Here is a 288,358-nt window from a genome sequence, read left to right as displayed (position 1 = left end):
CACGTATATACAAGTGCACCGCCGCACAGTGGCGGATCTTCAAACAAAAGTCGGACAAAACCTCAAATGTTACCTAATTTGGTTGAAAATCACTATTTAAGCTAATTTTGAGGTGCTGAACTCATTTTTGATGTCAAAAGTCGTAAAATAATAAGTGCATTTTTCCATACAGTGTCATTGAACCTTTCTTATAACTATGATCTCGTTTTCATGATAGATTTTCCGTTACTGTTTACCAAAGTCAGCAATATCATAAAAAATGAAGAACACTGCTTTAAATCCATTATATAACGTGTTGGTTTACTGTAGATTGTCTAACTATTTTACACAAAACACCATGCGCCTCCATATCAGCAATAAAGTTTCAAAATCTCCTTATAACTTTTTGCGCACCTAGGCGCAGAACGAGACCATGATATTCGAAAAGCAGAGGTTATTTCCCATAGAATGTATACTATGTGACCGTTCCGAAATGATTCCGAAATTTGTACAGAATACATTAGTGAAAAAAAGTATTTTTGATCTGACTACCTCAAACATATTTAAATGTAAAAGTCATAGTTCCAAGCAAATTTACCAAATGTATTTTATTCGCTAACCAATTTTTTTGTTCCTCTACACAACGAAACTAGTTGTGTTAAAATCGGACCAAAATCAAAAGAGCAACATGCATTTGAAGTGAACAGAGCAATGGTGGTTTCGGAAATGAAAATCATTAAAAAGTCCGGACTTTGTTACGTTTAAACTCATGTTAAAAATCGTGTTCTTATCCAATGAACATAAAATTTTGAACATACATCATTCAATACATGAGAAATTTAGGAAAAATATAAAATATCAATATTTCAAAAATAAATTTTTGAGGTTTTGGCCAGCCTCCAGCCACTGTGCGCCGTCACGAACCCGATGAGCAACATGTCCGCGCTGACGCATTTCAAACAAAAAAAATCAATTAGATTAACTAGTATGAGTTCAATTTTGTCCTCATGTTAACATATTTTGAAATTCTGGATGAAGGAATTATTATCTACCTTATTTTGGTATGCGTAGTGGATGAAGAGAATGTGGTAATGAAGGTGGTCCGGGGGATGGTGGAATATGGAACGAGATGTGTAAGAAAAAACGGCGAGGGGGATTTGCGATGAGGAGTGCCGATCGCATATTTTAGACCATTTGAAACTTGGATTCAGGAATATGCTACATAACCCGGGACTTTTGGAATTATCTCTGGTGGACACTACGAGTTTGTTCCAAGGATCTTTGATCCTTGGAACACACTCAAATTTAACAAATTTATTGAAATCGAAGGAATTTCAATAAATTTGTAACCTCTGAGGTACTACGTTTACACCGAAATATATGAAAAATTCCATGACCGCAAAAACCATCTAGACCCGCAGATCCAAGTAATGTTGCACCTATTGCAATATGTATTTTATCATTCGGACATCATTGTGTTACCAGTTAATATGTAAATTTGCTGGGTGAACGCCTTCTTCGACCTGAAACTCCGAACCTGGAAGTATAGCGGATCAATAGCAGCTTATAGGTACGTTATACCATTCATGTGAAACTAGGTTTTTTGCATTCGGCTCAGCCAGCACTGACAAACTTATAAGAGTTTAAATGACACACACACATACACAGATATTTTTTAATCTCGACAAACTAAATCGAATGTCATATGAATATCGGCCTCCGGACCTCGGCTGAAAAATCGATTGTAAGATTTCTTCATATGAGAAAGGCAAAAAGGTGCAAAATCAACCGTCAATGGGAAGCACCTAAGTGGCTCAATCAAACACGAAAAGTTTTAAATAGAGGTACCTATTTGAATCAGTTTTTGCTCTTATGCCAAACCTAAGACAAGATGTGACAATAGGAGGGCCGTTTTTGTTCCAATTTTACGTCAGAATGGTCCAGCTCCTGATTGGTTGATTCTGACTTTTTGCACCATACACAATGTTACTACAGGGATAGCGAAATGATGTTTGGTAGTGTTGCTATATGTATGCTTAAATGCATAAATTACATTTTAATTATAATTGATATGACAACTATAAACGAGAGAAGAAATCATTACTCGAATTCTGAAATTTTGTAAAAAAGGCCAAATCGAAAACTTTACCCATCAAAACCAGCAAACAGCGGTTTGAGACTTAGTTTGGTCGTCTTGTTCAGCTGGTGGGAGAAGAAGAGTAATGTTCGCACAATGTGTAGGAAGGATAGTTTATGCCCAAATGGTCTAAACACCAACCGTTGTTTACGAAAATTTTCCGAAACAGCCACGGTAATATTAAATTTAAAACCCTGTTTTAATCCACCTAGCGGTGCAATGGTGACTTTCTCATTTATCCAAACTGATTTAAATTTAATAGCTGGTTATGTTCAATATAACATTGTCTATTACATTCTCATTACGCTTGGTAAGCATATATAAGAGCACGACTGTCACGAACTTGATAAGTAACATGTCGATGCTGACACAGTTGAAACAAACAAAAATATGATATTTAAATATCGACCCCCACTCCCCCTTAGATCGCATTGCTTTTACCTCACCAACCGCTATAAACGATCTCATATGTCACTCGACGGGGTTCAAGCATCAACTTCGTCCCAAATTTGTAACTTATTCCGCCAACATTTTAGTAGTGTTTTTCCTGAAAAAAATCTTAACTGATTTTCAAATCTCCGAAGCTGCCAATGTCGTTTCTCTACGTTTTCCAATTGCCTCTCATCCTATTATTACACCCGCTACAGTTAGCCAGGCATTTCCTAAGTTGAAGTCATCGTCCAGTCCTGGGCCCGATGGAATTCCATCTGTCGTACTAAAAGAATGCTCAGATAGTCTCCAGCTTCCATTAACAATGCTGTTCAATAGTTCTCTGTCGTCAGGAAAATTCCCTGACTTATGGGAAAAATCATACATTTTCCCAGTGTTCAAAAAAGGAACAAAGGCTTTATTCCGAACTATCGAGGAATAGCTGCATTGTGTGCAGCTATTACACCGACTTTTGACAAAATTTATCACCAGATAACTGTGTCGAAATTAAGTAGTCTTCGATTTAATGGCTCTTTTCTGGATTGGCTTTACTCATACCTAACCGAACGTGAAATGGCAGTGAAAATTGGGGACTGCACGACATCACCATTTACTGCCAGCTCGGGAGTTCCTCAGGACAGTCATCTCGGACCGTTCATATTTTTGCTCTATTTAAACGACCTAAACCATTTGCTAAAGCGCATGAAACTTTCGTTTGCTGACGACTTCAAACTATTTCAGCTTAACAAGAATGCCAAAGACGGAAAATTCTTGCAGTCCCAGTTGGATGTATTCACCAATTGGTGTTATGCCAATGGGATGATGTAAAATGCCTCCAAGTGTTCGTTTATATCTTTCACTCGAAACCCCCGAAAGTTAATTTCGACTACAATATCTCACAAATCGTTCTCAAACGGGAATCATCCGTTAAAGATTTGGAAGTCTACTTAGATCCCAAATTAAACTTCAAGCACCACATTGAGTACACTATTTCTAAGGCCTTTAAGCTGTTGGGATTCATTTTTAGAGCCACTAAGAACTTTACCAACATACATTGTCTAAAAGCACTCTATTGTGCTTTGGTTCGTTCTACACTCGAATATGGCAATGTAGTCTGGGCAGCTTATTACCAAAATGATATTCAACGCATTGAAGCTATTCAGCGCAAATTTGATCGTTTCGCACTTCGTCGACTTCCATGGAGGGAACCACTGAACCTACCGAGCTACATAGATCGCTGAATGCTTATTGACCTCGATCTCCTGTCTGTACGCCGAGATGTTTCGAAGGTCGTTTTCATTACCGCTCTACTGCAATCTCGAATCGACTGTTCCGAACTTCTGTAACTTTTGGACATCGACATTCGTCATCGTAGTCTTCGAACCCATCCATTCTTTCGCATCGCATTAGCAGTACCGTCTTTACGCATGGGCTCACTGGACCAGGGCCAGGGGCCCCGGCATTTTGGGGGCCTCACACGTAGGATTAATATAAAATCATTTTGAAGATAATATTTTTTAAAATAGTCGCACTCAATTGGTCATAGCTTTTTAGCGTGTGGGTAAGAATAGATCGATAGCAGCTATGAACCGCATAGCGTATCCCATCTGATCGAAACGAGGCACTGCATGGTTATTGAACCGATTCAAACGTCAATCCAACATTTGGATTCAAGTTTCAATTTAATTTTAACAACAACAATATACCGTTTGGTAGACCACGTATACAAAGTATAGAAGAGGCACCGGACCTTAGCCAACTCACTAGAAAACCTTGTTTGGCAAACAATCTGCGAATATGGCAAAATATTTATTTCTTCATCACATTCAGGTCTGTCAGCCGACGAATTCACGTGGAAGCGCCCAAAAGTAACTTCATGAGTTCTGAAAAGGAAGGTTTAACACTTTTTGGCCGGATTTGGCATGTTTTACTCTACTCTATTAGTCTTAGATTGACATAGAACCAATAATGTTGTTTTTGCTACACTGCGCCCTATCAAAAAAAATTAATCTGTCGTGAGGACAAAGGTTCGTTAAATCTCAAGAGAGAAGTTTAAAAATGCCCTTGTGAAAGTGCCTACACGCATCAACCTTAGCTTTACCCTATATTTGATTAAATGAGTCACTGCAAATGTTGCATGCATTTGAGGATATTAGAAGTACCTGGGACATTTCGCAGCTTAAATTTTTTTATAAATATTCTTGTATGGTCTAAAAGCAGAGCATTCTTGTGCTGCTGAAATAAAATAATTTTAAAATTCAGTTTTTCCAAGCTAAAATCAAAACCTTAGTTTATGGACAAAGGACGAAAGCTATGGCGGAAACGTGCACTCGGCATCTATTATATTCCGACTGTTTAACATTCCTGACATTGAAACGAATTGTTCCGCTCATAGTTAGTCTGGTCGACTGATTTGAATTTGAGATGTTATTTTGTTGGGCATGGTATAATAAAGGAGGTGTTGTCTATTCATCCGACGTTTCGGCTTTTGTATTTTGCCTGACAGATATCTATGATTCCCGGAAGAAGATAAAATACATGTATCGAAACGCCGGATGAATAAACAACTTATGTTTTATTATACCAGATGACTGCATGCCGTTCCGCTTTTATTTATAGATTCGAGTAATTTGTATGTTTCTTATTGCGAAACAAATTTTTTTCGTCAATCCATTTTTTTTTTTGTTCTGATGGCAAACTACCGAACGTAAAGTTAGTTTTTAGTGTTTCGGATTTTCTTCGTTTGTAACTAGTACCGTGTTGGTAACAGTTAGATGGTTTTGGCGCCTAACTAGTGCCAATTTTGGTGATAGTTGGGATTTATCATCTAACTGGCACCAAGATGGTGTTAGTTACTGATGAGGAGAATCCGAAACGTCAAAAACTTGCTAATTATTGTCGGAATTCGAATTTATTGTCCATGGGTCTCTTTCCGCATTGGGTTCCTATCACCGACACCTTAGAAGCGGATCCACCATCCGAACCCTATATCTCACATGGGTCAGATTTACTTCTATCACGTAGGGAGATGCATTGAGAAATTTTTCAAATCAAAAGATCTCAAAGACGTCTACTGAGAATGAACCCAGACCCACTGAGCACAGAAACATTCAGGGTTGCCGCTCAACCACCAGAGCTGCCTTCGAAACATCATTTTTTTCAGTAGGGATACTGTAATTAAAATGCACCGCTTCGCTTTCTACGCCTCCTCAAATCGGTCAGAACAAACGAATTCACTAAACGTCTGTCAGAATATGTAACAAAAATGTACCTCACCATCAATTCGTGCAAAAATGCGTGCGAATTTTGGCGATCAATCGATTGATTTCAAGGATTCCAGAATGTGACCATCTGTAAGCAAAGAGAAATCAATATTGATGGAAAGAAACATTGTGGCTTTTTCCGAAGTAGGAACTCTGTTTAGTTCAGTGGTTTTCAACCGGGGTGATTTCACCCCCTGGGGTAAATTAGACTATTGTAGAGGGTGAATTACGCGGAATAAATTGAAACTTGTTATCCTAACGTTGCCGTCGGAATTTTGTCTTTATATATCGTTTCAGAATGTCAAGAATTGAGATGCTTACTGAGAGTTCTCAGGTACAGGTTTTTAATTGGAAAATTATGGTTATCATCCAATTGAAAATCATGAAAACCATCATTTTATCATCATTTTTGAGAGGATAATAAAGATAAACAGATAATAAATCAAGAACAACACTAAACGAAACAACGTAAATGAACATATGCAAACTAAATCAAGTATCCCAGAACTTATAAACAGCAACGCGCTTCGATTGTGGTTACACATTTTGGAGTGTGTACGATGACATTTTTGCCACTCTAGACACCGTTACAATAATGTGTGTTTAACCCACACACCAAAAAAATATGAAATTTAAACGACACGTAAATCAAGATGAATGTAAACACACAAAGATTGAATAAAAAATTCGATTGAAAATTACGTTAAAATCAATTGGAGCATCAAACAGCATACAATTTGACACTTTCATTCGTGTAATATTAAATGTCATTCATTTTGCAGCAGTATTTGAGTAAAATAAAACTCGTTGAAGAAAGCACGACAAGTCGTGTGTATTTGTGGTGCTCCAAATATGTGCATGAAAATAAACTTAAAATTACAAAATATTTTTTTCTGTGCACTCTACTACAACATTCCTCCTTCTTGATGGATGCAGTCATGATCCTCAAACAACGTCTTGCAACTATGAAAGACAGATTACACCGTCTGAGCACACTATAGCGTAGTTGGTCAGTCCATTACACCGTACGCAGTTCACCTGAGTTTAAACTTTCACCACCGCATATAGTATGTTAGACCGTTCAGTCGGATAGGTCAGGAAAACGAATAACTTTGAGATTTTCTCAGATCATCTAGCGATTTTCGAGAATATTTGAACACTAGCAACGACACCTGGTTGTGGAAATCTGAAATCGCCTTTGTTCTCCATATATTTTAAATCCCACTTATCATTTTTTGATCATACTCATACTCGAGCTTTTATACATATTCAGTTAAAGGGGCCCTTCAGTTCAATAGTGCCCAGGGGCCCCGCGTAATCTTAAGACGGCCCTGCCAATTAGCCAGAACAAATTACGGGTATAACGGACCTTTCGTCAGTCACGGTGTATTTATTAGAACAATTTTATGCAAAAAAATTCAGCATCTCTGAAACTTCGGAATATGAAAGAATGGGCTTTCCCCTTTCATTTGAAACTAAGATCAAAATAATCCGTCGGGGGGTCCAGAGCAACTCATAACAATGCAGGTTTTACTACTGGAGATAGTTCATATTTCTGTCCTTAGATGGCGCTTTATACATTCGAACACCACTAAAAGTGAGAATTTGGTAGAAAATTTAATTGTCTACAAGTTTGTTGACCACTAAAAATTGATCTGAAATCATCCGGAAAAGTTGTTTAAGATTTTAACTAAGATAGTTTCACACGAGGCCTAGTGGTTTGGAAATATGTTTTCTCGCACTTATTACAATACCAAAAAAATAATTGGGTTTAGTGGCATGAAAATATTAGACAGGATTCATAACGTTGACAATTCTAATTGAACTTCTGAAAATAAGGATGTTTGGCAGAGTCAGAAAACTATTTGTGCTTTTGGTTTGTAATCTTTCCTGATAGGTTCGAAGGGACTACCATTCATCGAACGGTATTGCTTGGTTACAAGGGTTTGCTTACATTTATGTTTTAGAAAGGACCATACGTCGTATAATTTAGGTTATGATCGCTTAAGTCAGCTATTATAATTCCGTTCAAGACGAAATGTTGGGACACACCGTTTCTAATTTAACGCAAACCACAACAATAACTTCCAAATTAGTGGTTAGCGTGAAAAAATTTATTCAAATTTTCTCCGCAAAGCATATTGTGACAGTTGGATTTTACGGCAATTTCCTTTCAATTATGCGAGATATTGTTACTAAATTGATCCTAGATTATGCGATATGTATTACTTTTGAAAACAAAATATGATTTGAGTACAATAATAACCTTATATACATAGAAGTACTCGAATATATCCAAAAAAATTATCTTGATCCAAAAACTCAACGTTTTCACTGTTTGTCACATTGAGTAAATTTTGAAAACGGATAATCAGCCTTTTTAACCAAGTGTTGCAATGAAATCCGCGAAATATTGCAATGGTGTTAAAAGTTTCATTGAGTTTGTTCAAATATAAAGGTTGAAGTTCAGGACAAGTCAATTTTATACGAAGATGCTAACAGAGTAGGAGATTCATGTAAGGGGCCGTACACAAATGACGTAGCTTTTTTCGGCTATTTTTGACCCCTCCCTCCCCCTCGTAACATTTGGTCACAAAATTCTATCCTCCCCCTCGTAAATAACGTAGCATTTACCTACCCCCTCCCTCTCGTCCCATGCAAAGCGGTCGGAGGGTGAAAAAATTACATATGTTTTTCAATTATGTTAAATACATGTCCATTCAACTTTTATATTCGACTTTTATAAACATATTCATGATAACTGCAAATTGCGTGCAAAATAAGCCCATTTCATGGCATAGTGTCGATAGTTTTGAATTTTATATGTCAAGGGGAGCATGAAGAGAAGTTCTCTCAGTTCACAATCCTGCAGCTGCCAATGATTCTAAGAAGCATACGTTCATCTAAATTTTGTTTGGTTGAATCCGAAGTGAAAATTTAATTCAGCTTCCAAACTAAATCTACTAGTTAGCAACATTAGCTAACTAATGCAGCAAGTTAAATCCGCATACAAAATCTTTTCGTATTTTTGCGAACTTGTAATTCCGCGAATCGTAAAATTTACCTCATGAAAAACCACATCCAAAGTAACTTGTTTGAATTTAAATTGATTTCTCTTAGGAACGGAGGATCATTAAATTGTTTTCTCTAAACAATGGGTTTTAAATTTAATGCTACGTCGCACAACTTCTGACCCTGCCCTCCTCCTCGTCACACTTCGTCACACATTTGGTATACCCTCCCTACCCCCCAAAATGCTACGTCATTTATGCATGGCCCCTAAGAATAGTTATCAGTCATCCCTGAGAACAATCGAAAAAATGAAAAAGAAGGCATACATAATTGAAAAAGCTGTTTCTGCGGGAGGAATCACTTACCATCATGAAAAAGAATATTAATATCATACTAGTTTGGTCAACACTTATCTAAAACTTCTCACCACAAAAATATGAATGGTGCCCTGTATCAGGGAATTATAATTTTCAGCTAAAAGATGAGACTTTCCAAGCTCTCAAATTTCGCTGAATTCACTCTTGAACTAAACACAACTATTTGGCAAATAAAAAAGTGCTTGTGAATTGACAAACCACTAGGTCTTCTGTGAAACTAACTTAGACTTAGAATTCGTTAAAATATTAAACTACTTTTCGGGATAATTTCAAATCGGTTTTTAGTTGGTAACAAAGTTGTAGACAATTAAATAATCTATCAGATTTCTACCTTTAGTGTTGTTCGAATGTCTAAATCACCATCTAGGGGCAGAAATATGAACTAGTTCCATTGTAAAATCTATGTTTTCACGAAAAAAAAACTTCAAAAAAAAGTTGCTCTAGAGCCCCCGACGGATTATTTTGATTTTGGTTTCAAATGAAAGGGGAAAGCTCATTCTTTCATATCCTAAAGTTTCAGAGATGCTGATTTTTTTTGCATAAAGTTGTTAAAAAAAGACACCGTGCAGTATGTGTCGTCTTCTCAATCATTGTTCCAATGTTTTCGACTTCCATTTGTCCCGTAATGTTGTCAAGAAATCGTTTCTAATATCATTATCTTGTTAGCAGCAGTCTAGTGCTAGTTCCTAGTTATTAAGATTATGCTGTTAGTTTTAATTGTAGTTATAAGTGTTGAAATGTATCATTTGGATGTCTGTTATCTATTGATAAAAGATGAGAGAGTAAAAGTAAAATTCAGCTACAGCGGGATTTTCCCTGCTCCCAAAATAAACAAAATAAACAAATTGGCTAATCAGCGTTTTATGTAGTCTTATGCGAACATATTTTGAAATGCGAGGTGGCGTCGGGACCCGCTAAACTTATTTTGGTATACGGGGTGAATGAAGAAAATGCAGGTTCGCGGTAATGATGATGACGGTCCCACCTCATACCCCTACAAAGGTGTGAGCTGAACGATTTATCTAAAAGATAATTAATATTTTGATCCATAACAAAACCAGTTAACAAAAAGAAACGGACTGGTTCAATTTGCAGACATAGCTTTCCTTCAAAAGAACGTAACCAGATACCTTTCGAATACTCCGCCAACAACTAGGGTCCATCAAGAAAATTTCCATTCCGGGAAGATACTTGATAGAATCGGGAATTGAACCCAATAGCTTCCATTTCCGATAATTCTCTGTAAGACTCCTCCCGCCTGACCAAGACATCGGTACTACCACCTGCTAAGGTGAGCAGTGACGAGCCTAGTGGCAGTGCAGAGTCCGGTCGAGTTATATCATCCACATCAGACCCCTTTATTGAAAGTTTCCTACCATTAACCCAAGGCAATCAAGGGATACTCCTATCCGAGAACATCCTTGATTGATCAGGAATTGAACCCGATATCTAGTAGTTATCAGAAGAAGTCATCAAGCCCCATACTCAACGAGCTAACTCCGTTATTACAACTATCGCAGCAATAACCGAACTTAACTCTATTGTCGAGCAAAGTCAACACAACTCCATCATCAAATCAGACCCTGATCACAACAAAAGTCTAAAAGCTTCGATTCAACCCGATGAGCTTTTAGTGCTGGTCACCATGTTCGATTTCAAGTTAGTCTCTATCTGCTTAGCGCGCGCGTGGCTCAGACTTTTGTAGACATCTCATTATTTTTTAATAACTTTAATAAACAAGTAACAAAAATCCATCATCATCATAGCGAATATAATAACTTAGTGTGACTAAATGAAAATAATAGAAGAGAAAAAAATATACAATCTTCGTGGTATTACATAGTTATTCAAATAACTCCAAAATATAAAAATTCAAAAAATCTGTCTACAAAGCAGATTTTACGTGTGAAATACATAGTGTTTTGAACTCCGCTAATGTTGCTGCACGTTTAATATGCCTAGGCATCGAATTGAAAAAACTTATTCCTTTGTACAACAAGGAGTTCTGTGATCTACTAAATAAGAAGTTTGGTGTTCTTGGATCCGACGCGTTTCTAGTGTTGTACCTATGCACACCACTTCCTCTTTCAATTCGATCACACAAATATCGAGGCAGCATTCTATTAATAATTTTAAAAATGAACGCCATTGTTAAGTAATAAATTCTTTGCTTCACAGAGAGCTATTGTAATGCGCTTAGCATGAAACTGGAGGAAGTGTATCTGTTACATTTTAAAATTAATCGCATGATTCTATTTTGCAATCGCTGTAACCTCAATATTTGTGTTTGGTTGGCAAGAAACAAAATGGATGGGCAGAAGTCAATATGTGGTGAAACAATAGATTTATATAATAAAATTTTACTACTAATTGTTAAATCATTTTTCAGACGACACAATATACCATACTTTTTAGCAATCTTTTTGATGACATTGTCGATGTGAGACTTAAAGGTTAACTTGTCATCAATGATTATTCCAAGATATTTTAATTCACTAACGCGATCAATAGTCTCACCATTTATTTCAACGTTAACGTCAGGCCTAGTATTAGCCGAAGAGATGATCATATATTTAGTTTTAGCAACATTTAACTTTAATTGTTTAAATTTTAACCAACGAGCAAGGGAATGCAAATCTTCGTTCAAATGCGCCACGGCTTCATCTATATCCTTAGCTGCAATGAACAGAACAGTGTCGTCAGCAAACAAATTTAAGTCACAAAATCGTAAAACTCGGCTCATGTCATTTATATACATAATAAATAAAATGGGACCTAAGACACTACCTTGCGGCACTCCAAGACGATTGCCGAGAGGACTAGATACAAAATCGTTAAAACTAGTTTTCTGAGTTCTATCACATAAATAGTTTTCAAACCACTTATGCGCTATCCCTCCGATACCAAATCGCTCTAAAGTTTTCAAAAGTAATGGTCTCGAAATTGTCTCAAAAGCGCGTTTCAGATCCAAAAATACAGCAAAAATAGTCTCTTTAACCTCGATTTTCTCTTTCCATTTTGCTAACACTAGATTCAAAGCGGTTTCGCAAGAGTGTCCCTCTCGGTATCCCGATTGCTCCGGAATTAGCAAATTATTATTATTCAAATAACTCATCAGCTGGCCCTTAACAACAAGTTCTAAAATTTTCTCTAATGTGTGCAACATGTTAATGGGGCGGTACTCTTCGGCTTTATCCGTCCCACTAACTTTGGGAATAGGAATCACAAGTGACTCCTTCCAAACTGTCGGCACGTGCCCAGTTTGTAGCGATTCATTTACAAGATCCAGCAGATCGTGTCCGATGACATGAAAGCAATCCTGTATCACTTTTGCATTGACATTATCGATACCAGCCGATTTTCCCAAAGAAAAACAAATATCTTTCAATTGTTCAAAAGTGATTGGGTGAAATCCATCAAATCTACAGTTAATATTAATCGGCTGTGTTATTTCCGCAGGTTCACTGACCAGCTCAATACTTTGATTGATCAGTTGCACACTGTTAACGAAATAACTGTTCAATTTTTCAGCTATTATTTGCTCAGATTGTTCTTCTACCCCGTTAAAAGTTATGGACTGCGAGGAACTAGGTTTAGGTTTAATTAAATTCTTTAGGATTTTCCATAACTCTTTGCTGTTGTTTTGATGTTGATCGATCTTCCTTTGAATGTACTCACATTTGGTCTTTTTCAAAGCTCGTGAATAAATATTTCGCGCGTGTGTGTACCGATTCCAAAGACGTTCACTGTTAGTTCTGCAAAATTTCTTGTACTTTTTATCCCTTTTACGTTTCAGGCGCAAAAGATCTAAAGAGTACCAGCTGTTCGAGTTATTTAAATTAATATACTTTTGAGTAACTAAACTATTTGTACACTCTTTTAACACATTAGTTAGAACAGCTGCCTTGTTATCCAAATTTCCGTTTAATTCCGTAAAATCCAGGCTTCTCGAAACCAGTTGAGACATGGCTTGTTTCTAATATCTTTTCCAGCACTTAATTTTAACTTTATCCTCCTCACGGTTTGGTTCACTCTCCAGCAAAATTGAAATTGTCTCATGATCTGAAATTTTACAATCGGCCTCTACATACGAATGAACCCCATCAAAATTGGAATACACGTGATCTATCAATGTTCTACTGTGTCTGGAAATTCTTGTAAACTCACTAACCGTTTGCTTGAAATTGAAAAACTCAGCCAACTGCTTCAACTGATTCGAATTTTGATCGTTGAGCCAATCAATATTGAAATCGCCCGAAATTACATTAAGTTTGCTTAAATCAACGAAATTCTCCCACCAGTTTTCTAAAATTTCTAAAAATCGTCGATCGCTAGAACTAGGAGAATGGTATACTACTGCAAAGTTTCCCATCTGCATGCCTCTTTCAACTGATATACCCAAGAACCAATTATTATCAACTGCTTCGTTTAACCGAACGTTGAATTTAATCGATTCTTTGGCGTAAATAGCAACTCCACCGGTATGTCTGGAATGAGATAGGCAAAAAGCAACTTTATAACCCGGAATGCTATACTGATCAAATGCATCAGCATTAACAATATGTGTTTCTGATAGAAAAACCAACAATGGACGTTTGTTTTCTACAAGATGTCGCATTGCAACAAAGTTTGTAGACAACCCAGCTATATTTAAACATAATATTTCAGACAGCCTCCCGTTTGTTAGTTGCTATTCACTCAACAAAACGTTGCTTTTTTTTCGATTCTAGCAGTCTCCGATATACTGAACACTGCTTACTAAATGCCGCATGGTTTACGTCCAAATTCATTTTGCGTTCACTATTCTTTTTTATACAATTTACACATTTAAAATCAGTTGACGAGCATTCAGATGTTCTATGTGCTCCATTACATCTGGAGCATGTTTCTTTATTAACGCATCCCGTACTCTTATGACCAAATTCTCCACAGTTGAAGCAGCGCAGCACGTTAAAGGCCTCTAAAACAGAACACCTATCCCAACCAATGTTCACCGTACGGGCTGACATCAGGCCGCTATAAGTGTTCTTATCAACTTCAATTATAACATTGTATTTGTTATACTTGAAGCGTGGATTTTCAAAATTGGCAACAACTTTAACATAATCGACCGGAATGCCCTCATTCTGATTCTTTAATAAGTCAACGAAAACTTCCTCAGAGTATCGATCACTCATCCCCATTATTTTCAACTTCGGTTTACCGGGTATCGGTATAACAGCATTATACTTTTCACCCAGATTGCTTACAATGTTTCCTTTCACCGATTCAATATTATCCCGAGTTGCACACTCCACAATAATCGAGCCATCTTTACCGTTTTTAAAGTTGCTAATTTTGTGCACCTTTGGGTCTAATTTATTTTTTAATTCATTCCTCGTGTCGTCACTCGATTGCAACGGCTCGACTGGTTTAATCACAATGACCGAGCGAGCCTTACGTTTCGTTTGACTTCTAGTTCTAATTTTATTCGTCCCAGTAGCTTCCGACAAAACATTCGCGTAAGTAATTCTACTATTTTTATTAAAAACCTCGTCATTATTTCCATCATCGTCTATTTCAATTAACATCGGTTCATCTTCTTTATTCGTTAAAATTTTTCGTTTTCTACTGGGATTCCCGTCAGATTCAGAAAGAACCTTCCTATTAGAAGTAGAAGTAGAAAGAGGGTGAGGGTGGATGTGGGGCACGACAAGTCGTGTGTATTTGTGGTGGAACTTAATTTTACATTTATATTCATGCTCCAAATATGTGCATGAAAGTAAACTTAAAATTAGAAAATATTTTTTTCTGCGTATAACTGCGGAACCAATGATTAGAACTGAATGAAATTCAGTAGCAGTCAATGGGAGTATTATTTCTTTTATTTGAAATCAAGTTTTGTAAAAATCAGTTATGAGTTTGCTGGGACATAGGTGTGACATTAGCTTAGGAACTTGGTGAGTTCTCCAGGGGCATCAAGAACCATCATAGGTGGACAATGTTGTCCGAGCTACTTTGATTGGTCATTAGTGACCTAGACCCGCAAATCCAAGTAATGTTGAACCCATTTGACATTCATAGGACATCATAGGGTTACCAGTTTATATAGGAATTTGGTGTGTGGCCACACTCTTCAACCATTATCTCCGGCACCGGAAGTTAGATCAAATCCTGATTCCTGCGTGTAGAAGACAAACGGTTAAGTCACCGGAAAACTCTAAGTTTACTCATATGACCCTACTCCACGCTTTTCCAAACTTTCTTTATTCAACTTCTTGCTCTTCCTTGAGTACTATGGTTCTTAATATTAAAAAAATATTTCACCCTTTCAGTCCCTTGCTAATGTCGTTACAATATAAAATTCTTGACGATATATCAAAAAGCACATTTCAACCCGCATTCCCCTACCACCAGTTACAACTATCCAGTCGGAATTGGTTTCGAAATTCTGGTTGATTTCTGTCAGAATTTCTGCTCAAATGCGACTAACGATTCTGTGTCAGCATGGGATGATGCATTTCAGCTTGTAATCCGGATTCCGAATCAAAGCCGGACTGGTTTGACTGGAAAGAAGAAAACCATAAGTTTCATTTTAAATTTTGCCATAAACTACGTGTCGTGTCGTGTAACAGTGCTGCGTCTGTCAATGTGTGAAAAAGTATAAAGCTAAGACTATACTGAAGAACTAAAACGCTAGAATTTTGGATAAAGCAAGAGGCTGAAAATAATTGTTTTACTATTTAAAATTGCAGCAGGAGTAGCGAAACGATTGTGAAATGCGACAACTGTTGTGCAGTCTTTGGGCGGATCATTAAAAACTAATATTGATCAATAAATTGTAGAAGTTTATTCTCCTTTCAATATGCTGGAGCTGCCACCAGGAAGAGATTCCTCTATGCAATTGCACTCGGAGAATCAGTTTCCGCGTCCGCGAAGAAAGCATCGTTATTCGTATGGGAACTCAACTGTCCATGCGCAAAGACCAACAATGTAGGGCAGTAGTTTCATTACATCGGTCGGGCCTCTCTGGGCTCCTTCTTTTCTCAGTAAATGTTCCTCTGTGAGGCGCGCTCTTCCGTGAAGGCAATGCTTCGTTTTCCCATGATTCAGTCACCAGTTGTGATGAAGGAAAATTGCATAAGTTTCATGTATGTAGTTGGTGGGAGAATAATCAGCATCTCCTAGTTACTGGTCTCTCCAGCTCTCCTGGGACTCATCTTGGTGGAGGTCTGTCCTTCTACCAACATATCATTGTGATGATTACTGGAACGCGTAGTCAATTTATATGTTTGTACAGCTGCAAAGGCGACGACAACGGTAGCCACGAAGTTTTGGCTCTCCAGGAGCGCTTTCCTTGTTAGTAATGCTAGGATTGGTTCGGATTATATGATGACGGGGAAAATCGATTTAGTTGGTACGATGGTCATTGCAAGAAATACATGTTTCCGAGAAACACACGGAAAATTTGAATCCGGGTAAGATTTTTGATTCAAGCTTTGAAAATACGTAATGATATCATATTGTATAACAACATCATTAAGCAATAAAACATCAAAAACAATCATAGTACATAATGCCAATTATCTCCAGACTTTAAATCTGCACTGATGCAGTTTTCTCTCGATTAATCTCAATTAGAGTTTTCTTCTGTGCTAACTTTTATTTCAATTCACTTTACTTTCAAACGCCCTGTTTACCTGTCTGTTCGGCGACGTCTACTTGTTACGAGCACAGGATTAATAAATCTGTCGACCGGGTGTCCTGCAATTATTTATCGTTTACTATGTTTCCACGTATTTACTATCTACTTCTATCCTTCCGACACAGACAATTCGAGCCGTACCATTTTCCTTCGTATCTGTTCAGTATTAATGCATTGCACGCAGATACGTAGACGTCCTGGGAGATAACTAAACACACGGAAGTTGAATGACCGTACTCATGCTGTGTTTGATTTCATGATGTTGATTTCATTTTAATCTGGTGTAACCAGTTCGCTGCTGAACATATATTTAGCTGGTGGAAATTATGACACTTTCACATAGCGTAAAGTATTCTCGAACTACGATATAGTGTGTAGAGTCTTTGCATTATTTCTACAAATAACCTTATTTGAATAGTGCCATGACGTATTTCAAATCAAAGCTAAATACGGTCAAGTCTTACTGAATGCAGTCGGATGAAAAAAGTGAAAATCCTGTCGTTATTTTTCGTTCTCATATAGAAAAGCTATGCAATCACTCTGAAAATCTACAACCTACATTCGACTCAGTTCGTCGAAATCGGAAAATGTCAGTATGTGTGTATTCGACTGCTCAGAAAAACAACGAATTTTTGAAAACTCAATCGGCCCACCCCTGAGTCGATTCCTAGTCCCACCGGGAGCATCTGTTTGGAATTTGAACAACTTGGATAACTCTACACTAATAGAATATATTCGTAAATCGCTACAAATTAGTTTCGTACAGACAATTTTCATAAAAATATGCGAATTTTTCGTACATATGATGAATCATTCGTAGTTCTATTGAAGCCATTTTATTTTTGATTGCGACTTACGACTTTTGTTGGATTATTGCGGATCGGTTTCACTAGGCAAGCGAAGTGTTCGCTGATATATATGAAAGTCTTTATAATATTTACGAGCACTATTCGACAAACCGTCAACCTCAAAAGAGCTGCAATGAAAGTAGAATATAAGATAATTGTTGATCATCACGACGTTCTCGGTCTGACTATCAAGCAACCGAACCCGTGTCCGCCGGTTTCAGGAAGATTTCCGGAACCGCTTTCGCTTCCAGTTAGTCCAGGAGCCGGATTCGGTCAGATTCAGTTGTGTCATCGCGAACCGTGCCTTGGTTTTGTATGAATAAGTTTGAGTTTTTCTCTCCTCCGGGTAATTCACGAAGAAACCGAACTCGTTCCATATTCTACCGGCGCAATGGCTAAATAATATGCTAATAAATACAAAAACTTATCTAAAATGAACGAAATGAATTCGTGCGACCAACGAAATTGTTCGTAACATACACAAGCGTTTATTAAAATATACGAAACATTTCGTTTCACTCACGAAAAATAATGCCGTTATCAACGATAACATTCGTGCAATGTACACTAAAAATGTAAAATTTACGAAAACTCTCGTTCACCAAGCGGCCATTCTTCAGTACGTGAAAAGAACGAAACGTACTGTTTACAATGCACGATAATACTTCGTTGCATAAAACGAGGAATGAACTCGTGCCTTGCACAATAAATTTCATTATATTTACGAATTTATATTTCCAGTGTATGGTTTGTTCGGAGAAGCTGTTGATTTTATGATCGCATCTACGGAAATATTTTGTTCAGTGATTAATTCACCTGTTAGTGATATGCCAAATTTATTTTCTGAATTAATTAAGATAGAAACTTTATGTCTTCGGCAAAGTTGTAAAAATATGACTTCAAAAGAAAATGGCGAAGATACCATATATCTAACTTTTCTAGTTTTCGAGTTGTGTTATGTGAAAGACCCCTTAAAATTAGTTTTTTTTCGTGATATTTTTTTTAGTTATTCTACGTTGTAGGAATCTTCCACAAAGTTGGTTACGATGTCGAATCACCTATTTTTGCGGAACAAAGTCACCTCTCTGGCGTCGGTAATGGAGAAGACGAATCCAATTTCCATACTTACTAACAAATATCCTCCTCTAGTGATACTTGTGGAGAGCGCAGTAGTATATGCGGCCTCTAGCAAAAGCAAGTATCGAACTAACATTCCTTCGCTTTCCTTCCGCAATCTACGTTCGGGCCTGGCCGGCATCGGTATTGATCAATAAAGCTTAATTTTCTACTGATTCCCTGTGAAACTTCAGCTAGTTCCGATCGATAACGGAGTAGCAGCCTGGGGTGATCGCACAAGATCAAGCTCAAGCTCATGAAAATGGCTATATGTTCAAAAATTCTTGCTATTAGTGTTTGAATTTCAAATGGCATTTTAAATGGCATTATATTTCTCACTCACCCGCGAGAAACATTTTATCTGATGTTCAACTTTTCCGGGATCAGATGTGTCGCAAAGTTCCCCGTCTCCACAAATAGCAATGAGAATAATTTATCCGATAAATTTTATTCGATTTTTTCCTTCTTACCGGAGAAGGTGATATTTTTTTAGTTTTCGTAGAAATAAACAAAAGCGTTGAAATATGAACTACATTGCCAAGCAAACCGCCACTGAAGTACGATAGACTGGTTATGTCTTGTTTTTGATGAGCGCCAGCAAGGCAGCAAGAACAAAAGGAATACCGCAATAAACTCATTCCCTCATTCTCCGGATGGTTTATTTAACCGGGGAAATAATGCGCCTTATTTATCCGGAGAAGTTGTGTGAATGTTAACAGCTTTTCATGTGACAATCATTCATATGAGTGATAAATAAATGTCTGGATACCGAATCATATTCTATTAGCAAATTGTAACATTTTTTCAGTCATTCATACATTCTGGCCACAACTGCGGATTCCCTGCCAGACAACACGTTTACTATCAAACTTATCCAAACTAGTTGAAACATCTCCACAATATTATAAAATAAATTCTCCACCGCTGAAGTTGTTCGAAGTCAAATTTGATTTATATCAGCATCAGGGAAAGCATGCGCTTAATTTGGTCAGATCATTAACCTGTCAGGTCCGTGTTTAACCGTAACCTTTCGCAGTTGCTTAATAACCTGCACTTGAAGAAACTTTGTCGAGTATATATCGAACTGTACTGCGAACAGCTCCGAATTTGTTGGTCACATTCCCGCCTGAAAGTATTGGATTAACTTTGAAAGACTTCAAGATTTTCTGACGCAGTTTTTGGTCAGTTTTGGATACCTTGATGGCTCCATCCGGGAAACAGTCAAGCGTTATTTGAAACATTTCAGCAATGTATATAAAAGGGTGTTACAATCAAAAATTGGTCAACTTCAACTTGACGTATTTTTTTCATCTTGCATTAAAAACTCCTAGGGTGGATGTACCAATAGTCGCATACTTAAGGAAAACTTTTGCTAAATCTATGAATAGATCTATGGACAATGTTAATACAATAAACGAACGCTTTTTATTTATTTATTTCGTCAATCGATGTAGACTGGTATAGTTACAGTAATGTTTACATTTTTCTTATTTACTAAAATATATATGTATGTAATTTTATTATAAATAAAACAATTTCAGCTTTTACAGAATCATTTTCTTATGCGTTAGAATTTCTTTTATGTATAAAATATTGTGTGAGTTTTAGTTTGGACATTGTAAAATCAATTGATACGCAATAGCGGTTATAAACAGCCATCATTCGATTTATAGGGCCATATTTTGCATAATTTGTGCGATATGGAGTTATTGAGAATATGCTTCGGTTTCGTAGCTGTCGAGAAGGTGCATAAAAGTTCAATTTGGATAAAATTTCGGCTGAATCAATACGATGCGAGACGATATTATTAATGAACGAAAGCATTGCAAATTCACGACGTTCCTTCAATGTTTGTATATTGATAAGCATGCAGCGTGCTTCATAAGATGGCAGAGGAAATGCTATCCAACCTAGTTTACGAAGGGCAAATAATATGAATTGTTTTTGTACAGATTCTATTCTTTCTTCATGTGTGCTTGAAAAAGGGCACCAAACGATGCTGCAATATTCCAATATCGACCTAACATAAGCAATATATAATGTTTTGATTGTATACGGATTTACAAAATGATAACTAAAGCGTTTTATAAAACTGAGCATGTTGTTAGCTTTGTGAATAATTGTGTTATAATGATCAATAAAATTTAACTTGGAATCTAATATAACGCCTAAATCCCTAATTCTTTCACATTTTGCTACAGTCTGTCTTCCTAAGGTAATCACAACATTCGATGTTTGTCGTTTTCGACTAAAAGTGATTGAATTGCATTTTTTCACGTTTAGCTGTAGGAGGCTTTTTTGACACCACGTGTGGAAAACTAGAATTTCGTTTTGGAATGTATCAATATCCTCGGCATTTCTTATCTCCAAGTAAAGTTTCATGTCATCGGCATAGATTAGTACTTTCAGTTTTTTGAGAAGGAAGGAAATATCGTTCACATATAAAATAAACAATAGAGGTCCTAAATGAGAGCCTTGTGGAACTCCTGAGGTGACTTCAATTGGATTAGATTGCTTTCCTTTGAATTTGATTATTTGCTGGCGGTTGGATAGATATGATTCTAACCACGTACGCAGCTCAGGCTCAATTCCCATCTTTTTTAATTTATAAAGTAACATTGGGATGTCGATTCGATCAAATGCTTTACTAAAGTCTGTGTAAAGTGCTTCCACGTAGTTTCCATTGTCCATTGCAATCAGTGAATAGTTAATAAATTCTAGTAAATTTGTTGAGGTCGAACGACCTTTGAAGAAGCCATGTTGGAGGTTAGTAATTCTGTTTTTTATTTGAAGAAATATTTTTTCGTTAATGATTGATTCAAAAAGTTTCGGAATGCTGGAGATTATGGCTATTCCACGATAATTGCGAACGTCAGATTTTTTCCCAGATTTATATATAGGTACTAAGAAAGAACTCTTCCATGTTTTGGGAAACTCTCCAGATTGTAAAGACATATTAAAGAGCCAGAACAATGGAGTTGTAAGCTCGGTTGCTAGGTTTTTCATAAATAATGGTGGAATTCCATCAGGGCCAGCACCTTTTGATGAATCCAAATGGTTTAGAGCATTGAAAATGTCCTCCACTATGACATGACTGACGCCAATATCCATAGGAAAATCTGGAAGAAAAGCAAAATAATCGCGATCGCGGTCTTGTTCAGAAAAAGTTGTATATATTTCTTGGAAGAATGTTGCAAATAGGTTGCAGATTTCTTTCGGGCTATTATGTACGTTGTCATCCAAGTGCATTGTTGATGGGAAATTATCTGATTTTAATTTAGTTTTGACGTAGTTAAAAAAATTCTTTGGACTGGATTTAATCTGCTGTTCAGTTTTGGAGTTGTAATCCGCAAGTGCAGAATCTATGGCAATATTTAGTTTATCGCAAATGTCGAGATATTGTTCCAAGTGCTCGTTATTTTGATTTTTCTTGTATAGCTTGTGGGCTTTTTGTTTCCTATTTTTCAGATTTTTAATTTGCCTATTGTACCAAATAGGATGCTTCGAGCTACCGTGTCGTCTTTTCTTCTTAATGGGCACCTCTTCATGAATAATTTCGAAAATTATTTTGTAAAATACGTCCAGGGCGGTTTCAATATTCGCTTCATTCCTAAGAGTATTTTGCCAGTCGACATTACCTACCTTCCGTCTGATATTGTCATAATTAGCTTTATGGTATTCAAAGACTTCCTCAAAGTCATAGACGTTGGGTTCTTGATTTTTATGGATGAACAAAGAAAATTCAATAGCAGTATGAAAAGCTTCATTTTTCCACAAAGGAGCCAAAGATTCAGATACACAGAAATCATCCTGAGTGTTTGTAAATAAAAGGTCAAGATAGCAATTCTGTTGATTTTTTACATGATTTATTTGATTTAATCCTATGCTAGCAGTTTTGTCAAAGATGAAATTCAATGTTTCGTTTTCTCCTACGACTGGGATTAGAATATTTTCATTTTCAGAATCCGGAATAAAATCGGCATTGCGCTGGTTAAAGTCTCCGTAAATGTGAACTTTGACCTCGACCGGAAGTTCAAATAAAATTTGTTCAGCAATTTTGAAAAAGGCTTCATACGATGATATATTAGCATGCTCTGGTGGGAAATATACAGAGGCAAAAACATGTATTTCACCTGAAATGTTCGCTTTAACCCACACATGTTCAAATTCTTTAAACTTCACTGTGGGAAGAATTTCAGAATTAAATTGAGCCGAAACGCCTATAAGAACTCCTCCACCAGACTTCTTTTGAGATACTAAAAGATTTCGGTCGTCTCTGAATACGTTAAAGCCACTACCAAAAATTTCCTCACTTTTTATGCTATCGTTCCAACTTGTTTCAGTGCCTAAAATAACAGAATAAGAGGAGCTCAATACATTACTATAGATTTTGCTCATTTTAGATGCGCTCTGCATACGATTAAAATTTTGACAATATATCAAAATTTCTGAAAGCGTTTCTGATAAAGTTAATGGTAATTTGCATTACTTAGAAATATCATGCAAAACTATTGATCCGTTTTCATCCGTAACCGGTTCGTCATGGTCTGCCTCTGAAGAGTGCGTTAGGTTGGACGAAAACACGAATGCTCACAGGAACAAGCTGAACAGCGCTGAGAAAAGGAATTCGTCAGGACAGGGGTTACAAACCTATCTGGTGCGAAAGTTGAGTTAAATTGATGTACAACCGGGTATGGATTCAGTGTTTCACCACGTTGAAACCTGATACCACGCTGATTTTCAAACGGAGGCCTAGAGAATTGCACCCTTGCCGCCGCAAGTAGATCCTTATCCCGGAGAAGAGAGTTGCCAGCTGTTGGACGACCGCATTGCGTATTGTTGTTGTTGTTGCGATTATTGCTGCTATTGTTGTTGCGATTGTTGTTACGATTATTATTGCTATTGTTGTTGCTATTGTTGTTGTCATTGAGGTTATAGTTATAATAACTGCTTCTGGATATCTGATGTTTATTTGTCTCATTAGTATTACGGCTACGTTGGTGTCTGTTTTTATTGCGATCATTTATTACCCGATGCAACTGCTTTTTATTAGCTTTTCTTCGTGCCATCGCCCTATCTTTCATCTTTTGCTGTTGAATTCTATGCTGATTACGTGTGTCGTACTCCGTCCAGTCAGAGCGCCACACTTTCTTCGAACCCAAAAAGCGCCACCCTTCAGTGGCTTCGGCAGTGGAACGGTGACCTGAGTCACCCGATTTTGTTGATTGGGCATTTAATTCGTCCATCAAGCTGGGGCCCGCTGCTGGCAAACAAGCATCGCGTATACTGCTATCCAAAGTGTTAATTGAGCCGGCAAGAGATTGTACTTCTTTGAGAATGTCACTGCCAACTGAATTTGTTATAATTTTCACTTCGTCTAAAACTTCACGTGTAGGACGCGATTCACTCAGGTAGTGTTCATTACAATGAGCTGCCATATCTATGGTAAGGGTGCTCAAGTTCTGAACTTCGCTGCAGATTTTTTTCAATTCTCTGGTCAAATCGGCAGTGAGATCATTTACATACTCTTCAATGTGTTTTTTTGTGGATCCCATAGATATGTTGAATAGTGATGTGATATGGTTTTTCAGCGTGACCAGCTCATCGGCCTTATTAAAAGAATTACTGTCAATGGCCTGCGATAGTGCCGATACAGCATTTGCCACTTGCGACGATGTGTTTATGTTCACATTCGCCACTGATTCTTTAAGCTGCAGCTCAACATTTTCGAATAAGTCAACAATTGAATTGAACTTTTTTATGTCGGCTGCTATTTGTAAGTTGCAGTCCGTTTGCGTAGTTATAGATTCAAATAATTTTTCCTGTTGGTACAGCACTTTTCGTGTGTCTATGCCTACCTTTAGATTATGCTGGCAATCTGCACACAGGGGAATCATGAAGTGCGAGATAAATTCTTCTTGATTTCGCTGGACTCCCACACAAGCTGCGTGATAACATTTTCTGCAGAATTCACACTGCCACAAGAAACGATCGTCGCTGATATTACAAGATGTCACACTGCAGCTCATTATGATAACCGTTGTTTAATAGGATTGAACACACGCGCGACGGTAGAAAGATAAATAAATAACAATTAACTGCGGACCGTAAAAACACGTCTATACTCAAAGGCGTTCGATTATTTCAATCCCTACTTCATAGGAAAAATATAAAGATGGTTTAATAATCAATTTATGTATTTAAAACTGCTTGTACCACTATAGGAACATATGTACCAATAGTGGTGCAATCGCTAATTTCGGTTCCTATTGTTGCAAATCCCATTGATTTCTTATGGGACTTGCAACTATAGGTACATTAGATCAACTATAGGTGCAAGGGAGCTCAAAATTCGAAGAAAATCAATTTTTTTAATAGTTTTTTGAGCGAATTTCAAGGATAACAGTTTTGTTGTCGCATAATTTTAGTGCGATGAATCGATAAAAAAAAAATTGTTGATGGTTGGTACCTTAGATAGGCGTATAACCCACTACTGCAACTATTGATACACCTCAACTATAGGAGCACCCACCCTACAAACACCTCATTTTAAAGATGTATGTGTGTAGCAGCGTGCCTACTGTTTAATTTTACTCTTCAGTTGTGGGCAACAGAGCAATTTTTTATTCGTGCATCACGAAAATTCGAGCTACTCGCAAAGTCAGGTTGGCAAAATTGTTGAATGTGGCCAAATAAACTTTCATCAACATAATAGAAGTGTTCGGATAACGTTTATCGACAGCCAGGAAGGCTGGATCGGGGGGGATTTCGAAATCTAGAGGGCGCAAAAATGAAGAAAAGAGTGGCCCGCTTTCTTAAGCAGAACCCCAATCTCTCCGTCTGAGATGTCGCAAGTAAGATGGAAGTGTAGTTTAAAATATTGCACCGAGCCAAAATACGAAACCGGATTGTTGTAAAGAGATGTAATTGGTGATATTCGACACCTCTGGATCGGTTCGCGTCTCGGAATGATGATGTTTGCAGCCGACCTGAGTAGGTCAGTTAAACCACTAGGGTTGGACGGCAAGCAAGAAACAGCAGCAATGGAAAAAAAACTCGAACGATTGACACAAAATAGAAAAACGCTTTTAATCCACCTAACAGTGTGATAAGACATTTCTTATAACTCTTATCAATCTCTTCGAATATTATATCGTTTGAGAACATTTAGGACTTGATGCTTCGCGATGTTTTTGATAACACATACTACATGGGATAGTGGCAGGACTCAGAGAATCGCTCAAATCAGCATAGGACAACATCAGTGCTAGAAATCTCAAACCAAATCAATGGGAAAGCGAAGAAATGGCCCATAAAATAGACATACAAACGAATTATTGCTAATGCTCTGTTAATAAAATATCTAAATTCCTCAATCAATGCATTGTAGTGGGAAAACTGAATTTTCCTAAAGGGGTTATATATTGTACTGAGCCAAAAAAAATCGATTTTTTGAATCGATTTGAAGTTTATACTTTACTCAAATTTCCAACGCGACTGAGAACTAAGAAATCAACGCTTTTTCTTGAAAAGGGCGATACAAGCAGTGATACCATTCAAAGAAAATCAACAGTGAATATTTCCAGACTTGGTTTTATTTCCTATTTAGGAGCTATTGTGTTTTTACATCCTAGATTGCATGATTCAGTGATCGAAACCCAAAACTTCATGAAGTATTTGAAATTTTTAAATTAAAATTTGTTTTTGCTATTAAAATTGACAAAATGATAGTATAGCCCCTTTGGCGATTGTTTACTTTTTCGGTCCCACCTATCAGCATTGAAGTTTTTTTTACAATAACTACCGTTTTACACCACCGATTTCGTCCGGGTTTTTTTCAATAGCGATCATTGTTACTATTTACAGCTGATAATCCTAAAAAAATACGAAAAAAACAGTTTCGCCTCTAAACTGCTAGCAAAAAAAGTATCGCCCTGTTTGTTTGCATGGAGCGTGGAAGGGCGAAACTTTAAATAAACAAACAAAAATACAGTTACGCCCGTTGTATTTTTTGCTGTAGTTTAAGAAAGCAATATCGTAGAATCAAAATTTTTAGGTTAATTTGTTGCGTTTCAAAGCCATCATTCGCATGTATGAAAAAAGCCCTATGTTTACATTTGTATCGTATCACAAAAAAGCATTGAAATGAAATCGCAGCTCCTGATGTCACGCTATCTCTGAAGTGCATGCGTGCATAGTTCCAAATTTTACTTCGACATCGACTTTTTCTAAAGGTGACTTCCCAGTAGTATCCTTGACTTGAATTATTATCGCTAATCCTAATGCCAAAGAACAAATAAAAACCTTACGAAAACGAACCGTTTGGGAAAATCATCATCATTACTGGAATTTTCATTTTCACGAAACTTTTCGATAATCTTCCGTCACTTGCGTTAATGCACTGGGTGCACAGTGCTCTGAAAATCCAGCGAAATCGTCTTAGGGCACCAGCGGGTCTGTAAAGAATACTAAAAATTAATTTCTATTCCATAATTTTCAGTTCAGCAATTCGATAGATCGTGTTCACCGCAAGCCATGAAAAATAGACTACGTTGTGAAGCGATGGTCACTATTTATTAAAAAATCGCGGTTAAATAAAAAAATAAAACAATTAAAAAATTTCAAATAGTTTATAATTTTCACAAACTTATTAGGGAAAATTGTTTAATAAGCTTTCGTAATATTGTATAGGAAAGAAGCTGAAAATTTCAGTATTTCCTCTATCTGCAACATATAAACCCTTAAGTATGCCAATTAATTGGTATACGAATTGGAATAGGTTCGCCAAATTTTGGAAGAAGTCTATAAAATAACCCCTTGAAAACTATCTAAAAATTGTTGTAGTTCGATGCAATAAAAAATCTCCAAAAAAGAAATGTATCTATTAATTGGAACACAGCGAATAATACATACAATAAAGACCCATTTTTATCAGTCTCATGGTGTATCTTAGGCTGACAAAATGGGGACATTGACTAAATCGGGCAATTTTTTTTCTTTATAATAAACTGAAGCTGTTAAAATATTCTTCTCGTCCCTTGATGTAGTCTGATAACTATTTCTGATTATGATGAACTTTTTATTTTCGCATATTTCGCATATCTTCATGATAAGGAAAACATGCTCAAGAAAGGATTTACTCGAATTCAGTCTTGTTCGTCTGCTAGAGCCCATCAAACATATGTTCATATTTGGCTGATAAAATCGGGGTTTCAATGTGTTATAATAGATATTCAGCATTCGAAGAAGTTTCTTTTGAACGAGTGTAGAACGACTTTGTTTCTACTTACTTGAAATCAGCGGCGTAGCCAGAAATTCGGTTTGGTGAAAATCGATCTGACTGTCCAAACGGCATAATTCCGAAACCGTTATTTTTGAAGTTTTAAAATTATGCAGAATTAATTTTTCAGAAAATAGTAACAGAGTTCGTGTCTTTAGCGAATTTGTTGAGACTTTATTGTAGTCATGAATATTATTACCTGCGAAAATTCACCATAAATACTTCTTGGACGATATACCGTCAAAATTATTTTATCAAATGATGCGCTGTTTAACGTTTGTAAAACTCATCGAAGATACTAAACCTCCGAAATTGGCGGTTTCAAAATGATGCTATCTTGACCTTAAATTACTGTTTTAAACATTTGACCTATACATATAATTGGTCATACAACAAAAATCAAATGCTCTTCAAAAACGATCAGAACCTGCTAGAGTCGAATGGAAATCGTCATTTTTCATAAATTTCTCTCTACATTCGGAAAGTGTTATCCTCGTTATTAATCATAATACGTTTTCGTCTCAACTCGGCGCATTCCCAAAATAAAAACCTGTTTTAATCCACCTAGTGGTGCAATTGTGCTTGTCTCATTTGTCCAGACTACGATTCCATGGCTGGTTATGTTCAATACAATGGTGGAAATGAATATTACATGTTCAGTACGATTTGCACATACATACAATGGATCGACAGCCACGATCTAGAGTTACTATGTGATACTGAAACATCGCTTGAAACCAGCGGCGGATCATGGAGAAAGATCCGGGAGGTCCAGGTCCTGCCGAAAATTTTCAACTTGTTAAGAAATTTTAAACTAGTTTTAATTTTAAAGTAGCAACCCCTCACTGCATACTCCCTCCGGGCCGGTATGATTGTCGATTTTTAGAGTAATTGCATAACCTTTCTATATGAGAAAGGCAAAAATGTACCAAAGTCCAAAGAAGTCAATTTTTGTCAAACATCTCAATGTTTCATGCATTTTAAAGTCATTTGGCATCAAAAATACAAATTTGATTTTGAAAATTTTTCATTTCAGTTTATATGGGAATTTGCTGTGTGATTGCACTCTTCAACTCGTAACTCCGCAACCGGAAGTCCAATCAATAAAAAATTCAATAGCAGCCGATGGGAAGGTTGTACTTTTCATTTGAGACTAACTTTGTGCAAATCGGTCCAGCCATCTCTGAGAAACAGAGGTCAAATTTTTTTCCACATACACACATACACACACAGACATTTTCCGATCTCGACGAACTCAGTCGATTGGCACATGACACTCGGCTCTCCGGGTCGGGATTAGATTGACGAATTTTAGAGTGAATGAGAAAGGCTATGCAAATCAAATGTTGAAAGTTATGCATTTTTTTGGTGAGCAGTTCTATGTTTCATAGACATTAAATCAATTTTAACTTCGCTTCCTATTAAATAAAGACCCTTATTACAGTACATTTCTACAAAAACGAGCTCAATTTGAAAATAAATCTGAATCTCAATTTGAAAATAAATTGATTACAGAGCTCTGGAATTTTCTATTGGAATGTTTTCAGGCAGGAATTTGATATTGATGCTATTAGACAACTGTGAAATCAAGACAATTTATCAAAAGTCCTCATGATTTACAACAACAGGTTATCAATCTACGGATCAGATAATTGTTATTGTAATATTGAATTAAATCAGTCTGCATCAATAAATTTTCAACTTCAATCCAATATTTTTTTGGGTGTGGGGGGGGGGGGTTGTATGGTATTAAACCCCAAAACCTTCTCTTGGTTACGCCGTTGCTTGAAGTTATTTATTTCGCTTTTCATTTTCCGATATGTTTCAGATCGATCCGATGGTTATAAGTTAGAAAAATTGCAGTCAGAAGGTTCGCACAAATGAACATTTTTGTACTGATAAGCTATCAAGTTCCTTCCAGACAACTTGGAAGTGTTCGGTGATTATTTCTAGCGGTTGTAGATAGTAAAATGAAAGACAAAATTCGTTTTATTGAAATAATGTTTAGCTTATTTCAATGGATTATTACTATATTGAACAATAAATAGGCGACAAAGAGTAATCCACAAACAACAAGCCATAACTTTTAAAGTATTCAAAATAGATATTTAAAGCCTTTAGTAAAGTTATTCGCAAAAGTAAGAGCTACAAATTTGCTGAAGACATCATTTCGATATAATCACTTCCAAGAAAATTTGTGAAAATATCTCACTCATAGGGGGATTAATCAGCAAAAGCACAACACCAGAAGAAAGGGCATATTATCTCCATTAAATTCTCCGAAGATACTATTGACCTAAAAAAAGGCGTTTTGGCGTTAATAATAGATTACATGTTTTTGGTCATATTTCTGGCAATGCGAAATGATAAAAATCTTTCGTCCGCATTTAATGTTAAATATCTCTTTTGATAATAGTCCGATTTCAACAATCTATAGCTTGTTCGAAAGGTATTTGTTTAAGCTATCTAAAAACATATAAATTGTTAATCTATATTGTCAATTTCGGCAGATAATTTTAAAAAACTGTAAAAAACGCCATTTTCACGCATTCAAACATTCATATCTTGGAAACTAAACATCAGAATCAAAAACAAATTAATAGCGTTCATACTGTTTTTTTAGTTCTTTCATTTAAAATTGGTTTGGATAAGATCGGTTCAGCCATTGCTGAGAAACACGAATGAGAATTTGTCCGTTACATACACACACACAGACATTGTCCCAAATTGTCGAGCTGAGTCGACTGGTATATAAGACTCGGCCCTCCGGACCTCGGAAAAAATCTTGAAAGTTTGAGCGAATTCTATACATTTCTTTTATAAGAAATGTAAAAAGGTAAGAGCACAATCCCTCCTGCAGTAATACCTAACGGTGGCCCCGGAAAGATACGGATTGAGAAGAACGAGAGGTTTAGGATTAGTCGGTAGACTTACTAAAAAAATACCACAGAAAAAATCTGACACTACCATGAGCCAGCTGGTGGTGATGTCTGATCAATATACCTTCTCGACAACAAACATTGTCCCACTTTGTTGAGCCAAGTCGACAGAAGACCTTCCGACCTCGGGAAAAAATCTTCAACGTTTGGGGGTTTCTGTACCTTTCTTATATAAGGAACGAAAAAATCAAACCCCTCCTTTGAGAATTTTCTGCGCACGGACCTGAAGGTGGCACTACGCTTGCATACTTTTTAAACAGCTGGTGCTGAATCTTGGATAAAACAAATGTCAACGTCTGGAAACTCATTTTCGATTCATGACCAAACTTTCTGCTGTAAAACCTTCAAGTAGACGTACTGGTTGATTTTACACCATCCGGAATCCGTTAAACTGAAGATTGTTTACCCTTAGAAGCTATTGCAGCCAACATCATAACCGAATCCGATTATTGCGTGCTATATACACATTTATCGCGGGGATTTATGGAATCAAGCACCCTATCATTTTAACGGTTAAATTTGCATTTTTCATCTTGCCAATCTTTTTTTTTCGTTGCCTCAGAGAGAAGCTGGCGTTGTCGAAGTTTGTATAGATATAAACCAAGATCTTTTATCCCCAAAGTTTGGACCGTGTGGCCATGTGGTTCATGGATCAGACCGGATTGCGATGTATTTTGTTAGCCAGTTTTTAACAATGCCTTTGTCCTTACAGAACGAGGCCTTCTCGTCCCGGGACGTCTATATGCATCGCCAGAAAAAAAAATCGATTCTCAACGTTCATTGTCTCTCTAGTGGACTTTTGTTTCGTTAATAGCTCGCAAACTGCACAGCGCATGGCAGCCTACTTCACAGTTCAGCAATTTCACAATATCACTATGCAATTACTACATTAATTTTATCCCAGAAGAAAATATTTACCTATAGAGGAGACTTGGGCTAGTTGGCAGTGTTTTCAGTTCTCAAATTTAGATAGGTTTTGCAAAATAATACACTTTGCATAAAATGGAAGACTGTTGGCAACATCCGTGTATTTTATCAGTGTTTATTGCATTATCTTGGTTCTTGGTTTTTATGGAAAAAAATATGTAACGGGAAAAACCCGCCAACTTACCCCAGAAAAAGATATAAAAATAATAGAAGAAATTAAATTGTTTCAAACAAAAAAACTGGATAAAATGAATAAAAATAATGACTGAAGAAAATTAACGAAATTAAAAAAAAATGGAGAAACTGAATAAAATATATGAAATAGGAAAATAGGAAATAAGAGAATAATAAAACGAATAAAATAAATGAAATGAATGATAGGATTAAACAAAAAATGGAACACGTGGCATACAAGGGCAGACTGTTGGCAACATCTCTGATTTAAAAAAAAAAATTTAAATGTTTGATGCATTGTTTCCTTTTTTAGAGTCAAAAATATATGACGCGTAAAACCTGTCAACTTACTCCGGCTCCGGGGTAAGTTGGGAATATGTAGTGATACGCCAGAAAATAAGCAGTCAAATGGAGATACAAGTACTTCAGGTGTTCTTATGAAACGTTCTGAATGTCTTTCCGATAAAACTGTATATTAACGGACACTTGCCAATATATTTTGGTCCCTAGACCCCGGCTTTTTGACTTCAACGACATAATCAAAAGCAAACGTTCGAAGTTCTTCAGGCGATTGGCTGAGGTAAATGTCCCCTGCATTGACAAGATACACAAGAAATAGAATAAATTTTTCTTTGGGGTGAATTCCTGAAATAAAAATATTTGCTGACAATTTTTGCACTGCAAATTGTACCGCCAACTTGCCCCGCGTGCGTCACCACCCACCTACCCCAACCGCATATTTCATAAAAAAAACTATTTAAAAAAGCACTTTGGTTTGTGGTTAGGTTTAATATCTATCAAAAATCATATTAAACAACACAATGTGTTTAAAACTAAGAAAATTTACTTGGCATACTCGAAAACACAATATCGCCCTCAACTTCTACAAAACAAAATGTTTTGCAACAAAACACATTGGATAATGGTTTTTGCTTAACTTAAGGTACACAACAAGAGGTATTGTCATATATCTAATATAAACGGAGAAAAGAGGATTCTACCAACTTACCCCAACCGCCAACTAGCCCCGGGCTCCTCTACACTTGAATTTGATTTTTTTTTCCAAGTTTCACATATCAAAACTATGGGATCGTTTTAAAAAGCCACCCCGTGTGCGTCGAGTAGAAGAGGAAAGGTGGGAGAGACTTTCAAACACATCAAGCTGTCGAAGTTCGCAATAAAATATCTCGTGTGGTAGGCCATCTGTTCCTGTTGCTCGAAGAGAGACATTTTCATGACCCGGAAATTCTCATTCCCTAAGAAGCAAACTTGAGTGAATGGTTTTTTCCTTGCTCATATAAAGAAAGGTTATGCACTCTCTAACCGAGCCCGGAGGGTCGAATGCCGTATACCATTCGATTCAGTTCAACGAGATCGGAATTTTTTTTCATAGTAGGGTTTAAAATGCTTCAAAAGCCTGGCACTGTGTATTGGCACTGCGTGGGACCTCATGACTCCCGTTTGTGCCTAACCATTAAAGACAATCCATACTTTTTTACGCACTTCTTCCCCACGCAACTACGTCAAGGTATTACTTCGTGGAGGGCTTGTTGTGCTTTCGTCGCACCTCTTTCTTCTGCTCTATCTCGAAACTTCACTTGGTTCATGGAATGGCTCGACCCATGTGCTTTGATTTAACCTTCGACATTTCTCTTGCTTGTTGTCTCCGTTTATAACGTCACCGTTTAGCTCTCGACCCCGTGAGCCGTTTAGGGGCTGATTCCTTGAGCCATTCAGCTTCTGTTTTCGTGAGTCATTCAGCTCATGGCCTGACCACGATCTGCATGGATAGTCCCCGACGGTGAACTCACCCAACTCCGACCGATAGTTCCCCGGCGAAGGAATTTCCCTCAAAGCCGATACTAGCTTCCTTGAGCTATTTAGCTCCCAGATTTATCGAGATCAACTCGGAGATTATCCTACTCTAACAGAGAATTCCCCGGCAACGGAATTTCTCTCGGTACCTGTGTTTGTTTCGTCAGCCAATAAGCTCTTATTTTCGTCCCGATTCTGTCGGGTTGTCCACGGCAGCGAATTTACCCTACCGTGAATTCTCCGGCGGTACATTGCTCCCGATACCGATGTTACCGATGTTCGCACACTCTGGGCAAAGGGGTGACGAAGCATGTCCCAACCGATGCAAGTACTTCCGGAAGCATCCGTGTCCGGACAAAAACTGCGTCAAATCACTTCTCCATGCTTCCTATATAGCCAAGCAGACACATTTGGGATGAGTCGGTGGGTCCACCTTCCTTTCTCCGCTTTGTCCCACAACCGGAATGTCCTGTTCAGCTTTTCACGGTTCCCTTGGTTTTCAGCGCAGCACCCAAGGCAGGTACCCCATATCGGAGTATCGATGACGAAACAGTAGATAGCAGACGTCTCGTGCCCCTTCTCGGGCCGTTGACGTTTGGCATGATTCTCGCTATTGTGTTCGTTGCCTTCGCCGAATTTTCGCAGGCGTAGCCTGGTTGTTGAAGCTCAACCGTTCGTCGATTATCACTCCCAATTTCTTCAGTTCACGCTGCGATTCAATCACGTGCCCTCCGACGTCGATCTGTATTCGCTGCACCGCTTTGCAGTTGCTAATCAACAACATTTCCGTTTTGTTGTGAGCTATTTGCAGCTTTACCCCGTTCATCCAGCTCTCGATCGTGTCTACTGTCTCCGTCACCAACACTTTCACTTCTTCAAGTGCCTCACCCATCACCGTTAGTGATACGTCACCCGCGAAACCCACAATTTGCACTTTCCTGCCAGCCGCAGTGCTAAAACCACATTGTACATCCCGTTCCAAAGAGGTGGACCGAAAATGGAGCGCTGAGGAACGCCCGCTGTAATTCGCATTGACTTTTTCGCTTGTCTCGTACAGCAACAAGCTGCTCTGGAAGTAGCTCTTCAGGATCTGGCATAGATAGTTGGGAACCCTAAGCAGCGATGGCTTCCCAGCTGGCTCTGTTAAATTCATTCTTTACATCCATCATGAACACAGCGCAGTATCGATCTCTTCTTCGCTTCTGTTTAGCCGCCTTCTCAGCACTCTCGAGCACTGTCTGAATTGCATCCACTGTCGATGCTCCTTTGCGGAATCCGAACTGCATCTTGGACAGTCCGCGCTCACCTTCCGTGAATATGGTCAACCTGTTAAGGATGACCAGGAGTTTTTCGAGTGTATCCAGCAGACATATGGGCCTATACGAGGCCGAATCTCCCGGTGACTTCCCTGGCTTCCGCAGTAACACCAGCTTCTAGACCTTGCACATTTCGGGGAAGTTGCTTTTATTTAGACAGTTCTGCAGCACCATCCTGAACATGTATTCGGACCGGGGTTTTCTTTGATTTCAGGCGCTTCGATACTTCTGCAAGCTCGTCGTTAGTCACTTGCCGATCGTCCGTATTTGCTCTTTATTCTTCGCCGTACGATATTGGTGGCCAGGTTCGTGCTTCAGAAAAAGACCCTCGACGATTATCTTCAGTTTATTTCGGACATGTTTCGGCTGGCGTCGTCGAGCCCTTCATTTTCACCATCATGACTCAGTACGCGTCGCCCCAGAGATTGGCGTCTATTTCTCGGCATAGCTCCTTGTGGCAATCTGACTTGCTAAGTACGATCTCCCGTTTTAAATCGGCCTTAGCTTCCCGAAACGCTACCTTGCGCTCTTCTCTATCTGGTTCCGATATTGATCTCTAAGCCCGCCTTATGGCTTTGAGACAAGTAGCGCGTAGCGTACAAAGCATTTCGTTCTACCAGTAAGTTGCGTGGTTCCAGTTTTCGTGGCATTGTGGCGTCACAAGCCGTCACAGGTCGTCAAACGGTGGGATAACAAAATTCTCACAAGTTTCCTATCTCATGCCTCCACGCGAGTCTTAGTCTATTGATGACATTTGGTCCTTAGACCGGCGACGACTGGATGCTATCAGCCTTTTGCCGATAGTAGCAGAATGAGAGGGTGCGAACAGATCTAGTCGAGAAAACATTGCCGTAAAAATGAATAGTTGATCGGAAATTAGCCCCAATACGAATAATCTGACTAGTATCTATGATCACGGGTCAATACGTATTGAAAATTCGCCGCGTCTGGTTTTATGAACCTAATTTCAAGCTCCGTTATTGCTAACAAGCCCGTGCATCAGGTTAACAATCCTTTATATTTCCCTTCAGGGTTCGTTATTATCGCTCGTATACTTGTATTCCACAAACAATCTGATATGGAAAATAAGAAATACTATCCTTGATTTATAACAACTCGCGCTATTTTTGCCTGTATAATGTGTTATCACTCGGTAGTTTTCAAGTAATAAATATATCGTAGAGAAGAAGTAGCGAATTCTGTCCAAATACTGTTGCAATAAATAGTGATCCGGCCCATTACGCAGATAAGATTAGCTTTTCTAGGCAATACTCCCACAGTCGGCCGAGTGGAGTTCAAATTGCTTTTGTTTAGGGAACATAGTATACTCTCGGTAGCCGGCTGCCCAGAGTTTAAAAAGAACCAAAAACTAAACAAGATCTCTTTTTCGAGTGATCGTGCACTCGAAGACTAACTAAACAACTACCTAATAAAATATGCTTTGCAGGTCGCATCGCTTGCTTGGAGCGAATCCTAGACGTGATACGCTTCCAAACTACCAACTCCGCGACACCTATGGAAGAGTCTGATGAATCGTCGTCCTTCCGTTAAGTAGGTGGAGCATCAACACTTCCTGTCTACCTTATCCTTTATCCTTCCCCGTGAACGATGGAGATGGGGGCGGCCGGCAATGATGGCTATCATGCTGTTGAGGTTTTAATATGGGCCGGATTGGTATGAATTCCTACTTACCATTTCCTAAGCAATTCTTATTACATAATCAGTAGTCAAACATGATGAAGTCAGTGTGCAATCCGCAAAAATCATCGTCACAACGCAACGCAACGCATTGTGGCGTCACAAGCCGTCACAATCCGTCTTGTTAGGTCAGCCGCATCCACGTTCTCGCTCCTGTCGTTCAGCCGAAGTGCCTCAACGAAGAGGTCTTTGTTGAAGGCTTTCGTCCTCCACTTTCGCTCATCAGTCATCCTTCTCCGTACTGCAGCAGGGTTCTTTTGACCGATATGGTAACGGAGCGTATATGTTTCGCATACTCTCCAATCCATGTTCGCCGTCAACGAATAGCTACAGAATGTGACGTCGATGATAGATTCCCTCCCGTTTCTCCGAAATGTGCTAACAGAACAATCGTACGTTTAATTTTGCTAGAACTTCCTGCAGGATACACCCTCTTGTGTTGGTTACTCTACTGCCCCATTCGACAGCCAAGGCGTTGAAGTCACCACCAATGACTACCGGCTTTCGACCGATCAACTGCTCCAGCATTAGGCTGAACTGCTCTACTGTCCACCTTGGAGGGGCATAACTGCTACACACGAAGACACCGTTGATTTTGGCGATCACGAAACCCTCGTATGAGCGTTCTACCACTTCTTGAATAGGGAACCTGCCCATAACTAATATCGTAGTTGTTCCCGATCTATCCGCTACCTAGTTACCGATATCGGAGGGACTTGATACGGTTCTGCGATCAAAGCGACATCTCACATATTTTCTGCTGTAGACAGCCACAACAGTTTCTGTGCGGTGATTTATCTGGGTTATCTCCATTACCGTTGGACTGCAGTCGCCTTCTTGTAGGCAGGGCATTTAAAGCTTTGATGGTCGTTTCCGTCCGTTAGAGTACAAAGCAAGCGCTTCGGCCTTTACGTGCAGTCTCTCGTAAGATCGCCTGTCTCCCCGCATTTCCAGTACATCCTGGATCCATCTGGGCCTTTTCAAGCCCCTGCTAAATGTCCAAAACCCAAACACTTGAAGCATTCCTCCGCTTGTTTATTTACTCGTGGGACGGCTCTCAATGGGCATCTCGACTATCCAATCGTAACTTTGCCTACCTCCAATGCCTTGTCTGCAGCAGTTACTGGTAAACGAATCATCGCTGTCTGAGTTCCTCCGTAACCCTTTCATAACCTCGCCCAGGTTACACTGCTGGTTCAGTGCACCTGTCAGCTCGTCTTCCGTCGTGATTTCATCAAGGTCTTTGCACTCAATCGCCATCTCCGGGTTTAAGGACTTCTGCCTTTTCACCCATTGATTTGGTGATTGTCTCATACAAGGTCAAGCTGCTAGTTGTGGAATTCTTCTTCAGCTCGATGAGCATCTCGCCTTTTTGAATACGCCTGACTCTTACCATGTTTTCCCCCAAATCTTTTAGCTCCGGATCCTCTCTGACCTTCTTGAGCAGCGTTGCATACGTTTTCGCGTCATTAGCTATGACGAGCACGGTTTCTCCCTTTGCAGCCTTCTGACAAGCTGAGGGTTTTCCTTTCCTCGTCTGGTCCCCTTTTCGCTCTTCCTTCTTTTTTGCTGTTTCCCGTGTTTTTTCTTCCGACCTACAGCGGTACTCTAGCTTTCTCTCTATTGGATGGCGTCCTTTTCTTCGACAACAACAGCGTCTTCGAGCGTCAGCCTCTTTAGCCCGCCTAGTCTGGCGTCTTCTGGCGAGGATCTTATCCTCTTTGGAGTCATGGGAACTGGCGTGTTCTCCATTTCAATCTGCTTCTCCTTACCCTGTTTCGGAGAAGCTAGGAAGATAGTAGCCTTAGCCGATGCCAATGCTCGCTCAGCAACATCTGCCCTCCGCGTTGCCGTGCCACACTCCTTCACGGCAAACAGTAGCACCTTTCGGATTCTGATGACCATTTTCTTAATGTCCTTATGGACATTGTTTCCCGCGTCCACAAACTTTACCCATTAATAAGCTTTTGGCATATTTATTTCATTCAACTACAATACCATAACCGTACGCTCACACCTTACGCTTAACTCCTACTAGGTTCTGGCAGCAACTTCTTCTATACGGAAAACCGCTTCTTCTTCATGTCTTCCTCAGATTAGACCTCGTTGGGATGCTCTATTTGCCACATGAGCAAATTGCTTGCCAAATCATATATTTATTGGCATACTTTGAAAGATTCTGCTTCCTTATTTCCTACGGGACATCGAACTTGTACTGGGCTGTGAAAAACAGTAAGTCTCATCATCCATGACGAGGCAATGAGGCTTCGTTAGCATCTGTAATACATAGTCTGTATGTATAGTTTCCGCGTCCGCGACTTTCCCACCGTATATTGCCGTCCGTTACTATTTGAAGCCATTTTTTCCAATTTTCGAAAAACTGACAGCGATTACAATCCAGTGTAAACAATACACTTTAAACTACTTCTGCTCAATGAGTTATTTTCTACAGCGTTTCTTTTTCGTAATTCCATTTGATGTGAGACACCCTTTATACTGATAATATAAATTCGTAAATATAATGAAATCGATCATGCAATGCACGAATTCATTCGTCGTTTTCTGCAACGAAGTATTTTCGTGCATTGTAAACAGTAGGTTTCGTTCATTTCATGATCAAGAATGGCCGCTTGGTGAACGAAAGCTTTCGTAAGTTTTACACATTTAATGTACACTGCACGAATGTTATCGTTGATAACGACATTATTTTTCGTAAATTTCAACGAAATGTTTTGTTTATTTTAATAAACGTTTGTGTATATTACGAACGATTTCGTTGGTCGCACGAATTCATTTCGTTTATCTTAGCAAAGTTTTCGTACTCATTAGCCTCTTATGGTTTTCAGTCGATTTTATGGGATCGATGTTTGGCAACATCGATTTTTTTTAAATTTATTTCGTGATTCGTTTATTTCAATAAATGTTTATGTATATGATGAACGATTTCGTTGGTCGCACGAATTAATTTCGTTTACCTTAGAAAAGTTTTCGTATTTATTAGCCTCTTATTGTTTTCAGTCGATCTTTTGGGATCGATATTTTACAACATCGCGATGTGGCCAAATCGATTTTATTATGGTACGAAGAAGTTTACATTGCACGAATGTAATCGTTGATAACGACATTATTTTTCGTGAATGAAACGAAATGTTTCGTTTATTTTAATAAACGGTTGTGTATATTACGAACGATTTCGTTGGTCGCATGAATTCATTCGTTCATCTTAGGAAAGTTGTCGTATTTAATATCATATTATTTTGACATTGCTGCGGTACAGAAAAATGAAACTTCTTCATACAAAACTAACGAGACGTTCGCGATGGCTCAACTGAATCCGTATTGCTCCGGATTCTGGATCAACTGGAAGCGAAAGAGGTTCAGGAAATCGCGTGGTATTTTTGATAGTCGTTTGTACGTGCGTTCAGTCATTTTTGGTTTGCGGGGAAACGAAGGGCGTTTACCTTATTGGAATTGGAGACGGAAAATGAGAACGGTCCCAAATCGAGTCTAAAGACAACAGATCCGCAGGCCAGGAATGTGCCAGCGATTTCTTTAAATCGGATGAGGTAAGATCCCAAGCAACCAAAAGTTCGTATAAGGGAGCTGCACAAGCTTCTCGTTTTAAGTAATTTCGCTATACGTTTTATGTTCTAATAGCGGTTTAAGCAGCTTTCAAGTTCCATTAAAGCTTAAGCAGCACGAAAGTTCGCTAGGAACTTTTTTGCTGTTTCCCGTGTTTTTTCTTCCGACCTACAGCGATACTCCAGCTTTCTCTCTATTGGATGGCGTCCGTTTCTTCGACAACAACAGCGTCTTCGAGCGTCAGCCTCTTCAGCCCGCCTGATCTGGCGTCTCCTGGCGAGAATCTTATCCTCTTTGGAGTCATGGGAACTGGCATGTTCTCCATTCCAATCTGCTTTTCCTTACCCTGTTTCGGAGAAGCTAGGAAGATAGTTCGCTAGGAACTTTATATGACCTTTAAAGTGTGCTTTTTAAGTATTATCCAAACTTCTGGTTGCTTGGGATGCACATAGGTTGAAAGTAAAGTGACCAGGCGATCAAAAAAAAATCGCACTTCAAGAACCAGGACGAGTATGCTGCTGGAGATACATCGGACGAGAAGGATATAAGGAGCACTGTGGGAAACATTCCGATGCACTGGAACGATGAGTATAAACACGTTGGATACGATTAAGATGCAAACAAATTGACCAAACTGCCGGAAACTGATGCCATCGATTGTTTCCTGAAAAAGATGGAAGATCCGAACTTTTGGTGAACAGTTAAGAATCCACAAACTGGTCAAAATATTATGCTGAGTGACGAAGACGTTCGGCTCATGAAGCGTATTATGGCTGGGAGAAATCCGGATGATCAGTACGACGATTATCAGGTTAATTTTTAAATTATCGCTCGTTAGTGAATTTTATAATATTAGTCTTTGCAGCCCTGGATTGAGTGGTTCACATCAGAAGTAGAAAAGATGCCCATTCGTAATATTACGGATCAAAAGCGTTCATTTTTGCCAAGTAAATCGGAGAAGCTGAAAATCCTTGGCCTTGTTCATGCACTCAAGATGGGTTGGATTAAAACACGTGCCGAGGTAGAAAAGCAGGTCGCTTTGAGCAAAGGCCCTAAGATCTACATGGTCTGGGACACCGATCAAGGAAGAAATGCGTCGCATTCATGATCATGTTGTCGCTTCTAAGAGACCGCTACCGGGACATGCTGAGTCCTACAATCCACAACTGGAATATTTATTTAACAAACGAGAATTGGCCGAATGGAACAGTCGCGGGGAAGAACCGTGGAAAAGAAAATTGCATAATATCACTCAAAAGTACAATTCTCCGAGAAATTCCCTAATTCGGCAAATACAGTCGGAAACGGTTCTTACGGTGCTTGGATCTGTATTTGTGTATTCGTGGTAAATAAACTCGGGTTACTGTTTGTTGTAATATCTATTTCTAAAACTTCCATCTCCGGGGGTTTGCAACCGTTCCCAACGCTGCAGAATTTGATTAACAACCGCATACCGATATTATTCGTTCCATTAGCTTTACGCCGAAAGGAGAATATCTGGTCACTGATTCAGACGATCAGACGGTCAAAAGTAAGCGTGTTTGCTTTAATCTGGTCTCAGCTATCAATTCCTATCTTTCTCTTTTCAGTATGGGAAGTCTCGACAGCACGTTTCTCCAAACTATTCAAACGAGGGACATCGTTCGCTCGTGGTGTCCGAACAGTTAGTGGCAGTGGCCTCGGGAAAGCGACTGCTGTTGATCAATCCTAATGTTGGCAACAATTCAATCAATCGAAAAACAGACGATTTGCTGGCGGAGGCACCAAAATCCGAAGTAGTTGACAATTAACGTATCGCCACTGCCGTCCAGTGGATGGAAGTTACGGAAGATGAATGGAAATCCGGCGTCCGTATTGTTATCAATCATTTCAAGAACATTGAACAGGTTACGGGGCACGGGCGGGGGGATTACTTCGCCGCTGTCATGCTGGAACCTGCCAATCGTTCGGTATTGATTCATCAGTTGTCCAAACGACGGCCACAGTTGCCATTTCCGAAGAGCAAGGGGCTGATTCAGTGTGTGTTGTTCCATCCGGTGAGATCCTGCGACATATAGCAACAAGGACTCCGTATTTTACCTCTATTGAAGCTCTTTTGACGTTGACTATTTGACGAATGGTGCTCGTAAATATTATTAAGTCTTTTGTAAATAACAGTGAACAATTCGATTGCCTAATGAAGCCGTTTTGTAATAAGCCAACGAAAGTCGTTTCGTGGATTTCAGGAAAAACTCGTAATAATAAATAAAAGTGTTTCAATGGAACTACGAATGATTCATCATATGTACGAAAAATTTGTGGATTTTATGAAAATTGTCAGTACGAAACCAATTCGTAGCGATTTACGAATATATTCTATCAGTGTAGGAACATGATCAACCACAACAGGTCCAGGTTTGGATTAAACATACATTTTTTCTAATCATTATTTGTATAAGTAGGTATTCAGAAGGGCCTGTCAGTAACGTAGGCCCTGGGGCTCGTCGCGATTTCTGGCGATCGAATTATTCTATACATACTACGTCTAATACGTTACACGTGTATCGTGGGCTCAAGAAGTAATACTTAATGGTGGTCCCGGAAGATGCAAGAGGTTTAGGTTTAATCGGTAGGCTTTGTTGCGAAAAAGCTGCAGTAAGAATCCGACAGTATCACGGTCAAGTCGGTAGTGGTCTCTTTTGAAGATGCCCCCTCGATAAAAAAAAACGTGAATTCTAGTGTGTTTCGCCGCATTAGCAAAATCTTTCTTCGGAGTCTACAACGATTGCTGCAATTATTCCTTTTGTGAGCCGTCACATGTTCCTACAAATTCACACGACTAACACATGTGACCACTATCATTTCCATTTCTCTGCTACATAGACAGCTGACACTCTCTAGTTTTCCTCTCGAAAATTTTAGTGCAAGGTTTCTCTTGCTTTGTTCTTTTTCCCATAATCTAACGTCTTGCCAAGCATAAAAAGGATTTTCCTTAGTTTCTCTCGTTTCAGTTCCATATCGCTCCCATCGGTCCTGAACATACACATACCGTTCATTCAAAGCAACGTTTGGGCGAGCTCACTGTCTATAGAACAAGCATACTCCCAGTTTTCCATCTCAATAGCACTTTTCCTGTAGAGGGACGCGCGCAGACGCACACATTTCCACCTCTCTTGACTCGATTCCCATCAGGTTTCATCCAACACAAAGCATAGCGTTCTTGTCTCTCTAGTTTGTTTCTCTCTCTCTCTCGTTCTCTCGGAAGGCATAGGCAGGCAGGCTGGCTGTGTGACACCGCTACTATAACGGTAAAACGTCCCTTTCCGGGCTCCCGAGTTTTCACAACGAGGTCGCGCGGAGTTGCAAAGAGCCACTTTTTCACAGAACCGTGAGAGCGCTCCGCTACGATGGAAAGAAAGGGTTTTTTCTCCGGGCGTTCGACGACGACAACGGTGGATGGAAAAACGGATTTTCTTCGGCTGCTGGGCAGAATCAGTTAATCCCCGAAGAAGTAAAGCAAATCGGTTGTAACAGTACGGAAATTGGTAAGGATTTAGTTATTGGATTCGTGTGACGGGGCGAAAGTGCACGTTTTTGCACGGGGTTTGCTCAAGTCCTTTAAACAAGGTTTTTGTATGTTGGAGAAAATGTTCTACTGTGCAAAAATCTGACGCGTGAGTGCGCGTACGAGGCCGAATTCATCCAAATAGTTCTCACGAGTGATTGCGTGAGAATATCAACGGTGCGAAAAATTTCGACAGCTTTCCCAATCTTCCTCGGTATCAAATAAATAGAAGAAGTGTTTTACAGTGTTGTGTGAAAATTTATCAAACTGGAGTGTTAAAGGGTATCAATGACAGATAGAGGCTAGATTCTAGTGTTAAAGCTTTACTCTTGTTAGTATCATTCTGAAGAAGTTGAAAATGTTCTTGTTTATAAAAGAAAAGCTATCCTATGCTAAATATTGGATACCAGTGAAAAGTGAAGGATAATCGACATACGTTGTTAATTAATTTTGATCTTCAAAGAAGCATATCTTTTTTCAGTCTACTCGGAAAAAGGAATAAAATATAGATTTCTTTGTTCTGTTCATCCGAAGGTATTCGATCCAATTATTGTGCAGGATCAGTTCTGTTGTCATCAGTGAGCATGTGCAGTACAGCGACTAGTGACTACGAAGGAGCAAATTTTGGACAGCTTGACACTCACACAGTTTCATGATCAGAAAACTGTCACTACCTTTATACGTACCCGATTTTCCTACTAGCTCCAGATGATAGAATGACAGTGGTTCAGACAATTTTGCTCTATTTTTCGAACTCATCCCAAGAAAAAACAAACGCCAGCATTTGAACTCTGACACACACCATAAATCTCATTCAAATATTATGGAAAGCTCAAGAAAATCAGCTGTGATTGCCTGCTTTCTAAACTGACTGTACAGGAATGCTTAATCTAATGATTTTTCTTCTTCTTTTGTTACAGTGCACACCATCGCTTCGCACCCAATCGGATTATTAGGATATTTCTGTACGAGATTTGGTAAGATGAAACCCTACTATGTCATATACAACAGAATATTTTACTCGTATAGTGATTGAAATTTTACCAACCCCCTTCACCCGCCGACCGGAGGAGGGAAAACAAATCCTTTCCTCTCCCATAACTCCGTCCATCGCTCCACTAGAAATATTTTTAGCTCCTCTGCAAAAATGACACCAAAATTCGATTCGCACACACACGTACACAGCCAGTGTAGTAGTACTCATTTGCGGGAACCCGTAGATCCGAACTTGTGCTGCCGTTTCACATGTTACAAGAACGGATGTATGGGATTCTGCCGATGTATGGCCAAGCATCGATCGATGAATTGGAGTCGAGCCGAACCCAGCCAGCAACTGTCCCTTCCGTGGTGTATGGTCTAGGAGCACTAAGCTTCACATGCGAACAGGTTTTTTTTTATTCAGTAGTAACCGTGCACAACAGGAAGATAGAATGGCGAGTCCTGTTAGAAATAGGAAAAAAAAAAGTGTTACAATCGTGTGAGTGTTTCTTTGCGGAAATGGTGGCAAAATATGCACCCCTCGGGATTAAGTGATGAGTGCAGAAGAGCAAACAGTACCAGCATGCACAATTTCTGTCGACTAAGCAAACTAGCTGTACAGCGTGAACGTGAATTGGAACAGTGCCAAATCACAAGAGTGAACGAAAACAATGACCAATCGTAGCATTTTAAGGGTTGAAAAAATTTTCCATTCACATTCCTTGCATCCCTCTTTCCCCATTCAATATATTTTTATTTAGAGTAAGCAAAATCGTTACCACGGAAAAATCGAACGAAATATAAAAATTCAAAACAATTGGCTGTTTTACTTACTGCAATTTTGTTTCACATCCTCGATACGAATAAAAACTGATTGAAGTAATTTTCTTGCTTTTATTTTGTTTATTCTCTAAAACTGACAGTGGACTGTCGAATTGGCCTTCCGGATTGCGAGTGCTTGCTGGTTTCTATTTCTTAATCCGCCTTAGTTCATTCTAACACCAATGTCGCTGAATCCCGTAGTTTTTCAAATGCTAAAGCTAAAACCTGTTTCCATCAAATATACACGAATCTTACTGGAGCTTATTGCTAGTTTCGTTGTTCTTCTTGTTGTTGCTATACGGTACGATGGACGTTTCGAGTAAATTATATACGCATCTTTTCCAGCATGGATATTAGGTTATGAGCTGCAAGTGTATTATATGGTACAATCTTCATTCAAGAACTATCGGCGTGTCTTCGTGTTTTCGCATATAAATTTAATGTAATGCAGCAATTTAACCCATAAATGTGCAATATTGTTTCAAAACAGAATTGTGCATAACATTTCAAAATGATCGTATTAAAGTTGTTAGACAATTCCATATTAAATTTGCAAAAGGGCGAATAAGATTAGCGAACAAACTTTAATTTTGATGGTTTCTCTTAATTTACTATAATTTCAAAGCAGAAAACAATTGAAATTACTTCTACGAAGTGTAAAAATTTACATTAACGCATATTTTTCATGAAATTCCACTCTGCAGCAGACTAATATAAGTTTGTTTACACTTTCGCCCTGAAAAAAAAGGTTGCGCACTTAAGGGTTAACCAGGTCATTAAGAAAGATGGTGTGTTTTGCTTCACATGCTTGCCTTTCTTGAACAGAAAACAGTGAACTGTTAGCCTATCGACTCGTAAAAATATCAATTGACATACATCCTAACTCAAATTGTGGTACAATTAATCTTACAATACAGATAGATTAATTTTAAGATTGTGATGGAATCAATCTCAGGAATCAGATGATATCTTCTCTAAATTGTAGTGAAATGCTTCTCTGTATTTTGACCATAGGTGGCTCCAGCCGGTTGGCAAAGGACCTACCAGACAAAATCTAGTCGAATTATGGAAACTTATTTCATCACTTTCTTAAGATTGACGCATAGTCTGTCAACGATAAAAATTCAGAAAGCATTTTCAGTAGATTAATAAGAGATGAAAGTTTGTTCTCATTTTTCTGCGCTCAATTATTTATTTAAGAAATTTTGTTTTTTTTTTTAATTTCTAAGAATTTTCAAATTACTTGCACTGATTGCACAAATGGAAAATCTGTTTGATTTTATTGGGCAATCTTTCTGGCCCAACACTAGAGATGGTCGGGTTTGGGTTTTTGTACCCGACGGGTTTCGGGTCGGGTTCGGGTTATATAAATTTAAACTTCTCGGGTTCGGGTCGGGTTCCGGGTTTTTAAATTTGAAATTCTCGGGTTAGAGTCCGAGTTCTTGAAATTTTTGAAATTCGGGTTCGGGTTTCTCAAATTTAGAATTTTCGGGTTCGGGTCGGGTTCGGGGTTTTTGACGCTGGTTACGTCTATACACAACACCCAGTCTCTTATTGTAGTAATTAACTTTACTTCGTGATACGAATGGATGACACATATAACAAGACTAAATTTTATCACCTTTAAATCGCTAGAATTCGTCATATTTTCTGGTGCTCGAATATTATATTGTATTTTTTTATCATGTATAAAATTTCTTCTCTTGAGATTCGCAAACTGCCCGAATTAATTTATTTTTCTAAACGAGCCTTCATGAAAGAGCATTCAACAATAAGTCTTTCGCATCTAAAATCTCTATGCGATTTATTTTCGATTTTTATTTATCACCAATAAACCAAATCAAAGGAAATTTGACGGAAAATATTGGTTCAACTTTCCACTATGGAATGTAAATTTCGACATACTTTAAGGTCGACATTTAGGCCCTTGTCGGAGTAAACGCGAGAAACTCGGCTAAAGCGTACAGAAAATCAAACTATTGCTATTGATCCGCTCCTGATTGGTCGTTTTAACAGTTGCAAGCATTCGAAAAGTTTTCAAAGGCGTCGCGAGTACATTAAGATTAAACTATGTATATTGTTAACGGAAACATGAATTAAAATGATAATTAAATTTTAAATCAAATTTTGTATACACTGAAGTCATTTTTAATGCGGTTTTTTATGCGACTTTTTTATGCGAATTTTCAAAGTTATGCGATTCTTTTTATGCAGCTTCCTTTTAATTTTTAGGGCATCACCCGAAGCGACTTTTATCGAAAGATAGATCCTCGTGAATGCACATGCTTAAACAAAGGCATAAAATGTTCATATTTTTATTTTAGATTATAAATTACTGGTCTTTGGGTTAAGGATATGAGAAGCATTCTTGATGCAGTGAAAATAAAAACAGAAAATGACTGAATACCTTTTTACCTTTCTCATAATAAAACTTCTGCAATCGGTCGGAATTTCGACCTTTTAACCGAGGCCCGCAGAGCCGAATCTCTTATACCATTCGACTCAGTTCGGCGAGATCGGAAAAAAGTCTCCGAGCGTGTATTTTTTTTTACTTGGTGGTAAAGCTTTTACGCCGACCCGGCACACGTTCAGTAGTTAGATCATACTACCGATTTCGTCCATTGTGTGCCAGAGTAACGGACTCTGAACAGAGAAGATAACTCTGAACCCTATTCCTTTAAACTCCACCAAGAAGTCCGACATCTGCCTAAGGTCAGTCCAGCGATTCCCGGTGGAGGATTGCGTCCGGTTCACTGGTGCCCCGATGATTCAAGCCGGCGATTCGCTACGGACTACCCGGCAGTGGAAGATCTTCCGAAACGATGCTACCCGGGCAGATGCCGAGGTCGGTATTGCGATTCTGGGAGGAGGGTGACTTCCAGTTGACAGACGCCCCGACGAGCATCTGCCGGAGCTACTTCCCGATCTACTCGAACTAGTCCCCGCCGGTGGGCCTAGTCTACTCCGACGGAGAAATTTCCCGACGTTGAAATTTCTCTCGAAATCGTTATCTCGATGCTAACAGTATAAGTCATTAAGTGACTGGACATGCCGCAGACTCAGGTGATTCGCATTTGATGCCAAAAAATCCTGACTCCTATGTTGCAGAAGAAAAAGAGTTAAGTAGTCGGGAAACTCTAAGCTTGTTCATATGACCCTACTCCACGCTTTTCTAAACTTTCTTACTTTAAATCCTTACTCTTCCTTGAGTACTATGGCTCTTAATATTGAAAAATATTTCACACATTATGTGATTTTTTTATGCGGATTTTCAAAATTATGATGTTTTTTAAGCGGATTTTCAAAGTTATGCGGTTTTTATGCGTATTTTTTATGCGGTACGTATCCCCCGCATCAAAAAACATCAGTGTATTTTTAGCATAGCTGCGATCCACGAGATGCTTTTCAACCACTGACTAAAAAGGCAGTTGCGGTTTGGGGACAATTTTACAATTCCCATATATTGAACTCACAAATTTGGTGGTACTTTACTTTGGTGGCCTCATGGCGGCTCAAATTGAGCAACATTTGAAAGAGACACATCATCTTATTTATTTTTTAAAAGCAGATAATTGAAGTAGTTTTATCCCAAAATTTATTTTCGAGTAAAGAAAGTTTTTTATTTTCTAGACAAGACAGTGTCATGAACAACGATGGCACTCATATGGTGATGGTATACCAGCGCCACTATGAAATCAGTGGTACATATAAGAAACATGCACTTTCTGTTAGATGGTCCCAGCGCTAAGCCGTTGCATGATCCGGATTCCTTCATGAACATACATGAATTTCCACGATCTAAATTAATTAATCGTAAAAATATTGTGTGTTATGTTCAAGCCATTAGCGGATTTGTAAAAGTTTAAAGTCGTTCCGAGAATTCTATTAGAGATGTCACATTCCACGTACTTGTATCGCTTACCTCATGAAAATAAATCTGCTAATATAAGTAAAAGTTGTTCTGAAATATATTGGTATAGGTTTAAGGTTCCCAAATCATAGATATATAGAAATTTTTCAAAAAATTTTTTTCGTCAATGAAAATCAGTAATACATTTATGACTCGTCTTTAATAATTGAACTGGTTTTCCGTACCACAGCGGCAGGTTTATAATAAGATTATTTTGGAGTGATCTTAAATGCCATTTTATTGTTTACATATTGTAGAAAGATTTCATCTTTTGATGCAGATTTATTGAGCAAAAGGATCGCCGTGACCATTTTTGCGTTGTCCCCTAACGCAAAAATTATACTTCTTCAATTTTTCACGAAAACAAAGCACGGTATTTATGCATTTTTTTCAGAAGCTATTAGTACTCATCAATACCTTTCAAAAAATGTGCTATTTGTGTATAGTATAACAAGCTTTGAAGTCATTTTTTTTCTTTATTTCGATTATAGAGGTTTTAACCTTAATGTCATTCGCCTCTTCGGGTTAGAAAAATCTTTTATGAAAAATTTCTAATACTATGTGCGGGGTCGGGACTCGAACCCAGGTGCGCTGCGTACAAGGCAATCGATTTACCAACTACGCTACGCCCATCCCTTTTGAAATCGTTCTCTCACAGGGGTGCACTGAAGTGTTGTCTCCTAACGCTTACCGTTATAGAACGATAAATCCTTCTGCAGAGTTACTTTGAGAGCCTACAGAACAGGATATAGACATAAAAGATATGAGCAACCTATTTCAGCAATAGCGCAGCCATGCCATGGTATGAGGTGCCTAAGGGGCGGGGAGAGGGGAGGGGGCATGCCATTAAGGATCCTACCTTATAATATCGAAAAATAATCGAGTTTTTTATTACATCTATCAATAGATAAACTATCTAAGGATAAATCAACAATTTCAGAGCAGAATTCGAAGTTATTTCAAAGATATAGAATATAGAATTTAAATGTCAAATAAGTATGAGAGAGTAGGGACGAATTTGGTCATAGGGAATGACACTCACTCGTCCTTCTTTAATTTTCATTCGAATTGACGGAATAACTATTGACCACATGGAACAAACCACCGTTTGTCTTTTCGGAATTGATGATCTTCTACATGAACTAAACATCGTAGTTTAACGCAACTTTTCCATGTTTTTATAGCACGTTAAAGTCAAAATTTTATCCTGAGCATACGCATTTCTCAGAATTCGTAAATAAAAGATACAATTTCACGAAATTCTCAAGTTTTCTATCGTTTAGGTAATTCAATTGCAAGCCAGGCAGCTAACCCATAAGACCGCAATTGTGTGAAATTTTTTTAACGAATAACGAATATATTTAAATTTTCATAAAGCTGGGTCTTTCCCTTCTTTTCCAAAAATTGCGAAAATGGCTACATTTTTATTAATTTCCGCATTCATCACTATTAAGTGTCGTCTTGTAGATCTATGAGTAGAAACGGTTGTACTACTACTTTCGAAATGATTACTCTAACCGTATTTCTGGTATTTTGTGACAACATTATATACAATATGTAAATATAATAACTGCGTGACTGAGTTTAATCGTTTGACAGCCTTACTTTTGTTGAGTTGCTTCAGAGTCACATTTGTTTATTTTTATCGCAACAAGAAAATGAATATTGAACCACCCTAATGACGTGTTTTTTTTGATCTGCCTAAATCAACAATCAATTTTATTTTCAAGATTTTATAATGTCAATAAACAAAGTCAGTGCACCAAAATTACTTGAAGAAAACTTATTTGGTCAACATCTCCATAATATACAGCTAATTTTATTTCATATATTTTCCGATATATTTTTCCGTGGTATTCAACTTACCAAAACTACTTGAAACCACCTCTTTTGAGCCATTAGAAAGTGGCGATTTTGGTCTACAATCTCTTCTATACCGGGCCACACTGTACACATAATTTTTTCTGTCGAATCTCAGCTTTTTTCGCATCTTTTGTCGAAATCTCAACAGCTGAAAGCTCAGCAAACAACTTTTTAGCTGAGATCTCAGTAAAAGTGACATTTGATAGCTGAGTCTCGGAAAATATTTCACCGAAAATCAGCAAATAAATCTCACTTTACTGAGACAGTTTTTAAATTTGCAGCTGTTGAGAAATTGCCGAGCCGAATTGAGTGTGTGTTGTATGCGGTGTGTCCTGTTCTCAATCTATATTAATTTGATATTTAGACATCAAATCATTTGTCAAATACATATGAATGTGAAACTAGAAATACATCTCATTTGGCATTTCAAATCTTTATTTTGAGTTATTTACAGGTTTAGAGGTAATATACATCGTTTTGTTTGAGCCTCAACAAATACTTCAGTCGCGTTAGGGGACAACACTTCATATGCGACCGCTTTGTGTTCATTTTGGTGTTGTCCCCTAACGTAGCGTTCGCATCGGTCGTGAAAAAAATTTCCTGGAAACTTGAAAATCTAAGTATACAGTATTGTTCTGTGACTGTCGATGATTAAATTCCTAGGACAAATAGATGCTCTAAAGTTTGAGATAGCGCAGTTTTTTTTTTGATAAATACAAGTGTAGGTTGGAAAATCAAAATTTTGCTCTGTTGTCCCCAAACGCGACATTTTCACTTCACAGAAAGAAAGGACAACCTGAAAAACAACGATCTCATAACATTAACGTTGTGTTAGGATTTTTAAAGTATTCAATTAAGCTTTTTGAACATACATCTTAGGATTTTTCAAACGACGAGCTGTTAACATTTGCATGATGCGTGCAAACATTGTCCCATAACGCTGGAATGTGTCCGAAGCATCTCTAGCATAAAAGAAATTATATACCCCATCAAAGATTATCGTCCTAACGCTAATGATGTGACATTAAGAAAACGTCAGAGAATCATGATTGACACACTTCGACACAAGTTTGACCGTACCAACCAGTAACGCGGGTGACGTCGTGTAAACTGTCGAATACGAATTGCCAAAACTAGTCTTGCAAAAATAATTAAAAATTAGAAAATTTAGTCAATTTCGACGGACAATGTTGTTTGAAAGTGTCATCAATAATCTTTTTTTCCTTCATTCCCCCGGTTATGATATCGACGATTTATAAATTTCTCAAAATATCACTAATTCGACGTTCAATAATAGCAAATATAAATGCCAATTCCACTCGTCAGTAATTCGTTTTGCCATAGGCAGATATAACTGGAAGCGTACTTCAGGTTCGAGTGATTTAAAATCTTCGGGATTATTGGTTGATTTCCCGTATTAACAAGTCGGCTTCGGATCGGGTTTCTCAAATTATAAACTTTCTGGTTCGGGTCGGGTTCGGAATTTCAAATTTAGAAATTCCTGGGGGGGGGGAGTGGTCTACAGAATTTCCATTCTCCGGTTCGTGTCGAACTCGGTGGGGGGGGGGGGGGGTTCAGTTAGTAAAAAAATCACTTTTTTTTCGAAAAACCAGGCCTCGGGTAGAAAGTCGATTTTTGGAGCATTTGCATAACCTTTCTATATGAGAAAGGCAAAAAGTACAGCCACTTTGAACATTATAACTTTTATTTATTGCACGAATTATTATTTGTTCTTCATGTGTGAGCAAGAAGAAAGGCTTGTATCGACTAAATCGAATGGCAACTATAGGTCCAGCGAATAACCTTTCAAATGAAGTTCGACCTTAATCGGAGTCTTAACTAAAAAGTTTTATAAATTTGAATAACTTAGGTTTGAAAACAGTTTTTCTCAGAATTCATCATTTATTTCACTTTTGAAGTTCTGTTAAAAATCGAACTTTCGTCCTCAGGACTTAATATTTTGAGAAGACTCTATTCAACCTATTAAGATACAGAGAAAAATGTTAAATCATAAAAAATCTAAAATTTCGTCTCTGATGAGTGAGACACCTCCACTTCTTCAAGTGCCTCACTCATCACTGTTAGTGACCTGAGACGGGACGTGCAAAGTGAAAAAAAGTAACTGTCACCGCGAACCGGCAATGGCCTGTCGTTGCGAACCGGACCTTTCTTGACGATTTTCATTTGCTTGGAATGGACAATGCCTGGGTAGTATCGTAATATCCTGGCTGTATACAAGGTGTATTTAGAAAACATATTTTACATGTTGCACACAAACAAATATGCAAAATGCACCGAAGACACGTGCAATTTAATTATTCTACTCAACAGTTATGGTTAATGTTGTTTTACACAGTTCAGACATAACATAATTCAACAACATGATAACATGTCATGTTCGAGCTCTTTTATTTTCGACACAAATCAATACCTCATCGGCAGAAATCTATGCCGCACCGGCACAGCACTATCATCGGCATTTGGTTGAAATTATTTTGCAAGAGGATTTTTCCCTGCAAAATAACATCAATATCGGGAGGGAAAAAGAAGATCGTCTTCGCATGTCCCGTCCCAGTTAGTGACACGTTGTCCACGAAACCCACGATTTTCACTTTCCCGGCAGCCGCAATGTTAGGACCCCATCTTACATCCTGTTCCACAGACTTGGATCGAGAATTGAGCCCTGAGGAACACCCGCAGCGACTCGCATTGCCTTCTGCCCTTTGTTCGTCTCGTACAGCAGTACTCTATTCTGGAAGAAGCTTTTCAGGATCTGGCTCATTCTTCTGTGCTGTGCTGCGCTGCGGCATTGGTCTATACGAGGGTGCATGGCCCGGTGACTTTCCTGACTTTGGTAACATCAGTTTCTGTACCTTCCACATCGGATAAAATTGCCATCATCCAAAGATTTCAGCAGTACATCCTGAACATACCCGGAAATACCAGGATCGCTGCTTTCAGCGCCACGGTTGGTATTCCATCCGACCGGGGGTTTTCTTTGATTTTCTTTGAGCTCGTCGTTAGTCGCTTGTCACTCGGCTCTGTTGCTCCGTCTTCTTCACCGTACGGTTTCGGCAGACTTGTTATTTGCTCACACAATGTACACAAACCACGAAATACACCGATGAAAAATAGAGCAGCACAAAAACACTGCGATGTGTAGAACGACCGCACAATCAGAAAATTGAAAACGAAAAAGAGAAAGATCTGTGCACCAAGGTCTGTACAATTTCGCACAGAGTCACCTTGAAAAGCCACTGTTTTGAGCCTTCCATCACTGACAAGCAGGTAGGAAGGAGAATCAAACTACAATTCAGAAAAATATTGATCGGAAGAACGTTTCAAAAATGTTTTTGGTTGCCTTCTTTGCTTCCGTGCGCGTTGAACCAAGATTCACACCTCTTTATTTCTACTCTTTGAGGTGTGCAGAAATGGAGTTGAATGCACGTATGGGAGCAACACACATCGGAGTGAAGAGGTTTATTGTGAAAGATAAAAGGAGTGGTTCGCATGAAAAGTGCAAAGAGCGTTTTTTATTCTTCTCTTCATTTGCTCTGAGCTGCATTAAATCCCTGGACGTCGGTGAACAGGTAGTTGAATCGTGCTTCGGGAAGAGACCCTTAACGATTATCTTTAGCTTCGACGGACCCTCATCTTCGTCAAGACGACTCAGTACGCGTCCCTCAGGGATTGGCGTCTACTTCTCAGCACAGCTACTTATTGCAAACTGGCTTGCTAAGCTTCATCTCCCGTTTTAAAGCGTCCCTACCTTCTCGAAACGTCGCTTGCGCTCCTCTCTCACTCTTCGATCTTGCTCTCTGAGCCCGCCTTCTGGCTCCAAGACAAGCAGCGTGTAGCATATTGCGCTACTCATTTAACCAGTGAGCTGCACGCCGCACAGTGGCGCATCTTCAAACAACAGTCGGACAATAATTTGGCCGAAAACCACAAGTTAAGCTAATTTTGAGAAGCTGAGCTCATTTTTTATGTCAAAAGTCATAAAATATTAAATGCATTTTTTCATACAGTGTCATTGAACCTTTCTTATGACTATGATCCCATTTTCTGGTTTCCTGTTCACTGTCACTGTTCACCAATGTCAACAATATCATAAAAAATTAAGAACACTACTTTAAATCCATTGTATAACGTGTTGGTTTACTGTAATTGTCTAACTATTGTACTCAAAACACTATACGCCTCCATATAGGTAACAAAACTTCAAAATCTCCTTCAACTAGTTTGCGCACCTAGGCGCTGAACGAGACCATGATATTCGAAAAGTAAAGGTAATTACCCATAGAATGTATACTATGTAACCGTTCCGAAATGATTCGCATGTTTGTACAGAATACATTAGTGAAAAAAGTATTTTTGATCTGGCCACCTCAAACGAAAAAGTCATAGTTCCAAGCAAATTTACCAAATGTATTTTATTCGTTTTAGTTCTTTCGTTCCCCTACACAATAAAACTAGTTGTGCTAAAATCGGACTAAAATCAAAAGAGCAACATGCATTGAAAGTGAACAGAGCAATTGTGGTTTCGGAAATTAAAATCATTAAAAAGTCCGGACTTTGCTGTGTTTAAACTGATGTTAAAAATCGTGCTCTTGTCCAATGATCTAAAAATTTTGAAAATACATCATTCAATACATGAGAAATCTAGAAGAAATATAAAATATCAATATTTCAAAAATACATTTTTGTGGTTTTGTCCGGCCTCCAGACACTGTGCGCTGTCTTCTGCATGGCTTCAGTTCTCGTGGCATTGTAACGTCACAAGCCGTCACAATCCTTCTTCCGCTGTTTGCCGAAGTGACTCAACAAAGAGGTTTTTGTTAAAGACTTTCGTCTTTCACTTAAGCTTGCCGGCCGTCCTTCTCCGTGCTGCAGCAGGGTTCCATTGGCCGATGCGGTAGCGAATCGCCTGGTGATCGCAATGGAGATACTTCTCGCACACTCGGCAGCCCATGTACACCGTCAGTCAAGGACTACAAAATGTGGCGGAATTTCTCTCGGTACCGATATCCGTTTTGTGAACCAATAAGCTTCCAGTTTTGTCACGATACCACGAGCCATATAACTCCTTGCTTCACCGCGATCTACTCGTTTTGGTCCTCGGCGGTTGAGCTAGCCTCCACAACGAGCCGCCAGATAGGTGTCGTAGTCTACCGCCAATTTTCACTACAACAAATATTCTCACAAGATAACTTTTGCAACTGAAACGTTGAGAATTCCATTTAAAATATTAGGCATATTTTTGTTGAACATATTTAATTTTTTCAGATTTCTTCAAAATATTTCTGGGAGGAGGGGTTTGTTTTAGCTTCGGTACCCAAACTCTCAATCACCTTGAACAACGAGACGGCAAGACGTGATGTTTGATTTTGCGATTAACCGCCGTTGCTATTCCTACACCGAATCCGACAATTCGATCAAATCGATGAATAACAAAATTAGAGTTACTCTTCAATTTAATATTTGGATTTAAAAAAGTTTCGGTCACAACGGCCATATGCACATTATCTAGGAAAAGTTGGCCAATTCGGACCGCTGGCTGTTTCTCAGCTTTAGTAATGTTATGAACAACGTATGTATCATTTTCATGGCTGTCATGTCGATCTGATACGCGATCGCAGAAAACTGTTTGAAGGGAAAGTGTGCGCAATCGCTCGAGCTTTCAAGAAAACATAAGTTTTCACAAATCGGCTCACAGATTTCGACGTTATAGCTAATAACCTGTTTTTAGGTAATTTGGCCCAGATTTAACTTTTTATTGAATATTTTCAACAAAGTTTTATATATCAAAGAGAACTTTTCATTTCAAAATTCTAAATTTTGTGAAAATCAGATAGAAATAACTTAGGCCAAAATAGGAATTCATTTCTATTGCAAAAAAACGAGAAGAAATAGGTGGTCCGAATCGGAACAGGGTTGGTGTAACTCGAACCATTCATGTACTTTTGCGCAGAACCGTTTTTACACAATACGGTAAAAGATCGGAAAAAGTCGCCTTAGAAAATAATATATGCCACGGTGTTCCTAAAACCGTTATTAACAAAAAATGACCATAAATTTGTCATACGACATTCGAAAGATACAGTATCCAAGCATCATGTTTACTTCAAAAGGCCATATTTCAATGGTTTGTTGACCGATTCTAATTATTTTTTCATTATTGAATAAGTAGACGTTTCATCGTTAATTTTCATTAAGAAGAATATAAAATAGAGTTGCCTACTTCAAACAATAGACAACATAATTATCTTCAATTACATGTATTATCACTATTTAGTGAATATCTTTGTATTCAAAACGATGACCTATACATTAGTTGAATGTAACGAACGCAAACTACAAATGATGGAAAAATATAACCATAAATTTAAAAAAAATATGAAGGTATTTGCTGATTCAGATCAATTTATGTTATGATACGGTTTTTGTTAGAAATTTTGTACAATCGCTGGTTGGGTTGACAGATGTTAAAACTGGTTAAAGGGGATGTTATTAGTACAAGTTCATCTGCTCCTATCTCTAACTATTGTCAGTTTTATTGTCGAATTGAACTTATCATGAGAATTTAACATTCAGATGTTTATACAGCAATTGCAATCAACTAGTATATAAAAATGGATAGGCAGCTATTTTTAAAACTAAAATATTTACTAAATAATGATAATACATATAGTTGAAATCAACTATATCGCCTATTTATTGATGTAGATGACTCTGTTTTATATTCTTCTTAATGTAAATTAACATTGAAACGTTTACCTGTTCAATAATGAAAAAAATTAGAATCGGTCAACAAACCATTGAGATATGGCGTTTTGAAGTAAACATTCCAACTTTTATTTCTTTTTTAGTTTTCACATTATATTTAACGTTTGGTAGACAACCCTATTTTCATATTTTTTTAGTGCACCATATAAATAACACCTTTTGTACTTTATATTTATGTAATTAAATGGTAAGGTTTTCCTTTAAAAACCGCGACACGTATAAACGATCTAAATAGTCAATGGACAAACATGGATTCACGTTTGAAGCCTGGTAGAAAACCCATCTATGACCGCATACCACATCCAAACCGTTATAAATTTCGATTCAGTCAATGAAATATTTTCAAACTTGCAGGGGATATACTTGATTACTATATCTTTCGAATGCCATGTACTAAATAAGTAGACAAAAAAAATTTGTTTGTAGAGATAGGACCAAACCCGTGGGTGTTTGCTGATAGCCTTATGAAACGTGTCATAAAACTTCAAATTGCAATTTCTCTCGAATCCCTCGATGGATTATTTTGAAATTCACTGAGAAGATGCTTGGATACTGTATCTTTCGAATGCCGTATGACAAATTTATGGTCATTTTTTTGTTAATAACGGTTTTAGGAACACCGTGTATGCGCAATTGATCAGGCTTTCAGGAAAAAATATTCATTTGTGAATCGGTTGACACATTCCAGTTCTATAGCTCATAAGCCCTTATTAGATCCGAATTAGCCCAGTTCATCAAAGAGTTGAACAATTCGTCTACGCACATTTTTAATGGGGGCGTTTGGTGTAGTGCGCAAAAATCATCGACTTAATTTTTATCCGCATAATTTGTAGTATTGAACCTCTAGAATAGTCTCCTGCAATCTCTATAGCCTCGCTGAACTTCTTTTGTTTTAAACAGCCATGCATTCCTCGCGCAAATTTGCTATAACACACGCAGATTTAAACACTCTAAACTACTTCTACCCAAATTTTCAAGAAAAAGTGCACAATGGGTCATTTCCTAAAACGTTTTTTTCAATGATGTAATTTGATGTGGGACACCCTTTAATAGTGTTTTTCAGGAAACCGAGTTTTTCAAATTGGCGAACATGATATTTCAAAAACTAATCAACGAATTGACATGATTTTTTATGAGAATGCACAATATGTGTAGCTTGTCGATGAACCACAGAAAACCGAATAAACATTTTTTTTTCTTCCTATTATTTTGAAGAAAAGTGAGCAAATTTTTCAGTAACATTTGATGTTTTTCGGTTTTCATGAAACCATTTTCCTAAAATCGAACTTTTTCTACTTTTTTGGTTCATCAAGTAACTACAAGTCTAAGCTTTACAAAACTTATTGAATTTCCCGTATCATACAATTTTATGGAGAGTTATCGTGTTCGCCGCGGCGCTCCTCGACGTGGAAATGGTTAGACGTCTACGTATGATTAGCTCTGCGTGGCCGAAAATATTTTTTTTCGTACACAATGAATGTATAAATAAATCTTAACATTACAACAAAGATCCATTGTTACCTTGTCTTCAACATCGTAAACCTTCGGTTTGAGCACTTTACACCAGATGCCCCCATTAATGAACAAGCATTCCATTTTAATAAATTTAAATTATTATTTAAAGACTTTAATTTCATTACAATTTTGTTAGCAAATTTCAACCCAGTTTGAAAAGCTTCAAACATGGATGTAGAATTTAACATACAATCATCAGCTGTAGCATAGATTCTTCAAAAAAAACCTATTTTGCTTCCGTTACGCTACCTAGATCCATTGGACTAAAGGAAGCGTGGTATGCAAACGAGCGTGGAGGCATGATAGCCGTTCTTTTGGCCATGTTACCTGCCACTGAAGCATAAGATGACACATCATTGCAGGATGGTGTGACGGAGATAGAAGATCCTTGTATAGACAGATAAGTTGTTAATCTATTTTGAAGCAGATTAACACGTTTAAACTTGTTTTCTTGACGTGTACCTGAACAAGTAGGTAAATTTGAACCTTTTATGGTTTCTTTCACCGGACAAGTGTCCGTTCTGTGCGATTTATCACCACAGATCATACAGTGCGATTTATCACCACAGATCATACATCCAAATAACAAATTTTTGTGCCGTGCCCAAAGCCTTGGCATCTACGACACTGGGTCAGATTTGGAATTCTGCCCCCATGTCGTCTATAATTTTCCCACTTTACTCACACGTGGAACATAAAATGTGCTTTTTCTAATACTTTCAAATTAGTTTTGTCGATGGGCCTCCACAGATTCACTGTCACTCGCCCAATTTTCAACTTTTGTCAATACTCTCTAGTACTGTAAAAAATATTGAACGTGTAAGGGCCGCTATACACGCAGATTTCAATCTAACGGCAACAATTTTCAAAAAACTAACAGCGATAAAAACACAGTGTAAACAATACACACTAAACTACTTCAACCCAAATTTTCAAGACAAAATACCCAATGGGCTATTTTCTACAGCATTTTTCCGTGATGCAATTTGATGTGGGACACACTTTAATAGCGTTTTGCTCGAAACCGGGCTCTTCAAATTGGTGAACACGATAACTCAAAAACTAATAAACGAATAGACTTCATTTTTTTTATGAGAATGCATAATATGTATGCCTGTCGATGAACCACAGAAAACCAATCAAAAAATTTTCATTATTCTTTTGAAGAAAAATGAGCGAATTTTACAGTAAAATATAAGATTTTTCGGTTTTCCGAAATTCAAACTATTTTTTAGCTTAGCTTTACAAATCTTAAGGAATTTCATGTGTCAGACAGTTTATCAAGAGTTATCCTGTTCGCCGCGGCGCTCCTCGACGTAGAAATGGATGGACATCTACTCTTGGAACGCTCGTATGTGTGACTCTGCGTCACTGAAAATATTTTTTTTTCCTGCACAATGAATGCATAAATAAATCTAAACATTACACAAAAGATCCATTGTTGCCCTGTCTTCAAAATCGTAAACAAAATAACTTTCGGTTTAAGCACTTTACACTAGACGCCCCCCTTAAATGAAGCTTGCCATGATGGTCATCGACCACGCACGAATGTGTTTTAACAATGTGTTTGTAAATATTACACTGCATCATTATTTACGATTACTACATGTTACTTAAAGAAAGCACATGGCTAATAACTATAAGTATTTAAGCAACTTGGGTCCCTATTTTTCTATCAATATTATTTATTCTATTGACAACATATTACGGATGTCAGTAAGTTAACGTGTTCGGCCTTTGAAAAATCTAAATTTCCAAAAAGTTAAAGAGGCCGGCTATTAAAATATCACATTAAAAGATACGACTTCAACGAACGGCTTTCTCAGAAGGTTGCGATTTTACTGATTAAGGTAAGTACAAATGCACGTAAGGAAATACCATGAGTTGGGTGAAGTGCCTGTTTTGTCCCTGTTAGAGAAGGTTCCGCCCTATTTCTTTAGTTACATAGCATACAATTAATGGAATGCATATAAAGTGGCATGATCATCTTTGCTGCGTTCCTAAGAACCAAGACGCTCTCTAACCAACCGTTGATAATAGTAGATAATAGAAACAGAGCGAAAATAGAATCAGTAATAGAATATGCAAAAGACTAGTTCTTCTATTATCACATAAAACAGTGGTTTTCAACCGGGGGTGTATTAACCACGGTGTGTATATAAAATGACCTTTTAACAAAAAAATAAGCATCGCTGAATCTTTCGCCATTCGATAACAGACCTTTATACCTTTCATTTAAAACTTGTTTGAAAATAATTCACCGTGGGTTGACGAACATTTTTATTTTTTCAACTCAATGAGGGTGGCGTAAGTTAATACCATTAATCCAATAACACGGTATGGCTTGAAATGTCACACTAAGTCTGACTATTATTTCATTTTTCATTATTTTCTATTTAAATAGCAAAACCCTTGCAAGGCTAGCAAAAATTTCTTTTTCTATGGCCGTTACATCATATGATTCACTTTACCAGCATTGGCGTTACCATAAAGTACATCTAAGTCGACTGCTTTTGTTATTGGATAGAAATGCTTCCAGAAAAAATTTGATTTCGACTTCGCAATTAGTACAATTAGTGTACTCATTTTGGCATGTGCCTTTTTAGATCACCGTAGGCTTGTTGTGTTCAGTGCCTTAAAATGTGAGTTTGAGAATGATTTCCGAAAAAGAAAGACAAGCCACCAAAGAACGATACTTGCCAGATATTGACAGCAGGGCCAGCGGAAAGCGTGGGTAGTATGGGTAGTACTACCCACTCGAAAATAACCGAGTGGGTAATTACCCACTCGAAATTTTGAACCATTTCAAAAAAATTTGATGTGCAACGCATGTATCTCGCACTACACACATTTGAAAACATCGATGTACCACAATTCCACTTGCATGTAAGCGTATACATTGCGAAAAGGGAAAAAAATCCTTACTAATGGACCCCTCACCCTATGCTTTCTACCCACTCGGGCGTAAAGTGTTTCGCCGCCCCTGATTGACAGCAAAAACTGGTTTTATTCGATGCACATATAGTCATTTTGTTACTAAAAATTACACTGTCTATCATTCAGAAAAGAACCTACGAAAGTTCCAGAGATAGAAGGAATTCTTTTAAGTGCGCTAGTGTTAGGAAAATATTGCTACCAGCGGCTTTTCCTGGAATACCGTAAAGTATACAAATATATCCCAAATATGGATAACTTTGATGGAGCTAAACTCAGTAGAATCTATGGTCTCATGTCCCCTGAAGATAGTTAACTTACTACTTGGAATAGTGGGTTACAGGTCGTCTTTCCCAAGCCAGTATTGTTACGCTCCCAGAAACAGCTTATCGGATACGTCCGAGATTTCCATAACATTAGCAAGCTACCGCGAAAATGTATCAAAATGGCAGCAGAGTGGAGCAAACGAGAAGCTAGCAGTGAATATCGTGAACTCCATTTATAAAATCGTGGAAAGCATTGATGGGAATGTAGCCAGATTGCAGGTCACGATGAGTAATAGCACAAGGCACAGCCAATTTGGACTCACATGAACAAATTGTCATAAACTAATAGAACACCTTTCAATTTTCTGTTTGGACGGATCTCTTGAAATATTACGAAAGGTGTTGAATTCTGTACTTACTGAGAATGTTCTGGAACTGGTTTCTAGTTGAACAAGTATGGAAATTGTCAGAAAGGGGTACATCATGAAGATGAATATTCGAAAAGGGGTACGTGGAACGAAAAGGGTTGAAAACCACTGCTTTAAACAAATTCGTTTCTTTGAGCAAGTTTAACTTATTCGTCTCGTTGTCGTTGTCGTTGCATAGCGCTGCTCTTAAACTCAACGGGTCGATATCGTGCTTTATTCTGGCTTCGTCGAATTTCTTGCAGTGGAGAATTAGATGCCGGATGTCTACAGCGACCCCGCAACAATCGCATACTGGTAGGGATGTCTTCGTCAGCAGGAACTCGTGTGTTAATCGGATATGCCTTATTCGCAGCTGGGTAAGCGCTCGTTGATCAGCCGAGCTGTCGCGGTCTTTCCACTTAGCCGTGTTAAATTTAATTTCGCGGAGCTTAACTTCAGTGGACGCTGACCACCGACGGTACCATTAGTTGCGGATAGCTGTTTTGATGTGTTTGACGACGTCTGCCCAGGCACAGAAAGCAATGTTCCTCGCTTCTCCTGCGAGTCTGTCAGCCCCCCCCCCCCGTTACCACGGATGCCAGCGTGACCTGGAATTCAGAAAAACTTGATTGGACGATTTCGAAGCAGGTTTTCAATTTCATGGATTCACGAGTGGATGTGTCGGTTGCAATTGCCGATAAACAGCTGGTCAAGTTGGACATGATCACTAAGTCGCTGACCGTGTTGAATGTTGTCAGCGCTGTTTTATTGCGAATGCCTCTGCCGAGAAGACACTGCATTGCGGTGGAAGGCCAAGTGACTGTTGGAAGTGTTCTCCGAATACTCCCGCGCCTACTGCGATATCGTCTTTCGAACCATTTGTCAGGAGCACTTGAACAACTGCACGAACAATTCCCGAGGGATTTCCAGCTTTTACGCGCTACTTGATGTCCCAAAGATCTGAGGCGTGCGATCGTACCACTTTCGATCATCTGATCATAGTCACGTTCGGGTGCAGATGTTTGGAAGAAGCGCTCCAACTACGGAAGCTCGGCGTATCTCCCTGCTGTTTCCCAACATTCTGATGGCTATATGGGCTACAGTTTGGAGAATGAGGAGATCTAATGGTAGAGTACTTGCTTCGCCCATAACGACTTATAAGCCTGGCAAATGAGCATATTATGAACGCTAAACAATGAACCAAAATTAATCGAATTGACACATGATTACGTTAGTGAAGTCAGCATTTGTAATAAAATTAGCAGACTTCAAGTCGTCAGATTCTTCGTTTTTAAAGGAAATAGCACAAGAGCGTTTACCCTCTCAAAGCCTTGAACTGCATCCTGCACAACGAAAGTACAATCCTCCAAAAAATCACAGATAATTATGCATTTTGTCGCTTTGAAATTGCTTTTGATGTGTTTTAATAAGTTTGCTTGTTACTCAGCTATAAAGTTAGGTGTGGTTAGGTTGAAATGAATATTGCACTAACCCAAAAAGTAACTCACAGCTTTTATTAGTCACATATGTTTTAACTCGATGGAGATTTATGGTGAACTACCATGCGTCTTCATCGATTCCATGCACGTGTCGTTATTTCGATGCAACGGTTTTTATTTTGAAAACATTTTATCTCCGACACGTCTATGTGAGCCCTCCTATGGAGCTTAATTACGGCCTTGCTGGAAACATACGAGTGTGCTCTATTTTAAAAAATTTTAACTGCGAGAAGTATGTCACAGTATGTCATTTGCGCGCTAGTCAAAATATTCTAGAGAAACTCAAGACCCCTGTACTACCCATTATCGCATATTTGTCCCGTTTTCTATGGGATTTCCTATCTTTATGGGACTGATTTGCGATCATTGGCAGTGTACTTAAATGACCAGCTTGCAGTTCAGATTGCAATCACATTAAGATTGTTTGTGGCTTGTTTCCCCGAAGAGTTTTGGTACATAAACGTACATTTGACATTGCTCTTTAGTTTTGACCTGTTATTATTAAATAATGGGAGAAGTTGGACAAAGATTTACTTAAATCTTATATACTATCAATGCTCACACTACTGATGATTGAATACAGGAAAGGGGCATTACAATAATAAGCATTAAAATTTAATTTAATAGACTTTGGTTTTGCTGAAAATGTAATTCTGTCCTTATGCTCCTTTTTGGCAGCAACCTGCGCAAAGTTTACTTGATCAAACGGTTATTATTCCAAAATTTGAGAACTTTGTTCATGCGCACGGCTCACAGAAAGGAGGCTTGCTATTCTGCGAATTGACAGTTTTCGGTGACGTCAGAGAAATCGTTGAGATAAACAAACGGATTTCTCGAAAGTTGTTAATTGACAATATTTGAGCTCTTACGGTGGAAACAATAGTGTGCAATGGATTTTTGACGTAAATTACGCCATAATTACACTAGACACAGTGGATAATCAGTGCATCTATGTGATTATTAGCGTAAATCGGGAATTTGGATGCATGCCATAGAAAACATATCCCACCGTAATTTTCTGATCATAGCAAAGGTTTTGGACATCCGCATAGCTTCCTTGTGATTTACCAGGTGCCGATCATTCGTTAGCAGCAAACAATATATGAATTTCATGTAATTGTTTTCGCCGACGATATCTATGACGCGTTCTCGTCAAATGTTTACACTCTAACGAGCTAGCCTAGTATATGTAAGCCGTGGTTCAGGCGTACATTTTTGCATGATGGGAAAAAAGTGTATAAAAGGTTCAGCGCAAAAGTACATCGAAAGTACAAATTACCCCAACCCTGGTTCGATTCGGACAGCTCAATTCTAATATTTTTGTTTTACAACAGAGGTGAATTCAAAGTTATTGCTATTTGTTGTTTACTTAATTTCGAATTGTGAAAAACAAAGCTCGTTTAAGCTGAAGAGCGGGTTTTAAGCTATAACATCAAAGTCTATCAAATGATTGGCAAAAACTTGTAATTTTCTGAAAGCTTGATCGACTCCGCGCACTTTTCTCTCCCATGGTTTTTAGCGATCTTGTAACAGATTGTATTTATTGCCAATGGTACAAATTGGACCAACGTTTATTCGACAATGTATACCCCGATTAAACAAACACAGTTGGTAGTCTCACATGAAAATATTATAAACGCTTTTCAAGGTATGCCGCTGAGGATCCGAGTTGGTCCACTTCCACAAACAGATTGAAAGTACTCGGAACAAATTGATAAAATTTGGGCATTTTTAGGGCGTTCCTTGTATAGTCTTTGTTTGCGAATTGGACCACTTTCCATCCAACGAATTAGATTCTTTAGTTCGGTTGTTGAGAGATAGAGCGTTGTATCCATTGCAGCAGTATTGCAATATCAAATTGGTGAAAACATGTGTGCTGTAATTTGACCATGTTTACATCTTGAAATAATTGATTACATAAAACATAACATAGTTTTCAACTTCCCCGAAAATTGATAATCAACGTTTACCCCTTTCTGAAGTTATAAACTTAAAATCATTAATTACCATGTCGCAAAGGACAAAATGATTTTCAATTTGTATTTAAAGAAAACACCGTATTTCTTTCAATAAGAAACACGTTCCAGAACACTCTCAGTCATCATCTTAATCCTTGTCTGACGGGAATATTAGGAAAACACACAAAAACAAATACTTACAGCTTCTACTATTATCTGTTTGGTTTTCAAAGTCAATTTGAAATAAGCTTTAACAATCAACTGTTTTTAATCATAACGTGGTTTAACTGGCGTTGACCTCCGCAGCCAAAAAGCAGCCCTAAAAATGATTTTTAGCCCAAAATTATTTTTTTTTTGTAATAAATCAAGAGGTTGTGGGTATATCAAACTGGTCAAAGCTGATTTTGTGTTGTATTTTACTAGACCTATAACCTATCAGGTCACTTAAAAGGTTATTTAATGTTTGTGATTTTGCAGCACTGTGTACTGTAAAAAAATCTCGTAGTATCAGGAATCAGAAATCAGTAGCGACTGGCTCCAATGGCACGTTCCCCATGTTGATTGGAGAGTTGTGACTTGCCATGATTTGTCTTTTCATCATTTCCCTTATAGGCAGGATTGGGGTAGTGGTAAGGTTAGGGATAAGAAAAATAACGACGCAGTGAACATAGACAATACGAAGTATTCTTCACTTCCAAGGGAATAAATACACTTCTCGATGAGCGGATATATCAACACCCCCGAGGGGATATTGAGATAACAGAACGACAACACCCTCGAAGAGATACTGTCATTCAAATTCGGCTTAAACCGATTTAGGTTTATAAACTTTCGCCGTGACTTTTTAGAAGCCAAAGTTAAGTTTGTAACCCAACGACACAAAGAATATAAATAATACGGAAGTATGTTTCATTCCCAAGGGAATAAAAGACACCTCGATTTGTAGATATATTAATACCCCCGAGATGATATTGAGATAATAGAACGACAACGCCTCTTGAGAGATATTGTCATTCAAATTCGGTTGAAACCGATGTAGGTCCATAAACTATCCTCGTGGCATTTAAAAGCCATAATTCAGTTTATAACCCTTAGTTCTCAGAACTTCCCACAAACCAGGATAATGGAACTCTAGCATCATCAAAACATCAGTACATTCCTTGGGATTCCACGACAATAAAGTCCCCTGCCTTCTCACTTATCTCCTCCAATTCAACCAGCTACAGCTTTGTTCGTTATCCGGAGAGAACCAAACAATACCATACCTAGCCAAACTCACTGAAACTGGGGATGAATGAGTTAGGAAGGATTGAAAGGAGACACCCGTGAAGATCTTTTAACAGATCATCTTTCAACGCAATCGAAAAGTTACCTTTCTCCAACCTTGCTTGTACTCGATAAGTATTGAGACTCGAAGACTCTATACAATGAACCAAAGCATTGTTGAAGAGAGCACCCCTGTGGTTGTGCTTCTTTTTTTTGATTTTGATCAATTTGTTTCCCATTTTTAAGGATTTAGAAGGAGCACGTTACTCGCAGCTACCAGGTTTCAAACCTGATGTTGTGGGAAGTGTCTCAATTTTTGATTCCCCGAAAATCCAAAAAGGATCTACACGCATCAACGGTTTGATCAAAACGAGTAGGAATTTACAATCTAGCAAAGTCTACACAATTAAATCCAATTTTTTCTATCACTTATTCAAAATTGAATTATAACACAGTAGAACCGCAAGATGTTGCTACATCTAGGCGTTCAAATGATCAAAGACGATGTACTTATGATCAGATAACGACGGCTCGAGATCGTTGGGTACGAGCCAGTTTGCCAACTCATGTGTAATACAGTCAGAGCAGAGAGTTACATCTAACACCTCTTCTCTGCTAGATCGTGCAAATGTTGGGTGATTTTTGCTACATTAAGTATATGCAAATTTGTGCTGCTTAAACAGTTTATCAATTCGGAGCCTCTCAAATTGATATCTGAGCTGCATCAAATTATGTGGCGGGTATTTGCATCACTACCGATTATGAATGGAAACCCATTTCTGCCACAGTATGATACAACCCTTTTGAAATCATCAAAAAGTGATGATTCATTATGCGGCGAATTTGCAGAGCAATAGACGTATTTTCTGTTTATGTTACCAGCAGTCACATTGACTGTGACTGCACAAATATCACGAGTTTGAGGTCGGATAAAAGATATGCGTCGATAGCACTTTTCACAAGTTCATATGCACGAGGCATTCAGCGTGGATTTGTCACGCCATTTTGTTGTAAGCCACGAAAACGGGGATAAGTAGCTTTCCAACATAGAAGTTTCCTTCATGGAAGCTTTTGTTTTCTGCAAAAGGTGGTATAGATTGATAGTTGCTGTACGTCTATGCTGAAGACTAATTTGGGCGACTCGATCCATGGTCGATCAGAGCATTGCACATTTCATCACCGGCACTTATTGTACAGGTACTAGAAGATACCAAACACGTTGGCTTATAATCGCCTATAGCGATCCACGAAGTGGGCATTAGTGACATGATCATCATTTGAATCGATTTGCGAAGAAACAAACGTCCACTGTGTAGAAGATTTGCTTAACACACAAGGACAATAGCCACAATACTCCGTGCGCGATTGACATATTTTAATCATGCCAGCCATTCAGTCCTCGGCATGGAGAAACATTTCGACTCGAAAACTCCTGTTTTAAGTCGCCTTTTACGACATGGGATCTGGAACCGAGTGGATCAATTCTTGGCTGAGATAGTTCAACCCGCCGGATACCATACGGCCTCTAGGCTGGTTTAGTCAGGATAAAGATAATAGACTGTTATCAACCTCCTAGTGGACCACAGCCACATCTGTTGTTGGTCGCCTCTTACAACATGGGAACAGAATCCAGTGGGCCAATTCTCAGCTGAAATACTTTGAAAGATTTCAGCTCGCCGGATACCACACGGCTATTTTTTTTGCACTAAAGCAAGATGTTGAGGGTACATTAAACTGGTCAAAGCTGGTTTTGTGTTATATTTCACTAGACCTACAACCTAACAGGTCACTTTAAAAAGGTTATTTAATGTTTGTGATTTTGTGGCACTGTGTGGTGCAAAAAAATCTCGTAGTAACGTTTATCGAACGTGCATAAAGAACGTCGATATAATTCTTTGGAAATATACGTACCTTTTTAATACAAACAATTTCTTAGAACATTAAGCTTAACGTTATCCTTAAGGTTCAACTGAAAGCCTCGAAATTCGGCCATCTGCGAAAACGAAAAAAAGAGCACCGCAAATCTTTATTAAAAACACTCTGTCAATGCCCCGAATACATTGATTGAATTTCATGAAAATGGTGTGATATTTTCCATTTAATAATTATCAGAATGGTGAGAGACACAAACTGGGTAGGAGTTTTGTACGAGAAACAGAAAATAAATGTAGGCAAGTATTTCCAATCATATAAAACTCTCGAAGTTCGCTAAGAATAAGTTGATTTGGCAGGCAATCTGTACCTGTGGCTTGAAAAGCAAAATTCTCATTGCTATCGGGCCTTTAATTAGGACATTTACCTGAACGAGTTCCCTGAAAAGCGTTTGCTGCTATTCCTAGAGCAACATGATTGAAACGTGCTGTTTTGGTAGGATGTGACATCCTGCCAGAACGAAAAACTGGCGTTCTATGGCGAACAAGGGGGATGAGGTGGTTGATGGCAATATTTTAACAATTTTTTTTTATCATATTCCTTCCTAATATTTTAACGAAAGACCCGACAATTCGGTTTCGGTCAAGCTTATTTGCATATTATTTTTCTATAGTATCAAACAAATGATTCAATGTTTGAAGGAGAAATTAAATCAGTTTACTCGCATTATTATTTTGCCAAATTTTGATAACCTTTTATCACTCTGAATAAAGACCTTAGAACATCTAAAAACGTCTCAGAAGATTGCATTGATATCATAAAAAAATCGATTTTGCCTTTATATGTTTTCCATCATCATGTTAAGCAATTATAAGGAACAAAATGCATGACATTTTGCACAGTATTTAACTGCAGTGCACCGACTTCCATAATAGCTTCAAAAACAAAAGGCTATGACTCGAAATAGTTTAGCAAAGGTTTCACAAAGCTCATTCATATATGCCATTAGAAATTGCTTATATGTTATGGTTTTAGAATAAATTTGGTTTAGCTGTTTCTAATTTCAATCAAAAATATATGAATAATTTGAGTGAAAGGCGCAGAAACAAAAAGTAATGCAGTAAAATATAATTGGCGCGAAAGTTATTACTGCGTTGAAGAACAACATTTGGATTATTTGCTTATTTCAAAGAAAATCTTCATACGTGGACTTAGACTAAATGATTTTCCAATCGTTCAGCAAACGAATAAGGAATAATGTTGTGAATAGAAGAAAATCAGGCCCACCTGCAAAATCCTGGCTCGTCGAATCCAACCTTGGGAAAATTGATGGATATACACCATTCGACCTTCTCAAAGACCAATGGAGACAATGCATCAAACACTTTAAAAAAAATCTGAGATGTTGCCAACAGTCTGCTCATTCATGCCGCGTGTTCTATTTTGAAAGATCTACCTACATCAAAGCGGTAAAAATTGAAAACTGAAAACACCGCCAACTTGCCCTGGTCTCCCCTATTAATAACTGTATTATAGTGGTGCTATTGTGCTTTTCTCAATCATAAACACTGGTTAGTTACGTTCACCATACACTTTTGAATGTATATTGCATTGTAATTGTACATGACAAGAATAAAAATTAATCTAGAACTGAAATGTTGTACAAAAAGAAAACTCGAACCATCAGAACCTGTGATCGGCGGCTTACGAAGCAGCAGTATGCGTGTGTAGGGGGAAGATGCGCCGAAAGCCCCCAACTTATTTTGGTATGGAAATGCGTTTTACGTGTGATCGCACTCTTCAACTCATAAATCTGGAATTATAACTCCGATTCAAATGAAAGAGAGGTGAGATGTCGACGAGATGTGTCGAACGGTATATGGGACTCGGCCATGCGGGCCTTTGTTAAGAAGTCGATTTTCAGAGTGACTGTATAGCCTTTCTTTATATGAGAAAGACAAAAATGATTGATAAAATTGAGCGACCGAAAATATAAATCGTATGGATAACTAGAACATGCTTCATTAAACCCGCTTCAAATATATCAGAATATAAAAATCGAATATAACTTCAAGCATTAAATCCGTGCTGGGATTCTCCTTTGTAAGAGTCGGATAAAAATACATTCAGTATAAAAACTGCAAAAAAATATACCCAATTGGGTCATTAAATGAGAAAAAAAATTATTACATACATCGATAAAGCTGATTTTCGTGATTACAACAATATTTTGTCCAACTCAGGAAACGTGAAAATAAAATTTTAATTTAAAATAAAGAAATATGTTGACAGTCTTGATTTGATACTATCAGAAGCATTTGACATATCGAATTTCGCGACAAATGATGCCCTGTCAGAAAAAATGAATACACGTTTTACCGGTTTTTCCGCAGAGTTATTTTCATTTTACATAAACACCATCCAATCTATAGTTTTCTTTCATTTTAATGACCCAATTCTTACAAAATTGTTTTGTTTTTAATCTTAAACTTAACGATACACGAGATTCTGCGTTCAAATAATTTGTTTTTATCCGAATCTTCAGAGAAAATAGAGAGAGACGCATAGTGAATCAGTCAAAACGGCAACACTTCCTTTATGATGATTTCAACACAAAAAGTCTCCTATTCTTACTCCTATTACATTATGAAAATAAACTTTATAGTGATCGTTGAATTTCTTGCAAATGATAAGCAGAAATCAGTAGCGTCTGGCTCCAATGGCACGTTCCCCATGTTGATCGGAGATTTGTGCCTTCTTGTATTTTTTCTAATACATATACTCCAGAATGCACCTTAAAATCACGATTTGACTAAATTTCGACGAAAATTTAAGTTTCTTTTTTGATTGATGTACAATAATTATCTGCTCCAACTCAGGCATGAGTAAGCTGACCAACTCTGTCGAAAAAATCCGTACACCGTTCTGTAACGAGGCGCGATCGTTCACCACGGTCAGGCACACAGTCCGCATGGTGTACGGATTTTTTCGTCAGAGTTGGTCAGCTTAGGCATGAGTAAGCTGACCAACTGTAGGCTTGAAAAAATCCGTACACTTTTCAGTTCTAAATTGAAAACAACTATGCTGTTTCGTATTTCTCACATTCCCTACATTTTACTTCTGGCGATGGCATTTTTACAAAATATTTTCTGGATTCAGTGGGAGTGATGGAGCACAGAAAGTAAATGTCAAAATTTGTGTGTTTATGTTCTGAGCTTTATTATTTAAATATAATTAGTTTGCACTTCGTTAGTTCACTTCGTTTTAAAATATCCAGGAAAAATGTTTTCTTTTTAATATTTTTCACATCAAGTAATGAAAATGAACCAATAGTTCTTGCTATTTTAGAAGTTTCTTAACAATTATTGTAGACTGTTATATTTAAAGTAAATATCAACATTCTTAGCTTTGGGGTCGGTAATTTTTGACTTTGACATTTGAACTCCAAGGCTTAAGAGACTAGATTCAAAAAAATTTCAAAAATACAAGACAACAAATATCGTTAACTAAGATCTAAATGTCTCCCTTTGGAAGGCCTGAAACGTTTGCTTTTTACAAAATATTGAAGTAAGAATCCTTAAATAAAGAGGATGCTTCCCATTCTTGAACTTCACAAAATAGCTGCACGTATGTATAAAACAAGCGCTATACAGACAATTGAAGGAAAACGTAAAAAAGAGGGGTTTCTCGAATTTATCTCACCAGTAGCAGCACAGAAGAAGGGGAAGTACACGCGACTTGCTATGACGCGTGGAGATTCTTTTTCGCAACAGGAGAATATTTGATTCCTGTCCTGCAGCATCTTGGGTGTCATTAGTTGCTCTCCAATAATCGTGCAATACTTTATAATCGCGGTTGGCTCTTCTTTCTGCAGACCACGAGGGTCTAGCCGCCTTCTTTGGCTTTGGTTCCACACTGATGATACTGGCATTTGAGTTGGCGTAATTAGAAATAGTTTTTGCAGTGTTGCAGTTGCCATTATTACCTGAACAGTAGCCAAAAACTGTTTGTGGATTAGGTGATCATATTGAAGACTTTGCATTGGCTTTGCTTGTCGAAGACAAGTTTTTCTTAGCTACTTCTGTTTACGGTTTATAATAGTCAACCGTTTCAACGAATGTCAGGTAGGAATATGTAGTGGTAGTGTCTTCTATTGTGTATTGTAGGTTCAGGTAGGAAATCCGCATTCTTACCACGTACTCACTATTTCAATATCTAGGAATATGTTTTCCATGTATCCTTTGTAACTGATTTCACTTTTCTGTATTGCGACATTTAAAAAAATCAAGGACCACATCGCAAGTGTGAAGCGCCAAGTCGTGTAATCGAATCTCGATTTTGCCATTATCCATAATCAGGAAATTTTTGAATTGATGAACGATCAAGCGCTAACACACACCCACACAAACACCCGCTCTTGCGCGATCATGAATTGTACTCGTCCGGGAGTTTCACTTTAAAATACGAAACTTATATACTAGACAACAAGTCTCAGGACGCCTCAGTTAAAAAATTCAGTGAAATGGAGGAACTCAGCTCTGAACCGTACACGTACAAACGAATTCAAACACGTGAAGCTATACACACGCTAGCATGCGCGACATAAACACGCTCATGCGATCAAACACGTTAACATAAAAACGCTTATGCGCTTCACGGTAATACAAATCTGGTAACGCATGTGAAATCATAAAATAAAAATTATTCGCGCACACCTACGCCCGCCATCTCACACAAAACAAAAATAAATGTTTCAGCTCTTACTATTTTTTATACTCGATCTCAAGTGATGTGCGATCATGAGTCATTATCATCCGAGAGCCCTTGCCGTGGTGCACAGCAGCCTATGTTTATGCCATTTCGGACTCAAAAAATTCAAATACACTAGCAGTCTCAGAGCATTATGGCCGGATAATCTAGTGATATGGGGGAACTCATTCCTTTCTAGATGTAAAGCCTACACTCAAAATCGCCGTTCGTGCAAACATTCAATAGCCTGCGGGAATATGCAAGCGATTACACGGTTATGCAAACTAATTTATACACACGACACACAGACGCTCATGCTTCAAACCCATTAAACTACAAACGCACGAGGCCGGCGCAACAATACGCAATAATACAATAAAAATCAGTCACGTCCCGTCCTAGCAGCCTACATTCATATCTTCAGTTTGACCAACCGATTTGGTACATTTGATATATAATTAAAGAGCCATATAGTGCAAATGCTCAAGAAAGGATTTACTCGAATTCAACTTGGTTCGTCTTCTAGAGCCCGTCAAACTACCAACTATCAATTTTCATATGAGGCTGATGAAATTGGGTTATAAAGCTGATTAAATCGGGGGTAGATAAAATCGGGTGCTGATAAAATCGGGTCTTCACTGTATCTGTTCATTTGTTTATCTGTATTAGAGAAAATTCTTAAAACTTACTTGTTCCCGGAGCTCAGAAAAAAACAGAAAATTCGATTTTTTACTCTCGTTTACTGGTTTCCTATTACCACCAAAATTACACTTTAGATCAACCAAAAATCTAGTGCGGAAAAATTTGTATTTTTTGGTTATGTGTGGAAGAATTTTTTATTTGGTTGTGGGCGGGAGTACATGTACTTCCACTGAGCTTCAAAATTCCGTGCAAATTCCGGATAAATCCTTAGAGGTATTTTTTTCTAGAAATACGTCGGAAAAATCCATACAGTCCACCCAAATTACGTACGGTTGGTCAGCTTAGACATGAGCAATGTTTATTTACTTTGCATGTTTGGTCTGCTCAATAAGGTAGGTAAGTCTGTGCCAGGTTGGCCGAAGGGGCAGGTTGGCGGAGTGTCTTTTTTGAAAAGCCTATTATGCGCAGTAGCGACTTGCGAAAATTTTAACGTGTAAGGCAAATCAATTTACATCCGATTTTCAAAAACGGGGTACCACTGGAAAGGGTATGTAAAACCCAACAAAATGGTATAACGGTTTCCAGTCTAACCTTACTATTACTTTTGTAAATCGTGATTGTTTTCGAAAATATTATTTGCGGTAGATTGACCGGATTTTGCACGGGGTTGGCTGACCGAGTTGTACATTTAGTGCAGAGCAATGTGAACTTTTGATATTCGTGAAATGCTAACGTTTTTCTATATTAGGCTAATATTGATGATTATAAGGAAAAATTTACATAAGAAATAAGTAATAAAAATAAATTAAAATAATTGACGAATAGAAATAAGAGATAAAAATCATTGAATGTAGGAAATTTTTTATAAAACCAGATTATTCCAATGTTGCCTTTTCAACCCTGATTTTTTCCTCCTGAGGAGCTCCTGGTAGTATTTGTAGCAGATCAACCCAACCCCGAACAAAATTCGACCAGCAATATAGAATTCGCGGCACATGTATGCCTCATATGAGCCTCATATGAAAATTGATAGTTGGTAGTTTGACGGCCTCAAGATGTCAGACCTCTCCCCAAGTTAGTACACAAACTGATTAGAAGAAGTGTCAAGGTCGTAAACGCCGATCGACTCAGACTTTGACCGATTCCCCTATAAAAGCGGCAGAAGAAAAGAAAGCAGCAGTTCACTAAAGCTGTTGAAACGAAATCTAAAAAAGTCAAACAGACTATGAAGTTTTTTGTTCATTTGTTTTTATTTACGTTTACGTAAAAACAGTTTCATTCGTCACGTAGACTAAGAAGTAAACAGTGTAGTTTTTTATGCACCTCCATATTGCAAAATTATGTTTTCTCACTAATAAACGTTTTCCTCTGATGCATTTGATGTGTTTCACTTGTTTTATTAAACTCGGGCAACCTACCCCAGCCCTGGGGTTGGTTGGCCAATTTCGCTCCGCCTTTGATTGTTAATGACTTTTCCCTGATTTCGTTTTATCAATGAAAAAATTTGTACATATGTGCTCAACGGTTGTATCTTCATGACAGCACAAACCGTTTATCAAAAAGTATAACCAGAATGAGCGCAGAAATTCCGAAAGCAAAACTCAGCCAACCAGCCCCGGTCTCCGCTATTTTTGGCTTCATACTAGTCGTCTCTGCGAATCTTATACTGAAGGTTCATTCTTTCCGAGTGAAGGATCTTAGCTAGATTTTTAGGCTTCAGTTTATTTCTTGCGACTTTTATTTTCAGTCGCTCAATTGATAAGTACAAAATTGAAATTCGAATAATATAATTTTTTAAACAGTTTCCGTGAATTTAGGAGAATTAATAACATTCACGCGTAGTGCAGTTCTGTCATAAAGGCTATAAATCGCAGAACTATGAAAAATCCGCAGCGTTAATTTGTTTTGTTTATTTGGGACTTTAACCTTTATGGGCACACAACTGTCCCGTAGGGTTGACATAACTGTGTTAGTATTAGAGGGATTGTTTATGGTTGGTTGGGTAGCAGAGCAAAATAATTAGAGGAAGGGTGAGAACATTTTGTCAACCGAGAAATTACTCATTAATAATTAATGGGTAGTGCACCAGTAGTTGATTGAGCCGGAGTCCTTTGTTCCTGTTATTTCCATAATTTTCCGTCTTTTTCCATAATTCTATAACATGGCTTCGACTAATCTGTTAATACGTATACTAATTGCTTGTTTGGCAATTTCTCCTTCAAATGTTCGAAAGAAAGAGTCTCAGCGTAATTACATAAAGTGAAATACATTAATCACACCATAAAATCAGCAGTACATAGTCGATGAAAGTATTGTGTTTTTTATTCATTTTACATGAACAAATATAAATGATAGAAATAGTGTATTGGTATGGAATGCTATGAAAGTTTAGTGTTTATTGTTTGTATACATCATCAGGCTAAACAATGGAAAATTAATTAATATAAACATATTATATAATCTAATAAATATAGGAAATCATCAGAACAACAACTCGTGAATGATCCATTCATATAAACTCATCGTCAATCAACACAATAGAAATGTTTCATCCAAGTAAAGCGAAAATATTTGCTACTCTCACGTTGAGGTAGTTGGTTGTATAGTATTGTGAAATTTGAATTCTACTATGCAATCCGCTAGCTTTACGTGCGAGGCGGCTGCTCTCCGCGATTCGCTACATGGATTCAAAAAAAAATAGACTTGATCGTAGGTTTATGTTTCAAAGGCAACTCACAACATATGATTTTAAGAGTAGAATTTCACATCAATTTTCGATTTTTTCTCATATAGATTAGTGTTATTGTTTTAGTTTTGTTTCTGCTGATTCCCTGAGACCCTAACTTGTGACTATAGTTGAAGTTTCACAAGTTTTGATCTCCGGTATTAGCGGTCGAGATTCATCGAGATCGCGTGATGGATAAGTTTGAGTGAATTACACCCACTCTTAGGAAATCCATAAAATCCGGTTTAGGTAAGTGGAATATTTTGAAATACCATATCCACCCCATACATGGCAAGGACACTTACCTCATTATTACGAACCAAACGCACACTAAGGTGGGAAAAAAAATATACTCCAGCTCCGAGTAACTTTTCAAGTACCATTTGGATCCTATAGAACAACTGTGCAAATTCTTAGCTCGATCCCTGAAACTATATTTTTGCGCCCAATGTTTAAAGTTTACATGGGATTTTATGTGAGAAAATTAACTTTCACAAAATAATTCCTCCGGGAGTCGCACATTGCTTCCTAAAATAAACCGTTATGTGGTTTTTATAAGAAATTTAACAAAGAAACAAAGTCTCGAAAACCACGTAACAATCTGACGCTTGAGAAAAAAGTTATTAAGCTTAAACCGATTGATGCTCTGGCGATTGATAAAATATTCATTTTTTCTAGAACCACTGCTGTTGGTTGTCTAATTATATGTAATTTTGTTTTGGTCTTCTCTTAATGTGTCTAAAATGTGGCCAAACAGTATAGATAATTGATATCTATACTGTTTGGCCACTTCGTAAGAGTTTTGAGGGATAAATTGAGACTTCTTTTGTACATAATTTAAAAAAAAGTTTAAAATGTTGTGAATAATTCGATAGTCAGCAGCAGTGATGCTATGAAAAGTGAAATTTGCATCAATCATCAGGGCATCAATCGGTTCTTTCTTAATAAATTTTTCCACAAGCATCAGATCGTTTCGTTGTCTTCTAGCCTTTGTTTCCTTAACAAATTTCCAATAAAAATCAGATAACTATTTAGGGACCATTAATAAATTATGTAACGCTTCAAGGGGGGAGGGGGTACGACGTATTGTGACATGTGGTGACATATGGGGGAGGGGGAGTAAGCTAGATCGTTACGTAACATGTTTTTACAGAAGAAAAAAAATTTCTCGGAATTTGTCACGTAATAAGGGAGGGGGTATAGAGAAATTTGTGACATTTTGATACATGGGGAGCGGGGAGTAAATTTTGGCCAATTTTTGCGTTACGTAATTTATGAATGGTTTCTTATTTTCAGGAGGTAACGGGCGACTCTTGGACGAATTATTTTACAAAAGACAATTGCCCCATACTAAATTCCATGTAAACTTTAAACCGTGTGCGCGAAAATATAATTCCACCGATCGAGCTTAAAATTTTCAGTGTTGATCTGGGAGCTAAATGGGACCCAAAAAGTTACTCGGAGCAAAATTTTATTTTTTTCATACAACCGTGTCCCACTCTAACGCACACGCATAATGTCACCAAAGAATACGAACCAGCAGCGTGTTTTGCAACGTACTATCGAAAATTGGTTTGACTGATCGTCGTTGTCGCTGTACATTACACACATGATGAGCCATCTAAAAGAGATGGTGCCCGACAGTACCCTGTAACGACCACATCAATAAATTTATTAAGGGAGACCGACCGTCTAACACTTGGACTGAAAAGTCCCGGGCCTTACACACAGATGGCGCTAGTTTTTTTTATTAATTTCATATTAAGTTACTACCAACTTCGAAAAGACAGCTATCAAATTTTCATGACAATACTTTCATTAGTGTGCGAGTTATTGAGCTAAAAGTGATGCTACATTTGGTATTTTCAAAACTATGGATCAAACACATTGTCGTGTTTTAATTTTGCATTGTTCCTCGATGACAAAAAATACCGTTCGAGTAAAGCAATGACTTGCAAAGTGTTAAGGGTATTTAGCTTCATCAGAAACAGCAGTATAACGTTGGTTAGCTGACTTCAAATGTAATCGTAGGTACACTTGCACTACGCAGTGGACGTTTAAATTAGGTGATAATACCAGAAAAAGACAATCGTTTTGAATGATGGGAGAGTGGGGAGATGAATTAATAGTGGATTGCCAACGCATAGGCAATTGTAATAGTAAACTAACTCAAATTGCTTTATATATGTCCTGTAATTGTGTTTTTATGAAAGACTGTTCAATTCTACAACTAAGAAAAATCCATACATGTGAGTTAAACCCCTATTTTTGCAAAATGTTAAAAAAGGAAGCACTGAGTAAGACCCAATAGTTGTCATAGTATTCATATAGTTGTAAGCCTATGTTCCATAATTTTACTATCTGTTCTTGCTCATTCATATGGGATATTTCGTAGCATTTTAACAAATATAATGAATCGAACATTAAACATTAATAATTTATGATAGTATAAAAAAATTCATTAATTTTTTTTTATTTAAAAATAATGAGTAATAGAGTCAAAATTTCGCATGTGGGCCATCCAAATTAATCGAAATAACCATTTCGATTGAAGATCTTCTGGTAGTATTTGGTATTGCAGAACCAAATCGCGTGATGGGTTTCGCGAAAGAAAATTTTTTGGTCGTAATATTGACATTTGAAGTTTTCAGCCCGTTTATTTTAAACAATGCAGGCAACCCAATTCACCGATGGTAACCAACTAACCAGCAATAAAGTTGTGATCCACAGATTGTTCGTGATTTTTTTCCGATCCGAAAAGTTACTATTATGTATATTTTTTAAATAATTGTTTATAAAAAAGAATGAAACCTATAAAAGTGTTCTGTGCCTCTTTTTTGTTCGTTAAAAACACCACATATCGTCGCATATATCTTATGACAAACGCCATTTTGGGGTAAAATGAGTTAGATATGCCACATTACTTAACTAAAAAATCTCTACAGGGTGGCGTTTACAGAATTTTGACATTCTGCTTGGTTACTGAGATATATCGAGAAACGCGCTGAGAATTTTCCATTTTTTTTTGTTTCAAATGACTGTGTCTGGTGATGGCATAATCATTTTCAGAACAAAAATGCACGAATTCTGAGAAAAATGCAATTTAAGTTTTAAACTGGAAATATGGCATATTTGGCAACACTGTAACCAAAAATAACTATTTTTCTAGATTCCCTGACTCATTTCTTTCAAAATGCATCTCACCGATTGTATATAGACCAACTGAAGCCAAAGATATGAACGAATGTTGATAATTGATGATTTTTTTCTATGGAAAATTTGCCATGCACGATTATGACACGCCATACAAATTTTGTCATCAATACACACCTATGACACGTTTGAGTGCGACTTTTGTTTACATTTATAGTAAAAACTCGCAACTGATGCTCGTAATATTTGGGAAATTAATACACAATAGATACAAGCATCAATTGTCTGCTTTGAATTGTTCATATCATTTATAAGTTTCAAGATATTCAATATCAAACTATAAAAATCGTATGGGAGCGTTATACCGTTCATTTGAAACTAAGTTTGTGCAAATCGGTTCAGCCGTCTCTGAGAAAATGAGTGACGTTATTTGACACAAACATACACACAGACACTTTGCGATCTCGACGAACTAAATCGAATGGTGTAAGAGACTCGACCTAGCTCTTACTTTTGCGAATAACTTTACTGAAGACTTCAAATATCTTTTTTGAATACTTTAATAGTTATGGCTTGTTGTTTGTGGATTACCTTTTGTCGCCTATTTATTGTTCAATATAGTATAGTGGATTATATCCATTGAAATAAGCCAAACATTATTACGATAAAACGAATTTTGTATTTCATTTTTTTATCTACAACCGCTAGAAATAATCACCCAATACTTCCAAGTTGTCTGGAAGGAACTTGTTAACTTATCAGTGCAAAAATGTTCATTTGTACGAACCTTCTGACTGCAATTTTTCTAACTTATAACCATCGAATCGATCTGAAACATATCGGAAAATGAAAGCGAAGTAAATAACTCCAAGCAACGGCGTAGCCAAGAGAAGGTTTTTTGGTTTAACACCATACAACTCGCCCCCCCCCCCCACCACACAAAAAAAATTGGATTGAAGTTGAAAATTTATTGATGCTGACTGATTTAATTCAATATTACAATAACAATTATCTGATCCGTACATTGATAACCTGTTGTTGCAAACATCATGAGGACTTTTGATAAATTGTCGGAATGGGGTCCTGATATGTAACTGATCTCTTGGTCTTGATTTCACAGTTGTCTAATAGCATCAATATCAAATTCCTGCCTGAAAACATTCCAATAGAAAATTCCAGAGTTCTGTAATCAATCATAATCCTCTGATTTCTTTTCAAATTGAGCTCGCTTTTGTAGAGATGTACTGTAATAAGGGTCTTTATTTAATAGAAAGCGAAGTTAAAATTGATTTAATGTCTATGAAACATAGAACTGCTCACAAAAAAAATGCATAACTTTCAACATTTGCTAAAAATGTTTTTGCCTTTCTCATTCACTCTAAAATTCGTCAATCTAATCCCGACCGGGAGGGCCGAGTGTCATATGCCAATTGACTCAGTTCGTCGAGATCGGAAAATGTCTCTGTGTGTGTATGTGTGTGTATGTGTGTATGTGGAAAAAAATGTGACCTCTGTTTCTCAGAGATGGCTGGACCGATTTGCACAAAGTTAGTCTCAAATGCAAGGTACAACCTTCCCATCGGCTGCAATTGAATTTTTTATTGATTGGACTTCCGGTTCCGGAGTGACGAGTTGAAGAGTGCAATCTCACAGCAAATTCCCATATAAACTGAAATGAAAAATTTTCAAAATCAAATTTGTATTTTTGATGCCAAATGACTTTATAATGAATGAAACATTGAGATTTGATGTAAACTCGAAAAAAATAATGTTTGACAAAAATTGATTTTTTTGGACTTTGGTACATTTTTGCCTTTCTCATATAGAAAGGTTATGCAATCACTCTAAAAATCGTCAATCATAACCGGCCCGGAGGGAGTATGCAGTGAGGGGTTGCTACTTTAAAATTAAAACTAGTTTAAAATTTCTTAACAAGTTGAAAATTTTCGGCAGGACCCGGACCTCCCGGATCTTACTATGTGATACTGAAACATCGCTTGAAACCAGCGGCGGTCAAGCGATGTTTCAGTATCACATAGGGTGATGAGCCTATTTTCACCATACTAAGCAAGGTGCCTCACTAATTCGGTAATTTCTTGCCTTACAATCAATGGAATGCGTAAAAATTGACATCAACCTCTTTGCTTCGTTGTTAGGAACCAATATAATAACACAAATGCGTTGAAAACTGTAAAATTCTCGTGTTTGAGCGCAATAAAAACTCGAATCGAGTGGCCCTATAGTTGCACTACCATTTGACTCAATGCGCTGAACAAAGATGGCAGACACTGCTCTAACCAACGGCTTCAAATGGGTAGGGTGATAATAGAAACATGGCGCGAATAGGCTCATCACCCTAGTATCTCAAGATCGTGGCTGTCGATCCATTGTACGTCTGTGCAAATCGTACTGAACATGTAATATTCATTTCCACCATTGTATTGAACATAACCAGCTGTGGAATCGTAGTCTGGACAAATGAGTAAAGCACAATTGCACCACTAGGTGGATTAAAACAGGTTTTTATTTTGGGAATGCGTCGAGTTGAGACGAAAACGTAATATGATTAATAACGAGGATAACACTTTCCGAATGTAGAGAGAAATTTATGAAAAATGACGATTTCCATTTGACTCTAGCAGGTCCTGATCGATTTTGATGAGAGTTTGATTTTTGGTGTATGGCCAATTATATGTATAGGTCAAATGTTCAAAAACAGTAATTTAAGGTCAAGATAACATTATTTTGAAACCGCCAATTTCGGAGGTTTAGTATCTTCGATGAGTTTTACAAACGTTAAACAGCACATCATTTGATAAAATAATTTTGACGGCATATCGTCCAAGAAGTATTTATGGTGAATTTTCTTAGGTTAATATTCATGACTACAATAAAGTCTCAACAAATTCGCTAATGACACGAACTCTGTTACTATTTTCTGAAAAATTAATTCTGAATAATTTTAAAACTTCAAAAATTACGGTTTCGGAATTATGCCGTTTGGACAGTAAGATCGATTTTCACCAAACCCCCACCAATTGTAAAATTGGTATTGTAAAAAAACGTAAGGGCGATACTTCAATGCTGATAGGTGGGACCGAAAAAGTAAACAATCGCCAAAGGGGCTATATACTATATATACTATCATTTTGTCAATTTCAATAGCAAACACAAATTTTAATTTAATAATTTCAAATACTTCATGAAGTTTTGGGTTTCGATCACTGAATCATGCAATCTAGGATGTAAAAAAACACAATAGTTCTTAAATAGGAAATAAAACCAAGTCTGGAAATATTCACTGTTGATTTTCTTTAAGTGGTGTCACTGTTAGTATCGCTTTTTTTTTAAGAAAAAGCGTTGATTTCTTAGTCCTCAGTCGCGTTGGACATTTGAGTAAAGTATAAACTTCAAATCGATTAAAAAAATCGATTTTTTTGGCTCAGTACAATATACATAACCCCTTTAGGAAAATTCAGTTTTCCCACCACAATGCATTGATTGAGGAATTTAGATATTTTATTAACAGAGCATTAGCAATAATTCATTTGTATGTCTATTTTATGGGCCATTTTTTCGCTTTCCCATTTGAGCTGATTTGAGCGATTCTCTGAGTCCTGCCCAGAGCCTAAAATTCTCATGCCTATTCAATGAACGACGAAATTCAGAGAATTCATCTTCGTCCTTTCCTTGTCTCTTTCGTCGCTAAATGTATGAAAAAATAAAACAATAAAGGCGATGTCCCCTCCTCTCTCGATTCTACGAAAACGAGTAGCAGCAGCAGCGACTTTCGTTTTCCTATGACAATCCGAAATTTCAATTTCGTTTTGATGCATGCTCAGTAATTTGCGATTCTCATTCATTAAATGAAATTAATGCAATGTGCATCTAATAATGCAACTAGAACATAGTTAAAATGAGAAATATGCACACCGATCAGGCTTCCGTCTTACAATACCATCATTAGCTCGCAAATCTACAGAATCGAGCACTAATAACATGCACTAATAAAATAGAAATAGATAACGAGAGAGATTTGGCCCGATCGGTGAGAGGGAGAGGTGACGATCTGCTTGTAAGGGACATTGGGAGTCGATGGGTCAATTAGGAGGCTGCAGCGGTGATCACAAAAACTGTTGGGAACATGTGATGGCATCATCACAGTTCCTCGATGGCGGAGTGGTTAACGCACCCTACTAGAGACTGGGAGATCGCAGGTTCGATTCCCGCTTGAGGACATATCTTTTCTCAGTGTTTCCAATAAAGGTGAGTTTTCACCGTTTCTTCATTCTCACTGTTCGCCCAAGCAGCACTTGCACATGTTCTAGAAAAACAACAAAAGTTATATGTTGCATTACAATGACAACAGAATTGCAAAAAACATGACTGTTGCATGTGTGAAACACAGCTGCTGCACGTTACATCTTAGTTATTTATTTGTGGTGCTTATGTTTTCTGAAACAATCAACTTTGACACATATTATTGATGTTTTTTGCAACGTGTTTGTGACTCTACTGCACAGCTAAAACAATTTTGTTGCAAGCATCATCGCGTAAACTGGAGATGACATTATTATTCAACTTGTCAGCAAATTTGATTCCGGATACACTTATAAAACTTTTACTCAACTTCAGTTTGTAACATAGTAGAAATAAAAACAACCGCCATATTGTTGCTGACGAACATTTAATATGCATAGATTTTTTGATCGGAACCCAAAATTTTCATCATTAATATGCTTCAAATTTTTGATTACTCTCGAAAAAAGCATATTTGAGCACAGTTCTTTGCGTACGATAAATAATTCACAAAATAAGTACAAAATTTATTGAGTTTATATCAACGTTGTTTTAAGGCCCTTTAAAAATATCAAAGTATTTTCAAAAATTACTTGGTTCACTTTTGTTGGTTAAACATTTTCACCCACATTAATGATATTGTCATATTTGAATGTGAACATAATATTTATACTTTGTTTGCATAACAATTTCATGAAACACATTAAGTTTCATTTCATTTTGACAAAGTTGTTTTCAAAGCAATCGCTAGCATTATTGCAACAATCTTTGTTGTTATTATGATTCTTGGTACATCATTCGGAACAAATGAACATGTTACCTATAAGCTCCGCCTCTTGCGTTTTTCTAATTGCATAACAGTTGAATAACGCTTGCTGCAGTAATATTTTCACAAATTAATGTGTGACATTGGTGTTGTAAAAACAGCTTATCAACATACCGTGTTGCTTGGGCGATCATTCTTTCACTGTCTGTTTTCCAGCGGACACGTTCATAAAGAATCCTTAAGAAAGGAAAAAACAAAGACTCACGCCCAAACAAGGAATATATAGCATAAGTCTTGTTATCTGTAACGGGACAACAGACCGCGGGCGTAGTCCTTCACGTTGGTGCATCTCGCGCAAAAGTTTGCCTTAAATGCAGTTTGTTCGCCACGTCCCTCACTGAACTATTCGGATTCCTCTTGAAAACTTTGACTAGCCGCTTGTGATCTTCCACACTGTACGGAGATTCATTTTTGTTTCGTTTCAAAACACGACTTATCGTACATTAAAGCAAGTAGAATGGAACGGTGAGAGAGATCCGGATTTTCTAGATATACGTATTTTTTACGCCGCTGATGTTTTTCTGATTTTATTTTCACAAGAGTTGCGGAATTACTAGTAAAACTTACACAATGTAAACGATGTAAGTGATGCAATTTGATTCCGTACACCCTATATAAAAATATTTGTATTTAATTTAAAAATACAAGACGCTGCCTTATAGGGCTTACAAAATTCTTTAAGGTAAAGAGGGTTTTCTTAGCTTTCAATTACAATTTTTTGATGATTGAGTTGATATATAAACTAAACTTTATTTTGATTTCCTTAGAATTTTATCATGCTATAAATCTACGCTTGAATAACGTTTTCAACTTGTTTTTAACCGTTGTGTGTCCGACGCGGTACCCGGGTACCTATTTAAGTTTCAATTAATTAAATTCCTATGTTTTATCCATAGCTGGAAAATGAAACTTAGTGACATCTTAGAACTTCACTAAGTCAAGCTTCTGGGTTAATAATATTGTTGATATAGTAAGGGTGGGAGTGAGGAGGGGCTCCTGAATTTTTTTACTACGTAACAGGCCGACGTGGGTACCCGGGTACCCACAAAACTAAAATGCCCGTAACTAAGATAATATCCAACCGATTTCCATACTTTTGGCCGTTTTGGATTTAGGAACTCATCCACTTTTGGACTTGGTAAAAAATGAATCGGGTTACTTCATTCGGTTCCCGGGAATCCGGGTTTCCGGAAGCAGGTTCCAGTGCTGGGGTACTATTTGCGAACTTCAATGGAATACTAGCAATATGGGTATCGAAATTCTTGGAATTGCATCAGTAGGCTGTATCTCGTGGTTTTGGAACCATTTGGTGATTTGACCCCGGAACGGACATTCCGGAGCAGGTTCCCGTGGGGCCGTGAGTGGCCATTCCATTCCAATTCCATTTTTCAAGTTGCCATAGGGTCCCGTAACAATAAAAAAACAGACTTCCGAGACAATTTGAAGAGTTTTGTTCAAGAACCATACTCATATTGCTAGTACATTATTAAAATTTACAAATCATATCCTAGTACTGGAACATTACTCCGAAAAATCCGGATTACCAAAAAACCAGATCCATTATTCCGGTTCTGTTGTACAGAATCAAAAAGTGGACGAGTTCCTGAATCCAAAATATCTAAAAGTGTCCAAATCGGTTAAAGGAAGCCATAGTTATGAGCATTTCAATTTGTGGGTACCCGGGTACCCTCGTTGGCCTGTTAAAGGTGTTTTTTTTTGTTGGACACATAACTGTTAACACTACGCTTTCCAACTCTCCTTCCCTCACTACATGATGAAGCTACAACAAGCACATATTTGCACCTCGCATACTCACACTTTATTACTCACACATATATCACATTTTTAATAAAAAAAACTCGAGAGAAAATCAATTATAAGAGGTGTCGATCTATGAGGTGTCGGTTTTACCCACAGTGCCTAGAAGAAATAATTTTCTTTTCCAAGTTTTGCAACTAATAATTTTTAATGAAATAAATTTTTAGAAGCGCTGACAAAAGTAAGCCTTGTTAAGAATTTTCTGAAGAAGAATTCTGCGTATAAATTATAATTTCATTAGTTTTGTGGTAACCCAGGAAAAGTGTTAAGCTTAAGGTGTCGGTTTTAACCATAATTCCTTACATGAATGACATCCTGGGCATATGTTTCATCAAAAATTCGGAGTCAAGCATCAACAGTACTTGCGAGCAATATCAAGACATGGCTGAGAACTGGTTGCTTCAAAATTTAGTTGCATAAAATTTAGAACACTTTTTGTCAAAATAAGATGACGCAACAAGTCATACAGTCGGTGCAATAATCATAGACGAATCCAATCGAAAAACGATAATGTCGTTTAGTCACCTTCACCGCTTTTTTACGATTTCACGTCCTTGGCATTTTTCTTGGTGCTGCTTTAAGTCTCTCATCGATACCGGCAAAACGCAAGCAACTGATGAGCTAGAGGCCAACATTGGATTAAATGTGTTACTCACAAAATATACACTTGCACTGGCTTGCTAAGCTAAATCAAAGTTTCGATTCCATTATAAGATGCCAGAATCAGCCCAAGTAACAATTGAAGTTTTATAGCATGCTACAATTGCAAATCTAAGTTTTATGAGTGGCTATAAAACTATCATAAAACCGCAACTGTTACTAGGGAGAACTTCTGCTCTAACGGGACGACAACCGTTAGCAGTCGTTTTATGCGATCTAAGTAATGTTTGCATAGCGGTCACGACGGCTGTCATGTGTTGAAGAGCGGAACAACTTCATAATACCAAATTCAGGTATACCATACCCAATGCTTGAACACCACAATAAGGTATTGAGGAGCCTTGCAGAGAATGACGATACCACAATTTGTTATTCATTTGCACTGATATAATTTAAATTCAGCTGTTAATCATTTCAAAGGGTAAATGCTACATATGCTTTCCTATTTTATTAATGTGTATTTCAAAATATTATAACTGTCATGTACACACTAATAAACAGTTCACTGCAAATTTTATTAAAACGAAGTCCTTGAATCCATCAGTACATATTCATTTCGAATGAGTATTGTTGGGGTCACTGGCATGAACAGATTTAACTCGTTGACCTCATTGATGGGTTGTTGGCAATAATACGTTTAATGTGTTGGATAGCCTTTCTGGCAAATTCACTTACAAGTCCATAATCATCTTCTAAAATTTCTTCGATGTGGAGGACAATCTATAAAAACAAGAAATCCTTTGCAACGTATAATTAATAAACAATTATACTTTTAATAAATTTGATTTTGTTCGGGTCCAGCTTTGCCGATGAATGAGCCGCATTTGATGCCTATCAAGACGAAAATGAACCATTAGACAGTTTAGTCGCCCTGATGTAGTTCCTTCACCAACTCCATTCGGCCATAGATACATCATCAGTTCCTTGCGAAAAAGATAATCGCTATCGGTCGCAACCTGTGATGCCTTCAGCAGCCATTCTGGAGACGGATATCCGGTCTTGTTATTGGTTTCAATTGTGAAGACCCCTTTGTTAGTATCCTGAACTAATTTACATTGAAGCTTCCAGTTTTGACTTGTCAACTTGGAATTTGTGTTGTTCAGTTGGGAATTCCCTTAATCATGTTTTTTTTCCAGAGACGGCTTCGTCACCGAGCCATTGTCGATATTTTTGCATAGAAAAATTACAGAATGTTATTAAAATGATACACTATAATGTACGAAAGTTTTGATCAATTCGCTTCACGCAAAGTTGTAAAAAAATTCGCAAAAAATGTTTTTTTCACGCTGAAACCCTTGCCCCCCTTAAGAAGAACCACAATCTATTCAAAACATCCATTAGACATAGTTTATTATTTTGTGTTGTGATCATCCTTTCTGAAACATGTCCCTCTCACCTCCACCATATGTCCGTTTAACCCGCAGTCTGGAAAAAGTGCATCTGCACACTCGAAAGCCAACATATGGAGCTACAACATAGAGTATTACATGTTGACAAAAACATGCTCTTACTATGTTATATTTCAGTATTTCCTTAATATGTCCGTCTTACCCCCATTTCCCCTACTGCTTCCGTATCTCCGAGCTGCTTGACATTCAACGGATCAGTTTCGTTATCCCTGTTAACGAAGCCAGGCTAGTTTATACCTAGTAAAACTTTTCTCCTGCTCAACAAAAACGCATTGATTCTAGATGTTTGGTTGCTTATAGGATAGAATTAAGCAATTATTTCAGAACAATCTACCCGAATCAAAACATTCTCCAGAAATATCAGCTGCTTCTTCGTCGGGCTAGGCTTTTGTTCTGTTGTCTGCTGTTGGGAAGTTAAAATGAAGGTTATGTTTGAGCGCATGACAGTTTTATTTATAATAGCCTGGTCAAACCATTCGGAATCGGTTTGGAATCCTGAATTGATTCTGTATGGTATCTAACTCAAATTCAATAAAATATTTAGAAACCGATTTAGTTAAAATCAATAATTGTATTTTCTAAGCACACACAATCCTTTCAGGATTCTGAGCCGATTTCCGAATGGTTTCACCGTGAACACTTACTTCGTCTAAGAACACAATATTTGAAGCATTTGCTGCCTTCAATGTACGCTTGCACTGTGCGTTTTTACGGGTATTTGCCATATTTGCGATCAATTACTACACCAGAAGGAAACATGAGGACAGCAAATCTCGTGTGGCAAATTTTCAGTCGAAGAGAATGTATCGTTGGAAACAATCTAATCGCGAAGCGACGAAAAGGCCTAATCCGTATAGATATCGTTTCGAAAAAAACAACAGAGAAACTTTTACCCGCCATGTTACAATTTTGAGAAGAAAATATATTGAGGTTGTTCTCGGTAAGTTTAAAAAACAATGTGATATCTATTTGGCCCATATATGTAATAAAGATGGTCGGGTTTCAATTTTTTCGAACCCGAACCCGAGACCTTGAAAATTGAAAAACCCGAACCCGACTCGAGCCCGAAATATTAAAATTTGAAAAACCCGAGCCCGACCGAGCCCGATCATTTTAAAATTGCAAACCCGAACCCGACGCGTACCCGAAAATGAAAATTTTGTAAAACCCGAGCCCAACCCGAACCCGATATTTTCAAAATTTAAAAACCCGAACCAGAAAATTTATAATTCGAGAAACCCGATCTGAGCCGAACTTGTTAATTCGGAGAATCAACCAAATATCCCGAAGATTTTTAAATTTAGGCACCCGAGCTGAATCCAAGCCTCATTCAAAAGAATCATCCAAAGCTCATCCAAAATTATAGAATCACTCGAACCTGAAGTAGCACATCTACAGGAGTATATTATTTAGTGATTAATTCACCTATAAGTGATATACGAAATTTATTTTCTGAACTCATAAGGATAGAGGCTTTGTGTCTTCGGCAAAGTTGTAGTAAATGCAACTATAAAAAACCTGTTTTAATCCACCTAGCGGTGCAATTGTGCCTTTCTCATTTCTCTAAACTATGGCACGGAGGCTTTTTATGTTCAACATAATTGTGGAAATGTCCATTACATTCTTAGTACACTTTGCACTTATACACAATGGCATGCCAGCCACGAACTTGATGAGCTACGTGTCGACGGTGAAACACTTGAAACAAAAAAATATCATACTCCATTAGCCTAATCAGCATTAGTTCAATGTTATCTGCTTGCTAACTCATTTTGTCATGCGGGGGTGGGTATGTGAGGAGGGCGAAAGTCCCATGAACGAACGACTCCCCAGCTTAAATTGGTATGCTTTGTGATATAGTGGTGGTTTAAAGATGATAGGGTTGAAAGGGAGAGGTATGAGGGCTGGATGGGGTGATGGTCTGAGGGGTGATTTAAGGAGATTTTTAAAGGAGGGGAGTGAACAGTAGAGGGGGGTGTAACCCCGAAAAAAAAAATTGGCCGGGATTAGGTTGACGTGTTTCCGAGTGATTGCATAACCTTTCTACATGAGAAAGGCAAAAATGTGCCAAAATCCAAAAAAGTGAATCGTCGTCAAATTTTTTTCGAGTTTGCATCAAATCTCGACGTTTCATGCACCTTGAACACATTTAGCATCAAAAATAAAAATTCCATTTTTAATTTTTCCTATAGTTTATATGTGAAATTTCTATGTGGCCGCACTCTGAAACCCGTAATTCCGGAACCAGAATTCCGATCGATCCAAAATTCAATAGCAGCCGATGGGAAGGTTGCACCTTTCATTTGAGTCTAAGTTTGGGCAAATCGGTCCAGCCATCTCTGAGAAAAATGAGTGACATTATTTGACACATACGCACATACATACACACACACATACACACACACATACAGACTTTTTCCGATCTCGGCGAACTGAGTCGAATGGGATATGACACTCGGCCCTCCGGGCCGGGATTAGGTTGACGTTTTTCAGAGTGATTGCATAACCTTTCTATATGAGAAAGGCAAAAAATTGCTGAAGGTACCGTATATCTAGCTTTAATAGTTTTCAAGTTATGGAACATATTATATGGAAGACCCCTTAAAGTTAGTTTTTTCATTATAACTTTTTTGGATGTTCTCCCACCTTCTTGGAATCTTCCACAAAGTTATTTGTGGTAGCGAAACACATATTTTTGGCGAACATAGTTACTTCCTATCTGTTGAATTTAAAAAGATATTCCAAATTTTACGATATTTTTGGGGTAACTTCCACCTTAAATAACTCGTTAAGGAGCAAACAACATCATAACATTCATCATCTTCATCTTTTCATGGTAAATTGTATAGAACACGTTCGCCAATAACATGCAATGCATATGCTTTGCCTTTCAAAAATTGAAGTGTAGCTTTGGATGTGTTTAGAATTTAGAAAAATTGATAATAATGATATTAGAATTTTACAAATTGTCACGAACAACGTCGTCTGCAACAGATTTTAACCCTTTAATACCATCGAACCTTTTCTGGAGTATTAACTAATCTGCGCTATATTTTAATAGAATATAATAATTCAAAAACCTATTTTAATCCACCTAGTGGTGCAATTGAACCTTTCTCATTTGTTCAAACTACGATTTCAGGGCTGGTTATGTTCAATACAATGGTGGAAATGTATATTACATAATCAGTACGATTTGAACATACATACAATGGATCGACAGCCACGATCTTGAGATGCTATATGTTGACGCTGAAACAGTTGAAACCAGCGGCGGATTCAGGAGGAGGGTCCGACGAGTCCGTGTGATATTTAACTAGCTCAATCAGCATAAGCTCAATGTTGTCCTTCGGTAAAATTATTATATCATGCAGGGGTATTACCAAGTCTAAAGGTGTATTCGGAAACTCATACACCTTTAGACTTGGTAAAAATGAATCAGGTTACTTCATTTGGTTCCCGGGAATCCGAATTTCCGGAAGCATGTTCCATTGCTGGGATACTTATTTGATACTTGATGGGCAACAATTCACTTCGTTGAATCTACGCCGAGTGAAGAATTCTCCTCCACTGGACCCGGTCCTGGGCCAATCTCTTCCAGTCACCCTGCACATTGAGTGCTTTTAGGTCCTCTTCCACTGTAAACAGCCATCGTGTACGCGGCATGCCACAGAGTCGTCGGCCTCTTCCCGGTTCTCTACTGAATATTATCTTCGCCTGTCGTTCTTCCGGCATTCGTGACACATGACCAGCCCACCGCAGCCTGCATTTTATTAGCCTGACAATATCCACTCCTTTATATACTTGGTATAACTCGTGATTCATGCGACACCGCCAGATGCCATTTTCTTCTTTACCACCGAGTATTGTTCGCAGCACCTTACGTTCGAAGATACCGAACCATCTACGATCAACTTCCTTTAACGTCCACGTTTCATGGCCGTACAGGCCATTGCTGGGATACTATTTGTGAATTTTAATGAAATACTGGCAATATTCGTATCAAAATTTTTGGAGTTGCATCAGTATGCTGTATCTTGTGGTTTTGGAACCATTTGATGATTTGACCCCGGAACGGACATTCCGGAGCAGGTTCCCGTGGGGCCGTGAGTGGCCATTCCATTCCAATTACATTTTTCACATTGCCATAGGGTCCCGTAACAATAAATAACAGACTTCCAAGACAATTTGAAGAGTTTTGATACTCATATTGCTAGGACATTATTGAATATTACAAATCATACCCTAGTACTGGAACATTACTCCGGAAAATCCGGATTAACAAGAACCAGATCAATTCATCCCGTTCAATTATGCAGAATGGTCGATTTCCTGACTCTAAAACATCTAAAAGTGTCCAAATCGGTTAAAGGCGGCCATAGTCAAGAGCATTTCAATTTGTGGGTACTTGGGTACCTTCGTTGGCCTGTTAAAGGAGTTTTTTGTTGGACACATAACGGTTAAGTATTGTTGTACGTTTACAGCGCGGTACTTTGGCACCTATCATTTTCTAAAACCGTTGTCTGGTTTCTTAGGATTCCTTCACCATCTTCCAAGGCGCCTTAAAGCTCGTTACCTGGCCCAACCTTACACAGCCGGTTTGTTTTTGGAACAGATACACGATCGATAGTAATGTTATGCACTGGATATTGATTTGCATTAGGACTGCAGTAGAATATGTTCGTTTTGGTGGTAGGTATTCCATGCTACCAAGTTGCGTCGTATGCTTTGGAGTTATCCAGCGAAGCAGTGTTCGTCGGTTATCGGGAGCGATCTCTCTAGCTCTGCAGGGTACGAAAAGCGTATTGTTCATTGAGTCGTCTGTTTACTATGTTCTCGAATAAATTTGCCATACAGCTAGTGAGCGAAATCAGTTGGAAAGCAGCAAGTCCAGAGTCGTTGGGTTTTATAATTGCAATACCTATAGCAATCCGACAGCCAACGAGAGAGGTGCCTATGCGCCAAACGGCATTGAACATCTCGAGTAGTGATATCTCTACGGTAAGCCGGAGCCGTAAGAGAAGAAGTTAGCCGATCACGGCCCTGTTGAGACACTTCGCCCTTTGTCGAGAGTCCACAAAAGCTCATTCAGAATGAGGTCGTTATATACATCATCGAAAGCGGATGAGTGATTCACACTTTATCGTTCCATTTGTACCTTCCCTTGAAAGATTAGAAGGTAGCCCGAGGTCGCCGATCTTTCGCAGTAATGTTTTGCGGTGCGGTGTGTGTTTTATTTTCTACGTGATAAAATTCGTGACACTACACTGTGTCAAGGAGATTTAAGACATGACGATATTTTTCAATTTCCAAAAATGTTAGAGATCTTTCGTTCTAATTCTAATCAAATTAATTTATTTCAACATATTACGCAACATTTCAACGATAAAATCCGAATTTATTTAATAAATATAAGAATTATATCGATTTTTAACTTTCGACATGTCAAAATCATTTAAGACAGTCACCAACTTTTTTCTCAAAATCCTCCATTTTCAAATCAACCGACAATTTTGCGACTCCTCAGTACTTGATTGGGTTTCCATTCTTATTAATGACTGCGTAAACTCTATTTGGCATACTATTTATCAGGTTTTTAATCACATCTGCTTCAACGGAATTCCATGCTTCTGTAATCGCACTTTTAAGCTCATTCACGGCAGCGTAACGTTTGTTGTTAGCATAGATTCGACGTACGAGGATTCCCCACAGATTTTCTATTGGATTGCAGTCAGGAGAACGAGCTGGCCATGGAAGTACATCGATTTTTTTGTCCTTCAACCATCTCATGGTTTCGGTACTTTTGTGAATTGACGCATTATTTTGATGGAAAGTGAACTTTAGGCGTGAATACCGCCGTTTAAATGGAAGCAAACATGTTTCAAGGACATTTATATAATCTTTGCTGTTCATTTTGCTGGAAGTAAACGCCAAGTTCAGTTTTCCGCGACTGCAAAATGCGCCCCATACCATGCAACTTCCTCCTCCAAAATTACGCGTAGAAAAATGTACCTCTTCCTTTCGTAGATCACGCCAATACGAATTAAATCCGTAAGGACCATCAAGGTTGAATTTTTTTTCGTCGCTAAAGATAACCTGTCGCAAAAAATGTATTATTACTTTCGATGACAGACATATATCTATTATATTGCAACTATGTTTTCCCAATTTAGAAACTTACCAAGTTCCAGTCGCGGCTCATGTTAGCTCTTGCAAATTCAAGCCTTGCCATTTTATGCTCTTGTTTCAGACAAGGTGCACGCATCATTTTCGAGCGGCAAATATTTGGATTTTTCACCAACACCTGTCGAATAGTCTCCCGAGATACGTTTAAATCCAGCTCAGCCTTAATTTGACTAAGCGATTTTGTTGAATTGGATGCCGTGTTGACTATTTTCCTTTTATCTCGGCTTGTTAGTTTGCTTTTGATGGTTTTCGGGAATTTTTTCCGTAATTTTCTGGATCCTCCAGAAAATTCCTGACCACACACCCCGATCTACCAACCTCCTTCGAAATCTGATTAATACTCATATTTATGCGCCTATATGCCAGTATGGTGGCCTTTTCCTCTTGCGAAAGGTACTTTCCCCGCGGCATAACTTTAAAATGACGTTAGAAACTAGCTAAAACAGAATAAAGTCAACAACTAATTAACTGTCTTAAAGGAACTTGACACTTGATAGTTTTGTTTACATTCGCTGAGCTGATAGCACTGTCCCAATTTGCTAGTGCGGCCAGTAAAACAATTATGTTTGCTGACTTCTTACTATGGATATAGAAAAAAATGAAAATAATACTTATGGCATTACATTTAGTATCAAATACAAGGGGTGTCTTAAATCAACTTGACGCAGTGTATACTGCACACTGATTCATCGATGAGCAGCGGAATAAAACCGGTCTACATTCTACAATTTTTTTGAATAATGAAGTTGGGAATAATTCACAAATTATCTGCAAATTGTTCGCTTCTAAGTATGCAAGTGTGTTTGTCGATGAAACTCTGTCCTCGCGGTAGATACACATCGCTGCTAACTACAAGAGCCTTATTCATCTCTGATCTTCTGTCAGGACGCATCGATTCTCTAGTATTATTAGAGCGAGTCAACATTTAAGTAAGGTCTAGAATGTTACGGGGGAAGGTTCTCTTGAAGGTGCCCTTTTAACGAACTAATCACACCGCTAATAACGCTATAATGGGACTACAAATGCTCTTCAATCGTGTATCGCACTTGTTCGACTTTCATCTGTCTCGGACAATACTAAGCAATTGATTCCTGTAGTTTTTTAGAAGTAATTAGTTTAAGTTTCCATCATTGTCATCCATCTGTTTCTGTGTGAGACAACTAAATATACCATATAAATATGCTAGTTTTTCCGCTTCCGGATTGTCCGCTCACTTGAGTACTACAGTGCTTCGCTGCCGATTACCACGCAGTGTATTCACTGTACGCCAAAGTTTAAGTCACAAAATATTCCCACGATTGTTGTAGCGCTAATTTGATTTCTTTCCGCGACGCTTCTCTTGATTCCTGGAATCGTTTAACTGCTCTTGGTCTATCTGGATCAAAGGTAGTTATCTGGACGTCGAAGTGCTTTCTACGTTAGTTAACGGACAGCACTTCGAGTTAGAATGACTCAATTTCGCTTCAAGAAAAAACGACAATAATCATTATGGTTTCATACCTTCCAGTCTCTTGCCTATTAAATGTCGTTACAAGATATAACAACAGCAATGTGACTAAGGTAATACCGGTACCGAAAATCCCAGGAATACCGACCCATTTTTGGTACCGTAATACTGGTACTGAACAAAAGCCAGTACCGGTATTTGCGGTACTATACAATTTTTGATGACAAATATGTTAACTCTGCAGGGGTATCTGTTTCAAAATATCGGTCTGCAAGATAACGTTTAATTATATTAATTTGCCTTCTAGAAAAATCGTTCAGATAACACCTTTGTGTGGGAATGTGGTCCCTATCATAATAATTCTAGAAGTTAAAGTTTTATTAGCGACATTCTGATTGGTTTCCATTATTCTCTGGGTTGGCGCATAATAAGACTATGGTCTAAGTCATGTCTGTATTTGGTTTGCTCTTAAACCTTTATCTATAAAAGAACGAACAGCGATTTAGTAGCTAACAGTTTTAGACTTTTTTTTCAATTTGTTTATTTGATAAGGCACGTATGCGTTAGCTTAAAGGTGCCATTTTTTCATTGTTTTACATTTTGAATTTCTTAAAACTAGGGGGTTACACATTTCAATATTATTTTGTTTTATATAATGAAACTAAAAAAAAACTTTACAGCTAACTTATACATATAAAAGAGGGTATAATATAATATTCGTAAGATTTGGGGGACGGGTCATTTTGTGTGTTCTTTTTATAGTAATTCACTTTATGATTTTTAGAAGGGAGATTGTAGGAGAAATTAATTAACTAAGCGGAACATTTTACAAGTTTATTAACTAGAAATAACTAGAGAGAGTGGTTCAAGATTAGGGGGAATTAATTAGGGCTATTTCAAAGTAGTGGTACTGTTGTGCATTTCTTAACGAGATTAAATATTGACTAGAAGACAGGGGGGCACATAAGTTTTGGGAAGATTAGTTTTAGACTTGGTTCAAATGGGGCGATTTGTAATTATTGGTGATCGGAAAATTCAGCAAAACTAAGTAGTTTCCAGGAAAGCAAGAAGCCTTGATATGTATTAGAGAATAGTAGGCAAACAACTTAAAGATCGAAACCATTTTCAGAAAAGCAAGAGAAGAAATGCGATTAACCTGCTCGGATTTACTGCCATTTTCGCTTTTATTTACTGTTGTTAATAGGGTTTCATACATTTACCATCTGTTCAAGTCGACGAAAGTCGCACCACTTAGCAGTTATTGATTTCAAAGTGGCCTAGATTTCGAAACAAAAGAAGGTGCCCTGTACGAAAAATATCTTCTGTGAAATGAGTCTTGCCATTCCGAAGCAATTAAAAACAATAAACAAATTTTTTGATCAGCACAAATCAATCATCTGAGAATAAGATCATCAGTTTGAGCATTCAATTTCAGTTTGAAGCTTTTTTCGATTTTTTTAAAAAAATATTCGAGTACCGGTACTACCGGTACTGAAAAAAATTGTTTTGTATGAAATTTTTTTTTTTTTTGGAACCTGGATTTTTTTCACAGGACTCTGGAAAACCTGGAATACTCAGGGATTTTGTTTCTTCAGTTTGAGTAGACACCATGTTTTGGAGCTAGCCTCAATCAAAAGCTAGCTTAGTCTTGTCACTAAGTTAGTTCTGAGGAGACGAAGTCGAAACGCAAATTCCATAACTATTGTACTTATAAATTTTGTGATGTTCACGCCCAAAGATTGTTTGAAAGATTTTTCTTCTTAATGGAAAAAATAAACGTTTTTACCAATTTTTTTCTCCACTAAGGGGAAATATCGCATAGTTTCTGATTTCAACAACCAATAGTTTGGACGATAGGTATTCAAACAGGCTTTCTGGTGTTGTAGAGGCAAACTAATGAAGCTAAACTAAGGCCCGTTGAAAAGACGAAAGCAAGGGCACGAAAGTCACAACTCTCAACACAACAAACATTTTTGAGCTAGTTTAGTACCCAAGTTTTTTGTCGTTTTTGCTTGAAGTGAAACTGAGTCAGGTTCTAACACCAACTGCTGTCAAAATGTATGAACTGACAGCGGTTGGGGTTAGAACCTGACTCAGTTTCACTTTAAGCAAAATCGCCATTAGTTTTTGAGCTTTGCAGGTCTATTGTCAATATGTAGCAAACTGAGTTTGCTTAAAATTTTAATTAGTTCTTAAGCATATTATTTGAGCATAATCATTGTTCTCGTTCTGTTTCGCAATTCATTTTATCATATCATGGTCGTTTTCTTGGCAATCTCAGGTTCGTGAATTATTTGTTTTCTGCTATTCGTAGATAGTATCAATCATTCATGAAATAGGAGATAGAAATTATAGCAATAAGCAACAAATCATAGAAAGATTTAACAAATTATAAAATGTAATTTATTTCAAATTTCTTTGCAGTATGTAACAATATTAAATTGGTACAATTATCAGATCCATTCATATATTCTTGAATTTTAAATTCTTTTTATACTCAAAAAATAAATCACTTTGAATTTACATGAATTGTCACGTGAATCAATATTTTCCATATTTCAACATACATTACGTGATTCATATGAACGACATTTGAAAATCTTGTAAAATTTATTTGATTCACACGTAACCTTTAAGTGATGCAATGTTGGCCGTCGAAATGTAGTTCACGTGGATTTCCTGTGTGAAAAAAATGGCTGAAACATCTACCACTGTTTAAATTATTCCGAATCTGTTGTTTTCCATATGTATATATCTTTTGTATGGTAAGTGGAATGCATGAATTTTTTCTCGATTGTAGAGAATAATACTGACTAAATTATAGATAGACGAATTAAACTTGTCTTTTTACCCGGGGAATACGCAGTGACTACTGCCATCTCCGATGGACGATCAAATAAATCGCGAAACACGGATGGCAAAGATGCCGTCAGGAGTATAAGTATTTCGAACGTTGAATGAACGTTTGTCAACCATAGGCACCACTAAAATCTTCTGACTATTCGGGTTCGTCATACATGGTAAGTTATTTCCATTATCAAATTACATTACTGAATCCGATTTCCAACGTGTTTATATATTTGCATTCCATATAGTGACACAAGGCAAATTGGAAATCGATCTGGCCGACCTTACATCCCCGGGGGAGGAGAAATAGCTCCAGTATTGTACGACCCAGTACGTAGTCAACAATGACTTGTTCGTAGCGATCTAGGCATTGAAATACTTTTATGTTGTCATTATACAAAACATCTACAGATACAGTTTACCATTGCCTCTGCTAATCATGCTGACAAAAAGCACTGCTAGTGTTGCCGAAGTACTTGAACCTGAATGTCTTCATCTAGTGACTGAATCGCATGTACATTGCTTCGCTGATCTTCAAAAACAGGATGTGTTATACAAATCTGCTTTATTCTTGAAAGTGTTTGAATATACTTCTGAGGCACACGATTCAAAATTATGATATTCTATGTTTAGTTCTCGCAATTAAGGATTCAAATAAATTGAAAAAAGTGACATATAAAGATTTTTCTTTTTTAGAATTAAATTTATTGAAAATACAATCTATGAACGGCTTCAAGTAATTTTCACGTTTGGTTTCATATATTTGTTACGTTTGGTTACACATAATTACTGCGTTTGGCTTCATGTAGTTGTTATGTCAGGCTTCATGTATTATTTACGTGAATTTCTGTTGCTAATTATCCTTAAAACACGTAACTTTTACCTGATGAATCAGATATTGAAAAAAATTTTAATTTACCGGAGCACCCGATAGAACTTACGTGAAAAGTGCGGTGGATGAGATTCACATATGTTTTCACGTAGAAGCTACGTGATTTATTTTTTGAGTGTAGGTAAAATGACAGCTACACCGAGCAAAAAGCACCTGAGAATTTCATAAGTCTCGGCATATGAACCAGCCTTCTGACGGTTCCATTGAACGCTTTAGAATGTCATAGGCAGGCTTATGAATTCATTTATCTTTATTCATGCACTCCATAGACGTCCAAATAATGTATTTCATAAGATAGCCTTATGACTGCGCTCTAATATATGCGTTTAAGAATTTCATAAGTTTTTCTTATGAAACCCATATGAGATTCGTTATTGATTCTATAAAAATATATTTTGTTTTTCATAAACGTCTCTTTTGTGAAAAGTTCATAATTGTTTTCTATGAATTCAGTATTGGCGTGGACGGCCTACCAGCAGCTGATAGTTTTAGGCCAGCACTTTTTGGTAACCGCTGTTTGAAGCAAAAGAAGCGAGATTTTTAGTCAAATTTCAACAAAATTTTAAATAATTGTTTTTGTATGTTATTCAATAAATTACCTTGAGCATTAAATTAGTTTAGATGGTTATGATTTTTGTGGAAGAAATCCGATTATTATTGATATGAACTTTGAAATGAATTGTGCATATAATTAGTGTCTGACGTGTATATTTTATTTATCAGAATCATTTGAGAAGTAACTATCATTATCATTCAGTTGCCAAGTCCAGTTTCCCAGTTGTCTAGGCCCAGTTTCCCAGGAAATATTGACGACCCGTTGCTCATTATATACAAATTTTAATATTTAATGAGACTTTTCTCTTCGATCTTGTGAAGGGCGGTTCATTTGACCCTCGTCTCAATGTTGATTTTTACTGTTAATTTTTTAACTACTAAAAACGCTCGAAAAATGTCGGCCATGTCCTAATTTTTATATAAATGCACAATAATATCCATAAAATAAAAAACTTATGACATTCGTTCGAACATTGTGATGAATTTCATAAGACTGCTTCATATAAATCATAATTTCTACTATGTTTTCTGCTTAGAAATGTCAGCAATTTTCATAAATGGGCACCTATGGCGTTCATTTGGACATTTTCATGAATTTCATAAGACTGTCTTATGAAAATAGTAAGCGATGGATTTGGAAAATTTCCCCTCCAAATCATAAGACAGACTTATAAAATCCATTTATAATCCTTATGTCTGAAAGTCATAAGTCGTTTTTATGGAAATTCAATGTAGATTTTGCTCGGTGTAGGTTTCAGCCACATAGAACATGATGGACACAGTTACTTGCACCGGTAGCCTTTTTCACAGACTTTAGTGACAGTTAGTATGCAGATGCAAATTAATCCAAATACTTTCCGCATACCAATTGAATGCTGGCTTGCTAACGCAATCTTGCCGATAGGGGTCATTGTACAATATACTCTTGTAGCAAGCTGCGAAAACTATCAAATTCCCATACGATGCAATGCAGCAAACTGTTTATCCCGCGTGAGAGATCAATTATAGCATTATACACGTACACGAAGTATTTGTTTTCTAGCCATCTGCTCCTCTTCAACGACGACCATGAGCTTTGGGAAGCACCACAGGACATTCCTTGACAGTACCTTCGCGCCCAAACCGTCCCGTTCCATTCTGGACCAAGCCGGCGAGGGCAAGCCGTACAGTGCTAAGGTTGTCCGAAAAAAACCGGTTATGCTAAAACACTGTAGAGGGAAGGTTGTTTTATCGTCTAAACGCACAAAATGTGGCGTGTGCATTCCGTTGCAGGCGACAGAACATTAGCATATTTTACACACAGACAGCACTTCGCGAAAAACGCATCCCCCTGTCCGACTTCTATTCAAATCGCAGCAGAGCCGCGTCGGGTCTTTGGTCTTCTTTGGCGAGGCCAACACAATGGAACCCAAGTGCAACCGTGCCCCGTTGTCCGTCCGATCCGTCAACGGGCAGCACGACATACGAAAAAGGGGAAAAGATCCGCCGCAGCATCCCGGAGCTATCTTAGGAGAGGTGCGCTGCCTTTTCGCCTAATCGTCCGGTCGTATGATGCAGGGCTGGATAGCAGGAGATTTTACCTGATAGGGTGTTACTAAAATTTATGATCTCGCATGATATATTTTTATTGCCCTTCCAATAAAGATTGTTTAGCTAAGACGTTGTTGGTCTCACTTACCAGTTGTCGTAGCTGTTAGACCTGTCCATCTTGCCTAATGCTCAAAGGCTGTTAAATCTGTCAAAGCCAAATCCCTGTGGTATGCAATTCGAAAAAAATGATTGAATCGTTATTTTAAAATCTGCAGCATTTATAGAACTTATCTGGTTTTGGATTTGATATTAAGCATATTTTCTGTTAATGACATTTACCGAAATATGTCTTGTCTATAGAAAAAAGATAACTAAATTTGATAAAATTGTAAAAAAGATGTGCAGACCATCAAATAAATCCCCTTTATATCGAAACTGCCATGTATCACCAAATAATTATCACACGCAAGTGACCATAGAGGGGTTGTCGGAAGACTACTAGTAAATCTATTTATTGTAATTAATGCAGTACTTTGCTAAAGTACAGCATTAAATACAATAATTAGTTTTTTAAACAATCTAAATTTTCTTATTTTAGTACGCTGTTTGATGTAAATAGTTTTCGTCATGGAAAGTATAATTAATCCATTTAGTAAAAGGTTTTAGATAAATATTAAAAAAGAGAAAAGATAAATTGCAATATAAATGATTAATTTCAAAGATAAGACGATTTTTTTATTATAAATATCGAATTAAACGAAAACAATTTCTTTTATTTTTAGCTTTCATACATCCGTATGAAATGTATAATGTATATCCGTACATCAGTACCACCCTATAGAGCGTACCATGAAAGGATCCCACTTGCATACAATGATGAAACTCTGCTTGCTGGCTTCTTCGTGGACCAGCCAAGTTCCACGGAATGGCATACACATTTGCGAAAGTGGCGAGCCAGTGGGTACCATCAAATGGGCCGGCCGAGAGTGGAGTTGGGAAACCAAGAAACGCGTTGGATAAAAGTCTGCCTCTACCTTCGCGTTCGAAGTTGAATGACCCTGTGAGCAGCAGGATTAAGAATAATGAAATGGAGAAAAAATATATGAAATAAAATCTCGCTCACCCTTGCTTATAAATCGGAACCGCGCGTGGTCGCATCCCGCGTCCGCTGATGGCGCGGTCGTGTAGAAGTGTGCGAGAATATGTTTTCTTGGCTATTCATATTGCAACGACTTTGCCTTCTCGTGAAGTAAAAGTGTCGATAGAAACACAAATTGTTATTTGGCCGCAAACTCATCTATCAAATAAATTCAAATATCAAGATGGTAAGCTTCAAATCTTAAGAACTGCTCCTTTCATATGTAGGACTGGCAATGCACGTTACTCCAAGATTAATTCTCCGGAAGTCGCGTCAATATCTCAATTTAGGCAATCGCCTGTAGCCTTAAGACGATTTTCATAACGACGTGACTTAGGAAATAAACAGGCAACTGACTATCGAGAATTAACTACTGTTTTTTTGATCAATGGCAATTTGAACAATCGGTCCTAGGAGTAATATTTACATGTATGTTGAGTTTATGTGAGCTACGCATTCACTCGGTAAGTATACGGCAAACATACCAACGACAAGCTTTTGGAAATAGCAAGCTGGAGAGAAGAAATAACGATTAGATTCAAATCAGATTGCAAAAGAGATTCTCTTTTGCAATCTGATTTGAATCTAATCGTTATTTCTTCTCTCCAGCTTGCTATTTCCAAAAGCTTGTCGTTGGTATGTTTGCCGTATACTTACCGAGTGAATGCGTAGCTCACATAAACTCAACATACATGTAAATATTACTCCTAGGACCGATTGTTCAAATTGCCATTGATCAAAAATACGATGCGGTGTTATAAGCCGCGAGCTCAGTATTTTGTTGTTGTTAGGGGAAACTTTGCTACTGCGACCACTGTTCAGGTTATCTTTCGTAGCTGCCCCTGTTTTCTCTACAAGTTACAAATTGCTCGAATCCAATGTAGTTGGAAGCGAATTGTTTGTTAGTCCACATGTGTCGTCCCAACCGGGTGGAACATTATTAATATAGCTGAGGATCCGTTTGGGACAGGTTTGCCATTGAGTTCTACAAGATGACGACACGAATGAACTCATGATGAATGAAGTTCATGTTTGACAATTCTCGGTGGTTTGTTTACTTCGTCAGTTGTACGAGTGCAACGGGTGCTCATCTGTTACATTCGAACCCAGAATGTCATTACTTTATTCCGAGCTGCCAGTTGTTGTAAAAATGTGATGCACTCTCAAACAAATTTGGACTCACATTTCGACGACCTTAATGCCAACAGTGCTGCTTGACTGTCCGACAAGATTGCGATTTTTGCATGTCTGTAGTTTCGTTTCCTAGAGACTTCCGAGCAGGTGTATATTGCATATACCTCTGCTGGAAAACTGTACGCCACTTCCCCATTGATATCACTTCTTTAATTCTTGGTCCGTGTACCTTGAGATAGTATGAGACCTCCTACATCCCATATCTGACGATCCACTATGAGGACCTCATATGAGATATCGAACTTCGGTTTAGCCTCCATTTTACGTTGAACTGTAGTCAAGACAGAGTTTAGTTGAGTTCCTTTATTATACTCAGGTGACCATTTATATCCCCAGTGTTTTACCCTTTAGCACTCTCAGAGAGCCAACCCTGTCAAAAAAATGCGGAAGAACATGGTCAGGCGATTTAAAAAGTTTGACGTTTGACTCAACTCGCCTGTGCTAACTGCCCCTAGGAACAAATGCAATTTGCGAATGCGATTTAAAGGCAATTTCAATACTTAGACAAATTTTCTGGCGGCTGAAATGGACTTGGTTGTTTTTCGTGTTTTTCAAACATGGCGGTTCATGTTTGGCTTAAGCTTAAAATTGTTTTTTGAACAATTGGTGTGTTCTCCCTTGTACTTTGTTTGTCTAGTGCACTTCATTTAGCCAAAGAATGTGGGAAATTGTGGAATCGTGTGTAAGTATTGTGGAACAAGATCTCTGACCTAGAGTCTTAATGAACGTCAGATTGTGGTAAGTTTTGGAGTGCAATACCAATTTCACCATTGATTCTTCCTATAATTTGGTGGTGATTACCTAGTATACTGGTAAGTATATTTGAGTAGATAATGAATCCGAAAATAAGTATTATTTTTAATTTTCATATTAGGCAATTAAGGGCGATTAAATGGCGCGTTCCGTGGGCGATTTGGGGGCAATTTAAGGGCGGGTTGGGCGGCAAAAAAATGACTGTGGCAAATCGCCCAAATGTTGCATTTGAAATAGCCCCCTAATTGCCAGCAATTTGCTGGCAAATTGAAGGGTAATTAGCGCATCCGAGTTGGCAAATAGCCCCCCGTTAGCCAGCAACTTGCCCTTTTTGACTGGGAAGTCTCGCCTCCCCCATAACATGGCGCAATGGAGGTAGATGAAGCGTTGCTTCCATAGCTGTAATGCGTGTTGATTTCATTGCTCCTGTGAGCTTACTCTACGATCTTTGCTACAGCTTCAAAAAGGTGGCCTGCTTTACTGGCCATGACCACATTTCCGTTCCCCTTGTTCCTATGAAACTGAGGAAACGAGCGATAAAAATTCGCATTATTTTTCGCAATTTTTGTTGAAATTTGAAGTCTTTGTCTTGTTTGTTGTTTATTCTGGACTAACAGTACCGTAGCGTAGTCTTCTGACGCCTTTGGTAGAGTCTCAGTTATGCGCCTTTCGCTGTCTGCTTTGGCTTTCTTTATCAGTTCGACTATCAAACAATAATTTTGTATGTGCCAATGATACTACCATCTTGACTAATTTAATGACTTAACCTCACTTATTTTAAAAAGCAGATCAAGATTTTTGCGCCTCACTAAGGTTGGCACCCTTGACAGGAGCCAACCTGGCCATCCACACGGTACGGCTCTGAGAACAGCATTTGCTGTCTTTGTTTAACACATTGGTCTAAATTATCTCAGCATGACTGAGCCGATCCACAGTGGTTCACTCCAAACAAAAGATGGACGAAACCTCAAAAGTAGTTTAAAATGACTGAAAATATCATCTAATGGAAATTTTGGTGCGCTGAGTTCGATTTTGACTAAATTAGAACGCAAAATTAAAAATTTGACAGCCTAGGGTGGTTCTAAATGTTTTTGCCTTTCTCAATCGAAAGGTATTGCAATTGCTCTGAAAACCGACTTTTTAACGGAGGCCCGGAGGGCCGAGTGACATATACCATTCGATTCAGTTCGTCGAGTTCGGCAAATGTCTGTGTGTATGTATGTGTGTGTATGTGCGTCTGTGTGTGTACGCGAACACAATTTCACTCACTTTTCTCAGAGATGGCGGAACCGATTTTCACAAACTTAGTCCGAAATGAAAGGTGCAACGTTCCCATAGGCTACTATTGAATTTTTAATGGATCCGACTTCCAATTCCGGAATTACAGGGTGATGAGTAAGATCACGTAGAAAATGACGATTTTAATAAATTCTGCAATGAATGTATCATGGTGAAAAAATTTCCAAAATGTGACCACAACTGCTTCGATTTGTAGTACTAAATCACTAACAGCCATTCAAAGTCTTTTTGGTTACATTGGCCACCATCATCGGTTCCGGAAGCCCCGGCGGAAGTATCCAAATTCAGAATAACAGTCACATCGGTTTCTCGGAGATGGCTAGACCGAATCAACCAAACTTAGTCTCAAATGAAAGATGTTGCGTCCCCGCAAATGGCTATTTAATTTTATCCAGAACCGACTTCCGGTTCCGGAGTTACGGGTTGTGGCGTGCGATCACATAGCAAATTGTGATTCAAACCGATACTCCGATGAAAGCAAAAATGGTAAAAATTTCGCTAAAATGTCACTCAAACAACATAAATTTGCAGTTCTAGGTCACCGACGGCCAAACAAACTTTCGTTGACTACATTGACCACCATAGACGGTTCCGGAAGTGCCCGGGAAAAGCCGCAATTTTTCAAAACTAGCAAACTCATATCAGTTTTTCGGAAATGGTTGGGCCGATTTTCACAAACTTAGTCCCAAATGATAGCTATATTATCCCCAGAGAATTTCGCACGGATCGCTTATATGGTTCCGGAAATATAGACTGAACCGTCCGGTCACATATAAAATTTCCATATAAGCCGCAAACATTCTCGTGTTCATGATTGAGAAAGGCACAATTGCACCGCTAGGTGGATTAAAACAGGTTTTTTATTTCGAAAAAGGGAATTTTATAAACTTTTCAACACAAATTTGATTGTAAGTAAACAGAAATATTTTGCTTTCCTATGGTACTATTTAGCCAGGGTGGTTCCGATTTATTGAAATTAGGTGAATAAAAAATTATGTATTTTATACATTTGTATGCGGATGTTCAGCCTTTTCTAAATACCATAGTAAAAAAAATGATCACTTCCAGAGTTCTTCACGACTAAATCCTCATGTACTAATTTATGAAAGTATGCATTTAGAATACAGTAGGATTCCGTTTTTGGTAACAATTTTATTTTTTTCAGTTGCCAAAACCGGAACCGTGCCAAAAATGGAACCTTTTTTTAAACTTTAGATTTTCAATTTACGATTTTAAAAATGTTTCAAAGATTTTTAATCATATGTTAAATGGAATGAGATGAAAGAAAAATAAGCAAATTCGATTTTATTCGTGTTTTTAGGAAATTCAGACGTCGTACGGTGGGGCAGAATGCTACTTTCGACACTCAAAACTTCTAGCACCTTGGGTATATATCCTGGAGGATAAGTGTCTTTAGAAAAAGTATCTTAGATGGAAATGATAATTATTTTGACAACTTTGGTTTTGATCTAGATAAGTAGAAACTGATCTAGATCAGTTCTATCTTTTGACAGAGGTGTTCTATCAAAAAAAACTTTCTTCGGCAAAGTTGTTTGTTTGATATTTTTAACACATGTACTGAAGACATTTATACTTTATAACTTATGTAGATGGCGCTACATGACATTTAAAAAAATATTTGAGAAAATGATTTTTAACATTTTTTTGTGAAAGATATATCTAGAAATAAATGTTTAATTCCTAAATCTTCGCAAAAAATACAATAATAAAAAAAGCTTCAAAGTGTGATAAATGTTATCATGACATTCGCTCCTGGGATTGTTATCTTTTCTTTCGTGGATATTAATGAACAGTTTTGTTAAAAAACATAGCTCTTTTAAAAAAATACATGAATTTTGTTCTCTATAACTAACCAATCCTCGATCTTCCAATTGGAATTGATAGATTGAAAATCAAATTGCAATTTTTGAAGATAGTTAGGTTTAAAGAAAACCTGTATAAATCACTTGCAACTATCCAAACAAAAGGGATTGAAACATCAGTGCTACTGTGAAAATGCGCTTCAAAAAAAAATTCCAAAAATCTCTAGAACAATGCATTTGCGAGAAATTAACACATCAAAAGATAATATAAGCAACCCTATTTTTCAAGAGCCACCCTACCTTAAATCTTTTAAAAAAATCATAACAGATTAACCATTATAGATAGCCTTGTTTATTTAGCAAACTTGCTTCAATTCATTTGTGTTATTATATTGTAGGGCATTTCGCAGGTAAAATTCACACATCTAAACAGTCGATACTTTGAACGCCTCAACCACAAGAACCACTTTAATTCCATTCATTTGAAAAAATCACCAAAAAAAAAAAACTAACAAATGTTCCAAAGCCCAGTTTTGTATTCCCAAATACGCCTTTGGGACGCACCATGGTCAGCTTTCGATATATACTGAAAATTTAGTGCCAAGTTTTGTATTGATGTCGTAATAATCCAAAGAGAAAGAGACTCGCAATGTCACTAAGGTTCTATTGAAAATTTTCTCCAGAACTAGTCTTATTATGCAGTGTAGCGCATTCCTCTGTACTTGACTCTTAAAGTGTTCTGGGTCTTACTATAAAAATTGATTCCGTCAGACACTAGTTACACAGTTACCAGTTATATTATACATAAATAATACATTTCTATACTTATTGTGATCATTAAACACAACACGCATATTGTACAATATAGTTAACCCTTAAATGCATAACACTGTTTCAAAACAACATTGCGAAAAACAAAATTATCACAGTAATCTCGACAAACATATGATTACGGCTTAAAAGCCAACTGTCAAAATTCACTTTGAATGGAAATTCCAGACAAACCGTTACACGCCAATCACAGATGTTGGTAGTAAACGAAAGAGAAAAGTTTTCTCTGTCATAAACTGCTGTGAACTGTGTTCGGTTAGTAACGGTTTGTCCGGGATTTCAATTCAAAGTGGATTTTGACAGTTGGTTTTAGGCCGTAATCATATGTTTGTCGAGTAATGAATTGAAACTATGAGACAATTTTAACAAAATTTAATAAAAAAATGATTTGCCCCTTTGAGGGTTAATATGACTTCCATGTTTGGAAATAAAGTCAAATGTGATGTTAATTGATATAAAAAATATTTATTACACAGTTTTAAAAAACATATTATGTACAACAAGAATGTTTCCAAAAACGGAACCCGTGTGTTGCCAAAATCGGAGTGTGCCAAAATGGGAGCATGTCAAAAACGGAATCTTACTGTAGCTAGCGTTTCACCTTATGATAGAATACCTTAAATTCTTGTTTTAATAGTGTATTTATTTATAATTATCGTTGAAGACTAAAAGACGACATGTTTATTTGATTTTGATGAAGATCTCAAATCATGTTCTACTATGCTCAAGTCACAGTTCCTCATGCGATGCATACTGCAGCTAAGCCGCTCAATATTTTTCCAATAATTTTGAATTCTGATGATGATATGAATATCTCTCCTCAGGGGTACTAGCTTGGTTTTTCGAGCAAAAATGTCTGAGCATTCTTTGCACTGTTTGTGTATGCTCGAAAGAGTTAAACAGGTCAACCTTTAACCTAAATATTGTCTGCAGAGAAGATGAGGGTTTTGTTTGTTGATAAGGAAACCATTGCTTTTGAATAAAGGTGTAGGCGTTCGTTCTTGCATGAAACTCTCGTTAATTTGGAAGTGATTGAGGGAAGTTTTGAATTTGATTATTGATTGTGATAGATAAGAAGGAAGTTAGCACATTGAAATAAGGTCCACATCACTGACGATTATCCTCGTTATTCGTAATATGCATTTTTTCTTTAACAGATTGATCATGCATTCGCTCTTGCTGTTTGCAATATTACCTTGAGAGTTAATGTTTTTTGTTCAAAACAATAGTTCAGATTCCTTTCTTTTATATGTACGATACATTATTTATGCGATTTTGCGCACTTAGCGACTTCAGCACCGCGGGAAAAGTTCTTGTACACTGGTAAAGAAAAAAAATTAAGGATTGTGTGCAGGACACGACCACGGCTACATTGAAAATGTAGTGTGCAATACATTTCGCAGCGTCGGTGGTAAAACATGATGATGAGTTATGTTCTATCAACGACCATGCGGTAAACTGGGGTGGAAAGCCCAACTCCTACCAGCAGAAGGCAATGGATTGTTCCCATTTCCTTTCGATCATGGCCATATAAGCCTGCCTAGTCCTAGTTTTCCGTGTTATGTTTATAACTGATTCGCTCTAGAATACCTATCTTTAAGTTTCATTGCTTTCGTTTCTCTTAGTCTTAAATTTGCCGAAAATAGCCCACAAAATCGATACAATAATCGAAATATCGCACGTTTACTCTTTTCACGGATATGGTCGGACAAAGTATTCAGTTGAGTAATCGTTGACAACCGGGTTGTCAAACATCAATTGAGTTATTTGATGCCAACGAAACGTGCACATATTTTAAGTGTTTGGATATATACGTGGATTAATCTATGAGAAATGGAAAAAACAACGTTATATTTTACGAATATTTCAAACATTTTACATCATTTGTCATCATATTAAAAGTATGTACAGTTTTTCCGCACATCTATGAAAGCTAAAAAGAACTATTTAGACAGTGCGAAACCATGCATATGATATGCATTTATACAAAAAAAAATATTGCGTATTTAAACAATTGCTTTGAAACCTACTATTGTTGAGTCGATAAGGTTCAACTTCGAGTTAAATTACAATATATTTCTTTCGTTTGGTTTAAATTAGTTAAAATTAGCGAATATTTTAGTCACGCTTCGATTTTCGCTTTACCATTTCGATCAATGCATACCGTTTTAAACAACAGCCAGCACGGTGCCAGGAGCCATGTATAAATGACGTAGCACTTTAGGGGGGAGATGGGCAGGGATGCCACATTGAAATCTGTGTTTCGGCCAAAAAATCTTTTCACCATCTGTGATGGCTAAAACCAGAAAAAAAATCTGTGATAAATTTCCAAAAAATCTGTGAAAAATCACAATATTTCCAAAAATCTTTGAAAATCTGTGAAATTTTTGTCAAAATGCCAAAAATCTGTCATCTGTAAAAATGAATCTATGATCAAAAATTGTGAAAAAAATCTGTGAATATGGTAACCCTGGTAGAGGGGTGTAGCAAATTTGTGACGATATGTGACGAGGGGAATTATTGTGACAAAATGCTACGAAGGGAAGGGAGGGGTCGAAATCCGCCGAAAAAAGCTACGTCATTTATGTACGGCCCCAATGGGTAGGGTTACGATATGGGTCGAGCTAACTAGGGCTCAACATTTTTGATACGCACAAATTTTAATCTTTTATGCGGAACGAGTACATAAATAAATCGAAATGAGCATGAGAGTGTGCCGGTGTAAATACACTGAGTTTCAAGGTGTGCCATGAAGCTCAAAACAATCGGATTTCCAAATTTGAGAACCGTTGATTAGTTTTTTGTCGGTTTAAAAACTCTAGTGTCGCAAAAAGCAACGCGATACTAGATTCATCGCAACGGCATGCTGACTAGCACTGGCACTGAGTGCCGTAGCTCTCCAGTTGTCGTGTGCAAAGCAGTTCACAGTGCACTACTGCTATCGTATCCGCTCCGACATTCGACCAGTGAATGAGCTCGCCCGAGCAATGCTGAAAGTTATATATCCGAGGATGACATCATCGGCAAAATCAATACAGCCAATCAGAGCCATGAAGGCTCTTACTTTTTTAATATTCCAGAAAAAACTAACAAAGTCCAAAAGCAAAATAACCTTCCCTCAACCGAAAAAACTAGGTTCTTTTTAAAAAATGGGAACATTTGTATAACTTTCGGCGCATTTTTGATTAGGATAGCTTTAGAAATATGTATTTTTAGATATTTTGAAGTAGAAAAGTTTGTCACCAAAAATATCGAAGTCTGCAATTTCTTTCGTTAGAAATTTATAAGTAGGGGAATGTGTTCGGCTGTCAGCACACTTTTGTTTTTGGCTCACAACTTTACTCAAATTGAACAATACATTGGAAAAAGTATACCATTGGAAAGCTAGAGGCCTTAGCTAAAAACTTTTTTCAGACAGATTAGATAGAAGTCAGCCAAAGGGGGAGGGGGCTACAGGATAACCCCGAGCTCCCCCCCCCCTTCCACCAAGTTATCTGGTCGTGACAATCTGACCACTTTCCCCTATTTTTCCTAAAAATGGACTATTTTTTCAATAAATATTGCGAGAAATAAAAAAATTATTGTCCTTGCCATTTTATGGATATGTTTACAAAAATTTATAATACTAGTGGCAAAAACCGTATATATATATATATATATATATATATATATATATATATATATATATATATATATATATATATATATATATATATATATATATATATATATATATATATATATATATATATATATATGTATATATATATATATATATATATATATATATATATATATATATATATATATATATATATATATATATATATATATATATATATATATATATATATATATATATATATATATATATATATATATATATATATATATATATATATGAGCGACCGAAAATAAAAGTCGCAAGGACAGAACATGCTTCGTAAAACCCGTTTCAAATATATTAGAATATAAAAACCGGATATAAACTTCAAGCATAAAAATCGGGCTGGGACATTCCTTTGTAAGAGTCGGGTAAAAAAACCTTCAGTAAAAAAACCGGAAAGAAATACTTCCGATTCTTACAAAGTAAATCTTGTTAGTCGACTTTTAATCTTGAACATCGGATGCTCCTACGAGCGATTTATTTATTTTTAAACGATTTTTATACTGGAGTTTCATCCTTGCCGAGTTTTATGGGTGAGAACTTTTTAGGCGATTCTTAGGCTGAAAGATTTCTGTCCGATTTTTATGCTTGAAGTTTATTTCCGATTTTTATATTCTAATATGTTTGAAACGGGTTTTGTGATGCATGTTCTATTCTTGCGACTTTTATTTTCGGTCGCTCATATATATATATATATATATATATATATATATATATATATATATATATATATATATATATATATATATATATATATATATATATATATATATATATATATATATATATATATATATATATATATATATATATATATATATGTATATATATATATATATATATATATATATATATATATATATATATATATATATATATATATATATATATATATATATATATATATATATATATATATATATATATATATATATATATATATATATAAATATATATATATATATATATATATATATATATATATATATATATATATATATATATATATATATATATATATATATATATATATATATATATATATACTTATATATATGTATATTTATTCCGTCGAAAATGAATACCGTTTGACAATAATATAGTTTAAATATAATGCTATTTAAACGAAAAAGTCCTTACAAATATTATTAGGCAGCCAATCAGTTTTAGTAAAAAGAGAAAATATGTTCCAAATACACATCGGTGACCACTGCGCATCCAGTGAGGTTAAAATATTGCCGGATATTCATAGGAACACCCGCAATAAAAAATTGAATGCTGTCTTTAATTTTGCATACCATTGCTTCTGTTCAGTCATAAAATAACTGTGCAATATTGGATCCGTTACCACTAGTCTGTCCAGGTCATCCATGCCACTTAGTTTGGTGTCTATTGCAGTTTCACGTTTCTCGAGTGTAGAATCGACTAAGTCATCGAAAATACACGGACCTTCAATTCATCTCGTTACGTTTTCGACCCAACTTTAGACAATACGTTTCCATTCTCATCGAAACTACTGATTTATCTATACTTATTTATGTAGTTTGGTTCGTTTCTTTGTCCGCTGCCGTTAGTTCATTGCACTGCTGCCGTGTGCTGCACTTTCCTGAACTCTTCGCATAGGAAGCTGCCTTGATACGAATTGCATTTTGCAAGCGAGAGCCCATCCCATCCGCACCACATCTTCCCCAAACAGCACCGGCAAGTAGAAAAAAGAGTGAACGCGCGAATCTCGTTTTGTCAATTTCTTTTCTTATTTTATTATTTTCTGTAGCCTTTGGACGGTGCTGCGGCAGTTTGCTATTTTTTCCATGCACTTCTTTCGGTATGGATGTATTTTTTCGCCGATTTTTTCGCTCTCCATTTCGTTGCGAACGTTTACTTTTTCCTCTCTCTACACGGTTAAGGTTCAGAACGGTTCGTGAAAGTTCATTAAACTCATTCTCGCCGCGTCATTTTTATTGCGCTCTGCACTACATCTTGGGTTGCTTCCTCCTTCCGTACACCCGTTGCACCGGCCAAACGACACTGCAAGTACACTGGCCCAGAAATGAAGCTCTGTATCAGAAAAAATATTCCACACTCCGGCAAAGTAAGAGTGTCCAATTATGGTATTGTCATTCCCAATACTAGTATTTCATAATGTGTTTAGCTCTATAAGAGATGGGGTAAAACGCACACCCAGAGTAAAATGCTTGTATCAAAAGGGCTGAAAATTTGTAGCAAAGAGTAACACATGCCGGAAAGACGACAACATATAATTCAAATTTTCAAAAAGCGTTATCAAGGGCATTATACTATATGATAATACTCTAATACTAACTTCTGCATTAGATGGCAACCATGTTGTGTGTATTTACTGAAGTATGGCAATACTGTTAACTATCAAAATCGGGATTTTAAATTCATTTTGGCAGGTTTAAAGTCGCGCGTGGAAACAAACCTTTCAAATATTATCCTATATTTTTAATAAACCAAGGTCAGGGTAATATTTTGGTGTAGATATATCCATGTACTCTGAAAAATATCAGTTTTATAAAACTACAATAAGTAGAAGAAAAAATCCGTCATTTTCTCACTTTTCAAAATTGAAAAAGTTTATGTTCCCAATCCGTCCGAGTGGAAACTCTTGTACCCTCATTAAGCATAATCCAAATACTACTGGATCGGCAAAAAATTTGCGCATTATTGCGCCATTCTGAATACGAGCTATTCGAAAAATTTGATATTTTTGACATTTTTCCTCGTTTTACTACAATGTTCGTGTGAAATTCAAACTTTTACAAGCATATTTCTTTTTTATAATTCTAGGCTTAGTTAGGTGGGGAAAATAATAGTTTTATTAAACCAGAGCGTTCCAAAGTGCTTCGGCACCAGCTGAGTCATTTCGAAACACAGTTGAAGAAAAATATGTTATTTCAATTTAGTACGATATGAAATAGATGCATAACTTCAAATAGATAATGGCTTCAGAAAACTATTTCCTGCTAAACTTGCTTGTTTTCAAACGAAATACTCACGAATGAAAATTTGGAAATACAATATGTAAAATATATTTTGTTATTGGCTCTCAAACGTGAAACTTTTTCGCTCGATGCGCCAACTAAATTTCATTTTTGGTACCAATCAAATGATGATGAAAATATTTTCTTGCATTGATGATATAGGATGGTTGTTCTACTTTAATTGTTTTAAAATAAATATCACATAGTTTCACCAAAAGTTTGATTACACATGACAAGAAAACACTGGTTCTTTCGTTTGACATCAAAACATTCAGTTGAACTCAATATTTTATTGCGAATTATTGAGATCCGGAATTATTTTTGTATTGTTGAGTATAGATTGGTTGTTTTAGATATGGAAAATGTTTATCTAGAAATTGGATTTATCGGTGGATAACCTCTACTGCCAACACCTGCACTCTTTAATCCAGTGATTTTTGCCCACCATCGTGTTTCTATCGAAATTTCAATATCTGAATTTCATTTTAGTATAAATTGAAACCAGATGAACGAATTTTTAGTGATGTAACAAGAAATTTACCATCTGGATATTTTTCAGAGGTAGGAAACATATTTTCTTTATCAAAATTACTTTTCGTTAGAAGAAATAACATTTAATTATAATATTGATTGAATTTATAAAATTCAGAATTTACTTTCCAATGTGTTTTGACAGATGAAATAAAAACATCATCATTGCACTCCCGTGCCATCTGGCGGTCGACATCTAGCGTTAGATCACGAATATGTTGATATTTAAAATATATGAATAAAACGTTGATCGCGTTTGATCAGCTTCCAGAGTAATTCTACACGTCAAAAGAAGTTTACACGGTTAAATAAAACAACCTGCAGAATAAGTTCTTTTAACTTACTTTTGAGTTGTGCGTCGCTTTCGCACTTATTAGTGTTGTCAAAAACAAAACGAGAGATTCGACTCAGTCGATGTCTTCTGTGGAGGAACGTACTTTTGAGTTGTTTGGGGTGTACTCAAAATTAGGTAAATTCAACTTAAATTTGAGTATAAAAAACCTATCAATGAGTTGTAATTTTTGCCGTGGTTAAATGGAAACTACCTTCAACACGGTTTGCCTAATTTTAAGTTCCCCCACGATACCACGAGATTGAGTCAAAGGAACTCAATTTTAGGTAGTTTTTCGTTTCCGTGTATATTTGCACGCTCTTACCACCCGCGGACGTCACCACCACATAAGTTCCTTTAACCCTCTACTGTCCAAATTTTTGTTTTCCTTCAAAAAAATTAAATAGTCTGTTTTTATGATGAGAAAACCGAAAAACATATTGGTTTACAAAAGTTACAGATTTTTCAGTTAAATCTCAAAACATGTAACATGCCAAAAGGCGGGATTGGGCAGCTGGACCAACAAAAATCTCTATATAGAAAAATGAAATGGTGTCCGTATGTTATCGCATAACTCAAGAACGACATGACTGATTTCATTGATTTTTACGTTATTTTGTTGGTTATTTTCTGTGGAAGGTTTTTTGGAATAAAAATATCATATTTAAATTTTCTTAATCCAAATATCAGGGCAATTGTGCTTTTCTCATATATGCACCTTTTGCTAGATATCTCTATATATAAAGATGAAATGGTTTCCGTGTGGTATCGCATAACTCAAAAACGACATGACGGGTTTCTTTGATTTTGAGTTATTTACTGTGGAAGGTTCTTTGGCAGGAACACAACGTATTAAAATTTTCTTATCCACCTATTTGTGCAATTGGGACATTTTTAGTAAAGGATTTTTTGCATAGTTTACCATTATATAGAGTCACGTAATAAAATGTAATTGGTGTGTTTTTCCGCGATGGTACATTTTTGTTAAAAAGTTCTACCTTATGATATATCTTGCATTCATGCATTTAAAAGGAGAGCGGTGAAGGAGTTGATGAACATCGTGTATGAAGGTACTATTCACAAAGGAGAGTATGAATGCAGCAATGCTTTGTTTCCACCATTTCCCATGATTCAAACGGATTCAAATACCGATTCGACTTTGATAATGAACGTAAGTCATTTAAAAGCATCGGAATAAATTTAGAGTACCGTCTGTTCATATATTAGTAAAACATCAGCATTGTTACTGTTTTAAGAGAATTGCACGAATAAACGCATTGTTTATCATAACGTATATTAAAGGACTTTTCGTAACATGTTTTACAATTGGAGTCACCTCATTGAACTTGAAATTAACATAAATTTGTTCCACAAGTATTGCTATTTTTGCTTTCGTTGTATTTTGTTTTATTATAGGCAGCACAACGTCTGTCAGGTCAGCTAGTTAAAATTATCTTTTTCATGCTAAACGTGACGTTACAGTTATATTTAGGTGCAAATGTTTGATATGAGTTGCGCTTTTCGAATGTTTCCTCTACAATGTTCTATGAAATCGGTCTCAGGATGTCCTAAAAATTTACAAATGCAACTAGGAATAGAATCTAGAGAATGCTACAGTACTTTCATGCATTCTACACGAATAACTGAAGTTTGATACGGCGTTCGGTATTGTGTGGATGTCCTTTACAATCTAAAGTTTTGCAATCTAAAGTTTTGATACCATCATTCCGTTTTGGAACTTGACCTTCTTTTTCACCAGACTTTGCAGCCGATTCTTTGTGTACAGGACAATAACGGGGATAGTGCGACGATGCTACTACTGATTACTACAAATCTTTCCTAGATGAGTTCCGCAAATACGACGAATGGTTTATGAGACACCTTACCCGCTGAACTGTCAAAGCAGGAATCATTTATAGTTTTCCCAAAACTAGTTAATATGGCTCCAATTTCATTTAGAACGTTGACATTTATGAATTTTATTTATACTCAGGTTATGCTAAGACACACTTCGAGCTAGACTATTGAATATGGCTCACGTGGCCCTCTGACAGACCACACGGGAATTTTGGAAAACCAGAACCGGTTCTCTGGCCTGACCAACCAGAATAGTTAAACAATCTTGAATAATTTCCCGTTCATTTGCAATTGTTTTAGTTGAATTCGGTCGAAAATTGAAAAAAAACTAGAGCCAAATAAACACATAAATAATAAAATCATAAGTGCTTCGAAGACGCAATTTTTTATGTTTAGTTTTGAGTTAGTACTAGACCAAATTTCAATTCAACGGCAAAGTACTATTGTAAACTAACTTACCAATAATTTTTATTTTTTTGAAAACTCCCAAATGTGAGATAATTTTCCAAGTATTAGTAAGTATTGCAAAATAATTTTTTTTTCTCGTTTCCCTCAAATTTCCAACTTTTAATTCAAATATCGTTTTATATCATGATTTCAACAAGCAGATAAAGTTTTTGTATGATAGGTGGGAATGTTTTGAAGAGGTTTTAGTTGAGTATTGTAGATTTTACAGCGATTCTACTGAGCCCTCCCAAAAGACGGGGTTTGGCAGCTGAGGGTTAAGTGATACTTACAATTGATAAGCCTATATATGTCGTGTGAATTGTTTGGAATTTTGTGTGTCCAACTAGTGCTAATTTGGGTACTAGTTTGAATACATCTTCTAACTAGACACGCAGATGGTGCTAGTTACTGACATGATGAATTCGAAACACAAAAAAAACAATACTAAATTTACCGTCCATTATGCCAATCGTCCATCATGCCTAACGTACGTATGGCAAGCGTCCGTATGTCTAACGTATTTACGCCTAAAGGAGTACACCCAGCTAAAGGACGGGAATGGGATGTGCTGGAGGGCTACCCCCCGATTTTTTTCAAAAATACCTTAATGAAAAAAACATGTCTTTCGGCAACTGTTAAAAAAATTGGAGCTCGTTTGGTTTAAACAAATTAATGAGAAAATATTAAACAAGATTGATATGTCGAATCATTAAAGACAACGGTCACGATACTTAATGTACATTCTACTTTTGTCCGTTCCATTGAGAAACGATCGACAAAAACAATTAGTTTTATATTGTGGGCCTTGATTGGAGAAGAAAATGTTACTATAATTTTTCCGTAATAATCTGACGAAAGGAGTGAGTCGTGTAGAAGCAAGAGCCACTTACTTGCACAATGGCCATTAAAAGATTAATGTCACATTTGGAAGAAATGATATTCATTACGAAGGACACATGTGGGAACTACTTCCCGCTATTTCAAATGGTGTTTATGTGGTGGGAATCAAGATGGCCAGATCCATTTCCTCCTACACAACATAATTCGATAGTAACATTACACACATTTACATATCAAAAGATTACATTACCTGAACCACAAACAGCTACAAAATTTGTGGCAGCTTTTCTAGTAATATTTATAAAAGCAAAGGCTGCGTCAAGTACCTCATAATCAATAGCCAGCACCATCAGGTATATAGAAGACCGAGCCCTAAAACTTTCCATAAATGAGCACTTAATCGCTGTTAACGTTGTACCACACTTAACAAAACTCAGATATAATACTAACCAGAATAAAGTTAGTTACCTAAATGAGAAGTTTTTAAATTATACAGAATTTGAATTTCTGTACTAGATCAGTGCACCTGGCATCACACTCAAACGGACAAAAAATAGTTCAATTTGCTGAGAACGATAAAGCCGAGCAGATTATTTTTGTTATCGCATCGTAATAAAAACACAGATAATCTGAAACACTGTAATATTTTTAACAATCGTACAACAAACAACAACAAAAAATGTAAAAGTAAGCAGGGCAAAAAGTGGTAAAATTTCAGTTACTGATATGCGAGATCATTTATCCACGAATTTCATTACATTACATTACATACATTCGTATATTATGAACTTTGTTGATATGAAAAAACACACTAGCAACAAGACTAACGAACGTGATTCTGTCCGTTGTTTAAAATGAATGCCAATCGCCGCTAAATCTTATATTAGTCATAATTCTAATAAAATAAATGTTGCAATCAGTAACTTGCTATGGCTTTCAATTAATGTCCATGTAAGTTCAAAAACGACGTGACGATACAGCAAACTGATATCAATAACCAATAACGAAGAGAGACTACAATATTGTGACTAGTTGAATCTATAATTCAATAAGCAGATATTATCGTTTCGATTTCACTTCGATTTCATGTGTTCAGTATATGAGTGTCTCTCGTTCGTTATTTGTTCGTTATGGAATAAAATGTGAGAAATAATCAGGAATCACAGATAAAAAAGGGAAAAGAGAATCAATCAATTTAAATCGACTCAAGAGCACATCTTCTAATTTTTCCAAACACTCAACACAAGTGTTTTCTGAATTGCGCTCAGATCCTCTCGTGATTAAAAAAAACCTGTTTTAATCCACCTAGCGGTGCAATTGTGCCATTCTTATTTCTCTAAACTATGGCACAGAGGCTTTTTATGTTCAACATAATTGTGGAAATGTCCATTACATTCTTAGTACACTTTGCACTTATACACAATGGCTTGCTAGCCACGAACTTGATGAGCTACGTGTCGACGGTGAAACACTTGAAACAAAAAAATATCGTACTTCATTAGCCTAATCAGCATTAGATCAATGTTATCTGCTTGCTAACTCATTTTGTCATGCGGAGGTGGGTATGTGAGGAGGGCGAAAGTCCCATGAACGAACGACTCCCCAGCTTAAATTGGTATGCTTTGTGGTATAGTGGTGGTTTAAAGATGATGGGGTTGAAGGGGAGGGGTATGAGGGCTGGATAGGGTGGTGGTCTGAGGGGTGATTTAAGAAGATTTTTAAGGGAGGGGAGTGAACAATAGTGGGGGGGTGTAACCCCTCTCCGTAAACCATCAACTACGCCCCTGTTAAAATCCAGAAACCTTATGCGAGTCAAAAAAAAATTTGGTTGACGTTTTTCAGAGTGATTGCATAACCTTTTTATATGAGAAAGGCAAAAATGTGCCAAAATCCAAAAAAGTGAACCGTCTTCAAATTTTTTTTCGAGTTTGCATCAAATCTCGACGTTTCATGCACCTTGAAGACATTTAGCATCAAAAATAAAAATCTATTTTAAATTTTTCCTATAGTTTATATGAGAAATTTCTGTGTGGCCGCACTCTTAAACCCGTAATTCCGGAACCAGAATTCCGATCGATCCAAAATTCAATAGCAGCCGATGGGAAGGTTGCACCTTTCTTTTGAGACTAAGTTTGGGCAAATCGGTCCAGCCATCTCTGAGAAAAATGAGTGACATTATTTGACACATACGCACATACATACACACACACATACACATCCATACACACACATACACACACATACAGACTTTTTCCGATCTCGACGAACTGAGTCGAATGGGATATGACACTCGGCCCTCCGGGCCGGGATTAGGTTGACGTTTTTCAGAGTGATTGCATAACCTTTCAATATGAGAAAGGCAAAAATATATATATACAACATATCGGTGTGATTCAAGGAATAATTAATAGCTTAGTAAGACCTATGTTTTGTAACTATCCTATGGTTTATATAACTTATAGCTCATATGCTGCCATAACTTCTACTGAAAATCATTTCGCCTTTGCAATTATACTAAAATATTCGTTTTTTGGGTTTTTGAAGTTCATTAACAAGCAGGGAATAAAAAAAATCTATTATCTCGTATGTATCTGAGAAGAAGTGTTATCGCCGTTGCTGCGTCCATAAAACGCAAACTTTCGCTTGGAAGAATTTCGCAACAACTTGGATAACACCACCATTTGATCAATTGTACTGTCATTATTTACACAAAAGAAATATACAAAAAACTTCTTCTGCTTTCTAGGCGGCCGACCTTGCAAGACATTCAGGAACATCCAAAATTCAAGAAAATCTTTAGGGAATTTCTATGACTTTCAAGCCAATCTTGCGAATTTCAGATATTTGGGATAGCTTTAGAATTTCGAAGAAGTCCTACGAAATTTATGACAATCCTACCAAAATCCTTCTAATTTTAGGGGGAATGTTCAAGGAAATTAGCATGAGCTAGATGACTGTACAATTCGCAGTTGCTACTTCGTTATTGACCAGAACAAACGAAATTGCACGTTTCCAGAGTTCTATACTCTGAAATGCCAATAACGGCACTGGCCACGTCCTTACAGTCATCTGGGAAGGGAAGGAATGTTAGTGTAACAAACGTGGAGACTGTGTATACCTCTGCATCTTCATGTTTGTCACGGGAAGGAGTTTTTGTTAGTAGGGTGGGGTAAAGAGTTATGCAAATCTGGACTCATCTTGATGAGTGATACGATCTATGCAACCCCCAACAGTGTTATCATTTGTTCATTGCTCTGGACAGCCGGCTGCCGAGAATTTGAGATAGATTTATCGTTTATTTAATTAATTTTGAAAAGCTCGGTTTGTAAAAACAAAAGTAACTTTAGCTGCTGGCAGCCGACAGTCGGAGGTGTTGCATATGTTTAATTGGATCAAACGGCAGGCATTTTATTATTCCTTTCCCTTCATTCCGGCGAATCACGGCATTCTAAAAACAATACAACATAATAAAAAGCGATTACTTTGAGCGTCTCGAGACATTTGCGATATATCTATGTAATTAAAGGTTTTGCAAAACACGCATTATTTATCGTGTATAAATTTAGGTACTAACATTATAGACAATTATGTGTTGGCTTCTTTCTCCACGGGCGATTGATTCTCCTGTTATAATTATTCGCGCGTTATTATGCTATCTTAGGCACATTTTAAACAGTATAAAATAAGTTCTACCGAAATATTTGAAACGACCAATTTTGTATGTCGGATATACAAACGATTACATGTTCGCGGTTTGTTTACACTAATTACTAGAACAAGAATGTAAACAATACCAACGAAAAGAAACTAACTTATCGCCTTTTGCGTCAATAATCAAGCTACAATATTTTTATCCTCATGAAGAAATAACGTCAACGTGACACTTATATAGCGCATGTACTACTCCAAAGCATATGCAAGTACTCTATATAATAATAACAAATAGGGTAAGGTGGGAAAAAGAATTTAATTAGAAAATTTCTCTTATTATTTTTGGTTTCAGCGTGAAAAAAAACACTTTTTTGCGAATTATTTTAGAACGTTAAGCATGTTATTGAAATGATATATTATAATGTACAAAAGTTTTGATCCATTCGCTTTACGCAAAGTTCTAAAAAAATCGTAAAAAGTGTTTTTTTCTACGCTGAAACACTTATCCCCTCCTTAATGCAAATAATTAAGCAGACTTCATTTCGTTATATTCCGAATTGCACATATTTTGTCGTATGTAATTTTAAATGTTCTTTGATTTGATGGCATTGTAAGGGAACACGTATCCGCCGATTGATGCCAATCGAGCTGACATTTCTTTAGACTGAGCAAATTAATTTCTTTGTTTGTTAAGTGTTTATTTGATCACCTAGGAAACTATTCCACTGGGTATTAATGCGCGTGGGGAATACGCATGATCTTGTCTAAGTGAACGATGACTTGAATTATGTATGGGGGTTATTATTTGACAATTCGATAGAAGAATTCAAAACCAGTTACCAATTTTCTGCAGTTATATCAGCACGAAGAACAAATATTTTATTTCATTGGTTTAATTTTAGTAAATCATCAATAAATTATATTAGGGTAAGGTGGGGCAAATCCGACCTAGTAAATGGTTTTGGCTGTAAAATGCTCATTTTACAACGGATCAAGTCGTTTTATATACCAAATTAAAGGTTAGACTCCTGGGCAACTTTCTGTATATAGCATTTTATTTGGATCTTCGGACTATCTTGAGATACAAGTGTTCTACAAAAAAGTTCATTTTTGCTGTTTTCAAAAACGGTGGGGTAAATCCGACCCCCTATGTTTTTGGTTGGTTTAGTGCAGATATTACTCAAATTTTATGGTTTTTCAATGATAAATCAATGAATGTTGTATTATTGAATTATAACATGAAAAAAAATGGAGTTCAATATCAATCTTGGAATGCTAAAATCACGAGCAGTAGCACGTAATGATATTCCCATTTGCATCGGAGCAATTGCTCGACGAATACTATAATCATCACGTTTTTGTGTCTTTCGTTTGTAATTATGTACCATTTTGCCCAAAAATAATAAATAGTAACAATAAAAAAAATATTTCAATATGATAAATAAAAAATTTCTTAGCAAATAAGCGGTCCCCAATATTTAGAGGTCGGATTTGCCCCACCGCGTCATTTTTCATTACGATGCAAGTAAAAAATATATGAAAAAGGTTGAACTGAATTCATCTATGCACTTTTTAGGACTTAAATCAAAGAATTTAAATCCACTTACAGTTATTATGCAATCACTTTAACAATCAGAAATATCCTGTAGTCAATGATGCACAAAAGTCAAATCAAAAGTTGTAATGTAGACTAATAAAATGATGTCATACCACCATTATGATTATTTTCGATGCTCTACACGACAACATTCATATTAGTTCGCGTAGTGCTCCTGATTTTCGGTTACAGAGGGGGTTTACCCAACGGTCGGATTTGTCGATATTTTTGCACAAAAAATTACAGCATGTTCTAAAACAATTCGCAAAAAAGTGTTTTTTTTTCACGCTGAAACCAAAAATAATAAGAGAAATTTTCTAATTAAATTCTTTTACCATTATGTATTCATCCTAATAAGGACGGTTTGCTGATAACTATGTTTTGTGATACAGGACGAGATTCCTTCGAAACGATTCGAACCTTGCCGGCGATTCGCTTCTGCTGCGTACACACACGAGCATTCCTTTTTCGCAGCTCATGTCAAATAAGCACTTTGTGAAACAAGGCGATCTCTTTTATCAACTGTTTGGTGCAGATGGAAGACCATCCTTTTATATGACAAATAAAAATATTTTCTTCATTCTTTTTGGTGTGGCTTTTATTAATTTTGCAAAAGACTTCTAGTTTGTACATTATTAATTTGAAGAATATTTGCTTATATTATGATTTACTGGTAAATGTACAGAATTAACAAACACGAACTTAATACAAGTTAATAAAAGGAATCTTCCTCTTCAAATCATTTTCCAATATGTTTTCGTCCTAATAAGGACGGTTTGCTAATAACTGTCTTGTGATACTGAACGAGAATCCTATGAAACGATTTGAGCCTTGCCTGCACCAAACGCATTGCATAAACAAGCAATTCGCCATCTTGCTTTTGTTCCGTTATCGTCGCTTGGAACTGAGAGCAAAATCATTCCAGTACACACAAACGCTCCCCTTCCGTGGCTCGTATCAAATGAAAGATATAACAGATATCCTACCAGCAGCAGCAGCAATAAACTACCTTGTTCTATCAGCAAAGTAGGTACGGCAATGAAAGCATTTTGCCAGAAACATTTCTTTTATATCAAGCGATGAAATGTGTAAGACTTTTATGAGTGCCCTAGTAACAGTTTAGGTTTTAAGGCAGTTTTATAGCCATTGCTTTGAATTTCCATTTCATTCTTTCTTCAACCTTATACGTTTTATAACAACTAGTTTAAATTGAGATTGCTGCTTCCTTTGTATAGAAAGTTCAATTTTCGACCCAGTGCAACCGATGCTGCTTAGCCATAAGGGCCCAGAGCTCTAAAGAAACCTTTTTCAGGTTCGATGTGTTTGTTTCGATGCGAAATGCAGTTTTGTCCCAGATCTGCGGTGTTCACCATCAGAATGCAAGTTGGATTTTTGCTGTTTCGTGGTTCATTTTTTTCCACTCGACTGGTTGGATATTCTGCCGAACAAATGCACACCAACCGGGACAGCATTCAGAATCCTCTCCAGAAACCTCTCTTCATTCACTTTTATTCGTCTAAATTCTATTACAAAACAGCGCAACTCGTCCCTTTTCGGAATGTATGCGTGTTTTCTTGTTTTCCCTTTTCCCGCGCGCGCTTGGGCTTGCAGAATCTTGTTATTTTTCCCCTCGCACCCATCCATCTTAGCGTTGATGCGCGGAATCTTCTTGTTCCTTTTCGTTCGTGTGGATCTTGAAGCGATTCGGGCTGGCGAGGGCATTAGGAAACAAGTTTTATGCATGCAATTTTTGATGCATTAGAAACGAGATGCATCGTAATGATTTTAAGCAATCTAAGACCATCAATTTGGTTGTTTTCTTTTCGCGTCCGTTGGGTGCCGTTGAACATGGCATAGAGGGAGAAAACGTAAATCCAGTTTGCATATGCAATTATTCAAAAAGGCAAATGCTTGGGAAAGAGTATTTTTACCACTTTGGTGCTTATCGTCAGACTTATCTAACGATTTGAACAATAGTTATGTTATTTAGGTTATAAAAAAATTAATAACAAATGGGACTATTTCAATAATACGTGATAAAGCATGTGAAATTAACATCTGCGTATGTTTCATGTTATTTATTATGAGAGTGTTTACTGAAGCATCTTGATCACAGCATTTCCAAATATGAATTAAAACCTTCATCAAGCTTATCTCTCTGACATTTACTTCATGATTCTAAACGATATACGGTTGATATAGGACTTTGATTGGTAGATTCTCTCGACTTATACGTGTTATGATTTCACGTGGTCGTATTTCGTCGTTTTTGTTTTTAATATTAAAATTAAAGAAATACGACATTGAATTTCGGCGTCGGCGGTAAAACATGGTGATGAGTTATGTTCTATCAAATCCCATGCGGTAGACTTGGGTGCAACGCCCAACTCCTACTTAGCAGAAGGCAACAGACTCTTCACATTTCCTTTCGATCATGTCCGTATGAGCCTGCCTAGTCCTAGTTTTCCGTTCTAAGTTTATAAGTGATTCACTCTAGAAGACCTAACCGTCTTTCAATTTCATTACTTTCGTTTCTCTTAGTCTCAAATTTGCAGAAAATAGCGAAGAAAATCGATACAGCAATTATTCGTATATATTTCGATGTCGAGCAACTGATTTAAATAAAAAATTTCTCTGAATATACGTAAACAATTCGTGTATTTTACAATTTTATGAACCTATTCGTAACAGATTTACGAAAAAAATCGATCAATGATATGAATTATATGTGCATGAATATTTTGAGGGTTCTTGAGAAAAAAAAATCGTTCATATTACGAAAGATGATCGTTAGTATTAGAACCAAGCAATTCGCTTGACTAATGAAACCGATTCGCAATAAGCCTACAAAAGTCATTGTGCGGTTTTTACGAATATTCATCATATGTACGAAATATTCGTATACCTTACGAAAGTTTTTTGCTAGAAACACATTCGTAGCAGATTTACGAATAGGACAGATCGGGGCTGGTTGGCCGAGTCTTGCCTTCGAAATTCCTGCACTCATTCTGGTTAGACTTTTTGATAAATGGTTTGTGCTGTAATGAAGATATAACAATTGTATATACAGCCCATATTCGATTATCCATAGTCTCGACTATCCGTAGTCTCGATTATCCGTAACTCGATTATCCGTAGAAAATGATTCGATTATCCGTAGTCCGAAGAAATTGTTTCAATTATCCGCATGTTATGTTTTCTAAAGCTACATTACACGTCTATTATTGTAATTGATACCAACTACAGTTTCTGAAAGAAAAAATATTTTCTAAAAAATTATGAAATCTTCATAGAAATACAGAAGTTTTACTTTATTAGCATATAATTTTGAATTCGATGAGATGACTTACATATTTTCGTACACCAATCGACTACAATTGATACTAGCTACAGTTTTTGAAAAACCAGAATTTTATGTTCTCACAAAATATTCACAAAAATACGTGGATATACAGAAATTTCGCATTTTTAACAAAAAAATTTTTTTCTATCCTAACATTTAAATACAAAAATCGATAGAAATTGATATCAGCTACATTTCCTGGAAGCACAAAATTTTAAACTCTTGAAAATTACAATAATTTGGGAAAATAAACAAATTTCATTTAATCAACAAATATTTAAATTCAATTCGGTGTGCTATAAAATTTGATGCACCTAATCGGTTGGCTGCAAACTACGTTTTCCTGTAGATGCCTGTGATTTTCTCTGTAATTTTTAGAATAAATACAATGACTGATTTTGTGTATTTAGGGCTGACGAAATCTGAACATATTGGTTTCAGATTGTTTGGCACTATCTAAGGAATGAAATAAAACCCTAAAATACTCTTCGGAATCAGTCTTTTATCGCATCAATTTGAAAAAAAGATTGAAACTTTTTAGATACTTTAAGAACATCGGCATTTTGAATTCTTAACACACTTATTTCATCATGTAGCATAGAGGAATTCAATTAGAAGACGTTGTCTTAAATGTGGTTGACAAAATCGGGTCAAAAAGCTGACAAACCCTGTTGTAGAAAAAATCGGAAGCGGACAAACACGGGGGCGAATAAAATAGGATCTTCACTGTAGTCAGTACTGTGCACCGTTCTGAAAAGAACAGCGCTAATTCTTTACGAAGTAGATGCACTGAACAGCCTTTAAGCGACTCGATAGATTGCCGAACAAATGAAGATCCTGGATGATGTTTCCACCAAGCAAACAAGAGAAAAAACTTTACTGTACGGCGATGTATAACAAACTGTATCATTTAATGCGTTTGAACAAGCATATTTAGAGCTAAAATATTAAAGAACCAAGATTCAGCCAGTTTCTGATTGGCTCGCTAAACAATGTCTCTAGAGCGCATGATGACGATGATGATACTGCTGCTGCTTGAACAACGCACGCCTCTTGGTGTCGTGCGCATAAAAAGTTGTGCATTTTTGATATACGCAACGTGTGCAAAATTCATCCCCCTAAGAAATCCATGTTTCAAAATTGTCCAGTACTAGGGTTGCCACCTCTGGAGAGGCTTTGACCCGGACATTTTCACTGATCAGGGGGTGGTGGATTTTGAGTGGAACGAGACAGAAATTGGAATCAAAGCGGTTGCTAGGCATTTTAGAGCACTTTAATCGCTTTTTATTACCACGTTAAAGTAAAACTGTTTAATGTGGTGTAGTATCTCACTTCCCCGACTAAGTGCCAAGAATACAAAAGCACCAGCTACTCTCACTGTGGAGTTCGAACGAGCATTGCTCTCCTCCACAATTAACAGGAGAAGGAGAGCAAAAGAGCAGGGCAGGAAAATTTCGAAAAATGAATTGATTGCTGTTCGAAGCTTCACGAAGCACCTTCTCAAGCATACCACATGCAATCGATGAGTTTGACACAATCGCTGCGAACATTTAGGGGTAAAACTTATCTCTGCTCGGATGAAGCGAGCATCGCATCTAGTTCGCTCTTTTCAATGTTCGAAAAAGTTCACATTAACCTTAGAAGCACACATCGTCGAATACGAGGTAAGCTCTTGGCTCGTGGTTTTTGCGTTTTTGGAACATTTCCACAGAGTTTCGAAGCGATATTCGGTGAACACATATAAAGAGAATGCCTTGTTTATTTGAGAATCGCGAACATCGAAGTTTTATATCGCTTCAAGCATCAGCATCATGAGGCCACCGCGAACATGTTCGCTACGTGACTATCTGTCTTAACATCATAAACTGTAAATCCTATTTTGAGTATAAATAAAAAGGATTATTTTAAGATTATAATTTAGGATTTAGGGATTAGGTGCGTCGCATACCTTACCAATTTATGAGCCACGAGTTTGAATGAGCGTAGTGGTAGTGAAATTCAAATTCTTTTTTTCGGAATACAATTATGTTTACTAGCTACTTTGATTGCAAACTCGTCTTTTCTTCTTCAATCGGAGTATATTTTCCCTGCCAAGGAGTTTAGGTGAAGATGTATAAAGTATGTTTAAGGGGGTAAGGGTTTCAGCGTGAAAAAATGTTTTTTGGTGAAATGACTCTTTTGGATGAAATGATACATTATAATGTACAAAAGTTTTGATCAATTCGCTTCGCCCAAATTTCTAAAAAAATCGCGAATAGTGTTTTTTAACGCTACAACCGTTACCCCTCTCTTAATAATCTCCCTATCTAAAACATATTCTTCCTAAAAAGAACAATTTTCGGATGGAATCTCACTGCTGACGTCCGAGTTCAGTTAGACGGCGAACTTCAGTTATTTGCATCCACTGAGGGGTAGTTAGGCGTAGTCCGTTGGCCTTTGTTTTCAACTTGTTGCGGTTTCTAACCTTCTTGAGCAACATTCCTAAATCGGCTAGTCATATTCACTCAATAATATGCGATGATTTGTGTGTTAAACGTTATTTTTAATTTTACCAAATGAATTTATTAACAAATACCTACATACTTGAATTTATTATTATTGTCATTAATTGAATTATAATTTCTTGGCATCTGTACCAAACCAAGAGGAAAGCTTCCAAATGATTTTTATAATATTGTTTTATAAGTTTATTGGTTGATTACCTAATCACAAGAGACAAAATATTTATTTTCAAACATTTTCGACAGAATCTGTTCACTTAATAAATGAAGTGTCAAACTTATTACATGTTCCACTTTTATGAAATTTATTTCCTGACTCCTGTACATGTGTTTTGTGATAAATAATGAGAAGGATATTCCAACTTGTTTGTATTGTATTTGTTAACTAATTACTGATGGAGAAACGCAAAGAACTTACAAACAATGTTCTAGTGATTTTTTTTGTTGGAAATCCAAAAACAATTCTGAAAAGGACAAAATTTGGTTTATCTTCTCCATGATGTAATCTTCGCTTATTTGACTTTTACTAATAAAAAATAAAAGAAAGAAATCTTTAGGGCCCCCTGTATTTTTTTTTGAATCAGTTATAGCCGAAATGCTTTATGTAAGGGAAATCTCGGAAAATGAGAAGCGAAATAAATAACTCCAAGTAGAATGAAAGTCGTTCTAAACTCGAACTTTTTCGAATACTGTCTTTCCATTATTATTCGCTTTTTGTCGCATTCCATATTTTGATATATTATTTTGAAGACCCATATTTAAGATCAATACAATAGTAATTCTTCAAAAGGGCTAATGAGACTTTTGTAAACAAACTTATTTCGCTCATTTTTCCGCTACAGAGTTGAATTTTATGAAAAAATACACATGAGTCAACATCTTTGCCCTTGGTAGAATCGATTTCAAATGTTTTCTGTGTTGAAATGATAACAAATTAAGAGAAATCAGCAAAACAAAAGTTTGTTCACAAATCTTATTAGCCCTATTCAAATGTTGATATGGAATAATAAAATCAATCAAGATCAATTTCGATTTTTTTTTTAATTTTGCGGTGGTGTAATCCCTTAAGTGGTTGGTTTAACGGCTTCTTTCAAAATTTATCGAACCTACTCCCATTCGTTCATTCGTTAGAGTAGTTTATGTTAAAGAGAGTGTACTAAATTAATAGGAACACTTAAATTTAGGAAGTTATGACCCTCGCTCCACAATGCAGTTTGCGACAGAATTGCTCAACTGAAAATTATTAAATGAAATGAATGAAAACAAACATTAGACTATAGCATTTTGTACGCATGCACTTCAGAGGTCCAAGGGTTACAATTTCTGTTCTAGTTCTCGGATCGCCAACACATTTTTTTCGATTTTTTGGCCCAGTTCTCAAGGGAAATCCAGTTTTTAACTTTTTGCATACATATTGCATTGAATGAAGAACTTAGATAATGTATTCATAAAGTATTAGTAATAATTCGATTGTCCGTTCATGTTAAAAGGCTATTTTCTATAACTTTACAACTGATTTAATTTCACTTTCAAAATTTCTCGAAATATCATGTTCTAAAAGTTCTCAACCGATATAATATTCGAAAACAGTTATAAAAATGTCTCATCATACTGGTAGATGGATTCAAAGCGTTTTTTTTTAAATAAGTGCACGAAAAAACATGCGCTCTTCTAAAACATACTTCTGAATCAAAATGGTTTTACTGTTAGTCGAAAACAAGATTTACAAAACGACCAGAACTGCCAAATATGAATCGGGAATGGTCGAGTTTATTGACATTCCCTATTTATTTTTAGTATTCATCGTACACATCATGACGTTATTTATTTAACTGATAATCGATTTTTTCCTTTGAATGGATATCGATATCTTTATCCTCAAGAAACTGACATAACTGGATCCTCAAGAAACTGACATAGGAACATGACTAAGATAAGCGAGCCACTCAATACGTTGTGTACATTGTGTTTTACTTCATTTTCTAGCTCTAATTTATTTCATTTGAAAATTTATCCCCGCCCTGTCACGAAATCTTGATTTTATCCCTACTGGTAATATATCAGTAGGGTATCTTAAATAAACTTGTTACGTCACTTTTCAGTTAACCCCAGCATCCATAAGCTACACATTGTCTCAATTACCTATTCACCTATTCCACCCTTAATACAAGGCCTCTGTCTAGAATATACTTTTTTTGCATAACTAGTAGGTAGGTATTTGAATAAAGAAAACTAATATCGTCCGGCGAACATGTTAGCGATGGCCCTCGCGATGCTAAATTGATATAATCCTTCGGTGTTCGCGATTCTGAAATACTTCGAGGCAATCTTTTTTCTGTATTCGCGAACATCGCTTCGAAGCTCCGTGTAACTGTTTCAAAAATATCGATCACACGAACCAAGAGCTTAGCTCGTGTTCGTCGAAAACTACGCAAAAGCTTTTACATATCTTTCCGAACATCAATGAAATGAACAAGAAGCTTCATTTGTCCTCGCCGAAGAGCATGCAAAAGTATCGCCCAAATGTCCGCAATTACGATGGTAAGCGATTGTGATGCGAAGCTTGTGAATACGAACCAGTAACGCAAAGCTTCGCGCTATGAAAGTATTCGAACATAGGTTCGGTTCGAATATTTCCTGCCCTGCAAAAGAGGCAGAGCTGCGACATCACACTATGTGGTGTCGGTTATTCGTCACCAACAAATTTTAATTTCGCAACAAAGGGGCAAAACTCACCTCCCTAGTCCAGTTAAGGATCGCTGCTGGAAAAGCAAACAACACCGCAAGAACTCGTTTGATGTTGACCTAGTCAGTTGGATTAGAACAAATCTGCCAGACCTTAGTGCAGCTGGTGATAAGCACCACTAAGAGTGAAATGATTTGGTAAAATTGTAGTAAATAATTTCAATTGTAGCACATAGCGAAATATTACTTTTCTTAACCCTCCGGAAGTCGCGCATATGGCTTATCGAACGAGCAGCCGCTGGTCCCCTAAGACGATTTCGCTAGATTTTCAGAGCATCGTGCACTCAGTGTACTAGCGCGACTTCCGGAAGGTTCATTTTCATTGCTTCGTGAAAGAAATTAGCAATATTTGGTGAACTCTTCGCCACCTTGAAACGAAGGGTTAGTCGGGAAAAATAAATCTGAACCAGAGTAATAGTTTATTTAGACTTTTTAAATATTTTGTAAAGAATCAATTAATTCCAAAAAAATGAACTTATGCTTCTTCCTACCAAACCCGGAGAAATTGATGTAAAACCCGGAGACCCGGAGATCGCTCCCGAAAACTGGAGTCTCCGGGTCAAACCCGGAGGGGTGGCAACCCTATCCAGTACTGGTTCTTTGTTGGACCAACGTTAGGCGACGCCCAGCAGACCGTTCAGCAGGCGTCCTTTACTGGATTTGTGTTGAATGGTTTTGAAACAATTTCTTGGGCTTCTCAGTGGAATCTAGCATGTTGCTTCCCTTAGAAGATTCGCAAAGTTTTGTTGTTGTATAGAAACCAGTGGTGTGTAATTTCAAATTCAGTTGTAATTTCTGTCTGAATTTACCGAAACATAAGTATATTAATCCAAATTAATCGAACACAATACTTTAAGGTTGCACAGAGAATGGGCAAAAATCGAAAACGAAAAAAGCAGTTTTTTCCACACCGTTTGTTAGATCTTCATAAAAATCAATCAGCTTATGTAGAATGTAGTTGCAGTACTGCTGATTAATTTTTATGAAGATCTAACACACAGTGTGGAAAAAACTGCTTTTTTCGTTTTCGTTCACCCTACGGATAATCGAATCTGGCCTGTATATCAGAATGTTTTCGTTCATAAAGCAAAATCAAGGAAAAAGTCATTTATAATCAAAGGCGGAGGGAAAAATCGGGCAACCAACGCTTATTTGACAGTTTGCGCTTTAACAGCAGGCACGCTTTTGGTCAGAAATGCCATCATTCCAGTTTAAGACGGATTCTTCCATTCTTTTTATCCGATCCAGTTAAAGAAACAAATATGTAAATCGCCTAGTTTCTTTAAATATTGTCCAGTTTTATCCAGTTTTTTCCAGAGGTATGTGTCAAAAATACTTCCTCACTATTTGCCATACAATAAAAGTTTACTATATAAAACATATGAAATTCTCAATAAAAATGCTATCTAAGCTAATGGTTTTTCAGTAACCGTATTTTGCTGTACCTGGTCATATTTCAATACACAGATTGATATGTTATGGAGTGCTAAATTAGCAGATATAGCATCATATCTGGCTCGAACACGTAATGCCGCAATTTAGTCGAAACGGCTTTACAAAGTTTAGCCACCCTAAGATCGTATAGCTTCCGGGTGCATATTTCGGCCTAGACACGGTAATTGTCCGTACCATAGGCTTTTTTATAACAACGCATCGAGAAACCAACGTTTTTTTTACTCGAGAATATTATTTTGATCTAGAGCTTGGGGTTACTTACTTACAGGTTTAAGAAGATTTTCAATAAAAAAAACTGTACGTGCGTACTGCTAAATTAATTTCAAAAAAATGTCCGTCCGCCATCTTGTTACTCGACACATACTCAAATAAACTGAATAAGGAGATCCAAAGAACAAATAAAGATGAACTTTGGATTAATATTCGGAAAATGTATGCGTTTTGTTAGCATCTATTTCTCCCTGTACGGACAATTTCTGATCCTAGTATACGTATTTAAAATACAATACAATTTTCGACTGAATAGTGTGAAAATAAACCATGCTATATTTTCCTTTCAGAGGAAAACCCATTATTCCTCACAAAGGCGAAAAAACCCCTCTTTGTGTATGAAGGGCACAAACCCTAACCCATTTTTTTCTCCTCAACGAGAAATGTAGCATAGTGCTTTCGCATTGGCTTACCAAGCCAAACCAAATTTTGGTTTCGCTGTATCTCATCGGCATAACAGAACTTCGAACAAGACATCTCGTTTGACCAGTCGTTTGATTCGAAACACAAATTGTGTTTACATTTTTCAATCTAGCGTCAATCCGGCACCTAATTATTGCGGCTCTACGCTGGTGTCGGATTCTAATGAGATGAAGTCGAAACGCAACCCATGACTTTATTAGGTGAAAATTAAATTATTTTATTCACTACAATGGGTACAACTAATGTTCAAGTACCCACTTTAGCAACCGGACGAAATTAGCGAAAGCTTAGAAATAGATATGTAAAAGAAAGTTTCTTTCGTCTCCAAATTATAAAACAGAAGTACAGAAACCATTTAATATGTTTGAAATTTGAAGACAGTTGATTATTTATATAAAAATAGTTTACAGAAGTTGGATGAAACATTACGAAACCTTCGCTAGATTAGGCCAATATTTAATTTTTACAGAATTCTCGAATTTCAAATTCGGTATTTTTTGCAATAAAAGTTTTAGTACTCCGACCGCAGCTGCAGATACCCTAGTTAAAAAACTTCTTCTGTAAATATTGGTTGTCAAAGCTACAAATACTTTATTACATTTTAATATTATTTATTATTAAAGGCTAAAGAAATTTATGTAAACTTATTTGCTTAGCTACTTATTTCGTTGCAGGATGGAAATTCATAAAAAATACACGTTATTCCACATCGTAGTAGTAACTGTCAGTTGTCTGCGCTGAAAGCCCAAGTAACAATTGAAGTTTTATAGCACGCCACAAGTGCAATCTAAGTTTTATCAGTGGCTATAAAACCTCAATTGTTACTAGGGATCAGTTATAGAAAATTTAGAGAAATCAGTGAAACCGAAAGTTTCTTTACCAAATCTATTAGTCTGTTCGAAAAGTTAATATATGTATTTTGTTTATTAATCCAAACGAACTGTCCAAAATTGAACACAAACAGACTCTTTCGGTAAATGTCAGTGCAGGGAAAACCTTATATAAAACACATAACGCATCTGCCGTGAATCTAATTTGTGTGAAGAATTATTGTTATTCTGGTTAGTTGTTATTTTAATTGTTTTTCACTTTCACTAACTTTTTATTACTAGCCAGAGTTTTAAATGAAAATCAACAAAAGCTACGTAGTATGAGGTGACCCCATAGTCCCCAATCCTCACATATAATCCAAAAATACAAAATACCTACCTGCTCAACAATGCTACATCATCTATGCATGTGCCCTTACCTTCTTGTAACTTTCTCGCTCTCACAAAAAGCAGTTTTTTATCGACATTAGTTTTAATAATTATAATACAGCTTACAGAGTTGTCATAAAATTAAGTATTGAAACAAACTTCGGCGAGATCAAATCAGTCATGAGAAAGTTTAAACTTGTTTTAATCTGCAATACCGATTTATACGGGAATTAGATGTGCGGCGCAATCTTCCACCCGTAACTTCAGATCCAGCATTTCGATCCCAATAAAATTCAATAGTAGGATATTGCTTTTTTTTCCGAACCTTATGTGGTTGTAATCGACCAGCCATCTCCGAAAAAAGCGAGTGACATTATTTGACACAAGCTTACACATACGCACAAAGACGTTTTTCAAACTCGACGCACTGAGCCGAATGGTATACGAGAATCGACTCTCCGGTTACAAAATCGCCTTTCAGAGTGCTTGCATATCCTTTTTTTATGGGCAAGACAAGTACATTTATTTATAATACAATTATAATATTTATAATGCGTTATATTTTACACATAACCTTCTTTTGGAGTAGTGTTCCTGTATTTTCGATACGAACAAAGTTTTGGGGGATTTTTGAACGCGTCTGGCCGACTCCAAAAGGAACATGACGAAAGACCCAGCTGATATTTCATTTGACCAGTTGTAAAAAACGTCTGACCTGAATGCCGAGTCCATGACGGTGTGGGGGCAAATGTCAACGTACTCTTCGTTGATGCACCCCGATACTGTTCCAGGCAGAAAGTACAAGTTTTGTATACATCATTATAATAAAAAAAACAAAAGTGTGTTGCGACACTCGTGCACTCCACGCTTGAATGAGGCGCCTGTTACAATGAGAATTCGCATACCTCATGGTAGACAATATTTTATATGCCATGGTCGGTGGCGGGCGGTCTCGTTAGTATATACGTGCGCACTCAGAATAGCACATGCGATTAAAGTTTGTAATTGCGAATTGTAATTGTTGTTGGCTCACTCCCCTCCCATCCCACACGGTAGTAAGCTCAGGGGAACGAAGATGTGCACATCTGCCCTATATGAAACCGCTTATGGCCATTTAAGGGAATTTTACCTGGAATTTGATATAATTAATTGCACCCTTGTCGTTGCATCTGTAAACATAAAATTTGAGCTGCAAAATGTGACTACACTGTATCATTTGTACACAGACCGTTTATTGCCAAACTTATATTACTGCGCGGCTATAATTAATTGGTATAGAATGGCCATTCCGCAAGATTTGATTGTCTGAATAAATTTGAATAACCGATTTGAATGATCCATCGATAAATTTGATTACCAAGTTAACTTGATCGATAATACGAGAAGTATACTGAAATATGATGTAAGCATTCCAGTGTTACATTTTGAAACAACTATTTAGCGCACGTGGATTTTTAACTACTATATTATTCTATAAATTTATCTAATTAAGCATGTAATAAGGAAAGAGTTGCATTTCTTCTATTTATTTACGGGCCATGCTTGAGTGCTTTGTTGACTCAAGCAACTTGATTTTTGTTAAAATATTTATTGTTTATACATATTTGACACAAAACATAAACCAGCTTACATACATATCACGCGTGTTTTTTGAAAAGGGCCAATAAGCATACTGTCAAAATTCACTTTGAAGAGAAATTCCGGACAAACTATTAATCGCAGATTATAAGTCATAGCAGTAGACGACAAAGAAAACTTTTCTCTTTCATAAAAAATTAACATCCATTCTCGACGAGTTACGGTTTGTCCGGAATTTTCTCTCAAAGTGAATTTTGACAGCATGCTTATTGGCCGTTTACAAAAAACACGCGAGATATGTCGTCGAAATTTGATATCTCGCCGACGAGGATGCAATAACAAGATTCTAACAGAATGTAATTTTAGTAGTAAGCTGTGTTACAAAGCAGGTCTTGTTAGTAGTTAAAATAACAGAAAATTATAACAAGCAACAGTGCGAGATATAGTTTTGAAACGTTTATGTTATTTGTTTCTGATCGGTTCAGTGTAGAATATATTGATTCAAATATATTTCAAGGCGATGATATTGAACTAGTAAATTTTAAATTATGTTTCCCATGTTTCATAAGTTGAAAGAGCAGCAGCGTAACGTGCCAATGTTTATGCTGTTAGAGAGAGTATCGCACTAGTTTTCTAATTACTTGACTAATAATACTCGACAAGCATATGATTAGGGCGCATAATCCAATTGTCAACACTCTTTGAAGGGAAATTTCGGACATTTCCCGATAGTCGTATTCATTTATGGGGCATTCCAAATGACTGTTATTTTTGTAATCGAAAAACGACATGTGAAACAAAGACAATATTATTTTTTCACAGACATAACAGAAACAATTCATTCATCGTTGTTTCAAAGAAATTTTCGTTCTTTTCTGTTGATGCCTTGTATCAGTCGGATACGCCTTCTTAAGTCACGGCCTTGTCTAGCAGATTACACTAGTTTTTAATCCGTCCAACAAGACGCTGTTGACTGCTGTCTTAATCTTCATTATCGCCCATTAATTGTTTATTGGACGAAACTGGAAATAATGTTAGGATGAGCTGTACTCCATTGCCGTCAAATTATTGTCACAACGTCCTTGCTACAATGCAATGGCAACTGGCTAGATCTAACCAAAATTTAACTAGACCACCATGAGACTTAATTAAGGGTGAAATCTGTTTGTTATGGTACTCCATGTTTAACTCTTTCAAATTCGTAGTCTTATCCGTCACAAAAACGCTGATTTTCTTGGCACAGGAACACAGATCTCTTGCCAAGCCATAATTCTTTTTCGTGGAAACAAACTTGAATTGGCCAGAAAACTTGTCGGCTTGTAAAGTTTGAGCTCCAGGATGAGCTTTCGCATCTGATTCATCGTCGATCAAGACAATTAAATTGAACTTCAACAGCCCCTGGTCGTGGAGCTTATGGCGTCGGATTTTGCCCGACAATGCTACATCATCTATTGATGTAGTAAAGTATCTTGGGGCTTCGGTTGGGTTGTTTTTTTTCGGTAACATTTGTAGCATTTTCGAACATGCATTCTTCAACAATTCAGCGGTATTCAGTTTTTTGTCAGATTTTGGGTCCTGTTTTTGTGAATAACCTTAGGTTGTTAAAATAATCCAATAGTTTCTCTCTTGCTTACTCGAGAATGGACTGAAAAATTTCATTGCTCGCAAGCATCAAAAACCGCATTTCAAACCATTCGTTCATCTCTTACGTGAAAGCACAGAGAACAGACGGCTTCAGCATTCAACTTGTGTAAAATCTCTAACGGTTTCGAAGGTAGTTGGGATATCCAAACCAGGTGCGCTACTGTCGTCATGTTTTTTGTGGCCGAGTTCGACAGAATTGACAGCGGTTATACCTCTACCCAGTCACACTAGTCCGGAACCGGTTCGGACTTCCAGTATGATTTCCAGCTCGAATGCATCAACCGATAGAGTCGGAATCGGTTGTTTTCTTTGAGCAAGATTCCATACTGAATCCATTCAGGATTTCGAACCTGTTCCGGAATGGATTTGACGGATAGTTGGGATAGGTTGGTGTGGCGGCGCTAATGTTTATCGTATATTAATTCAAATGTTTACACATGTTTTTTTAAATATTTTTGTTCGATCATGGATGTCTGTTCTCTGTGGTGAAAGCTTTCTTAACCTGTGAAGTATTCCACTCGTTTAAAAGCAAGCTGGCGTAGCGAACACATTGGAGACGAAACTCCATCAACAAACGAAGAAGAATCAGTTGCTGTTTTTGTTCTATCCCTTCCCAGCATGGATAGCTCTTCTCGAATGGCTCGTGGTTTACATAGGGTTTGCCTCAAACAATTCTCTTTTTGTTATCAGTTTTCCACAATCATTTATCGTTTATTTGATATCCGAAAATTGTCAAGAAGATTGGTATACACTACACACCTAGAAAAAATAGTGTAAATTTACGTCTCCTTACCCTGACATATACGAGCATCAAAAATGACTTAGTTTTACGTTTGATTTTAATTTTACATGACCTTTAATTTCGTAAATCATGTAATTTTACTCCACATACAGCGTTTGTTCTGAATGGTAGGAAGTGTAATTTTATGTTATTGTGCATGTAAAGTATATGTTTCATGTAAAATTAAACGGAACACGGTAATGTTCCGTCATTTCGTAAATTACGGTTTGTTGAATTGTGTCATGTTTGCATTTACGTCAACGATAAAATTCAGATTTTTTTGGTGTGTAGGAGGTTGATATAGTTATTATTTTGCAATACTGTTTGCTTCTCTCTAGTAGTTAAAAACGACGCGTGCGTGGAATTGCTAGTATGTCCGACGATAAAAGTAAGGTTTTCATTTACAGTTAGTGCTTATTTTGGGCCTTTCAAAATTAGGGGAAGATGGGGTAAACGCACCCCCTAAGGAAATATGATCATAACTCAGCTATAGAACATAAATTGGAAGAATTTAATTAATGATATCGTTTTGCCAACATTTTCCTCTGTAATCACAATCATAACACTTTGAAAACTAATCAAGAACATGAAAAATATTCGATTCTTCAAACTCATTAAAAATTGGCTTTCGAAAAATAAGCGGGGCAAAACGCACCTGTTCGGGGGTAAATGCATCACAACAACGGGGCATGATGCACTACAACAACGGGGCAGAATGCACCGCAACAACGGGGCAGAATGCTCGGTGAACAAGCAAGTAGTTTTGTTTTCTAACGAGATTTCACAAAAGTGTGCCATTAAATAGCCTTAGGTTATGCAATTAGTAGGTTTTCAGAACAATTTTTCAGTTTTCGATTACAAAATCAGCCGAATCAAAGAAGAAGGCATTTTGCCCCCGATGGAGCAGAGATATAAATTTAGTAAAAAGTGAATTTATTATTAGATTTTTCATATATAGTGCGACAGAATAATGAACAACGGTATAAATAGAACTGGAATGCACTGATATAATAATACAAATTGCATTAATAAGAGCTGAAAATCCTTGTTGCACGAGCCACGATAATGACATGAGAAGAGCACGTTATTGTCTTTTGTTTATTTCTCGAGCTGCTATTGATGTATGGTTATAAAACTTTGACAAAGTATGTTTACTTTGGCGGACTTCCGACTGGTGTTACCCTTTTCTATAAATTTTCAGTAGTTTTCGATATAAGCAAGGGGTGCATTTTGCCCCGGGGGTGCGTTTTACCCCATCTTCCCCTATTTCTTTTTCTCGTCGCGAAAACAATCTATTTTTTTTTCGAAATTATTTGGAGATTTACCTTTTGCTTGTTTGCCTTCTCTAATAATAATTTTTGAATTAAGCATTATGTTTTCAGCTTTTGTCATCGTTCGACTATATTTACAGATTTCGATTGATGTTGTTCAGTGAAAATATTTCACAGAACAACATCAACCGAAATCTGTAAACAATTAAGGGGCCGTACACTAATTACGTAAGGCTTTTTTAGAGCTTTTCAACCTCCCCCTCCTCCCAGATAAGAGTTCGTAAGATTTTGGTGAACTCCCCCTCCCCCTACATAAGATCTTATCATGATTATCGTAATTAAAAACGCTTATCGTACGCATAGCTCCGAGTTAACCATCTTCGAATTTTCTTGAATAAAAATACAGTTCACACTGTGGAAATATTCGACACTCAAGATCTTTGACAATCGCATGTTGGAACATTTTCCAGATACCTTGCGGGTTTGAATCGAACGTTTGAAAGAACAAAGTCAGTCTAACAACACAAAGGATATCAACACTTCTTAACTTGTAAGGCATATTTTGACTCCGGTTCCCGAACAGAACAATGTACAACCAAGAGCCAAAAAATAACTCATATTGTTTGATATACAAGGATTATATAGTACAAATGAAAATAGTTCCCTTTTCTTATTAAAAAGAATATTTTCCTTATGGATTTAATTTTTTAAACTTGCTTTATGATATTACGTAAGAAAAGACAAACCCTCCCTCCCCCTCAGATAAGAGTTTGTAAGATATTTTGAAGCTCCCCCTCCCCCCATATGCCCTTACGTAATTAGTGTATGGTCCCTAAGCAAGACATTTTCTTGCTATTCGTCGTAATGATACTTCTAGAACGTATCGTTATACCATTGACACACATGCGGTTTACATACATTGATTTTCAACCCACTTTGTACATGTACAGCGGCGGGGTGACACACGTGTTTTCTTACCGCTGCATTCTATATGCCAGCTAGCATCAAAGCAAACTTGCACTCTCTGATCATAGTAAACAAAATAAATTTTCTACCGAATAGTAAGGACAAGTTCAAATATTCTCAATCATTCGTTTTCGAGCACTCGGTTGAGACACAAGTGTTTTGTTTCCAGTCCGTGCAGTGTATCGCGGCAAAGAATAGTGCTAATCGGCGCTCAAGGTTATCTTGCGCATTCTCTGCCTCGTCGAGGATTCAGAATTTATTCCCTTCTTTTGTGTTTCTATTTCTGAGTTTACCGTTATCCGGCCAGTGACCAGCGAAACAGTGTTTTTCTAGTAAACCGACTGGATATCGTTATACACACAAGTTAACCCTAGAACGTTGCACTTACTTTCCTTAACTTAGAACGTTGTACTGGGGTACAAACGTACCCCGCGATTTGATCGTAATTTTCGCAGAAAAAATGCAAGCAAAAATATGTATAATATATCATTTCTTCGTTTTTTAATTGCGAAAACAGCTGTGTAGGTGAAAGTACGTAATTTATCGATTCAATGATACACAAATTGGAATGAACAGAAAAAGGTGAAAAAATCGCGGTTTTACAAAATTACCAAATTACAAAATTACCACGAACTGGGGTGGAAATTGAAATGAAAAAAATATTTGTAGCCAGTAATACAGTGGTAACAGGTAACACTACTGTTACAGCAGTTACTGTGCGCAAATTATACTTGCAAGCTATTATTTAGAAAAACTATAAAAAAGAAAATAAAAAATTTAAATCAGCGTAAATGACAACGATTTTTATCCTACGTTAAAATTGAATTAAATTAACTAATTGAATAAATGATTGAAAACGATTACTGAATACTAATTGTTATTTACGTAGTGAAACAACTGGTATTTAAACTAGTATTGCCACGAGTCACACTTCCACGAATAAAACGAAACACTAACGGCAACCGATCGCACAAATTTCCGATCAACATGGGCAACGTGCCATTTGAGCCAGATGCTACTGCTTCCTGAACGGCAACCGTACACTGGGGTACAAATGTACCCCACGCAAACTTTGACTCCTGCTTCCACGAAGGCTAAAAGTAAACTAGCTTCACCACCTTTTCCTACTCTTACTATGAACTCTAAATTGAATTATGGTCAGGGTCCCAGGTCAGTAAATGCCGAATTCTCGTCTGCACACGGCTCCAAAGGTGGCGTGGGGTGCATTTGTACCCCAGTGCAACTTGCTAGGGTTAAGTACTGATAAGCTTCGGGTGGTGGTAAATAGTTTGAATCAGGCAAACGATATTGCTGACAACGGGCCCTTTGCGAAGGAGTACAGAGTGTACATACCAGCTAACAGGGTTGAAGACTGCGGAGTAGTCACCAATTCGAGTCTGAGTTATGAGGATCTGCTGACACATGGGGTCTGGCCTACCTAAACTTCTCTTTGACATGGTTCGTCTGCCTATTCGCCTTTTTGGGTCATGAACTGTAAGGATTGCAAACTATTGGGACACACAACATTGTAGCAATAAGGTTCGTTGTGGGAAATGCGATGGGAATCATGTAGACGATTCCTATGGAATGGATGTCGAAAAGTGTCTCTACTGTGGGGGAAACCAACAAAGAAAGATTTCAGTGTATATTCAAGTAAAAAAAAGATTTCAGTGTATATCGAAATGGCAGATGTTTTGAAACGCGACATTTTACTTCAAAACTGCTGGGCTCCTCTCGACTTTTTTTGCTACGCGCTTGTCTGTTAAAATGTTCAATTTCAAGGCATAATTTTTCGATTACTTAATTTCGAATGGCTGGCTCGTTCCCGCCATACCTCTGTTCACTGGGTAAGGGACAGAATCGACAGTCTCCATTAGCTCTGTCACTTACACATGTCCGATGAGTTATGAACTAAAATCAGATACCAGACGATAATAAAAACCTCAGCCTTGGTATCTAGTGGGGAAATTAAATAGATTAAATATGTTGGGAGACAGCGATGGTTGTGCGTGATCTCGCTTCAGAGGCAGTGGTACGATCACTGTTGCCAATACGATAATCATGTGTTCTTTCTGGGAACTCATCATAACCCAGTAACTAGTTGCAGCCCTCTCTTCGTCTGCTATTATTTCGATGTTCTTCATAATATACTTATCGATGTGCTCACACTCGACCGTGAGAAGGTCTCCATTAGTATCTCATCATATGTCGGCCTGTGGTGCATAGCTTTTCCTCGAGCGATTTACCCTAGTTTCCAATTGTAGTTCTTATTTAGTTTCGTGGGCTTTAGCCGATTGTTCCAATCTGCCTTTTCTTCCTGATTCTTCGTAACGCACAGTGGCGACATTTCAGGAACTACATGGCCGATTGGAGTTGTTTTGAGTTCTTTAGAAAGAAGAATGAATATGCTAAACCATGTAAGCTTTTTGTACAGAAACGATTTACGTTTGTTCTGCATCAAGAAAAAGCAATTAAGAAATTCAATGCCATATCAGTAATTTACCTTTATACGTCTAACAATTTTTAGATGGTCTCCCATGGGTCACATATCATGAGTCTGGCTCAAAATTTAGTGTAGTTTCTCGATACGTAGGCTTCATCTTGCGCGTTTTTGCGCCGCGGTCGCCAAGTTTTGTTTTTGAAAATACCCATATGGAGACGCCCTGTAGCTCAAATATCTTCTTATAAATATGTTGCCTAAACAACATCATATTACTCAAAAATTAGTGATTTTTACTAGTTTTGTCAACCATTTCTGCTATCCAATGTGATTGGCTACTATTATTAACGTGTATATTAACCCTTTAACGACCAACGCCTTCAAATGGGTTTACATAAAAGTAGTCGAAAAAAAGGATTATGGAATTTCAAAACTACAGAAATGGATTCAGCGACCCAAAATTAGTTAAACAGTGTTCAGCAACATAAACTAATTTATAATTTTGTCACAACTTCGTTTGGTGAGGGGCCACTGTGTAATGTGGTGTTTTCTGTGCGGCTTGTTGGGTTTGAAACAACCTCCTGTCTCGTCGAAGGACAGCCGTGCGGAGTTTCTTTGCCAACTCACGCACGGGTGATCAATAAAAAATGAGATTTTTTTCAGTCATGTTGCCAAAAAACAAAAAAAATCAATGAATTTAGAATTTTTTATTAAAAATATAATGTTTATTCTTCAAAAAAAGCGTCAATGAATATTGGGGAAGGGGCCCTGGCCTGCCGTACGACGTAACTTAGTCGCGATGCTCTCACAAGAGCGCTGGACGGCACTGACGTCCATCTTCCGGATACAATTCCGGATCCTGATGATCAACTGCTTCGAAAAAATCCTCAATGGGACGGCACTGGGGCAAGTTGGTCTGGCCAGAAGACGTACTTCCCATCCGCATGATGCTGCTTCAAGAACAGCAGAAGAATTTTCTCAAGACACTCCTCCTGGTACACTTGTTGATTGATGGCCAGACCGCTCGGCTTGAACCACGACATTGAAATCCCTCTGTCCGATATGACGATGTACAGCATAACCTTATTTATGCTTAATGCTTAAACTTACATTTTACTTAGAGTGGAATAGTAGCTGTAATTTCCCGGAATGTGGGTTTTCGAGAGCGGAAAATAACGTTGGTCGTCCAGCACGAACGACATCCCGCGGTAGTTCTTCGTCATCCGCCGGCGCTGCGATTTCACGATCGCTATCTGCTCGTCCGTGTACTCGGGGGATCGAGTCTTCTTCCGATAGTTGATGTCCTCCATCTTGATAGTTCGATAAATCAAGGTATGGGAGTAGTGATATTTTCGGCAGGCGTCCTTGTTGTCGAACAGCTTTTTCAACGCTTCCTTCTTCTTCTACGTCATTATCTTCACCGTACGGCCGCTACCGGCCTTCCGTTCCACGCTCAGGGATGCGAGGATCCGGTCAACTGTACTCACGGGCATGGTTTCGTCTCGAAAGTGGTCTATCGTAAAGTTTTTCCCACGATGATCATGCGTTTCGTAAAACCGTACAACACGCTCGCGGAGTGCTTGCAGTTTCGACGAAATCTTCGATTTAACTGGCAGCACCCGATCGAAAAGAAATATGCCCCCCATTTCTAGGGAGTCCATTTGACGACCAACCTTCAAAGTTGATGGCTTCGAAATTATATGACGTTGACCGTAAGAAAAGTTTGCGAACATATATTCCACTTTAAAAGTGTATATTCTTTGATTTTACAACAATTTATAAATGCAAGTTATCTATGGAGATATGAAAGGTATTACTCAATTATTTTTTTCTTAGAATTCGTAGTATTGAGTTGTAACTGTTTACCTGTTTTTGTTTCTGAACTTTCAATATTTTAGAAAATTTATATTATTTTGAAACATTTTCGAACCCACCACCCACACGATTGTTCGCAATATATATAAACGTTTATTAAAATAAACAAAACATTTCGTTTCAGTCACGAAAAATAATCTCGTTTTTTCAACGACAACATTCTGCAAGAATGTACACTAAATAAGTAAAATTTTACGAAAACTTTCGTTCATCAAGCGGCCACTTCTTCATACCACAGTAAAATCGATTTTGCAGATCTGCTTTTTAATTAAAAAAATCAGTGTTATCAAACACCGATCCCAAAAGATCGAATGAAAAAATAATAGGATAATAAATACGAAAACTTTTTTAAGATGAACGAAATGAGTTCGTGCGACCAACGACGTCGTTTGTAATATACACAAACATTTATTGAAATAAACGAATCATTTCGATTCTTTCACGAAAAACAATGTCGTTATAAACGATTACATTCGTGCAATGTAAACCAAATAAGTAAAATTTAAAAAAAACTTTTGTTCATCAAGCGGCCAATACCTCACACCACAATCTTTCTAGTCCTCATAATAAAATCGATTTTGCCAAATCGATCCTTTTAGTTTGTTAAAAAATCGTTGTTGTCAATCATCGATCCGAAAATATCGATTGAAAAAATAATTGGCTAACGAATACGAAAACTTTCCTAAGATTAACGAAATAAATTCGTGTGAGCAATGAAATCGTTCGTAATATACATAAACGTTTATTTAAATAAACGAAATATTTCGATTCATTCACGAAAAATAATGTCGTTATCAACGATAACATTCGTGCAATGTAAACTAAACAAGTAAAATTTACGAAAACAAGCGGCCATTTCTTCGTACCACAATAAAATCGATTTGGCCACATCGATTCCATTAAATTAAAAAAAATCGATTCTGTCAAACATCGATCCTAACAGATCGACTGAAAACAATAAAAGGCTAATAAATACGAAAACTTTTTTAAAATAAACGAAACGAATTCGTGCAACCAACGAAATAGTTCGTAATATACACAAACATTTATTAAAATAAACAAAACATTTCTTTCACCAAGCGGCCATTCTTGTTCATGAAGTGAACGAAACCTACTATTTACAATGCACGAAAATACTTCGTTGCAGAAAACGACGAATGAATTCGTGCATTGCGTGATCGATTTCATTATATTTACGAATTTATATTATCAGTGTGAATTTATTGTTTAAATACTCTTCTTGGACTGACATTGCGTCATGCCATCTTTCAACAAATACCATTGCTTGGTTGAACTCCTTAAATTGTGGAATGTGGTATCTGATGTACCAAAAGCTCAACCAATCGACGCATTTTCGTCAATCTCTCTATGAAAATGGGTGACATGCGTCAGCTGCACAATTACAATCGATAATTAGAATATGTGCAGAAAAGACCACGATGGATGTAACGGGAGTTTCACAAACCTCTCAGGAAGATGGACCACTGGCTATCTAAACTTTTTTGCGTAACTGCCAAATGTAAAATTGCTTTAATATGAAACAAAACCTGATTACCAACATGTTTTCGTTTGGTCTAGATAGGTGAGGTAATATCGCCATGTGGGGCGAGTTGAGCACCCCCGTTTTAATATTTAACGTCTTTCTAAATAACAAGACTTTATAGTTTCTACAAAAAATCTGCGAATATAGCTCAACAGCAGGGGCAAAATGAGCACCACGCGAATGTCATATGAGTTTATGCATTAAATCCCTATGAAAACGTTTTATACCTCGAGAAAATTACTCGCAAAGATATTATTAAAACAAAATGGAAATATGTTTCTAATAGTTCCGAAAATGCTATTAAAAAACTATAAGACGAATTTTATTGGAAACTAAATGTCACTAAATCAATGGAAAATATGATCCTTATTAATTATAAGCGGAATAAATAATAAACTTTGCGATCAAATATAATCTTTTGCGACATGATCATATTGCCCCTTAAGATTGCTCATATTGCCCCACAAGGTTTTTTCCAAGCCAAAAATCGATTATTGCATCTATTATTTTCAAAGATTTTGAATCGTCTTCAGGACGTTTAATAACTGCATATGAAGAATATATTGTATTCTACCAATAGAGGGCAATTTAGGATTATTTGTATGTTTTTCTGCTGATATATTTGCCTTCATCCTTGGGGTGCTCATATTGCCTCACTTTCCCCTACTTCCAACTTAGCCAGAATAAGATAGTTTAATTCAATAATAAAAATTGCGTTTTTGCATTAGCTCGCTGGAAAATTTGTATGTGCTATTGTAATATATAACTTGAGTATTCTACAAATCTTAGAAGCAAATAATTTCATTTTAAAGTTAAACCAAAAAATCTTTGAAATTATATTGAGACGATTGGGCAGCAATTTCAGAATGGACGAGGCTTTACGAGATATTACAATTAAAACAGGCCTGTTTCTGGGGGTTCAGCGTAAAATTTTCTTGTTTTAAGTTTATAATCGTAATATCTTTCAAAGTAATTTGAGATCCACTCCCGAATGTTTTCTCAATCTTTTTAACATGATTCTTAATATTTAAAGCAAAAAATAAGTAAAAAACTGATTCATTTTAAAAAAAATTCAATTTGCAGATTACATAAGTTACTCAACAAAAAAATATTTTTTTTCGGTAAGCTCACGCACCTTTTTTTATTTATTTTTTTCCATGCATCTAGTAGTTAGAATTATCAGTTAATTATTTTTAGCTAAATAATTCAAGAAACAAATTTTGGACCGAATTAAAATTTTGGTTGCGAATCTAACGTGGAATGACCCATATAGACTTTTATTACACCAAGTGTATAATACAATGAATTCGAACACGAACACTTCAGTACCGAGCTAATAACCAGCAACTGTCCATCTCACTGCTAGATAGTGAGAGTTCGTTTATAAACAAGGAACATACCCACAATTTGAGAAAAAAATCATCGCTGTAGATCTTTCTCTTCCGGTTAAACAGGGTTCTTAATTGAAGCTATAGTTCCATTATTTTTAACCGCCTACTGTAGGTATTTGAATATGTAAAGCCAAACCATCCGGACTGCTGTAACAAAATTCAACCAACTGCTCGACCTACTTTCGGATCAAAAGTTACAGCTGTATGTATAATGTACAATCATATTTATCCTTTACTCTACACTCCATCGTACGAACAACAGGGGGACTTTTGTCGGACTCTATATATGCAGATACGAGAAATGTAACAATTACCGCCTTTATGCAATGGTAGTTGTTTTGTCTATTTATATGTAACCTTTATTTGATTTATTTTATGATTTAATCCCATCTAGTAACGTATCTGTCTGCATGGGCCATGTAGAACTAGATAAAAATTTCGACATAGTTTGATGCGAAATAAGTCATGTTTATGAACAAAAGCTAATTATTACACGTAACAGTCGTTATAAAATCAGTGCAGTGTCATCACTCAGGCCAGAAGTAGATACCTGTACCTTAGTACAAATTGTGGTTTAGTTCGACTGCATCATTCTGCTATCCACATGTTGGTAGCTTTTTATCTTCTTAATCCGGCAGCTTTGCTGCAACCTTTTTTGTTCACCTCTCTGGAATACATGCCACCACGTGTTCCAATTAACGGCTTCACTTAACTAGTTGTATACTTGTGAGCTTTCACTATGTATTCGATGTACTTGATATTTTCGTTTTTTGACTTACCGCTATTTGCGGCTTTCGACTTCTCGCCGATCCAGATTTCCTGGATGTCGACAACATTTATTTCGTTGGTGACGGTGACTAATAACGTAGCAGTGCAGAATAAATGAAAGAAAATTGAAAAAGTAATAGAAAAACTGAACAAAATGAAAAATAAATTAGGAAACGGACAAAATAAAAAAAGGAAACATAATTCCGAACGGAAATAATTAGGGACAGGAAAAATGAAGAAAATGGAACCAAATTGCAAATTTTTAGGGGGTTTCAGTGTGGAAAAAACACTTTTTTGGCGATTTTTTTAGAAATTTGGGTGCAGCAAATTGATAAAAACTTTTGTACATTATAATGTATCATTTCAATAACATTCTGTTACTTTTCTATATAAAACTATCGACAAGTGACTCGGTGACGAAGCTTTTTGTTGAACGTATCTGGTAAAAACACGATTTGCGGTGTTAGCTGCCATTCAAAAACTACTTATCCGATTATTTCAAACTTTGCATACACATTCTATGTAAAAAATACCTAAGCCTACGATGAGTTTTCAATAATTTTTCAATTAAGGTTTTTCTCACAAAATGACGGAATTTTCGTGAAAAAATCAATTTTTATTTCAAATGAGTCAATCACCATTTTCGATTAATAGTTCGGTCATTTCAAAGTGATCATAAGAATAGGCATTGTGCAAGGGAACAAGCCGCATTTGTTGTTGACACGAACGTCGATACTATGTTGCAGCATAATCTGTACGATCCGTGCACGATTATAACCGGCAGCCAGACCAAGTCGGGTGGATTTGCCCTCATCACTCGCATGACAATTCACATTCAGCTGTGTCCTCAGTTCCAACAGACGCTCTTACGAGTCGGATCGAGCCGCAGCCAGTAGTTCATACTTTCCGTACTCACCGGTCAGCACGGGGCTTACGCCAAATCCAGTTGAATTTTATTTTCCGGATTCCTTAGGTTAGGATCTGCGCCATGCTGTAGCAGTGCAATGCAGACATCTAGCTTTCCCTTGTTGCTGCCTCATGCAAGTGTAGTTCCAATTGGAGCGCCCGAAAATAAAAGTCGCTAGGAAACAAGATGCTTCGTAGAACTCGTCCCATATATATTAGAATATAAAAACCGGAAATAAACTTCAAGTATAAAAATCGGACTGGGACTTTCCTTTGTAAGAGTCGGGTAAATAAAACCTTCAGTAAAAAATCAGAAAAATATATCCGATTCTTATAAAGTAGTTTTTGTTAGCCGACTTTTAATCTTGAACATAATGAAAAACGGATGCTCCTACGAGCGATTTATACTGAAAGTTCATCCTTGCCGAGTTTTACGGGTAGGAACTTTTTAAGCCATTCTTATACTGAAGGATTGCTGGCCGATTTTTATGCTTGAAGTTTATTTACGATTGTTAAATTCTAATATGTTTGAAACGGATTTTGCGAAGCATGTTCTATTAATGCGATTTATATTTTCGGTCGCTCAATTGAGAGGTGTGCGCCACGCCGCCGCGCCGCGCCGACGATTGCATGTAAAAATAGTAAGCACATCGGCGTGACGCCGGCGTGCCGCCGATTTTTCCCTGAAATCGGCGGCGCAGCGCACACCTTTAACTGCATAACCTTTCCATATGAGAAAGCTAAAATTGTTCAAGAACTCTTCTTTACACGAATAAGAAATATGAGAAAAGGTTTTTGTGATACATATTAAAAAAAACCAACTTAATCCACTTATCAGTGAGATGAGACATGTCTTACACATATCACTATTGGATCATTCATTAGTTTACAGAACTCGTTCATTAGTTTGCAGTTTCTTGTCCTGCACAAATAAAGCCTCGATTAAACTGAATAAAATATAGAAAATCAATAAAACGAACAAAATAAAAAAAGAAAACCAGAAGGTTTTTAAATTCATAAAATGAGTAAAATGGTTAATATAAATCAAATTAATAGAATATATAAATCAAATTATATTAGCTAATTAAATGAAAAATTGGGCAATATTTGAAAATAGTTATAAAATAAATTGAATAAATTAAGTTGACTCAAACTAACAAATTGAATGAAATGAATAATTGGAATGAATGATCATGAAATGAATAAAGTTAAAGAAATGAAGAAAATAAATAAAATTAATCAAATTGATCAAATGAATCAAATGAATCAAATTAATCAAATGAATCAAATGAATCAAATGAATCAAATGAATCAAATTAATCAAATGAATCAAATGAATCAAATGAATCAAATGAATCAAATGAATCAAAGAATCAAATGAATCAAATGAATCAAATGAATCAAATGAATCAAATGAATCAAATGAATCAAATGAATCAAATGAATCAAATGAATCAAATGAATCAAATGAATCAAATGAATCAAATGAATCAAATGAATCAAATGAATCAAATAAATCAAATGAATCAAATAAATCAAATGAATCCAATGAATCAAATAAATCCAATGAATCAAATGAATCAAATGAATCAAATGAATCAAATGAATCAAATAAATCAAATGAATCAAATGAATCAAATGAATCAAATGAATCAAATGAATCAAATGAATCAAATGAATCAAATGAATCAAATGAATCAAAATGAATCAAATGATTCAAATTAATCAAATGCATCAAATGAATCAAATGAATCAAATGAATCAAATGAATCAAATGAATCAAATGAATCAAATGAATCAAATGAATCAAATGAATCAAATGAATCAAATGAATCAAACGAATCAAACGAATCAAATGAATCAAATGAATCAAATGAATCAAATGAATCAAATGAATCAAATGAATCAAATGAATCAAATGAATCAAATGAATCAAATGAATCAAATGAATCAAATGAATCAAATGAATCAAATGAATCAAATGAATCAAATGAATCAAATGAATCAAATGAATCAAATGAATCAAATGAATCAAATGAATCAAATGAATCAAATGAATCAAATAAATCAAATAAATCAAATGAATCAAATGAATCAAATAAATCAAATGAATCCAATGAATCAAATAAATCCAATGAATCAAATGAATCCAATGAATCCAATGAATCAAATGAATCAAATTAATCAAATTAATCAAATTAATCAAATGAATCAAATGAATCAAATGAATCAAATGAATCAAATGAATCAAATGAATCAAATGAATCAAATGAATCAAATGAATCAAATGAATCAAATGAATCAAATGAATCAAATGAATCAAATGAATCAAATGAATCAAATGAATCAAATGAATCAAATGAATCAAATGAATCAAATGAATCAAATGAATCAAATGAATCAAATGAATCAAATGAATCAAATGAATCAAATGAATCAAATGAATCAAATGAATCAAATGAATCAAATGAATCAAATGAATCAAATGAATCAAATGAATCAAATGAATCAAATGAATCAAATGAATCAAATGAATCAAATGAATCAAATGAATCAAATGAATCAAAAAAATCAAATAAATCAAATGAATCAAATGAATCCAATGAATCAAATAAATCCAATGAATCCAATGAATCAAATGGATCCAATGAATCCAATGAATCAAATGAATCAAATGAATCAAATAAATCAAATGAATCAAATGAATCAAATGAATCAAATAAATCAAATGAATCAAATAAATCAAATAAATCAAATGAATCCAATGAATCAAATAAATCTAATGAATACAATGAATCGAATGAATCCAGTGAATCAAATGAATCAAATGGATCAAATGAATCAAATGAATCAAATGAATCAAATGAATCAAATGAATCAAATGAATCAAAAGAATCAAATGGATCCAATGAACCAAATGAATCAAATGAATCAAATGAATCATATGAATCAAATGAATCAAATGAATCAAATGAATCAAATGAATCAAATGAATCAAATGAATCAAATGAATCAAATTAATAAAATGATTCAAAAGAATCAAAAGAATCAAAAGAATCAAATGAATCAAATGAATCAAATGAATCAAATGAATCAAATGAATCAAATGAACCAAATGACTCAAATGAATCAAATTAACCAAATGAATCAAATGAATGAAATGGATAAAAGGAATAAAATGATTGGAATGAATGAAAAGAATAATACCAATTAAAAAAATAAGTGTATTGAATAAAATGAATGAATATACAAACGAATAAAATTGATAAAATGAATAAAAAAGAAGAAAATGAGCAGAAAAAAAAGAATTGATAAGCGATCTTAAAAAGTTATAAACTAATCAAAACAATATATCGTGTTAAATAAATAATATGAATGAAATAAATGCATTTGAAAAATTAGATTATTAAAATGAAGAAACTGAAAACATGTAAGAACTGGAAAAAACGAATAGAATTCATAGAAAAAAAACCATTTTTGAATAGGAATTCCTCGAAGATCCGTCCGAAAATCTCTAAAATCGTGACCGACCAACTTAGATTCTGATGAAACTTTACAGGTTTAACCGGCATGGAAGACTAAAAATTTTCCACAGTTAATAAGATTATTTTGACTAAAGCGCAATTTTTTAAAAGGGGGTAGACGTTTCTACGTGCAATAATTTCAATTTTGTTTTTGATCAATTACTCTATTTTATACAGTAAAACTATCTGAGAACGAGGTACAGATAATAAATACTTCTGCACGAAAAAAAATATACACTGAAAAAAAATTGTGTCATTTTTCACAACAAAATTTATGATAAAAATTCAAATTGCAAAAAACCCATTTTCTCTAATTTTTTATATTTTGTCAACAAAAACCTAAAGAGAAAAGAAACATTTTGAATGTGATTGCATGATGGAGAACTTATCGGTAAAAAAGTTTTTCTAACAATAACTTTATACATGTTTTTAAATTTCATACTAATTGACATACAAAACTGTAATTTTATTACAGAATATAATTCTAAGTATCATTTTACATCAAAATGCATTTAACAAATATCTTCCAAAATGCGATAGTTGTCGAGATATTTGGAATTTTGCTGTAACAAAGACAATTAATTCATGTAATTATGTCCTTTTTAAATGTTATACGCGTTACTCCATCATAAAATTTCAAAAGTCTAATGTTTATCTTTTTAACGACATAAAAGAAGCTTTTTCAGTGTATTTGGATCATGGAAAAGCTTTAAATAAAAAAAACTTTCCTAACAACAACTTTTGAGAAATTATTATAATTCATACTATTTGCAGTCAAAAGTAGCATTTTATTTTTGAATATGATTCTGAACGCTATTTTAAATCAAAATTCTTATAACAAAAATTTTCTGGAATGTGGTAGTTCTCGAAATATTTTAAATTTTGTTTTAACAACACAATTATTTTGTTTTATTACGACCTTTTCAGAAGTTATTCGCGTTTCTCCATCAACAACAATTAGTTTTTCGTAAGGCCCATAACATGCAAATTCGATTTTGAAATTTTCCCTTACTCCCCCCTTTAAGAATTTTTCATTTCAGTTTATATGTGAATTTGCTGTGTGGTGACACTCTTCAACCCGTAACTACGGAACTGGAAGTCCAATCGATAAAAAGTACAATAACAGCCGATGGGAAGGCTGTACCTTTCAAACTTAGTCTCAGTTTGTGCAAATCGGTCCAGCTATCTCTGAGAAACAGAGGTGACATTTTTTTTCCACATACACACATACACACACAGGCATTTTCCGATCTCGACGAACTGAGTCGAATGGCATATGACACTCGGCCCTCCAGGCCGGGATTAGGTTGACGATTTTTAGAGTGATTGCATAACCTTTCTATATGAGAAAGGCAAAAAGATGTTATTACTTTTCACATGACATATTAGAAAAGCATGTTTCATTCAAAATTCAGTTGAGATACGAATAGTTTAAATAACACAATAAAACGCACGTGGAATGTCTCTTCTCAAAATTTTCATCTTCAAACATCCATATTACCCAGTTAAGTTAAATCTTTTTCTAGATAGCCATGAATTTCCTTAATTATAGTGTATATAAAAGCTCGGAATTAAATTGGAGTTGATGTAGTTTTCAATTTTTGGTCGCCGGCTTATCCATAGTTCGACGTTTCGGAGGGATACTCATTTCATCTTGAGGGTGTGAACATTGGAAAATAGTTAAAGTTTTCTCGTAACACAAACATTTTACAATTTTTGATTTTTACACCATGTCCTGTATAACCAAAATCTTGCAAAAGAGGACAAATTTTCAGTAGAATTTTGGGATTCAAAAATACAGTTGCTCTCGGTTGCTACAAGTAAATATATGAGAAATTTTTTATCTCACTACTAGATGGATTACTAGATGATCTATGAATTGATATACCCTCCAACATCTACCTCACGATTGAACGCAACGCCTAATCCAAGAGATAAATACATGAACTCTAGAAAAAAATTCACTATGAAGTCAGCTCACACATTATTTTGTTTTTGAAGAAAATTGCATATTAATTTTTGAGAAATATTTTAAATATTATTGAGGTAGTTTACAAAATGTTTTCAGAACCGAATTCCTTGAATCACGTATATGTATTTCCATGCCCCGATATTCAAAATCTGTTTAAGTTAGCAATACTCTGTATGTAACGGTCTCATGTTTAGTTGGTTTAAATTGGTAAGCGCGGAATAAAAATACAAAATGTTTAATATTTGATTTTTGACAATCTTGATAGCTTGTTAGAAAGGTATTTTCATTTCTATCTAGCTTGCGCAATATGATCGCTTTGTTCGCTTAAAACACGTTTTGTTTTGGCAGATCACCCACATCTCAGAAATAAATAAGCAACATATCGAAAAACAAAAATAATAGTGTCAAACTGTCACGTTAGGCGTTTCATTTGTATTACATGACTTTAGTGTACATACATACATACACATATACATACATTGTCCTAATTTGTCGAGCTGATTCGATTGATATATGAGTATCGGTCCTCCGGGCCTCGGAAAAAGTTTTCAAAGTTTGAGCGGATTCTATACATTTCTTTTGTAATAAATGTAGAAATGCTGAAAAATCCAAGACAGTTCAGGTCCTGAACTTCAGGAGCACTTCAACAGGCAAAAATTTGAAATTTTACCCAAAATCAACACATTTTTCAAAAAATCAAAAGTCGCCACCAGTAGGGAGCGTTTTAGCAAATTCACTCCGGAGAAGAAAGTAGTCCTAATACCCAAATCTTTCATTTAAGAGGTGATCCAGATGGCATTTTTAACATGATGTCATTTTGGGACACCCTAGTGCCCCCCCCCCTCTAATAGTGCCCAAGTAGCCTAATTACCCCATAAAATTCAGGTGAAAAAGTCGGACAAGAGCTTTTCGATATTGTAGTCGTTTAACCCTTAAATGCATACTGTGATATAAAGCCTCAAAAAGAGGTAAATAAAGCATTCATACCGAAAAATGAGTACCAATGAAAAATGAGTTTGATGCATTTAAGGGTTAATAAAACCTTCAGTATAAAAACCATTCAAAAATCACTCTTATTCTTGTTTACGACGAATGCGATATTCGATCGAAAGTGGTTTGTAGTCCCGTTTACGACAGTAAAATCAAATGGACTTACCATTCGTTCGAATCGCTTTCGAACGAATCTCGCATTCGTCGTAACTAAGAATAAAGGTTCATATCTCCGGTTCATACAAAGTACTCTTCTTCATTTAAATCAATAGTTTATTTATTATTTAATCAAATTTTCCCCATGTTCTATTAACATGACACAACTATGCGTGCAACGGCAGCTTACCAGTGAAAACTTTTGAACCAAATCTCATACTGTATCCGTGTCCGATTTTTACACTTGATAACAAAGGCTTAAGAAGCATAATTCAAGATTTATTGTATATTGCGTATGACACTAAAGAGACTAGAATTACAAAGGGACTCCATGTTTGGAATTCGAATTCAGCTTTAAGCGTCTATAGCACGATTGGAATTACAAATGGAACATGGCGGCTCTTTACCCTTCCAATCTCTTTATATGGCACATAATTGTTATTATGCTACTTGTACTACTATCTCGGACTTCCTGTCTGTCAGAGCCGTTTGCTGTACAATTCGCGAACCACTGAATTTTAAAAGTCCGCATTTGATGTTAAACTACTAATATCTAATATTTTCTGCGACTCCCTTCCGAAAAGCAGTACTTGTCGCTCAGCGCGCTATTGCTACCTCACTGGACTATCGGCTTACGAAAAATACGCTGAAAGCTACATTTTTATCAATTCTCGAACATTTCTAGCAGTAACTAACTAAAAAGTAATCACGATTGACTTCTTTGGGTTCTACAAATAAATATAAATATACTGGAAATAGAAGCTAGAAAGTCAGTAGAATTTGAGTAGGCTTCTGTTTTTATAGTAGCATTGGAGTAGGACCCCAGTTATTGGCGGATGTCATCTATCCATTCAATAAAAATGATTGTAATTGTCACAAATAAATCAAAACCAATTTAATCTCAGATAACAAGTCAACGATCCGTTCCGCCATTATCGTCAGCAAAACATCGCTTCAAAAGTATATTAGAATACTCAATTTGCTCCTGTGAATGAGGTTCAAATTAGTAAGATTCTTGAATGTACAAAAATATTACTCACTTGGCATTCCTCTTTCCCATTGTTGAGTTTCTGTACCGACTCCAGCTTAGATTTCAACTTCAGACTCGCATTCTGACATCGCCGAACTGCTTCTTCGTTCTCCGTCAGAACGCAAAGCGTGGACAGTGCAGTTTCCAATTTTGGTTCGTAATCTTTGGAAGGCCGAATTGAAGCTGCCACACGCTCCACCGCATTCAGTTTAATAAACTCATCCCTCACAGCAGCAAACTCAGTGCACAGGTTGGACATAAGAAAGGACGATTTGATTCGTAGCTTCTCGTTGTCTGTTTGAATGCATCCAAGTATACACTCAAGCCCGCCAATAGCGATGAAAGCGGCCAAACAGGGTTCGTAATGACGAACCATGCAAGATACGGCATGCATTGCTTGACTAGCCACCGATGCTTCGCCGGAGAGCAGTTCTATTAAGCGAGGAAGGACGTTGGCCTCAAGTAGGCGTTGTTGACAAAATGGATTGTTTTGAGCAAGTTCCGCTACCAGACGCAAAGTTCCAGTGCAGACTTCCACATTTTGTGAATCTAGACCGGGTTGAATGATCGATGATCCGCCAACTTTGAAGAAGTCTGAAAATATGGTTTTATTACAGTGAATGCAAAAGATCACAATATTCTACTCTATATTAAAGACCGCGATACCATCTTTCAAATTAGGAAAGACTATCGAAGCACAGTTTAGACGATAGACAAAACCAAAGGTTACCAAATTACGAACCTATTTGTTACAGGATAGTATCACTAATCTGCTGTTGCTTTTTGCCTTCAGCTGAGATGATCTAATTTTCAATTGAGATAAACTCACCATTGGCAGCATCGATGTCCTGTACAAAGTCAATGATTGTTTCTATTGCTTCTGCTTTGTCTTCTTCGGCACTGGCTGTGTCCAGTAACGTTCGCATAGCTTTTTCAATTTCTTGTACCACATCTACAGTGAGGGATTTTAGAGCCTCTTCTAGAAATCGGCGACGTTCTTCATCCATAGGTTCTAACTGAGGTGGATGAGGGGCATCTTCCGCTTCGGTTGCTTCCATGGCGAATTTAAGAAGACCCTATTATGAACATAAACACCAAAGATTAACGAGTTTAAGCTTTATAAATGAAACACTTACCTGCAAATTCCGGGGCTGCCGGGGTCGTTCGGGATTGTTTCCTCCACTTGCCATTTTCTATAAAGCAGTGCTCAAACCTTTTTTGCTTCGTTTGTTATACGGTAGTAATACACGCTGTTATTAATGTTCACTACAGGTACCTTCTTTATTTCAAATAAATACACCACTGATTTGAACAAGATACAAAACGCTTTGCAATCCATGCGATACTAATGAAATGAAAACATTGTGCTTATGTTTACTGTGCATATCATACTTTATCCGTCATGTTAGAAAGCGCCCGATTTTTCCCGAACATTCAACAGTGATGCCATGGATCCATTATACTTATACAGATAATTTCAAGTGGATTATATAGCCCACAGTACCGACAGTACCCTATCATGTGAAACCGGTTGAAACACCCCTGCATTTTCCCTCTAAGAACGGTTGGTTTCAAAATCGTCCAATAAAGGACGTTCGTTGGACCAATTTGGACAACGTCCAAATACCCTTTAAACAAATGTCCATCGTTGGACCCGTGTTGAACAATTTTGAAACAATTTTTTGGACGTCTCAGTGGGTTGCTTCTGTCATCCCAAGATATCGAAATGGAAAGGTGACAACTATTATATCAGGTGCTTTGCATTCAGCTTTTATATGCCAAAACGACCGTCAATATTGAGTACCTAAATGAAGAATAAAATATTCTTCTTTTTTTTCATAAATCGATAGAGCTCATCTTTATAAATATAATATATATGTTCAACCTTGAAAACCTCTGAATAATTTTTAATTGATTTTCTACGAAAATGTAAACATGTGCACGTTTGACACTATCGCTCTTCCTTGATAGTAAATTTAGCTACACGGGTTAGCATTTTTTACAGTTATCCCAGCAAAAGGATAGGGATCAAGATAGTGCAATCGAAGGTGTGGTCGTAATAATTCAATTTTTTAATTATTTTTATTTGCTATTTTGCGTATAAAAAAGCGAAAAAAAAAGTTGGATTGCTAGACCGATTACGTATCTTTAACGTCAGCTGCATCAGAAAAAGTCGAAAATAGCATGTCTTAATGACCCAATTATATTTCTGATTGGAAATTTTCAAATATCCCCTATTCTATAGCAACAATATTTGATGCCCCAGAGCCAATTGATAATTCCACCAAACTTATCGAAAAGATCGTAGGCAAACTTATTGAAAAGGTTCTTTCGCTAATAACTCGATCGCATTTGCGTTAGCTGCTTAACTCTCGACAAACATATGATTAGGGCGAACAAGCCAACTAGCAAAATTCACTTTTAGTGGAAATACCGGACAAACCGTTACTCGCCAATCACAGATGCTCACTGACCGTTGTGAACTCAATATCCATACGTTAGTCGAGAACTATTTCCATAATGAGGTGGTCGAAATTATACTCTTCCGATATGTACTGGACAATTATTGGAAAGATTAACTGCGAAACCGTCATATTTGAAATAGAAAGTAAACAAAAAGAGGCTCTCATTTGCACATCTCACCTTTTCAATAAGTTTGCTATAGAATTTTAGCTTGCAAAAATCCAACACTAAAATTGACATATGGCTCCACCTTTATATTTATCATCTTGAACGGTATCTGACTGACAAGAGTGACAACTGACAAGAAAAATAAACGACATCACACATTCTAATTGCAAGACGCTGTAGAATTTTTTGTTATTTGGTGGTGTAAAAATAATAAACTACAAAACATGGCATACGACGCAGCACACGACGATGGTCCAGGATTTGTCGGTATTCGTTTCTGTCAGGAATGGTACGTAATTCAAGGTTCTATAGATATTTAGCGGCTCTTTCACGTTCACTATTTTTCAATACCTGAGAGTATTGACAAAGGTATTGAACGTGTAATGGAAAAAGGTTGGATTGACGCATTTCAAATGGGATTGGCGTATTGAAGTAGTATCGTGACTAAGACTCGCTTTTTATTCACCAAAATTTATCCATCTATAGCAACAACATGCTGTACCCAAAGGAAGACAAAGAAAACAAAGTGCTGCTGTATGCGTGCCGAAACTGTGACTACAAACAGGAAGCGGATTCCAACTGTATCTATGTGAACAAAATTATGCACGAAATCGAGTGAGCAATTTCGCATGCAGCTATCACTACTTTCAGTAACGCTTTCTCTTTTCTTACAGCGAACTAACTCATATTGTGCCGGATGTGATATCGGATCCGACGCTACCTCGAACAGAGGAACACGCTTGTCCCAAGTGTTCCCACCGAGAAGCAGTATTTTTCCAGGCTCAGACTCGACGAGCTGAAGAGGAAATGAGACTGTACTATGTGTGTACCAATCCCAACTGCTGTCATCGTTGGACCGAGTGAATTATTCAGAATTTTAATTTAGAGTTACTCTGGCTTATATTTTAGCCTCACTATGTAAAATTGAAAACCGAAAATCAAAGACATGGTTTAATATGACTAGTTCTTTTTCTGAACTGTGTTGTCAATTTACTGGGTATCACCACAGAGAACAGACACCACCCATAACGGCATAAGAGTCCCATCAGGAAAATTACGTACCGTAGAAAACAATGGTTGAAATTACGAAACATCTTCGCTTTGTTTCTGCGCGTTTTACTTCAATCACTGAGAACTGATTTCAATGTAAAGAAATAAAACTCACTTGTTATCAGCAAGTTGCAACTTGTCACTAGGCGGCGCTACGATCGGCCAGCAATCGCTATGCGGACCTTGCTTGTAAACTTGACTGCAATGGTGATTTACAGCGATGATTGTCATCGTACTTCCAATTAATTGTTTACGGAGGTTTTTTGGTAGAATTTGTTCTAGCTCATAAGCCTGCCTCTGATTGCGAAGTTCACAAAGGTTTCTGGAAAAACATGCCACGCTTCATTTCATTTCATTTCGGTAAGCTTTCCCAAGCCAGCAGGGATTTGATTCAATGCATTTTTCTTTGATTTTAGTTGGCAAAGTTTGTTTCAATATTACAAGTATAATATGCCACCCAGTATCATTTCAGAGATTTTAAAATATTTCTATTAGTAGTACGATGTCGCCAACATAAAAAGTGGCTATTAAATTCCCAAGTAGTTATTTGTGTAACCCAAAGCAAACCGCGAGCCGTCATAAAGGGATAGAACAAGCCATCTTATTTGCTTCTTCGTTAATGCTAATTTCGATTTTAGATCAGATCCACCCTGGGTTCGCTCGAAACTGTCACTTTTACATAGATAGGAAACAGAGCGAACCTAGAGAGACTGGAACGTAAAACCGAAATCATCATAAGTTTTGTTGTCACATCCTTGGCGTGCATGTGTTCGCGAAACCAGGTTGCGTTGCTTCATTATTCATGCAAGCAAAATGCTTCATAGGTGATGAGTTTTTTTTTGAATGGCGAACGAGCTTTTGTAAGTTTTTGTTGAGGCTGGTCAATGTTGTTTCATTTTCCGGACGTATTTTACTAAATGATGGTTATGTGTCAAATAAACCAGTGTAACATATTGCGAGGTACAGATAATTATTCGTAAATCTACCGAAACACGCTCAAAAATGTAAACTGTTAGGCAATGTATGAAACGTTTGTTTGATAATTTAGCGATGGGTTTTGTCAACTATTTTACTGCGTACAGAAAAACTCGCCCGACAAACAGCTTTCGTTAGTCCAATTCGTTTGATGTTAGATCGACGATGTTTCGACTTCGTCTCATCAGAATCCGACACTAACTTAGTGACAGGACTGAGCTAGCGCCGGATTGAAGCTAACTTCAAAAAAACGGAAGCCCAATTATTTATCTTTCTCATATTTGATTCCATTTTTTTTTGATTTGTTTTTTAGTTTTTAGCTTTCTGTTTTTCGTAGATTTATTTTTTTGCATTATTAATTTAGTCTAATTTTATTTACTTTTTATACATTTTGCTTAACCTTTCATTTTGTTCATTATTGTTATTTCTTCATTTTTCCATTTAATTTTTTTATCTTCCTAAAAATAATTTGATTTATCTTTATTGCCATTACGCGCACTTTTTCCTCGTTTTGCATTCAGACCGTTGTTTGAATTTATTTCAAATTTCATCTCTAATGTTTGTTTCATTCTTTAAAGATTTTAATCCATTTTTTAAATTCTTTCTTGTTATTTTCTCTTGTTTTCCTGATATTTTTGGTATTCCAATTGGTCCGCTTGCTCCGTTTTTGTTCAATCCATACCATCCAAATTTCTTTTTTCGTATTTTCATCATTCTAATTTTTCCGACTTATTCAAAATTTGCCGGATCGTCTTTTTTAGTTTTTCAATAATTATTTTATTTTTGTCATTTATATCTATTCCTCTAATTTAATGCATTCTTAACGTTTAATTCACTTTTTCTATTGTTTAAAATATTTATTGATTTTAATGCTTTTAATTTTTTATTATAATGTTTGTATTCTTTTTAGATGCTTTTTTTTTTAATTTCATTCCTTCTCAAAATTTTCTTACCTTTACCGATTATTTTCGCCATTTGTTCAATAATGTTCGACTTCGACGATTTGTTTGTCTAGTTTTCTGTTTTCTTTTTATCCATTTTTATAGGTTCTGTTTCAATTTTTCTCCGTTATACATTTGTTTACAATTGACTTTAATTTGTTTATTTGGTTGATTTTACCATTTTTAGTTTTTTTTTGTACATTCCCGTTGTTTTTTTTTTTGTTTCCATTGATCATCGTTTAGACAATATTTTTAACTACATTACTCATTACAATATTTTTAACTCATTACTACATTTTTAATCTTTTCGCTTCTTTACTTTCACTAATACTATTGACAATGGCTTTTTTAGAGTCACCAAAATTTTCGAAGAGATATTTAAAATGTTCCAGAATATTAACAGTCCTGCCGTCATTGACACTACAAACAACTAGAGCAAAAACTGGTACATAAATATAAAATTTTAGTGTAATATACATAATATCAGTGAACTCCAAAGGATTTTAAGCTGTAACTTTTTGGTATTCGGGTAATATACAATAGTGGGGGTCGGTACGTTGGACCCCCCGGTCCAGTATTTTCCCTCTACGGCCCTGCGCATGCCTGAAAGCCGTATGGATTCACCTCAAAGGTCGATGAAACGTATATATCAAATTTGATTTTTAAGAGCTTCGGGCACAGAAATTTTATATTGCTGAATGTCACGAAGACGATTCCAACAAATATGCATTTATTTTTGCAGACTAGTTTGTCGGTATGCTGATGATATTGTCCCATATTGGGTTTCAATTAGCAGGAACCTTATTCAAGCGTTTACAAGGCAGTCGAGCTCTGTATCAGCATTATAAATGCATTAAGGCAGAGGAAAAGTGCAGCATTATTGATTGTTGATTATGCGTATATAAAGCTGATAAAGCGCATACAAACCGTAAAGATTCTTAAAGCACATCCCAATTACACTTAGTGCTGTTATAGAACAAATATAATGCAAATATAATGCAGATTTTATTCTTCAAGCGTTTGCTCTTGAGTATTATATTCGGCATGTTTCATTACATTCGAACGTATCCAATAAGCCTAAGCAGCAAATGGAGCACCCTTGCTTTGAATAAAGATGCAATGTACTTCAGTTCGAGACTAATTAAAGGAAATTTTCATAAAACAGTGCTATCATGTGAAAAACAATTTCGCAAAATCATATCGACAGCTGTCTAAAAGCATGAGTAGTGCTGATAACAGGCTTTCAATTTTGACCGTTCTAGTGCTCCAGTTTCTGGGAATTACTTTATAACGACATAACCTATTTCAATGCAGCATAATCTTGTGTGCTACACATTCTCTGTCACTTTCTCATATCAAGTAAAACTTTTAGAACTGTCTGTTTCTACCTCTCTCACTCTATGTTGGTTAATTCCCATCTGTCCCTCCTTGTTAGTTTCTACTATAATCTGCTCCGTATTAAGATAATGCATACAACACAAACTTTTGCCACTTTTGTCATTACTCAGTTTGCTTGTGATTTGCGCGTGTGCGTGTAAGTTGATTTTTAGTAAAATACCATTTAAATTGAAATTTAAATCAAACCTAAATTTTTTTACATTACAGTGTGGATTTGTTTGTTGCGTTTCCTGTTAAAATGTTCAAAATAACTTGAATGAGATAATACTATATTTGTGTAAAGTGTGAATATTGGATATATTCGTAATTGAACATTATAGTTTTGCCCTGAAGATGAAGGCGTAATCCTTCGAAACGTTGGTACTGGAGGAAATGTAGATATGTGTTTTCGTATGAAGATCGTGACCAAAAAGCCATATTATTTCTTATTAAATGCAAAATGGTCTTTCTTGCAACAATTGATTTGGACAGTTCTACATTGATGGCATTAGCGATTCAAAAAGTAGTGTCTGGTCTTCCTCCCTTCCCTCTTAAATGTTGATGTATTTTTTGAATGAACTTACAATAAAGTTTTATAGTCGTTTTTTAAATATAGGTTTTGCATGCAACAGACAGCATGTGACAAGTGGGCGGTGGTTAGCTATTTTCGTCCCTTATCACCAATTTTTATAAAGTGATTCATCAGCAGTGCTATCTTTGAAAATGAACCACCTTGGTTATGCAACTAATTATTTCCAATCTTTTTTTAAATGCAAATAATTAAGCAATCTTCATTTCGTAATATTCTGAATTGCACATATTTTGTCGTATGTAATTTTTAATGTACGTTCATTTGATGGCATTGTAAGGGAACACGTATCCGCCGATTGATACCAATCGAGCTGACATTTCTTTAGACTGAGCAAACTAATTTATTTGTTTGTTTAGTGTTTATTTGACCAACTAGGAAACGAATCCACTGGGTCCTAAATGCGTGTGGAAAATACGCATGGTCTTGTCTGAATGAATGACTTTTGAATTATGTATGAGGGTGGCGAATTGACAATTCGCAAGATCAATTCAAATCCAATTACCAATTTGCGGCAATCATTTAAACACAAAATACAAATGTTTTATTGTCATATTTAATGGTTTACTTTTAGTCCATTAACAACAGTCCAATTATACTGAGCTAAGAATAAGTATATACTATTTGGGGAGTGTTTGATTCGTGCATGATGTTAATATCGTTTAGGAACGCAGCATTTATATTTTTCTGTTTCGCGTCTTCATTGTAATATCGCAACGTTTACTCGAACGAGGTGGAAAATTTAAAGTTACGGGATCTCAATATGCTTGTGATTAAACCAATAAGGGCCATTTATAAATTTTTTCACGCAATTATGAGGAAGAGATGACTAATTGTGACAAAAATGGGAGGGGAGCACGTCATGTGCTCTGACGCAATCGGCCGTTTTACGCGTGATTGCGCCATGTGTATAGGAAATTCCATAGGACATGAACACTTTTGCGAGTAGCGGCATTAATGTGCTACTACAGTTGATTCGTATTAGACCAAGGGGAAAAATAACGCGACAGAGGGTTAGTTAGTGTTGGTAATCTTTGCGTGACATAATATATGAATTTTCCACAATACCACTTTTAAACTCATTGTTTACGGTCCATTTTACATTGTCGACAACACTCCCGACAGCCGGCTGTCCGGAGTTCAAGTTGTTTTCGATAAAACAATCTCGATAAACGGTTACCCAGAGTTTAAACGGCTAGAACATTTACGTATCCTACAGTCAATAAACTATTCAAACATCTTATGCACGAAAGTATATTCTCAGTCGCATCGCTTGCTTGAAGCGAATCCTGACTAACAACCCACCCACTACCCAATCCGTGGTACTTATGGGAGTGTCACTGAGTCGGGGCCTTCCATTAAGTAAGTACTACATCAACACTTCCTTTCTCATTCCAAGTTACGGTAAAGATGATCGTGGCCCGCAATGGTGGCTCTCAGGCGAAATTCTCGCTTGGACTGGATCAATTGTTATTCCCAAACAATGCTCCTCAAGTAGTCTGGCTGGAAATGAGAGTCATCAGTCTGCAATCTACGAAGTATACCGTGCTTACGCAACTAGTTTGTCGGTATGTTGATGATCTGGCAGGGAATCTGCAGTCATGATCGTTAGACTCCGATTTTTATCATAATCAACAATATGAACCGGGTTATATATTAATAAATGCCTAAAAAATGTGTATTGATTTGTAATGTCATACCGGGGCCCTAACAAGTTTTGCCATATTTTGCGAGTAGCCACCACAGTAAGAATGCGCAACATAGGTACCGCGATAATGACGATATTGTCCTTGAGGATGGGATGAACTGAACTCCACCCAATCGAAATATTTACACTCTGGCTAAGGATGGTATCTCAATGACCAAATACTGGAAAGAAGCATCCGGTGATGCTGACCAGTAGACTCCTGCCGACTTTTCTTGAAATTTTCGAAATTGGTTCTATTGGCAAATATGGAGGAAAAATATATTAAATGCTATAACTCTTGAAGTAGACATAAAAAAATACAATTTATATATCTTTTTAAATGAAATAATCTTAGTATTTGAATAGAGATATATCTGTTTCTATAAAAATACGGGAAAGTGGGGTAATGGGTCATTTTGGCTCCAAAATCCCCTATTTTCAATAATTTTTCTGCTCCGTGATGCAAATCATACATATTTTGCAGTTTTAATAATGCGAAAAAATCTCAGAAATCGAACGGAACCTTTGTCCGAATACGAGAAGTTGGGGTTATAGGGCCTTTTATGATTCATATTAAACTTTACCGTTTTCTCGTGCATATATCTCTATTATTATTCAATCCATTTTAATAAATTGTACCTTGTTGAATGTGAAAAATCCTTAGGAACAAAATAAAATAGATTCGTTACCGGTAAAATTCAGAAACATCAAATTATCTGACATATGGTCTCGATTTCACATTTTTATCATAAAATCGCACATATTATCTCCTTTCAACAACAAAATTCTTATTTAATTTACTACTTTTAGCGTAAAATGCGCGTAGAGATCACATGAGAAAAGTTTCATTCCTGAAAAATAGGGAAAGTTGAGGTATTAGGACATTTAATGAAAAAAATGTGATTTGTAGAGTTGATGTCAAAAAATTTGATGTTTCTGAATTTTACCGCTAACGAATTTATTTTTGTTGTATTCCTAAGAATTTTCCACGTTCAACAAGTTATATTTAATGAAAATGGATTGAAGAATAATAGAGATATATGAACGAGAAAATGATAAAAATTTAACATGAATCACAAAAGGCCCTATAACCCCAACTTCTCATATTCGGACGAAGGTCAAAAAGGTGTCGTTCGATTTCTGAGATTTTTTCACATTCGAAAAACAGCAAAATATGTATGATTTGCATCATGGAGCAGAAAAAATTACTGAAAATGGCGGATTTTGGGGCCAAAATGACCCAGTACTCCACTTTCCTGTATTTTTAAAGAAACGGAAATATCTCCATTCAAATACTAAGGCTATTTCCTTTAAAATGAGGTATAAATTGTATTTATCTGATTTATTCTTCAAAAGTTATAGCATTTAATATATTTTTCCTCTATATTTTCCCATAGTACCAATTTCAAAAATTTCAAGCGAAGTGGGCGGGAGTCTAGAATTGTCCAAATGATGTGAAATTTGGCATCTGAGCTTACTTTGGCATTTGTCATAATTCTTTGCCTAAGCCTTTGAGATTTAAAAAAAAAATTTTGCTTTGCCCAAATCAGTATAAAGTTCAAAAAATTATAACCTAAAAAAATCACATTGCCAAAAAAACATGTTGATTATTTTTGTACTAAAAAACCTGAGGAATTTTATTCGGAGACGTTAGAAAATTGGGTTGTAAATATGGCATGGAATGTCCCGAAATTAGGTTTATTTTTAGGTTTCATTAAAATGGAATAAAAAATAAGATCTACCAAAAATACTTTCGTTGTTTTTTTGAGGAACCAATTTAGGAAATAAATAAATAACGCAAATTCCAATAACTACGTAAAATAATCATTCTAGTATCGAAATCTTGACCAAAAATCTAACCGACAATGAAACCATAGCACCCCCTAGCCCCCTAAAGGAAAAGGCTGCGCACGCCTATGACTATGATAGAAAATCTAGATGGTTCTAAGACAAAACATCTGCTCTTCGGATCAGTTTATTGATCCTTTGCCCCACATTTTAATTAGAAATGTGGTAAACCATAAATAAGTTTGTACGCACTTTAAAAATATGAATACACCATGCGAAAGAAAGGAACAAAGCACATCAGTTCTACCTAAACACATGCTTCTGAACTTTACTATGAACTGGCAGTTTTTAAAAAAATCGACAGTGAGACAACACAGAGAAAGAAAAAATCATTTCAAGAGAATATTGCACACGAAACTGGTTAGGTGTTCGGCGACAGTAAAATTATAATCTAATGGCGGCTAACTGAATACCAAAAAACTTAACTCTATAATCCACGAAACTCAAGCCGCTCAAACCAGTTTCCCTTCTACAGTACAAAAATTGTAAATGAGTAAACAGAATAAAAGAGCGTCGCAAAGAAAAAATAAGTCGTATCTTCAAACGCAGAAACCTAGATAATGGCGAAGAAAGATTGCTGTATCATCTTTCGAAAAATAAATGGCATGAAAAGCCAAGGTGATCGGTAATAAAATAAGGACGAAACGAATAGATAATTTATTTTCCTCACTTTTAGGAATATTGATCTCGATTTTTGGTCCGACGAAACAACACTTTTGTTTTCATTTCGCTTCGTCGCAGCAGTCAACTCGACGCATGTGGTTTTATCCCCGCATTCACTTAACCACCCCCTAGGACAAGCGCGATACCACGTGATTGGGTTCAACTCGAAATGCGCTGATACTAGAACGTGTACCTTCTGCGACGTCAATTTTGTTTTTGGCGTATTTTCTGAGGTACGTTGATCGTATTACGCGGAAACACGGGAAATACGTATGACTACATGTTTTTGGCACAACCTGGCATGTTTATTGCCACTAAAGACATAAATCCGTTACTGCTGCAAGTTCGAGGTGCTGATTTGAGATTGGCTCGGACTTAGTTATAGTTGGAAGCGCTATAGTAGTAGTGATCACACCAAATTTTTTGTATATGAAAATGCACTAACCCGCGTACCGAATGGTCAGATGTGTCTTTGTACCATATATAGCACAGACAAGAATTAACCTAGTCGTATAGGTGCCGTCATATCGCGAAATATTCTACCGTGGGAATATATGCGTCGCGACGCTCAATACTCAGAACCAGAGGGAAAGCGTGAAGGAAGCAGTGTATTGGAAAAGCGGAAGTCGCGTCTCGTTTGGATATCTGCTTGTTTGTTTATGTTTATTCTGGCAAAAGTATTGCGGCTTATTAATTTGCGTGCTTTTTCTACTCGGCTATTTGCTCAGCCATATGATCAGTTGATGTTGGTATTGGGTAGGGATTTTCCGCTTTTATAGAAAAGTGAACAAACTTGGCCAACTGAAACTTGGAGCTCACAAAACAGTCAACATCGATCCTCCGATGAGGAAAGCAGTTGAAGCGAATAAACTACTATAAGTCTTTATTTGGAAGAGAGGAAAAAAAGCAGAAAGTGAAAACTGATTTTCGCAGTGGAGAAATTAGAGCAGAAAATTGTGATGCGGAATAAGCGGTTCTGAGAACAGTTTCTTTGTTTGAAAATTGAGACCAATTTGAATCGTGATTAACTTTGGCATTTTTTGGAACGCAGTTTAATAAAACTTATTTTGTGTATTTCGTGCATTATTCAAAGCTCTAATTATAGTGAGTTTGTGTTTTGACTTTAGTCTATTTCGTTGTTTAGGGTGAGTAACATTTGTTATCTTAATTAATTTTTATTGGATTTTATTTTAATTCTGTTTTCAAGTAGATGTACAGCTTTCTGAAGCAAGTAGAGTAATTAAAAAATAAATTACTTGGTTATCATTTTTCTTCTATTTCTAAATGAATTTATTTTTAACAGCCAACTCAAAACCTCACTTCAATATCATTTCTTTCAACTACTGCTTGGTTTAGAGGAAAGCTTTTAAACATTTAACGTTCAACAAAATAAGAACACGATTCATCATTTCAATCAACTAAAAAGATGAACAAGCTAAGACGGAGATCAAAATAATCATCGTTCAAACTAAAATCGTATTGATTTCACTTGAAACAATAAAAAATATACTGGTTTTAATACAAAACTGCATAAATACTAACAATAGAGTACTTTTGATGTATTGGAACTTATCGTTTTTTAATCTATTTCCATTTCACCGGAAAAAGTTCCAAAAATAACACGTTTCTACATCGCATTTAGTTATTGACCCTACCAATCTATAATTAGTTCCCTCATTTCCTATACAAAGTTGACCCGTTGGTCAGTTAGGCTTTGGTATCGGTTGTGTTCCAACACAGCAGAAGCAAAACGAGCTTTGGTAATAATTTTAATTTCGACTATTTCGCACGAGAAAATCGTTTCTTTTGCAAGCCAATGTAGGCAAGTGCGCAGCCAGGAAATATTGCGTTTTTCGCATATGTTCTTTGCTATTTTAGGCATAAGTTGTCGTTGCCTGTTTCTGTCAATGTTTTGACAGCAAAAGTGGAGCACACGCGGATTTCATCATATTTGCGGCAGCATCTCATTTCTGTTGCTATTCTTCGCTTTGTTTGAGAGTAAAACCGTAGAACCGATAATATTTACTTTTCGCAGCAAGTAAATTTATTACGTTGTAGGTAATTTATCGGTTGGTAGTATGAGCCGATCCAGGGATTGCTTTTTTACGAGAACTGAATTGCGCACCTTCAAGCTATTAGATCGAAATCGAGAGTACCCTCATATACCTGGCCGAGTATAGTTGGCATTAAATTGGTTTATTTTGGCAATTTTCCCACGCTGCTGTAGTCTTCAAAACTTCAACGATTCTTCAAACATATTTATCGGTCTGTCGGGTAGGACGGTGATCTATCCGTTCGCCGATTTTAAAAATAGCATTGCCGTCAAGCTGTTTGTTGGTGTTTTTTGAACTGCTGATTTAAGCATTGTAGTTTTTACATTCACTAAAGCTACTCTCGCGTCAATTCGTATTTAGCAGGGAGGAGGATTTGATGACGAACCTATCATCTATCAAGCACGTAGCATACCGTTCCCCCGATAATATTCAGAAAAATTAAAAATTGTCTCAAATCAACAAAAAATTGTCATTTAAAAACATATATGAACAACGACGAAAAATTTTTGACGTATCCTATAGAACTTGTAGCTTATATTTTTACGCCTGTGAAACTTGAAAGAAATGTCCAAATGTTGTAGAAGAAATTGCACTAAGACTGACCACTAAAACTCTCCAATACATAACAATTACTCTGCTGATTCGTCGTATTGTAACAATCAGTGGAAGAGCGACTAAAATGTAGCAACTGGTTGCATCTTTAATTTAGTAAGTTTGGATTAATGTTTCGATTTCATCTCTTTAGTAATTTTCCGCAAGCATCTATGAGTTATTTGTCAGCTACGTGGCCTTAAAAAGCAACGACACGTATAAATGATTTAACACATAGCGAAGCATCGTCTTTCATTCTTTTGTACGTTCATCATGAAATCAAAAGAGAGAGGTGAACAGACACCAAGGAGTAAATAAAGAAAAAATAAAGGATCAAGTTAAGTCGCGAGGAAGCTCTAAGCTTACTCATATGAGCCTATTTCACGCTTTTCTAAGCTCTCTTCAACTCCTTGCTCTTCCTTGAGTACTATGGCTCTTAATATTGAAAAATATTTCACACTTTCATTTCACATTTCAGTCCCTTGCTAATTAAATGCCGTTACGATATAAAAAGGAAAAAGGTTGACTCACTCTAAGTCGTTAATAAAAAAAATTAAGGATCAATAAATTGAAATCGGGCGGGCGTAACGTGGTACGAAGCTCCCACAGGTTTGGTTCCAATCCCGATCTTTTAACCTGATCCTGATTTTTTAACCCGAAAAAGAAGCGAGTGGCCTTAAGGCTAAAACCTCTATAATCGAAATAGAAAAGGGGACTGAAGAGTTGTCATTCTAACAACGCACAGTACTCGATAGATATTTATGAAACGGGGAGTGTGGGATATCGAATGATGCAAGATGCCAAAAATGTGGCGTCGATATTTGTGCGCAATATATATGGGTTAGGCCCGGGACATTTCAATACGCCTAATTAATTACACTAATGAAATATAAAATGAATTTTTCAATATATTTTACAGCCCTTTTTCTTTTTGGGAACATATTTTGGGATTCCTTTAATTTTTACTATTTGTGTCATTTGTTTTCCATTTTCAAACCAAATTCTGGCTACAAGCCTGTAGCACATCCACAGGTGTTCTGGATTCTAGCCGGGGCGTATAGCGAGTGGTTGCTCCCCCACATATCGCAAAATCGTCACCTTAACACCCCCCCCCTTCCCTCGCCCATGAACTTCTCTCCATCACATCCCCTCAGACTACCACCACATCCCACCGACTACAGACTCACAACTCTGTCATTCCCATCGCCTTCACCCACCAGGTATTCCAAAATAAGCTGGAGATGGGGCTGCGGACTGTGGGTTTTTCATCTCCCTCACACACCCACCCCCGTATTCCACAATAAGTTAGCAGGAAGACACTATTGCTGATTATGCTAATGGAGTCATATGATATATTTTTTTATTTCAAGTGTATCAGCGTCGACACATAGTTCATCAAGTTCTTGGACGGCGAGCCATTGTATATAGGTGCTCTAAGGCTGTGAACCATTTAGCGATTTTTTTAACCTTTACTTAAAATTTGACAGTTCGAAAGTTATTGTCCCTTGAATAGAAAAAATTAACCAAGTGAGCGAACCATTTCAAAAGTTGACATATGGATAGTTATTTAGAATTCCATATTAAATTTGCAAAAGGGCGAATAAGATTTGTAAACAAACTTTTATTTTGATGGTTTCTCTTAATTTACTATAATTTTAAAGCAGAAAACAATTGAAATTGCTTCTACGAAGGGTAAAAATTTACATTATCGCATATTTTTCATGAAATTCCACTCTGCAGCAGACTAATGAGCGAAACAAGTTTGTTTACAAAAAACACTTTCGCCCTTTTGACGCATTAATATTGAATTGACAGCTGCGATGACCATAAGTTGGTAGAGGTGTGAACATTTGTAGATATTTTAAAATTAGTTTTTCTTTCTTATTACATTAAGTATGACAGTCATAACCTCGAAAAGTAAACATGCACATCATGAAATAACCCAAACAAATCATAACACAACACGTTATCGTTTCCATCTTTATCCCTTAATTTTGTATTGAAAAATATTGACAACCTCAATTAGGTACAGAAAATGTTACCATCTTTTTATTCTGCATCATGGGCAAATTTTTAACCATCGAGCTGTCAAATTTAATTATTGATCTGTCAATTTTAACCATGACGGCGCCGATGGTTGGGTGGTAAGCGTGACCGCCACCCACCCCAGTTGGTCTGGGTTCAATCCCAGTCGAGGTCGTTGAGATTTTTCAGAGGTGAGAAAAATTTGAGGTTCACGCCTTCCTTCGGAAGGGAAGTAAAGCCGTTGGTCCCCGGTCCATGAGTATGATGGGTCGATATCCAGTCCAGATAGTGGGAGTGTCACCTCTCTGGCGTCGGTGTTTGGCCGCGTAGCGGAAATAGGCCGACGGAAAATAAACAGAATTGGAAGAAGAAGAATTTTAATCATGCTCCAGAGTAGGGTTATTTTGCAAAAAACTTTCGAAGTGTCAGATTTTAACTAAAAGTTAAAAATTTCACCACACACAGTTCACAGTGGTTCACAGCCTAAGAATATAATACAGAAACCCGGGGCTATTATGACCTAGCTAAGTAAATCGCCCTTATAGGAGGATAGATGTGAAAAAATTACCGGTCAGAGGTAATTGTTAGTCTGAAACTTTCGCTAAATTTTGGCGACAAAAAAAATCATTTGCAAAAAATCATCACTCCACAGCAGCGCTAGACGACGATTTGCAAAACTCTACGTTTTTACATCCTACTACAATGTTGGGGCACGGTGTCTTTTTTCAACAAATTTATGCATTCAACATCTCTGAAACTTCAGGATATGAAAGAATGGACTATCCCCTTTCATTTGCAACCAATTACAAAATAATCTGTCGGGGGGGTCCAAAGCAACTTTTTTAAGATTTTTACGTGAAAACATAGGTTTTAAGTTGGAACTAGTTTACATTTCTGCCCCTAAATGGTGCTTTAAACATTCCAACAACATAAAAGTGAGAATCTTATAGATAATTCAAATGTCTGCAACTTTGCTAACAACTGAAAATCGATCTGGAATCATCCTGAAAAGGTGTTTAAGATTTTGACGAAGTTATGTCTAAGTTAGATTCACAGTAAAATTCATTTGTCATGAACTTCAATCGTTCGATTTGAACAAACTCGAAGAATCTTTTGACACCATTGCAATATTTGACTGATTTCAATGCAATGCTTGGTTAATATCGTACAAGTTTGGTTCACACTTGCCTATCTTCTTATTTCAAAGACATCAATGGTGCCCTATATAAGGTGGAATTTGGAATTATACTGCTCAATCAAACCCAACTATTGGCAAATAAAATATGTGCGTGGAAATTAACTTGTATATACTAGGCCTCCTGTGAAACTAACTTAGACATAACTCCGCCAAAATGTTAAACAACTTTTCTGGATGATTTCAGATCGATTTCCAGTTGTTAACAAAATTGTAGACAATTAAATTTCTATCAGATTCTTACTTTTAGCGTTGATCGAATGTCTAAAGCACCATCTAGGGGCAGATATGTGAACTAGTTCCAATATAAAATCTATGTTTTCACGAAAAAAAACTTAAAAAAAGTTGCTCTAGACCCCCCGACGGATTATTTTAAAATTGGTTGCAAATGAAAGGGGATAGTCCATTCTTTCACATCCTGAAGTTTTAGAGATGCTGATTTTTTTGCATAAAGTTGTTCTACCAAACACACCGTGGGGTAATTCGGACCTCCCTACGGGGCAATTCAGACTGTCGTTTTTCAAAATTTTTCTTAACAATGGAATTATGTTTACCTATGAAATATTTATTGGAGAAACTCCTTAAGAAGCCAAAAAAAAGTGCATTACAAAAACTCTGGTTAGTCACAGCTGTCGATTGGCGCATCATGTATTTTATTTACTGTGGTGCATGCAATCGTGTGCCCCGGGGTTCGAATTATCCCCACGGTCTTAATAGCCCCGGGTCCCCCTTTACATTTCCATAACTATTTTGAACACAATAAGCCATAAAATCATAGTTTAGAAATATGAAGACACAATTGCACCACTGAGGCTTAACATAGTTTTTTTTTGTTCTATGGTCGTTCATTTTTTAAATTTTATTTTAATTTAGGGACAATTCATAAATGACGAAACGTTTTTTGAGGCGTTAAGACAAATTGTGTCATATGGGGGAGGAAGAATAAGCTAGAACGATAACATATTTTACTGAAGAAAAAAATGATTTTAAAAGAATTAGTTACGTTATAGGGGAGGGGGAAGGATAAACAAATTTGTCACAATTTGTTACATGAGGGGAGTGGAGAGTCAATTTTGGGCATTTTTGCGTTACACAATTTATGAATGGTCCCTTACACAATTCTCTTCGCTAGATTTGAAAGTCTACCGTAAACCGGGGTGACTTTGATCAGCGGGGTGACTTTGATCACTCGAAACTTTTTTCCTAGATCGCTTATTAAACCAGAATAATCTACCGAATCATTTTAATTTGAACTGATTTTTACTCTAAACTTATAAAATACTGATTTGTTATACTTTTTGAGTATATTGTTCGGTTTTTGGGTACAAAAACTACAAAAAACCTAAATTTGACTTTACCTTATTTTTACGAAGCTTTGTAAAGTGTTTATATTTTATAAAACAAATAAATCTCAGATTTGAGCAGAAGTAATAAATTACAAGCGAGTTTTTATTTTCCTTTAGATTGGGATGAACCAACTTTAGTTGAGTTTCTTTATTTTAAATACATTTTTGTAAAACTCATTGGCAATTATTTCAAATTATTTTAAGCTAAAATTCGCAACATTTTTTTATTGTTCAATATTCCAACGTGTTAGAATGGATGAAACTTTTTGTACATCGATAAAGCACTGAAATAAAACAATTTTAGTAGTTTTAAAGGTTTTCAGAATCTTTTATTCTAGTTGGACACGAATTATAGGAATTTTGGTTACTCGAATTTTACAGAACATTGAAATACTTTGTATAATACCAATTAAAATCTATTTAACAATGAATATCTTTCCAGAATCAGTTTAAACAAGCATTTCAATGAAAAACATTGACAATGATAACTTAATGTGGGTGAACATGCAGGTTATCAAAGTCACCCCGGAATACGAAAACGGACTTCAACTTGAAATCATTTTTGGAAAAATAGCTGTAAGCGGACAATTTTAGGTAAAACCATCCAATCTTGTTCTCCATACATCAGTACATGGTTTAAAAATATTAAACTTGAAAAAAAGTGTTGCGTCTAGAAATATGTAATGATTACTTCGAAAAGTGATCAATGTCACCCCGGTTTACGGTACCAAAGTTTCAAATTTTATATTTCATTTTAAGCCTTTTCTACGGCTTTGGAAAGAAGGACGTTTTGTTTGTCCGGAAATATGTTAGGACATATCGATCAAATCAGCTAAATAAACGCACGGCCTACTTCATACGGATTCATGATTTATATCAGAATTTAAACTGTATTTCCGATAGTTACAAGATTTGTTCAAAGTGTTCAACAAATTTGAAAATTAGAAAATATTTCATCGTAACCCCACGTGCCGCTGATGCATCGCTCGGCGCATTCATCCCGACATCTTGTTTCACTACACTCAGTGGATCGTTTATGTTCACGCAGCACAGTTAGACAGCTAATTCATCCAACGAATCCACTACACACTTCAGTAACAATTCAGAACGTGCGCGCGCCATATAGTGTACTAAGAAGAACAAAAACAGCTTCAAAGTACAGCGATATTTTCCGTAAAACGCAATACGGAAAATACTTTCTTTGATTCACTCCTGCTCGTAGACGGTACCGTCTGGGTGTGCACGTGTTTCCTTGAGGACAGCCGGAGTTTTGCAACGCATAAAGATTCACCCTGCTTCTCCTACCGTTCTGCTAGCGTCAAGAAAGATAATTAGAACAACGATCGAACAAAGGCGAACATCAGCATCATGGACGGAAGAGGTCAGTGAACAGTGATCCCGAAATAGACGATCGGGAAGCAAGATAAACGTGATGTGGATATGCTGCATGGAGACTTTTACAGGGTTATTTAAACGCATCATAGAAACAAAAGCAGGAAAAACGATTAGATAATATCTGTGACACTGTATTTCACGCTTGGTGGATAACATTTTCGTGGGATTTTCGCTTTAGTTGACTGCTCGCTCGGTCGCTGATACCGAAATATACCGATGATCGATTTAGTGCGCAAGAACGTTTTATTTTACCGCATGCCATGCGGAGAAAAACGAAAGAAATGTAGGTTTGTAAGTTGTTTGTATTTTTTTTTTTGCTCAGATCAAAGGAAACGACTGATGCAAAATGTGCTCATAAACAAAAACAATTTGTTCAATGCCGTTGACGACCAAGCGTATCCATTATAGCAGTGATAGAGGAGTTGCCGTATTAATCAATCAAAATTTGATTTCTGGCTATTATTTTTGTAGTTCCTCTGGATAGATATCGGTATCGGATCGTAACACAATAAAATGCTAATCTATAGCGGTACATCGACGTCAGATAGGTTCAATGAACCTATATGACGTCGATGTACCTCGAGATGCTCAAAATAATCAAAACAATCTTGGAGCGTTGTTACACAGCAGTCATTTACTTCAAAATCTGTATAATTTGCTCTTCTGTGCGAGAAGTTTGTTGGAAGAAAAAATATGTTTTACCCTAGAACAGGACCAACGTCAACAAAAATAAGAGGAAGTTGCTAGGGAAAAGAAGCCAGCTGGCGGATTATGTGCTAGATATTGCCGTTTATAAAGTTCTATTTATTATTTATGGCATTTAAAACTGGACTCCATAAAAGTGCGATTTTTCTTATAAAAGTGCGCATTTACATTGAATCGTTTTCATGTATGAGGCGCACTTATTCCTCGTTGGATAAAACATAAGTGCGTAATAGACACCAAGGCAATTCAATGTAGAAGCGCAGTTTTATAAGCGTTTCCGCACTTTTAGTCGCACTTATTATGTGCGCAATGCGCTATATTCACTTCCAATATGTCCTGCACACTAAGCCAGCCAAAAGCTGTTCAGTAATTTCTTTTGACGACTTGCACAGTAAAGTGAAATTTTTACTGAGCTGTCAGCAGATTGTTTAAAAAATTGCAGTAAAGTTTTCATTTTTTAGCGATTTTCAGTAATTTTGCGAATAATTCGCTGAAACCCGCAAAATTTTTAACTGAATTTATCAGCACTTCTGTTCTTTTCGGTACATGAACATTATCCAGTAAAATACTGACTGATTGTTCGGCAAAATTGTACCAACATTACCGAACCTCGTCAAAAACTTACAAAACAGGTACAGCAAATCATCTGTCACGTCGCCATTTTCAGAGGAAACTGATGATTGGCCAGTATTTTTTAACGTTTGGATAGAACGGATTGCGGAGAGTTCGGTAACCGAATTGTTCTACTGAATTGATTACCGAACGGTTTGCTGTTCAAAACCCCAGCAAAACTTTACTGTGCCCAGTAATTCAAATTAAGTGTGTGGTACAATCCCAAAATCGACTCATACTACTTGATCTAAAAGAATAACATAAAACACTTTGTTGAACATGAGTTGGCGATGCTGTGTTATTGTGCAACATGAGGTCATATTATGTCGCCATTCACTTCTGATGGGGAACTCATATCACAAACCTCCCCGTTGCACAGTGGCTGGAGGCTGGCCAAAACCTCAAAAATTTATTTTTGAAATATTGATATTTTATATTTTTCCTAAATTTCTCATGTATTAAATGATGTATATTCAAAATTTTATGATCATTGGATAAGAACACGGTTTTTAACATGAGTTTAAACGTAGCAAAGTCCGGACTTTTTAATGATTTGCATTTCCGAAACCACCATTGCTCTGTTCATTTCAAATGCATGTTGCTCTTTTGATTTTGGTCCGATTTTAGCACTACTAGTTTCATTGTGTAGAGGAACGAAAGAACTTGGTTAGTGAATAAAATACATTTGGTGAATTTGTTTGGAACTATGACTTTTTAGTTTAAATAGGTTTGAGGTGGTCAGATCAAAAATACTTTTTTCACTAATGTATTCTGTACAAATTTCGGAATCATTTCGGAACGGTCACATAGTATACATTCTATGGTAAATAACCTCTACTTTTCGAATATCATGGTCTCGTTCTGCGCCTAGGTGCGCAAAAAAGTTTAAGGAGATTTTGAAGCTTTGTTGCTGATATGGAAGCGCATGATGTTTTGTGTAAAATAGTTAGACAATCGACAGTAAACCAACACGTTATACAATGGATTTAAAGTAGTGTTCTTCATTTTTTATGATATTGCTGACATTGGTGAACCGTAACGGAAAATCTATCATGAAAACGGGATCATAATTATAAGAAAGGTTCAATGACATTGTATGGAAAAATACATTAAATATTTTACGACTTTTGACATCAAAAATGAGCTCAGAATCTCAAAATTAGCTTAAATTGTGATTTTCAGCCAAATTAGGTAACATTTGAGGTTTTGTCCGACTTTTGTTTGAAGATACGCCACTGTGCGTTGTACCAAACGAGGTGCGAGCCACCATATGCTGTTTTTGCTGGGACTTGTATATTTTCACTCATTCGACCAATCACGGAGTGCAACTACGGGCAGGTTACCTAAGCTAAGATAAGCTAAGAACAGAGTGTTTTACCACAGAGAACAGACATCCATGATCGAACAAGAATATTTGAAAAAACGTGTGTAAACATTTGAATTAATGTACGATAAACACTAGCGCCGCCAAACCAACTTATCCCAACTATCCGTCAAATCCATTCGAGATCCGGTTCGAAATCCTGAATGGATTCAGGAATTTCGCTCAAAGAAAACCCCGACTCTATTGGTTGATACAATTGAGCTGGAATTCATACTGGATGTCCGAACCAGTTCCGGACTAGTTTGACTGGGTAGAGGAATAACTGCTGTCAATTCAGTGGAACTCAGCCACAAAAAACATGCCGACAGTAGCGCACCTGGTTTGAATATCCCAACTACCTTCGAAACCGTAAGATTTTTACACAAATTGAATGCTGAAGATGCACGTCTGTTCTCTGTGGTTTTACTGTTCAACATGATAAAGTTTGGGGCCAAGATATATGGAGGATGGTGCAAGCAGCAGATTCATGAAACCGCTCTATTTCTTCCTTCGTGACCAGTGATAGGTCACCCCTTATGCACAGACGACGATATGCACCTATAACAAAAAACGACAACGTGTCAGTTCTATCAATAGTCTGCACGAAAAGAAAAACCGTGCGCGGAAACCTCGAATAAAAATAACGTCAACTAGAACTACTACGCAACTACAATCATCCAGATTTGAACAACGGAAAATAAATCTCAGATGCTGGAAGTAACGACGGTTAAATCATCAGCAAAAATGTTCAATCGTCAACCACTAGACTCAAAAGAGACAAAAACAATAACGAGAAAGGCTTCATGGCCATAGTCAGCAAATCTAAGAGCCATATTAAGAGAGCGTCTGGGGTAGCGGGCAAAAAAAATCGACTACTTTTTTCTCCGCTTAGTTTTTAGTATTGAACCTCTAGAATAGTCTTCCGCTATCTCTGTGGCCACATAGAACTTCTTTTGTTTTAAACAGCCATGCGTTCCTCGCACATATTTGCTATAACACACGCAGATTCCAATCTAGTCTGTGGTATTATAGAGTCCCGTACAGAGAAATGCGCAACACTGCCTAAAATGATGTCCTCTTCTTTGTTCCTGGCACCCACAGTTTTTGCTGTAACTTTGATTGACTTCACCCGAGTTAAACTGTAGAGTGAATTGAAAATCTACTGTTTCGTGGCTTATAGCACTTTATTCATAATACTATTTCATGTAATTTATTTTACATTGTTACAAAAAAGCATAATAAACTGAATACAGTGTCTTGTTTCGGCGATTGAAATATTTCGCCATGATATTATTTCTCTCAACACTAATACTTTTCTTGCATGTTCTTCGAAAGAAGAATGTTTGTTTATTTTGCACGATAGGTAGCCATCTGACTGTTCAATAGGTAGATTTGGCTTCACTCTGTGCGTGCCTTTATATAACATAAATAACGCCTTTGTTGGCAACATTTTTCGATAAACTGACAGCAATAAAAGTGCAGTGTAAACAATACACTCTAAACTACTTCTACTCAATTCAAGAGAAAATACCCAATGGGTCATTTTCTACAGCGTTTTTTCCGTGATGCAATTTGATGTGGGACACCCCTTAACACCTCGGTTTTCAAATTGGCGAACACAATAGCTCAAAAACTAATCAACGAATTGACTTGATTTTTTTATGGAAATGCACAATATGTGTAGCCTGTCGATGAACCACAGAAAAATAATTTTAAAAAATTTTCCCTATTATTTTTCAGAAAAGTGAGCGAATTTTATAGTAAAATATGAGGTTTTTACGGTTTTCATGAAGCCATTTTCCGAAACTCGAACTTTTTTCTATTTTTTGTGGTTCATCGAGTAACTACAAGTCTAAACTTTAGAAAACTTATTGAATTTTCCGTATCAGACAATTTTATCGAGAGTTATCGTTTTCGCAGCGGCGCTCCTCGATGTAGAAATGGTTGGACGTCTACTCTTGGAACGCTCGTATGTGCGGGGCTCTGCGTGACTGAAACTATTTTTTTTTTCGTGAAGAATGAATGTATACATAAATCTGAACATTACAAAAAAGATCCATTGTTACCTTGCATTCAAAATCGTAAACCGAAATAACCTTCGGTTTGAGCACTTTACACCAGACGTCCCCTTAAAGCGATTTACCGTGATCTTCGAAACGACAGTATAGCGATGATAGAATGTATGTAAGTGATAATCAGGGAAGCTGAACGAATAATCTTCACGCGTTATTAGGTAACACTCAAAAGGTTCCACCGCCGCGGAACGAATCTCCCTGCATGCAATTATGAATTGTGTGCGCAGGATTTAATAGGAAATGGTAAATAATAGATATGAAGAATCCGGTACGATACGTCGTTGTCAACAATTTCATATATGTTGGAACACTAGCGACATGTGGTAATGCTGTTAGCCGTGAGGTAAAAAGCCGATGCATCTGAGAATAGGACTTTCTATGGTTTGCGTAATCAGAGAAAGTCTCGTAGACAACAGACGCACACAAAACTTGCTCTATACAAATCGCTGATACTCCCGGTTGCTCTGTACGGCCATGGTCCAAATTCATGAAACACGAGATCTACCAACTGTCCAAACATACTAATATAGGAAGGTTGATACAAAACGAACACTACAGTGGGCTAGACAGTTAGTGCGAATGACGGTAAAGATATTAGCTAAAGTTAAAGAAGAGGTCGTCGACTTCGGAGTTAGGCACCAGGTTTTGTTTCAGCGTCAGTTGGGCTTTAACGGCGCAGTGAACCTTTTGAGCGGAACACAGAACAGGGTCCTTTTGAACTGTCCTAATAATGTTTGCTTGGTGTTTTGGGTCATATGCACCTCTGCTATGTTTATTTTGTTTTGTACGATCCAACGTTATTGTTTCCTTTTTTTGAACGTGGTTGGGTAGAATTTTCTCGCATATCTCTACTTCTATAACTTTTGAAGCTGATATAAACCCTCATGAAACCATCTCCACTGAATAAGTAATCCTTCCGGATGAAAACGCTGGCAATTATTTCTTGCTACAGTATGTACAAAAGCGCGGCCAAATTCTAAATAGAATAGACTGTAATATGACGTTTTTTATTTGTATATCCCTCCAGATCGTGTCATCCCAATGCCGGCCGAATGTGCCGCCAACCCTCTACAGAGGGCCCTGGCTGACGCCATTATACGTATGGTACCGATGGATGAGCTGCGTATATTGTTGGCCTGCGGAGCTAAGGTGAACGAGCAGGTTACTCAGGGATTGCGCCCGATGCATTATGCAGTATGGCAGAATAATGAGGCTGCCGTAAATCTGCTACTAGTACGTAATGCCGACATCAATGCAATCGATGAGGTTGGATACAGTGCGCTACACTTGGCGGCAGAGCATGGGTATGTTTGGTTTGTGCATAAACTAGTCACTAGCTATAATATTATATTTCAACAGCTACTACAACCTAGCAAAGATTCTACTGGATGCCGGTTGCAAGGTAGATTACCGTGACCCAACCGATGATCCTTACCCGAGAACTACACTTTGCGATGAGCCGCTTCGCTTAGCCCTTCGCAACCGTCACTATAACGTGGCACGTCTTTTACTGGAACGTGGAGCTGATCCGAACAAGAGATACTTTTTTGGTTCGGAAATTAATTTGGCCACGGACGTCGAAAGCTTGGACCTATTACTTACTTTTGGAGCCAAGACAGAGGCTCGTGATCGCTCCGGAATCACTCCGCTTATGAGAGCCGTCCGTACAAATGGAAATATGGAATCCGTTTTGCTGCTTCTGCAGTACGGAGCGGATGTGAATGCCATGACAGATGTCAGGAATGATTATCGCACCGTGCTACATTATGCCGTCCTTTCAGGTAATGAATTCCAATACTAGATTTTAGTCTCAAAGATACTATCTGGGAAACTTTTGTTGCTGTGCTAGCGTTAAAGCTTTTTGGGGGTACGTTTAACCCCAATGTATTGGAAAAACCTTTCCAGGTTGATCCCCAGAAAGCTCATCATTAGACATAACTGACGATTTAGCGAAACTGACTTTCTTTGTTTTTGTAAATTTCACAGGAAACGCCTCTCTGGTCACACTGCTTATCAAGCAGGGAGCTCGCGTGGACATCCCGGCCCCTTTGCCGGAGCCGGACTCCCCCAGTCCACTTGATCTAGCAGTACTGCGTGGAGATCCTGCCCTGGTCCGGATACTGTTAGAAAACGGAGCCAATGTGAATCGCTGCAGTCCCATAATCGGTTCGCCACTTCATGTGGCCTGCGCGGACAACATTCCTCACAGAGTAGAAATTATGAAGGTTTGTGATCGCAGTCAATGTATTACTCCTTTGTAGAACAATGCTTCATGACCTTTTTTCAGATGCTCTTATCGTATGGTGCCGACCCTAATGTGCGTGTCATTGGAGACATTGCTACCAATGCCATCTTGAGACCTCCACTAGCAGAACTGATTGCCAGCAATGAAGTTGTGACTCCAGAAGAACTCCGTCTTTTACTAAGATATGGCGCTAGAGTAAGTTTGAAATTATTCTAATAATATGAAGATTGCATGTGCAGGGAACACTTGTTTTGTCACGTTTTAGTTTACTTCTCCTTTCCCCGTATGACCCTGTTTTTCAAACGATTTTGTATGCTGTGGATGATTGAATTCTTTTCACTTGTTGAAACTTTTTCTGAACAGGACTTTAACTCATGATTGTAACCTACATTTCATTAAACCATTGCAGGTCATTCTAAAAACCCAATTCCGCGATTCGGACGGTCTGCTTAACTGCTTCAGCAACATGGACCCCAACTCGGCTTCGTTCCGCATCATCTTGGAGGCAGCGGAAGAGTTTGACCCGTGCATGATCCGCCGAAATCGAGACCTCAGCGACGACCAAAGGAAGTTTATGCTGGAACGTGCTACGACGCCAGTCCCGCTGAAATCCCGCGTGCGAGCCCATTTTAGAAGATTGTTTGGTCGTAATCTGCCAGAGTTTGTGCCCTGTTTGTTCATCCCTAGGGAACTGCAGAGCTATTTGCTGTACGAGCATAGCTTCTGAGCATCTCTGTTTTGGTAGTTGTAAGCGATGACCCAACGAGAAGGTACAAACTATTTTGGAGGCAATTAGGCTGCGTATTTAGTCAGCTATTGTTAATTTGTATCACAGAAACTGTGAGAGCCAGCTGTTGTAACAACCCGATAAGACTTTTTCTAAAGCAAACGAATGTATTCCTAAAGCAAAATTAAGTGAAGCTCGAGAAAAAACAGAAAATAATTATCAATTTAATAATTAGTATATAGATTTTTTGAGTAAAGTAAATCGAAGCACTGCCACTTTTCATGGGCGGATGTTTAGTCAGACCCGATTTCTCTGGTGAAGTAGAAGCTCTGCGAGGAAGGTGAGGTGATAATAATTGGTTTTGAGCAGAATTGATCAAAATTTAATAAAACGATTCTTATGACAATTTTAATCAGTCTAATGAGGAAAATTGACAATTATAATTAATATAGGTTTTGATAAGTAAACTATACTTGCAGACTCTGTAACTTGTTGGTGATATAAATATGTAAATATGTAACCCTCAATAAATTTGTACTTATAAATATTATATATTTACAAGTTGTGTTTTGATATCGTGAAATATTACAATAGCTTGATTTGGGTAGCATCATAATCAAACCCCTGTAATACAGTCGTGATTCGCTGGTTGGACACTTTTTAACTGGACCTCCGCTAGTTGGACCATTGTCCAACTAAAAAGCATCTGAACGTCAAAATCTCGTGTCAAATTTACTTTGACAATCAATCTGACAATATTTAGAGATGTGAACAGATGCATTTACACTAACAACATCTCCTTTGAAGAGTTTTTGACATTTGTCAGTCGGTCCAACTAGCGAATCAAATTCGTTAGTTAGACAAGGCTGTGGCCCAACCAGCGAATCACGACTGGACAAGATAGGTGGGTATAGGATTACAGGCACGTAGCCAGAGGGAGGAGGGGGCTAGAGAGCTAAAAACCCCCTGAAATGCCTTAAAAATAAATTTAAAAAAAAATGATTGACAGCGACTTTTAATAATTTTGTAGATCGTTTGGTTTGAACAAATTATCGAGAAAAGGTTAAAGGAGATTACTGTTTCAAACAACCAAAACAATGGTCACGAAACTCACTGTAGGTTATGCGTATGTCCGAACCAGTGCGATGCAAACGACAAATATAGTTACTTTTATATTGTGTGCTTTGGCTGAAGAACAAAAGAAACTGCTACTATACTTCTTGCCGTAGTAATCTGTCGATATGAGTGAGTCGCAGAAGCAATAATTGGTGCTCCGGCCAAATAATGTGTCTATTGATGACTCGCATAAGACCGAATATTCGTGATGAGGAATATTTTCTGAAGATGTAAAATGGAGGTTATATTTACGATAGTCAGTTTTATCGAGTTCTACTCTGTCAGGTATTCAGCGTTCATAGCGTTCAACAATTGCCCAGGCGGAACAATTCATTTTGAATAATTTAAAGATATAATTATAAGCTTCATATACATATGAACGGTAAGAAAATCAATGTTCGCTTACAAGATCGAATACTACATATCATATTTGGGAGAAATGCAATACAAAACAATGCAATAGTACAATTACACATGGTATTCTTTGCACGTATCAAGAACAAAATAGTATGTTCCAGTTCTGTGAAAATACGGCACATTATCAGAACTCAAAGAATTGCCAAATTTGTGGCACCTGTTCAGGTAATATTGAAAACGACAAAAGCTGCGTCGAGTATCTCAAAATATACAGCCAGCACAATCATTGAGCAAATTCACACTCGTAAAGACAACAAGCAAGGAAAAAATTAGATGTTCGCGAACATAAAGGCAGCAATCACGATGATGACACGGAAGTCACAGAGAACAGACGTCCATCTTCAGCATTCAACTTGTGTAAAATCTCTAACGGTTTCGAAGGTAGTTTGGATATCTAAACCAGGTGCGCTACTGTCGTCATGTTTTTTTGTGGCTGAGTGCGACAGAATTGACAGCGGTTATTCCTCTACCCAGTCAAACTAGTCCGGAACCGATTCGGACTTCCAGCATGAATTCCAGCTCAAATGCGTCAACCGATAGAGTCGGAATCGGTTGTTTTCTTTGAGCTATATTCCATGCAGAATCCATCCAGGATTTCGAACCGGTTCCGGAATCGATTTGACGGATAATTGGGATAGGTTGGTGTGGCGGCGCTAGTGTGTTTAGTATATTAATTCAAATGTTTACACACGTTTTTTAAATATTTTTGTTCGATCATGGATGTCTGTTCTCTGTGCGGAAGTGTTCAATAGCGTGATAGATATGAACGACCCCCTATACGCAGTTGGAGAGGAAAAACTATTTCCCCGCCCCGTAAACAGGTATCCACGTGCAATGGCTAAGAGTTTGCGCAGGATCTGGTGGACAATCATTTAATTCGTTTTATTATTTTCATTGTTGGAAATAGATAGAAATAGATAAAAGAACAACTGCTCCGATTGGCTAAAGCATTAAACCGAGTCCACTAAACGAATTATTTTAAAAAGTAGAAGAAGTTTCATGGGCGACTGAGCAGTAAAACTTTCCAGAAGTGAACGCTTCATCACAAGTGATTGTCACGTTTAACAAAATTCAGATGTAATACTGGATATTGGCAACTATTTACTGAGAACGGTGTAGCCGAGACGACAGTTTTTGTTTTCGCATAATTTTAACGCAATATCATTTTCATTGGCACTTAATTTCATTTTTATGCTAGGAATTCGTTCTGTTGTGACTAAAATGTGGTGACTAGTTGAATCGATAAGACTAATAATTTCGATTTCATATCTTCAGTATATGGCAGTCTCTTGGACTGTTTTTTTCGGTTTGGAATAAAATGAGAGAGATGATCAGAAATGGAGTATTCTCTGGTCGTTGGTTCATTATATATAATTAAATATCATTCAATTTGCGCAATGCATTAAAACTTAAATTAATTAGCCAAAGTATTGGGGTCATATCAATTCAAATGTCCAAAATCCGATCTTCCACGCACACCTAAGCTCGCGATCTCGCAAACTTGATAAAACTACGAACTTTTTAACACTTATAAGTTGGCATCACAAAATACATACATTTGATATCAAACGTTATGGAGGAACATTTTATATTTATTTCTGAACAGCCAACAGTAGTACAGTTCAATGCACCTTTTCATCACATTCTGCAGCGCAATTATTCGTCAAGCATACATCAATTCATTAACCCTACCGTCCCCAACCCACACCCTGACCTTCTCCCATGGCGTTTTTGAGGTCTGCATGGACCATTCTACCATTACCTGTCCTATCATCGGCCTTGGACTGACTTGCGCTCTCATTGCCCACCAAACGCTGAAAAATGAAGATGCAATGGCCTGCGTTAAGCCAAACCGAACTAAGCGCCACAACTTTTTTCGTGTATTTTTCGTACCAAAATTCATTTTTCGATAACTTACCATTTACGTAGAAAGTCAAAGAACACTTGCTTGCTTTCGTTTGCTATTTGAGCTCCCAACACATAATAGATATTAGAGTTCCTGGTGTTACATTGAATGTTAAAGCGATTTTAGATAAAGTACCTCAAAATGGCGCTTGGTCCTCTTTGGCTTAACACAGGCCAAATTACCTCATTCAGGGAACTGATAGCGTGTTCCTGTTTGCATGATATAGCGCCAGTGAATTTTTGTTTTAGCGTAGCACCGTTTAAACCGCTGCAGTGCAAAATTAAAAATTATAATACAGTTGTATAAGTTATTGTAATAATTTATTAGCTCACGATAATCTTATGGTAGATAAAGCAAAAAAATGGTGTACATTAAATAAGATACTACAGAGTTACCGCTGCTTATTTTGTGATTATAAAGGTATATAATGAAATTATTCCGCAGCGCAGCTTTAAAGATCATAACACCTTAACCCAGTAAGACCAGCTCGAAAATGACCCAGAATTCTGGCTGATTCTAGTTAGTATACTGGCTCTAGTAAAAACCAATTGTAATTAGAATACTAACTAGAGCCAGCCAAAATCTACTAAGGTACAACTGAGAAACCTAAAGCTTAGAAAGACCATAAACTTAGATATTTTATTATTAGATACTTTAAAATAAAACATTTAAACGATACTACTAGCTCCACGAAGAGCCAAATACCCGGCCGTGAGATCCATTGGCAAACTCCTGACAGTTTGAAATTCTTCCGCATTGTGGTAGTGCAGCTTAGAGTGCGGATCGGTATAGGGAGCAATCAAGCCGGATATGTCCGAATACTTTTTAGCTGGCACGAACGAGGGTGGTGCATTTATCGAAGAATCTATCAAAGCGAACACAAAGGCTTTAATATTATTCTAGATATAAATGAAGATTGTACGGGACGATAAACTTACATGTAACATCCGTTTCCTTCCAAGGTAGCGTTCGTTCGTAGGCTATGATCTGCTTCAGAGATTTCCAGGTGCGCTTCTTGTTACCTGCTATTGGATTTGTCTGGGCAAGAGTTGTTCGCTTGAACGAAGGTATTGGCGGGACCTGCATACTTTTTAGTAGAATTTTAACAAGGTTTGATTGAAAACAGTAGAAAGTTTAATAGAACGCCATGTAGAGTAGTAATTAAATCTGAAATGTTTGTAAATATGCCTTAATATCAGGGGTGAATCACATAAAGGACGAGAAAGCCATTCAAACGGTCGAACCGGTTCGATCAGCTGATTGGTTGTCATTTTTCTTTATTACTGCACTTTTTATTGAACACAAACTGGTTGTCTGTCATGTTGGAAAGTGTCAGAATATTTTTTCGTTCTTATATTATCAATTTAATAAGCTTATTTTATTAAATTAGTCATATTAATGGTAGCAATCAAATGCATTAGCTAATGCCAAAGCTCCTAGTGTGTGAAACAACTTTGTGTTAAACGTGTGTAGTGAGAGTAGCTGTTCCCAAGTAGAGTGCCAATAAATCGTAGGAAAAGATATGCTGTTTTGTTGATAAGTTACTGCTCCTTCATTGGCCGTTAACGGGTGTTTTGCACTGAGCTGGTAATGACGTGTTGTTTCTGGGTCGATCGTCAGCAAAAGAACAACAACGACATCGAATGAAAATAATAGCGGTTCCTTATGAGTACACTAATACCAGCCAGGAGGCAAAAAGCAGACGAGTTCAGTTGTACTTCCAAAGTAGCGGCCGGAGAGCAGAACAATATTCTTCGGAGAATCAGTTCCAGTATCAAGCCGTGGGAAAAACAAACCTACTCGTCGAGTTCACCAAAACCGCAATACGTTGGGAATGCTCCTTTGGAAAATTCAGAAGCAGGAAACACGTCGTCTGAGTTGACGAAAATTATTGGTACTGATGACGATAGTAAATGTTTCAGTCAACATGAAAATGCAACAGACGACGTGGAACAAATCCCTTCGAGTGATATTGTTGTAAAGTATCATTACGATAGTGGAGCAAACCAGAATAGTACCGGTGGTAGTATCGACAACAACCTAAATCGAAGGCATAGTCGAATCAGTATGATTATTATCTACGGCCGGGAAGCATTGTGTATTCTGGCGCTAATACTAACGACTTACGCGTCTATACAGAATAGGTAAGAGAAAGGGACCGGACCGATACTATGGTTCTATTAGGCTAAGGGATGTAGAGTATTAGCTTGATAAAAGAAAACCGTTTTTGAAGTTGATAAACCAGACATTAAATTTTATTTTATCTGCATTTGGCAAAAATGCATACTAAAACGTTTTGCGTAAACCGCGGGCGGCAAAAGAAACTTATGGGATTTTTGATTGATTGACACCGGTGTAGTGGATTGCACTAGTTTTGCACTTTCTAGCAGAAGTGTCAATGAAACATACCCAGTTTACTGCACTTCTGCTAGAAAGTGCAAACACGGTGCAGTTTCAGTGCACTCCACTACACCGGCGTCAATCAATCGAAAACCCCATTAATGGTAATTCATTAGCTTACGACACTCTGTTGGTTACAATTGTATACTTTATGTCAGTCAAAATTACTTGATAACATTAAATTGTTTTTGAATAATGTGCTCTGGCAAACATATGAATTTTGAATTTTGGACACTCGTAAAATTATTTGTTTAAGGTTCAAGTTACCTTTTTTAAGCATGTGTTAGAATTGAACGCTTGGTAGTGTGCGTAGGAAAATTTGTGTTCAGCTTTCCCACCGGATTATCCATTTAAACCTTTTTAAAACTCTAAAAGAAGAATATCAGTCGATTTATTAGATCATCACGATTCAATTCATGCAAAATACCTGCTGGAAAAACCATCGGCTTAGCTAAATGGTGCTTTTGAAAAAGTGGCTGTGGTTTTTTCATTGCGCAGTTGTGTTGCGTACCCCAGCTCGGTGTGGTAGTGTGATAAAAAATCACAGCCACTTTTTCAAAAGCACCATCCAGCTAAGCCGATGGTTTTTCCAGCAGGTATTTTGCATGAATTGAATCGTGATGACCTAATAAATCGACTGATATTCTTCTTTTAGAGTTTTGAAAAGGTTTAAATGGATAATCTGGTGGCAAAGCTGAACACAATTTTTCTTACGCATACTACCAAGCCTTGAGGTAACTTGAGCCTTAAATATATCTCAACTTTTTTGTCGCATCGTTTCCAAAGCATGTAGCAATCTTAAAGTCACATCTTGCATGGAGTAAAATAATAAGTGAATTATAGCACATTTTACATGGTGTTACATCGGTGTAGTTCCAAAAAAGATAAACTGGCTACAGATACTATACCGCTCAAAAACGAAAATGACATGAGATATTCAATTATTTGTCTACTTACAGTCACCCCAGAATATCTAAAGCACCACCTCCTACGCCTTTCTTCTCACGTGGCTCCTTAATCCACGATTGGCCTTCGGGTGCACTGGGTCCCACGCAAACACGTGTCTCCCAATCGGAGCTATCGTTCGTGTTCTACTATGCACCATGGTGCGCTGAAAGTCAGCATGCTCGATCGGTCTACGAACACGTCTCGCGGTTGTACTATCGGGAAGCTCACTTTGCCGCTATCAATTGCTGGCAGCCGGGAGGTGAGTGCCGTTTGCAGTACTCGAAGGTACAGTCTTGGCCGGTACTGATGGCCTATCAACCGAACGGGCTAGCCGTACAGTACCACCAGGCTTGGACTGATGCGGCACTAGGGCGGTTTGTGCAATCGCTTATCACGCCCATCCAGCGGCTAACTGGTCCCGGTGATCTAATGAGTTTTATGTCCGGGAAGGATGTATGTTCGCGATGCACTACTCCCTGTATTATGTTTAATCAACACTGAATTTTTTCAGGCGGTTGTGGTAGCGTTTTTGGAAATGAATGAAAACGCCAAACAGTACAGTCGATTCTATCAAACGTCAATGAAATGGCTGGAAAAAGATCCGTTTCAAGAAGTAGCGTTCGGAGTTGTCACAGGAGAGTCTTCCATTGCGTTTGGGGTAGATGAAGTACCAGCGATTCGGCTACATCTCTGGAATGAGACAATCGTGAGCAAATCGGTTTTTATTTTGAGGCCATTAATTATTCATCATCATTTATTCGACAGGAATTCACTGGAAATAATTCATGGACTACGCAGGAACTTACCGCTTGGATCAATAAACATATCCAGGTTGTTTCAATGTGGATTGCTCCTCCTGGTGCCACCAAATCATCTTCCTTGGCACCATATTTCAATCAGGGTCCAGTGCTGTTTTATTTCACCCCACGCTCTTTGTACGGCAGTACTTCGGATGCATATATGTTGCTACGTCAGCTGGGAATGCAATATTATAATTGTCGCGGCGATCTTTGGGTCGAAGAAATGGCGAAAAGATATATTGCCGAACAGCGGCGCATCAACGGGGAAACTTATGTCCAGTCGAGAAAAGAGTGTGAGATAATGCTTAGGCGACATCGCTCGCAGGAGAACAAGGAAACCAATGAAGGGAAAAATGGGTGCAGGACTGCCAGCAAGTCAACAATTGCGGTTTCTTTTGTGAATGTTTTGAACTCGTCAAAGTTTACTGAAGGACGACAAAAGGGTCGTTCGCTCGGTGGGGGCCCGAATGATTTTTGCGAAGTTGAACGGCCAAAGTGTGATGAACGATATTACGAATGCAGCATTGGTGCGGAAGAATCGGTAGATATAACTGACGAAAGTTGTACAAATGGAAAGCGGAGGCATTCGAGCTTTTTAGTTTCACAGAATCATGATGCACAGGAGAAAAAGCATGAGACTTCCATGTTGGACTCCGATCAGGATTATCGCGGGTCGAAACTCCTCCGAAAAGAATACCTTCGCAGGCAATGTGAACTTCAGCAGATGAGTGAGCTGGACAATAACGATATTTTCTTCCAAGAGCCCATCACACAGGATGATAGCTATCTAGATTTAATCAGAGGAATATCATGCAAGTATAACAAAACTTTGACCTTTTTGGGGATGGATAGCGCATTGTATCATGCATTTGCCGAAAGACTAGGTGTGGACGTTCTAAATCAACCAAACAGATCGGTGGTAATGATTGTAGACCATGAGGTAGGTATTCATATTTAAGATTTGAATGTCGCAATAATAACTGCTAAAAAATTTATCACAAAATAGGATGAATCAACGTATCTGCTAAGAGAGGAGATCAGTTTGGCTTCGATAGCCAAATTTGTGCATGATTTTTACAATCGAACGTACCCACGTTTTTTGAGGTCAAATAACGTGTCCTTCAGAAACACTCACTCCTTCAATACGACCGAAATACGCAGGGAAAGCAAAAGGACAGCTAGAGAAAAAAATGTTTCGTCTAATAACGCTGATATCAAGCAGCAAAATGTGACACACGAAAGAACAAACAGAGTATCTCAAGGTGCAACTGGCAAACAATTATTCCAGCATCACTTAATGCGAGAGATCAATTCTCATAATTTTTATCCTGCTGTAATTAACTCAAATAAGGTAAGTTGTGAGACCAATTGTTTCCTTATTTATATTAAAGGGGGGTATAGTATGGGGTTCAGCGTGAAAAAAGCACTTTTTTGTGAATATTTTAGAACTTTGCGTAAAGCGAATTGATCAAAACTTACGTACATTATAGTGTATAATTTCAATAACATTCTGTAATTTTTCTATGGGGCCGTACACAAATGACGTAGCTTTTTTTTTAGCGATTTTTGACCCCTCCCTCCCCCCTCGTAGCATTTGGTCACAAAATTCTAACCTCCCCCTCGTAAATAACGTAGCATTTACCTACCACCTCCCCCTCGTCCCATGCAAAGCACCCGGGTGATGAAAAAAATTACATGTTTTTCAAATATTTTAAATACATGTCTTTTCAAAATGTTTGACGACTTTTATCAACATTTTCATTATAAAAGCAAATTACGTGCAAAATAAGCCCATTTCATCACAAATATAGTGTTGATAGTTTTGTTTTGAATTTTATATGTCAAGGGGAGCATGAAGAGAAGTTCTCTCAATCCTGTAGCTGCCAATGATTCTAAGAAGCATACATTCATCTAAATTATTAAATTTAGTTTGGTTGATTCCGAAGTGAAAATTTAATTCAGCTTCCAAACTAAGTCTACTAGTTAGCAACATTAGCTAACTAATGTAGCAAATTAAATCCGCATACAAAATCTTTTCGTATTTTTGCGAACTTGAAATTGAAATTCTGCGAATCGTAAAATTTACCTCATGAAAAACCGCATCAAAAGTAATTTGTTTGAATTTAAATTCATTTCTCTTGGGAATGGAGGATCATTAAATTGTTTTCTCTAAACAATGGGTTTTAAACATAATGCTACGTCGCACAACTTCTGACCCTACCCTCCCCCTCGTCACACTTCGTCACAAATTTGGTATACCCTCCCGACGCGACCCCCCAAAATGCTACGTCATTTATGCATGGCCCCTATGCAAAAATATCGACAAACCGCTCGAAGCTTTTTGTAGAACGTCTCTGGAAAAAAACATGATTTGCGGTGTTACCTGCCATTCAAAAATTACTTAACCGATTCCTTTAAAACTTCGAATGCACATTCTATGTAAACAATATCTAACCCGTACGTTGAGTTTTTGAGATAAATCTTCAATTGAGGAGGCTTTTTACTTACTTTTACTGTTATACATATTGTTATTATTGTTATTATATTATTGATCACCGTATCATAACGAAAATCATCATATAAGGCATGTAATTAGAGCCGGGGTGAGCATCGACCGTCTCGCTCGTGCGATGTATGTAAAAGTGTACCTAACATTGCAAAGGGATGAATATGTGGGTGAAAGGAGAACAGTGAGTGTAGTTATGTAAGGCATGCAAACTAGCCAGTCTTGGATATCACATACACTTAGAGCAACATCAGATGTTGCTTCAAGCTGTTCTCACCGCCTATTCGGCAGTTTTCACGCCGCCAACCGAGTTACGGCTTGGTAAGGCCAAACTGGTGTCAATTAAAGTTGTCTGACGTATTCTTGGTGGTCACATCATTAGCGTTTCTGCATAAGAATGAACAGACATCCTTAGTTGATTATAGGTTTAGGGATTATGTTTAATGCGATAAATAATGTCTTTTTCGCTTCAGATAGTTGATATTCGAAACAGTAGAACTCGCCAGTTTGTCTTCATATCTCACCCTGAGCAGAAGCTAAAAATCGTCCCGCACAAGTGAAACAGCCAATTCTACCTACAAGCCGATCGGTGCCCATCGCACAAGCAGTCCTTATCATATCAGTGCACAAACAATATTGTATTGTTTCCCCCGGCAGTGAAGTGAAATGAGTTTGCCAAATGAAACAAAAGTACCCGTGCTACTGGATAACACGATTTCGATCAACTTTAATAAAACTCGTGTTAGACCCACAGTTCAGGAAGTGGAGCAATTAGTTAAAGTTAAAATTGAGCTTAATCTAGTTGAAGTTATGTACATTCAGCTACATCACGTTAAAAACTGTGTTTTGTTCACGTTTAGAAGTTTAGCACAGGCAGAAAACTTCATTGAAAAGAACAACATGCAACACGAGGTCGAATTTAATAACACCAGAATCAAGATCCCGGTGCTTATGGAAAACGACATGGTGGACGTGCGTATCCATGATTTGGCCCAGCGCACTAAGAAAGATTACATCAAACAAATCATGTCGCAATATGGAGAAGTAGAATCTATTACGAATGACACCTGGAGAAATTTTTTCACCGATATTCCCAACGGCGTTCGTATTATGAGGATGCGAGTGACTAAACCAATACCTTCTTACATGACTATCGAATGCAAATCTCCGAAGGATGGAGTGACCTATAAGCAAACAATGCTAATCACATATCCCGGGTAGATACCAACATGCCAATTCTGTAACCATACAGCTCACTACGGAAAAACATGCGTCGAAGCAACTAGTCAAAAGTCGTCTACTACCGCCAACTCTAACAAGCAGCCACCGACACCTTCAGATAAACCAAAAACAACGATCCAATTAACCAATAATGGACGTATAACGACCACGACAACCGCTCCCAAACCAACGACTAGCATCACCAATAAAGAAGAAAATGCCGATGAAGACGGATTTACAACAGCGACCCGTAAGAACAAGAAACAAATAAGAACCTCTGATCGTGAACAGCAAGAAAGCAGTACCGATGATGACATGGACGGGAACGAGAACGCGAGAGAAGGCATTTTATTTTCTTATTTTTACTTATTGTAAAAGATTGAAAGACCCACGACTCAGTTGTGCTAACGCCTTGAGCCGTTTCAAATAAATCTTTAGATTAAAAAAAACTCCTTGATCGTCTCATATACGTGTTCCGACGGAAATTTAGTATTCGATGTAAGAGATCTCTTCTATGAGACGGTCGACCGACGGCGTCGAAATGCCGGAAGAGATGAGCAGCGGTAAGCGAGTTTTACAAGAGGGAATGAGACACTTGTTACTACCATTGAAATGAAATCTGTAAGTAGCACTAACAAACATCTTATTTCAGGAATAGTACAAGATGGCACTGGGCCAGTGGCCCTCGACTGGAATGGTTCATTCTCATTGGTTTGGAAGTCTTCTTTGTTGGATGGTAGATATGTGCTGTTACTTGAAAGTTGCTCAATTCGCTTGATTGGGGGACATGTTGACCCTGCTAGTGGTTGACTCTTTTGACCTTGGGTATGGGGCTAGTTCAGGAAAGGAGTTCAGGACTGACACCTAAGAGATAGTTAATTATTCAAGACTTGATTACACCCAGCCTTTCTCACACGGGGATACGTACCGCATAGAAAAAAACCCTCCCTAGTCTAGTCTAGTCTAGTCTACACATACACAGCCAATACATGTAGGGATCCTGAAAAATTGCAGACGCTCGAATATGACACAAGCATTAAAGTGGCCAGGCCAACTGTGCAGCGTACAAAATAAAGATGATTCAAAATTATACGGCAATCAAATTATTCATTCAATGAATAATTTCATCAACGGACTATTTTAAACCTTGAATAAGGGAGAAACGTGGACAACCGTACACAACCGTTTCAATTTCATGGGGGTTTGATAAATCGTTGGGAGTGACTTTCAGGAATCAGGAATTTTCAATATTTTCACTCATTTAATCACCTAATGAAAAGTGATTCTAACTTCAATCCAGCGAGTTTTGATTTAATCACTATTTTGTTGGCATACTATTGGTAGGCATGACTTTTGAGAGAAATACTTGTTACCATTTCCTTTACGATTTCCACGCGGACTCACACTTTAACTACGGTTTACGGTACACTTCAACACGAGCATTTCAGTTTGTCTTCACATCTCGCCCTGAGCAGAAGCAAAAAATCGTCCCGCGCAAGTGAAACAGTCAATTCTACCTAAAAATCAATCGGTGCCTATCACACAAGCAGTCCATATAACAATAGCCTATACCTACTGTGCGATTTAGTGATGAGTGACGGTACCCAGCAAAAAGCAACCCAGATACGGCCGAACTGTGTTGCTGTTGATTTTTCAAAATGCCCCGTAAGACCAGCCATTCGGGAAGTGAAACAGTTATTAAAAGTGCAGATGAAACTCAATCTGGCTGAAGTGAAAACCCTACAAATGCATCATATCAAACATTGCGTGCTGATTTCATTCAACAACATTAACCAAGCTGAGTCATTCGCCTCGCGAAACAACATGCAGCACACCGCCGAATGCGGCAATGTTAAATATAGCATTCCCGTATACATCGAGAACGGCGCAGTAGAAGTTCGTGTCCATGATTTGGCTGCGCGTACCCCTGACGGCGCGATTAAAAAATGCTTGCAAAAATACGGAGAAGTAGACTTCGTTACACATGAGACTTGGAGGAATTTTTTCCCGGGCATCCCTAACGGTGTTCGTGTGGTGAGAATGCGTGTGACCAAGCCAATTCCCTCATACATAACCGTCACAGCGTTAGGAAGTGACGATGTTCTCATTCATCAAACATCACTAGTCACGTACCCAGGGCAAATTCCTACGTGCCAGTTCTGCACGAAGAAGCTGCACCTCGGAAAACCTTGCGTAGAAACTGTTAAGGAAAACTTAACCAATCCAACTGAAATCAGCCCAGAACCATCTTACGCTAAACCACTAACTGCTGCAAAACCAACATCTTCGGATCAAGCACCAACAACCAGCAACAACAACAACGAAACGAATGCCGAAAAATACGAACATACAATGACGACTGATAAGAGTAAGACACAAACTGGAACATCTGACCGCGAGCAGCAGGAAAGTAGTACGGATGAGGACATGGACATGAACGACAACGCAAAAGAAGACAAACGGATCGAACCTCAAATGGCAGTGGACAACACTGGCAATATTTCGCCCCCTAGAAAAAGGATCTCAACACGCAGCAGAAAGCTGCGTCTAAACGAGACAAAAAACTTAACATAGCTGTTTTTTTATTTATTGTAAAAAACGAACAATCGGCCTCGTTGAGCTACCGCATTTGGGCCTAAATAAATTTAATAATTATAAAAAAAAACACGAGCATTTGGGTCGTTTTCTGCGGTCTCCAGGAGAATTTCACTTAGTGGACTTTCTTCCCTCAATACGTGGTCTCTGGACAAATTTATAAAAACAAACTAGCGGACTAAATTAACTCAAGGACATCACATCATTATAGAAAACAGCTTAATTAGACAGACCTTACATTTATTCAAACAGAAAACAAAAATACTTGCGCATAGTAAATTTTTTTCACTTCTCGATGTACAGAAACTCGTTGCGGCCGGGACGAACGTTGGTCGACTTACTGCTTCAGGGGCTTCCGGGGACTATGGCGACGATCAGGAACAACTTTCAGACCGGGTACTCCCGTCGGTCGTGGATCCAGTTTGGACGAGGTCTTGGCCGTGTAACGTTTGGCCTACGTTTATATTATGGTCCGGGAATGGTGCACTGTCGCGAGCTACTTCGCGCTTTTTTGTCAACAACTAGCTTGGCATCATTGGACCAACAGTGCACTCGCGTCGCTTGTGGTTGTTTTTCTGGCCTTTGCCAGCGGAACACTACACTTTGACCCACTTTTGCTTGATTTGGCCAGTAACAAATGTCCGTATTGGGTTTCTGGCGGATCGCGGATGTTTCACTGTACCGAGCAGAACGGGTGGAACGCACTATCCCAATCGGGTGAAGGGATTTCACTCCTCGGACCTGATTTAACTAATTGATCCCGTTTTCGGCGCGGGAAGCCCTTTTTAATTTCCCCGTGCCCCCGGAAACCATCTCCACTCGCAATCGATGACCTCTTCTCGTATATCGCGTAGCAAAAGCAAAACCTTATTCACAAACATGTATGGGTTGGTGCCCCGATAAAAAGTTTATTTGAATTTTTAGATCGGATTGGTTTCATGCATAAACTTTACATTGTATAATTTTCACAAAATAAACAAATGAACAAAAAATGTAAATAAACTATCTGACATATAATATAAATAATTGAGTAAACAAATAGTGTAAAGAAATCAATATGGAATAAATAAATAAATAACAGGGAAATAAATAAATAACAAGCAAATGAACAAGCAAATAAATAAATAAATAAATAAATAAATAAATAAATAAATAAATAAATAAATAAATAAAAATAAATAAATAAATAAAAAAAATAAATATATACATCAATAAATAAATAAATAAATAAATAAATAAATGAATAAATACTGACGGGCACCAACCGAAGACTACTAAACATGAAATAAACATCCTTCAAACATGTAAACATGGAAGCTATGACATTTATTTCACATTTAGACATTTACTGACAATATTTACAAATATAACAAAATTTCTAGGGGTCTATATTAAGCTGGCCCAGTGACCACGGATTTATTGTGACCAACGAAACACAGGTCACATACTACAGAAGCACGTAGTCAAGTTCACGTCAAATTTTGGGAAGGATTAAATATCAATAAATATAAAGTAATATTTGCATAATAAAATAATCAGAACGAGCTCACCGCTAATAAATCTGGACTAAGAAAATCCTACTTCAAAGAGACATTTTCCTTGTTTCGATTCCTAAGGCAGTTTTGGTGTATGTCACCCCTTTCATTTTGGCGGCAACTACTGAGATGCTTTGGAAGGGACCATGTCCGGCGACGAAACACCAGAGCCGGCATATCTGTTGGAGCCTACAAAAGCCAGCATAGTGTTTAATAGTGCCATCACCATTGCTCCTGCTGTTGTGTCGGCGTCGATTGTGACTGGATGCTCCGTGCCAATGAAGACTTTGAAGACGATATGGTAGCTACAAACTGCCACTACTGCTGCTGTGTGGGAGCTCTCCGGTGAAACGCCACTATCAGTGTTGCACACTGTAATCGCATCGGGTCTAAGGGTGGCCCTGGGCCAGTCACTCTTTCCTCTTCTGTTGCCCATAAGGTGGCAGCAGAACCTGCCACTATCACTGATAAGTTATCGAAGGATCTCGAGGATTCACACACAGGCGACGTGACCACTGTGCTCCGGTGGTTATTCCCTGGCTAGTATAGCTCCATGCACCACTTTTAAAACTATCCTGCATTTATTCGACGGAAATTTTTGCTCGTGAAAAAACGCGACAGTTGAAAACTCACGTCCATCTCTTACCAGAGCTTACTCGGATCCCGTACCGCATAGAAAAAAAACCCACAGCAAAAAACATTCTTTTTTGCACGGATTTCGCAATTAACACAGTTTTTGCAATAAATATTCTGAGTTCTTTTGAATGCAAAAGATGTTCGGAAAGATGGAAGAGACGGGTCTGGACTCCTTATGACCCGCACCTCAACAATAAGGGTATTTTCGGAATGGTCTTGACGAGTAAGTGCCGGAAATTGATTTTTGACACCATTTTGAAATCCAAGATGGCGACTTCGAAGGTTTAGCAAAATTTGCTATAAACCAATCAATATAGATATTTTCGGAATGGTCTTGACGAATAGGTGCCAGAAATTAATATTTGGCACCATTTTAAAATCCAAGATGGCGACTTCCGTTTTTTCCAAAATTTGCTATAACCTAATCAATATGGGTAATTTCGGAATAATCTTGATGAGTAGGTGCCAGAAATTAATATTTGGCACCATTTTGAAATTCAAGATGGCGACTTCCGGTTTAGCGAAATGCGCCATAACCCAATCAATATGGATATTTTCGAAATGGTCTTGAGGAGTAGGTGCCATAAATTGAATCTTTAACGCCATTTTGAAATCGAAGAAGGCGGTTTAGCGGTTTAGCGAAATTCGCTGCATTGAAAAAAAACCAAACGCACACATCTACTATTGTTATCACGCGCACACATACCTTCTATGTGTCAACTGTATAAACTATGTATGCGCACTAGAGTGACAGGAAAAAAATGACCCCTATTGGCCCACCCCTGAGTCGATTCCTAGTCCTACCAGGAGTACTTGTTTAAAATTTGAAGCGAATCGGACAAGTCTAGCTACCGGACCAACGTGTCTGAAGTTTGTATGAGATTTTTCGACAATTTACATGGAGAAAACCCACTAACTCGCATTTTTGCCGCTAGATGGCACTGTATGCATCGTATTATCACTGACTACTAATGAGCTAAATCTAACGGTTATTTCACAAAAATGTATATTTCGTGGGAATCGAGTACTGATACACAACCAAGCACAACTAGGCCCCATAGAAAACTGACTCAGACATCACTTCGTTAAAAGTTTAATAACTTCTTTTAACAAAGCCGGATTGACAAGCAGTCTTCGACAAAGTTGTAGACAATTAAATTATCTTTCTTATTTTCACTTACAGTGATAATACGATGCATACAGTGCCATCTAACGGCAAAAACGCGAATTAGTGGGTTTTCTCCATGTAAATTGTCGAAAAATCCCATACAAACTTCAGGAGCGTTGGTCCGGTAGCTAGACTTGTCCGATTTTCTTCAAATTTGGTGCAAGTACTCCTGGTGGCACTAGTAATTGAATCAGGGGTGGGCCGACTGAGTTTTCAAAAATTCATTATTTTTCTGGGCAGTCTAATGCGCACACATAAGTTATATGTGCGAATTGTTGTAGAATCAGGTTTTGTGTGCCTTATAGTTATGAAATGTGAATGTAAGATTAATAATATGTCTTGTAAATACACACATTAGGTTTATGTGACAGCAAATAGTGTCTATCTGCCTCCGCTAACTGCAAAAATCTATGTGTAAAATCAATAGGCATAACGTTTACTTTGTTTTGAGTGTGTAACCCAATCAATATGGGTATTTTTGGAAGTTGAAGTTGTAGTACAGTAATACCTCGATATAAAGCAACACAATTTTTTTCGTTACTTTTTATCGAGTTACGTTATAACCAAGCAAAAAAATTCTCGATCAATCCAATATTGTACATTGTAACTAGAAAATATATTTCTAGACATCTAGTTGGTATAGTGGATTTTTCTTATTGAATTTTCCTCAAATTTACTTGATATGTTCCCAAAGCAATAATATCAACCGCTTTTAGTCAATTTTCTTCAATAACTCTGTATTTTGAAATCAGCAGTATTTGTAATTTTGAAATCTGCGCAATGGAAACGTACTTCTAATACAGTTGCACTTTATCACTTTGTATTTTAATAGTTTACCGTTGGACGCTTGCAATAACTTTTATTTTGGCCTATCTTAACATTAAACCTACATAACCTTTGATGATGTTAGCAATTAAAGATAATCATTTAAACTCTTCAATGAAGTTGGGCATAGCACATGATGCTGCAATTTTGTGGAATCCTAGATGTCAGTTATAGTGATTGAATTGATTGAATATTAAATTGTGAACTCAAAGGCTAAGATGTTTTATCAAACTTTGTCGAAGATCTCGAATCTCATGAACGTAAGATCGGTGAGCTATCGATTTTATCTTGCTAGATCGCGTATATAGATTAGTGTGCGTCAATATTATTTTTGTTTATGGGAACTATCGTCCCAATCATGCATTGATCAGAAAAATGACGATCGGCGACAAGTTTAATTTTTTTTTCGAAACACTGCTAATTCAAATGGTAATTTGCTTCACATACCACATGTCAAGTATGAGCTTTTCCGATAGATCTAGTTCACTCACAAGAGTTTTCAAATTTCTGTAAAAATTTCAAAATTCAATAAAAAATCTCACTAATTCTCTATATCTCAAAACTTAGGGCCGCGTAGATTATTTCGTTACGTACAGCTATGTTGAAGGTTGCATATTAATTGGAGGTTACCAGCCAAATTAATTGTCACACCTCCACAATATGGTTATTTTCGAAATGGACTTGACGAGTAGGTGCCAGAAATTGATTTTTGACGCCTTTTTGAAATCTAAGATGGCAACTTCCGGTTTAGCGAAATTCGCTATAACCCGATCAATTTTTTACAAAAATCAATACATTTTGAGCGGAATGTCAAAATTTATCCTCTTCCATTCCAATTAATGTCTTCCATTCAATTCCGCTATAATATATATATATATATATATATATATATATATATATATATATATATATATATATATATATATATATATATATATATATATATATATATATATATATATATATATATATATATATATATATATATATATATTAATTATATATAATTTGTTTATGTTGTAACGGCATGGGATTCGAAGGTATGAAATATCGTCGTCGGGAAACTCTAAGCTTGCTCGTATAACCCTATTCCACGCTTTTTTAAACTTCCTTCCTTCAGCTCCTTGCTCTTCTTTGAGTACTATGGCTCTTAATATAAAAAAATATTTCGCACCTTCCAGTCCCTTGCTAACTAAATGTCGTTACCACATAAAAAATGAAAAATTGACTCACTCTTAGCCGTTAGTCGTTAAAAAAATTAAAAAAAATATAGTTAATATTATGTTATAGTGGAATTAAACGGAAGACATATGTCTTAAGAGGATTAATTGTGACATTCCACCGCTCAAAATGTATTGATTTTTGTAAAAAATTGATCGGGTAATAGCGAATTTCGCTAAACCGGAAGTTGCCATCTTAGATTTCAAAAAGGCGTCAAAAATCAATTTCTGGCACCTACTCGTCAAGTCCATTCCGAAAATAACCATATTGTGGAGGTGTGAGCCATAAGGAGTCTTCCAGACCCGTCTTTTCCCTCTTTCCGAAAATCTTTAAAGCCTTTTACATTCAAAAGGACTCAGAATATTTTTTTGCAAAGCCGTGTTAATTATGAAATCCGCGCAAAAAAACTGCCAAAATTCTTCTTACTTCTTTGCATTTTAAAGGACAGATTTTTTTTTCAGAAAAAAGTCTCAGTCTTTTGCATTAAAAAGGAATATTTTTGCAAAAACCGCGTGAATTGAAAAATCCGCGTAAAAACCGCGTTAATTGGAAAATCCGTGTAATAAAACCGCGTTAATTGGAAAATCCGTGTAATAAAAACTCGTAAATAATCTCGCAAAAAACTGCGCAAAAAAACCTGAGTGTATTTAACTCGACTCAGCAGCCCTTTCGGGTCGGTGTGCTCTGTTGGAATTGAACCAGGCGGACAATCGGTTCGAGCAAACTTTATGGGGAATTCCTCCACGATATTAAACAAGCAAAATAAGTAGTGTTTAAACATGATAATGCAATCTGATACGACAACCATTTAAACACTCATTAATACACACTAGAACAGAAAGAATAACTGGTAGAACAGCTGGAGGAAATTTAGTATTCGGGGACATTACGGTTTACAGTGCTCTCTGATTTACTTAATAGTAGATTGATCCGCTTCAGACCTAGGGGACCCAAGAGGAGATCAGGTGGAAGACAGAAGCGGAACCACAGATGACTTAGCACGCATAATTAGGAGCAGGATACCTTGGACTAGACAAAATAGAGGACTTGACGTTACACAGCTCGAGACAAACAGGCGCAAAATTTAGTCCTCCTCCCGAGGACCGGTGTTTACTTGGCAGACAGTTGCTAATTCGTCTGATTTTGCAAATTTTGTTTCGCGGGAGGTTATTTCCTTTAAAAGAGGTATAAATTGTAATTTTCTGATTGATTCGCCATATTTTCCTATAGAACCAATTTCAAAAATTTCAAGCGAAGTGGGCGGGAGTCTAGAATTGTCCAAATTGGAGCTTTCTTAGACATTTGTCACAATATGAGGGGGGGGGGGGGGGGCTTTCAGAACTCAAAAAAAATTGCAATGCCCTGGTGTATAAATAATACATGGAAAAAACTTTTTTCTATAAACCGCTGCTGGCCAGTGGGAGATAGGAGGGTTAGCACACACACACATTGCAAACATCATCAAGCATATCGCGTGCATCGTTGTTACAGAACCTCTAACAGACAATTGTTTTTGGATGGTTATTGCATTAGGCCTCGATAGTGGCGCAGCGAGGAGACCGAGAGGGTTTATGGGCCTTTTTTATGTTTCGTGTTTTTTCATACTCTGCGCCTGCCCATACTAACGCTTAACTTGACTTTTGCGGTGGGCTATGTTTGATAACATTGTTCCACAGTTTGATAGCAGTGCTGGTGGCTCACAGTGGGGGTCACTGTGTATCCATTTATAGGTCGACTTCGTCATCGTGCACAGGCTAATTAAATTAATTTAATAATTAAATTAAAATAATAATTAAATTCATTCCAGTTGGTCTGGGTTCAATCCCAACCGAGGTAGTTGAGGTTTTTCTGAGGTGAAAAAATCTGTGGTCACGTCTTCCTTCGGAAGGGAAGTAAAGCCGTTGGTCCCCGGTCCATGAGTTGAAGGCTCGATATCTCGTCCAGATAGTGGAGTCACCTCTCTGACGTCGATAAAGAAGAAGTAGATCCAACTCTTATACTTACTAACAAATATCCTCCTCCCGTGATACTTGTGGAGTGCGCAGTAGGTATATACGGCCTCTAGCAAAAGCAAGTATCGGACTAACAATTCCTTCCCTTTCCTTCCGCGATCTACGTTCGGGCCTGGCCGGCACCGGTATTGATCAATAAACACTTTAGGATTACCAGGAGTTGCACATTGAAAGATGTTTCGCTACTCCCAAGCATAATTATCTATTGATTCCCTGTGATACTTCAGCTAGTCCAGATCGATAACGGAGTAGCTGCCAGGGGTGGTCGTACAAGCTCAAGCTCAAGCTCATAAGTAGAAACCTTATTAGTTGTCGTGTGTAATAATTGTAGTTCTTAGTACTAGTGTTCAATTGCTGTGTGCTAGTCTATCTATGTCTATCTGTGTATGTTTCGTCTGAGTATTTGTGACAATTGGGTCAGGGAAGAACTGGCGTATATGATAGAATAATGGCTAATACTTCCGGTGTTCAATTTGTGTATTCGATTCTAGTTGGATTGGAAAATTAAAGTATAATTAATTTATCGACGCACGTCAATAACCTGCTCACAAACGCGATTATGCAATTGCAATCATCTACACATAATTACGCCCGCGATTCCGCCAAAATTATAACATCCGGTAGTTAAGTAAACGTTGTAGCACGTTCGGAAGTCTAGCCTCGGTCCTAGTAGTCTAGACTCATGCCTTCAGTTGGACCAATAAAAAATGACGCTCATATTCACTAGACAACATGTTCCATGGCGACATGACATTCTAGTGATATGGGGATACTGACTCTCTTCTGTACCATCTGTACCATACACTAAAAATGAAGCATCAGATTCACGGCCAACGCGCGATCATTCAAGAATACACGCCACATGTTTATAATATTGAAATTATACACGCGAAGTCATATACACGTGACTAACATAACATACATACAAATGCTTGAGCGACCATCCACGGTACCTACACCCGTGATCTCGCAAACCCGATAGCATCCGGGTGATAAAGTGAACGTCTCAGCGCTTATAAATTTTCAAACGCGGTCTCAAGTGTGAACCTACAAACTCCTGCGCTCGCGCGATCATGAATCGGTCACTTCCGGAAGTCTCTATCCTTAGTATCAGCAGACTAGATCCATGCCTTCAATTATACAAATTAAAAAAAGAAAGCTCTCATATCCGCTGGACAACACGTTCCATGGCGATATGACCGGGAATTCTAGTGACATGGAAGATGTCAATTTATTCTAGCATCTGAAACGTACACCGAAAATTAAGCATTAGATTCACGGTCCGCGCGCGATCATCCAAGAACACACACGATTAGGCGAATGGCATACGTTTATAAAATAGAATTCATACACGAGAAGCAACGTACACGTTAGAACACGCGACTTACATACGCACACGTGACCGACCACATTAACGTACAAACGCTTGAGCCCTGCGCGATGATATACGCGATCCCTACGCCAGAACATATCTGAACCGTACAATGAATTTCACATTCTGAATCACGGTCCGCTGCAATTGGCGTTAAACAGCGTTTTAGTGGGCGACGTTGCCTGTCTCGTCTGCAATTGTAGTGTGTGATTCTGAGGGAAAGCCCTTCCGAGAACCTAGCTCTACACTGCCCATAATCGCAAGTCAGTCCTATGTACTATGGGATTCTCTATCTACACGGAAAACCGATTCATCACAATTTCAATTAAAAAATTAGTTGAGTTTTTGGTTTCGTCTAGTTAATATTTGGGCGAACTAAGTTTTTGTTGAAAACAATAATCCAACGTTGTTGGTTTGATGCTGTCAGTTTCAGTCTGGACACGAACGTTTCAGCCTAGCACAAAACTTAAAGCTTGAAAAGCTTGCCTCAGCTTGTAACGCTTGTTTTAGTCCAGACACAATTGCATATGCCGTTACACTACCTTTTCAGCCAAGACACAAACGACTAGAATTCAACTAATCTCATTGTTGAATTAAACTGCATCATCGTTAAATACAACATAGGATATTTTAAACGTTTTGTTTCACCGACCGACGGATGAAGATATGGAATTAAATTGTTGAAATACTCCATATGCCAGTAATTCACACGTAAATGTAGTATAGAGTTATGTTTCTCATAATGTTATCTTTTTATAAACTGCACTCTTAAATGAGACGAAATAGCCAAAGGTATTTGAGGATTGTTGCTAATTGATTGATTTTTTTTATTCATTTCGTTTATTTGATAGGCACAACTAATTGATTGATGATTTCAATTTTAGATGAAAGTTATAATTTTAATTTCTATTATATTTAGTCAGCCTGCACTACAAAAAAACTTATTCCACATCTAGTTTGGAGTCTCAAAAGATGAAAAATAATTATCATATTGCATATTACATTTGTTAACAATTGAAATTTCACTATATAATCGACAAAATCCGAAATAGAATGATTTTGACAATTTTCGACAATACTTTCAACTTTCAGTATACTTGTATTGAAAAAAATGTCAATCAAAATCATTCGTTTATTGAAATGTTTTTAAATAAAATCTAGGTAAAGCCAAAATGAGGTCAGTTGAATTTCTGGTTTTTGTGTACTGGTTCAGCTAGTTGCGTCTGGGCTAAAACAAGCTTTCCAAGCTGAGACAACTACCTACCTGCATAACCGTCATGCCCAGCTTGTATGAACATAGTTGCTGTCGCTACCTTGATGTATTTCAGTAAGGTGTGCATCTTGGCTACTTTGCTGTCATTTCGTGTGATGTGCGTCTTGAATCAAAGTCAATAATAATTTTTAATAACTATTATTTGAGAATCTCGCAAAATTAAGAGAAAATTTAGTTACGTTTTTCATTTTTCTGTTGAAATCAACTAACTAGGTAAACAAAAATTTGTTTTGTTATTTTCTTCATCGAATGGTTTTCAGTGTACATAGGACTGACTTGCGATTATAGGCAATACAGCTCCAGTACGACAACTCTCGAAAAAAAACATTGCAACGGGATGAATATCGCATGAAGAAAACGTATTTGTTTTGGAAATTGTTTAAAAGATAATAGTTAACATTTGTTAAACATTTTTTCGACATTTTGTAGACTAAACATTTCTCTAACCACCCTTTGAAGCTTCGTGTAATTCGAAATAAAACTTTAGCTATAACAAATATAACAATAAATAGATGTGTAAAATTTCAAATCACTGAAAATATAAATATTTTGAATATCGGCAAAATATTTATATTAGTGATGTTGTACCGCCAACTCCTATCAGCAGAAGGCAAATCATTCTTCACTTTTCCTTGCAATTATGTCCATATGAGTCTGCCTAGTACTAGTTTTTCGCTCTTAGTTTATAACTAATTCGCTTTAGTATACTTATCCGTCTTTCAGTTTCATTGTTTTCGTTTCTCCTAGTCCTAGATTTGCCGAAAATAGCCAACAAAATCGATACAGTAGAATCTTGCGGCACTTAAAACATAGTAACATAAAACATTTATTTCAAACTTGACCACATTGTGAAAAATGGAGGGGGCCCTTCAGAAATTTTTACTTGCAGTCAAACAATTTTGTACCCGAACTCCCCGCAAAACACTAAATACTACACCTTCTGAACTTGCATCCATGAGGCAAACAATATACGCATGACCACGGCTCACAGAAAGGAGGCTTGCTATTCCGCGAATTGACAGTTTTCGGTGACGTCAGAGAAATCGTTGAGATAAACAAACGGATTTCTCGAAAGTTGTTAATTGACAATATTTGAGCTCTTACGGTGGAAAAAATAGTGTGCAATGGATTTTTGACGTAAATTACGCCATAATTACACTAGACACAGTGGATAATCAGTGCATCTATGTGATTATTAGCGTAAATCGGGAATTTGGATGCATGTCATAGAAAACATATCCCACCGTAATTTTCTGATCATAGCAAAGGTTTTGGACATCCGCATAGCTTCCTTGTGATTTACCAGGTGCCGATCATTCGATAACAGCAAACAATATATGAATTTCATGTAATTGTTTTCGCCGACGATTTCTATGACGCGCTCTCGTCAAATGTTTACACTCTAACGAGCTAGCCCAGTATATGTAAGCCGTGCGCATGACCTTCTCAATATTCGATTAGTTCTTTTAGGTGCTCCATATTGACCGCTCTTTCTGAAATAAACTGGGAAATAATGGTTTTTCTACATCGCTTTGGAAATAATTTCTGAATAATAGCTTAGTGCTATGAGCTCAATGCAAAATTGATGCACATTTCTCCATCTCTGTGTAATTCCGTTCAGTACAATAGAAATTACCGGCGTTCAAAACTTTACACTCTTGTTTTTATCTGGAAAAGATATTAAATTTGATATGTTTCATATTCGCCTTTAAACAGAACGCACATGATTTTATTTGATTTTACTTTCAAGATTTTAAACGCAAATAAACCGATAGTTACTACAATGATTTTTGATTAGTTTGTTCAAAATTTCGGATCTTAAACTGAGAATAATTTTCTAAAGAATTGATTATATTGATAACATGGAGGTAATTATCCATCTTTACAGACTGTCATCGTTCATTTCTACTCAACTCAATGTGCCTTCTGCAGCGTGCTCTCCCAGCATCTACTAACCGTGTCGAGAATGCTTCGACATCAGCCACGACTGGAGTTTGTCCGCATCGATGGTGACAAGAACGATCTACAGTGGGAATACAGCATGGATGCATTCCCAACTCTGATAATTTTTCCTAGTCAACGGTAGTAGAGTCATTGCCCATACTGATAACAAAATAAATAACATTTTCTTTCTACGTTGCTAGAAAATCCGAGAGTCGCATGTTCTCTCGTGAGCTTCAGATGACAGTTCCAAACGTTCTGGGATTCATCCTAGCAAATTTGAGTCCTCCCGAACGAATTCACGCAAACTATCTGATTTGCGACGCCGTGCAGGTAATTTTCACAGCATCTAAATCAATCATTCATTTGTCGTCATATTTTTCGTTATTGTTCCAGCATTTGCCGTCCCGCGATGATTGTCTGCTCGCCATGAAACGAGAACTTGGCGATAGCATTTCTTTAAATCTTCGGCTATATCGACTGACTGCCAATCGTCCATCCAGGGCCGCTCAAGTTCTGCGCCGGCTACAGATTTTGCAAGAGTTCTATCTCAACACGCTAAGATGTCTTAGTCATTCCTGTGATTTTACCCTATTTAAAAACAGTGCTAAAACAATCCTAACCATGTGGAGGATTCCGGTGTAAAATAAACAATTAGTACATTTTAGGAAAAATAAACAGTTGCTTTTGTTCTCCTAACCGCTCATCGGCGCCTTTGAGATGTTGATATTATGCAACCATTATATTCTACGGTTTTATTCTGTTTCAGAATTTATTTGCTTAGTTACTTGTTCGTTTATTGCAACATTCGTTCCTTTAACTTTTTTAATCGCATTCAATTCATGTTTTGATTGGCCAAAATTGAATATCTCTGAGTAAATGATTGGAGTAAGGCCTTGATAACACAATAATAAAAATTGAAGAATAATTCGTAGAAATTGCATGCAAACTATTTTTGAAATCTTTTTTTTTTCTTATAGCCTTAGAGAGGAGCAAAATAAGTTTTAGGCTAAACCACAGATGTTATATTCAATAATTTATTGAGAACGCTAATTCGAAGAGAATTAACCGCTAATATATTTTCTTTTTGAGTTACAAATTGTAGTCGATTGCGTTATGTTTTTCGAAAGAATTCTTCAAATAGTCCCTTGTGGTTCAACTGAGAAAGCTTCGAAAAGCAGCCATCTTTGAAGTCGAGAAAAGCAGTTGCACAGTGGGACGAAATCAAAAAAGCCGGACATTAATTTTTGTGACGAAACTATTGGTTATAGCTAAGCTGACCAACTCTGACGCACAGTGTACGGATTTTTTCGTCAGAGTCAGAGTTACATACAAACTTGAGGCTCTTAACATCGAAAACAAATTTATTGCATATTCTGAAAGTCCATACTTTCTAAATTATCTGTGCGAATTTTCATCCAGATCTGAGCACTGGATTTCAAGCTACAGTCGTTCGCAGCGCTCTGGTTCCTTTCACGAATGGAGTTAACACAAAACTTTGAACGCGATTATCTCGGAATGGCGTTTCTTGAAAAGGACCGTTACGGTGAACGTGATATCTCGAAAACTGCTCAACCGATTTTTATAAATTCATATTTACATTCTCGTGTACTTGAATGGTTCGTTTTTAATCCAAAAATTTTCGATTCATTGTAACGAACTTTTGTTGAAAATTTTGAACACCCTAAACTTTGATTTTATTGTCAACACAGGTTTTTTTATAGCAAAGATATTTTTTTAGGGGAACCGAACCGTTCAAATACACCACAATACATTTTTCTTCAATAATTTTCTTACTTTTTTATTTCAGTTGATCCCTTCATCTGGGAGAGTGTTCACCGCAAGCCTTTGCAAAAAAAATCGCTTCAGGGGCGACAATTTTCAATATTTGTTTTAATACAAGATGTTTTTATTTTCTTCGATAGTACTACCAACAAATTTCCTTTCGTTTTTTAAAACAAAATTCACTTGAAACCATTTTTAAAATCCAAACGTAGCACACTTTTCTTTCTAAATTTTGTATATAACACCTTAATATAATGGTGACAACCTTTTGTTTGAGGGGGTATATACTCAGATAAAAAAATAACTCTCATTTCTTGTCTAAATGGTTCCGTATCTATGGAAAGTTTGTAGAGGAACTTATTGTGAGAAACTTTTTCGAAGGTGCAAAATGCTTCGCTTTTAGGAGTGAAAAGTTATAGAGCGAAACAGAATTACATATCGAGATATCCCCTTAAAAAGAGTTTTTTGTTATAGAGGCTTTAACCTTAAGGTCATTCGCTACTTTTGGAAAAATCTCTATGTGCGGGGTCGGGAGTCGAGCCTAGGTATGCTGCGTACAAGGCAATCGGTTTACCGACTGCGCTATGCCCATCCCCACAGTTTTTGTGATGTTTCGAAAAGTTGTAGATTCTTCAAAACCCATTTTGTACGGAACATTCAAACTAGTTATCTTTTCTCTTTAAGGCTTCATGACTGTTTTTGTATTTTTTTACTCTAAATTTAAGAGGCTACAAATTTCAGAGTAGCAGGTAGTAGCAAGAAAACTTATTATCTGTTTATTTAGCAATATATACCCTATCGATACATGTATAACTCATTGATGGATCTAAAGGGATACTTAGACAAACTTCGGATAAAATGTTTTTTGTGGTCATTCCTTAGTTTGATGAATTGGCCTGTGTTAAACCAACGAGGACCAAGCGGCATTTTATGGTACATGCTCTAAAACGCTGTCGCATCCAACATAGCACTAGCAACTTAACTTGCTATGTTAATGGTAAGTTACCTAAAAATACACTTTAACATGAAAATTACTAGAAAAAAAAAGTTCAGTTCGGTTGGCTTAACGCGAGCCAATTGCACTCCTACTTTTTATGCATATCGCTGTGATATATTTATTTACTTAATTGATCATACCCAATTCATCCGACTTAAAAAATTTCAATTAAAAAAAAGAACTAAAATATTTAAAAAATCTATTATCATTTTTGGTGTCCTACTTTTATGTAGTGGATCGAATGTAATTGGTATAATAAATCAATGGAATACCACACTACAGAAATCTAAATTAGCAACAGCGCAACTATGGGTACATATGCTTATTCAATGGATCAAATGGTTTTAAACAGAAAAAAAAGTTTAGTTCTATTTTGTTATTTTTGTTATGAAATATAAACTAACGCTTCGTTTGGCAAATTAATACAAGAATAATTAATAATACAAAAACTGAATGTAATGTATTCGAAGTTTTTCTAATTATGCCTTTAGATCCCCCTATGATAAAGTGACCAGACTTGCCGGATTAGGCGGGTCAGTCCCGGATTTCAAGATCTTGTCCCGCATGGTAAACCGTCGCGGAAAGTGTGTTACCAAAATGCTAATTTTTATTAAAAAATACCCATATTCATATTTTACAAAACACTCATAAAAGTTTTGAGTCGTGCTGCCTAATCACCAATCTACGTGAGAAACGTGCAAAATTAGCTAATTTATTTCGTTTGCCATGATCCTTTTTCGACTTCTAACATGAGCCATTCTTACGAAAAGTTTCTCAGTCTTAAACAAATTGTGTGAATGTTTTGGAAAAGCACGTCCCCTATTCGTTCTGAAACATCTGGTCACTTACTCTATGAGTTATACATTAGACTGGTTAAATTTTTGACTTTTAGCTCCACCAGGTTCTACTGATTCCTTTTAGGACTCTTAGTAATTGGTGCCGATCGGTTGTGTCTACGGACCCTCCAAAAATTTCAAAGTTTATATGGAAATTAGTATGGAAAACCGGTGAACATAAAAAATAAATTTTTAAAAAAATCGCCTCATCAATCAATTCATAAGAACACCATATGATTCTAAAGATATTTATCTACTGAACACATTCGTGGAACATTGCAAGTTGGTAAAAATTCGCTGAGAAAAGTTGTTAACTAAAGAAGCAGCATGACTTCAAAACAAGTGGATTTTATTATTAATCATAGCAACCCTGTTTGAATAGCTCCATCGTTATATACAATAAAGGCGCTGAATCCAAGAGGGTGAATGTTTTGACGTTTCTTTGAAAAATGAGTGAAGCCAACATAAGCTGGCTTCCTGGCTCGGCTAGTTGCCAAATATGACAGCGAAAACGCTTTAAGCAACGTTCACATCGCTACAAGTCAATGTTGTTAACTCAACCTGAAACTTATCGAATGCAAACAAACTTCATTTCGATGTGCTTAACCGGTACTCAGGTGATAAAAGCGTTCGGATTTTGTGGAGAAGAAGCGATGCAAGAGAAAGCGTGATTTCTCATAGGGACCATCCATAAATGACGTAGCATTATATGGGGGAGGGGGGAATTTTGTATTTTGTGATGATGTGTGTCGACAGGGGGGGGGGGGGCTTCCCATGCTACATAGCTTTTTTAAAGGGGAATAACTATCATAGTCTTTTATTTTTTTTTAATTTTGTGGTGACAAGGGGTGTAGAGTTACCGTCAAGGTACGTAATTACCAGGGAGGGGGTTGGTATTTAGAAGTTTGTGACCAAATGCTACGATGGGGGAGGGGGGTGTTAAAAATCGCTCAAAAAATGCAACGTCATTTATGGATGGTCCCATATATTGTTAATAATTACTTGTTTTGAATCCAACTTTTGAACAATGCTGTACAGTTCATGTCAACAGACCTTGAACATTTCAAACGTAGCTAGCGCTACTGGCATTTGGTGGCAGCTTCAGGCAACAAACAGTTTTCACTGGGCTGGCTGGATCCCTCTGGATAAAGACTCGCCAACTCTATCTTATTTTTATTTTTTATCAGTAAGTGTCATTCCAATCGAGTACGAGACCTGTCAAAAGCCCTCAATCCGAAGAAAATCGCTTCGAATCCTTCTGGAACGAGGGCCATCGACTGCTCTCGTGCTCGATTGGAATGACACTGACAGATAAATGGTAAACAAACGATTGACGTGTCGAGTCTTTATCGAGAGGGATTCAGTTTCGTTAATATACAAGTGTGAACTATAGTCTTGTCTATAGACTTGCCACCCACCGCTCGCGTATGGCAGATGCAGCTTATTCAAACAGGGTTGCTATGATTAATAATAAAAACCACTTGTTTTGAAGTAACTTGCTGCTTCTTTAGGTAATAACTTTACTCAGCGAATTTTCATATACTTATAATATTACCCGAATATGTTCAGTAGAAGAATACCTTTAGAAATATACAGTGTTCTGATTAATTGATTGATGAGGTGATCTTTTAAGATTTTGTTCTCAATGTTAACCGATTGTCCATACTATTTTCCATATAAACTTTGAAATTTTTGGAGGGTCCGTAGACACAAGCGATCGGTACCAAAATTTGCACAATTACTAAGGGCCATTACAGGAATCAGTAGAGCTTGGTGGAGCTAAAAGTCAAAAAATGAACCAGTCTATTATACATGCATCGATAGGTGAAGTAAAGAGATAGCGAGTTGGAATGTTCCGCAAAAAGTTTGGTTTCTGAAACGTCTACTAGTTCATCAAACCTAACCTGTGGGGGGATCCCTAATAAAAAAAAATATACACAAGCTTTAACCCATATAGTCCAACGATTCCACATATTGTATGGATGATACCCTGAACAGGTCGTTAGGCTCTTGGATCATTAGATGTTTATTAGGGATTCCATACATGTGCAAAGTTCCATCAGAATCGGAAATAGTACGGAATGGTCTCGTTTCGTTTTAGCGTGGAATATCTTATTGCAGTATTGTGTCGACCGCTTGCTAATTTATAATTATCTCTATCTAATTGATCAACAGCTACCTAATGTACAGTACTGCATAACACGCAACAATTGCTACACTACACTCGCAACCTGGTGATTTATGTACTAACCAGCATTTCATTGCTTGGCACTTTCTCACCATATAAAGTGGTGAGCACATGTCCTGTTAGTCTTCAGTAAACTGTACAAATCGACCTCAGTGTATTTACTGTACATAGCAACGTCATACTACAGCGACCGGGTGAGCAAACAAAATCCAACCTCTGCGAATCAGACCGAACAGTAGTTAATCAAGCAACATGAAGTGACAATAATCAATATCAGCAATGGATTGATTTGGTTCCACTTAGTGTACAAAGAGGTGTTAGCAACATGTGAACCCTTGACATGGGATGCTCTTCCTCAAGTACTGCAGTCGAAGACACGCCTCATGTGAATACCCCCGTGAAACGCGGCACCAGGAAGCTCGTTGGATTGCCGGAGGAAACATTTGAACTGGAGGATACGGTACCAAAGGTGAGTTTTATACACTTGTTATACGTGATTTTATTGTTTATTAGTTGTATTACTATAATATCAGGCATCTGAAACCGTCTCCGAAGCATATCACCGACTGGATGAGGAAATATGTAAAATTGAAAGCACATGTGCAGGTCCTCGGCTTTTGACAGCGGAAGCTTGGATTGATCATTTAGCAACAACATTCAAGCAAACCCATATCAGTAGCACGATGCTTCAGCGCGAAAACAAATTTGCGATGGATGTGACTGTCGTCGAAATTCCCAACGGAATTCCTGTACTTTCCAGTCCATCCGAATCGGGTGTGGAGGTTTCCGACCGTAGCCGCGATGATACGGCTAAGGTTCGTCATGTATGTATTATTTTTCTTGACTGTTTTATGTAGAGCTCCCTAGGTAGAGTCTGGACAAGAGAATTACATTAGATAAATTGGCAACTAGTGCCCGCAAAGAAGAAATTTTGGCATCGCTTTAAAATGGTCAAGCTCTTAATCCTTTCATGCCCAACTTTTTTCTAGTGCATGTAGGATTTAAAAACTATTTTTCCTTGAAAACGGCGAGGTCAAGAAATATGAAGTCATTTTTCATAAAGATAGTTGTTTCCTTCGCAGTGCTGTAAGCTGCTCAATTTTTACCTTCCAATGCTCAATACAATTCTCCTAGAACATTTACAATAGTCCACTAGCGTGGAAAACGTAGCCAAAGGCACTTTAAATTGATAAGTTTTATCGGTTTTCAATAATATTGCAATATAACGAAGATATATGAAAAATTTATTTTGGTGATGGTGTTTTCAGGGTTTGAACCCATTTCAAACATCAATGACCATAGGAGTATTATGCGCTTTTGGTTTGCTCGGGATTTTGGAACAAAAATCATCATTTTGACAAATGCGGGACACTTTCCGGGACGTTTCACCATGCGGGTCAAGACCTTGAAATCCGGAACTGTCCCCACTAATCCGGGACGTCTGGTCACTTGGCTTGGTGGGCCGGGGGGTGGTTTTGACGAAAATCGTTGATTGTTCGAAAATGCTTCAATATAAGTAAATTTGATAAAATATTGAAAGTTCAGAAACAAAAACAGTTCAGTAATTACCATTCCAAATGAGATAAAATATATAACTTTCTTTTATAAAATGTTATAAAATCAAAGAATGTACACTTTTATAGTGGAATATAATATGTTCGACAACTTTTTTACGGTTCATTCGTTTTCGAGTGCTCTGTCGAGACAGAAGTGTTTTATTGCCAGTTCGCCCAGTTTATATCGACAAAGAATAGTGCTAATCCACGTGAAAGGTTATCTTGCGCACTCTCCGCCTCGTCGAGGTTTAAGTATTTTTTCCTTGTTGTGTTTCTGTTTCTGAGTACCGTTAGCCGGTCAGTGACCAGTGAACCAGTGTTCTTCTAGTAAGCCGTCTGGATACTGTTACATACACAAGTTAAGTATTAGTTTACGTTTCCCCTTCTTGGTACACTTACTAACGTGCACTGGACAAAAGGCCCGTGCAAAAATGATTTCCCCTGACGACGGCTCATCTCAAGGTGAGATGGACGTCGAAACAAAATAGGCTCCCCGGCTCAAAGTATATTCAAGCTCGGCCACCGGGCCATTCGTGATCTTCTGTCGGACCGAAGATAAAAAGTGTTTGAATCAGTTGCAGATTTCTCGAGTTCTGACGGATCGGTATTCGGCCGTGACTGAAATATCGAAAATTCGCCCTGATAAGCTTCAGGTGGTTGTTAACAGTTTAAATCAGGCAAATGATACTGCTGGCTACGGGCACTTTACGAAGGAGTACAGGGTTGAAGTTAGTAGGGTCGTTTCCGATTCGAGTCTGAGTTGGGAGGACCAGTTGAAATATGGGACTGGCTGTTTCAAAGACCCCATGCTTAAGCCAGTGAAGATACTGGAGTGTAAACGTTTGCATTCAGCATCAGTTGCAGCTGACGGGAAGAAAATATACGTCAACTCAGACTCTTATCGGGTGACCCTCGCCTGTTCTGCTCTACCTAACTACCTCCTCTTTGACAAGGTTCGTCTACCTGTTTTCCTCTTTGTGCCGCGGGTCATGAACTGTACTAATTGCAAACAATTAGGACACACAGCCTCCCATTGTAGCAATAAGGTTGTGGGAAATGCGGTGGGAATCATGCGGATGATTTCTGTGGAAGGGATGTCGAAAAGTGTCTCTACTGTGGGGGAAACCCACATGATCTCCCTTCATGTCCCGCGTACAAACAGCGCGAGGAGAACCTTAAGCGTTCCCTTCAGGGACGCTCTAATCGATCTTTTCCAGAAATGCTTAAGATAGCTACGCCACATCTTGACAAGCTTTCTCCCCGCATCCTGCAGTGGCTAATTCATCGAACGAGGTCACGGATTTAATCACTGTTCTACAGTCGAATTGCAGAAGCATTATCCCGAAAATCGATTCCTTTAAAATCTTACTAAATAATTTGAAATGCGACGCATTTGCACTATGCGAGACTCGTCTTACTTCAGAAATAGACCTACACTTTCACGATTTTAATATTATTCGCTTGGATCGAGAAGGCTCTTACGGAGGAGTACTTTTGGGGATCAAAAAGTGCTATTGTCGCTTGCCAAACCAGAATTAAAGGCAAAGACCTTTGCATTGCTTCCACCTACATCCCCCCTAGAGCCTTAGTTAGCCACCGACGCCTTTGCGATATTGCGGAATTCCTCCCCGCACCGAGGCTAGTTTTAGGTGACTCCAACTCCCATGGTACGGCATGGGTTGCCTACATGACGATAATCGATCTACCTCAATTCATGAGCTTTGCGACAACTTCAATATGGCCATTTTGAACACGGGTGAAATGACACGGATTCCTACTGCTCCAGCGCGCCCGAGCCCCTTAGATTTGTCCCTCTGCTCGACATCGCTGCGGTTAGATTGCATGTGGAAAGTAGTCTCTGATCCCAACGGCAGCAACCATTTGCCAATCGTAGTTACTGTTGCTAACGGTTCAGGGCCACTGAATTCAATCAATGTTTCATATGACCTCACATTAAATATTAGTTGGAAGAGCTACGCGTCCGCGATATCCGGCTAAATCGTGTCCACACAAGAGTGGGACAAAGAGTGCTCAGACGTGTACGCAGAGAAGGCCACCGCGTATAAAACCTTCCGGGACAACGGGCTACCCGCAAGTTATCGACAGTACGCGATGTTGGGAACGCGAATGAAGAGTTTGATGATAGCCAAAAAACGTAGCAACTGGCGCTGGTTCGTTCACGGGCCAACGAAAGAAACATCGATGAGCACTCTTTGGGGAATGTTCAAACCGTTGGATAATATATTTCGCCAAGAAGGTTTGTTCGGATTCCACCCCGGCTCAGAAGATCTATCGCGCCGCGTCCCCTCGCGATAACGCGAACGAAACACCGTTTTCGATGGTGGAGTTCTCACTTGCTCTCTTATCATGTAACAATAAAGCCTATGGGCCAGACAGAATCATATTCTCATTGTTTTAAGGAATCTGTCAGACTCTGCCACGAGATAATTGTGGAATTTATTTAATATGTTTCTTGAGGGTAACATTGTCCCTCATGACTAGAGACAAGCGAAGGTCCATCCGACCACAACTCGCACCGACCGATTGCAATGCTGTCCTGTATCTGAAAGTTGTTAGAGAATGATCTTGGTTGGCCTCGACAATATGCTCGAAGCAAATGGTTTACTGTCAGATGCACAATTTGGCTTTCGCAAAGGCAAAGGGACGAACAATTGTCTTGCGTTGCTCTCAACAGAAGTTCAAATGGCCTATGCTAGCAAAGAGCAGATGGCATCAGTTTCCTTGGATATGAAGGGGGCTTTTAATTATGTTTCTATCAAAATTCTTTCAGAGAAACTGCATCAACATGGTTTTTCACCGACTCTGAACAACTTTTTGCTAAACTTCGTGTCTGAAAATCACATGCATTTTTCGCATGGTGATCTATCGACATCACCAATAAGCTGTATGTCTTAGCTTCCTTCTCTACAACTTTTACGTGAATGACATTGACGAATGTCTTGTCAATTTCTGCACACTAAGGCAGCTTGCGGTCCGCAAGTTGCGGATGATAATGTGGTCTCTGCTTTGGGTAGCATGCACTCGACTCACACGATGAGTCGCTGAGTGCTGGCGGGCGTTCTTCAGCTGAAAAATCGATTTTGGGACCTCTTATATGAAGTGCGCATCCGATGCGATATCTTGAACGCGTTAGTATTGCAAATTTCGAGAGGCTTGTCGAGCTCAATTCATGACATGCCAGATCTCAACTATGAGGTTGCCTACAGGCCCGAGAAAGATCACCCAATGTCACGGTTCGCGATATACTGGGAAGCTGCAATCTCCTCCACATGTCCCTCATATAAAACCATCAATATACAGATTTAAGTGCTCCTTTTATGTTTCTTATCAATCTCACAAGTGTCCACTTCCGCCTGTATCGCACACCCACGATGGTTTGTTACGACTCCAAGGCGACACAAAACATTACTATCGAATGAGCCAACAAACACGAGATCTAGAGCACAAACATCACATGCGCAACTCGAAGTGTTGCCGATCCACATCTAAGTCGTAGTACGAAATCGTCTGGAGGAACCCCTGCCGGCTCAAGCAGGACCACCCGGCATTCCAGTACTTTATTCTTCTGTCTCTTTTAGTTTTAACTATTATATTACATAATCTATTTGAAAATGTCCAACTGTACTGCTCATAAAAATAGCTCCAATTAATCTCTTTGAATCTTTACAAAATCAATCACACCTTATAGTTATTCCTAGTTTTAAGATGGATGTAGAATTTTCCCCGTAGTTAATAATTATTTGCAAAAATGTCAAACCGTATTACTTCTTTTCTTTTCCGAACTACTATAATTATCATAAATAATAATTTGAAAATTTCCCATGAAACGTTATTTCAAATCTAATGATACCATTGAATATCATTGGATTTCAAACAACATGTCCGAAGTTTAGTCACGACACTCAGGTTATGTCACAGACATTACCCACCCATCTAGTTTATTTTTTTATTTCGACTTTGGTCGCGTGAAACCCTCAAAATATTTATGTGCCACTGCAAGTGATCATAGAAAAAAATCTTAAAATAACTATAATGTCTTTCTTTCTTTCTTTCTTTCTTTCTCTCTCTATCTCTCTCTATCTCTCTCTCTCTCTCTCTTTATCTCTCCACAGTTGGCGTTGAAGCTAGATGTTGCTCTGGATCCAGTGAAAGCGGCTCGGCACGAAGAATTCATCGCTCGGATTTCCCGTGCTGCGATGGCTCTCGAAGCAGGAAGTTTTCAAACCGACATGGTTGACATTTCCCGAAGACGGGCCCAAAATCTACGTCGAACTTTTGCGCAACTTAAGGCACTATATGCAGAGCTAGACTATCTGATAGCTTCTGCAAACAATGGCTCATACAGTTCGCTGAACGAGCAGCGTTTGGACGGAGAGCTGGAATCAGCGAGGGAGATCCGTGATCGATTGGGTGGTGTATGTGAACAGTGGCGGACGGCAGCTTCAATGATACGAGCTTCGGCAAACGGGATGTTACAATCGGTAGAATTTTGGAATCTTGTTGGAAGTTCGAAAGATGCTGCCGAAAAGATTTCCCTAGCATTGGATAGTAGAACGGCTTGTCATGGAGCTTTAATAGCGATGGAGGCGGCTCAGGATGCGCTTCCACAAGTAGAGATTCCTTTCGTTACAGTGAGACAACAATCTGCCTTGAAGCACGGGCTTATTTATATGTTAACTGATATGGCTAACCCGGCGCGATATAGACACACTAAACATGTGCTGGAAGGATTTCTAAAAAACGTTGAGATGTCGGTTCGCTGGGTTCACGACACTTATAGTGATACATTGAAGAAAGATCTCCTTGAGGCAGACCAATCGGTGCTTTCGATTGCTAAACAACTGAGGGAAATAAGAACCAACTACCTAAGACAACGATTGGGGTCCAAAGTTTACGTGCGGCCTGCTTTAAGACAGGTTGAATTTTAACTCGTATATTTATCAATAATAAAATAGAAAGTTTTGAAGACGTTTATTTGTGTATCTTTTCGATTTCGTTATCCTTAGTTTCTATTGGTAGATTTTTTACAATTTTGCACTCATAGTCATCCACACAGCGGACAGGTTTGTATAGTGGGCGCACCCAGGGTGTTAACAGGACCTCTGGAATTGGTTCTTTTTGACCGCCTGTCATGTAGCTTATGATAACACCCGACAGTACGGCTATCACCGTCCCCAGTAAAGAATAGTACATGAAACCAATACGGAACACCCATGGCACTTCGGAATTGTCGTGTCCTTCGGCGTCAATGTAAAATGTGGATGTCATCGTACTGAAAAGATACAAAAATACGATTAATTGAATATATGGATGCATTGAAAGCTCTGTTTTTTATTCATCGAAACTTGCACAGTGAGTTTGGATCAACTCATTTTAAAATAGGCTGACCGAGAACTACCATGATAGCTCAATTGCACCCATTAAATACATTCAACAATCAAGAATAGGAATATATTTACAAAATTTGCACGTTCCAAGTTAAGGTCTCGAATTTGCGTTACGATATGCGAGAAGGATAGCATACACACGTTCAAAATGTTATTCGAAGATTTGTGCCTTGCCGTACTGTCTCATGTTTTCCTTGATTTTAAGGGAAAGGGTGGTGAAAAAATGGGACAATGTAAAATAACAACACAACACATTCATAACACAAAACAGAAAAACAGCCGGGATTCTTCGCTCTCGAAGGAATAATGAAAAATATAAAATAATACTGATAATACTGATAAAAAGTATTGCCCTGTACAGTAACACAAACTTGAAGTATAGCTTTCTGTACGTAGGTTCGTCTATGTATGGAGATGGAAAAGTGCGAATACGCAATTGCATTACTGCAGGGCAGTAACTATTTGAAGTGTTTCCTATGCTTTTAAAAAATTTTAGATACCCAGTTTTGAAGAAAAACTACTGAAAATACCAAAAATTACACTTTTAATTAAGTTTTAATGGATCTACCGCTCTTATAATCCATAATTGGTAAAAACCAACTAACCAAACTTCTCCATTTGGATCTCTAGAAAAATTAAAAAATTCTGAAAAAACTCTAAGACAGTTCAAGAGCACTTCAACAGACATGAATTTGAAATTTTACCCAAAATCGGCCCATTTTTTCAAAAAATCAAAATTCGCCACCAGTAGGGAGCGTTTTATCAAATTCACTCCGAAGAAGAAAGTGGTCCTGCTACCCTAATCTTTCATTTAAGAAGCGAGCCCGATGACTTTTTTAACATGATGTCATTTCGGGACACCCTAATCCATATCTTCGGATCGAGAATTCAGAATGAAACAATTCACAGGCTATAGAGAGATCACTGGAAAGAGACTACACGGCTTTCGTACTATCGACATCAATATAATCGTCAACATGGCCGAGACATTTCACACTCCCTTCTATTTACTTCGATGCAAAGGAATATTTTAAACTATCTACATGTTTCATTCACGAATCGCTTTCTGTCTCTGTCGCTCTCTGTTTAAGTGGTATGAAAGCACATGTGACCTTATCTCAGTTTACTATTTCCAAATATGCGTTAAAATACTGGACCAGTGAATTCAATTCTGTACAAAAACCTTTTTTCAGGAATCTGTGGCCAAAAAGACATTTTTGAATTCCGAAGCGAATTGAACATTCCAGTATCTCAATAATTAATTATGATCCATCAATAAATTAGAAACAAGAGATGAAGAACGAAAACGAAAAGGTGAAAACAAAAAAGATGGAAACTCTAGGAAGTGTTGTATAATGATTAACCATTTTTCAAATAATGGGATTTTCCCAAACATTCCAGAACTACTATGCTATGCTCCTGTACAAAGACTGGTTTTCACCAACAAATTTGCACCCTAGCGAGAAATTTTGGTTTTTACCAAATTTTCCTCCTTAGGGTGAAATATAGCATAGTGCTTTCGCATAGGCCTGCTAAACCAAGACAAGTTTCGGTTTCACTGTGTCTCATCGGCATAAACAGAACTTCTGCTCGAACGGGACATCACGTTTGATCAGTCGTTCGATTGAAACACAAAGTGTGTTTTAGTTTTAAGGGATTTGCGTCAAGCCGGCGCTAATCTATTCCGACAATAAGTTAGTGTTGGTTTCTGATGAGGCGAAGCCGAAACGCAACACAGTACGATTCCAGAACTATCTGAAACAGTGGTTTTCGAATTTGTACAATATGTTTTATTTATTTACTTTATTTAAAGCTTTTTTTTAAATTTTGTATACTCGTTTTTTCTGTTTCAATTCTTTCGAATATTTCGAATATGATATATTTATTTTATTCAACATTCTTTTTTATTCATTTTCTTCATTTTGGTTCATTCCATTTTTTCATTTAAGGGGTTATATACAAAATTGAGGCTAAAAAAATGGAAAAAAATGTTATTGCTTATTCTGAAAGTATATACAATCGGAAATATCTGTGCGATATTGTCATCCAGATCGGTGCACTAGATTTCAAACCACAGCCGTTTACAGCACGCTTATTCCATCCACGAATGAAGTGAACAAAAAACTTTGAGCATGATTATCTCGGAATGGAGTTTCTTGGAAAGAACCGTTGTGATGAACGTGATATCTAAAAAACTACTCAACCGTGTACTTCTCGTGTACTTGAACGGTTCATTTATCATCTACAATTTTTTGATACCTTGCAATAAATTTTTGTTTAAAATTTTGAACATCCCAAACAGGAATTTTTTATCAACATTGATTTTGGGGAAACACAACATTCAACATTGTTGAAAAAAATTCTTTTTGGGAAACCGAGCCGTTCAAGTACATCAGAATACATTTTTCTACAACATTTTTTAACTTTTTTGAAGTAAGTTGAGCGGCTCATCTGGGAGAGTGTTCACCACAAGCCTTTGCAAAAAAATGCGTTTCGGTGGAGGAGCCATAACTCCGACAAGTTTCAAAATTTTTTGTACAGCTTATTTTCATTTTCTTGGATAGCACTACCAGCAAATTGACTTTCGCTTTTTCAAAGAAAATTTGCATCAAACCCTTTAAAAAATTACGAACTTAGCTCACTTTTTCTCCTCAACTTTATATATAACCCCATAAGTCTTGCGATTCATTCTACAAATCTCACATTTTACTCAAAAATTCAGTCATTTTTCTTCAAAATAATTGGGAGAAAAATTTATTTATTCATCGACAGGTTACACATATTGAGCATCCTTATAAAAAAAAATCAAGTCACTTCGTTGATTAGTGTTCGCCAACTTGAAAAACTAGTTTTCGAGAAAAATGCTATTAAAGGGTGTCCCACATCAAATTGCATCACGGAAAAAACGCTGTAGAAAATGACCCATTGGGTATTTTCCCTTGGGTAGAAGTAGTTTAGAGTGTATTGTTTACACTGTTTTTTTATAGCTATCAGTTTTTCGAAAATTGTTGCCGATAGATTGAAATCTGCGTGTGATATAGCAAATACGCGCGTGGCATAGCTGTTTAAAACAAAAAAAGTTCAGCGTGGTCACCAAGATTGCGGGAGACCCTTCTAGAGGTTCAATACTAACAATTAAGCGGATAAAAAATAAGTCGATTATTTTTGCCCCAGATGCCCCCCTTACCGTAAAATTCGAAAAAAATCCTCTGTGGTTGTCATTTTTGCAGCCTCAACCATACATCATCACTGTTGTGCTCAGGGATGCAAACGGTACCTGTAAACTACATTTTTTCCGATATATTTACATTTGCCAAAGCCGTACAGCCCGCTACAGCGACGCATCACTACTGCTCTTGTCAGAACGGTAGCCAAACCGAGTACATTTTTCCGTACAGCAGTAAAATACATTTTTGTTTTGCTGCTGTACTCCGACTGCTCGGTGAAAGCGTGGCGTAGTAAAGTTTGTTCTCTCGCTTTGTACACTTTTCGCTGCATAGTCAAAGGGAGAGACCCGCACACGAAAGCGTTAATGCCGGTCGTGGCGTAAATGAACCGCATTCATTGAAGTCGTTTATGATTAAAAATATTGAATAAATTAAAAATATTAAAAAGTGTAAAATGAAGAGAGAGAGAAACTGTACCGCTCGCGTCTGGTGGCTGTACTGGGGGCAGTAATTTTTTGTCATGTTACTGCTTTGCTTACAGGCTGCCGTACAGCGCTGAGCGTCCTGCACTAGCGAAAGACAGCAGCGTCATATGAGAAAGGAGAATGTAGGTAAAAAAATTACAGCCGTAGAAAAGGTAGGCATTTTGCATCACTGTGTGCTATCTTATGACAAACGCCATTTAACATTTCGAGAAAAACGATTTTTGAAGATTGAGATTAAATATCTTGAAACTCCTAAATGGTAGAATTTGTTTTTTCCCTTAAAATGTGAACAAAAGTCACACTCGCACGTGTTATATTTGTGTGTATTGATGCTATTTTTTATAATTTTTTTATTTTGAATATAGAGGTTTTAACCTTAGGGTCATTTGCCTCTTTTCAGGTTAAAGAAATCTCTTTTCAAAACATCTCTAACGCTATGTGCGAAGTTGGGAATCGAACCCGGATGAGCTGCGTATAAGGTAATCGTTTTATCAATTACGCTATGCCCGGCCCCATAAGGCTTACAATGTTGCCAAATAATCAATATTTCCAGTTCAAAGCTGAAACTGCGTTTTGCTCGCAATACATGTATTTATTTGTAAATTTTCATGTCACTTCATCATTTCTTTGCTCTCAATTCTATTTATTTAACAATAAATAAATGCTCAAAAATGGACTACATGTGTTAAATAACTAGGAATTTTGTAATAATTTTTGCTCTTACCCTGTTGAATTGAATCCAAGGCAACCATCGTAACGGAGCGGTAAGCTTTCGTACTTCAGATTTCCATGTAGTATTTCCAGTTGAGCGCCAGTTGCTATAAAACACAGAGAACCAAGCGAAATCAGCGCTCCCCAGTAGGCTCCCTATTGAAAACATTAGTCATTATTTCATATTTCAAAGGACCGTGCTTCTCACCATATCATTAATCCAAGGGGAAAACATACCCAGGAAAAACATTCCCAGTAACGTTCCGGAAGTGACGCCAGATACGGAAATTGCCAAGCTAAAGACACTGCCCAGCTTTTCAACAACATACACTAACAGAAGGCACACCACTCCAGTCACTACTACCAACAATTTGATAATTGTACTAGCCAATTTCTCTTTGAAATTATAATAAGGTTTTATGAAGTCATCATACATGGTTCCGGATAGAGTGTTTATACTCGAAGACATCGATGACAGGGCAGCGGAAAACACACCCACAACGAAGAGTCCGGGAAGTCCTGGTATTTTTCGAGCCACATCGAGCACATAGTAGGCGAAGATTTGATCATTCTTTTTCACCAACCCTGAGTAGACTGGATCGCAGTAATGGTATTTGCTGAAAATCAGCAGCCCATTGTAGACTGAGCATAGTTTGACCAGAATGTGACCAACTCCAAAAATCCAAACAGCTCTGTAAGTATAGACACGTTTATTGAGAACATAAAATCAACTAAAGTATTATGATAATATGAAGAAGTCGATAAAAGTTTTTGCGTTAAAATTGATAAGCTTAGTCTTTTATGAGTTCCCCACTTGAAAAATTACTTTTTTGCACTTGAAATATCTGGAACAGTCAGAAAACGTTGTACACATTCTGGGGTGACTCCTATGTTGGAAATCCACATTGATGTTAACCCAACGGATACCAACCAAAATGAGGATCGCAGCGAGGGATCAGGGTCCATGCTGAAAAAGATTGAAAAATACATTGAGTCTATGACTAATAGATGAATTGCTAATTTTCCATTATGGTTTGGATTTTCTTTGCATACATTGATCTGAAAAAGAATACAAGTTCGAAATATGTTTGATGGCCATTATAATTTAATTTTTAGTGATGATTCAAAATAATTTAATAATTTGTAGAACAACAAATCCATACCAACTTTTGAATAGGGCTAATAAGATTTGTAAACAAACTTTTGTTTTGCTGATTTTTGTTATAATTTCACCACAGAAAATATTTGAAATTGATTCTACCAAGGGTAAAGATATTAATTCATATGTATCTTTCATGAAATTCAACTTGGCAGCGGAATAATGAGCGAAGCAAGTTTGTTTACAAAAATCTCATTAGCCCTTTTGAAGAATTAATATTGAAATATTTCAATTTGATAACCATATTAAAAATTTAAATACAATTTAGAATATATGGGGTACTTAGTAGGGTTTTGATCGAATCATAGTTGAAATCAAGCTGCGAGAAGATATTTTGATTCATTGGTTTATAAGTAGAATTAGTATGCACTAGTTGGTGTGTGTAACAACTTTTGGGTGGTAAAAGCGGTTTTACCCCATTTTCTCCTTAGGGGAAAACCATTAGCTAGTTAAACCGAACCAATGTTGCGATTTCACTATTCATCGTCAGCTTAAGTTGAATTGTAGAAATGTAAGACATCAGGGATTTACACAGGAACACAAATAGTGTCTCTGGTTTTAGAGCTTGCTTAATCCTGGTATTAAGCTAGTGTCTAGTGTCTGATGAATATTCCATAACTAATTTTGTTTTTGGCTTTTTGTCGTTCAGGTGCAATAGCGGTTTTACATAATTTTCTCCTTTGTGGAGAAATATTGGTTTTCACACATTTTTTTTTTTTCGTTAGCGAGAAGTATAGAAAAAAGGGGAAGAGCAAGTTTATCATTTCCATTTGTTTATACATACTTGAACCAAATTAATCTTCCACCGTCATCCGCAATTTTGAATATGTTTACGATGCCGCCCAACTGTAGTGTTCCGAGCGTCATCACCACCAATAGTGCCAAGATCATAGCTCCAAATTGTAAAGTATCGGTCCAAATCACTGCCCTGAAATAAATGATAGGTGTAGGATATATTTATTAAGTCCACAATCCTGTCCATGTTCGAACCGTATTCCTCCAAAGGTAGTGTAAAAAATGCAGATGCAGCAAATGATGGGCGTCACGATGTATAAGCTTATGCCAGTAACTGAAAGAGGATGACTGATCAAATCGATACAATAACTAATGAGCAACGGGTGTGCACTAGGGTGGGACAAAAATACATTCCAGCTCCGAGCAATTTTTTAAGTACCGTTTGGGTCCTAGAACAACTGTTCAAATTCTCAGCTCGATCCCTGAAACTATATTTTTGCGCCCGCTGTTTGAAGTTTGCATGGGATTTTGTATGGGAAAATGAACTTTCACAAAACAATTCCTCCAGGAGTCGCTCATTACCTCTTAAAAATAAACCGTTATGTGGTTTTTATAGGAAATTTAACAAAGAAACAATTTCTCGAAAACCACGAAACGATCTGACGCTTGAGAAAAAAGTTATTAAGCTGAAACCAATGGATGCTCTGACTATTGATAAAATATTCATTTTTTCTAGCACCACTGCTGTTGGTTGTCCAATTATTTGAAATGTTGTTTTGATCTTCTCCAAATGTGTCTAATTCAATTATATGTACTGTTTGGCCACTTCACAAGAGTTTTAAGGGATAAATTGAGGTTTCTTTTGTACATAATTTGAGAAAGTTAAAAATTTTGTATTTAATTTGATCGTCAGCAGCAGTGATGCTATGCAAAATGAAATTTTTATCGATCTTCAGGGCATCAATCGGTCTTTTCTTAATAACTTTTTCCACAAGCATCAGATCGTTTCGCAGTCTTCTAGACTTTGTTTCCTTAACAAATTTACTATATATTTTATATTTTTTTTTTATTTTTAGGAAGTAACGGGCGACTCTTGGACGAATTATTTTGCAAAAGACGATTTTCCCATACGAAATCCCATGTAAACTTTAAACAGTGGGCGCAAAAATATAGTTTCGCTGATCGAGCTTAAAATTTGCAGAGTTGTTCTGGGAGCTAAATGGGACCCAAAAAGTTACTCGGAGCAAAATTTTATTTTTTTCATACAACCGTGTCCCACTCTAGTGTGCACTTTACTAACCTTGGCTGAATGCTATGGCCGGAGTATAAATAAGAACCGGAACATTTAAGAGACAGTAAAACATGAAGAGGAAGCTGGCTAACCGTCGAACACGTTTGCTGAAACGCTGCTCAAGGTACGCGTAACAGGAGGTTGTTTGCATCTCGTAGAACACTGGCAGGAATATGTAGACCATGAAGATTGTAACAATCAGACCTGATATGGAACATGCCCAATATTGGATGCCGTAACGATACATTTCTGCCGGGACTCCAAGCATTGTAACAGCAGAAATATGCCTGGAAATATCGGAGAAGTCGATTGTTTGAAATATTTACAGAATGTAAGCATTTTTAGATAGTAAGATAAGCAAATAATTGGAAGTGAAGTGTTTTTTTTAATTCAATTACACCATCACTTTCACTATACTCTATTCATAGATATCTATTACGGTCACTTGCAAGCTTCTAAAGTGTCTGTGGTCCTCGTATTCTGTTCTGTTTAGCAGCTTACACCCGTTGTCCTAAATCATTATACTGCTTATTATCTTCAGGGATAGTTACACTGATAATTTTATGGACTGTTGACATTTAAGCCGCGAAATTCACAAAAGAATGTGCGAATTAAGAATTCCATAACCCTGTATAAAATGTACTCTAGTTATCATTTGACAGGGGATTTGCAATAATATTTCCTATAATTTTCCTTGCAATTTATCAGCCTGTTAAAAAAGCACTGTTTTTGAGCGACTTAGTGGAATGTTATATTTAACACTCCTTAATGATTTCTTCCGTTTAATTCCATTAAACACCAACAAAAATATAAAGAGAAAAGAAACATTTAGAATGTGATTACATGATGGAGAACTTATCGGTAAAAAAGTGTTACTAAGAATAACTTTATACAAGTTTTCAAATGTCATACTAATTTATATACAAAACTGTAATTTTATTACAGAATATAATTCAATGTATCATTTTAAAACAAAAAGCGTTCAACAAAAATCTTCCAAAATGCGATAATTTTCGAGATATTTGGAATTTTGATCCAACAAAAACAATTCTTTCGTGTATTTATGCCCTTTTTAAAAGTTATTCGCGTTATCCCATCATAAAATGTGAACAATCTAAAGTTTATCGTTTTAAAGACGTAAAAGAAACTTTTTCAGTGCATTTGGATCATGGAGAAATTTTCAATCAAAAAGTTTTCCTAACAACAACTTCTGACACATTTTTAAAATTCATAATATTTGCAGTCAAAAATACAATTTTATTTTTGATTATAAACGTCGTTTTAAATCAAAATGCTCTTAACAAAAAATTTCTGATATGTAGCAGTCCTCGAGATATTTTAAACTTTCTGATATGTAGTAATCCTCGAGATATTTTAAATTTTGTTTTAACAACACAATTATTTTTGTTTTATTACGATCTTTTCATAAGTTATTCGCATTTCTCCATCAACAAAAATAGGTTTTTCAAAAAAATTTCCTGTTACTTTTTCTTTGACATCAACACGATATTGTAAACCATTTGAAAGTATTAGTATTATTCTACCATAGGGTCTGACGATTAAATTATATAGTAGAATCATATTTTGGTTGTTTTCATGTAGCTCTCAAAGGGTTTACAGTATCGCCTTGATGTCAAAAGGAAAATTACAGGAATTGTTTTGGGGCTTTTGAAAAACCTATTGTTGTTGATGGTGAAACGCAAATAACTTATGAAAAGGTCATAATAAAATAAATTATTTTTTGTTGTTAAAACAAAATTTAAAATATCTCGAGATCTACTACATTTCAGAAAATTTTTGTTATGAGCATTTTGCTTTAAAACGGCGTTAATAATCATAATCGAAAATAAAATTGTATTTTTGACTGCAAATTGCGTTTTTAAAACGATAAACATTAGATTGTTGACATTTTATGATAGGGTAACGCGAATAACTTTTAAAAAGGGCACAATTACGCGAATTAATTTTTTTGTTGAATCAAAATTCCAAATATCTCGAAAACTATCGCATTTTCGAATATTTTTGTTAAATACATTTTGTTTTAAAATGATACTTAGAATTACATTCTGTAATAAAATTACAGTTTTGTATGTCAATTAGTATGACATTTAAAAACATGTATAGTTATTGGTAGAAAAACTTTTTAACCGATAAGTTCTCCATCGTGCAATCACATTCGAAATGTTTCTTTTCTCTTTAGATTTTTGTTGACGAAATATAAAAAAATTGAAAAAAAAAATGTGAAAAATGACACAACTTGTTTTTCAGTGTATATTTTTCTCATACGGTGTTCATTCCCTGTAACTTGTTCTCAGATAGTTTTGCTGTATAAAATACAGTAATTGAACAAAAAGTATTTGAAATTAATGCACGTAGGAACGTCTACGCCCTTTTGAAAAATTGCTCTTGTATCAAAATATTGCAATTGGCAGTGAAAATCATGGACACCAGTGATGCCACAAGTACAGATTTATCTAGAAAGGTACAGATTTTTGAAGCGTTTTTGGTACAGATTCTGTACGGTACAGATTACAGATTTTTGTAAAAAAGTACAGATTGGTACAGATTTTTGTAGATGACAGAAGAGTAAAATAATTTAACCTTGCGATGCATCCCATAATGTGCACAAAGAGCGAAACACAAAAAAAGAGCGGCACAAGAACACTGCGATGTGGAGATCACCCGCCCAAAGAGAAACTTGAAAACGAAAAAGAGAAAGAGCTGTGCACCAAGAGATGCAAAATTTCGCACATTGAGTCACCTTGAAGAGCCACTTTTTTGTGCCTCCCCTCACTGGCAAACAGGGAGTAAGGGGAATCAAACTATTCAGATTCAGATAAAGATTGATCGGAAGAACGTTTTTAAAATGTTTTTTGGTTGTCTTCTCTGCTTCCGTGCGCATGGGTCCATGATGCACACTAAAGAGCCTCTTTATTTCTACTCTTTGAGGTGTGCGGCCATGGAGTAGAATGCACACATGGGAGCAAAACACATAGGAGTGAAGAGGTTTATTGTGAAAGAGAAGAGTCAAAATTTCTGGTTTGATTTTCCCAAATGAAAAATATGCATAAGAAAAAATGGAAGAAATCTTTGAAACATTATAAGAAAAATGATTTTTTCTAAACAACCTTGTTATTGTTTCGGTACAGAATCCGGTACAGATTTTTCTATAGCAGAGTACAGATAGGAAAGATTTTTCAACTCCCGGTACAGATTTAATTGTGGCAACACTGCTTCTCATGGAATCCCTCTCTTGCTACCAGTTATACACGACTGTGGTCACAAATTGTTACATGGGGTGAAGATATTCTTGCTCCCAGCGATACTACACGCACATGTAGTTTTCCTTACAGGACATTCTCTCGAGAGAGGAGCGGTTGTTTGGCTATATGGAGAGCCAACAACAAACGCAAGTAGCCTGTTACACTGACGGTTCTCTGTTGGAGGCACGTGTTGGTACTGATATCTACTGTCGTGAAATGAGATTGAAACAATCTCGCTCGCTAGGTAGATACTGTACTGTATTCTAAGCAGAAATCTTAGCGATTATGTGCGGGGTACAATCGGCGCTTCAATAGACGTCTGCTCTGATAGTCAGGCTCAGACAAATCAAGCTAGTGATGGCGCGCCGAATCCAAACCGAAGAACTAAGCATTGTCAACACTATCTACCTTGTCTGGGTTAATTTGTCAACAGTTTTTTCGGCATTTAATTAGCAAGGGACTGGAAGGTGAAGTATATTTTTCAATATTTAGAGCCATAGTACTCAAGGGAGAGCAAGGTGTTGAAAGGAGTCGGTTCCGACAGCATGAAGTAACAAGTTACTTTACGCTTGTTCGGACATGCCGTAGACTCAGGTGATTCGCATTTCTAATGCCAAAAGACCTTGACCACTACGGTAGCAGACAAAGGGTTAAGTCGCCGGTGAGCTCTAAGCTTGCATATATGATCCTTCCACGCTTTTCTAAACTTTCTCCTTTCAACACCTTGCTCTCCCTTGAGTACTATGGCTCTAAATATTGAAAAATATACTTCACCTTCCAGTCCCTTGCTAATTAAATGCCGAAAAAACTGTTGACAAATTAACTCAATAGGTCGTTAACAAAAATGGTTAACAAAAAAATGGTAAAAATAGAACTTGTCTGGGTGCCCGGATATTCCGGTATTACTGGGAATGAATGGGTTGACGAATTGTCCAGGGCAGGTGCATCAATTGACTTCGTTAGTCCTGAGCCTGCCGTGCCAATTTCGACAAGTTGGATAAGAGAAACGATACGGTCCTGGGCTTCGCAATTATTGGAGAAATCTCATAGGGCTTTAACCGGCTGCAAACTCATATCACATGGTAACTATTCAGCGTACTGAGGCATTTTCACGTGTTCTTTGTGAATCCGAACTGCTATGCAACTGCCCAGTAGTAGCGCAAGTGCGATTTCGAGTTTTCGGCCGTTCTTACATAGACTACACTGTGTTTGGACGACTGAAACTCAGAGACATACTAAAGTTTTTTATCCAACGTGGTCAAGAGCTTTCGGCTTACTCGCAGACGATTTGAACTACTTGCGAGTTTAACTTACCTGCTGTTTGCTTTTGTGCTGTGATTTTTCCTAACCTTCTATTTCCTCCCTCTTCCTTCTCCTTACTTCCCGCGCAGAAAATGATTATAAGACTACAAATGGGAACGTGATATTTGATCCAATTTATTCTGATTCCTGATGACCCAGTGAAATGAAAAACCAATTTTTACGTATTATAAATGACAGAATTGAAACCCCGAAAACAGCTCAACCAGTTCAATTATATGTTTATTAAAATATGAGAAATGGGACCCGCTGGGCCTCTGAGAACTCTTGCCCTTTTGGGGTTAAATTCTTTTATTAGTTACGTTAATTACATTCAAAATATGTAGGTATTTTCAAAACGACGCTCTCAAATCTGCTGTCCCTTGACGAAAACCTCTTCGCAACATTCCCACCAATCCTACAGATAGATTGTTTGCTTTTTGAAATCACCATGCTGAATACATTTAAGGTTAAAGAGTTGAAAAAACAAAAAAATATGTTGTCTATGACAGTGTAATTTAGTTAAGATTAAGATACTATTCCAAGTAATTGTTTTTTGATGAAATTGGAAATTATTCTAGATTTGTACTTAGATTTTATGTTAAGAATTAATTTAAAATATATGTTAGGGATCCATTATACTCATACAAAGCATACTGCACAGTGGCGGATCCAGGGGGAGGGTCCTGGGGGTCCGGACCCCCTCCGAAATTATTTTGCTTGCTGAGAAATTTTAAATGAGTTTCAATTTTACATTACCAATTGTACAATGTTCATTTCAAATTCGAAATTTCGGACCCCTCCCGAAATTTTTTTCTGGATCCGCCCCTGATACTGCAATTGGATTTCAGTGATACTTTCTGGAAGAATCTTTTCATACTTACGTGGCGGTCAGCGACATAGCTACTGGAAATACTTTCATTTGTCTGCTTCCCAGAAGATATTCAGCTGTGTTATTTTGTTTTTGCTTGGCGAAGAATCCATAGTATATTCCAATGACCGCCGAGAAAAGCATCATTATGCTGAATATGACATAATCGATAGTGTTAAACCATACTTTTGTTTGTATCATTTCATCCGGTACACTTTCCACAGTCATTTTCTTTCGATTGCTCCTCAACAGAATAGGCAATCAAACACAATACAAACAAACCGAACTTTTGGTATAATATCACAAATTCGGCCACTACTGGCTCTGATATATTATAACCGCAAGCGCTGCATTGCAACCGGCTAACTAGAACACACAACTACTTAATTCTATAATATAATGAAGGCTATTTTTAGAACTGTGATCTCGGTCCTATCAACGTCGCTAGTGGTGACTAGAATGCGGCGAGGCAAATATCTCGACACCTCGAGAGTAGGATTGGCCCTTTCAGCTAGCGACCGACTGATTCTGATCTCGATTCCGACGCAGACGAGCGTCAACTTTAATAAGATACAATAAGATGAGTCGATTTATGAGGTCCAATAAAACAAGATTAGGCTGGCGGTGATATGGTTTGCTTTCACCTGTCGGAGTCAGCTCTGTGATAAAGAACGTGTGTTGGTTTTCAACGCCCCACGAAGCGCAACGATTCAAACATACTGATCCTCGGGGATTATCCATATTATGTACTCAGCATTCAGAATCATCTGTTCATTTTATCTTGTGTAAGGGTAAAAACAAGTCCTATTTCGGTGCGACTGCCGAGGCTTATCTTACACAGTAAAGAGCATTACTCTTCGCATGTATGTACCGTTACCAAGCAAGTTTTTCTATCAGTATGACTAAATTTTCCCAAATTCCATCTGTTATACTTTGTATTTATCGTTGAACCATTCTCAAATGCTTTTATGGTTCTTTTCGAATTATTAGCTATGGAAACGAGTTTGATTATTGAATTGATTTGAATTGTAGCTTTAGCGGAATTGAATACATACTCTTAAATGCTCCGAATTGTCTTAACGATATAGGGTGCAAAATAAAGATATACGGAGTCCAATATCGAATGTCACATAATTTCAGTCTCACCCTGTAGCGCGTGTGATCTGTCTGAAATTGCAAACAGTAACGAGAAATATGACAATAATGCTACTAGGATGAGAGCAGCATGACTGACGTGTGATCGTATATTCTTATCACTGTAGGGGAATGTCCCTGGTTATGGGTCGACCCCCATTGTGACCATCCTGAAAAATCAATACATATTAAGATGGCCGTTATTTTTGCGATGTTCGATTTTGTCCATCGCTGGTCAAAAATTAATCAAGTATCAAACATTTTTAACGCAATTTGAGCTAAATTGCACAATACAATTTCAAAACTTTTTTGAAAGTTATAGAAAAATTTTGAAACTTGGTGAAGTTTGATTACACTATGAAAAAATGAAAGAAAATGAAAAAAATCAACCGAAATCTGAACAACTTTATAATACAATATTTTTAAAGTAATTTTTTTGTAAAGAAATCGAAAACCATCCATTTGAAACCTTACATCATGTGCTTTAATTCTCTGAAAAAATTATGAATTTTCATATAAAAACTATGAAAAATGCATGTATTTCTCATATAAAACATTATTCGCTTTGTGGCACGTGTCAATATGGTTCAATTTACAGTTAGTAGTATTTTCGTTAAAATTTTATGGCTGTCTATTCGCCCGAAGGCGAATTCTTCATTCCACAAAAAGCAGATTCTAGCAAAATTAAGACAATTTGAGTTCATCCCGCAAGGTAAATAAGAAAACAACTAGCACTAGTCCAAGAACAAGTGATTGGCTGGCGCCCGAAAGGACATTTTTTACTGGAAACGGAAAAAACTTCCGCATTCGAGGAAACCATATTTCTATCTAGCTTTGATAAAAAAATTATTAACAGGTCCGCTCTAGCGACTAAATTCCGATCTAGTATAATGCATCCAAATAATGCGCTTGATACCATACAGTAACTTTTCCGAAGACACCATAACTCTATATCGAAAGTCACATACTATGCTATATTTTTCCTTACTGGAGAACAATTTTGGGAAAAACTATTTTTTCTCCATCCATCTCCAAAAATCTTGGCGAGTGAAGGTCACAAAACCTATAACTAAACTAGTTATGGAATTAGCGTTTCGACTTCGTCTCATCAGAATCCGATACTAGCTTAGTAACAGGACTAAGCTAGCGCCGGATTGACGCTAGCTCCAAAAAAACAGAGGCACAATTTGTGTTCTTGAACTTTACGGCACGGTGTCGACGAAACTCGATGGAGGTGTCTGGATCAACGATGAAACTTATGCAAAAGCCTATTTCAAATAAATCTCGGGCTCAAATTTTACAAGGCTACGCGTTTTCTAGCATATTTAAGTTTGTTTTCGAGGATAAATCCTCAAAAAAAAATTGTTGGCAAGGGAATTATTTTTGTGGAACATTTTTGGACGACTTCGTAAGTACATAAAAGGGATGTTGCTCTGCATTAAGTCTCATTATGCTCAAGTTACATTATGGGCAGATCTATCCAGCAGCCATAACTGCAAAGACTTGCTTCAATGGTAGAACGATAATGGGGTTCAGCTCAGCCCAAAAGAAGTGAATCCACATAGTTGTCCGCATGTCGATGTCGCACTAGAGAAAGGTGATTTGGGATTTTTAAGAACTTTTCCCCTTGATGTTCTCAAAGGCATTTCTAGTGATGAGTAAGCGACAAGCCCGATCAATAATCAAACAATAAGCCCTTTTTATAGCCCAGACCAAGCTACGTACGCCAAATCCCGAGTCAGTACGGCAGGCAGACGGCATTCCAAGAAAGCCCTGCGCATTCATTTCTAAAAATCATCTAGTCATTTCAAAATCATTATAGAATTTTTAACAACCACTGTTGCTCGGCCAGTGAAACGACTATCCCTAGTACCTTAGAGGATTGTTGAACGTGAAATTAAAATAAATTGAGAACATCACCAATGTGATAATCATGTAGTATTTCTTGAATAATATAGCCCAGAAATGGCTTACCAGATTTAAACCTTCAAAATCATGATTTTATTGATCAGAATTTGGTATGCTTAGCAAGTAATCTGATCAATAAAGCATGTTAATGTGTCACTTACTCATCAAAGGTATGTCACATTTTACCAGAAGATATTCTTTGATTCCGTGGTTTGGTGAGCTTATTGATTCAATTGCTTTTTAGCGGTTCTATTTCCCTCCTCAACACTTGTACGGATACCTTGTAAATCATTATGTACTAAATCGATAGAGAATAAACAGCAAACCGAAACCAGACGTGACGCCACAAACTAATTATGTCGGCACACAGCGAATAATGGAAACCAATCGGAAACTTGCTTATGAAACATTATCAAAAAATATGTGTTGTATGGAGTTGTAAATACTTTGAAGTTTTATACAAGATCGTTGTAATTATGTTAGGCCCATTAGTTAAAATATTCCGTTCAATATGATTGAAGTTAGACATAACCGTTAAACATATGATACCATATTGCTGATCTATATTTTGCAACGGGCCCTTATACTGAAACGTTTGATTATGGGTCAAATATGGCCCCATCAAAGAGTAAAACTCTGTAGTAAAGTTAGCTTCCAGTTTGCAACGTAAAAATCAACTACAATCGAAAAAGGTAGAGTAAGAGAGTATAATACGCCATACCGGGGCAAATTGCTCCACTTCTATTCCCAGGACTCCCCAGTTATCTGAGAAGTAAAAATGACTGATAACATTATCATTTCATGAAATCAACGTACTTCAGTTTGGTATTTTAATATGCTGCAAAACAACAATATAAACAAAATTTCAAAAGAGCTATTTCGATGTAATTTACCACTATTTTTCTATAAGCATTTCAGCCAATTAGAAACAATCGGATTTGATATTTCAAGTAGCTTATTAGAACAATAAAGTTCATGTCTTCACAAAAGCTCATCACCGGACAAAGTGCCCTACAACGTTTTGGGCAATTTTGTGTTTTAAACAACAGCAATAGAGGAATTATGGTTAAAACCGACACCTTAAGCTTAACACTTTTTCTAAGTTGCCACAAAACCAATAAAATTATAATTTTAATGCACAATTCTTCTTCAGAAAATTCTTAACAAGACTTAATTTTTTCAGCGCTTCGAAAAATTCATTTCATTAAAAATTATTGGTTGTAAAACTTGAAAAACAAAGTGGCTTTTTGTAGGCACTGCGGGTAAAACCGACACCCTATAGGGGTAAGATCGACACCCCCTTTAATTTATTTTCTCTCCACTTTATTAAAATCTTTATCTTTATTAAAAATTAGATATATGCGTGATTAATAAAGTGTGATTATGTATGATGCAAAATATGTGCTTTTCATTGCTTCATCATGTAGTGAGGGGAAGAAAGTTCGAAAGCGTAGTACTATAAATAAGAGTATTTTATGCTATAGGATTATTTATTGATATGAGTATTTCCAAATAATACATGCGCACATCATTGCAACTTCCAGTGTCATTTTATTTCGTAAGAGAAGATTTGCAAGCGTTCTACGTACTGCTAATTGGATTCATTCACTTATAAGTGACACACACACATTTCTTAGTAAAACTATCTTTTTCAGATTTGATTTTTCGGACTCTGATTATCAACGATCTATTGGGGTATACATAATATCATTGTCTCATTGTGATAAAGTTCGTCTATGACAAACCAAGAAAACACTAGAAATTCGGTTTGATGAGCTTTTTGGAGAAATAGCAAAAGCTTCGAAAGAATTAGATAAGCAAAAATTCCCATTTTTGATTTTTAAAGAGACTTATAAGAAATAAACACAATAAAAGTATTTCTGTGTATTTCAGCTATTACTATAGTGTGCTAATAGTGTAATTGAAGTGTCACAAAGATCCCCAGCCTTTTGTAATGAATCGCAAGTAAACACAACCATCTTAACAGTGTGTCGGTTTTACCCTAACCAAAGGGTGTCGGTTTTACCCCAACAGCGCACATTTTTTTATAAAAGCAATTAAAAATATTGAATTTCTCAAACTCGTCTTCAATGCATCTAATTGATCATAGGAAAGGCCGATAATAATAGGTACTGAAAAATGGGGTGATTTGAAAAGCTTTTGTTCGGTTAAAACCTTAAAATCTACCAACGAAATTTTACATCCAGACGAGTATGAACGCTGCTGTCGTATGTTTTGTTTATTTTTCTGACATTCGGCGCACTAACGTAAATCCAATTTTTATTCAAATGCTCTACATAATCGTACTAATAATAATGTATCATTATGAAATGAATAAAAATTTGATTTCTAGGCAAAGTTGTGGGGTGTCGGTTTTACCCACAGTGTCGGTTTTTCCCACAATTCCCCTACTGATTTTTTAAAGTAAATCGAGGTTACATACATTATGTGACCTTTTTTCAGCATGATAAAAATTTCCATAATTCGATTAGATCATATAACCCCATTGTTATGGGCATACTCACCGATTGCTGTAGGGCATACCATCCTTTTGTTGTGGGCATCTTACACTGTAAACTGAGTCAGTTCGCCTTGGGTGAAAGAAGAAAGTAAAATTTCAGCTTCTTTGAAAAATGTGTAATAATAATTGTAATAGAATATTTTTAATAAAAAATGAAACAGGAACTAATTTCTAACTAATAATTTAGAGTAGCTGATGCGCAGATCATAGTGTTCAACGTTGAAATATTGGGTAAAGTGATCGGTGACCGGTTGTAGGCACCCCGTCGTAACTTTTGACAGAAAGCAGACATGGTCATTCTGACAAATATTTCTTGTGTACTATATTAGCACGTTCTTTTTGTGCCTAGTTACCATTCATAAATTACGTAACGCAAAAATTGTCCAAAATTAACTTCGGCCTCTCCCCCATGTAACAAATTGCTACAAATATCTCTATCGCCCCCTCCACTGTAACGTAACAAATTCCTTAAAAAAATTCTTCTGTAAAACATGCTATGTAACGTTCTAGCTTACTTCCCCTTCCCCATATATCACAACATGTCACAATTCGTTGTACCACCTCCCCCCACCTAAAAGCGTTACGTAATTTATAAATGATCCTCTATTGCTGATGCAAACAGACTCGTATGTTCAGTTCAACAACCAACATATTTTTTGAGCAAGTGAAAATCTACTTAAAAGTAGATACGAATTAGATGCCAGAGATCGATTTTTGACACCATTCGGAAAATCAAGATGGCGAATTCGTGTTTAGTGTTTTTGACAATTTACATGGAGAAAGACAATTTACATGGAGAAAATCCACTCATCGTGTTTTCACCACTTGGTAGCACTGTTTACACCAGATTGTCATAAACAAGGAACCAACTTTGTCGAAGACAGCAAAGCGATCCGACTTGAATAGAAAAGATATTGAATTATTTAACGAGTGGTATCTTAGTTTGTTTGGAACGAGACCTAGCCATGGTGGTGGTTCGGAAGTCGTTATCCATGAACTTATTGTTTTACCAAAAAATGGTTGAATTCAGTAGAATATGAATGTTCCAAAAAAAATTTAATTCGTAAAAATTTTAGTTCCTAATTTTTTCAGATAGAGTAGTGGCGTCCTAGCATTTTCCAATGAAGATAGATTCCTTGACTTCTTCAGATGAATTACTCCAAAAAACATTTCATACAACTTTGTGGAAGACACCAACTTTCTATCTCACTCCATTGAAAAGATAATATTGGTGCGAATTGTCTTCTTTGTCATGAGAGTCTAGTATAAACAGTACGTGGCACAGAAGCTCTGTCACGCTCGAAGGCAAAACGGACAGGTACGATAGAGCGACCAGCACTGAAAAATAGCTCATGCGATTTTCCCACAATTGAGGAAGGTGGTCTTTTAAGGTCTGGAAAGCGTCGCAGAATCATCCGTGATAACGAGCACGACGTTGTGCAGAATGAAAATCTTTCGCCAGCTTTTACTGAGTGTGAAAATAAAACGCCAGTACCGAAGTCAAAAACTGTGCGAAAGATTGAACAAACGGTGATTTTCAAGCCTAAAACTTCTCAAGTAGCTGAAATAACTAAAAAAGACATCCGAATTAACCTTGATCCGACTACATTCTCTGTCAAAGATGTGAGATTTAAAGATAATGGCGCGGTGGCCGTTAGATGTGATTCTAGCGAACTCGCTCTAAAACTAGTGTCTACTTCCAAAGAGTTGCTCTCCGAGAAATATGACATCGAGATTCAAAAACCGCTCAAACCGAGAATCAAAGTGACTGGAATCTCGGAAGAGTTTTCCCAGGATGAAATTATTGGAAAACTAAAAGCACAGAACAGTCTGCCGGAATCCTGTGAGCTTAAGATCGTGAAATCACAGAAACGAGAGCATGTGAAGAACAATCCCTTTGTAATAACATTGGAAACTGATGCCAACACCTACAACTGCTTGCTAAAACTTCAACGTGTCAACATTGGCTGGGACCGCTGCCGAATCTTCGAAGACGTCGATGTTTTCCGATGCTACAATTGCTCTGAATATGGCCACAAAGCACAGGCCTGCTCCAAGCCAGTATGTTGCCCAAAATGTGCGGAAGGCCACAAAGCCAAAGACTGCGAAGCCGCTAACGCGAAGTGTGTGAACTGTGTTGGAATGAATGCAGCAGCACAGTCTGCCACCGAGAAAATGAGCGAGAATCACGCTGCGTGGAGTTTGGATTGCCCGCTTTATTCAAGGCGCCTAAAGCTGGCTAGATCGAGGATTGATTACTCGTAGCAATTACCTGTAATAATGGAGCTGTCCGGAAAGGAAACCAGTGCCTACCCTGGTTGGCCAGGTAAAAAATTCGAGAGTATATGTCTTCACGAAGCTAGGATTGATACTGCAATCACATTGAGAGAAACCTCGCAATTACAGCCGTTGCAGTTCACGCACGCCAACCTACCTGGGCCTCAAACTACAAGCTCGGGGAATCATTTGGAAACTAGTGCCAACCCTGGTTCGTCAGGTAAAAATATAGAGCGTATATGTCTTCCCGAAGCTAGGTCTGATGCTACACACACGTTGAAAGAGTTTACCCATTTGCAGACACAATCTCCCACTGTTTCACATGATCACCTCAACGGTATCTGGCTTTATTACCAGAACGTACGTGGGTTACGAACCAAAATTGATGCTGCCTTTCTTGCTGTACGCGATTGCAATTTCGATGTCGTTATTATGACAGAAACTGGTCTTGATGATCGGATCGAGTCTCTTCAACTTTTCGGCAGTTCCTATAATGTATTCCGCTGCGATAGGAACAAAACCAACAGTACGAAATCCACCTTCGGAGGTGTTCTGATCGCTGTTGCTCAGCAACATTCTAGTTCACGTGTGAACATTACCCACGGGACTAATTTGGAACAAGTCTGCGTATCGGCATTCATCAATGGACGTAAGCTTTTTCTTTGCGCAATATATATTCCTCCAGACAACAGTAGAGATGTCTGTATGATTGAGTCACACATTGCATCAGTGCGTGAGCTTTGTGACAAGGGATCAATTGAGGACACTGTCTTGGTTTGCGGAGATTACAATCAACCACGCTTGAGTTGGTTATCGCAAGACAACGTAATCCAAGTTAAAAATGCTGCCCAGTTACCGCCAACAAGTTCCGCCTTAATTGAGGGAATGGATTTTTTAAATCTTAACCAGTTTAATGTACACGCCAATCAAATCGGACGGGTCCTTGACTTAGTTTTCTGCTCGATGCACCACAACATTTCGGTCGAGAAGTCAGTATCCCCCCTTCTACCCGTCGACACGCACCACCCTCCGCTAGTTGTCACGATGCAATCGCCTAGTTGTCCGGCTATGCCAGTAGTTGTTCCAACTAGCCAACAGCTGAATTATCGCAGGATTGATTTTTCCGAGCTGTGTGATTATTTGCTCCATCTGGATTGGTCAATGCATCTAGGAAACAGCGATGCAGATGCAATGACTATGAACTTCTGCCGAGTAATTCAGGACTGGTTGCAGAATAATCTCCCGGTAAAACGACAGCCTGTTTCCCCGGCGTGGAGTACATCGACGCTGCGATCCCTTCGCCGAAAACGAAATGCATGCCAACGCAAACTTCGTCGCAAACGATCGCCGGCTACAAGTCACGATTTTCACGTTGCCAGTGAAGCATACCGGAATCTCAACGCTGTTCTGTATAGATCGTATGTACAACGAGTTCAAGTAGGCTTACGAAGTAATCCCAAAGGATTTTGGAACTTTGTGAATTCTAAACGGAAAAATCACAGCGTTCCTTCCAATGTGTACCTCGATGGAAAGGCAGCGTCGTCCACTGCAACAGCCTGTGAATTGTTTGCCAATCATTTCGCCTCCGTCTTTGCTCCCTGTTCAGCGTCTGATCAGGAAACCGAAATCGCATTAGGAACTGTTCCGCAAGATATCGCTGATTTAAGTACCTTTTTGGTTTCACCCGACATGGTAATAGCAGCTGCAAGAAAGCTAAAAAGCTCTTTCTCCCCTGGACCAGATGGGATTCCAGCTGCAGTTTACTGTCGCTGTGCCGTCGCTTTGGCTGAACCTTTGTCTCGCATCTTCAACCAATCATTTGACCAGGCTAAGTTCCCCGAAGTTTGGAAGCAATCCTACATGTTCCCAGTGTTCAAAGCCGGAGATAAGCGAAATATCAAGCAGTACCGCGGAATAACGAATCTTTCAGCTGGATCTAAGTTGTTTGAAATTGTTGTCAATCAATTCATCCTCAGCCGTACAGGAAGTTTCATCTCCCCAGACCAACATGGCTTCATGCCCGGGCGATCCGTTTTAACAAACCTGCTCGAATTTACGTCAACTTGCATCAATTGCATGGAGAAGAAAACACAAGTGGACACTATATACACAGATTTGAAAGCAGCTTTTGACCGAATCGACCATGAAATTCTTCTCAAGAAGTTGTACAAGTTAGGAGCGTCCGACAAGCTTACATCGTGGTTACGCTCCTACCTTACGCACAGAACGCTTTGTGTGAAATTGGACTCTTCTATATCGGCTCCGTTTACCAATAGATCAGGTGTACCGCAAGGCAGCAATCTGGGCCCACTACTTTTCTCACTGTTTTTTAATGATGTAGCAGTAGTGTTAGGTTCCGGGTGCAAGCTCATATTTGCTGACGACCTTAAGCTGTACTTAGTCATCCAGTCAGTTGAGGACTGCCGCCAGCTGCAAGCACTTTTGGATCGCTTTGTGAAGTGGTGTCGAATGAATCAGCTTACCGTAAATATTGCCAAATGCTCCGTGATGACGTTCCATAGGAAGAACGATCCGTTAATCTTCGATTACAGTATCGACGGGGTTGCGCTACAAAGAGTCAAAGAAGTCTGTGACCTGGGTGTAATTCTTGACCACAAACTGTCCTTCAATTCTCACATGACCAACATAATTGCGAAAGCAAATCGGCAGTTGGGATTTATTTCGAAGATTTCACGGGATTTTACGGATCCTTACTGTCTAAAATCCCTATACTGCGCATTGGTTAGACCAATCCTCGAGTTCGTCTCACCGGTTTGGAATCCGCATCATCTAACTTGGTGTTTAAAATTGGAAAGAGTCCAGAAAAGGTTTATACGCTTAGCTCTTAGGAACTTGCCTTGGCGGGACCCGCAAAATTTACCACCGTACCGTGACCGTTGCCAGCTGCTCAATTTGGAGACTTTAGAATGTCGTCGTAGTATCCAGCAAGCTACTACCTTGGTGAAAATCTTAAATGGAGAATGTGATGCGCCTGAATTGCTGTCCCGCTTAGATTTCCGAGTAGCAAGGATAACACGAGATACATCATTATTATTGCCGAGGTTCCATCGGACGTCTTTTGGATTCCATGAGCCACTGTCTTCAATGATTCGAACCTTTTCTCGTGCTGACGCTGCTTTTGAGTTTGGTGACTCCTCGAAAATATTTGCAAGCAATTTAAGAAGATTGCGTTTACTGTGATTATTATGTGTATTAGTAATAAGAAACCTGACATGTAATTTTACTTGACTTTGTACTTTAACCTTACGAAAAGATAGTGGTTTTTACGTCCATTTGAGGGTGGCGCCTGGTAGGAGGAGGCCAACTCAAACGGACTTTTTCCCACTCGAATCATTTAGACTATAATGTCCGATGATACATAAATAAATAAATAAATAAATAAATAAATAAATAAATGCCACCTAGCGGCGAAAACACGCCCAGATTGCCTTTTTCCATGTAAACTATCAATAAATCCCACGCAAACTTCAAGCACGTTGGTCTGGACCTTAGACTTGGCCGATTTAGCTCAAATTTAGAGCAGACACTTCTGGTAGAACCAGTAATTGACTCAAGACAATTGATCAGGAAAGCATATGATTTTGCCAAACGATTGGCACGATACAGTTCTCTAGCTCATATACCCTTGCTAGGCTCGAATTTGAACAGGTGCGCTTACAAGTTAAAAGCATACAAACCTAAGTCTGGCTAAGATGGAAACATCGAATGCTCTCGTCACTAGAGTCGCATATCATTTAACCTGTGTTATACGTTATTCGTTAACTATGGCAATCACTGGAAGAAAAACACTGCCTTGTGGAAGTTCTAAGTCTCCTAACAAACTTATTCTACATCATTTTCATATAAATTTGTTAGAACATTTTCTAGGCTATCCAAGATACAAAAAACTCTCGCCGAGATACAGGCTTGTATTGAATTGTTAGATTTTTTTTGATTTATCATTCATAATTTTTTCCAGACAATTTGGTGGGAGAGCAAGATTACCTTGTAGACCTCCCCCCCCCCCCCCCCCTCAGACCACGTGCCAACGTGCACTTCTATCTGATTAGTCTGAAGCTTTTAAAAAAATAGACTGTCTGAAATTCACTCAATAACAGTGAATAGGATACGTCAGTGCATTAGCAGTGCGTGTTATTCGTACCAGTTTTTCACATACAAATTGGTTTTGATGAAGAATTATGTTCAAAATGCCTTTGATTTTCATGCATATTTTGCCATTTTTAATAAATTTTCTTAGTGTGTCGACACATTTTTCTAAATGGCAAAATGGTCATTTTATCATAAATTAAATTCTGTCACCGCTTATTAGCTAAGGCCTCTAGCTTTCCATTGGTATGCTTATGCCTCTATATTTTGCAATGCTTTGCTCTGAGCCAAAAACAAAAGGGTGCCGACAACCGACCACATTCCCCTAGCTATTTTTGCTTAAGGAGGGCGTATTAGACTTGTTTACCCTATGTATAGAAAGCCTTATAGCACACATAACTGAATAAACCATTCTCTCTCGGCTCAAATTTTCATAGTTCCTCAATGGAAAAGAAATCATTACATTTACCGCAAGTGAGTTCGTTATTCTGTCAAAATTGCACTCGTGTCACAACATAGACCATAAAAACAGCACGTCGCTTCTGAGTGCCTATAAATACTTCTGAATGTCCAGTGTGGCTTTGAAAATCTAAGATAACTAACAACTTTACTGTCGCGATTTGTGTTTGCTTATACTGCATAATTCTATTGTTGAGTGTGTCATTTGATACCAATTATTACCGTATAGGTTTCTGGAGACAAAAGGCATCTTGATTCTCGTCAAGTTTTAGCTCTAGATTAGGTATATCAAATAGATATAAATTTATCAAAAGTTTTGCATATATAGGTCGGTATTCCCTGGTTTTTCGACACCGGTATTTCCGGTACCACAATTTGTTACCAAATTTAATTAATTAGATTTTACTTGGTTAAATAAAGTGCCACAAAAAATTGTAACATTGTTTATCACTTGTAAAATATTAGCATATTGATGTAGGGAAATGCAAATATATTTTTACCAAAACAGCTTTTACTATTAATTGTTAAATCATTTTTCACACGATACACCGTAGTTTTTAGGAATCTTTTTGATGACATTGTTGATGTGAGACTTAAAGGCGATCAATAGTCTCACCATTTATATCAACATTAACGTCAGGACAAGTATTAGCCGATAGCATAATCATGTATTTAGTTTTAGCAAAATTTGAACATGTGCTGTTTAAATTTTAACCAACGAGCAAGGGAATGCAAGTCTTCACTCAAATGTACCACGGCTTCATCTATATCCTTAGCTGCATTTAACAGAACAGTGTCGTCAGCAAATGAGCAAGCAGCTGTAATTAACAGAAGAGTGTTCTAAAAATTTTACGTTTTTCACGTTTTTCGTTTAGATTTTTTTTGCCGTATGTATATTCAAAATTGCTTACGCACGAGTGGGAAAATATTGCACAGTCGCCATCCTGTGACAAAATTTTTTGAAAAAATTATGCACAATTTACTAATATATAATTCCCATTTTTTAAGATCTCCATTCGCGTCTTTATTGCGCAAGATTCCCGAAATATGCCTATTTTTCGTTCTCTACAGTGGTGTAACCTAAGGTTAATAATTTGACCATTGTTGCAGGGAAACAGCTCGTATTATCTTCAAAATTTGAATGTACCAGGTGTATTAGCTTTAATCCGCTGTTTGCTCATAGATGGCGTTACTGAGCATATTTAGCTACCATAGAAATGTCATACATTTTTTTGTGTGAGTTCGACATCTATTTACATTAATCATTGCACATCATAAGTATATGACAACTTACATTTTCCCTTGTGTAATCAGGTCCAGGGCCGTGCGCAACGGGGGGGGGGGGAGTTTGGGTGTTTAACCCCCCTCCCCCAAGAGGGTTTTGAATTACTTTTAAAAATTTATTAACTTCCTGTTCAGGAAAAAATATACTGCAAACAGTTTTGACACATAAAATGTCATTTGAGTTCGGTCACTCTAGAAACAAGTCAATAAAGAAACCAAGAACGAAACTTTGCGAGGGATGGCTGGACGGCTTCTCTGAAGGATCGGTTCGCGTTTCGACAAGCTTCGATATTAGCAACAGTAGTGAGTACACAGCAGATGTTGGTCAGCGGGCTAGCAACGGCAGCTAAAGAGCTAAAAATCGGGATATCGTTGTCCAGAAAAAATTTTCCGCCGATGATTATTCCGTTGGAGTGGCAGCGATATGGATCGCGAAAATCGGCATTGGTATACGGTGAAATACCGCCGCCGAGATGTTCTCAGCACCAGCTAGCAGATAATAATAAACGTAAGAAGGTTTGATTACGAGCATTTCTAAAACTTTGTCGAAGACATCAACTTTCTACCTCGTCATCATAAAAAGTTGATAGTTTGATCGTAGTAAGCCATGCCAAATTTTAATTTTTTTCAGGTTGTGGGGAATATTCTTACGAACAGTTCGTCCAAAGACACACTGTGAATATATTCGATCGTTAGGCCTCTAGTGAATTAAGTTTACGTTTTTGGGGTTTCCGACCACTATGCAGCGGTGTCTTTTGATAACTCCTTCTCGATAGCAAACATTTACCCAATTTGGTGAGCTTAGTTGTTTGGTTCATAAGACTAGGTCCAGCCTCTGAAAAAATCTTCAAAGTTTAAGGTTTCTGTACGTTTATTGTAAAATAAACGTTAAAAAATCTAAGGATTCGTACAAAGACACCCGAAAATGGCAAAGGCCAAAAAAAATGGCAGAGGTAAAAAAAACAAAAAAACCCAAAAAAAATTATCGAGAGATGAGAAAAATGTGTAGCCAGCGAGGGCAAATACTTTGAACAAGCTATTTTTTTGCGTTCTATATAAAAAATCAGTTTTTTGACCAAGAAAACAGCGGATATAAGCTTATACACCTGGTAAATTGTAACATGTTACCAATTGAAAAGTCCTTTGTGACAGCATCAAACAATTGACGAAAAAACACTGTTTTTACTGCGTACATACCAGTCATGGAATTGTAGTTTGCGTCAATTAGAAATGTACAATTTCACAAATAGGTGAATTGAAATAGATATATTATGTAGCGAGGTTGCAGTAATAATCATTGCATTGTGAACGAACAATGATTTCCTTATTCAGTGTATCATATGATTTTTTTAATAAACTATTTTTTTAAATACATGGTCAGCTTATAATCTTTATTCATATATATATATTTAGTTAATATTAATTTCATCTACACATTCTTTATTCATATTACTAACAAAACCTGAGAAGAAAATTACTTTTTCCGAAGCATTCAACTTGTAAAGACACACCTATGAGGCCTGATTGTTTCTACGAGCAGTATGGGGTAAAATCACACATCAGTAAAATTATATAACAAATTATTATCCATTTAACTAACAAAATTTCGTCCACAATGTCCGTTCCAACAAGTTAGATTGTCCCTCTATCGTTGTAATTAAATAGCTTTATAGAGAGTAAAAGTGTTGCAGATTTTACACCATTCAATTCCATAACTACAGATACATAGCTGCTCAGCTTTGTATAATGGTATGTACTCCCTTTTGTTTCTATATTCTTCCTCCCCGCGCATAACACCGAAATCAATAACAGCAAACATCAGCCTTCCTTTTTCCTAGCTGATGCTGGTTATGCTGTGCAGCATGGGTGAGAAAGGTGTCCTGTAAGGCGCGCGATGTCACACGCGCATGCGTCTCCTTTTTGTTTGATGGAGAAACTTTCAGTTTTTCACCAACTGTTGGGAATTCCTTAAGTGAAACAGGACATCGCAAGCAGTAAATTCTCAAAAGTAAGTTGCTGTGATTTGGGTTTCCGTTCTTGAGATTGTTTTAATCGTCGTATAATTAGTGTGGTCCGTTTTGGGCACAGACGGTATTATTGAAGAAGTGATGTAATTGTTTTTTTATTTATTGGAAACAGGATCTACCAGAAAATGAACTGCCAAGGCGATTGCTCCGAATTGGGGCCACCGCCCGATATGATTCTATCGATGCCTCCGCCACCGTTGTCATCCTTTCTGCTGCCCCGGAATGCACTGGCCCCACGCCCGGCTAATAATTCCCTGTCTTGTATAGCCGCCTTCATGTGTGAACCTTCCTTGAAGGCAAACGAGCAGTCTGGAATGGATTTCATTGAGCTGTCAGGAACTGGTGAATAATTTAAATCGATTTTTCAACATCCGAATGGGGAGTGTGTTAATTGTATGCTTTTCATCCTTTTCCCCACCAATATATTACAACCGCAGGGATGGATGACACATGGGTTTTTGTGCTGGTTTCGTCCTGTGTCGGCGTGCTGCTGCTAGGAGCTCTTCTCGCGATGATTTTAATTAAATGCAGAGAGTAAGAGTTGTTTGCAGTAGGACAACAAGACAATTTATATTTGACTTTTTCTATTTTTCAGAGCTTACAACTACTCATACCATGATAGCAACTTAAAGCATCCACCATTGGCGTCGCTTAATGATGCACATCTTGGAACGACAAAATCCGGATTTATGCCAGGAACAATCCTATACCCAACCAATCAGCAGATTGTTCCTGACAATCGCACTCTGTGGGCCACTTTGACTCCACACGGAACGACTCAGCACTTCATCTCAGATTCTTACTGTAACCCAGAAGATCACTACGAAGTAATAGATTACGGTAGTAAGCACGAGCAGTATATACCGTCAAACCAAAGTACCATCGTAAAGAACAAAAACTCGTTCGAGAACTCCGGATTCGTAGATTACGACTATGAGGATCCGACACCACTGATGGAATCGTATAATAACTTTGATGACATGGACTCGGGTTACCAAGAACCCCAGGAAGTGATTGGATCACTCAACCGGAACCGATCGATTGTTTCATCACCGACCCGGATTGAAAATCCTAACCTGGCTCCGCTCAACCTATACCCAACTCACCGCAGCAACGGTACGGTCGGCAGAAAGAACGCCACCCTCAGCAGACGCATCAGTGATATCAAGAATTGAAATGAGAGTGAATTGTGAAGTAACTATCGGCAAGAGTCAACTAGTATTTCCTTTTAGAGTGATAATCAACGGAAATTCCTACTATTGAATAACTTTAATCGAGCGACAAACAGAACGGTAGATATACTACAGAAGCTAGTATTATTTTACGCAAGCAATTTATTTTTGGCTATTTTTTCAAAACCACGCCACAGAAAAATATAATATAAAGATGCTGCCATATGTAGGTATTTTTAGCAACAGTCCATCACTCACTCACATAAATGCTATATTCTTTTTGCATCGAATAAATAAATGTCTATATGCAATAGGGGAAAAACATATTCTCGATCTTCTAGCCGGCTTATTTATATGTAACATTTCTAGAAAAAGGATAATACTACAGTATCGCTTTCAACATTTCGACTATTTATTGAACTGATTGGAAAGTTGAAAATCCTAGGAGATAAGCTGCTCTGTTAAAACCATAATTTTCATTAATTTGTACCCTAAGGTATACATTGGCTACAATAAAGATGAATGTAACATTCCATCGATCTTGTTTTATTTCGGGCGAATATTTTTTGCAAAAATATCGACCTATTAATTCCAACATGACGAAATTGACTACTGATAATTCTGCCTTATAGTTTGTTATTAGTTATTTATATAATATTGTAGGGTAAAGTGCCTATTTTCACCATACTAAAGAGCGTGCCTCACTAATCCATTAATTACTCCCTACAATCAATGGAAACCCTACAAATTGGCATTAAAAGCTTTGCTTCGTTGTAAAGAGTCAAGATAATAGTGCATATGCGCTGAGAACAGTGAAATTATCGTGCTTGAGCGCAACGAAAACTAGAATCGAGTCACTCTTTTGTTGCGCTACCATTTGACTCCATACGTTGAACCAAAATAGCAGACGCAGCTCTAACCAACGGCTTCAGATCGGTAGGGTGGTAAAAAAACATGGCGAAAATAGGCTCATCTCTCTATACAATCCAGCTGATACAATAAAGAAAAACCTGTTTTAATCCACTTAGTTGTGTAATTGCGCCTTTCTTATTTCTCCAAACCATCACTCCATGGCTGATTATGTTTGATATAATTGTGGAAATGTCTATTACATTCTTAGTACACTTTGCACCTTTGTACAATGACTCGCCAGCCACGAAAACTTGAACGCAAAAATATCATACTTAATTAGTTTAATGAGTAGTAGTTCAATTTTAACTTGCTGCTCATTTTGGCCGGCGATGGTGGATGTTAACTTTAATTTTTATTGTCAATATGTATTGCACCAATTTATATGAACAATTTCTGTGTGGTCGCACGCTTCAAGCAGCACCTCCAGAACCGGAACTCCGATTGGCAAAAAAAATCAATAGCAGCTCATGAGAAGGTTGAACCTTTCACCTAGAGCTGCCAGATGATTTGGTTGAAAATCTGTATGCTTGTTATAACAAAATCTGTACTAGTCTGTCTTCAATAAAGAAAAAGAATTTTGATAATAGATGGTTAAATGCTCAAGTTTGAAGTATTGCCTACTATAAATTCCAATTTTATGGTTTATTTGGCAATAATTTATTGAACAAGCAGCCATTGGTAATGAAAACGGCTGCAGAAAGAATCCGCCACAAACATTATCAATCCAAATTTCAAAAAAATCTGTATGAATCTGTAATGTGTGTAATGTAAATCTGTATTACATCTGTATTCTATACCAGGTCTGTATCTGCGCTTGAAAATCTGTATAAATGGCAGCTCTGCTCGACACTATGTCTGTGCAAATCGGTCCAGGGATTACTGAGACGTCTATAATTCGCCACATACATACATACACACACGACAAAACTGCAATATCCACTACCCAGTAACCGTTATCGGGAACAACACGATAGGGCTCTGCAATAATTTCAACGTTGCACTTCGTTTCTGTTGTTGACTGCCACAACAGTTGCTGTGTAATGTCGCAATGATTGAGATTAAGCTGGGTTATCTCCATCAACATTGGCCTGCCTTCGCCCTTTTGTACTCTGTGCATAAGAAGCCTTTGTGCAGAGCTGCTTTATGCAGTCTCTAGCAATATGTCCCTTCTCTCCGTCCACGTTTTCTGTACAGATAAGATCTGTCCGGGACTCTGCAGCCTCTACTCACTCTACGACGCCAGCTGGAATGTGGGCTGACAAATTGAAAATTTTCGTGGAGGATCTTTTCTCGAAGCACGACCCAACCGCATGGTCGGTTACACCGTACGTTGATGCAGACGGGCGAAATGCTTGTGACAATCGAGTCTCCAACGAAGAGCTCCTTATAATGGCCAAAGGGCCGAAAGCGAAGAAATCTCCCGGTCCGGACGGTATCCCCAACGTGGTACTGAAGACCTAGATCCTACAGTTTCTTGACAGGTTCTGGATAGTGCACAAAGGCCTGAACGAACACTACTACCCGATCACTTAGAAAATCCAGAAGCTGATGTTGATGCCAAAACCAGGGAAAACACCAGGAGTTCCAAAACCGTATCGGTCTATATGCCTGCTGGATACTCTTGGTAGAATTCAGGAAAGGGTCAACCTCAACATGCTGACGAACTTCACTGAAAGCGAGAACGGACTATTGCAGACGCAATTTGGATTCCGTAAAGGGATCTCGACGGTGGAGGCCATCTGCACCGTGGTAATGATAGACGTGAAGAACGCGTTCAACAGTGCCAGCTGGGGTGCGATTGCCGTTGTGTTGCACAAAATGCGGGCTCCGGACTATCTGTGCAAGAATCGAGAAAAGTTACTTTCAGATCCTTTGGTCTACTAAACGAACGTGGGGAACATGTTGATTAGGGTCACGGCGAAAGTACCTCAGGATTCCATATTCCGCAATATAATGTACAATGGAGTATTAACACTGGAACTGCCCAGGAGAGTTGCGATAGTCGGCTTTTCAGATAATGCTGTCCTGACGATAACCGGCGAGACCCTTGAGGAAGTGAAGATGTTGATGGCAGAGACAATAGGCATCGTGGAAACCTGCATGGCTGTCGTCAAGTTGCAGCTGGCTCACCACTAGACCGAGGTAGTGCAGGTTACCAACTGTAAAAACTCTGGCTGATAATGTTGAATACTATCAGCAGAGGAATGCACGAAATGCAGGGAGACTGGTCTGAGCGGACTCGTTGGCTAAGTGGTAGCAAGGATGGAAGAACGCCGAGAAAGAAAGGTGAACCCGCCGACTTATCCCAAATGTGTCAGCTTGGATGCACTTTCATTAGCCGCAGTTTTTGTCCGGGCAAGGATGCTTCCGGAAGTCTGGAATGACAGTCGACAATATCGTCGAAGAGATATGCCACGACGAACATATCTGGGATGCTGTCAATGAAGTAGTTACGAGTATACTCTTCGAGCTGCAGAGAAAGTGGCGAAGAGATCAATAAAGTAGCACCACCGGCCGCCATGAATCCACAAATCGGGTCTCGGGAGAAATTCCGCTGCCGGAGAACTCTCTGCCGGTGTAGATTAAGTCCAGTTGAGTAGTATGCTACGTGGCACCAGGTTCGGATCGTCTGGGCGCCAACGAACCGTACGCCAGACTCCACCGGAATCGCCGGACTGACCTCGATATCTTACCGGGTTATTTGATAGTAGGCTACATCCACCGCCGGGGATTAGCAGTGGGTCGATTAAGCGCCAGTGAACAGGAAGCTACGCTCCACCCGAGACCACCGGACCGCTTCAGCACCTGCTGGCTGGCCTGTTGAGTAACCTTTAGCGCTCTGGGTATGTATCTTGGAGGATCGGTGTGTTCAGCAAAATATCGTGGATGGAAACAACCATAAGTAAGTAGATAGGCATTGGAGCATGGCAGAATTTTTTTTATTATTATTAGGCTAGATGCTCAGATACCAAATTTCACATCATTTGGACAATTATAGACCCTTCGATAGAAAATTTTGAACTTAGTACTATGGAAAAATATGGAGGAAAAATATATTAAATGCTATAACTTTTGAAGTAGCACTCAGAAAATTACAATTCATGCCTTAGTATTTGAATGGAGATATTTTTGTTCTCGAAAAATACGGGAAAGTGTGGTACTGGGTCATTTTATCCCCAAAATCCCCTATTTTTTAAAAAAAATCTGCTCCGTGATGCAAATCATACACATTTTGCAGTTTTTCTAATGTGAGAAAATATCAGAAATCGAACCATTTTGAATTTTGTCCGAATACGAGAAGTTGGGGCAATGGGGCTTTTTGTAATGCAAATTAAATTTTATCATTTTCTTGTGCATGTTTCTCTATTATTCTTCACTCAATTTTAATAAACTGTACCTTGTTGAACGTTGAAAATCCTGAGGAACACAATAAAAATAGATTCGTTACCGAAAAAATTCATAAACATCAAATGTTCTGACATTTAGTCTCGATTTCACATTTTTATCATTAAATCGCATATAATAATTCTATTTAACATTTTTTTATTTTATTTACTACTTTTAGTGTAAAATAATCTCAGGGATCACATGAGAAAAGTTTCATTCCTGGAAAAATAGGCGAAGTTGAGGTATTAGGACATTTAATGAAAGAAATGTGATTTGTATAGTTAATGACAAAAAATTGAAATTTATGAATTTTGCCAGTAACGAATCTATTTTTATTTTATTCCTAAGTATTTTCTACATTCAACAAGTTAGTTTTATGAAAGTTTATTGAATAATAATAGAGATGTATGCACGAGAAAATGATAAAATTTAATATGAACGACAAAAGGCTATGGCTTCATTCCAACTTCACGTATTTGGAGAAAGATTAAAAAAGTTCCGCTCGATTTCTGAGATTTTTTTATATTAGAAAAATTGCAAAATATGAATGATTTGCATCACTCAGAAAAAATTTAGAAAATTATATTGGGTTGGTTATATTGGGGACAAACTGACCCAGTACCGCACTTTCCTGTATTTTTCGAGAAACAAAAATATATCCATTCAAATACTAAGGTTATTTTCTTTAAAATGAGGTATGAATTGTAATTTTGTGAATTCCAGTTCAAAAGTTATGGCATTTAACATATTTTTCCTCCATATTGTCCCATAGTACCAATTTCAAAAATTTCAAACGAAGTGGGCAGGAGTCTATAATTGGCCAAATGATGTAAAATTTGGCATCTGAGCTTACTTTGACATTTGTCACAAAATGAGAGGGTTCTTTGAAAATTCAAAAAAAAAATCACGATGCCCTAATAGGCATAAGTAGATAAGCAATAACTGATCTAGATCAGTAATATCTTTTTACAGGGGTGTCCTATCAAAAAGTTTCGGTAAAGTTATTTGTTTTGATATGTTCAACATAAGTACTAAAAACACTTATGCTTTACAACCTATGTATATGGCGCTACATGACATTTAAAAAAAATCGAAAAGATTAATTTATGCATTTTTTTATGAAAAAAATCTGTGGAAAGTTTTGGTTTATTTCTAAATTTTCAAAAACATACATTAAGAGAAAAAGTTAAAAGAGAGATAAATGTTATCATGACATTTAAAGGGTGTTTTCATCATAAAGATTGAAAAAAAGACGCACAAAAATTTTACATCTTTTACCACGAAGCGGCAGATGGCGGCATCTGAAATTTTGTTTGTGACTAGTCTAGAGTTTAACATTATAGCCACGAAGAGAAAAAGGTGGGGCAAGGTGGAACTTTTTATCTACAGTCATTTAGGTTAGGTGAAATGGGTGTATTTCTACAATAAATAGCCAGTTCCGAATTCCACGATCATTAATCAGTGTGCAGCGGCAGCTGAAATGTTATGTGTTTTGAGGCAGCGGTCCCAACTAGCGGTCTATGAATAGCTCAAACTTAAGTTGTAGTGCTCCTAAATTGATGAAATTCTCCTCGACATGCGCACAATCAGTTTATCAAATTTAATAAAAAATATGTTGGCTCACCTTAAAACCAATTTTAACCCCTTAAAGAAAAATGCAATCAAAACATACACATCACACAGTGGGAAAAAATGGACCCAAAACGCGACTTTTTTAAAAAGGCTGAATGACGTTACCAGAAAAAATGTTTCTTATGTAAAAAGGTCTGAAAAATTTAGTGCTAGTATTTACAACGACCGCACGGTACACTATCATGTCCGAAGTGTACACCAATCTACGTGGTGTTGACGGTTCAAAGGGACCAGGATCGGACGGAATACAACCATGTTTCGTCAAGGAATGCTCTTCATCGTTAGCTGTACCGATATCCATGCTTTTCAATCGCTCTCTCGGTGAAAGTATTTTTCCCGCCAAGTGGAAGGAGGCTTTAATAACTCCAATTCATAAAGCCGGTAACGTCCATGACGTCATAAATTACAGGGGAAATTCAATCCTGAGCTGCCTCCCAAAAGTTTTTGAAAGTATGCTGTTAGATATTCTCTACCCTGTAGTAAAACACATCATCACTACAGATCAGCATGGGTTTGTTAGAAAGCGCTCAACAACGACGAACTTAATGAGCTATGTGTCAACGCTGATTGATAAATTAGAGAAACGACAACAAATTGATGCAGTGTATGTAGATTTCTCCAAAGCCTTCAATCGCCTTCCTCATCAGCTAGCTGTTGAAAAGTTGAGGCGAATCGGATTTCCGGACTGGCTGACCAATTGGATCTTCTCGTACCTTACAAACCGCAGTGCATCTGTGCGACTTGGAACTGTACTTTCAGACCCATTCGACATCACATCGGGTGTACCTCAAGAGAGTCACCTTGGACCTCTTCTCTTCGTGCTCTTTGTGAATGACATTTGCAGCGAATTGACATCGTGTAAGGTGATGTACGCAGATGATCTGAAAATTTATCGCATCATAACAACTCTGGTAGATTGTTGTGCACTTCAGATGGACATAGATAGGATCATGAGTTGGTGTGATAGAAACGGAATGACTATAAACATTCAGAAATGCAACATAATCACATTCACACGAATACTCTCGCCAATTACGTTTGAGTATGCAGTGAGCGCTGCCCCAGTAAAACGAGTTTCATCAATCAAGGACCTTGGTGTTATACTTGACCGTAAGCTACGTTTCATCGAACACTTCAATGCAGTTACTGCTAAAGCCTTTGCAATACTAGGACTCATCAAACGAAACACCCAAGATTTCAACGACGTCTACTGCCTGAAGGCACTGTACATCAGTCTGGTACGCAGCATTCTAGAGTATGGAGTTATCGTTTGGGCCCGTATCACACCGTACACATTAATCGCATAGAACGGGTGCAAAAGAGCTTCGACCGGTATGCCCTTCGACGGCTTCCCTGGCGAAATCGATTTGAACTACCACCGTATGAGCATCGTTGTGCTCTTATCAACCTGCCTACGCTACGAAACAGGAGAATTTTTCTGCAGCGACTTTTTGTGTTCGATCTTCTCGCTGACAACATTGACTGCCCTCTGCTTCTCGCTAAGCTGGACTTTGGTAGGTCTCTGCGGAGAGTGGACTTCTTTCGGCGCTCTACTCATCGCACGCAGTACGGCCAGAATAACCCGGTAGATGTTTGCTGTCAGCTCTTCAATAGCGTTTTTCATCATTTTGACTTTAACTTAAGTAGAGAAATGTTCAAATTGAAAATAGGTTTAAGTTAGTATAGTATTTCAGTCTGTACGAAAATTTATTAATTCGAAGACAATATATTAATTCAAACTGTTTGGCACCAATTCCCATTTTCGTTTGAGTTTATGTTCAAAACTGATTATATAACTCGGAAGAAAGTTGAATATGGCTGACCAAAATTAGTATTTCTTATGAAAAAAAGTCCAGAGAATCAACTGAGGATAATTATAATGATCTCACGAAACTTATACATCCATTTTAGCCCAATTCTCCGCAAAACCAAAGTTTGAAGTTAATCCTGCCTTTATATTTCGGTAAAAGGCTATATGCGGCTGATCAAAAGTTGTAATTCTTATGTAAAAGCCCAGTTTAACGTTTGAATATAGTTAGACTGACCACCCGAAACGTGTGCACCCGTTTTATCCCAATTCCTCCCATAATTCAGGTATAAAGATAAACCTGGCTCTGCATTTCAGAAAGAGGCTGAATGCGGTTGATCAAAAGTAGTATTTTGTATGCAAAAAATTCTGTGGAATCGATTGAAGGTAGTTAGAAAGACCACACGAAACGTGTGTATCCGTTTTACCCTAACTCTTCCCATGTCTCAAGTGGGAAGTTAAACATGACTATACTTCTAAGAAAGAGGCTGAATGTGGCTGATGAAAAGTAGTAATTCTTATGTAGAAAAATCCGGAGAATCGGTTGAAGATAGTTATAATGACCGCAAGAAACGTGTATACTCGTTTTGCCCCAATTCTGCACATAATGTATGTGTGAAGTTATACTTTACTCATCATTTCAAAAAGAGGCTGAAAGCGGCTCTCCGAAGTAGTTTTTCTTATGTAAATCAGCTCCGGGAATCGACTAAAAGTACTTGGAAAGACCGCACGAAACGTGTTTACCCGTTTTACACCAATTCTTTCCTTTATCCAAGTGTAAAATTATATTTCAGAAAGTGGCTGATGAAAAGTAATTTTTTATGTTAAATAGTCCAAGGAATCAATTCAAAGTAGCTAAAATGTCCGTACGAAAGATGTGTACCCGTTTTACTCTAGTTCCTCCCATGACTCAAGTGTGAAGTTAAACCTGGCTGTACTTCTTTGAAAAAAACTGAAAAGTAGTAATTCTTATGTACAAAAAATTCGTGTTCAGCCTGTTACTGAAATGTTGAGTAAGGTAAATATCCACACTTGCATTATGTGAATAATTGGGGTAAAACGGATACAAACGTATGTGAGGTCATTATAACTATCTTCAGCCGATTCCCCGGATTTTTCTATATAAGAATTATTACTTTCCATCAGCCACATTCAGCCTCTTTCCGAAAAGCACAGCCAGGTTTAACTTCCCTCTTGAGATATGGAAAGAGCTGGGGTAAAACGACTACACACGTTTCGTGCGGTCATTCTAATTATCTTCAATCAATTCCCCAGATTTTTTGGCATAAGAAATACTACTTTTGATCAATCGCATTAAGCCTTCTTTTGAAATGTAGAGCCAAGTTAAACTTTATACCTGTGCTATGGGAGGAATTAGGGTAAAACGGGTACACACGTTTTGGCGGCCAGTAAAACTATATTTAAACGATAACCTGGACTTTTATATATATGAATTACCACTTTGAATCAGCCGCATATAACCTTTTAACGAAATATAAAACCAAAATTAACATCAAACTATAGTTTTGCAAAGAATTGGACTAAAATGGGTGTATACGCTTTGTAAAATTATTCTAATTATCTTCAATCGATTTTCTGGACATTTTAACAGAAGAAATATTAATTTTGGTCAGCCGTAATAAAATTTCTTCCGAGTTATATAATCAGTTTTAAGCAAAAACTAAAACGAAAAGGGGAATCTGGGAAAACAGGCATGATAGCGTACTTTACGGTCATTTTAAATATTTGCAATCGATTCCCCAGACATTTTTACAAACGGAGTATGCATTTTTGATTACAACACATAGCCTTCTATCAATCTATTGAGTAAATTCGCGTTTTTGATATTTTTTTCCCACTGTGCATCGGTTGAACTAGTTGTCTAAATGTATTCAGCAAGAATATATGCACCAAATCGCGGATCGTTACTTTACATTCAAACGAACATTTTAATACAAAAATACTTTCGATATTTATTGTTTTATCAAAGTATACTGCTGTATTTAGATTTTCTTCAAATATCAAAATTTTAGCATACATTGTTGTTTGAGAGATAAGAACGGTTAAGCATGGACTGCTACATTACACCGTTTTGGAAGTAGCTTTTAAAGTCGCTTTGCATTGCTCAACAAATCTGCTCTTATAATAAACTTTTTTCAAAAAGTGCTACGAGCACCACACTATAAATAAATTTAAAAATGCGCGTGGGTCTCGAGATATTTCAAACAAAGAACATAACGAGGCAATTAAAAAGTAAAAAAATCAATATTTTATTTAAAAACTTTACTTTTACATATACAACTACTACTGTTTTATATCAGTTGCTTTCTGTAGCTCCCTGAGTGCCATGTCGATTTCCTCATACTGAAGATTGTGCATCCGCAGTGTTTGTTCTTTCTCGTACTGCTTTTGATTTCTCATAAAAGGAGCAAGAAGTCGCTGGTCATTAACATCTCCGCCACCGGTTAGTATACTAACCACGTAGGCAACCGCGAAGTAGATAATAACACCCAGAAAGGCGTAGTACATGAAGCTAAGTTTGAAAATTCGTGGGATGTCATCATGTTCTGCAAGGGGAACTTGGCTTACTAGTGTCACATTCTGAAGCAAACTGGCATCGCAACCGTCGGTTCTGAAGGGTAGTGGTGGATGTTTCGGATTCATTTGAGCTCCCACTAAAATCGTTCCTATACAAAGCACTGATGTAATGGAACCAGCTATCACTCCTTTAGTATTGATCACGGTCGAAATCATCCCGGATGTGAACATACCCAGCAGAGCCCCAGAAGTGATTCCAGATAGTGAGATGGCCATATGCATAACCTGACCCAGTTTTTCCACTATGAAAACCAGTCCAATAACAATGATTCCCAGCAAGACCACCAAACATTTCATTACGTTGCTCGCTGTTTTTTCAGTGGAATGTGGGTAATGGTGGCGAATGAAGTCTTCGTAGATCGTTCCTGCCAGCGTGTTAAGTACGGATGACATTGTCGACAAGGCGGCAGAAAATATTCCCGAAACAAACAGTCCCGGAAGCCCGGGTATTTTTGCGCCAATGTCCAAAATGTAATATGGAAGCATTTGATCTAGTTTGTTGATTTGTTTAGTCGTAAATGGATCGCAAGACTCATATTTGGCATACATCAATAATCCCGTGAAACATGAACAGCTTTTGATGAAGATCAGTCCGCCAGTGAAAATTAGAAGTGAGTTTTTGGCTACTTTCAAGTCCGGTACAGCTAGGAATCGTTGAACGCAACCTTGGCTGACTCCTAACTGGGCAACCCAAATTGTTGTTAGACCGAATGCGACAGCCCAGAAGGATGTTCTTACAAATGGATCTGGGTTCATTCTAAATTTAAAAAAAATAGTTAAAATTCTACGAATGTTTCAATGTTTCTGATTTAATTTACTTACTCAAAGAAAATCAACCGGCCACCCCGCTCGGCAGCTTCCCAAACCTCAAAGAACCCTCCAACATTAGCAATTCCGAGACAAATTATTGCCAAGGTAGCTCCAACCATTATAACGAACTGAAGCGTATCGGTCCAAACGACAGCTCGAAGTCCTCCAACGGTGGTGTAAAAGATGCAAACTACCGATATCACGGGCGTGATAAGATGAAGATTAATGCCGGTTACTTGACTGAATGCCAATGCAGGAACATATATTACGATCGGCAGATAAATCAAACAGGACAGCGCGTACACAAAGCTGGCAGCAGAACGAACGGTTCGATCGAACCGTTTCTGTAGATAGGTGAAAGCCGATGTCAGTTGAAGATCGTAAAATACTGGTAGGTAGATTTTCTCCATTAGGACGAATACCTGAAATGAAATAGCATGCATAGTTGAGAAAACAGTTTACATATGATCATGCCTTTTGCATGGTGGACAGATTGCATACTTATTCAAAATCCTAATATGTAAAGGCCCAAGTTAAAATTTGGAATTTGAAAAAAAAAATATTTTTCTGATGCATTAAAGACGCATTTTGAACTAAAAATTGATTTTTGTCTTCAATTTTATGGGTCAAGTACGAAATGATCAAGTATACTTTAAGACCCTATTTGATTTTTCCATTTCCAATAAACATACGAGCGCCAAGAAAGCTGTAGCGATAGTTAAAGGGCGAACACGAAATTATTGCGACACATTCAACAGGGCATAACTTTTTTACCATTGGGTAAAAATCAACCAATTGTTGCACACTTTCTCATTGATGTGTATCGTTTGCATGCTGTCAAACTCGAAGTCGTGTTTTTCGATTCAACGAAAATGGAGGTGAACCAACGCGAGTCGAGAGAACAAATTCTTTCCAAACACCTGGAATTTCCTGACCTGTCGCACCGGCAGTTGGGAAAAAGTTGAACATTCACCATTCAACCGTCTCCAGAGTGTTGAAGCGGTTCCAGGAGCGGTTGACGTTGGACCACGGCAAAGGAGCTGGAAGAAAACCGGGACCGGAGAACAAAAAGACGGAGGGAAAGGTGAAGCGGATGATTAAAGCAAATCCCAACGTCTCAAGCCGTGATTTGGCTAAAAAGATCGGCATGTCGCAGAGCTACGTCCAGATTGCAAAGAAGAGAGCTGGACTACATACATACAAGGTACAGAACTTCCCAAACCGCGATGAGCGGCAACAATCGACGGCTAAAACTCGGGCACGGAAGCTCTACGAGAAGATGCTGACAAAATATGGCTGCTGTGTGATGGACGACGAAACGTATATAAAAGCCGATTTTAAGCAAATTCCGGGGTTGGAGTTTTTCACCGGCAAGAGCAAGTTCTATGTGGACGACAAATTTAGGAAGAAGAAAATGTCGAAGTTCGCTTCCAAATATCTCATTTGGCAGGCCATCTGCTCTTGCGGACTGAGGAGTGAGCCTTTCGTGGCAAAGGGCACAGTAAATGGCGAGATCTACAAATCTGAGTGCCTCGAGAAGCGCCTTTTGCCATTCTTGCAGCAGCATGACGAAGCTCCGCTATTTTGGCCAGATTTGGCATCATGCCACTATTCTAAAAGTGTCCTGGAGTGGTATGAGGCCAATTCTGTCCATTTTGTTCCAAAGGACATGAATCCGCCAAACTGTCCGGAGCTGCGCCCGGTGGAGCAGTACTGGGCAATGATGAAGCGGGAACTTCGGAAGAGCAAGAAGACAGTCAAAGACGAGAAGGACATGTTAAGAAAATGGAAATAAAACTGAGAAACTGGTACCGGATGACACTGTAAAGACTTTGATGGAGGACATCAAGCAAAAATGCGTTCAATTTTATACTCAAGGCTCCATCGATTAACTTTTCTTTTGATTTTTGAAGTAAATATATGTATAAAACTACCCTAAAATTTTGGTTTGATTTTAAACATTATAAGAAAATTGGCATGACATTTTCGGTGTCCCAATAATTTCGTGTTCGCCCTTGAACGTCTACGATGACGCGATAAAAGGCACTCTGATTGAGTGTCAATACGATTATTGCGTTACTCGTATGAAAAAGAATCTGCATCAGCAGGATACAGCGAATACAATTTGTTATATTTTTATTAGTTTGTATAGATAGTGTACTATAAAAGACCAACGACTCAATCAAGCTAACTCATGGAAACGTGCAAAATAAAACGATGAAAAAACCGAACTCATGCAAGATTAGCAACTGGCAGATTCTCTAGACTAGAAAAAAAATCAAATGATTCCATGCTCGTAAACTAAACATTTTGTGATCGTAGAAATCCACAGGATGACGATTTGAGCCAAACTACGGAATACTACTCAAATTTAGATATGTACAAATGTATAGTATTTGGCTGAATATCTGTAGCTGCAGTTGAGACACCAGCACTTTTATACGCAAAAATTGATTTTGGAATTTAACAGAAGCTATACAGAAATTCGTAACACAATCCTTGTTTGGCAAGCGATTCGCGCATGTGGCAGATTTTCATTGCTTCATCACATCAGGGATTGTGAATGGACAAATCTACATGAATACCTCTAAAACGACTCATGGACTTCTTGAGGTCTCACGATACTTTCGCGGCCAAATCAGGTATTTTCCACTATGCCGTCGTATTCTGGTATAGACCCAATTATGTTATTAAATAACATAATTGGGTCTGTACCAGAATACGACGGCATAGTGGAAAATGCCTGATTTGGCCGCGAAAGTGTAGTACAAAAATTTTTTGTACTACGCTCCGCCTTATCAAAATATTTTAGGCCGTCAGAATCTGAATATACTGCCTCCAATGGTACATATCCCGTTGGTAGTCGAGGATTTGTGCATTCGATGTGTTTCCTATTTCGACTGTTTTACATGACTGGTACTAAAAAGAATTTTTTTAGCTTATATTTTTATTTGTTTACGTTTGGATTTACATTTTGTATAACAATTCTTCTGAAATTACTATTGAGCTAAATCTAACGGTTATTTCACAAAGAAAATGTTTAATTCGTGCAAAACGAGTACTGATACATAACCATACACTGCTAGGCCCCAGACAAAACATGCGCAGACATCAGTTCTTTTATCAAAACCGGATTAACTAGCAGTCTTCGACAAAGTTGTAGACAGTTAAATTATCTTTCTTATTTTCACTTACAGGCATAATTCGATGCATACAGTGCCACCTAGCGGCGAGCTAGTGGGTTTTCTTCATGTAAATTGTAGAAAAATCCCATCGACTCAGGGGTGGGCCGATAGGGGTAATTTTTTCCTGTACCGTAAAACGGGGGAACATTGATCACTTTTTCCAAAGTATTTCGAATAAATATCTTCACTTCAAGTAGATGTAACAGTTTACATTTTTAAAACAAGTCCTGTACTCATAGATTGAAAATGTTCAAATAGTTGCGTATTTTATTTTGTTTTACTATAAAAAATAAAATTACTTTGCTGTAAATTTTCATTCGTTGCTTTTGGGGTAATTTTGATCAACAAAATATGTCTATCGAAATGAGAGATAATGCTTGAAATGTTATGTAAATTGCATATTTGCAGGTAATTTTATGGCCCGATATTGTGTCTCGAACGAGAACAAAATTACCTCGAAGGATTCAGTTGGCTTTTATCGAACTTTTTCAGGAAAATATTCGAAATGAAATAGTTAACAACAAAAATCTCGGATTTTTAAATGAATTATTGGACAAAAATATTTATGGTTTCTAAATAAAATATCAGTTTAGTTGAAGTTGATGATTTCATTAATATGCATGAGAGTTGTATCATTTTCAATTTGAATTTGTGCTCATAAATAGTACATAAAAGATAAAATAAGCGTTACTGATAGATGCTGAACCTGTATGAATAAGGTTTGTGTTTTGTTTCGATGATTTTATTAGACGGAACCATCTTATCGTGTATTACTGAAAAAAGTCTTATTTGAACAAATTTACCCCGGTGATCAAAGATACCCCGTTTTACGGTAAATATTTTCATCCACTAATACGGAGCTGAAGTTGAGCCAAACTAACTGGGAAATGCCTCATCTCGATACAAGCTCTTCTTGTATACCTGGCTCATGGAAACCTCTAACCTTACTTGCAATGTCTTACCGGTAACGTTCGCTTTATTTCACGGTACCGGTAGCATGGTTGGATCTTGTGGTTTGCAAGATGGCTTTTGAAAAAAAATTGTTGAAGGAGTTGGTAGCAGTGCTGCCAACTATGTGATTTTTTCGGTTAAATATTAAAAGTAAATTTTTCTCTCAATACACATTTTAATCCCATTGTGTAATTTGAGCGCATCCTGAGATACACCGTTTTGAAGGGAAAACGTCGCATTTTCTCCTATAACAATCCATTTTTAATTAAGCCAAAATTGAGAAAATCTTCAAACGGTCATAAAAATCGGCCCTGATCCAAACGTAGTTTTTCATCATTTCTCGACTACTTCACGATAAATTATATGTGAGCTCAGAATACTCAAGTTGGTTTTTTAGGTTCTACGACATTCCCCCGAAAACCATTCCCCAGAAACTAAAACACCGAAGTTTTTTTCTCCAGAAAGAACTGTTCTCTAGAAAACTATTTCCTCGAAAGCACCAATTCCTAAAAAACAATATTTCAGAATGCATTCTTTCCCAGAAAAGCATTACCCAGAATGAACCTAGGGATAGGTTCATTCCCCAGATATAACCATTTCCTAGAACTTTTGGTAAGTTTAAAAGAGCACCCATATTGCTTTCAATTGGGAAAAATATTAATCTTATTCGGAATGTTGTCCATTTTGCTCCCCTCGAAGAGTACACTGCTAACAGCATTAGACAATAGCAGTATTTTTAAACATGTAAACATACATGTAGGATAAATCTTAGAATTTAGTACAGGTATTTTTGGGAGCCATTTGGCAACAATCATCGGAAGCGGTGGCCCCTTCTAGAGTCCAAAAGAATAAAATAGTGCTATGCGTTGTGCTAGTTGGTGGATTTCAAAATATGCGCATTGCCTAAATCAAGGAACTGCCAGGCCCGTGCGCAAGGAGGGGGGAGGGTTGGGGGTTCCCCTCCCCATGAGGGTTTCGAATTACTTTTAAAAATTTATTAACTCCTTGTTCAGAAAAAAAAATAAAATGTCATTTGAGCTCTGTCACTCTAGAAACAAGTTAATGAAGAAAACCAAAAACGCCACTTTGCGAGGGTGGTTGGAAAGGGATGTATGTCAAGTTGGACGGCTTCTCTGAAGGATCGGTTTACGTTTCGACAAGTTTCGATATTAGCACACCCAAAACAAAAATCTCTTTCAATAATTGCAAGCGACAATCACTTGCAAATAATGATAGCATCGCTTGCAATTTTGTAGTTAAAGCCGCTTGCAATTTTTGCAAGCATATAAAATCACTTCATCTCTTGCTATTCGTACATACGTTTCTTCACTGCACACAGTTTTAACGCCCTGTTCTTATGAGCAAGAATAGATCAGTGCTTATGGTATGTGCTACGATGCGCAAGGGCATGAGTTCAAATCTGGATGCAACTTTTACTTTTTTCATTAATCGTGAAACCATCAAAGTGTTTATATATGACTTTTGTCCACTCATAAGTATCTGGTAGCATAGTTGCATGGATAAAGTATTGTTTAGTGATCTGTTCGTGCGGTGCTCATTTTTAATGCCAGCAGTTTTTTTTCTAACGCATATTGGTCACCAATACACATACATCGCTCATACAAAGGCAAAATTCGTTTTTCCTGTTTCTTGTATTACATGCAAGGAAGCTTCTTGCAATTTTTGCACATTACCAGAACGCTTGCAATTTTCGCTGGTATTTATTAAATTAATGTAAGCGAATCTTACCGGGTACGTTTTGGGTGCAACAGTAGTGAGTAGACAGCAGATGTCGGTCAGCAGGCTAGCAACGGCAGCTAAGGAGCAAAAACACGAAGTTGGAGAAAATCGGGATATCGCTGTCTAGAGTAATTTTACCGCCGATGATTATTCCGTTGGTGGCAGCGAAATGGATCGCGGAAATGGGCATCGGTATACGGTGAAATACCGCCGCCGAGAAGTTCTCAGCACCAGCTAGCAGATAAATAGGAACGACTAGCACCAAGAATGATAAGAAACCCGGCGAAGGTAGTTGTAAATAGATATAAATCCTTATGATCGACACCTCCGGATCCCAAGCAGGTCAGATATAACGCGAACGTTGGACAGCAAGTAAGGAAAAGTAGCTATGGATAAAAACATGACGATTATAACAAAACAAAATAAGCAAGAACACAATCCCTACTAAAGCAGTACTTAACGGTTGCCCCAGATGGATGAGGATTGCGAGATACAAGAGGTTTATTTTTTTCGGTTGGCTTAACAAATACTACAAAACCAATCCGAATCCACCACGAGCCAGCATGCAGCGCACAGTGGTCGGAAATACCAAAAACCAAGGTGCAATCCAAAATAGACGAGCTGGCACTATTTTTAATGTTCAGACTACGCATAATAAAGGTAAGAATGTTTGATGCGTAGGACTCCAGAACCCTATGAATAGGATAAACTCCCTTTGTAATGTTTTTTTTACTTTTTCCATATAAAAATCAATAAATAAAAATTTCGGTTCTTTGCAAAATTTTGTAGATAATGGTAAAAAGTGTTAAAATCTTCAATAACTTTGAAAAGAATGAGTATTTTTACTAACAGTCTTCAACAATATTATGTGGAATTAATGTCTTCACATTTGTTTTGAACATTGTTTGCACGAAAAGTCAAAGTGGAAAAACTTATATTAAAAAACAAACTAAGTTTATGTGTGTTGCCATAGAAAACGTTTTATAGATCGTTAACTTTAAGTCCTACAAGTTCAAGTTGTTCAACAAAATTCTTCATTACGAGCATTTATAAAACTTTGTCGAAGACACCAACTTTCTACCTCGTCAGCATAAAAAGTTTTTTTTACTTTGATCGTAGTAATATTTATTTTTCTCAGGTTGTGGGGAATACTCTTATGATGACCCCTTCTCGATAACAAACATTTACCCAATTTGTTGAGCTGAGTCGTTTGGTTTACAGGACTAGGTCCAGGCCTCTGAAAAAATCTTCAAAGTTTAAGGGTTTCTGTACGTTTCTTTTAAAATAAGGGTTAAAAAATCACCCCCCCCCCCTTGAAAATTTTCTGCGCACAGGCCTGTGATGGGGTGTAAAAAGGCTGAGGGTAAGCCGTCGGAAGCGGCGGTCCCTCGCAAGCAAGTCTGTTATCCATTCGTATACCAGATTTACTCCAACATAGGGATTGATTTCTTCTTTCAAAGATGAGCAGTTCTTTGAATCTGTATGCCAAAGAACTCTTGCATGCAAACCTGTGATCTTTTTTGCCTGCCCGGTTTATTCAAACATAGGGATTGATTCCTTCTTTCGAGGTTTCTTTTAATCTATATAAAAATCGAAATGAATGCACAATTTGACAAAAGGTAAGCATATATCCTTTTTGCATTGGAAATGTTTCGTACGTAAGCGTACGATCCGCCCGATTGCTCGGTTTACTCAAACATTAGGCACTACATACTTTCAAAAGTATTTTCATAACTTACGCTAAATGGTATTTATACCACAGGTCTGTTATGCCAAATGGCTAACTAGCATTTAATGTCTTATGTCAAACGATATTATGCCAAATAGGGACGTTGCGATATTTTCGATACTTAGCAAGGAATCGATACTTCTGTTTCCGATACTTGATTTTTCTGTATTGATACCGCAAGCCCGATGCTTTATTGATATCGATACAATGTTCACGACATCGAAAAGAATCGAACCAACCACTAGGTGGAATAATATAATTCGGAATTCTGAACGATTTTGGAATTATTTCCAAGTCAAATGCAATTATCGATTCAGGCTCAACCCTTGCGGAATCGGTTGTTGCAATTTGAGTTGCTAAAATAATTGGAGTACCGATCGCATTTGATGAAAAAATCGAATAAATGATGGATGATCAATCGATTGCAAATATTGCCCATTTGGCAGTCCATGAGACTTTCTTATCAGCTAATTATTTTTTGTTTATCGTTTTTGACGTTTAACGTCTGACAGAATCATCGACTGGATCCAACATCAAACGAATCGGACCCATGAAAGATGTCTGTCGAACGGGTTTTTCTGTTCGCAGCAGCAGAGCAAAACATTGACTAACAAAACCCACTGCTTAATTGTCAAACAAACGGTTTGTAGATTGCCTATTTCAGGAAATTAAGCTACTGTAAAAATGTGGAAGGGAATGGCGGTACTTCCAAGTATCAATACTACGACTCCGATTATATCGAAAGTATCAGAACTTGCATTCGATACCAGTATCGATTCCAAGTATCGATGCATTTTAATAGCGCAACATCCCTAATGCCAAATGGATTTATGTCAGTCTTGTTTAAAAATTTTAGACATTTTTTGAAGTGTTGTATTACACTGTTGGTATTTATTATGTATGATGAGTTACCCTTCTTTTAAACATGAGTTGTTCTTCTGAGTTTCATTTTTAGAAACATTTGTTTTGATCCACTTTTAAAAGAAAAGTCTCAAGTTTCATTCGACCAAATTTTGATCGAAGCATTTTTCACGGTACACAAATACTGCCGCTCTACGCATAATTGTCCCATGTGTATATGGAATTCCATAGCACATGGGACAGTTATGCTTATAGCGGCAGAATACTTCATGTAACTGTTATTGGTGCTCTATATCCAAAGATCAAAAAGGAGCCTTCCCCATATGTATTGTGATCATAACAAATATGTTTTATATAGATTTTAGTTGTTTTAACCTTACGGTCAGTTGCTTTTTTTACGAGTTAGAAAAATTTACCAACTACGCTATGCCCTCGCATTTATGTGAATATAATCTAAATTAAATGGTTGTTACGAACTTGGTTGAAAAAAAAAGAATTTTTGATTAAATAATGTTCTGAGTTTTGGTACTTTCTGAGAAAAATTTTCTGGGTTAGGTTCCTTCTGGGTTTTTTTTTGAGATTTGGTACATTTTGGAAAGCAGTTTTCAGGGATTTGGTACTCTCTGGAAAATATGTTTCTGGGGAAAAAGCTTCGGCAATTTTTTTCTGGGGAATGGTTTTCGGAGAAATGTTATAGAATAGGTTTTTTATTGTTCTGCGCTTGTAATTTTATATGGGAAATTGTGAATTTTTTTGCTTCAAAACAGAGTATCTCAGGATGCGCTCAAATTATATAGAGATTATAAGTGCTTTTTATGTGAAAATGTCTGAGGAACATGATGGCATTAAAGTTTTCAAACTTAAAATATATGTATTGAGAGAAAAATTAACTTTTAATATTTAACTGAAAAATCGCATAGTTGGCAGTGCTGCCGCAAAAAAAAAATTATATTTTTTCAAAACTCTTTGAACTATAACCATCTTGTGGTTTGATGCTAGACGAAATAGAACCGAGGAAATGATTAAAAGAAAATCATGGGTGGTGCTCCCATAGCCTGAGGGGTGATTCAATTGACACAAAAATTTGGGTTTTTATATATTGACCCTAGATGAACAATTCCTCCCAATGGCCCATATAGAAATTTGCGTCCCGCGCTAGAGTTATAATCATCTGGTCATTTCAACCTAGAGGGTTCATAATAGTTCTATTCAAGGATGAAATAATCGGTTTTCCACCCCGTGTACTTCACAGCAAATGTATAATTTTTAGTAAATCCGAACTTACTAATAAGATATAAACGGATAAAATAATACTCACCATAAACGCACACACGATACACATCCAGTACTGGGTACCATGTGCGTACAGTTCTGAAGGAACACCCAGCAGTGTGATACCAGAAATGTGCCTTGAAAATCCAAAAACATGAACATATTTTGGTTAGTTAACGAAAATATGAACAAACTTACGTTGCAATAAGTGATGCCGAAACAGGAAATTTGCTCATGGTTTTCCCACCGAGTAGGTACTCTTTGGTATTATTCTGTTTGATCTTCGACATAAACCCAAAGTAGACGCCTATGAAGGCCGACAGTAGAAGCATCAGTACGAATATCGCATAATCGATAACGGTGAATTGAAGAGTTTCACCGAGGACCGTTGATACCTGGGAAACGACTGTGGTAGTCGTAGTTAATTCCAGCGTCGTTGTTTCTTCTGAAACAGAGAAACTCGTTGGCGTCCCGGTGGATGATAGAATTTTTGTTGCTTCTGTCACAAGTTGGGTCGTAATGAAGGAGGTGGTTGTGTACGGCTGGTTAAAGCTGCTGGTGCTGGACAATCCTTCCAGAGTTGCATCGGTATTTTGATCCAGCTCGTCCAGGATAAAAACGTCGTCATCCATTCTGGTGATTTATTAGTAAACCTGTGGTAAAATTGCAATGATGTTAGTTAAATAAATTCGCTTATTTACAAACAAAGAGAAATGGAAAACTTCCGCCATCCACTTAAAATGGCACTCGGCATCGTACCACATAAAGACACTTTTGCAAACGATATGCATAGCTTAATCTCATATGCCGTCTATGTTTGTAGACCCTGTGAGTTATGGCTGTATGAAATATGATTTTACAAATTAGTGATCCGTTTGCAGATAGAGTATAGCGCCGGAATCTTGTGAGCCGACTCTAGCAATATGCATAATAAACGATGTTTGAGTTACACTAGGCACAGAAATTGTCCGTACAGCAAGCCTTTTTATAACGTCGTGTCGGAAAATGAACTGCGCCGCGTGGTTATAATTTTTTATGCAGACTTTGTGATGCTATAGTCAACCTTTGTCAGTTTTTGGGCTACGTACCGCCAGGTTTAAACGTTATGTGTCCAACAACAAAAAAAAACACTTTTAAACGATCGATGAGGGTACCCCACAAACTGCAATGCTTGTTACTTTTTTATATTTGCCTTTTTTATTATCAGCTGAAATTTCTCTACCTTTTCACACATTTCATTTGGCTGTCTTAATACATTATCCTACTATAGCGCAAATTCGTTAGTTGGGTCACGACTAGCGAACCCCCAACTAACGAATTTGTTTTTCGCGGTGGCAAATTTTATATCCTTTGAATCGACTTCATTCCATTTATTTTACTGCTTCATATTTTAATAATCCACTTTTGTGGCATTTGCTTTTTTGTTCTATTTAACCCATTGTACCTTTTTATAATATCTATTTTCCTTCATATTTTTAATTTTTTCATGCAAACAACTTTTCTTATTTTTAATAGTGCATCATATTTTGTGTCCCATTATTGCCCTCTGTGACCATTTTTCATTTTGACAATGAATTTCTGATTTTTCTTTTCCGTTTTGCTTTTCTCATATGGAAATGCTATGCAATTACTCTGAAAACCGACAAACTCATCCCGGCCGAGTATCATTTCCCATTCGACTCAGTTCGTCGATATCGGAAAGTCTTCATGTGTCTGTATGTGTGACCGCATGTATGTGCCAAAAATGTTAAAAAAATTCTCAGATATGGCTGGACCAATTCGCCCAAACTTTATCTTAAATGAAAAGTACACCCTTCCCATCGGTTGCTTTTGAATTTTGTGTCGATCTGAATTCCGGTTCCGGAGATACGGGTTAAAGAGTGCGACCACTCAGGAATTTCCCATATAAACTGGTACCACTATGATTTCAAAATTATGCAAAACATTTTAAAATGGGTGCAAAATTATCTGAATTTGCCAGTTCAGGTAACTAAGGACACTCCAAAGTCGCTTTGGCATTGGTCACCTACGACGGTAAAATTTAAAAATCGAATGTTGAACTAATTCTGATTAGGCTAACTAAATATGACATTTTTATTTTTTTGTTGAATGTTGAACTAATTCTGATTAGGCTAACTAAATATGATATTGTTATTTTTTTAAGGTGTGCCTCCATCGACATTTAACTCTGTAACTGTACAGTACAACATGAAGTTGTACACAATTTACAATTTTCCCAGCTAACTGTTGCTAGTAAAAGATTTCAAGGATTTTCAGAATGGGGTTGACGCGTGTATAACTGAAATCAATATTTTGAGCCATTATGTAATCCAAGATGTTCTAAATTCTCTATAACCTCACCAATATGGGTATTTTCGGAATGGATAAACACAATTTTATGCCATTTTAGCTAAGAGTCGATTTACACCAAAAGAACGCGCTGAAATCGTAGTGCTTTATATTGAAAACGATCGTTCAATTGCTTATCGTAAAAATATGTCAGGCATTCGGCGTCTACAAACAAAACGACTCACGCTACCGTTGGATTTTGGCGCACTTTGTCTGTCCACAAATACAGAAAAAAGGTCTGGAAAACTTCTATTTTCAACAAGACCTTGGAGGTACCTTGCCACTCCGCAGCCGCTACAATCAATTTTCTTACAGAGCAAATTCCCAGGACACGTTGTCTCAAAAAATGGTGATTTGGAAGGGCCTCCTCGTTCTCCGGATTTAACGGTGTCAGACATTTTCTGTGGGGTTACTTCAAAAGTAAAGTTTTTTCTAGCAAACCTAAGACGAACTCAAAGCTAATATACCAGCTGAAATTGCTGCGATTAAGCCCGAAATGCTGTCCAATGTCCTACAAAATACCCGCTTTTTGTGTATCAAATGGGGGTAGTCATTTAATCGACGTTGTATTCTATACCTGGTTTATAATAAATGGCATGAAATATCCTAAATAATACTTGTTTACTTGTGAAAATCGGCCGAAAAAGGACGGAGTTGTTCAATGTTGAAAAACGATACATCCAACTGGTGCACCCTGTAAATTCTCTATAACCTCAACAATATGGGTATTTTTGGAATGGTGTTAACGAGCCATATTGTAATCCAAGATGGTAGCTTCCGGTTTAGATAGATTCTCTATAACCTCAACAATATGGGTATTTCGGAATGGTCGCCATCTTGAATTTCAAAATGGTTTCAATTGTCCATTTTCATTACTCGTCAAGCCCGTTCCAAAAATACCCATATTGTTAGAGTTACCATGAATATAGCTCGACCGGAAGTCGCTAATCAAGAATATTGCTCAACGAACGAATATTAATAAAAATGTGAAGCAAACTTTTTTTACTCAAACAACGAACACTTTTTTACGAACCAATTCAATTTACAAACCCCTGGTTTGGTTCGTAAATAGAAGTTCCAGTGTATTAGTAATAGGTTGGAGAAATGGGAAAGACACAATTGCACAACTAAGTGGATTAAAACAGGTCTTTTTTCCGTTGTTTTGTTTGTTTATTTTTATTTTGTTTCATTTACTTTTCATTTTTTTGAAATGTTTTTTATTTATATTTCTTAGTGTTTCATTCAATCCACTTTTGCATTTATTTTTCTAATTTCGTCATTTTCTATCGTTATAGTTCTTTTATTTACTTCTTTGTTCTAGTCGTGCTCCTTAAAAATCTTCACTTGTTTTTAATTTTTCCATTTTTTCAGTTTCGTCTCGGTTTTTTCTCTTGCGTTGTTAATTTTTTTTTAGTCTAAGAACGTATTTTACTTTCCCTTACACAAGCTCTTCATATTTTTAATTATTAAATTTTCTTCCATTTTTGTTACTATTTTTTCCATTTTCTTCTTTTAATTAGTTTGAATCTCTGAATTTTTTCACTTTTTCATGCTTTTCATTTGTCTATTTCAATCTTTTTAAATTTGCTCAATGCACAACATAATTTTTTTTCCATATTTCATTTTAGATCTCTTTAGGAAAATCAATGACCCTATGTGCAGAGTTGAAATCTAACCCAGGTGAGCTGCGTACAAGGAAGGCGTTTTACAAACTTCGTTATGTTCACTCCTAAACGTTTTTATTATTCTCGATTCATTGAAGTTTTCATTTTTATCCATTGGTTTTATACAAATCTGTGTTTACTTTTTTGTGTTTCTTCCTTCATTTTTATTGATCTGTTTATTTTTCCCACTCTTGTTTTTTTTCTTTTTTTTATTCAATAATATCCGGTTTCTTAAATTTTTTCACTTACTTTTTTAGGTTCATGTTTTATTTTTCTTTTTTTTTCGTTTTCTCTATTATTCATTTTCTTTTCATCATGCTTTCATCTTTTACTGGTTTTGTTATTTTTTACTTCGTTCATTTTTGACATTTTCAATTATTTCATTGTTTTAATGTTTCCGATTTTCCATTGTACTAAGCTTACTAAGGCTTTCTACTTTTGATATTGCCACGTTATTGACTAATTTCGCTTTAATCAATATTTTGCCATTTTTTCTCTTTCACTTTTAACTCTCTGCTATCCAAAATTTTGTTTTGCTTAAAGAAGCTGTTAAATTGCTTTTACTATGAGAAAACCGAGAAACCGACACATAACGAAAATTACGATTTTTTCATATAATTCCCAGAAATTAACACCATTATTTGACGGAGAATTTCCAGTGAGTTCACAACAAAATTTTACGGCGACAGTGAACCACTATAAGTTAGCAACTTACCAATATTTTTTTCAAATTTGCAAACAATTCAAATAGTGTGATATTTTTTTATTTATAGGGGAGACCGAAGAGGGTTGAAATAATTTTTTTATTTTTATTAGATAAATTGATAAAAACTGTCATTCGATGATTGCTTATTTTTAAATTTCTTACTTCTGTTAATGCTTTATCAAATTACGCAAGAATAAATGGTACAAATTAATAACAAAGCATCAATATATTGATTTTTAACAGTGTTCTCTTTGTTTCAACTCTCCTCCTACAGAGGTAAGTTGAAACAGCAATCAATGTGAGTTGAGACAAGTTACCAGTTATTCATCTAGGACATTCTGCATTGATTTAAATGGTTGATATGACTATTTATGACTACAAGTGAAAGTTGGTATCCATGTTGGTAGTTTTTGGTTCAATTTTAAATTTCAGAAACTGTTAGGAGTAAACAATTAGAACAAATGTAATAAATGATCTAGAATTAATTAACTGAGAATGTTGATATCCCCGGTGTTAATCCAGGAAAGAAGAATTTTGATTATTGTTATTAGTTCAGGAACGTTAATGTAATTATAAAATTGCCATAAGACTAGAATCATCAACGAGGAGAGTTGAAACAAGGTGTTTCAACTCTCCTAGGTCCAGAAGTAAAGCTTGATCCACATTTTACAATTTATACATTGCAAAGATAGAAAGAAACGCATATAATTCATAAATGTTAACTGTATAACTACATAACAATGATATTGTCATGATCAAACATCTCTTAATATTCTAATTATAGTAATTTGAAAAACATAACGAAAACTTACTTTTACTCATTTTTTGTTGTGTTTATCGTAAATACTCAACCACTCATTTGACGTCTTTGGCGTGTATTGGAGGATTTGTGAACACGATATAAATAAAACAAATGCGTTAGTTATGAATCTCTAACGCTTTTGTTTCGCTAATGATGGGCACTTTTTCAACTCTCCTTTGTTTCAAATCTCCTCGGTTTCCCCTATTTATTTCATTTTCATTCTTTGACTGACCAGATTGAATGTGTTTTCTTTGTTGAAGACCTGTTAAAAATTGAAGTCCCATTCGATGATTCTCTATGCAATTTCGCTTATTATGGACAAATACGTTGTAACATCCTCGAATTGCACAAGCTCATGCTCATGATGATATATTGCGAAAAACTTCAATGAATTAGCATCCCTACCTTTATTCAAATGTCGTACAGTGATTTTCTCGGATTTTCTTTTTACGGCCCTGTTTATCATGTTCTAAAAATTGAAACTCTAACAAACAATTTGTGTGGAAGTATATATAGAAAATGTGTCTTAAAACTGAGTTCGAAATCCAGGTCAATTTGACCCGGTAACACGTTATTCGTTACATAAACTTAACACCTGAACAAGTTTAAGCCATTCCCTGCACGGACAATTTCTGTGCTCACTTTATGTGTCGGTCAATTGCAACACAACACGACGCACGAGATATGAACACGAGAGTCTCTAGAATCAGGTGCAATGTCCATCCATCAACTTCACCTTGTATCAAGTGCAATGTCAATTATTCTTTCGATGTACTTACGAGCTTTTTTGAATCGTCGAGTAACATAATTTTTATAAAGACTTGTAAACTGACAAACAAATACGCCCCCACTACTGGTTTTCCGGATTCGATTGCTTATTTATAAACTATCTTTTATTTTGCGTATGACCGTTAGGGATAAACAGAAGGTATCTTTCGAATATATGGAATGTTCCGGTCAACAAATCCTTTCATCTTGTTTATGGAATAAATACTTCAAAGAGATTGTCAGGGCATAGTGATTCCCGAATCTGCACATAGGGTTGGAGATTTTTATAAACAGAAAAGAGGCAAATGACTCTAAACCTCTATGATAAAAAACCAGAGAGTTTTTCAAATTGAATTGAAGAATGTATCTATAAAAGGCCAAGTCTGCATTCCGTTGCGTAGCTTAACCGATTGTACAATGAGATTAGAATCACCAGACCAGCGCGAAGAAGAATGTATATATATACTAGTTTTAAATATTCGACTTCAGATTTCAAACTTAAGTTTATATATTGTGCTACTACCTGCCTTCTTTTAGCGTGGATTAATAAATTTACTTATATTCGACTGCATGAATTGTCACCTGAGATCTGATCTTTGTTTCATTTTTCGGAGCTGGTAACACAAATATCCTGTCAGCATGAGCCATCACATTGAAATCAGTTCGTCATCGCGCCCTAGTCCCACTGATCTTCGGGTGTCAAGTAGAACACGGCCTCCAATGCGTACAAGTTTAAAACCGAGATTTACAAACCTGGTATAAATCACCCGTGTAAATCCTAGTGACACACTTCGTTCTCAGCTATCTAAGATAAATACGACCTCTGTTTCAGGTGGAACAGATTGTGTAGCAGCTGATACTGGAAAAGTTTGCCTCCAAACTGCCACTGGCAATGAAAAATCCTGTGCGCGCTGCTTTTTGCCGAATTCACTGAGTTTCCAGCCGGAACTGTTGCCACCAAGACGTCGATGCCGTCTGCAGTCTGGAGCTTGACTGACGGAAGATTTGAGATGAGACAAGAATAATAGTTGGATCTTCATCAACTACCGGCAAGTATATCAAGTATATCGCCAAAGCACAGAGATAGCTGTGAACCAAGTGGAGAAGCTGCGTAGGTAATATAAAGAACCTATGTATGGATGCTTAGTGCAGGATGTTTGCTCTGTATTCAGATAAGGTTCGAAATCGATGTAAATCAATATTATAACCCAAAAATATTTTAAACCACAATTTTTCGAATTCTTCAAATAGTATATATTATTATATTAGGCTAGCTATTGAAACCTTGTTTCATAAAACTAATTAACAACATCTAGAATAAATAAAGTTTAGAATGCATATCTTCAATTCAGTTATTCCCGCTAGTTCAGCTTAGCGTTTTCTTACATTACGACTAGTTCAATCTTCAAGTTCAAGTTCAATAATCAACTAAACACTGTATGAAGGCTAATAAGGAGAAAGTTGTCGGCAGGGCAATTCGCTTACTCACTTCCACTTCGCTCATACGGTCCACAAAAATGATTGAGATTTTTTTAGCCTTCCAGTACCTGGGGAGAAGAGCCCGCTTTTGTGTACGAAATGTTAGAAACAGGAAGTTAGCATTTTTTCTCTCCCTGCCCAAACAGTTTCAATCGGGTATCCTGATGGTCCCTCTCAGTTTCCATATTGTTATGTTGATAATGGTAAATGCTATATGATATGGTTTAAAAATTATCATGATTATAATGCATAAGGGAGCCCGGGACTGGGGCTACTTGGTTAGTAGGTTAAGTGCTGTCCTTTGTTAAAAACGTCTAGTAATGTGAAATACATTCTCTACTCTGTTCATGTTATGTTGCATTTTATTTTTTATGTAGAAGTTATGAGTGATATTGTGTTTTAGAGTATAATAGGTAAATTTTCATAATTTTAAACATTTTGTGTTACTTATGGTGATTTTTAATCATTTTCACGAATTATAATATTTTTCGATAGTTTGCGGAAAGAGCATAATTTGTATAAAGATAACACCTAAACACACATAAAAGTTGTTTTAAAACTTTGTTAAAAATGTGTGGTTGGTGTAGGTTGGCGGAGATGCACTCAGATCAAATTAGCGGTGGTATTCTCAGTTCTAAAATAATCATCAATTATTTTTATTTCTAGATATCAATCCAAAGCAAGAGAATCTCTTGTGTATTAAACTCAAATATAATTACTAGTGTAATTAAATATTCAGTTTTTCTTGGAAACACATTCAGCACGATCTACAAAGACAGCTGAAGAAATTTTATTTCCTTCTGATTGCCTATTTCCTGGTGTACCACCAACTTACCACCGAACTAACTCCCGAACCGGGACAAGTTGGCAGGATTTCCGTGTCTACCCTTGCATGAAACGAGTTCTGTATTGCACGATCTACTAGTCCTGGACTTTCCTACTCATGTGGACTTCGATTACAGTAATACCTAAAATGCATATTCGGCAGTACACAGCAGTGTTTAAGAATCTCATGATACAGACGTAGGGTTCGTCGCGGTGCGGATGTGGGCGTTAAATGGCTAGTCCGCACCGCAACCGCAAAAAAATAATAAAACCGCACCGCTTACCGCAACCGCACTGCTTTTACCGCACCGCACCGCGCGGTAATGCGGTAAATGCGGTAAAATTCATATATTTTTAAAAATTGTGTTGAAAAATTATTTTTATTATTATTTTTTGTATAACCATATATAATAAAATGTTATTCTTATTTTCACGAAAATTCTACTTTGACGGACTCCTCAGAATGTAACATTTATTAAAAAAAACAACTTTGCAAGTTTTATTAATAAAATGCCGTACATTTTGAGACAAATATTTTCGAAACAAGATAAATATTAGAATAGCACTGAAGTACTATGAAATGTAG

The 288,358-nt window shown here is 37.1% G+C and overlaps 9 protein-coding genes and 1 pseudogene across 12 annotated transcripts; 6 read left to right on the top strand and 4 right to left on the bottom strand.

Annotated features, from left to right (window-relative positions):
- Positions 1 to 41,080: 41,080 nt before the first annotated feature.
- On the top strand, positions 41,081 to 42,633 carry LOC131679841 (ribosome biogenesis protein BOP1 homolog; annotated as a pseudogene).
- Positions 42,634 to 161,509: 118,876 nt separating this feature from the next.
- On the bottom strand, positions 161,510 to 163,111 carry LOC131681747 (hsp70-binding protein 1). Its single transcript, XM_058962738.1, has 4 exons — positions 162,806 to 163,111; positions 162,499 to 162,745; positions 161,680 to 162,263; positions 161,510 to 161,624 (listed from the first exon to the last, which is right to left on the bottom strand). The coding sequence occupies exons 1-4, from the start codon at positions 162,857 to 162,859 to the stop codon at positions 161,553 to 161,555; spliced, it is 957 nt and encodes a 318-aa protein (XP_058818721.1). The 5' UTR covers positions 162,860 to 163,111; the 3' UTR covers positions 161,510 to 161,552.
- A 1,317-nt stretch (positions 163,112 to 164,428) lies between these two features.
- On the top strand, positions 164,429 to 165,277 carry LOC131681748 (DNA-directed RNA polymerase II subunit RPB9). Its single transcript, XM_058962739.1, has 3 exons — positions 164,429 to 164,589; positions 164,787 to 164,915; positions 164,975 to 165,277. Exons 1-3 carry the CDS (start codon positions 164,525 to 164,527, stop codon positions 165,162 to 165,164), a joined length of 384 nt encoding a protein of 127 aa, XP_058818722.1. The 5' UTR covers positions 164,429 to 164,524; the 3' UTR covers positions 165,165 to 165,277.
- An 8,955-nt stretch (positions 165,278 to 174,232) lies between these two features.
- Positions 174,233 to 190,315, top strand: LOC131681745 (putative ankyrin repeat protein RF_0381). Of its 2 annotated transcripts, none has more exons than XM_058962737.1 (6): positions 174,233 to 174,575; positions 187,819 to 188,095; positions 188,151 to 188,572; positions 188,778 to 189,016; positions 189,079 to 189,231; positions 189,446 to 190,315. In XM_058962737.1, exons 2-6 carry the CDS (start codon positions 187,833 to 187,835, stop codon positions 189,761 to 189,763), a joined length of 1,395 nt encoding a protein of 464 aa, XP_058818720.1. In that variant the 5' UTR covers positions 174,233 to 174,575; positions 187,819 to 187,832; the 3' UTR covers positions 189,764 to 190,315. The 2 variants fall into 2 exon arrangements, with proteins under 2 accessions (XP_058818720.1, XP_058818719.1); XM_058962736.1 differs by lacking the exon at positions 174,233 to 174,575 and adding an exon at positions 181,801 to 182,022.
- A 3,516-nt stretch (positions 190,316 to 193,831) lies between these two features.
- Positions 193,832 to 194,416, bottom strand: LOC131681744 (INO80 complex subunit C). Its single transcript, XM_058962735.1, has 2 exons — positions 194,141 to 194,416; positions 193,832 to 194,067 (listed from the first exon to the last, which is right to left on the bottom strand). The coding sequence occupies exons 1-2, from the start codon at positions 194,286 to 194,288 to the stop codon at positions 193,871 to 193,873; spliced, it is 345 nt and encodes a 114-aa protein (XP_058818718.1). The 5' UTR covers positions 194,289 to 194,416; the 3' UTR covers positions 193,832 to 193,870.
- An 81-nt stretch (positions 194,417 to 194,497) lies between these two features.
- LOC131681743 (thioredoxin domain-containing protein 11) lies at positions 194,498 to 216,759 on the top strand. Its single transcript, XM_058962734.1, has 8 exons — positions 194,498 to 195,346; positions 196,562 to 197,003; positions 197,062 to 197,256; positions 197,316 to 198,290; positions 198,357 to 198,701; positions 215,603 to 215,796; positions 215,859 to 215,988; positions 216,052 to 216,759. Exons 1-8 carry the CDS (start codon positions 194,868 to 194,870, stop codon positions 216,298 to 216,300), a joined length of 3,009 nt encoding a protein of 1,002 aa, XP_058818717.1. The 5' UTR covers positions 194,498 to 194,867; the 3' UTR covers positions 216,301 to 216,759.
- Positions 216,760 to 221,448: 4,689 nt separating this feature from the next.
- On the top strand, positions 221,449 to 227,966 carry LOC131681742 (uncharacterized). Of its 3 annotated transcripts, XM_058962732.1 has the most exons (4): positions 221,449 to 221,564; positions 221,633 to 221,930; positions 221,995 to 222,285; positions 227,151 to 227,966. In XM_058962732.1, the coding sequence occupies exons 2-4, from the start codon at positions 221,802 to 221,804 to the stop codon at positions 227,964 to 227,966; spliced, it is 1,236 nt and encodes a 411-aa protein (XP_058818715.1). In that variant the 5' UTR covers positions 221,449 to 221,564; positions 221,633 to 221,801. The 3 variants fall into 3 exon arrangements, with proteins under 3 accessions (XP_058818715.1, XP_058818716.1, XP_058818714.1); XM_058962733.1 differs by having other exon boundaries at positions 221,449 to 221,930; positions 221,995 to 222,276; XM_058962731.1 differs by having other exon boundaries at positions 221,449 to 221,930.
- Positions 227,967 to 227,994: 28 nt separating this feature from the next.
- LOC131681741 (sodium-coupled monocarboxylate transporter 1-like) lies at positions 227,995 to 242,083 on the bottom strand. Its single transcript, XM_058962730.1, has 8 exons — positions 241,420 to 242,083; positions 235,983 to 236,260; positions 234,938 to 235,016; positions 234,732 to 234,875; positions 233,615 to 233,755; positions 232,997 to 233,480; positions 232,802 to 232,944; positions 227,995 to 228,310 (listed from the first exon to the last, which is right to left on the bottom strand). The coding sequence occupies exons 1-8, from the start codon at positions 241,632 to 241,634 to the stop codon at positions 228,010 to 228,012; spliced, it is 1,785 nt and encodes a 594-aa protein (XP_058818713.1). The 5' UTR covers positions 241,635 to 242,083; the 3' UTR covers positions 227,995 to 228,009.
- Positions 242,084 to 256,946: 14,863 nt separating this feature from the next.
- On the top strand, positions 256,947 to 258,830 carry LOC131681740 (uncharacterized). Its single transcript, XM_058962728.1, has 4 exons — positions 256,947 to 257,104; positions 257,236 to 257,465; positions 257,561 to 257,657; positions 257,719 to 258,830. The coding sequence occupies exons 2-4, from the start codon at positions 257,249 to 257,251 to the stop codon at positions 258,296 to 258,298; spliced, it is 894 nt and encodes a 297-aa protein (XP_058818711.1). The 5' UTR covers positions 256,947 to 257,104; positions 257,236 to 257,248; the 3' UTR covers positions 258,299 to 258,830.
- A 9,449-nt stretch (positions 258,831 to 268,279) lies between these two features.
- LOC131681739 (sodium-coupled monocarboxylate transporter 1-like) lies at positions 268,280 to 286,489 on the bottom strand. Its single transcript, XM_058962727.1, has 5 exons — positions 286,222 to 286,489; positions 279,378 to 279,832; positions 279,226 to 279,316; positions 269,454 to 269,863; positions 268,280 to 269,388 (listed from the first exon to the last, which is right to left on the bottom strand). Exons 2-5 carry the CDS (start codon positions 279,809 to 279,811, stop codon positions 268,338 to 268,340), a joined length of 1,986 nt encoding a protein of 661 aa, XP_058818710.1. The 5' UTR covers positions 279,812 to 279,832; positions 286,222 to 286,489; the 3' UTR covers positions 268,280 to 268,337.
- Positions 286,490 to 288,358: the final 1,869 nt, after the last annotated feature.

This window comes from Topomyia yanbarensis, chromosome 2 (assembly GCF_030247195.1).
Source record: "Topomyia yanbarensis strain Yona2022 chromosome 2, ASM3024719v1, whole genome shotgun sequence".
Classification (NCBI taxonomy): domain Eukaryota; kingdom Metazoa; phylum Arthropoda; class Insecta; order Diptera; family Culicidae; genus Topomyia; species Topomyia yanbarensis.
The sequence above is the reverse complement of the archived record's forward strand: the minus strand, read 5'-3'. Positions and strand labels throughout refer to the sequence as shown.

Bases quoted from the DNA above. Each gene is read 5' to 3' on its own strand.
- LOC131681740 (XM_058962728.1), top strand. From the start codon at position 257,249: ATGAACTGCCAAGGCGATTGCTCCGAATTGGGGCCACCGCCCGATATG. The intron at 257,466-257,560 runs GTGAATAATTTA...TTACAACCGCAG, and splicing joins CATTGAGCTGTCAGGAACTG to GGATGGATGACACATGGGTT. The intron at 257,658-257,718 runs GTAAGAGTTGTT...TCTATTTTTCAG, and splicing joins ATTTTAATTAAATGCAGAGA to AGCTTACAACTACTCATACC.
- LOC131681741 (XM_058962730.1), bottom strand. From the start codon at position 241,634: ATGACTGTGGAAAGTGTACCGGATGAAATGATACAAACAAAAGTATGG. The intron at 234,876-234,937 runs GTTCGAACATGG...CATTTATTTCAG, and splicing joins ACTACCTTTGGAGGAATACG to GGCAGTGATTTGGACCGATA. The intron at 233,756-234,731 runs GTATGTATAAAC...AATCTTTTTCAG, and splicing joins GGAAGATTAATTTGGTTCAA to CATGGACCCTGATCCCTCGC.
- LOC131681747 (XM_058962738.1), bottom strand. From the start codon at position 162,859: ATGGCAAGTGGAGGAAACAATCCCGAACGACCCCGGCAGCCCCGGAAT. The intron at 162,746-162,805 runs GTAAGTGTTTCA...TGTTCATAATAG, and splicing joins GGCAGCCCCGGAATTTGCAG to GGTCTTCTTAAATTCGCCAT. The intron at 162,264-162,498 runs GTGAGTTTATCT...CCATATTTTCAG, and splicing joins GGACATCGATGCTGCCAATG to ACTTCTTCAAAGTTGGCGGA.
- LOC131681748 (XM_058962739.1), top strand. From the start codon at position 164,525: ATGGCATACGACGCAGCACACGACGATGGTCCAGGATTTGTCGGTATT. The intron at 164,590-164,786 runs GTACGTAATTCA...ATCCATCTATAG, and splicing joins ATTCGTTTCTGTCAGGAATG to CAACAACATGCTGTACCCAA. The intron at 164,916-164,974 runs GTGAGCAATTTC...CTTTTCTTACAG, and splicing joins AAAATTATGCACGAAATCGA to CGAACTAACTCATATTGTGC.
- LOC131681743 (XM_058962734.1), top strand. From the start codon at position 194,868: ATGAGTACACTAATACCAGCCAGGAGGCAAAAAGCAGACGAGTTCAGT. The intron at 195,347-196,561 runs GTAAGAGAAAGG...GTCTACTTACAG, and splicing joins TACGCGTCTATACAGAATAG to TCACCCCAGAATATCTAAAG. The intron at 215,989-216,051 runs GTAATTTTCACA...TTATTGTTCCAG, and splicing joins TGATTTGCGACGCCGTGCAG to CATTTGCCGTCCCGCGATGA.
- LOC131681745 (XM_058962736.1), top strand. The intron at 189,017-189,078 runs GTTTGTGATCGC...ACCTTTTTTCAG, and splicing joins ACAGAGTAGAAATTATGAAG to ATGCTCTTATCGTATGGTGC. The intron at 189,232-189,445 runs GTAAGTTTGAAA...AAACCATTGCAG, and splicing joins TACTAAGATATGGCGCTAGA to GTCATTCTAAAAACCCAATT.
- LOC131681742 (XM_058962732.1), top strand. From the start codon at position 221,802: ATGGGATGCTCTTCCTCAAGTACTGCAGTCGAAGACACGCCTCATGTG. The intron at 221,931-221,994 runs GTGAGTTTTATA...CTATAATATCAG, and splicing joins TGGAGGATACGGTACCAAAG to GCATCTGAAACCGTCTCCGA. The intron at 222,286-227,150 runs GTATGTATTATT...ATCTCTCCACAG, and splicing joins ATACGGCTAAGGTTCGTCAT to TTGGCGTTGAAGCTAGATGT.
- LOC131681744 (XM_058962735.1), bottom strand. From the start codon at position 194,288: ATGCAGGTCCCGCCAATACCTTCGTTCAAGCGAACAACTCTTGCCCAG. The intron at 194,068-194,140 runs GTAAGTTTATCG...TCGCTTTGATAG, and splicing joins GAAGGAAACGGATGTTACAT to ATTCTTCGATAAATGCACCA.
- LOC131681739 (XM_058962727.1), bottom strand. From the start codon at position 279,811: ATGGATGACGACGTTTTTATCCTGGACGAGCTGGATCAAAATACCGAT. The intron at 269,864-279,225 runs GTGAGTATTATT...ATTTCATTTCAG, and splicing joins GTATCGTGTGTGCGTTTATG to GTATTCGTCCTAATGGAGAA. The intron at 269,389-269,453 runs GTAAGTAAATTA...TTTTAAATTTAG, and splicing joins GGCCGGTTGATTTTCTTTGA to AATGAACCCAGATCCATTTG.